Source organism: Schistocerca cancellata, chromosome 3, assembly GCF_023864275.1.
Source record: "Schistocerca cancellata isolate TAMUIC-IGC-003103 chromosome 3, iqSchCanc2.1, whole genome shotgun sequence".
Lineage (NCBI taxonomy): Eukaryota > Metazoa > Arthropoda > Insecta > Orthoptera > Acrididae > Schistocerca > Schistocerca cancellata.
In genome coordinates this window covers 578,540,177-578,828,534 of record NC_064628.1, presented here as the reverse complement: position 1 = coordinate 578,828,534, position 288,358 = coordinate 578,540,177, and the positions used below count along the sequence as shown (strand labels likewise).

Sequence of the window (288,358 nt, the reverse complement as noted above, 5' to 3'; positions counted from 1 at the left end):
GAATAATTTCCTTTGTTTCATCATACATTTCTTCAATTTCTTTGTCATCTGCAGAGCTAGTTGGCATATAAACTTGTACTACTGTAGTAGGTGTGGGCTTCGTATCTATCTTGGCCACAATAATGCGTTCACTATGCTGTTTGTAGTAGCTTACCCGCATTCCTATTTTCCTATTCATTATTAAAGCTACTCCTGCATTACCCCTATTTGACTTTGTGTTTATAACCCTGTAGTCACCTGACCAGAAGTCTTGTTCCTCCTGCCACCGAACTTCACTAATTCCCACTATATCTAAACTTAACCTATCCATTTCCCTTTTTAAATTTTCTAACCTACCTGCCCGATTAAGGGATCTTACATTCCACGCTCTGATCCGTAGAACGCCAGTTTTCTTTCTCCTGATAATGACATCCTCTTGAGTAGTCCCCGCCCGGAGATCCGAATGGGGGACTATTTTACCTCCGGAATATTTTACCCAAGAGGATGCCATCATCATTTAATCATTCAGTAAAGCTGCATGCCCTCGGGAAAAATTACGGCCGTAGTTTCCCCTAGCTTTCAGCCGTTCGCAGTACCAGCACAGCAAGGCCGTTTTGGTTATTGTTACAAGGCCAGATCAGTCAATCATCCAGACTGTTGCCCTTGCAACAACTGAAAAGGCTGCTGCCCCTCTTCAGGAACCACACGTTTGTCTGGCCTCTCAACAGATACCCCTCCATTGTGGTTGTACCTACGGTATGGCTATGTGTATCGCTGAGGAACGCAAGTCTCCCCAGCAACGGCAAGGTTCTTGGTTCATGGGGGGGGGGGGTTAATGTTCTTATAGTTCTATTAAAATTGTAATGTCTAAGTGACAAGTAAATTCAATTATAAATTTTAATGTACATGTATTTTAAATTGTAATGTTTATTGACAAATCCTATGTCATTTTGATGATGTACTACAAGGACGCTAATAAATTGAATTGAACTTACAGGAAAAATTTAAGAGGAAATATTGGTCAGCAAGTATGCAAGAGAAATAAACTTTTGGAACTTTTAGACCCAAAGTACTACAATAGCTCACGAGGAACATATAAGAAGTATATTAAATGGCATTTAACCAGATCAAAATACACTCCTGGAAATTGAAATAAGAACACCGTGAATTCATTGTCCCAGGAAGGGGAAACTTTATTGACACATTCCTGGGGTCAGATACATCACATGATCACACTGACAGAACCACAGGCACATAGACACAGGCAACAGAGCATGCACAATGTCGGCACTAGTACAGTGTATATTCACCTTTCGCAGCAATGCAGGCTGCTATTCTCCCATGGAGACGATCGTAGAGATGCTGGATGTAGTCCTGTGGAACGACTTGCCATGCCATTTCCACCTGGCGCCTCAGTTGGACCAGCGTTCGTGCTGGACGTGCAGACCGCGTGAGATGACGCTTCATCCAGTCCCAAACATGCTCAATGGGGGACAGATCCGGAGATCTTGCTGGCCAGGATAGTTGACTTACACCTTCTAGAGCACGTTGGGTGGCACGGGATACATGCGGACGTGCATTGTCCTGTTGGAACAGCAAGTTCCCTTGCCGGTCTAGGAATGGTAGAACGATGGGTTCGATGACGGTTTGGATGTACCGTGCACTATTCAGTGTCCCCTCGACGATCACCAGTGGTGTACGGCCAGTGTAGGAGATGGCTCCCCACACCATGATGCCGGGTGTTGGCCCTGTGTGCCTCGGTCGTATGCAGTCCTGATTGTGGCGCTCACCTGCACGGCGCCAAACACGCATACGACCATCATTGGCACCAAGGCGGAAGCGACTCTCGTCGCTGAAGACGACATGTCTCCATTCGTCCCTCCATTCACGCCTGTCACGACACCACTGAAGGCGGGCTGCACGATGTTGGGGCGTGAGCGGAAGACGACCTAACAGTGTGCGGGACCATAGCCCAGCTTCATGGAGACGGTTGCAAATGGTCCTCGCCGATACCCCAGGAGCAACAGTGTCCCTAATTTGCTGGGAAGTGGCGGCGCGGTCCCCTACGGCACTGCGTAGGATCCTACGGTCTTGGCGTGCATCTGTGCGTCACTGCGGTCCGGTCCCAGGTCGACGGGCACATGCACCTTCCGCCGACCACTGGCGACAACATCGATGTACTGTGGAGACCTCACGCCCCACGTGTTGAGCAATTCGGCGGTACGTCCACCCGGCCTCCCACATGCCCACTATACGCCCTCGCTCAAAGTCCGTCAACTGCACATACGGTTCATGTCCACGCTGTCGCGGCATGCTACCAGTGTTAAAGACTGCGATGGAGCTCCGTATGCCACGGCAAACTGGCTGACACTGACGGCGGCGGTGCACAAATGCTGCGCAGCTAGCGCCATTCGACGGCCAACACCGCGGTTCCTGGTGTGTCCGCTGTGCCGTGCGTGTGATCATTGCTTGTACAGCCCTCTCGCAGTGTCCGGAGCAAGTATGCTGGGTCTGACACACCGGTGTCAATGTGTTCTTTTTTCCATTTCCAGGAGTGTATTTAGACAACCCACTACTTGAGAAGCATTCAGTACAGTTTCCTGAGGGGTGATTACCATATACTAAAGGAGATATTATACAGTGGATGGACTTATGTGGATGATTTGTTAACATTCATTGAAAGGTTAGATACATTAAATAAAGAAAGAGGAGATTATAGTCAGGGAGAAAATTGGAGTACTGGAGTTAAATATCCAGAGAGCAAAAGAAAGTAATTCTTGTTATGTAGATAGGAGGCCCAATGTTTGGAAAACTAAATATTTCTGTAGTAGTGATGGAAAACATCCAACATCCTGGAACATTGGCAGGATCCAGGTTATAATAGACCAATTACAGCTCCACATATTAGACGATGCTTTACTAAAACAATACCTACAGGGGAGAGACTTTACAAAAGGATAAAATAAAGGAGGAACAAGCAAAACCATTAATAAGAAGAAATGTGTGGGGATAGAGTGTAAATATGCACATATAAACAGAAGCAAAATTTCATTATTATCACAGGAATGCCTGGAAAGAATTAGAAATAGAAATACATGTCCTATTCTACCAGTTACTGGAGTGTACACTATAGGAATCATTGCCAATAAAGGAAAACAAATTGGACAAGAGAGATAATTACCTACAGACCTAAGTCATTTTAAGTTTATCCAGACTTCATTATTGGTACCTAATATTACCTGTATTATTAGGTGTTGTTTGGTTAGTAAAGTACAAATTAAAAATGGACAAATTATTATATTGGAATCACAGTTGTCAGAATTATGTTACATCATTTAAGGCAAATCTTGTAGAACATAATGTTGACTTATCATTAAATATGATGTAGTTAGCTGCTACAGCTCAAATATAAAGTAATGAAGAACCAATATAAGACATTACTGTGTTGAAGGAACAAATAATGTTTGATCCTCATGAATCACGTCTGTTAACAGAGGAGAAACAAAATTATTTATACTATATTTTATTTAAGTATGGGAGTGTGTTGTCTGATAAGCCAAGGTTTATCGGAGACTACATTTTTGGCTTTAAGATAAGAGATTATGAAGCAATCTTTTGTAAGCCGTCCACAGTTACACAAAGTTTAAGATCAGGTTTGAACGAATAAATAAATAAGATGGTAGAAAATAAGGTAATAGAAAGTAGTCTAAGCATGAACAAGAACCCTTTACTAGAAGTGAAAAAGCCACAGGTAGTGTGAACTTAGTTTTAGATGCTCATATATTGGAGTAATATATAGAAACAGAAAGGGGCAGAACAATACATGTTGATGATTTGCTAGCTAAGCTTGAGCAAGGAATATACTTGAGCTTGATGGATCTGATGGCTGGGTATTGAAAGGTTAAGTTACATAATGACTCAAGAAACTATACTGCTTTTCTCTTTGAGTTGGTAAATCTTAACAGTTTAAAGTATTATCTTTTTACTGAAACATATTGGTGTTCATATAAGCACTAGATAAAGCTCTGAGTAAGGAATTATTAGAGGAATTAATTATATATATACTTGATTATTTACTACTATCCCAGACTTGAGAAGAACACTGTATATTATTAACTTAATGTCAGATAAACTTTATGGAATGGCATCAGAATGCATCTTTCAAAATCACACCTCAGAAGAGAACAACTAAAATTCCAGGCACCTGGCAGGAACAAAAGAAATTATACCAGATCCACAAAGAACAAGAGCCATCGAAGAGTGCCTGAACCTGAAAATGTCCAACAGTTATGATCTTTTTCTTTTTTTTTCTTTTTTTTTTTTTTTTTTTTTTTTTAGCTGGGTTCTATAGCTGTTAAACAAATGTGAATCAAAGAATGATCCAGTGTTGTTGTTAAGACAAAGAACAAAGTGGATATGGAATGAAGGATCATCAGAAGCATTTAATAATATTAAATTAGTTTTAGTCACCACCTTAAAACACCGAGTAGTGAATGAAGCTTTTAAGTTATCAGCTGATGCTTCTGAGTATGGTATTGCTTGTGAATTGTTTCAAGGTTTATTGGAATCCAACATTAGAAGGTCATAGGACACTAGCTTTCACTTGTAGGAGTATCAGTAAAGAAGAATTCAGCTACTCAGTGATGGAGAAGGAATTGTTGTCAATTGTATTTAGCATACAAAAGTTTCAGATGCTCATTTGAGGATCTAAGGTCGTAATAAATATGGACCGCCAAGCCTTATCCTCTCTTAATGAGAAGCTGTTAGTACCTATTTGATTAATGTGTTGAGACTTATTGCAACAAGAACTTAAAATAGAAATAAATTACATAAAAGATCCAGAGAATATAGTACCAGATGCATTTTCACAATTACCATTAGGCATGAATGAAATTACCGTATTTACTCGAATCTAAGCCGCACTCGAATCTAAGCCGCACCTGGAAAATGAGACTCGAAATAAGGAAAAAAAAAAAAAATTCCCGAATCTAAGCCGCACCTGAAATTTGAGACTCGAAATTCAAGGGGAGAGAAAAGTTTTAGGCCGCACCTCTAAATCGAAACAAAGTTGGTCCATTGTAATATGAGACACAATTTAGGTCGAATGAATGACGATACAGCTACAGTAGTTTGGTTCGAGTCGTAAGCTTAGCAGTTAAGCTTTACCACGTAGCCATTGCTATGCATCAGGCGCTCCGTCCGTATTTATACGGGTACCCTTCCTTTTTCACGTGCTTCGTTTGGTTTGAATCTATTGCTTATTTTGGTTTGATCTGATAAGTGCCGTTTTCTTTGTTATAGGTGTTTGCGTCACTCTTAAGCTGAAAATGCATTACTGCACTGTGTCATGCATTGTTTGTCGCTTTCTGATAGTGCGTGTTTGTTTACGGCCTGTCGCGGCTTGCGGCATGACTTGCTTTTGTGCGCGCTACCGCCGCGTACAATTAAAAAAAAAAAGAGAGGAATCGTCTCATTAGCGAAACAATGGCAAGAGACTGCTATTTGTTGTTACTTACACTGCTGCTTTCTTTGATAATGATCAACAAGAATAAAATAATAGACTGCGTATGATAGAACAAGTTCTGAACGAGAGTTAGGCGAAAATTTTTCTCCGTTTGAAAATCTTTGCGGCCGCTTCTTTATTACATCAAATTCTGCACAGAAATTAGAGTCATCTTAGATTTAAAAATCTAGTCACTTGCTGTGCTTCATTTCTGACTGTATCACTATTAGGCATAAAATAATACGAATATAAACATGACAAGATACGTATATTCTTCCGCGTTTGCTGTTGTCTCACTCTAGTTTCGTAGTTTATTAGGCAGGCAGGATTTAAATGAGATAGCAGCAAACACGAAAGAATACATGGCAAAATGTTTATATTCCTATTATTCTTACGGTGAAGAGAATACTGTATGTGACTCAAATTTCATCAGGTTCCTATTAGCAACCATCTCTTATCACAGATAGGAAAAAATTCAGAACGTAGAGTTGGCCATATTGACAAACATCCCAAACAGTCTTGCCAGTCAGATTTTCGTAGTACACTGAAATTGTGCTACATTCGAAGATGAACAATACGGAAGTTGTATTTACTTCGTTGGATAATGTATGAAAATGCAGTGGTCGAAACTCGCGGCGGAGAAAAAAAGCTCGTCTTCCACTTTTTTTTTTTTAAATTTATTTACTGACGCAGAGGTTTTGGCGCCAGTATTTATCTTTGCGCCTACAAAGCATGCCTGCGTAGCGCTACATAATGCATATATTCGACGGCAGAAGTTAGTTGCGGCGGCACGTACCAACATTTTTCATAACTTCCGCTTGCTTTGCACTCGATTCTAAGCCGCAGGCGGTTTTTTGGATTACGAAAACCGGAAAAAAAGTGCGGCTTAGATTTGAGTAAATACGGTACACATAATAGTGGACCACGAGTTATCTTTTTGATTGATTTTCTGGATATAAGCTACACTAGTGATGAAGTGAGGAGAGTAGCATTGCGAATAAAACAAGGTGTAAAAACTGGTGAATATTTTGGTAATAAATAAAAAAGATGTGAACAGAATGACTTAGGAATAAAGAGACGTCTCACTGAAAGGCAGAAGCATTGCGTCATTAACAGATACACAAACCTCACAAATATTGGGTGGGGAAAATTGGAAAGGGATGTGCTGTAAGGATAGCTCCCATATGTGCAGATGGGAGCTATCCTTACAGCACATCCTTCACTCCCATAATCTCCCTAGTCTAAACCTAGGGTAACTCGCTGTGAGGATAGGTCGTGAGTTGTGCTTGGGTAGCTCAGTTGGTAGCACTTACCTATGAAAGGCAAAGGTCCTGAGTTCAAGTCTCAGTCTGGCAAAGTTATAATCTGCCAGGAAGTTTCATATCAGCACACACTCCACTGCAGAGTGAAAATTTCTTTCTGTAACACTAATGTTGCACACACAATGTGTCCTATAATTCCAGAGGCAGTACATGATTTAACAGCTGCAGATTTTTTTGGTCAGTTAGTGAAGAAAGAGGAGGAGTGAAACAAATTTTTGTCGTCATAGAATGTTGATCCAAATACATAAAGTTATATTCAATTATACAGGCTGTGACAGCCACTGCATTAAATTGCTTATAGGAACATTTTGTAAATGTAGGAAAACCACAGGCAATGTTAACAGATAGTGGGCCACAGTTAAGTAGTAATAATTTCAAAGAGTTCTTAGCGTGGAAAGAGTTAGACACATTTGTATATCGAAGTACCATTCAAAATCAAATCCATGTGGGTGAGTTGTGAAAGAGACTAGACGTTTATGTAAGAAATACTGTTCTGATAGACATACAACTTGGGCTCAAATGATCCTGAAGTTCAATGTAATCTTGAATGAGCTGCCACATATATCTACAGGACTATTCCCTGTAGGTGTAATGAATAAGAATTTTATTGGTGAGCCATTATTAAAACTATTTAAATGGTTTACTTTAAGAAAGATGGACTCAAATGAACTACATAATATAACAGGTGATTTATCTATACAACAGGCAGAGTTACAATTAAGGAAATACAGTGAGGAAGCTCATACGTCCTCATTCCAGATATATGACAAGTTTTCTCCTGTGCATAGTGGACCTTTCAAGATAGTGGGTATGACACATCCTAAAGCGGAGGTTTTGGTAAACCCAAGAACAGGTAAAGAAAAAGGACTTTACAATGTCGATACATTAGAGAAATTCGTAACCTCAGGAGAATCCGATCCTTTCCAGAGGAACTCAATTCCCCAAGGCAGCTACTATACAGTATCAAGGGCAGTAGTAGCAATAAACAAATAATGAATGCATAAATCCTATAAATCATTATGAACAAAATACAAATTATGCACATGGAATATATTGTGTAATGATTTGCATACATACATATGCTTCATGTGATAGTATGTGACTAACAGTGACATTAAGATGCCCAACTACAAATGACTGGCAACTGACATGTCACTACTGCATATCTACACACTATTAGTAGGGGTGTGTTAAGTTTCTGGGGCCTGTAAAAGTGATACGGTGACAAGTTCATTCTGTAGTGTCATGGTGAAGTACTCATCAAGTAGGGGACCTTGGAGTGGAGGATGGGAAGGGAGTCAGTCTTTGGGGTCTATCATCTTTCTTCCCCAATAGGAGTACCGACATCATTTTCCCAATTCACATATGCAAACATTACTATCGCTGTAACCCTTCCTTTATCTGCAGCAAATAAAGGTAATTACAACCTGTATTCACAGGAGTAAGTTAGAGATGTAAGGTATCACACACATAACACAGGGACATGGACAAATGGCAAAGAGAGTTAGAATTAATTCAATCATACTTAAAGGCAAATGTTAGGAAGTCACAGGCTCTGGTGAGAGAGGGAGAGTAGTATGCTTGAATCCGGCGAAAGATATTATGACATCGTAACATGTAAACACAGGAGGTAAGGTACATAGGACAGAGGTATGTGGCAACTCTTGTTGCTTGGCTAATAATAAGAATGTGCTAATATTGCATGCAAGGTAGGGATATTGCAGTGATCATTTGAAGTGTTGAGGGGAGGAAAACAAAACTGGTGTGTGATCTGATGTTTTCCCGGCGTACAGAAATCTTGAAAATTTCTCGGGTATTCAGCTGGGTAGCGTCGTCCAAAAGACACGATATTTCGGCAAGCCGACTTCTTGCCATCTTCAGGCGTTCTTGGTGTCTGATTGATCTCTGATGGATGCCGACTTTATATAATCTCCACCCCTCTCTCGTAGCCTCAGTCTGGGTGCTTCCGAGCGGTCTGCGCCCGATGGTGGGGAAGGGCAGCGCCCCGCGACAGATCATGGGCCGCAGTCCTTCCACGGCTATGGCCGCTTGTGGAACTCTGCTGTCATGGTGACAATGTTTCTTCTTCTTCTTTTTCTTCCTCTTCTTCTTCAGGTGTCCTGACAGAAGCGGATTTCTGTGCAGACTGTCGTTGTGTTTTAATCGTACTCAAAGCTGGATCCCATGTTTTGCTTAACTGGAAACCGCTGTCTTTATTTATTAGTTTGTCATGCATCCAGAGAGGTGTGCAGATTATATAAAGTCGGCATCCATCATAAATCAATAAGACACCAAGAACGCCTGTAGATGACAAGAAGTCGGCTTGCCGAAATATCGCGCCTTTTGGACGACGCTACCTGGCTGCATACCCGAGAAATATTCAAAACTGGTGTGTTTTATAGCTCGGTAAGGTCACTGTGCTCAGGAGAGAGCAAAGGTCAGAAACTGCACATACGAATACACAAATTAGATGAAGTGTATCCAGATATATAGGGAGTTAGCACATAAACATAAAGGGATATACCATAAACGGATAGTCTAATTCATGGTTGGGTGAATCCAGAGAAGGAATGACCTGAACTACTTTTATAGTGAATAAATGTTGAAGGGACAATTGCATCACAGATATAACAAAGTATGTCTCCAATATCTGTCCAGAGGATTAGATGAGAGTCAATCAGTTATGAAAGAATTGTAGTGGTTAATAAAAAAGAAAGAGAAGAAAAGAAAAAGTTGAAAATGTGGGAAGAATTGGTGAATAAAAAGGGGCTTTAAAATCGTTAATGACCGTGAAAAGGAGAAAGAATTAAATGCAAATCGGACTTCGTATTACAGAAAAGCTATCGGACTTCGTGATTCGGAAAAGCTATTGTTGGGGTGGTCCTTGTGGCGTTTCTGAGCAAAAGTCAAACCAATTTCCACTACAAAAATTATTTGAAAGAGAACAGAGAATAACAAAATGTAATTAACAGGGGGAAATGGCGTAGATAAGAGTTCATTCATTACCAAGTTAATGTCTCCTCTCGTGCAGCGTTCAGGTCTTGTTCTCCAACAATCTCCTGCTTCATTTCTGCATGAAAAAGTCGTAGCTGCTCCAAAATCTTGCAGTAAATTTCATCGTCCAGGAATTACTAATGTCTACGAATTAAAACCATCTTGATATTGAATGCAATGTATTTTACGGCTGCTTCCATCCTCCAAATTTCATACAAGCTTCCACAATACTATATGTCTGCACATCACAAAGTTTTTACACATTAATCAGACCAAGACTAACGAATATGTTTTTACGTCTGAATCATACCAAGACTAGCGAATAAGTGAAGTTAAGCTTCCGCTCTCAAGAGACAAGAGCGGGTAGAAAACAAAAAGAGTTACAATTTTTGTACCGTCATTTCCTTATAAATACTTTCTCTGCCGTCGAGCGCTCATACAGCTGCGACGGTATAATTTATATCTGAGGGAACGAGTGTAGAGCGGCGAAATTCAAAGTCCCGCTACATCGCCCCCTGGACTGTCACGATAAAACATTTAACGTGACAGGCTAGCAAACAATATAATAGATATACCTAAATGTCAATATATACATATTTTCATAAGAAAGGCCACGTCCATTCATAGGGGATAATCTTTGTCAATACTTACTTTCTAAGCTTATACACTAAATACAATTGGTACAGATTTGATCCTTTTTACAATATTAATATACATATATTTACATAAAGTTTCTTTGAGCAAGCTGCTCGCCAGCACAGTTAATGCATCTCTGGCAGCACGTAGTCTCTGCGCATGTGCAATAGCATCGCTGTATTCTCGCGTGCGGCAGTTTCAAAATCGCTGTGTTATAACAGTCTTGCACAGTATTCATTTTCACATAGTGTTCATTACAAGTTATCATTCCAGCATAAATGGCATGTTAAGTCCGGTGACACCATTAGACTGAGCGTGTGCGTGATCTGAAGCAATGTCCATGTCTTCTGTTACGACACAACACTCCAGGCCCTTGTGCGTTTTAATGACTATTGTTCCTGGGGCATATGTGGTCGATGTAGTTTTGAGCACCACATCGCCTACGACAGGTGCTGAGTTTGTTGTGTCCAAAGCATCTGAAGGCCGGCCAGGAACAACGGCGTCGAAGTTCGCAAAGGTAGGTGTTTCATCACGTTGTTTATACTCGCCAACAGAAGTTCATTTGCAGTGTGAAAATCCTCATTATCGTCGAAGTAAATTGCAGTTTATATCGGTTTACAAACAGTTATCTGGTTTATGCACCATAACTTTCACAAATAACACAAAATTCGTCGTTTATAACGTTCACAGTTTAACACAGTTTGCAACACTTTTTGCTATATTTACATTTTACAAAGGTCACTTTGTCCAAACATGTTTACATCGTTAATTATGAAAGCTTATATTTCGTGGTCACATTTCAAAATATGTTGACAGTATGCAAAGTTTTAACACATATACAAATACATATAAATTTACAAGAATGTTGTTGTTGTTGTTGTGGTCTTCAGTTCTGAGACTGGTTTGATGCAGCTCTCCATGCTTCTCTATCCTGTGCAAGCTTCTTCATCTCCCAGTACCTACTGCATCCTACATCCTTCTGAATCTGCTTAGTGTATTCATCTCTTGGTCTCCCCCTACGATTTTTACCCTCCACGCTGCCCTCCAATACTAAATTGGTGATCCCTTGATGCCTCAGAACATGTCCTACCAACCGATCCCTTCTTCTGGTCAAGTTGTGCCACAAACTTCTCTTCTCCCCAATCATATTCAATACTTCCTCATTAGTTATGTGATCTACCCATCTAATCTTCAGCATTCTTCTGTAGCACCACATTTCAAAAGCTTCTATTCTCCTCTTGTCCAAACTATTTACCGTCCATGTTTCACTTCCATACGTGGCTACACTCCATACAAATACTTTCAGAAATGACTTCCTGACACTTAAATCTATACTCGATGTTAACAAATTTCTCTTCTTCAGAAATGCTTTCCTTGCCATTGCCAGTCTACATTTTATATCCTCTCTATTTCGACCATCATCAGTTATTTTGCTCCCCAAATAGCAAAACTCCTTTACTACTTTAAGTGTCTCATTTCCTAATCTAATACCCTCAACATCACCTGACTTAGTTCGACTACATTCCATTATCCTCGTTTTGCTTTTGTTTATGTTCATCTTATACCCTCCCTTCAAGACACCATCCATTCCGTTCAACTGCACTTCCAAGTCCTTTGCTGTCTCTGACAGAATTACAATGTCATCGGCGAACCTCAAAGTTTTTATTTCCTCTCCATGGATTTTAATACCTAATCCAAATTTTTCTTTTGTTTCCTTTACTGCTTGCTCAATATACAGATTGAATAACATCGGGGACAGGCTACAACCCTGTCTTACTCCCTTCCCAACCACTGCTTCCCTTTCATGTCCCTCAACTCTTATAACTGCCATCTGGTTTCTGTACAAATTGTAAATAGCCTTTCGCTCCCTGTATTTTACCCCTGCCACCTTTAGAATTTGAAAGAGAGTATTCCAGTCAACATTGTCAAAAGCTTTCTCTAAGTCTACAAATGCTAGAAACGTAGGTTTGCCTTTCCTTAATCTTTCTTCTAAGATAAGTCGTAAGGTCAGTATTGCCTCACGTGTTCCAACATTTCTACGGACTCCAAACTGATCTTCCCCGAGGTCGGCTTCTATCAGTTTTTCCATTCGTCTGTAAAGAATTCGTGTTAGTACTTTGCAACTGTGGCTTATTAAACTGATTGTTCGGTAATTTTCACATCTGTCAACACCTGCTTTCTTTGGTATTGGAATTATTATATTCTTCTTGAAGTCTGAGGGTATTTCGCCTGTTTCATACATCTTGCTCACCAGATGGTAGAGTTTTGTCAGGACTGGCTCTCCCAAGGCCGTCAGTAGTTCCAATGGAATGTTGTCTACTCCGGGGGCCTTGTTTCGACTCAGGTCTTTCAGTGCTCTGTCAAACTCCTCACGCAGTATCGTATCTCCCATTTCATCTTCATCTACATCCTCTTCCATTTCCATAATATTGTCCTCAAGTGCATCGCCCTTATATAGCCCCTCTATATACTCCTTCCACCTTTCTGCTTTCCCTTCTTTGCTTAGAACTGGGTTTCCATCTGAGCTCTTGATGTTCATACAAGTGGTTCTCTTTTCTCCAAAGGTCTCTTTAATTTTCCTGTAGGCAGTATCTATCTTACCCCTAGTGAGATAAGCCTCTACATCCTTACATTTGTCCTCTAGCCATTCCTGCTTAGCCATTTTGCACTTCCTGTCGATCTCATTTTTGAGACGTTTGTATTCCTTTTTGCCTGCTTCATTTACTGCATTTTTATATTTTCTCCTTTCATCAATTAAATTCAATATTTCTTCTGTTACCCAAGGATTTCTACTAGCCCTCGTCTTTTTACCTACTTGATCCTCTGCTGCCTTCACTACTTCATCCCTCAAAGCTACCCATTCTTCTTCTACTGTGTTTCTTTCCCCCATTCCTGTCAATTGTTCCCTTATGCTCTCCCTGAAACTCTGTACAACCTCTGGTTTAGTCAGTTTATCCAGGTGCCATCTCCTTAAATTCCCACCTTTTTGCAGTTTCTTCAGTTTTAATCTACAGGTCATAACCAATAGATTGTGGTCAGAGTCCACATCTGCCCCTGGAAATGTCTTACAATTTAAAACCTGGTTCCTAAATCTCTGTCTTACCATTATATAATCTATCTGATACCTTTTAGTATCTCCAGGGTTCTTCCATGATGATGATGATGATGATGTTTGGTTTGTGGGGCGCTCAACTGCGTGGTTATCAGCGCCCGTACAATTATCCAATCTTTGCTCAGTCCAATTTCGCCACTTTCCTGGATGATGATGAAATGATGAGGACAACACAAACACCCAGTCATCTCGAGGCAGGTGAAAATCCCTGACCCCGCCGGGAATCGAACCCGGGACCCCGTGCTCGGGAAGCGAGAACGCTACCGCGAGACCACGAGCGGCGGACAGGGTTCTTCCATGTATACAACCTTCTTTTATGATTCTTGAACCAAGTGTTAGCTATGATTAAGTTGTGCTCTGTGCAAAATTCTACCAGGCGGCTTCCTCTTTCATTTCTTAGCCCCAATCCATATTCACCTACTACGTTTCCTTCTCTCCCTTTTCCTACACTCGAATTCCAGTCACCCATGACTATTAAATTTTCGTCTCCCTTCACTACCTGAATAATTTCTTTTATTTCATCATACATTCCTTCAATTTCTTCGTCATCTGCAGAGCTAGTTGGCATATAAACTTGTACTACTGTAGTAGGTGTGGGCTTCGTATCTATCTTGGCCACAATAATGCGTTCACTATGCTGTTTGTAGTAGCTTACCCGCATTCCTATTTTCCTATTCATTATTAAAGCTACTCCTGCATTACCCCTATTTGACTTTGTGTTTATAACCCTGTAGTCACCTGACCAGAAGTCTTGTTCCTCCTGCCATCGAACTTCACTAATTCCCACTATATCTAACTTTAACTTATCCATTTCCCTTTTTAAATTTTCTAACCTACCTGCCCGATTAAGGGATCTGACATTCCACGCTCCGATCCGTAGAACGCCAGTTTTCTTTCTCCTAATAACGACATCCTCTTGAGTAGTCCCCGCCCGGAGATCCGAATGGGGGACTATTTTACCTCCGGAATATTTTACCCAAGAGGACGCCATCATCATTTAATCATACATTAAAGCTGCATGCCCTCGGGAAAAATTACGGCCATAGTTTCCCCTTGCTTTCAGCCGTTCGCAGTACCAGCACAGCACAGCCGTTTTGGTTATTGTTACAAGGCCAGATCAGTCAATTATCCAGACTCTTACCCTCGCAACTACTGAAAAGGCTGCTGCCCCTCTTCAGGAACCACACGTTTGTCTGGCCTCTCAACAGATACCCCTCCGTTGTGGTAGTACCTACGGTACGGTTATCTGTATCGCTGAGGCACGCAAGCCTCCCCACCAACGGCAAGGTCCATGGTTCATGGGGGGGTTACAAGAATATGCATGTGCAATACTTACACTAAAAATTATACTAAGTCCCATTGGCTTTCTTTTATTGGGGTTTATGGTCATGTTAAGTTTCTTTATTCAGGTTTGGGCGTGCCAAGGGATATCAGACTCAATATTTAAAGCACGGGCTTTCCTTCATTTATTATTCATTTCTTTCTTTTGATTCCATATCTGGCTAGTGGTTGCCCAGGCTTGTAATACCATCAATAATCCTTTTCCAAAATACTTAATTTTCTTCATGTCTTTTTATTCATACCTGAAAGTTTACTGTCACACAACATACTATTACATTCCATAAACAAACAATACCCAGCTGCAGGAGGTGGTAGGATAATGGAGAAAGAAAGAAAGATAGAATGGAAGAAACTATTCACTACCTATAAACTACCAAATCCTACAGCTACTAGGCCTACATAAAAAGATAACATAATACATTATAACCTTTGCATCACCTTCAAGGGGTGTGTGAAAGGAGGTGCTTACAATTTACCAAATCATGGGTAAATGTAAGTGTTCTTACGTCAAGTCTGTGTAATGTAACATCATGACAGATTCTGAGTTTGTGTTCTGACTGTTCATATGACTAAGTGTATTATACCTTAACAAATCCTTGCATGAGTAAATCACATATCTGCTCAGTACTTCCTCGATATCTCCACTTCTTATGGATACCATCTATACAAATTGAAACTATATCTCACAGAGATTGTCTTGTCTCATAATGTGTATTATATAACGTACCAAATTTCCTCTCAAGATTTCAACCATGAACTTCCTTCTACTTTAGTGAAGGTTAAACATCATGAATATGTGTGCAGGGTGTATACGACCCGGGACAACCGGGAAATCCGGGAAAAACCCGGGAATTTTTTCATCCGGGAGAAAACCGGGAAAAACCCGGGAATTTTCCGGAATTCCGGGAATTTTTCATTGCTTTAGCTTTCAGTTAAATTTTTGTAATTTTGACTGCAGAATTGATTCTCTAGCAAAGAATGTTATTGTTTCCTGCTACTGGAGAACGATACTGCAGCAATAAAATATGAACGAGAAGGAAAAAAATAAATCTTTAGTGGCAAAGGAAAAGTGCAATTTACAACAACAAAACACCGTGCACGCACAAGCGTGTGCAAATAGCAAAAATATGTCAAAGGCCGTAGGGCGCAGACTGTAATTCTTCGTAAAAATAAACTGCTTGCTATGAGCATGACGTCACAACTGTTCACATTAGGTTCGTTTGACCAGTTGCCAGCGGTCTGTTGCGCATGCGCATTTGATCGCGTATAAGCAGTACCTTCTCCCGTCTCCCGCTACTTGAAGTTTGGCTGTTACCTGTATCGGTAGTAGCAGCAAAATTTTTCTCGCGTGCCATAGCTGCCAGATTCGCGCTTTCACAGAGTTGTAGTGGTGAAGGGGTTAGTCTCCACGTGACCCGTGTTTACGTTAAGTGATTTCGCTGCTTATCTTCGTGTACAGCTCTCACGTCAAATGAAAACAAAACTGATTTCTGTGGCCGGGAGCTATCAACTGAATTAAAATACATTCACATAATTACGGAGGGCAAAAATATATTATTAATTTCAATTTTCTGATTTTATTTTATTTCCAAGTTAGGAGCAGTCAAGCATTAATCGCCTTGCAGAACAATGAAGTTATTTTTGCAAGTTTACTAAAGAAATTTGGCTTTATTAATCTTTCCGCTGAAGAAATCATTTTATTTGAAACGAAGTGTTTCATTCTACAGTATTGGCTAGTTCCAACTGTTCGCTGAATTTCAAGTGCAATTTCAAGTGCACGTTATCATCTTCTGCCATGTATGGCATTATGCCACAATAAAGAACCAAAAATGAGATCGTAGAGTACTGGTACCCCAAGAAAATTTACATCCCAAAAACCACACTGAAAAACGTAATATCAGATGGGACCTACTTCATTGTGAATCTGGAAAAAGCCAATTTGCACTTCAAGACGAACTATGCATTTTAGTATGGTTCACGAAATTCCAATGCTCTTTGGAGTATCCTCTGATGCCCTGTTTCTTTTATGGTGTAATGTAAGCTCTCTTAGTGCTCTATACACACGAACATGCGGGCTTCCTACACCACTGCAGTTGCACACGCACAATAATGCCTGTTTTCTGGCGCTCTCTGGCAACGGGTATATTGAACCTATTTCTAACAGTCTCCGGATAGTACTGCGAACGGTGGTTAGAAAAGCGTTACTTTCAAAGTAAATTTCTTTTTACGCAAGATGAAATAAGTTACGTGTGAGAAAGTGGGATGGATATCTAAATCATAGAGCGTTCGAAACTGAACAGTTTGAGAACCAGCCACTTACAAGAATTTCGAGCCGAGACATTTATGTCATAATTTTAAATTTACTGGCACAGTTGTGTGATGTATCATAAAGTATAACACACGCAAAAGAGATCAATATTACATGTGAAAGCTTAACTTCTGTTGTAGCGTGTTAATCTTAGAGACCAATATAATATCGCTACCTCGGTTTCAACGCTCTGGAAACTAACGCGCTGTGTTTGGTGCAATTCGAATTTATACTTTCGTAATGCGAAAATATGCAGCGTATATGTTGCTGCAAATCAAAGGTCCTTCCAAAACTTCTCATTTTTTTTATTTAAAAGCCTTTCCATACTTCTCTCCCCCGTCATTTCTTTTTTTCCCGGAAGTTCTACGCGATTGTATAAAACGTTAACCATTCAAAGGATTGATAAGTTTTGCAGTTCCGAGGGAAAATCTACTGAAAACTTACTGTCACTTAACACGGAAAAAGTGTATATTCGCCCGGGAAAAAGCATATTTTTTAAACGGGATATCCGGGAATTTTTTTCCTTGTCCCCGTATACACCCTGGTGTGTGTGTGTGTGTGTGTGTGTGTGTGTGTGTGTGTGTGTGTGTAATTTCTTTCTATAAAACATAAATAAAGAACATAGTATTATAATTGACAGTAAAATATCTCTTTCTCAGCGTCTGTTGCTCTACGTCGGCTGCACGGGTGGTCACTGCTCCTTTGCACTTACCTTGCATAGCCTGAAAAGTCAAATGTTGTCTTCAACGTAGATGTAATTTTGTCATCTGTTCGCTTAAGTGGAGGTGTTGTAAGAGTCGCAAAATGGCCTTAATAACTCTTCTATCTTTTGCTTCCTCAGGGTTTTCTCTCGTGTGTAAATATAATAAAGGCTGACATGCCACTAAATTTCACTTTCGTAATTTTTTTCATACAAATGTATTCACATGAGAGCTGTGTAAAAACTACATTTCAACTTAAGTTCCTTATAGTATCATTCACCTGTCTGTACATGAACTATAAATGTTTTCTTCCAAACAGTGGCTTAACAAAACTTCACGAAAGGTTACTAAGTTACACTTCTGAAATAAATTAAAGCTAATGTGTTTCCAAGTTACATTCTTATTACACTTCTTTCAACAGCTGTAATCATCATTATGTTCACTCTGCCTTTCTTGCATTCGTTCATTTTCAAGGGCACTGAAAATAGATTCACATTTAACGTCTTGAACTCACGTGTTCTAACTCATCACAAATGTTTTCTTTCAAACTGAAATTCTTATGTAATCTTAAAGATGTAGAGTATTTACTCACTTCTCCATGTAGCACAATATTACCAAAACATTCTCACTCATTCCTTACTCACATATTTCTCTTATTCATTATATATATATATATATATATATATATATATATATATATATATATATATAACATATTCATCATCAAACATTAATATATCACGTATGTGGGGCCATCTGGCACTTCCATTCTCATAAAACTCCAATAATATCTTCCTCAAATAATCTCTTGTCTCCATCAACCACTTCACAGTAACTTACCTTCTTATATTAACCTAAATATTAACTCATTCATACTGATCATTCATTCTTACATCCTCATTCATTCTGCTACGTACCTATGTCATTACTGATCTCAATAGCTATTATCTCCTCTCGTTAGAGTGCCTTGAAATAACTAACTAGTTGTTGATTCAGATTATAATTTACAATTAACAACAAATGTAACCTGTGTAGATCCCATTTCCATATGAATATCTTCTCTCATTCAGTAAGTTTACTTACCTGGGTTTGCATTCTCTTCATAATTATGTGTACAAGTGTAACTACAGTATATAATTTCCATAAATTAACGTTTGTGTTCTTAGGCTGTATAACTTGATGTTCGTGTATTCAATACAAATATTTACAATTTCGTTTCCACAGCGACTAGCTCATGTTCAAATTAGTTGTCATTATAGTATATTGTTTTAGTGCACAAAGGGCTTCAAATGTCTGTGGGGATGCAGCCCCCTTGGCTTGCGATATAACGGGTATTCTAGGGAGTAACAACCTGGGTGAGGTTTGCTGGCTATTCTGAAAGGACCTGGATATATAGTTGACATTTTCTGTTCAGTTGTTTTAATTTTGTAGAATGGGATGTGAACGCAAAAGAACAAGGTCATCAACCTGATAGGTTTGTGTATTCGTAATATGTTTGCCATACTTCTCTTTCCAGATCTTGGCTTTATTGCACAACTTAGTGTATGCCTGCCTTACTTTCTCTTCCAAAGGTATATGTGTTGTGGATGCGGTTAGCTTTGGAATGGGCATAGCCCACTTGTTCTGTTCAGGTTTGTTTAATAATAATTCATGTGGTGGGTATCCTGTTCAGGCATGAGGCAAGTTGTTTACTATCTGCTCAAAGGCTGCTAAAAATTCGATCCACTTCGTGTGTTTGTGAGGTGAATGTATTCTCATGAATTGACCAAACTCTCTAAAAAACCTTGCTGCTGGGTTCACTTCCGCGTGGAATGCTGATGTAAGAATATGTTTGATGTCATGTGTGGCAACAAAAGATTTCCATTTTCTTCCCGTAAAATAGGGTGCGTTATCCGTGATAGTGCTGTGGGGTTTGCCAAACCTTGAAAAGTAGCTGTCAGTCAAACGTCTAGCAACAGCAGATGTGTTGAGTGTGGATAGCATTCAATTTGAAGTATTTTGAGAAGACATCAAGTACAGCAACGATGTATTTCACACCTCCATGAGCTCTGGGATAAGGTCCGGCGATATTTAATGATGCTAATTCCAAAGGTCGGGTTGGTACAATAGGATGTAATTCATTCAAAGATGATCGGTTGGAAAATTTTGTTTTTTGGCAGATGATGCATTTACAAACAACTTGCAACACTCTCCGACGCAGATTGGGAAAATAACAATACTGTACTATTTTATCAGTGCATTTGGTGACTCCGTAGTGTCCCCAAGTTTTGTGTGTGAACAGAATAAAATCGTCGACATGCGCGTCTGGTAGACAAACACACCAATGGTGCGAGTCTGGGGTACGCCTATGAAAAAGTACATTTTTGTGTATTGTGTAATATTTTTGCAAGTGGGAAGACGGATCTGCACGTAATTTCTTTTTGATGTTTAACCACCTGGGATCGCTGTCCTCAAGTGAAGCAAAGTTCTTGCACATATTTCGGTAGTATGGGGCGTACGTACCATCGTACATAAGTAAGATGTTAAAGTCTGATATTTGCTCGGAAAGTTCTGAAAAATCCTGTATGCCTTGCGGCAAACGGGACAGGGCGTCGGCTATTACGTTTGATTCACCTTTGATGTAAATAATTTCGAAGCTCTACTCTTGGAGTGAAAGGCACCATCTGGTGAGCCGTGAATGAAGCAATTTGAATGATAGCAAGAAAGAAAGGGCTTGATGGTCTGTGTATATGCGAGTGTGTTTACCCCAAAGAAAGTAGCGAAACTTACGGAATGCCCAAACAATGGCAAGAGCCTCCCGCTCCGTCACCGAGCACGACCTCTCGCACTCAGTGAGCTTGCGGCTCGCAAAACTGATCGGTTTGATGACAGATTGTCCAGATTCGGATTGAATTTGAAATAGAACAACTCCAAGACCGTATGATGACGAATCCGTGGCTAGGCAAAAATCTGACGTCATGTCAGGGTGGCAGAGGAGGGGTGCGTTCACCAATGCATCTGTAATAGCCTGAAAATCAACTTGGCAAAGCTCTGTCCATCTCCAAATTGCGTTCTCTTTCATAAGAATTAGCAGGTGAGAGCTGTTAAGAAGCTGTTGTGAAACAAACTTCCGGAAGAAAGAAGATAATCCTAAGAATGCTTTCAACTGTTTGCGGTTTGTTGGAGGAGGGAAATTACGAATATCTTCAATCTTCTTATAATAGGGACGAACGCCTTCCGGCGAGATAATATGGCCTAAAAACTTGATTTCACGCCTTCCTACTTTGAACTTCGAAAGATTTACTGTGACTCCAGCTTGTGAAAATTAAAATAAAATTTGCTGTAACAGATCAGTGTGTTCCTCCCACATATTTGTTGCCACGACAATGTCGTCGACGTACGGCGTGACGTGTGACAACAAACACGGGCCGAGAACGGCGTCAAGCGCCTCGATGAACACGCCCGCGCTTACGCGCAAACCAAAAGGCAACACGCAAAACTGATGAGTGATAACTGCGTCCTTCACAAACGAAAGCAGTGTATTTACGACTGTATTTGTGAAGGGACACCTGCCAGTATGATTAGTGTGGCTGTGGGAAGTATTTGAAAGAATCTAGATTCCACACTTTAAAGCTACTTGTGAAACCTCAGATTACTAAATGGTATTTGGGCCATATCTTGTCGGCCAATGGCTTGAAGCCAGATCCACAGAACATCACATTAATAAATGAACATCCACAGATTAAAACAATGAAACAACTGAAGGCTAATCGGGGTCTTGTGGGATACCTTAACTATTTCATAAGCAACTTCAGCAAAATTGCAAACCATTACACAAATTCTTAAAGAAGGAAACCCTTACACATGGGGTGTCAAGCAGGAAAACACTTTACATCTATTACAATAGAAGCTGATCCATTGATACTGCAGTATCCAGACTTTGAAAATGATTTCATAATCACCACAGACACTTGTCAGATATCTATTGGGCTGGCTTTAAGTCAAGCAAAAATGGGAAGGGGCCTACCTGTTGCACATGCCTCAAGGACACAGAATAAGGCAGAAAGAGAGTACAGTACTACTGAGAGGGAGACGTTAGCCATTTGTTGGGCAGTCAAATACTATAGACCATACACATTTAGCAGAAAGTTCTTGATATGTATTGGCCATAAATCCCTAACATTGGTAGGTAGTGTATCAGGTACATTATCAAGATTTTAAAAAATTAGATTAAAGCTGGAAGAATATGACTATCAGGTAACATATAAAAGTAGCAAATAAAACCAAGCAGTCAATGCACTCCCGCAAATGAGAAAGGCCAGGACTGCTGGCACACAACTGAAAGGCGACAGGAGCCTACATTAGAGGGCAACAGAAGAGGAAGCTGTTGCGTGGGTCAGGGATCCACAGACAGGCAACAACAGCAGTGCTGTTGATACAAGTCAAGAGATGGCAGGTTGTCTGCCAAGTATACACAACAAGAGACAGCTGAACAAGACCTGTGAACGGCATAAATGAGAACAACACAACCCATGATACCATAACAGTGTCACGATTATCCAGTAGGACATCAAGGAATAGGAAAAATTTACGAACAAATAAAAAAGTGCCGACCATGGAACAGTATGAAGATGGATATAGCAGAATACATCTAGAGATGCAAGAGCTATCATAATAATAAAATCATTAGGAGGCACATAAAGATGCTCGAAAGATCACGAAGGCACCGGAAAAGGTTTTTGAGAAGTGCAGCATTGATACAGTAGGTCCATTCATCAGACGGGCCAAAGAAATAAGTATATTCTTACATTTCAGGTTGTGCTGACCATGTTTATGGTAGCTGCCGGCCATTGTGGCCGAGCGTTTCTGGGCGCTTCAGTCCGGAACTGCGCGACCACTACAGTCGCAAGTTTGAATCTTGCCTCGGGCATGGATGTATGTGATGTCCTTAGGTTAGTTAGGTTTAAGTAGTTCTAAGTTCTAGGGGTCTGATGACCTCAGATGTTGAGTCCCATAGTGCTCAGAGATACTTGAACCTTTTTTTATGGTAGCTGAACCTTTTAAACAGCAAGATCCTGACATGTTAGCACAAATGCTAGTCAAGAAAATTATACTAAGGTACTGCTGAGTGTCAAAGCAAGTAATTTCATGAGAAAATCCATGGAAAGAGTATGCAAATTGAGAAGATACAGAGTTCAAACAGATAGGACAGATGGATTCCATATACAATTTTTGTATTTCATATGACATTGCACAGTGCAACAGGATATACACCACATGTATTTTTCTTTGGAAGAGCCTGTAACATTCCAGGGATATTAAAGAAGGATCCGGCCAACTAAGGTATAATTTTGACCATTATGTGGCAGAACTAAAAGAGCAAATGCAAGAAATGCATCAGTGTGTGAAAGAACACACAGTACAAAACAAGGAACAAGGAATATTATGATAAGATACAGAATTCAAAACAATTCTGTTTTAGCGATACAATTGTGTTATTTGATGAGAGCGTACGTTGAGGCAGATCAGGTAAGTCAGATACACAATGGCAAGGTCTGTACACAATAGTATGAACATGGGGATCTAGTGTAGTACTCTGCTGAAATGAACAGACTGAAGGGATTTTTCTAATTCCAGATATCAGCATCATAGTGGTCATCAACATTGTTGTCTAGCTAATTGGCATGAGTACGCAGAAGAACTGTACATGCAGCTAACAAAGTTCCAGTTTTCGTCCAGACTGTATTATGACAACATAGAAAGAGTGAAAATTTACAATGTAACTTAGACAATTGTTTTTTCTTTTCCAATTTCTAGAGTTGAAAGAGAAAATTTTCAAACTGAGGTCCTTGCAAGGTGAGCAATCTAATTCCGTAAAGGAAGATTGCCAATGTTTAATAGGAGTACAGTGGAATGTAAAAGTATGGAACGTGCATTACATTGGCATTTAAGGTAAATTAAAAAAGTGGAAGGTCTGGTTGGACAATGGGCATGATGCAAATCAGATTTGAGGAAGCTATGAATCTGGAATTTTATGGGCAAAGTCAGCAAAATCTTGGTGGAAGTGCTTGATGAACATGACGTCACACACTTCTAGGTGAAGAGGTGTGTTGTAGAAGGGAAACAGAAACCGCTTCTAATACTTTTGAAGGAGCAAGTGACCACAGTTAAACAACTTTAACTATGTTCGACTAAACAGTAAGCACCACAGTGAAAAATTAAAAACTTATCATGCAAGTAATGAAGCACTCTGAGCTGACACATTGTGGAACATATATGAGAGGCTAAGACACAGCAACCACCCAAGAACTTCTTAAGGCCTGTATGTAGAAGCCTGTATGTAGAAGCAACGTTCGTACTTCTCACACGTATTTGGGTGTATTTTTTGCATAATTTTTCGGATGTAATTCTACTTTCTTATGTATTTTTTCGCATTTTTGCACCACCATGGATCCTTGCTCTTTCCATCTGCGTCAATATAGAAAAGTTTCCTGGTCCCTAGCCAGATCCCAGTCCCACATATTGTTCCTGCGTTGTTGCTTGGCTCATGAAATCCCCCCTAATGGCCTTACCATAAAATTACCCATCTCTGGTTGCCACCCCTCCTTCCACAATGACCTCCACCTGTTCAGATTCCGCCAATCCTTAGCCCTCACCAACATAGTCCTGCAAAACCATATCAACCAAGCCCAATCCTCCTTGCAGTACCTCCTCTCCATCTGCAAAATTCTCCTGCTATGTAATTACAGATTCCTGGAACCCATTACACACATTGAAACTCTTGCCCTGCAGGAACTTGAGCAACATACACAACGCCACCTCAAAAAGCTCTCCATCCTGCTCACTTCCTATTCCTGCCTCCGAGTACCACTGTCCACCACTTCTACAACAACCTCCAAACATCTCCCACGCCCCCTCATAGCTGACAAACCTTGTCTTGCAGACCTACTACACTTACTCCACCCTCCGAAACTCCTTTCCACCACCACACAGAATTCAAATCCTAAACAGAATCGCAACACAGTCATGAACCTTTCCTCCAGAAGCCTTAGTCCCACAGAAATATCAGTCCTTTCCAAAGGCCTCACCTTTTGCCCACTCCCAAATTTAACCATGCAGGACTAGTTAAAGACCTTCTCTCCTTCTCCCTGTCCCTACAGTGGAAACAATTTTTTGCCACCAACCCGACCAATCAGACTCAACCAAAGACCAACATTGAACCTTGCCTAACTCGGTTCACTCCTCCATCCCACCATGATACACCCCCACTGCCTCCAAACCATCCCCTGTTAACTGTCCAGAATTTCTTATCCTCGAACCTTGCCTCAACATCATTCCCCAAATCCCTCAACATGCATACTAACCTTACATACGCACAAAGAACCACAGTCCGCCATCTAAAAACTGATCCTGATCTTATAATCCTACCTGCAGACAAAGGCTCCACCACCGTAGTTTTGAACCACAAGCATTATGTGGTAGAAAGACTCAATCAGCTGCCAGATACTTTCACCTACAAACCATGCCACGGTGATCCCATTCCAGAAATCCAGCAGGATCTCCAGTCACTACTCAAATCCTTAGGCCCATCCCAGAACCTCTCCCCAGAGTCCATCTCTCTACTTACCCCCACCACTCCGTGCACTCCCACCTTCTACATGCTTCCTTAAGTCCACGAACCCAACCACCTAGGATGCCCCATTGTAGCCAGTTACTTTGCCCCCAATGAGAAAATCTCTGCTCTCGTAGACCTTCAACCTATTACCAAGAACCTATCCTCCTATATAAAAGATACCAACCATTTCCTCAACCGACTCTCCACAGTTCCTCTCACTTTACCACACGGTGCCCTGATCGTCACTATTGATGCCACGTCCCAGTACACTAACATTCATAATGCCCATGGCTTTAGTGTTACTGAACACTACCTTTCCAGACGCCCTATGGATTCCAAACCAACAACCTCCTTCCTAGTCTCTATGACCAACTATATCCTCACCCACAATTACTTCTCCTTTGAAGGCATTACCTACCAACAAATCCGCGGTACAGCTATGGGAACCCCCATGGTACCATCCTATGCTAACCTATTCATAGGACATCTAGAGGAATCCTTCCTAAAAACCCAGAATCCTAAACCCCTCACCTGGTTCAGATTCATTGATGACATCTTTGCTATCCGAATTGAAGGTGAGGACACCTTATTCACATTCCTCCAGAACCTCAACAACTTCTACCCCATTTGCTTCACCTGGTCCTACTCAACCCAACAAGCCACCTTACTAGGTGTTGACCTCCGCCTCAGAGATGGCTACATCAGTACCTCCGTCCATATCAAACCTACTAACCACCAGCAATACCTCCACTTCGACAGCTGACACCCGTTTCATACCAAGAAGTTCCTTCTGTACAGCCTAGCCACCCATGGTCATCGCATCTGCAGTGACGAGCAGTCCCTCTCTAAATATACTGAGGGTCTCAATGAAGCCTTCACTGACCGTAATCATCCTCCCACTCTTGTACAAAAACAAATCTCCCATGCCTTATCTTTCCAGTCTCCCACCATCTCCCAAAGTCCCACAGTCTGGCCACAGAGAAGCATTCCCCTCGTAACTCAGTACCATCTGGGACTGCAGCAGCTGAATTACATTCTCCGCCAGGGTTTCAATTACCTCTCATCGTGCCCTGAAATGAGAAATGTCCTACTCAGTATCCTTCCCACCCTTCCTACCATGGTATTCCTCCGTCCACCGAACCTACACAATAAACTCATCCATCCTTACACAACCCCTGCTCCCAATTCCTTACCTCATGGCTCATACCCCTGTAATAGACCTAGATGCAAGACCTGTCCCATACATCCTCCTACCATCATCTACTCCAGTCCGGTCACTAACATTACCTATCACATCAAAGGCAGGGCTACCTGTGAAACCAGTCATGTGATCTACAAGCTAAGCTCCAAACACTATGCTGCATTCTATGTAAGCATGACAACCAACAAGCTGTCTGTCTACATGAACGGCCACTGACAAACTGTGGCCAAAAAACAAGTGGACCACCCTGTAGCTGAACATGCTGCCAAACACGATACCCTCATCTCAATGACTGCTTCACAGCCTGTGCCATATGGATCCTTCCCACCAACACCAGCTTTTCTGAATTACGCAGGAGGGAACTTTCCCTGCAATACATCCTACATTCCCGTAACCCTCCTGGCCTCAACCTTCGTTAGTCACTGTCCTCACCCATTCAGCCCCCTCCCTGTTTCCATTCCGGCACTACACAGTCGTCATTTCACCGCCACACCCAGTCTTTTAATTTCTTTTATTTTTATTTCTCTCCTTTCCACTACTTACCCCCTCTGCACCTTCTCTCCTACCCTCCGTCTGAACCGCAACACTTAACTGTCCGCCACTCCCACCATACTATCCCTCCCACTCCCATCATGCACTAGTGTTGCTGCTCGCAGCGTAGTTTCAGCTCTCTGAGACTGCAGATGTGTGTGCAAGTTGCGCGCGCGCTTGTGTGTGTGTGTGTGTGTGTGTGTGTGTGTGTGTGTGTGTGTGTCCTTCTGACAAAGGTGCTAATGGCCGAAAGCTATGATTGTGTGAATCTTTTTATTGTGCCTATCGTGGCTCAGCATCTCTGCTATATGGTGAGTAGCAACTTTCCTTCTCTTGCATTGTTACAGTCCATCCTGGATTTTTCATGTATGGACTCTCAATGCCAAAAGGTGTGGCCGGTAGAGCTAGGCCACCCACGAGAGTTAAAAGCAGCGGCATGCTGCCTGCAAGTTCATTTCAGAAAATTCTACTGGAGTAGACACTACTCTGTTCAGACCAGGCCTGGGGCTTCGACTGTATTTCCACTCATTTAGTTCTGCTTAGACAAGCATTGAAGATAGTTGTTCAAGTCTTTCCTATTGTGTGCATATTTCCTGCCAGAGTTCCATAATTCCTCCAAAACAGTCAGTTAGCCATCACCAGCTTAACTAACCAAACAGATCTTCCTCAGAATTTATGTCATTAAGCATCTAGACTGCTCACTTGGCAAGACAGTTCTCCATCTTTGGATATGGCTTTCACAAACTGTTTCATTAAGCCCAACTTGACATGTAAAGCTGGTAACAGATTTTTTTAGATCCAGAGTGTTGTTCTCTCCAGGTTTTAAAGATTGTCTTGCAGGTTAGTTTATTCTGGACCAATAATGAGCCACTGCCCTACTATTGCATACATTAATTACATTACTAATTGAAATCATATACCAAATACATAGACAACTCACTAAAATATTTTTTTTTCCAAATACTGAGTCTTACTGCAAATAACTGTGGGTTACTGAGGTTTTGTTATCACTGTGGGATTTAACACCCCAAAATCCACAAGGATAAGTAATTTTCATTAAAAAAATGTTTGTTTGTAATTGGTATGCTTAATAAATCTTACTATATTTTCCACAAGGTTGCAGTGCCATATTAGAGTCACTCACATCAGTGACCTAATTGGGAAAAAAAACTGCACAGGAGTATCTCTGTTTCTGCCACCTTTATCATTCCTGTCACCAGGAAGAAGACTCTTCTGTCCAATACAATGCTGGATCTACTCGGGGGAACTGACAGCACAGTTTCACACAAAAACTTGGCAGGCACAGTGATTAATCTGAAATAATCTCTAACACGACAACAATTACGACTAGTTTAAGGATTGTAAGGCCTACAATCTGCTCAAGCTGCAGAAGATTGAAGAGGAAGTACCCTATCACTTGAGCATTCCATTGCTGCATGTACTAGTGGTGTAGTGGTCCATGGCAAGAGTAATGCAACAGAAACATATTCATCCAGTCATTAGAACAATCACTATGCAACTTTTTCTTAACACTTTGTTTTGCTTTACTCTAAAATTATGCATGCACAGTAAAGCAATCATTATTTACTTCACATTCTGGCACATTAAAAATAGCAGTTATTTCCAAAAAGGCCTTTACAACATTATTTTTTGTTGCTATACAACTATGAACATCTCATTCTGCAGAGATCTCTAAGCCCACATTTTTCACTTTGTAGCATCAGATATCATTCACTACCACATGCTGTGGTCTGTAACGTGTGCTGTGACTCATCACTTTGCACAATGGGAAGCGCTTTATTATTGTAGAAATTTTTTTATTATTTCCATAGATGATATAAATGATAACTTTGGTGAATACTGTGTCATGCACATTTGATGGAAATGCAGGAAGGCCATATACTTTTCAGATTCATGAAGAACTTAAGTTGACTGAAAGTGGTATTACAGAATTTTAAAAGATTTTATCAACATCTACCTATTTTTCAAACACACAGCATTGAAGAGTGTAAGAACTTTGGAGTTGCTAACATCTGTGTCAGAAAATTTCAACACAAACATGGTAAACTTAGTTAGCTATGTGCTTATTATTCATGTGCGAGATCTGGGGTAAGTAGCATTAAAACACACTTTTATGATTAAATTTATTTTAAAAACCCAAATACAAGACAAATCTAAAAACATTAATTATGAACTCTTATTTTACCTCAGGTAAGTAACTGTTATATTAGCTCCCCCAATACTTTGCAGCGCAGTAAGATATTGCAGACTTTTTTTTTAAAAAAAAAGGCAATCTATGTGCAGTCTTTTAAATTACTGGAGTTTTGAAAATGTGGATGTGTGATAGTAAGGTCAAAGGATTCATTTTGAACTAGGTGGAGTCGATAGAACAAAAATAAAAAGATATCATATTTATAATCGGATAGGTTGTGAGGGACTCAAGAATTAACTTACTAGGGAAGTTACACCCTAGTTTATCTTAGTATGGTGGCTCACATCCTCTGTTCGTCACTGCTTGATCGATACTGTTCTCTGATGGCCCTCCATCTCAGCATGTGGTTAATGGCAAAAGTTGGACACACCCAAGATGAGCTACACTTAGGGGAAAGCGTCTTTACTGTTGCTTGTGTAGTTATAATTTCTCAACAGCATTGGAAATATATGGCAACTCTTATTTCCACGTGTAGTACCAAACTGTACTGCTAAATTCACTTAATAATCTGTTATCACCTCAATGAAACATCAACAATAATTCTCAATTAAGATATTATACTGAGGTAATGAATTTGGTTTTTTGTCTAGACACTACAGGAATGTCATTTACATGTAAGTTACAACTCTTCAACAATTTTTTGACAGTTTGGTTTTTTATCTACACACTACAGGAATGTCATTTACACAAGTTACAACTGCTCAATAAGTTTTTGACAATTCAACAGTGTCTCAATTGTAAGAGAGGAACTAGTATACAACTGTTATCATTATAAATGTTGTGTGTAATTTCCACATTGGGATTTTAAAGCAAAAAAATAAACAAACCTAAATAATATTGTCAATCTGCCAAGAGAAGTACTAATGCAAACTCCAGACAAAAGTGAATTAGCATACAAACAAAACAGTCCCCACACTTCTGCACTTACTATGTCATTTCCAAAATGTGCGAACAGTTAATGACTTATATATGCAAAATGCATGTAGTTATTTAGCAGAGGCTGTAAACTGTAAGTACAAAGTACCTAATGTAACTAACTGTCTCTTCCCTTTAAATGAAGGCCAATAACTACTACATTATTAATTAGAGCTATTGCTTTTAACATTTTAACAAAAATATCCCTCATTATGACTTGAATAGAAGATTATCACGTAGTAATAGATATGAACAATCAGAAAAATGAAATGATAATGATATATAGAGAGATGATGTAATTCAACAGTGCTTGGCATTTCCTTATAACTCCATCACAGTACACTATTGTCAACATTACTCAAGAAAAAAATATTGTAATCAGTCTATCAGAACTCTCATAAAACATATGGTATTACGGCTTTCCTTTCCTTGGGGTAGTTGGGAAATGTTGCCTTATACCACCAATGTGACAGGAGTCCACTTTCAACCTAAAACAGAAAGCACAAAGTGAAAAATAAGCGCAGTAAAAAATTTGAACCACACTTTCATAAAAGGTGGCAAATATAATTGAATCAGAAGTAACATGTGTGATAAGAACTGAAAGTGGGAGAATGTGAAGCATTAAGTGCTAGCCCCAATCCTCCCAAACACACACACACACACACACACACACACACACACACACACCCCACCACCACCAACCAACAACACACACTATACAAAACAAATCTCTCTAACTTTTACATCTTAACTGGAAGAAGGAATTTATTCTTCTGAAGGCTTAAATTCAATCATTATACTACAACCATGCACATAACAATACCTATCACGAACACATGTGAACTGCACACAAAATCACTATTCCTTCTAATTATATCGTAGGCCACCCCTAACGGGGCTGTTACACCCACCAGTATTTCCCCCATGCCTGCGGGTTGTTTTGTGGCTGGGCCACAGGCATTTATCATTTGAAGCGTCAGTTCCCTGCTACGATGTAAACATATCGCATATAGTGGCGCTGCAATCACGAAACTAATTTCTCCATTCGCGGTCGCACAGATAATCACATTTGCCCAAACACCATCCATCCAAAATGGCGCTGCAATCAGTGATTACATGTATATCAATCCACATGCCTTTATAGGCCATGACAAGGTCACCAGTAGGCAGACAGTTATCCACTCAGGACAATTATGGATCACCAGTGCAACAGTAGGGAGTCACAGGCAGCCACGTGGAGTGCCAGCTGCAGTACCGCATTGTCACTGGATGGTGGTGGGGGAGGTGGAATCGGATGCAACATCAGCACTCGACGTCAGAGCTGGGTGTGGTGGCGGCACTCAAACCCTTTCTGTATTTGGACGAACATAAACTGCCGCCCGTGGGTCTTCACTACCGCCACCGGCGTCCAAGCCTCAGTATACCCATGGCCACACAGTCACGCTAGGTGCCCAACACTGCAAGGGACAGAAGTGGGACTCTGAAGGGGGCAGTGTCAGAAGGTGAAGCAGAGGCCACAGTTGCCATCTGTAGGGTATCTCAGCAGGGCTAAGATTTTTAATTAGTGTGATTCAATAAGTGTTCAAAAATGGGTTGAGGACCAACGTAGTGACAGAGGATATGACAGATTTTTTCATTTGCTGCTTAAATCCAAGTGTGACCTTCTGCTTCACCATTTGAGGAAAGGCTGTGCAGATGTTCTATGCCACTGGCCTCAGAGAATCCTTCCAAGGTGGACTATGTACATTGTGGACCATTATCAGAGACCAACGTGCAAGACAACCATTTGATGGCCTAAACCTGGGTCATTGTGGAGAGTGTGGTGTCAGTTACGGTGGATGTCAGAATATAACATATGGGTACATCAAATAAGCATTTACAATGACCAACCACACTGGTGGGCAGGGAGCAGGGGAGAGGAGAACAAGGGGTGAAAGATTATGGGGGTGATACCTGGCACCGTGCTCACGCCGTGCAGCCACGGACAATTGTTTCGATGTTGCAGTTGATCCATTGCCAGTACACATGGCAAGCTAACGCCGTCATGCAGGACGTGTCCCAACACCCCAGGCAGCAAGCTCAATACCCAGTGGCACAATCCTGCCAGGATGACAACCTGACGTACATCCATCTCAGTGTCCCAAATATCAACAACAACCGAAAGCCTAAGTGAAATATGTTTTCAGGAGCTGAACTCATCTGCCAAACAGTGATTGAGGGAAGTTGGCGCACCATAGGTCAAGTAGTGGAATACGTGCCACAACATGGGATCACAGTATGTGGTGGCAGTGACACAAGCATCTGTAATGGGGAAATCATCCTATGTATGTTGCTGTTCACAAGGGAAACTCCCCATCGCAGCCCCCCCCCGTACCCCGTCCCCCGATTTAATGGTATGATAGCCAAGTGGATAGCCCATTAAAAACTGAACAGGAAGAAGTTGTACTGAACTGTGTAAAAAAAAGAAAAAAGGCAAACTAGAAACAGTCCAAGAAAAAGAAGTGCAATAAAGAGCCACCTGGAACAGCAATGGCGTCATGGGTAAGCGGTCACGGTGTTGGACTGCCAAGCAGGTGAACTAAGTTCAAATCTCAATAGAGTAGTTGTGCAACATCAACTGTCATTATTGGCGTCTACCTTACCTTGCTTTTACAAACAGACGTTACACCACAACACAGACGTGAATTTGAACAAAGCGAATGGTGAAGGAAAAAAAAAAATGGTGCGAGTGAGGTTTGAACATGGCTTGCCTGGTTGGTAACCCAACACCATAGCCAATTAACCATGATGCCATTTCGCTTGTCGGCTGCTCTTCATTGCACTTCTTGTTCCCGGACATTCACTGTTTCTAATCCCCCCCCCAGTACACCTTCTTCCTATTTTCATGCTTGATCTGTGTTCAGTTTTTGACAGGCTGTCCATTGGGCCCTTTTACCACAAAATCTGACGGGTTGTGATGGGGAGTTTCCCTTGTCAGTGTCAATGTGGAAGCAGAGAATCTCCTGTTGGTCAAAATCAGGGTCCACGTCAGCGGGAAGACGCAACTATGTGTCAGCATTTCAGTGCTGCACCATGGGCTTATACCAGATGGTATAACTTTAAGTACTCAGGAACAATGCCCAGTGCTGGAGGCACCAACAGCCTGCAATCCATGATTAGACACAATTACATTGCGAATAGGCTGAATTGAAATTTTTGAACACCAAACACTATCACCAATGCCTCATTTTCGATCTGGTAATAATAGTTTTGCTATGCAAGTGTCAATGTCTTGGATGCTTATGGTTTTAGGGAAAAAGTCCTCACTTTGAAACAGCTGTCAACTCAAATTCAACATATTTTGAGGTCTCTTCCAAGTGAATATGTGGAGATCTTTGTTTCAAGCATGCCTTGGAGACGCCATGGAATTATCAACGCAGTTAGGAACTGGACACATTATTAATTGTAACTGCATTTTCCTTTGGTTTGTATATGGTGTATGTATATGTTTTAGTTTGTTGTCAAATTTTTCTACTGATTAACCCCACCGTGATCTTACTTAACAGACTGTAGGTGTAAACACAGTGCAGAGGATGCTCAGTTCCTGGAAAAGAACTGTGGTTGATATGACCTTGACCTAATCAGAAATAGAAAATCCGATCAAAGTAAACATGTCGAGGCTAAAAATGTTGTAACAGATGGATGGACGACGACAAACAATGTGATGGGTCATGTAATGACTTTGTAGACCTTAGCAATCAAGAACTGCCCGCAAAGAGGAATAGAACCACCCCCGTAGGAAACCAAATGCAGTGACAGAGGGGACAACTCAAGCGAGCCCAATTGCACATAAGTCACCTGATTTATCTAAGAAATTGAGCCCCTGTGTCCACCTGGAAATGGATGTCCTGTGAGAAAAACAAAATGTAAGAAGCAATTTCAGCATGAAGGGGTCACCCGGATAGATTACTAATTGCAGCACATGGACAATGTAATGTACTGGTGCACTAGTGAGGCAGGATGTGAGCAGATTGCACAGCTTCATGCACTGAGCAGAGATGCCTCTCTTCGCCTCAGCACGTGCAGAACCCCCACCAATACAAACAGTCTTCTCAGGAGCAAGTGGAAAAATGTTACAGGCGTGAAGGGAGCAGCACCCATGATCATTGACGAGGGGTTATCAGAGGTTCAGACACCACAGAGACATCCTACAGCTGTGATGCAAGGGGGTAATGCGAGGTGCTGTGTTAAACTGCAGTAAATTGTTGCATCAGCACGAGTCGTTTAACAGCCTGCAAAATTCTGAATGAGAATGTGATGCATAAGATGCCCTCCAACAATGGGTTATGCCATTTAAACACCACTGTACAGACCATAAATCAGGCACAATTTGAACTGTGACATCATGAACCAAGAAGTCCATACAGGAAGCCTTGCAGCCCTGACTAGTGCAAGGAAAATCAAATTTGTGACAAAAGACTTTGCAAGCCAGTGACACTGGAACAGTGCAAGTCAGTGAGCCTGGAACATTATGATTGTCTATATTGTTTATGGTATTGGTGAAACTCATACCCTGACACAACCATGATCCCTCTGGGAATAATCCTTAGTCAACAGAATACATATCACCTGAAACAAGAGTATGACAGGGTCAGAGAGAGATGACAATTTTCAGAGCAGAAAAAATGTTTGGTGAAGCCCTTAACAGATATAACAATTGCTGCAGTGAATCACCTGTAACTTGAAACGCTTTGAAATGTTGCTTCAGTCAGTGTAAATTTACATCCCAGCCCTCTACAGCGTCCCTGAATTGAAGAAATGGCCAAGGGTGAACGGGGATGTTGACTGCTGAGGCCTGGAACAGTGACCTCACATGTTTGGAGTTTGTCTGCCTGAAGCTGAAACGACTTCTGTAACATGTCTATACAAAGCTCCTGCTGTTACATTAGCTGCTAAGATTGCTCCAGGAGGCAAACCAATTTAGTCTCCATGCTTCTTAACAACTTTCTTTTTCTCATTACCGGTGCTATAACCACGAGTAGCTGCATATCAGCACTCAGGAGAGAAACGGACAAAGCAACAATAAGGAACAGCCACCTGCAGGAGAGAACAGAGCACCAAGCAATAATCAAGCGAAACATAGCCAACTGACAGCAGATGGGACAAAAACTAGGACGAGCTCTAGGTGACCTATGCAACGAGGTGCAAAGAGGAAACCTATGCCACAACAGAGTCAACAGGCTATGAGCAAAGAGACAGAGAATCCGAATCGCAACCAGAAAGAAAGATGAAGTGCCAAGCGAGGTTGCTATCAATAGTCTGTAGCATAGCAGTAACTGACAGTATCAGAGGCGAGCACAGAACCGACTGACAGTTCATTGGGCATCCGTATTTATTCAGGTAGTGAGGAACACTACTGGTCGGCATATTCATGTGCTGAGACAGGTGATAAGTTCATTATGCGAGTACAGTGTCATGTCGATAATATTTCACCTAACAGTGAGCTAGGTCAATTTCCTCTGGTGATCATTAAACTTCCACAGAGACAGACTACATAATTATTATTGTTATTCCAAATGTTCATTTTATTATTAGATACATCCACATTCTCCAGATCAACATGAAATGCATGGAATAGGGTAGTTCCCATCATACCACGCATTGAATGTGGAAAAAATACTTACATGGCTCAGCACACATAGCAATTAGTCTAAAGTTGCTTTTGTAGTCTGTGCGGGATGGATAGTAAGGGTTTGTAGTGTATTCCTACATTCCTCACTTAATAGTGGTTCTTAAAATTTTGTAAATGGACTTTCACAGTATTGTTACCTTCTGTCTTCAACCATCTACCAGTTAAGATTTCTTGGCATACTACCATAGGTCACGAAGCTGTTACCATCCATGCTGCTCTTATTTGCAGACATTCAACACCCAAGCTAGCCCTGTCTCACATTGGCCCCACACACTTCAGCAATATTCTACGATGGGTCACGCAAGTGTTTAGTAAGCAACCTCTTTTGTGAACTGGCTGCATTTTCCCAGTATCCCACCACTTGTTTTACTGGTGACTTAGTCTAAGTGATCATTTCATCACAAACTGTTACACCCCAGTATTTATATGAGTCAACTTCTTATAACTGTGACTCATTGATAGTGTAGTCATACATAGGGAGAGGAAAAAATCGTTTTAATTTACAGCCAATTTTGATATTTTGTTTCTATTCCACATTATTTTCTGCCAATTCTAGTGTTTTTTCTGAAATTTTTGGTGTTTTTTTGTGTCAATTCTGATCTTCGTTTCTGACAGCTTATTTTTCTCCTTAAAAATAGTCTTGTCACTATTTTCCAAAGCTACGTTCAAAATGAAAATATACAGATACATCACACTTAATCACATTGCATATTAAATCTAACCAATTAAAGAAAAAACAACTTTACAACAACACATTGAAAAAATTCTTTCAAAAGAAAGTATTCTTAGAACTTCAAAGTTCTCTTCTAAGACATTTTGCCACCAATCTGAGAACAGCTCACTATAGAGTAAAACATGGCCACATATCCTGGAGATATGGAAAGCTGCTTTTATACTAAATTATGAACGAGTATGTACCCCTTCAGAATTTTTAAAGGGCTGATACACGTCATTCTAGATAAACCCAACAGACCTTTTGCCATGACAGTATGAATTGAGTTCATTATCATTCCATGGTCGAAAAATGAACGTACTCCTGTGAACACAGATTACAGGGATGTGTCCCCATATGAGTTGTTAGCCTATTTTGATGGTGCAGCCCACTTGGTTCAGTATTTCCTTTACCCCTACTTTAAGTATTTTTCCCTTCATATATTTCAAAATCTTGCTTGTTTAATCTAAAAAAATCATTTTCCCAGAATGATGAAACAATCTTCACTTTCAACTTGTACTACAGATAATGGTTTTATTTGATAGTGCCAGAGTTCCAAATATTTTTGTCCAGTAAATTATATAAAAAAATGATGCTGTTGTGAGGAATCTTTAATGTGGTGCACCGATTAAACTGCATATTTTAGTGTTTCGAAAGTATAAATACGACAGTAACCAGGTACGGCACTTTACCGTCACAAACCATAAATCAAAATGGCAACCATTGGGTTGCTTTTATCACCCAATCAGAGAACAAAATGCATGATGTTATGTAAATGTTTTTTTCACAGTCAAACAGAAAACTAAGAACAGTTATTTTAATATTTGTGCAATATTATTTTTATTACTTCATGAATGATGCTTGTAATGGTACAATAATCTGTTACGTAGACTGGGGCCTAGGTTAGGCTGAAATGATGTCAGGAGTCATGTCTGCACAACTAAGGTGCCATCTGCTTTGTTGTTTTTCACATTTATAATTGCACACTATGAAAATATGTAGTTGAAGTGATGCATCACATTAAGGTCTCTCAAAATTGTGTAATTTTTATATAATTGGCTGTGTAAAAATATCAGGAAATAACTAAAACTGTTACTGAAACAGAGATCACTGACAGTAGAGTATTTTCATTTGACTTCACATCCAAAGCCATCAGTGACAATGAGGATTTCTTGTGGACCTCATAGGATCACAGCTTTTATGGGAAAATCGACTGTCATTTTAAGATTATAAACAATCCTCAGTACTGGGAAAATAAAGTCAAAATCAAATTTCACCATTCAATAACTCACAGTTACTAATGATAGTAAACTACTGCCTTCAGACGATGATACATTTACACAGAACAGGAAAATGCCAAATTTTGCGACATTTCGTGGAAACTGCTGATTTTGTGTTATGTCACAGAAAATTGTACATTGCAGATTATTTTTGCTTTATCATTTAGACACAATTTTCCTGTTCCTACTCAGATGATAATACATTTTCCTTTTTGTTATGTGGACAATTTTACCTTTCTGAATATCTGAAGCAAGTTGCCAATCTTTGCACCACTTTCAAATCTTGACAAGATCACACTGAATATGTGTACAACATATTTCAGACAGTACTTCAATATTGATAACTGAGGCATGAAATGAGATTTTTATTAACATTGCTTGCCAGGTCCTTAGTATACAACTGGGGAGCAAGAGTCCCAACACATTTCCCTCTGGCATGCCTGAAACTTTCGTACTGTATCTGTCAATCACTTTCCATCCAAGGTAAAATGCTGCATCCTCACTACCATGAAATCCTTACTCCAGTAATAAATTTCATTTTACACCTTGTATGACCATACTTCTGTAAATAAGTATTGGTGTGGCACAGAGTCAAATGCTTCTCCAGAATCAAGAAGTACATATCTACCAGGTTGGTTAGTCCTACAGCTTTCAGGATGTCAGGTCTGTATCACCGATGTTTTTGGAATCTATGCTTGTTTCATGGAGTAGGTCATTCTGTTTCCGATATTCCATTATGTTTGAGCTGAGAACATGTTCTAAGATTCTACAATGTATGGATGTTAATGATACTGGATGGTAGTTTTATGAACCAACACCCCACAGTTGGACAAATGTTTTCTTCCAACTCCTACTCACAATTTTTGATTCTCGAAATCTACAGCGTGTTATGATTAAATCAGAGTCCAACTCAGCTACGAATTCAGTATAGAATCTGACTGGGATTCTGTCAGTCTCTGGGATTTAATTCAATTTTAGCTATGTCAGCTGTTTCTCAACACTGCTGACACTAATACCTAGCACTGTGGTGTCAAATTAAACTGAGGTAGTGCTTCTGGATTTTCATTTGTAAAAGAACATTTTATAACATAGGTTGGCATTTCTGCTTTTGCTAACTTTCAATTTCAGTTCCTGTGCCATCCACAATTCCTGGGCACTATCCTTCATGCCACTGACAGCTTTACATATGATCTCTCATTTGCACCTTTTTATGAGACACTCAAGTGGAGAATGAATTTCCAAATACATTAAAACTGTCTGCTTGCCCAGTACTAAGATCTAGAACACTAGTGCAACAGGAAATGGAAGTGTATGACTTGAAAGCCAGCATGAAAATTAGGGATTTTGATGCAGAATCACAGGTATAATTCAACTTGCAATATATGGGTACAAATGCAAAGTTCACGAGAGAGAGAGAGAGAGAGAGAGAGAGAGAGAGAGAGACTGTGTGTGTGTGTGTGTGTGTGTGTGTGTGTGTGTTTAGTTGGTAGAAGTATAAATTCCACACACACTGAGCAGGGAACTAAACACGAGTTGCTTTTCAAATAGGCAGGACTACACAGTTCTCCACTCCACTATGTCAGCGATTTAAACAATCTTCTCATGTGTGTCCCAAATGACAATCAAGAACTTATCCGTCGGATCCCCCTTGAGTTTCTTATAAATGGGTTCACTCAGAAGACATCAATAAGGGATGTTAAACATCCCTCTTCCACATCCTCAGTACTCTGTCACAGTACAGTACAGCCCTTTCCGGCTTTATACAGGGATACGGAAAGCGCTGTTGATGTGCGGTTTTCACAGAATGGATTGGTAGTCAGGGGCTCATATTGTTAGCCAGTAAACAGATTGTAATAATGCTTAGAAAGTGTAATTTTTGTGGAAACATAAATTTTTTAAATGGAACAATGCCTATTGACATTAACAAACTAAAACTAGAGTAAATTAGAATGCCAGTGGTGTGTTTTGCAGAAGCCTAGTGGGACCCATTTATGAGATACTGTATTTCGAAAAGTTCCCACACCGACACTCGTGCATACCTGTGGTAGCAGACAATAAAGTACAACACAAGTGCATAAACCAAGTATGTAGATTTTGACCATCAACGAGACAGCTGACCATCACAGGTTGTGTTCGAAAAGACCACCGGCAGTGGCAATGCATGCTTCCAGTGTAGTATGGAACGGCTGCTGCACACATGATAGGATACCAGCGGAGATGTCCGAGCAGGCTGCATTAATACATCGTTGCATATCTTCGGGTGTCGTTGTATGTCCTTATAGACAGCGTCTTTCAGCTTTCTCCACAGTAATAAGTCTACAGGCATCAAATTCGAGGAACTGGCTGGCCAAGGTAATGGTCCTCTGTGTCCAATCCAACAATTTGGAAACATTTCTTGAAGACACGCTGTAGTACTTTGTGGAATATGGGCTGGACAGCCATCATGTTGGTACCACAGGTTCCTCCTAGTCTGTAGAGGAACGTCTTCCAGCATCAGTGGATGATACGAGGCTGCGATACCTGTGCGCATTCTGCGTTCTGTCTATGAAACACGGCTCTATGAGCTGATGGTTCACTATCCCACGCCAAACGTTACACTCCATGGACGCTGATGTTTGTGAGGGTACAAGCTGTGGCGGTAGTTCCCCGCGGCAGAGCACACGGCTGGCGGTTGCTACGTGGCCGTGGCGAGCGGCTAGCGTTTACGCGGCCTTGGATAAACCCGCGCGCCATAGCACGTGGGGGCTCGAGCCAAACTATTCAAACTTCAATGTGTAGCGGTAGCGCCCAGAACAGTCGTACATTTCACATGACGAATCTACAGGGGACTGCCAACAGACCAATAGTGGATGTTTCGGTGGTTTACCTGGCCATGCTTGGTAAATGTGGCTTCATCGCTACATGGAAATGGAAATGAGCGTTTGGCGTCATTGGCCGGGAGGCCTCTTACGGGGCGGGTCCGGCCGCCTTGGTGCAGGTCTTATTACGTTCGACGGCGCATTGGGCGACCTGCGCGCCGGATGGGGGTGAAATGATGATGAAGACAACACAACACCCAGTCCCTGAGCGGAGAAAATCCCCGACTCAGACGGAAATCGAACCCGGTCCCCTTAGGACGGCAGTCTGTCACGCTGACCATCAGGGCGGACTGCAAGATACATGATACATCTGGAGTATCCTTCTTAAAACCCATTTCCAAAGTTAACACGATTTTCATAATCGTTTCCATGGAGCCCTTCGTGGAGACAGATGTGATAGGAATGGAAACTATGTCGATGGAGAAAGCGCAGGACACATGTCTGACTAACGCCACTTCCTCGCGGGATTGTGCGGGAGCTAACGTACGGGTCAACTGCAGCAGTAGCAAGAACATTAATTTCCCCATCTTCTGTCGCCATTTGTTTCCTTGTGTTACGTTTTCTGGGTGTTACACTACTACTTCCACGCTACTGGTTGAAGCGGTTGATGAATAACACTAGTCAACATCCATTTTGCATCTGGGATGTGATACATGAACTGGTATGTATATTGGTGTGTAGAATCCGAATATACCTTTCAAAATGGTCTAGCACGTACCATTTTTGAGTTTTTAAAGGTTTTTTATTTTTCGTATTCGGTATTTCGCTTCTTGCTGTTTTGATGTTTATTTGTTTTCGATTTGCACAGGAGAGCTAGAAGATCTGCAGATCGTCAGTAAGTGGTTGGTGTGGTAATCCAGTGGTGTGAAAGAGATCCTCAGTGAGTGTTTCCTGTGAAAGATAGCGCAAACTTTTTGTGTTTAAAACTTACACTAAGAAAAATGGCAATTAGTAAATCTCGTTGCTGTCTTAACCACCCCGCAAACTTTTGTTATATGTGCGGGAAATTCACTCCAAAAGCCCAAAGAAAACCAATCACTCATTTGGTTAAGAAGCCATAGAAATTGTATCCAAATGTATCTTCAGCGCATTTGCCTGTGCTCCATGATGAGGGATTGCCTGTCCCTGTCTGTAACTTGAAAGCCACGGAACCAGACACCTTGTCAAGTGAACAAGGGTATTGAACATATAGAAGAGTACTGCCGTAAATATCATGACACCTCGTGTCAGCTCTTTAATCAAAAGGAATTGAACGATTTGGTTCGTGATCTAAAACTTTCGAAACAGCAAGCTGAACTCTTGGGTTCGAGACTGCAACAACGGAACCCTCTAGCTCCAGGGACAACAATTTCCTGTTTCTGATCAGGAGGTGCTTCCTTTGTTCAGTATTTCGATGTGCAGAATTCAATGTGTGTATGTAGAGATACCAATGGTCTGATGATGCAGCTAGGTGTACAACATAATCCACAGGAGAGGCGATTATTTATTAACTCCAGCAAAACCAGCTTGAAAGCAGTACTGCTAAATAATTGCAACCCATTTCCATCGGTACCTTTGGCTTACGCAGTAGAGATGAAAGAAACTTAGGAAATTATGGATTTGCTGCTAGAGGCAATCAAATACAAGGGTCATGAATGGCAGCTTTCCTGTGATTTAAAGGTAGTTGCACTCCTTACAGGTTTACAGGCTGGATTCACGAAATACTGCTGCTTTTTGTGTCTTTGGGACAGCCGTGACACCAAGAACCACTATACAGTCAAGGAATGGCCTATAAGAAAGTCATATGTTTCTGGAAACGAAAATTTGAACAATACCCCATTGGTTGAGCTCGATAAAATCATTTTGCCTCCCCTTCCTATCGAGTTGGGCCTTATTAAGAACTTTGTAAAACGTCTGGATAAAGAAGGTGAGGCCTTCAATCACTTAAAAGAAAAGTTTTCCAAATAAAGTGAGGCAAAGTTGAAAGAGGGTATATTCGTTGGACCACAAATAAGAAAATTGCTGAAAGACCAAACCTTTGATACCATACTCACAGATACGTAATTAGTTGTTTGGTCTTCTTTTAAAGCAATTGTGAAAGGCTTTCTGGGTAACAAAAAAAAACTATGTTACCATTTTGAATGATCTGTTGGACAACTATAAGAACATGGGGTGTAGAATATCGCTTAAAATTCACTTTTTACATTCTCACCTTTATTTCTTCCCGAAAAATTTGGGAGTCGTAAGCGATGAGTGTGGTGAACGCTTTCACCAAGCCATTCTTACCATGGAACACCGTTACTAAGTCCACTGGAACCCTCTGATGATGGGTGACTACTGTTGGGGTCTTGTTAGGGAGAGTGATGAAACGGCAAACAAAAGAAGAGCTCCGTCGTCGCATTTTTCAAAACCCAAAGACGATTAAAAGTGAAAATATCTTCTGAACTAATTTGTACCTTTTATTGGCACCATGCCCATATATACATACAAAACAGTATTGATTTCAAACGCCCTGAATGCGTATTTTTGGTTCAAATTACTCTGAGCACTATGGGACTTAACTTCTGATGTCATCAGTCCCCTAGAACTTAGAACTACTTAAACCTAACTAACCCAAGGACAGCTCACACATCCATGCCCGAGGCAGGATTCGAACCTGTGACCGTAGCAGTCGCGCGGTTCCAGACTGAGCGCCTAGAACCGCTCGGCCACCACGGCCGGCTGTTTATTTTTGTTTGACTTAATTGTGTTAATTTTCGCTATTATCATTTTTTATTCTGCTGTGTATATAGAAAATGTGACATCGTAGAGAAAAAATGATTTTACCAGTGTATTCGGCACCCCAAAATTAGGTAAATCCACCCATTTACGAACCAGATGCAGAAAAAAGTTTAAATTTGTTAACTAATGTAATTACCGAGACGATTGACAACTATTGGGATATCTTACCGTATATACCATATAAGATCGAACTGCATTCTTCCTACACTCTCCATACATCATGAACAAGTCTGCTTTTTCTCCATCTGTAAATTCCATCGTCCACTCACGACCTACTGCTTGCACTATCACACACTAATCGATTAGCAAGTCGCAGTGCATTCGACGAACACACAAGCACACTGTAAGCAAATATACAGGGTGTTTCAAAAATGACCGGTATATTTGAAACGGCAATAAAAACTAAACGAGCAGCGATAGAAATACACCGTTTGTTGCAATATGCTTGGGACAACGATGGAATTTACAGATGGAGAAAAAGCAGACTTGTTCATGATGTATGGAGAGTGTAGGAAGAATGCAGTTCGATCTTATATGGTATATACGGTAAGATATCCCAATAGTTGTCAACCGTCTCGGTAATTACATTAGTTAACAAATTTAAACTTTTTTCTGCATCTGGTTCGTAAATGGGTGGATTTACCTAATTTTGGGGTGCCGAATACACTGGTAAAATCATTTTTTCTCTACGACGTCACATTTTGAGGCGGACAAACTTTCGAAATTACAGTAGTTACAATTTTCAACAACAGATGGCGCTGCAAGTGATGTGAAAGATATAGAAGACAACGCAGTCTGTGGGTGCGCCATTCTGTACGTCGTCTTTCTGCTGTAAGCGTGTGCTGTTCACAACGTGCAAGTGTGCTGTAGACAACATGGTTTATTCCTTAGAACAGAGGATTTTTCTGGTGTTGGAATTCCATCGTCTAGAACACAGTGTTGTTGCAACAAGACGAAGTTTTCAACGGAGGTTTAATGTAACCAAAGGACCGAAAAGCGATACAATAAAGGATCTGTTTGAAAAATTTCAACGGACTGGGAACGTGATGGATGAACGTGCTGGAAAGGTAGGGCGACCGCGTACGGCAACTACAGAGGGCAACGCGCAGCTAGTGCAGCAGGTGATCCAACAGCGGCCTCGGGTTTCCGTTCGCCGTGTTGCAGCTGCGGTCCAAATGACGCCAACGTCCACGTATCGTCTCATGCGCCAGAGTTTACACCTCTATCCATACAAAATTCAAACGCGGCAACCCCTCAGCGCCGCTACCATTGCTGCACGAGAGACATTCGCTAACGATATAGTGCACAGGATTGATGACGGCGATATGCATGTGGGCAGCATTTGGTTTACTGACGAAGCTTATTTTTACCTGGACGGCTTCGTCAATAAACAGAACTGGCGCATATGGGGAACCGAAAAGCCCCATGTTGCAGTCCCATCGTCCGTGCATCCTCAAAAAGTACTGGTCTGGGCCGCCATTTCTTCCAAAGGAATCATTGGCCCATTTTTCAGATCCGAAACGATTACTGCATCACGCTATCTGGACATTCTTCGTGAATTTGTGTCGGTACAAACTGCCTTAGACGACACTGCGAACACCTCGTGGTTTATGCAAGATGGTGCCTGGCAACATCGCACGGCCGACGTCTTTAATTTCCTGAATGAATATTTCGATGATCGTGTGATTGCTTTGGGCTATCCGAAACATACAGGAGGCGGCGTGGATTGGCCTCCCTATTCGCCAGACATGAACCCCTGTGACTTCTTTCTGTGGGGACACTTGAAAGACCAGGTGTACCGCCAGAATCCAGAAACAATTGAACAGCTGAAGCAGTACATCCCATCTGCATGTGAAGCCATTCCGCCAGACACGTTGTCAAAGGTTTCGGGTAATTTCATTCAGAGACTACGCCATATTATTGCTACGCATGGTGGATATGTGGAAAATATCGTACAATAGAGTTTCCCAGACCGCAGCGCCATCTGTTGTTGAAAATTGTAACTACTGTAATTTCGAAAGTTTGTCTGCCTGAAAATGTACTGTTGTCCCAAGCATATTGCAACAAACGGTGTATTTCTATCGCTGCATGTTTAGTTTTTATTGCCGTTTCAAATATACCGGTCATTTTTGAAACACCCTGTAACAACATTGTACTACAAACTACGCAGGTTGAATGGCACATAGTGTTGGTGTGGAAACTTTGCACAATACGATACTTCGTAAACGACTCGCACTAGACTCCCGCAGTAAACACGACTGACATTCTAATTGACCGTACTTTTAGTTTGTTAATATCAACAGGCATTGCTCCATTTAAAAAAAAAATGTATGTTTGCACAAAAAATAAACTTTCTGAATATTATTACAACCTGTTTATTGGCTAACAGTATGAGCCCCTTACAACCAGTCCATTATGTGAAAACAGCACATCAATAGCACTTTCCATTTCAGTGTTTGCGGTACAGGTTTTAGGTGATTCACCCTGTATAAGAAACAAAACTTTTCTCACTGAGCAGTTAGCAACAATACCCCGACGAAGGCTATTCGGAACAGTGGATGAAACGTTGGAGAATTTTACACATTGAAAATGTGGTCACATACCTAGAAGAATTTTGTCGACTGTTTCCTTTGGACTGTTCATCCACTGTATCGTTTGTGTCAGGTGGACGGTAAAAGGAATCAGTTATTAATCTATTCCGGTTGTCGAGCTTATTTTGGAGCTTAAGCAAGTAACCTGCAATGTAGAAACTAGTTATCCAGTTTCGCCTTATTTCGCACTGTTTACATTCCAACAACTGTATTTAGGGTTTAATTGTTACTTTCGATGCAATACATATAAGTGCTTTCAAAACTGCTAGTTTTGAGCCATAAATTCGTATCGTGGCATTTAGGAAATCACACCTTGTCCGTTGCTGAGCATTGCCTTTTCTTCTTTAGGTACTACGTACTCACTAAATTGGTACTGGCGATTTACACTCTTTTTTTTCAACAAATAAAGCATTTGTATGTAAGTCACTCACTGCTTTATTACCTTCCATTTATTATACACTATGTGATCAACTATGTATCCAACTACTGGCTGAAAATGACATAAAAGTTCGTGGCGCCCTCCATCGGTAATGCTGGAATTCGATAAGGTGTTGCCCCACCGCCAGCCTTGATGACAGCTTCCACTCTGGCAGGCATACGTTCAATCAGGTGCTGGAAGGTTTCTTGGGGAATGGCAGCCCATTCTTGGCGGAGTGCTGCACTGAAGAGAGGTATCGATGTCGATCGGTAAGGCCTGGCACGAAGTCGGTGTTCCAAAACAGCCCAAAGGTGTTCCATAGGATTCAGATCAGGACTCTGTGCAGGCCAGTCCATTACAGCAATGTTATTGTCGTGTAACCACTCCGCCACAGGCCGTGCATTATTAACAGGAGCTCGATCGTGTTGGAAGAGGCAATCGCCATCCCCGATTTGCTCTTCCACAGTGTAGGCTTGTGCTGTGATAGTGACACGCAAAACAACAAGGAGTGCAAGCCCCCTCCACGAAAAACACGACCATACCATAACACTACCGCCTCCGAATTTTACTTTTGGCACTGTACACGCTGGCAGATGACGTTCATCGGGCATTCGCCATACCCACACCCTGCCATCGGATCGCCACATTGTGTACCGTGATTCGTCACTCCACACAACTTTTTTCCAATGTTCAATCGTCCAATGATTACGCTCCTTACACCAAACGAGGCGTCGTTTGGCATTTACCGGCGTGATTTGTGGCTTATGACCAGCCGCTCGACCATGAAATCCAAGTTTTCTCACCTCCCGCCCAACTGTCATAGTAGTTGCAGTGGATCCCGATGCAGTTTGGAATTCCTGTGTTATGGTCTGGACAGATGTCTGCCTATTACACATTACGACCCTCTTCAGCTGTCAGCGGTCCCCGACAGTCAACAGACGAGGTCGGCGTGAACGCTTTTGTGCTGTATGCATCCCTTCACGTCTCCACTTCACTATCACATCGGAAACAGTGGACCTAGGGATGTTTAGGAGTGTGGAAATCTCGCGTACAGACGTATGACCCAAGTGACACCCAATCACATGCCCACGTTCGAAGTCCGTCAGTGCCGCGAAGCGCCCCATTCTGCTCTCTCACGATGTCTAGTGACTACTGAGGTCGCTGATATGGAGTACCTAGCAGTAGGTGGCAGCACAATGCACCTAATATGAAAAAACTTATGTTTTTGTGGGTGTCCGGATACTTTTGATCACATAGTATAGCAGAAGCGCCACCGATACTGGCGACAGTGAAGTGCTCGGCTGTGCTGCTCCTGGCGCTGCACGCCCCCCTCCCCTCAGGGAACGAAAAACAAGTAGAGACTTTAATCATATGGGGTGTTCTAGCAGCAACGGTCAATATTCAGCGATGTGATAGGAAAGAACTTTCGAAGCAAAAAAGTCTAGTAAACATGGCTTTAAAATGCAACCCTTAAGAGCCACGAGCACTCCTTCGTCTTTGATATTGTAACACCGAAAATGCAAATACGAGTAAAATACCTTCTGCACCATCCCAAACTTTTCGGCGTTTAATATCCGTTGATAACTTGTACTGTACTTCTAATTCAGAATCCGGAGGCTTTGTTACAGAAACGATATTTAATATGTAATGGATGTAATACTGTATGTACTTCTGACTGCATATAACTGATTGTAATTGTAATGTAAATATTTTAAATTGCTGGGTAATAGCCAAGTGTAGCAACGACGAAATGGCAATATCTGTCCCGTTGTTTATCTTTGCGTACGGAGAGTTCTGTCGCTCTGTGAGCAGAAACGAAGGCGAGCAGCTTGTGTGCTGAAGTAGTACGGAAGTGTTTGTTGGGCGCTGCTGCAGACGCGGTGTGCAGCTATGATCGCGCCAGTGTAGGAGCACTTAATTCGTTAACCACGAATACTGAGTGCTCGGTAGGAGTGGACAGGCGGGGGAAGCTGCAGTTCTAATTATTGGGTGTCTCATAATTATCCGTTCTCTGGAGACGATTTGGGATTCTCAGCCAGCAGCAACAGTGGCAGCTCAACATTGTCGTCGGCTACATTCTTCAGCTACAGCATCGTGAGAATGTTAAGTGACAAAATATAACTAACCTTGTAGAGGCATTACCCAGTGACATTTCTTTCACAAAGTATGACTAATTTGAGTAATAATCTGCAATAGGTTAAACTCGTAGGGCACCTGTGTTGCCATTGTCCTAAGACATCATACCAAGCAGTACCGCTTTCCTTTCCATGCAGTCACCGAGTGTCGTAAAAATACGAGAATTGATTGACTATTTACTGCCAGTTTTTTGTGTTTGCGAATGACCAGTTTCGGTCTAAATTTTCTGACTCAGTAACTGTTCATTCTTGTATTGATTAAAAGAGGCTTAACTAATTTGCAATTTTGAATATTAACTTCGTTCACTTAAAGTAAAGTAAAATATCACTGTCAAAAATAATAACTAAAGATTCAGCACAAATTAAAGAGTGCGCAATTTCATTTAGTCCGTATTTAGCTTAGCGAGTGACTTCTGCTGGGTTGGTATATATTTTATTGTTGTTTTATTAAAAGGAAAATCAGCTGATCATTTGCTGAAAGTGATTTCAATTCAATCTTTCAATAATCAAAACTAAATTGCTTGCCTTTTTCTAAATTTTGTGTTATATTACACTGAGGTTACTGAAAGTAATTTTTTTTTACACAACAAAGTTTTAGTTACTATTATTTAACCAGTAACTTCGTTTAACTTTACTTTCAAGATTTAGCATTTCGGAATAAGTAACTGCAAGTTTAGTGTCTTCTGAGTCATTTATTTTCTCGTGAACTGTTGTGTTTTGGAAAAGCGTGACAACCTTCTGTTGCCAGTCAGTGGTTATTTGCTTAAATTTCTTACCCATTGCCTTTCTTAAGAGTCAGGAGATTCATTGCCCTAGTGGGCTGGCGACTGTTTAATTATCCCCTTTCTAGCTAATCAGTTTTTTTGTATTGTCAGTATTTTTTCTATTAAATATTACGTGGTACCCATTTACCCCTGTGTGGTTCGTGAGCGATTGCACAATATCTCACGCATGTCAAAATTATCATCAAGATTAGGTTTAGAATAGATTCTTCCTTCAGAAGAGTCTGTAGTACACGTTCCTCCTAATACCTGGTATTATTTTTCTTTGGTAACGAGAGCATTATTCACTGTAAAATTTCATTGGGCATACTCGTCATGGTCAATTAAACTGCAATCCAATAGGCCGATTAGGAAGGGGGAGGTTATATACTGAGGAACATGTCTCTTCTACTGCAAGCCTTTTGCTTTCCGAATTTTTCGAGAAGGTAGTATGGACCAAGAAGGTAGTATGGACCAAAACAAGAAAAAAAATCTCTAATAAATAAGGATCCTAAAAATCATACCCTAAGAACTATGAGCACATGTTCAATAGAAGAGATGTGGTTTACAGTCATGGATGAAGGACATAGTGAGAAAGGTTGACTGTGTCTGAAAATGTAAGGAGGAAGCTCGCGCGTGCATACATCTATGGGTGTACATGTGTGCGTGACGGAAAACAAAAAGGGACCTCTTGTCGAAAATTTTGGATTCTCAGTTATTGTAATTTTTCTGAACAATTTACTAAAAATTGGATTTCTATGTGTCCATTTGACAGGATAAATATTTGTGATATAAAAGAGGTGTTTTGACATAATGCATTTTGAAGTTTCACGTTGTTACCACTGTTTAAGTGAACATATTTAAGAAACAAATTCTCTGTATATATTACCCTTAAAATGTCATTTGTCAGATGCTACAGAGCTCATTAAGGTAGCAGTACACATTATGTGGTTAACCCCTTCCGACTTGTAACCGATTGCTGCTTACCTAAATTTAAAACCAAGTAAATTAGCTTAAAATTGAGAGAAATCAGGGAACTCTGTGCTGTTTTTTCGTTTTTGGCACAATATTATTATTGTTATTCTATGTTATTACCGACTGCAAATTGGCATCATCTGTAGGCATTTATTACTCTCATTTAACGAGGGTTTTTCTGCCTTATTTGGCATTATTGCAATTACAAATTGTTTATGTTTTATACAGTGCCATTCTGAGCTCTTTAAAATAACCAAGAATTGAGATGCTATTTTGTGAAGCATTACATACGCAACTGAGAGATTCTGAAAAGGGCCGATGTTATTTCCCTATAACAACAAAGGGCCCGTTTTCAGCAGACTGGCATCGATTGCCTTTAATGCTATTATTGACTCCTCCTGTTGGGTTCAGACAACTTTCGCATCAATACGATACAGTACGAAGTAAATTATTATAATACGCAAAAAAATTAAAACGGATATTTAAGACATCGAAAATTTTTGCTTGTAGTGAACATTTTACTTTTCCGACAGATATCTGTTAGAATTTCAACACCGTGTAAATACTGGTTGTAATAACTTTTATAATTCTTTTAATTTCATCTGAAAGATATTTGCGAAATTTTCATTTGCACAGAACCTCATGGAATGTCATTTTCAATGTATTACATTGCTTCTCCAATTGAAAATTGCGTTAGTTGTCTGGTGTAGCAACTGGCAGTAGTATACACTTTCCTGTAACACCTGCATCTAAAATCAGTGTTAATTACAGAGAAAGAGGCGAACATGTGTTTAGAGCTAGGGGGTTATGTACTACGTTTAATGAATATAAATAGTAAAGTGGATGAAAATACAGCAACATGATAAAGCTGTCGTCATCACGAGCAACTTTATAAGAAGATATCTTGATCTACACGAAGACCAAACCTCAGTTATGATGGACCAAAGTGTTCGGCTCGTATCCTGATACATTGTTGAAAATTGCTTCATTAGAAGGCAGGAGTTTCTCCATACTATCGACGCTGATTCAACTTCGCTGCCGGCCGGGGTGGCCGAGCGGTTCTAAGCGCTACTGTCTGGACCTGCGCGACCGCTAGGGTCGCAGGTTCGAATCCTGCCTGGGACATGGATGTGTGTGATTTCCTTAGGTTAGTTAGGTTTAAGTAGTTCTAAATTCTAGGGGACTGATGACCTCATAAGTTACGTCCCATAGTGCTCAGAGCCATTTGAACCATTCAACTTTGCTCAGTTCCGTAGACAAAGTTCACTGATTTCAGTCGACAGAGGGGCACCAAAATTAGGCTGTGGAATACTGGAATGAATTACCTGGTCAGATGAATGACAATTTCGCTTCCGTGTGAATGATGTGCGGACTAGTGTTCACTACGGACATGCGGGTTGTTGTGCAACACATAAGAGGCTCTGTCTCTTGCAGCAAATATTTAACATAATGCGAAATTGTTCTGAACTACTGGATGACGAAATATTGGTCTTTTCTCGACGAAGTAGCGAGAACTTGAATATCAACAGGATGATGCGTCTTACTACTGTGATGATTACACTAAGAGTACTGAACATCAGGAACAATATGACACAGAGATGTATGTAGAACGCTGCGCCGAGCCCTCGTATCTGAGTTCAACCGAAAATGTTACGATTGCGTTCTAATCTTTTATGTTAATGTTTTTGAAGGAGAAAACGCACCTCGTAAAGAAACAGCGCACGACTTCAGAAAAACCGATAGTGTGAAACATGATTTGTGTTTCCAGAATGAGATTTTCACTCTGCAGCGGAGTGTGTGCTGATATGAAACTTCCTGGCAGATTTGTGTGCCCGACCGAGACTCGAACTCGGGACCTTTGCCTTTCGCGGGCAAGTGCTCTACCATCTGAGCTACCGAAGCACGACTCACGGCCGGTCCTCGCAGCTTTACTTCAGCCAGTATCTCGTCTCCTACCTTCCAAACTTTACAGAAGCTCTTTTGCGAACCTTGCAGAACTAGCACTCCTGAAAGAAAGGATATTGCGGAGACATAGCTTAGCCACAGCCTGGGGGATGTTTACAGAATGAGATTTTCACTCTGCAGCGGAGTGTGCGCTGATATGAAACTTCGAGTCTCGGTCGGGCACACAGTTTTGATCTGCCAGGAAGTTTCATGATTTGTGTTATTCATACAGGATATCTTGCAAACAGTAGATACAGATGAACAGGTAGGTTCCATCTATTTACAGCAGTCATTCGACGCTGTACCACGTTTTCGGGTACCTACCTAGAAAAGATCATACGAAATATTTCCAAAATACATGATAGGCTCGAGAAATATTTGAGTAATAGAACCTATTTCGTTACACTGAAACGGAAGTAACATCGGGTGTACCCAAAGAAAGCGTAACAGGGCATCGAATGTTGTAAATACGCAAAAACGATTTAGCAGATAGGCTTAGCAGCTCAGTAAGAGTGTTCGCTAATGAAGCTATTATCTACAGAAAAAAGTATCGCTGTTGGACAATCGCAGAGACATTCAGGAACACTTGGAACAAATTTCCATTTGGTGCTGTGAATAGTTGTTGTTGTTGTGGTCTTCAGTCCTGAGACTGGTTTGATGCAGCTCTCCATGCTACTCTATCCTGTGCAAGCTTCATCTCCCAGTACCTACTGCAACCTACATCCTTCTGAATCTGCTTAGTGTACTCATCTCTTGGTCTCCCTCTACGATTTTTACCTTTCACGCTGCCCTCCAGTACTAAAATGGTGATCCCTTGATGCCTCAGAACATGTCCTACCAACCGATCCCTTCTTCTAGTCAAATTGTGCCACAAACTCCTCTTCTCCCCAATTCTATTCAATACCTCTTCATTAGTTATGTGATCTACCCATCTAATCTTCAGCATTCTTCTGTAGCACCACATTTCGAAAGCTTCTATTCTCTTTTTATTTAAACTATTTATCGCCCATGTTTCACTTCCATACATGGCTACACTCCATACAAATACTTTCAGAAACGACTTCCTAACACTTAAATCAATACTCGATGTTAACAAATTTCTTTTCTTCAGAAACACTTTCCTTGCCATTGCCAGTCTACATTTTATATCCACTCTACTTCGACCATCATCAGTTATTTTGCTCCCCAAATAGCAAAACTCCTTTACTACTTTAAGTGTGTCATTTCCTAATCTAATTCCCTCAGCATCACCCGACTTAATTCGACTACATTCCATTATCCTTGTAGTGCTTTTGTTGATATTCATCTTATACCCTCCTTTCAAGACACTGTCCATTCCGCTGAACTGCTCTTCCAAGTCCTGTGCTGTTTCTGACAGAATTACAATGTCATCGGCGAACCTCAAAGTTTTTATTTCTTCTCCATGGATTTTAATACCTACTCCGAACTTTTCTTTTGTTTCCTTTACTGCTTGCACAATATACAGATTGAAAAGCATCGGGGAGAGGCTACAACCCTGTCTCACCCCCTTCCCAACCACTGCTTCCCTTTCATGTCCCTCGACTCTTATAACTGCCATCTGGTTTATGTACAAACTGTAAATAGCCTTTCGCTCCCTGTATTTTACCCCTGCCACCACCAGAATTTGAAAGAGAGTATTCCAGTCAACATTGTCAAAAGCTTTCTCTAAGTCTACAAATGCTAGAAACGTAGGTTTGCCTTTCCTTAATCTTTCTTCTAAGATAAGTCGTAGGGTCAGTATTGCCTCACGTGTTCCAGCATTTCTACGGAATCCAAACTGATCTTCCCCGAGGTCGGCTTCTACCAGTTTTTCCATTCGTCTGTAAGGAATACGCGTTAGTATTTTCTGCTGTGATTTATTAAATTGATAGTTCGGTAATTTTAGTATCTGTCAACACCTGCTTTCTTTGGGATTGGAATTATTATATTCTTCTTGAAGTATGAGGGAATTTCTCCTGTCTCATACATCTTGCTCACCAGATGGTAGAGTTTTGTCAGGACAAGCTCTCCCAAGGCTGTCAGTAGTTGTAATGGAATGTTGTCTACTCCCGGGGCCTTGTTTCGACTTAGGTCTTTCAGTGCTCTGTCAAACTCTTCACGCAATATCATATCTCCCATTTCATCTTCATCTACATCCTCTTCCGTTTCCTAAGTGTGGATACATTTAAGATAATGATTATAAGCCGTTATTATCTGATCGCAAGATTAATTGTGAACATTTTAAGCACTCTATATCGTCTACTTACAGGTAAGATAAAAAAGCAATATGAAATGGGACTATCACACAAAATCAGTATTAAGGTAAATCAAAGAGATACAGTTTACATAGAGAGGACATGGAACGTTAGTTAGCGCTCCTTGCGCTGCCACGCTGTATTATTTTGTGCCATATTTTTGGAAGTCACAGAACGTATTCGAAATTGTAAGGTAAGCAATTGCCGAATTTCTTTTCGTAATCACGCCTAAGTTTGTGCAGCTTATAACTGCACACATAGAAGCAATAAAACTATGAATATACCTTATACCAGGTGAACACTGTTTAAAACATTAGCTGTTATTCGTTTTGTACATTTGTGTTATATGCAAGGTGTACAACTTCGCTTCCACCTTTTTTTTCACCAACATTTGAATGGTTCAAATGGGTCTAAGCACTATGGGACTTAACATCTGAGGTCCTCAGTCTCCTAGAATTTAGAACTACTTAAACCTAACTAACCTAAGGACATCACACACATCCTCGAGGTAGGATTTGAACCTGCGACCGTAGCAGAAGCGCGGTTCGGGACTGAAGCGCCTAGAACAGCTCGACCACATCGGCCGGCGCTCAACATTTGAGACTTTAATGAAACAAATTGGTTACACATGTATCATTCATAGTATTTTCCATAGCCGGCTACTACTTTCTCCCATCTTTCGGGCAGTGTACGAATCCCGCGTCGAAAAAATTGTTCATCTTTTGAAGTGATCCACGAATCGATCCAAGTTGTGACTTCCTTCATGAGATCGGAAGTGTTGGTCAGCCAGGCCATGCGCCATTGATCTAAACAGGTGATAGTCAGAGGGAGGAATGTGTGGAGAATGCGGCGGGTGGGGTAGGACTTCCATTTTAACGTTTCCCGGTATGTTTTGACCTCTTTTGCAACATGGGGTCGAGCGTTGTCGTGCTGCAAAATCACTTTATCGTGCCTCTCGCTGTATTGCGGCCGTTTGTCTTTTAATGCTCTGCTGAAACGCATTAATTGCGTTCGATAACGAGCACCTTTGATTGTTTCACTTGGTTTTAACACCTCATAGTACACGACGCCGAGCTGGTCTCGCCAGATGCAGAACATCATCTTGGAGCCGTGAATATTCGGTTTGGCCGTCGACATGGAAGCACGGCCGGGATATCCCAATGATTTTTTGCGTTTAGGGTTATCGTAATGAACCTATTTTTCGTCCACGGTCACAATGCGATGCAGAAATCCCTTCCGTTTTTGCCTCGGAACAACTGTTCACAAACACACAAATGCCGTTCAACGTCTCTTGGTTTCAGCTCACACAGGACCCAAGTTCCTTCTTTCTGAATCATGCCCATAGCCTTGAGACGTTTTGAAATGGATTGCTGTGTCACTCCCACTAATCGTGCCAATTCTTCTTGAGTTTGACGCGAATCTTCACTCAGCAATGTCTCCAATTCTGGATCTTCGAAAACATTCTCTCTTCCACCACTATGCCGGCCTACGACGTTAAAATCACCGTCCTTGAAGCGTTGAAACCACTCAAGACACGTTCTTTCATTAATAGCGTCCTTACCATACGTACTTGAGAGCATTCTATGAGACTCAGCCGCTGTTTTCTTCATATTGAAACAATACAGTAATACCTCCCGCAAATCAGGAGAATTAGGCTCGTAAACTGACATTTTCAATCAAGAATAACTTTATTATGCAGACACAAATCGACTAATGTTTGAATGAGGTTATGTTGACCGAGGTCGAAGCTAACTGCCTGACGTCTGCGATCTGTTTCCTTGGGCCACTACTTACCGTTGTCGCCACCCATCAGCAAATGGCCGAAGCAAAGTTGTACACCTTCTACCAGCAGAGAACGAACTTTCACCTGTTTAAGTTTACGTGAATATGTGAGTTTATTTACTGTAAGATAAAAAAACGACTGCACGGTCTCCAGATGCGTTTTCCACCTGGAATCTCCTTGAATGGAGTAGAATTGTCTTCAGTGATGAATGCCGCTTCGAATTGCGCCCCACTGAACAGCAGATATGTATCTGGAGACACCCCGGACGCTGGTGGGATACCAACAACCTGACTGTCCCCCGCCATAGGGCCTCACAACCAGGAATGATGGTCTGGGTACCATTTTATTTCATAGCAGAACCCTTTCGGTTGTCATCCGCCACACCCTTACAGCACAGCGGAACATCGACGATATTCTATACCCCCTTTTGTTGCTCTTCATGGCAAGCCTTGCTGGGCTTATGGCCTACGTTTCAGCAAGACAATGCCCTCCCGCACACGGCGAGAGTTTATATTGCTTGTCTTCGTGTTCGCCAAACTCTGCCTTGGCCGGTAAGGTCGTCGGATCTCTTCTCAAGTGAGATCGTTTGGAGCATTATGGACAGGAACCCTCCATCCAGCTCAGGATTTTGACGATTAATGCACGAATTTGACAGAGCTTGGCATGATATTTCTCAGGACATCGAGCGAGTCTGTCAGTCAGTGCCAAGCCGAGTACCTTAAGGGCCAGAGGTGGACCGACGCGTTATTGGTTTGCTGCGTTTATGGAAGTCTTTCTCTAAAATAAATCGTCCAATTTTTCTGAAATTGTAATAATTTGTTTGTCTATACATGTACATGACATCTACCGATTTCCGTCCGTTCAGATAATTCTTTCGTGGTGCGTCGTTTTTTTGTCCTGAGTACATTACCCAAGGTTTCGTAATTTCCTCACACTACGAAGTACCACGCCTCTTTGGTTTTACGAGGGTCACTTCAAAAGAAATGTGCACCATTTTTGCAAAAAGATAGTTTTTATTCTGCATGTGTAAAGTTTTACATTGTGTAGATACACCCTTCCCGCTTGTTTTCAAACTTAGTTCAACCTGTTCCCGTGAGTGGTTTCGTCACATCATGTCTTCAAGATGGCTGCTACACTTTACTTTCGTCAGAAGCAACGTGCTGCCATAGAATTCCTGTGCTGTGAAAACGAGACAGTGGGAAACATCCACAAGAGGTTGAAAAAGGTGTATGGAGATGCTGCTGTCGATCACAGTACAGTTAGTCGGTGGGCAATAAGGTTTCGTGATGAAAACGGGCACGGCAATATTGAAGACTGTCTTCGCAGCGGCAGGCCTCGTACCGAAAAAAAAAAAAAAAAAACAAAGGTTCAATTGGCTCTGAGCACTATGGGACTTAACTTCTAAGGTCATCAATCCCCTAGAACTTAGAACTACTTTAACCTAAGGACATCACACCCATCCACGCCCGAGGCAGGATTCGAACCTGCGACCGTAGCGGTCACGCGGTTCCAGACTGTAGCGCCTTTAACCGCTTGGCCACACCGGCCGGCCCTCGTACTGCACACACTACAGACAATGTGCAGAGAGTTAACGAATTGGTGACTGCTGGCAGACGCATCACAATGAACGAATTGTCACGCTACGTTGGGATAGGGGAAGGACGTGTTTGCAGAATACTGAAAGTGTTGGCGTTTAAAAAGGTTTGTACCAGGTGGGTTCCCAGGATGTTGACAGTGGCTCACAAAGAAACAACAAAAACGATATGCAGCGAACTTTTGGAACAGTACGAGAATTGCGAAGATGAATTTCTTGGAAGAATTGTGACAGGTGATGAAACATGGCTCCATCATTTTTCACCAGAGGCGAAGAGGCAGTCAGTGGAGTGGCATCATGCAAATTCACCCAAGAAAAAAAATTCAAAACCACACCTTCTGCTGGAAAAGTTATGGCTACGGTGTTTTTCGATTCCAAAGGACTCTTGCTTGTGGACATAATGCCAAGTGGAAACACCATAAATTCTAATGCATATGTGACAACACTGAAGAAACGGCGAGCTCGACTGAGTCGTGTTCGACCACATTGCCAAAAGCAGGACGTTTTGCTGTTGCACGACAATGCACGGCCACATGTCAGTCAAAAATCATGGAAGCGATCACAAAACTCGGATGGACAACACTGAACCACCCACCTTACGGTCCTGACCTGGCTCCATGTGACGATCAAAAACTGAAAGATTCTCTTCGTGGAACAAGGTTTGAAGATGATGACTCCCTTGTGCAAGCTGCCAAACAGTGGCTCCAACAGGTTGGTCCAGAATTTTACCGTGCGTGTATACAGGCCCTGGTTCCAAGATGGCGTAAGGCAGTTGAGAGGGATGGAAATTATGTGGAGAAATGAAAATATTGTTCCTAAAGGACGTATCTACACACTGTAAAACTTTCAAACATGGAGAATAAAAGATGGATTTTAAAAAAATAGTGTGCATTTGTTTTGGAATGACCCTCGTACTTCTGAAAACAGGACGGAGTATTGTCCAATTTGCTACTCTCTCGTCACGGTGTTGCCTCTCGGTAGTATTCTATCTCTTTGGGGAAGACGAATGGAATACTTAGATTTCTTTTGAGGGTCCCGAGGAAAATGCAATGCATGTGTAAAGGAAATCGCATACAAGACGAAGGTGAGACCGGTTTTCAAGTAGGCGTGACAGAGAACGATTCAGAGATGTGCTGCTAGGATCGTAACATGTGAGTACAGCCCACGCGAAAGAGTTACAGATGGGCTCAGGCAACGTAAATGGGAATCCTTGGAAGAAAGGCGACGTTGCTGAGGCGAAACCCTATTGGAGATATTTAGAGAAGCAGCTCCTAAAGAAAACCATCCCACCATTCTGCTCCCATCAATGCATATTTCACGTAGGGAATACAAGAATAAGACGTATCAGGGCACGTACAGAGGTAAGGATCATATTTCCCCCCACAGTAAGAAAATGGAATAGAAGTGGAAATCGACAATATTGGTATGATGTACCCTTCGTCATGCACGGTACAATGGCTTGATGGGTTACATACAGGTGCTGGACGACAATCCGTAAATACCAGGAGAAATACATGCTTCCACGTAAGTGCGGACGCTAGTCTAGCCTGCAGTTTGCGCTGTTGTATTTGGCCAAGGACGGCACCTGTGCAATGTACTCAATAAGTTGCAAGTGTCAGTCATGGTCAAAACAGTGTTCTGTGTAGTTTTGATTGTACACTACTGCCCATTAAAATTGCTACACCACGAAGATGACGTGCTACAGACGCGAAATTCAACCGACAGGAGGAAGATGCTGTGATATGCAAATGATTAGCTTTTCAGAGCATTCACACAAGGTTGGCACCGGTGGCGACACCTACAACGTGCTGACATGAGAAAAGTTTCCAACCGATTTCTCATACACAAACAGCAGTTGACCGGCGTTGCCTAGTGAAACGTTGTTGTGGTGCCTTGTGTAAGGAGGAGAAATGCTTACCATCACGTTTCCGACTTTGATAAAGGTCGGATTGTAGCCTATCGCGATTGCGGTTTCCCGTATTGCGACATTGCTGCTAGCGTTGGCCGAGATCCAATGACTGTTAGCAGAATATGGAATCGGTGGGTTCAGGAGGATAATACGGAACGCCGTGCTAGATCCCAACGGCCTCGTATCACTAGCAGTCGAATTGACAGGTATCTTATCCGCATGGCTGTAACGGATCGTGCAGCCACGTCTCGATCCCTGAGTCAGCAGATGGGGACGTTTGCAAGACAACACCCATCTGCACGAACAGTTCGACGACGTTTGCAGCAGCATGGACTATCAGGTCGGAGACCATGGCTGCGGTTACCCTTGACGCAGCATCACAGACAGGAGCGCCTACGATGGTGTACTCAACGACGAACCTGGGTGCACGAATGGCAAAACGTCATTTTTTCGGATGAATCCAGGTTCTGTTTACAGTTGATGATGGTCGCATCCGTGTTTGGCGACATCGCGGTGAACGCACATTGGAAGCGTGTATTCGTCATCGCTATACTGGCGTATCACCCGGATTCATGGTATGGGGTGCCATTGGTTACACGTCTCTGTCACCTCTTGTTCGCATTGACGGCACTTTGAACAGTGGACGTTACATTTCAGATGTGTTACGACCCGTGGCTCTACCCCTCATTCGATCCCTGCGAAACCCTACAATTCAGCAGGATAATGCACGACCGCATGTTGCAGGTCCTGTACGGTCCTTTCTGGAGACAGAAAATGTTCCGACTGCTGCCCTGGCCAGCACATTCACCAGATCTCTCACCAATTGAAAACGTCTGGTCAATGGTGGCCGAGCAACTGGCTCGTCACAATACGCCAGTCACTATTATTGATGAACTGTGGTATCGTGTTGAAGTTGCATGGGCAGCTGTACCTGTACACGACATCCAAGCTCTGTTTGACTCAATACCCAGGCGTATCAAGGCCGTTATTACGGCCAGAGGTGGTTGTTGTGGGTACTGATTTCCTAGGATCTATGCACCCAAATTGCGTGAAAATGTAATCACATGTCAGTTCTAGTATAATATATTTGTCCAATGAATACCCGTTTATCATTTGCATTTCTTCTTGGTGTAGCAATTTTAATGGCCAGTAGTGTATTATGTCGAAGCTAAGTGAATTCGAACTTGAGCTGATTCTTGCTCGTAGCACGGGTCCTTCCGCAACAAAAGTCGCCAAGTCTTTGGTGTTTCAAGAGACAACGCATAGAAGATTCATACCGCGTACAGGGAAAGGGGGAAAACATCATCCGCTAAGTCGCAACCTGGACGAAAGGTCGTATTCAGTGACCGCGACAGATGGCCATTGAAGGGGATTGTGACGAAACAGAAGAGGACAACAATTGCAAAATTCTCTGCTAACACAACGCAGCACTCGCCAACCATTCCGGCGCCAAAACAACGCGAATAGAGCTTCATAAGTAGGAAGTCACAGGGCGAGCAGGAATTTCAAAAACCACTCTTCGATGATGTAAGTGCCTTTAACGGAAAACATCGGGCCGAAGCCATAAAAGGTGGACTATGGAGCAATGGAAGGAAGTAATTAGGTCGGATGGGTCGTAGTTCACTCTATTTCCAACTTCTCGCCGATTTTACATCCCAAGAGTGAAACACTGCAGGATTTGGGTGATGATTTGGACAGCCGTAGCGTTGTATTCCGTGGACCCCATGAGTAGTCTGCAAAGTCGTATTACTGCCACGGACTGTGTGACTATTTTGGCTGATCAGGTCCACCCCATGGTACGATGTTTGTTCCCCAGTGGTGAAGCTGTGTTCCAAGGCGACAGGGCTGGTTTTGTGAGCACGAAGATGAAATGTCGTATCTCCCCCGGCGACCACAGTCACCAAATGCCTATATACAGGGTGGTCCATTGATAGTGACCGGGCCAAATATTTCACGAAATAAGCGTCAAACGAAAAAACTACAAAGAACGAAACTCATCTAGCTTGAAGGGGGAAACCAGATGGCGCTATAGTTGGCCCGCTAGATGGCGCTGCCATAGGTCAAACGGATATCAACTGCGTTTTTTTAAATAGGAACCCCAATCTTCTATTACATATTCGTGTAGTACGTAAAGAAATATGAATGTTTTAGTTGGACCACTTTTTTCGCTTTGTGATACATGGCGCTGTAATAGTCATAAACATATGGCTCACAATTTTAGACAAACAGTTGGTAACAGGTAGGTTTTTCAAATTAAAATACAGAACGTAGGTACGTTTGAACATTTTATTTCGTTTGTTCCAATGTGATACATGTACCTTTGTGAACTTATCATTTCTGAGAACGCATGCTGTTACAGCGTTATTACCTGTAAATACCACGTTAATGCAATAAATGCTCAAAATGATGTCCGTCAACCTCAGTGCATTTGGCAGTACGTGTAACGACATTCATAAGTTTCGTTCTTTGTAGTTTTTTCATTTGACGCTTATTTCGTGAGATATTTGGCCCGGTCACGATCAGTGGACCACCCTGTATAGTCTACTTTGGAGAGAAGGACGCTTAGTAGCTATTCCCTCCGTCATCGCTGAACTTTTCACTATTTTGCGGGAATAGTTTTGTAAGATTCCCCTTGAAAGCTATAAAACACGTATACTTACCCCTTCTGAGGCAAGTGGAATCTCCTATGCATGCGAACAGGTTTCCCACACTGTATTAGGCACGGCAGTGTGTCGTGTTTTGTATTTTCCCAAATCTTTGTCTGTCCACCGTAAGTAGTTCTACAGGCACATGAAGACAATGTTGTATACCAGCTGGTTCAATGCGTCATCCAGCAGAAATGACAACCACGCACTCTGGAAGATAAGCGTAACTATCACCACAGTGGTTGGATATTGATGTATCGTAGGCCCTTATCTGTTTGCAGGCAGGGGCACAGCAAATATCAGTTGTTACCTAGATTACGAAATCAGTAGAAGATGTTACTGCAAAGGCAACGTCTTTTTGGTGCCATGTACTTATTTGCCACTATGAAGGGTACCTTACGGGATGGCACTGTTCTTTCAAATCTTAAAAGACACGACAAATAGTTTTCGTTGATTACAATTCTTCTACTAGTTAAAAACCTAATACTGTATTTACGTACTTGTATTATTACTAATAAAACGTAGCGCCTCAGTATTAATGGTACATAGAACACACTCTTCTTCCTGCTATTTTGTCGATAACTGACATTTTTCAGACCGTGGCTGTGTTCAAAATACGAGTTCATTTCACTTAACACGAAGAATGCCGTTACCGGTTTCGAAGTGACAGATTCATCTTCAGATGGCTGTTCACGTTTATAGTATATTTATTGTTGTTCTCCTTTGTTGTTGAAAAAAGAGCAAAGAATTATGTAAACAACAACAAATGTAATTTAAACATGAACAACAATCTGAAGATGAACCTTAAATGGAAGAGAACGGAGCAGGCCATGAGCTGTGCTTGTTAGACTCTCTCCAGCTCTGCATGTACAACGACGGAAAAAGAAAAAAAATCACAACACCTAGAAGGAATTCGAATTATATATTAATACCTTCAGCTGCTGACGGGCGTTGATATATGTCAACGGGGACAGGTGAAAATGTGTGCCCCGACCGGAACTCGAACCCGGGATCTTCTACTTACATGGCAGACGCTCTATCCATCTGAGCCACCGAGGGCACAGATGGTGCAGATAGTGCGACTGCAGAGACTATCTCGCACACGCCTCCCGCAAGACCCACATTCTCACCTTATACGAGGGTGAGTCAAATGAAAACTTTAAATTTGTAATAACAAATCGAAATTTCGCGCCGTTATCCTGTAAGTTAGTAAGCATGCTACAAACGGCGTGCAGAATGGCCTGTAAGTAGCAGCATAGTGCAGATGCACACCTACCGTCGGAGTATCAGTATAAAGATGGCCGCCCCACTTGCGACTTGCACTAGGGGAGAACAGCGTTCTGTTATTCGGTTTTTGCGTAATGGAGGTGTCAAACCTATTGAAATTCATCGACGAATAAAGGTTCAGTACGGTGATGCATGTTTGTCAGAGCAGCAAGTCTACGAATGGAGTAGGAAGTTCGCATATGGTGTGACTTCAGTGGAAGATGCTTCTCGTCCAGGATAGGCACAACGAGTTCTGACTCCACAGAACATTCCAGCAGTTGAAGCCATAGTGAAGGAAAACCTCCGAGTGACACTGAATGGCATTGCAGAATATTTACAGATTAGTCATGGGTCAGCACACCACACTGTGCATGATGTGCTCCACTTTCACGAAGTGTCTGCAACATGGGTGCCACGGCAGCTGACTCCTGAAATGAGAGAGCGACGTGTTGATGCTTGTGAAGAACTTCTTCGGCGCTTTGAACGAGAAGGTGATGGCTACCTTCCAAGAATCGTTACTGGGGACGAAACCTGGGTCCACTTCCATCAACTATAAACGAAGAGGGCGAGCAAGGAATGGCGCCATTCCTTATCACCAAAACCAAAGAAGTTTCGAACAGAATCATCAGCAGGGAAGGTTATGCTGACTCTCTTTTGGGACGAAAAAGACGTCATTTTGGAGCATTACATGCCTAGAGACACCACTGTCACCAGTGCATCATACACAGATCTCCTAAAAGCTCATCTGCTTCCTTCAATCAAATCAAAGCGACGTGGATTGCTGTCAGCAGGTGTCCTTTTGCAACATGACAATGCAAGGTCCCACACTGCCCGTACAACAGTTGCAACAATCACAGTCCTGCATTTTGAGTGTCTTCCTCATCCACCATACTCACCAGACCTTGCCCCAAGTGATTTCCATATGTTTGGACCACTCAAAGACTCAATGGGAGGAAAGAAGTTTCGTTCTGATGAAGAGGTACGCCACGTGGTGCATGAGTGGTTGCGCGGAGTACCAAAAGAATTCTTTACTAAAGGAATTTATGCACTTTGTAAGCGCTGGAGGACTTGGATTGAGCGTGGGGAAGATTATGTTTAAAAGTGATAAAGCTTTGTACCACTTCTGCACAATAAATAATATTTAAAAACATATTTAAGGTTTTCATTTGACTCACCCTCGTATGTCCACACACTACATTCGTAGTGTCCCTACCCAATACACTCACTACTCGTGGAAGACATTCTTACCAAGTCCCGTATGAGTTCGGGTAATATGTGTGCATCCGCACAGAAGAAGGTCATGGCCGGTATATCCAGAACTATATACTTATATGGATGTGGTGTCTTTTCTTTCGGACATGTCTGTTCTTTCGGACATGTCCGAAAGGACAGACACCATATCCATATAAGTACGCAAAGAAGGAGTTTTGCGACATAAACGAAGGTTGGTAGGTGTGTTTCCCCTTCTGAAAGGTGATGTCTATTCAAATTTCCCGCCATTATGAGGAGGTTGGTTGGTTGGTTGGTTGGTTGGTTGTTTTGGGGAAGGAGACCAGACAGCGTGGTCATCGGTCTCATCGGATTAGGGAAGGATGGGGAAGGAAGTCGGCTGTGCCCTTTCAGAGGAACTACCCCGGCATTTGCCTGGAGTGGTTTAGGGAAATCACGGAAAACCTAAATCAGGATGGCCGGACGCGGGATTGAACCGTCGTCCTCCCGAATGCGAGTCCAGTGTCTAACCACTGCGCCACCTCGCTCGGTTATGAGGATGTAAATCAGGTTTTCTTTAAATACTCGCAGTAACGGTCATGTGTGTTAGTTACCTTTCAGGTAGGACGTCGAGAGTTATTAGTCAAGAAAGCCTTTAAGACAACAAAGATGCCATCGTCAGCACCTAACAGCGTTTGAACGAGGTCGTGTAATAGAGCTACGGGAAGCTGGATGTATTTTCTGTGTTGTTGTTGTTGTGGTCTTCAGTCCTGAGACTGGTTTGATGCAGCTCTCCATGCTACTCTATCCTGTGCAAGCTTCTTCATTTCCCAGTACTTACTGCAACGTACATCCTTTTGAATCTGCTTAGTGTATTCATCTCTTGGTCTCCCTCTACGATTTTTACCCTCCACGCTGCCCTCCAATGCTAAATTTGTAATCCCTTGATGCCTCAGAACATGTCCTACCAACCGGTCCCTTCTTTTTGTCAAGTTGTGCCACAAACTCCTCTTCTCCCCAATTCTATTCAGTACCTCCTCATTAGTTATGTGATCTACCAATCTAATCTTCAGCATTCTTCTGTAGCACCAAATTTCGAAAGCTTCTATTCTCTTCTTGTCCAAACTATTTATCGTCCATGTTTCACTTCCATACATATCTACACTCCATACAAATACTTTCAGAAACGACTTCCTGTCTGTGATATTGCTGAAAGACTTTGCAGGAATATAGCAACTGTACACGACTGCTGACAGCGGTGGTCATGGGAATGTCGGTTCGCAAGAAGAGCGGTCTCTGAACGGCCATATGGCACTACCGAGAGGAAAGGCCATTGTGTTTGGCGTTTGGTTCTGCGTATCATATTGCATCTGCAGCAGTAATTTGAGCAGCTGTTCGCACCACAGTGATACAACCAACTGTTACAAATCAGTTACTTCTAGGACAGCTCCGAGTCAGAAGCCCTTAGCGTGTATTCCACTGGCCTCAAACCACCGTCATTTGCGACGTCAGCGGTGTCAAACGAGAACTCATCGGAGCGTAGCGTGGAGGTCTGATGTTTTATGATGAAAGTTGGTCCTGGTTCGGAGCCAGAGATAGCCATGTATGAATTCCAAGGCGGCTATTTGAAGGCCCGCAACGAATCGGCCTGCGTAGAAGACTTACACCTGTAGTTAAGGTCTGGGATCCGATTTCGTATGACAGCAGCAGCACTGTCGCAGGCATCTCACGCTCGACGACTGCAATTCTGTACGTCAGTCTGGTGGTTCAACCTGCCGTGCTGCCATTTATGAACAGCATTTGCGTAATACTCGCCTACACATCCCTGTTGTAACCCAGAATGCTTTACAGAATGTTGACATGTTTCCTTGGCTTGCTCGATCATCAAATCTGTTTGCAATCGAGCACATATCTACATCTACATCTACATCCATACTCCGCAAGCCACCTGACGGTGTGTGGCGGAGGGTACCTTGAGTACCTCTATGGGTTCTCCCTTCTATTTCAGTCTCGTTTTGTTCGTGGAAAGAAAGATTGTCGGTATGCCTCTGTATGGGCTCTAATCTCTCTGATTTTATCCTCATGGTCTCTTCGCGAGACATACGTAGATGGGAGCAATATACTGCTTGACTCCTCGGTGAAGGTATGTTCTCGAAACTTCAACAAAAGCCCTACGGAGCTACGGAGCGTCTCTCTTGCAGAGTCTTCCATTGGAGTTTATCTGTCATCTCCGACGCTTCCGCGATTATTAAATGATCCGTTGGATCTTCTCTATCTCTTTGTATCAACCCTATCTGGTACGGATCCCACACCGGTGAGCAGTATTCAAACAGTGGGCGAACAAGTGTAGTGTAACCTACTTGCTTTGTTTTCGAACTGCATTTCCTTAGGATTCTTCCAATGAATCTCAATCTGGCATCTGCTTTATCGACAATTACTTTTATATGGTCATTCCATTTTAAATCACTCCTAATGCCTACTCCCAGATAATTTATGGAATTAACTGCTTCGAGTTGCTGAACTGCTATATTGTAGCTAAATGATAAAGGATCTTTCTTTCTATGTATTTGCAGTACATTACACTTGTCTACATTGAGATTCAATTGCCATTCCCTGCACCATGCGTCAATTCGATGCGGATCCTCCTGCATTTCATTACAATTTTTCACTGTCACAACCTCTCGATATACTACAGCATCATCCGCAAAAAGTCTCCGTGAACTTCCGATTTTATCCACAAGGTCATATATATATATATTTGCGTAATACTCGCCCACACATCCCTGTTGTAACCCAAAATGCTTTACAGAATGTATAGGGTGTTACAAAAAGGTACGGCCAAACTTTCAGGAAACATTTCTCACACACAAAGAAAGAAAATGTTATGTGGACATGTGTCCGGAAACGCTTACTTTCCATGTTAGAGCTCATTTTATTACTTCTCTTCAAATCACATTAATCATGGAATGGAAACACACAGCAACAGAACGTACCAGCGTGACTTCAAACACTTTGTTACAGGGAATGTTCAAAATGTCCTCCGTTAGCGAGGATACATGCATCCACCCTCCGTCGCATGGAATCCCTGATGCGCTGATGCAGCCCTGGAGAATGGCGTATTGTATCACAACCGTCCACAATACGAGCACGATGAGTCTCTACATTTGGTTCCGGGGTTGCGTAGACAAGAGCTGTCCTATGCTCCCATAAATGAAAGTCAAGAGGGTTGAGGTCAGGAGAGCGTGGAGGCCATGGAATTGGTCCGCCTCTACCAATCCATCGGTCACCGAATCTGTTGTTGAGAAGCGTACGAACACTTAGACTGAAATGTGCAGGAGCTCCATCGTGCATGAACCACATGTTGTGTCGTACTTGTAAAGGCACATGTTCTAGCAGCACAGGTAGAGTATCCCGTATGAAATCATGATAACGTGCTCCATTGAGCGTTGGTGGAAGAACGTGGGGCCCAATCAAGACATCACCAACAATGCCTGCCCAAACGTTTACAGAAAATCTATGTTGATGACGTGGTTGCACAATTGCGTGCGGATTCTCGTCAGCCCACACATGTTGACTGTTAAAATTTACAGTTTGATCACGTTGGAATGAAGCCTCATCCGTAAAGAGAACATTTGCACTGAAATGAGGATTGACACATTGTTGGATGAACCATTCGCAGAAGTGTACCCGTGGAGACCAATCAGCTGCTGATAGTGCCTGCACACGCTGTAAATGGTACGGAAACAACTGGTTCTCCCGTAGCACTCTCCATACAGTGACGTGGCCAACATTACCTTGTACAGCAGCAACTTCTTTGACGCTGACATTGGGGTTATCGTCAACTGCACGAAGAACTGCCTCGTCCATTGCAGGTGTCCTCGTCGTTCTAGGTCTTCTGCAGTCGCGAATCATAGGCTGGAATGTTGCGTGCTCCCTAAGACGCCGATCAATTGCTTCGAACGTCTTTCTGTCGGGACACCTTCGTTCTGGAAATGTGTCTCGATACAAACGTACCGCGCCACGGCTATTGCCCCGTGCTAATCCATACATCAAATGGGTATCTGCCAACTCCGCATTTGTAAACATTGCACTGACTGCAAAACCACGTTCGTGATGAACACTAACCTGTTGATGCTACGTACTGATATGCTTGATGCTAATACTGTAGAGCAATGAGTCGCATGTCAACACAAGCACCGAAGTCAACATTACCTTCCTTCAATTGGTCTAACTGGCGGTGAATCGAGGAAGTACAGTACGTACTGACGAAACTAAAATGAGCTCTAACATGGAAATTAAGCGTTTCCGGACACATGCCCACATAACATCTTTTCTTTGTGTGTGAGGAATGTTTCTTGAAAGTTAGGCCGTACCTTTTTGTAACACCCTGTATATATATTGTGAATAGCAACGGTCCTACGACACTCCTCTTCCTTCAGAAGATTTCTCTCCATTGAGAATGACATGGTGCATTCTGTTATCTAGGAACTCTTCAGTCCAGTCAAACAATTGGTCTGATAGTCCATAAGCTCTTACTTTGTTCATCAAACGACTGGGGGGAACTGTATCAAACACATTGCGGACATCATCGGGTGACAACTGCAGTGTCATCCACAAACGGCATTAACCGTCCCTTTATTGACCGAGACCGACCAAGTGCAACATACCTGGAACACAATCCAACAAACTGACATCCGGCACCTGTTCAACACAATGCATGCACGTTTGTGTGCTTGCATTCAACATTCTGGCGCTTGCACCGGTTATTAATGTGCCAGCATTTCACATTTGAGATGGCTTGTCTTGGTCTTATATTAGCTTGTGATCTTGCAGTATTAATCACTTAAATATGCTACCTAGACAAACGTATTCCCGAAATTTCTTTACTCTACATTAAATATTTTTTGGTGTTGTGACTATTTCAAAAATGGCTCTGAGCACTATGGGACTCAACTGCTGAGATCATTAGTCCCCTAGAACTTAGAACTAGTTAAACCTAACTAACCTAACGACATCACAAACATCCATGCCCGAGGCAGGATTCGAACCTGCGACCGTAGCGGTCTTGCGGTTCCAGACTGCAGCGCCTTTAACCGCACGGCCACTTCGGCCGGCTTGTGACTATTTCCGTCAGTGTTGTATCAGCGGAGAAAAGAACTGTTAATCTCATTTGGTAGCTATAAGGCTCTCACATAAGTTGGAGCATGAACTTTCGCGCCGTTTTCCTAGTACTCCAACCTGCTATCGCATGAGTTTGGTTTCCTAAGTTTAGAGTTAAAAGTAACACAACGTAAATTTAGTTGTCACTTTGCGTTGTACGTAGGATAAAGTCGGAAGTTAATATTTTACTGCTAATTATGCTTATCAGTTTTAGTTGTGGGCAACAGGAGATAAGTACTCTAGTACAGTCCACAAAAGGCTGAGCAGAAGACAACAAAAGTTCGAAGAGAAAACACTGCTGCGACTTCACTGTTATGACTGAGGATGTGAGTATTACATTGTTCTAATGTGTTGTCCTAAATGATTCACGTTCACTGATTCCTGCATGTACCGTAATTCTTACTACATTGCGTTCTGTGTATCCGTGTCTGTTCCTCACATATGGAATTGAAAACTGCACAAGTAAATGTTAAAGGATTAGCTTTAGCATCGTAAGCTGTAATAACCAGAACGGTAAGAAATCCATAACACAAATTTGTTATCAATGATCATCCAGAAAGTATCTCAACATCGTTGAATGTGTTGTGCGTTGTGGTATTCAGTGCGAAGACTGATCTGGTGCAGCTCTCTACGCTACTCTATCCTGCGCAAGTCTGTTCATCTCAGAGTAACTAATGCAACTTACATCTGCTTACCGTATTCATCTTCTGGTCTCCCTCTACGACTTTTACTCTCCACACTTCTCTCCCATACTAAATTGGTGTCTCTGAATGTGTCCTACCAACTGATCCCTTCTTATAATCAAATTGCACAACAATTCCCCCCCCCCCCCGTTCTATTCAGTACTACCTCATCAGTTATGTGACCTGCCCAACTAATGTTCTGCATGCATCTGTAGCACGACATTTCAAAAGCTTCTACTCTATTCTTGTCTAAACTGTTTATTGCCTCTGCTTCATTTCCATACGTGGCGAACCTTCAAATACTTACAGAAAAGACTTCCTAGGAATTAAATCTATATTAGACTTCAACAAATTTTTTTTTTCAGAAACGCTTTTCTTGCAGTTGCCAAACTACATTTAATATCCCCTCCACTTCGACCGTCATCCCCTATTTTACTGCCCACATAATAAAACTCCTGTACTAAGTTAAGTATCTCGTTTCCTTACCTAATTCCCTCGGCATCACCTGATTTAATTCGACTGAGTTCCATTATCCTTGTTTTGCGTTTGTTGACGTTCAACCTGTTTCCTCTATTCAACACACTATCCATTCCATTCAACTGCTCTTCCACGTCCTTTACTGTCTCAATGTCATCAGCAAACCTTTGAATTTTTATTTCTTCTCCGTGAACTTTAATTCCTACTCTAAATTTTTCTTTGGTTTCCTTTACTGCTTGCTCAGTGTACGGACTGAATAATATCGGTGATAGACTAAAACTCTGTCTCGTTGTCTTCTCAACCACTGCTTCCCTATGAAGCCGCTCGACTCATAACTGCCGTCTGGTTTTTGTACAAGTTGTAAATAGCCTTTTGCTCCCCGTACTTTACCCCTGCCAGCTCCAGAATTTCAGAGTGTACGCCAGTCAGCATTGTCAAAAGCTTTCTCTTAGACTACAAATGCTATAATCGGAGGTTTGCTTTTCCATAACCGACGGTATGTTCTAAGTAGTAAGGTAAATATTGCTTGAAGTGTTCTGACATCTCTCCGGAATCCAAACTGAACTGAACTCCCGAGGTTAGCTTCTACCAGTTTTTCCATTCTTCTGTAAAGAAATCACGTTTGTATTTTACATCACGACTTATTAAACTGATAGTTCGGTAATACTCACACCTGTCAGCACCTGCTTTATTTGAAATTGTAATGATTATATTCTTTTTTAAGTCTGAGGGTATTTTTTGGCCTGGCTCAGACATCTTGCACGAAGGATGGACGAATTTCGTTCAATATTTAGCCAGAAATTGGTTAATAGCACAAATGCTACCCAGAAATAATCAGTAAATGTCTACATAACCATGGTACTCACGATTTAAGGTATGTAGAATACACACGACTCTTACAATACAGTTACAAAAGGTGTGTTGTATCAGGAACTGCCGGCTAATTTTTGTATAACCAATAAAATTGACATATTTATGTGGACATTTATGAATATACGTATTGCACAGTATTACAATTATCAACGAGAGTATTAGTTTCTCTCTGATGCACTGTGACCTTGCTCCAGTAAGAATTTTAATTTTCAAAATATTCTTATCGCTTGGTCTTAATGACACGTGTGTTGTACTTTTCGTGGTGCTGTGTATTAAGCTATCTTGCCTGTCTTCTGGTATTGTAGAGTGTCCGATAAGTAATTCACAACTTACAGCCTCAATAACATGATGTGGAGAAATGAACAGTAGTTGTTATAAAGCCTAAACACAAAAACGTTGTACCTGTAGTTCACTTACATAAATGAACTTCATATGGTATGTGCTAAATCTATTCTAAATTGCAACCCTGTCAAGATCTCCTCACTAAGAGAGGTAATTACAACCTATAACAGATATTTGGAAGCTGACTCATGATGGAAATGGCAACAAATAGATCTCACATCTTTGAGGGTATCCATATTGAGTTATCAACAACCATGAATCATTTGTAGCGACTATGACTACTTTCTGTAAAGAACAGTTACAGTAACTGGGAACATTTACGTTTCCAGTAATATAGAAAAAGAGGCGCTCGTGTCATATCTCCGTAGAAAAACTGTGGCTCATTTAAAAAAAAGAAATGTTGACCAAGCACAGGATCGATATGTTGAACAGAAAAACACTTCATAATACGAAGGATCCGCCAAAACATAACACTCAAAAACACAAATCTCAAAGAAATTCTGGTCATATGTCAAGGCTGTCGCTGGCACCTAAGTTATTGTGCAGGTACTCATGTGTAACACAGGGACTGAAATTGAGAGTAGAAAAGCAAAAGCAGAAACACGGAATTGATTTTCCCCTGCACATTGCAATATTAGTAATCCTTAATCTGCAAGGTAAGCGATAGCGCTTTATCTCCTAATTTTCTTTCTCTTACAATCTCGAAACGCATACTAAGCCCTTCAGGTTAGTGCGTTTAGACCAGTGGTCATGAAAGTATTTCGTTCAAGAGCCAATACTGACACTGTGATACCTCGGGCGGCATATGTACCGATCTCATTGATAATTGGTAACCTACTACAAGGGGGTTAGTTTGTGTTGATGCCCCGGATGATGATTACACGAATATTTTGTCAGGATTTGTAAGCGGTGGGTTCTTGAGGTCCGGAAATACGCGAACACGAGAGGTAAGTTTAAACAATTTTATTAACAAAGGCGGATTATAAAAACAAGCACGCTACGCGCACCCGTCATCACTGTGTCTGACATCCTAACACCGGCTAATTACGGTCGTATAAAAAGGCTCCATGGTGAGCTAAGAAAAGAGACATAATCGCGCCCGAGGCCGCGCTAGTTAATACTGCCCCCTTCGGACGGCGGCCAATCGCGTGCTCCTCGTCGCAGTGCGGCCGGACACGAGTCTACTGACCAAGCAGATTGTCAGCATTACAGACAGGTCGGCTGGCGAGCGCGTGTTAACGTACCGTACGGCTGCGCGCAATCCGTAGACCCTTACATCACTCTCCCCAAAGAAAAACGGCAACCATAGGTGGCTCAAAACGACCTCCTGGGCGTTATGAATCTTTTTCGTCATTCGTGGCATCAGAAGGCATTGCAACATGTATTTCATTTGCAGACACAGTAACGTTCGGTACAGAGAAGTGTGCCTTCAAGATGACAATTTTATACATGACAAATGCTGTTGACAAAAAACAAATTAATAAAAACAGTAAAAACACAATACTGACAATCAAGTATGCATCAACATTAGTGGATGAATTGAAGGACTTAATTCTAATTGCCACTTCAATGAAATTTAACTCATTATTTGAAGAGGTTACAATTTAATGGATGTCCTTAATTAAATTATTGTCTTCAGAAAAACTTGATAAGGAATGCTTTCCATATGTTAGTATGTATGAACCATTGTAATAAACAGATAACATTCTCGTTAATGGCAAATGTCCAGTTGCATGAAATGTAGTTGGCAACAAACTAGGCATATCAAATAGTTCACATGATAAATCACAATGTGTGGCAATAAAGATTTATCCACTATTGTTCAATTTTAGTGTAAAGGGTAGCTCAGGCGTATCATAGTTTTTACATGCAAATGTGCCATCAAGGGTGGAGTTAAATGAGAAAATTATACCTTCAGAACATTGTTTAAGAAATGGATGATAAAGATGCGATAAAATTCTAGGGCAATCATCTCTTGGGGAGATGATTCATAAACGATTCTTTCTCACAGCTGTACACTCTACTGTCTAAGAATACCGCCGATTCAGGGAAAATTAGCTTATGACTACGTTTACACATATGCAAATCATTTTCATTTAGGGACACAGAATATCTACGATACTTGCTGATCAGTAGATAATCATTCAGTACATACTTTACATGAATACCTGCCTGTCTCCATTTCACGGGGTAAGTATAAAGCTTACACATTTCAAAATTATGCTTTGATCTAGCAATGGGAATAGAAACAATAACAGTTAATTCATCTTCAATCACTAAGAATTGTGTGGTGGTTAACTTATAGTAAGCATATAAATTGTAACAGGGTAAATCATAGTATATGTTGCATCTAGCTTTCGTTCAATTGACAGTAGGATGTGTAAAAATTGTTCTGGATGTAGTAGTAAGCAGCTCAACAATAATTTAAACTACTTTCTAAGGCTGTTCTTAAGTTAAGAGCATCACTTCTAGCATTTGATAAACTATCACTAATCCTTAACAAAAGAGTGTCTAAATTTAAGTGTGGACTCACAGCATTTAATCCTTGGAATAGTTCTTGGATATTTGCGTTCTTTTCATTACGAAGTACGTGGAAATGTGAGATAAATTACATTACATTAAATGAAAACTGTGAGGTTAGTAATTATTCTTTGCATATTCTTTAATACGATAATTTCATTAGAGAGGTTAGCTGAATCTGTACTGGACTGTTGTTCAGGAGTTAATATTTTGCCTTTAACTTCCCATAGATCTCGACTAGTTAAAGTACCAAATACAGTACGAAGCATACTCCCTCCAAAATCAAACTAGGCACGTTTACTCCCAATTAAAGTTTTATGTGGCAAAAGCTTTAAATAACAGTAAATCTCTTGCTCATAATTAGCAAATGTAGACACTACCTGCATTTTGGATGTGATCCGGTTATTACACCAAGATGTACCTATTTCCAAAGCTGTATCATTGCCGTTAACAGAACGAATTAGGTCAATTCGCTTCTTTACATAATTGAACTGTTGCTGGATTTCACTCAGATTGTACTTGAGGACAAGTTTTGTATTACTTGTTGAAACTACCATGTCTGAACGTGGTTCAAACAAAACACCTGTACTCTGTGGTATTATTACTACAGAATTAGTAGAATACGCTATCATAGCAAGCATTAGAATAAAAATGAACATGTTTAATTAGTTCTAAATACTAGAGTTAACAATGAACATAAAATAAGAGTTTCTTGTGGTAACCTCTGGAATAAAAGGTTTAGTTTCACTTGTGCACTCGTGCAATAGCTTCTATACTAAATTTTCACAACACGTTCACGTAAGCACATGGCTGAAATATACGCACGCATTACACTCTCACACACTGCACACGTTTACGCAGATTGTAGGGGTGTCTGGAACAGGATCGCTCGGAACGTGGCGATGCCTCGCCATCGGAGTCTGGACTGCGACCTCGCAATTCTCGCTTCCTAGATTTGAGAACAGCAGGTCTGCCTCTCGTCGGTCCTCGTCGTCTTGCGATACTACAGGAAATCTACCCAGAAATTGCTTTACACGATTGATATGAACGACAATGGAACGAAAGGGCAGTTGGAGCTTCAGAGTGACTGGCGACAACACCTCGAAGATTGGATATGGTCCTTTCGAACACTTCTTAAAGCTTTTTGACTTGGCTCTTCTTTAACACCACGTTGCTCAGATACACAAGATCTTCAACTCGATACTGTGGCACTGCTGCTTGGCGGTCGTGTTGTCTTGCTTGCCGAAGAAAGGATTGATGATTCCGCTGTTTCACTCCCTCCATGCTTCCTTTAGCTTGCGTGCTAGATCCCTTACATGTTCATTGCTGATTCCGGCAGTCGATCGTTCAAAGTCCGAAGGTGAATGCATTCTTCTTCCGTAGACGATCTCATATGGACTTAGGCCAATTGTGCTGTGCATTTTGGCATTGTAACAACATACCAGTACGGTAAACAGACATCCCAATTGTTGTGTTTGCTGCTCACATAGTGGCTAACCATTTTAATTATTGTTCTGTGGACTCGCTCGATTCTTCCATTTTCTTCAGGGTGTGCTGGTGTAGTCCTTAACCGAGTTATTTGCGTAAGCTTACAAGTCTGTTTAAGTAATTCACTCATAAAATTCGTTCCTTGATCACTAATTATACTTAACTATGATCCAAACTTAAGAAGCCATTCTTTTACAAAAACTTTAGCTATAGTCTCAGCGCTCTGATCAGGTATTGGTATCATGAGAAGGTATCTAGGGAAATAATCTAACATTGTCAATATGTATTTGTTTCCATCTTTTGTCTAAGGCAACTGTCCTGCGACATCTAGTCGTACTCGATCAAATGGTTCACTTGTTTCTGGCGGTTCTTGCAATGGCGCTCTACTTTTTCCTGCATTATTCCGTCTGTTACAGGAAATGTCAGCTTTGCGGCTCGGCCACCAAAGCATTTGAGCTACTTTAATGTTTGTTGCTTTTCTACCGCAATGTCCTGATAATAAAGGATCGTGTTGCTCTCTCATGATTTCTGGAATAACTAGGCCTTTTCCTTTACTAGTGATTTTTGTACAATAATCCATCTTTTTCGACAAAACGTTGATCATTTTTTCCGTAATTTGCATTGTGGATCTTTTTCCTGAGCTGCCTTTAACTCTTCTTCTCGACTCCTTGTAACACAAACATTGAATTTTCGACTCATTACATTAGCATTCACATGTTGTTTACCAGGTCGGTGAATAACCTTAAATTGGTACTCACTCAGTCTTAATGCCGATCTTGTTAATCTGGAATTTGGATCCTTTAAGCTCAATAACCATTTAAATGCGGCACGATCTGTAATAACTGTAAATTCTCTTCCTCTTAAGAAACATCTGTTACGTGTTATACCAAAAACCAAAGCACAAAGCTCCTTCTCAGTAGTAGTATAATTACATTCTGCTTTGTTTAATTGTCTGGAAGCAAATGAGATTGGATGTTCATGACCATAAACTTCTTGAGACAAGATTGCACCTATGGCAAAATTGGATGCATCCGTTGAAAGAATAAATGTTTACTGAAAGCCGGATAGGGTAACACTGGGGCTGTGGTTAGAGCAGTTTTAAGTTCTTCCATTGCCTTTTTGCACTCTGTTGACCAATTAAATGTGACTCCTTTATTCAGTAGCTGTGTCATTGGACGTGCTATATTCGCATAAACGGCTATAAATCGTCTGTAGAAATTTGACAGTCCCAAGAATGATTGTAGTTATTTCAAATTCTGTTGTTCAGGAAAATTCTTTACATCTTCAATTAATTTTGGATCAGATCGAACACCTTCACTATTTATAACATGACCAAGATAGTTAACTTTACTTTGTGCAAAATGACATTTATCTATCGATAAAGACAGGACTGCTTGTAGTCTCTCAGTATGCTGCTCCATGATTTCACCAAAAATTATTACATCATCAAGGAAAACAAGTGCTTGGGTTGGGATGAGCCCTCGTAAAACTGATTCCATCAGGCGTTGAAATGAAGCTGGAGCATTACGAAGTCCAAACGGCATACGAAGATACTTGTATACTCCTGCTGCTGTTACATATGAAGTTTTTGCTTGATCATCTGGATGCACTGTTAACTGATGATAACCACTTGTTAAATCATATGCTGAAAAAATTCGACATCTGCCCAAGTAATCCAAGGTTTCCACTAAATTTGGTAAGGGGTAAATGTCAAGTGTGGTCACAGCATTCAAAGATCGGTAATCAACACAAAAATGGAACTGTGGTTCTCTAGAAATTGATTTCTTCTTTACAATTACAACAGGCGAACATCACAGTGGGTCTGAAGGATCTCTTGGTTTTATAATTCCGGCTTCTAATTGTTCTTTAACCAAGTCTTCTACCAATTCTCTTTGACTAAATGGTATCCGGTAAGGTTTCAGTGTGATTGGGGCTGCATTCCCTAAATGAAAACGATGCTGAACTAAATGAGTGACAGGTAGTTTTGCACGTTCTTGGAATAAATCTGCATACTCCAACAAAACAGGCGCTAAAATCTTCTGTTCATCAGCTGTCAAATGTTCTATCTTTTCCCAAATCTTGCGCTTCAGTTCATTATTAACTTCGTCTCCTCGTTGTAACTTTGCGGTACTGTTACGAAAATCTGCGTTTATAACTGCAGCATTTGTTACCTCATCTGGAATCTTATTACGTCACTTTTACTTACGTTCGACACTTCAGCAACTTTCGTTCCTCATGGCAAAGCAACATCCTCATTGCTCATATTCGTTATTGTAACCGGGACTTTTGCGACAATCTGTCTCATCATTGTAACGACACCTGCACTTCTAGCAACATAACAATGCATTGTATCCAGTAACTCACTTTTCTCGTGTCGCTCAATTAATAACAAAGTTCCTTCCTTGCATTGAGGTGACTTAATTTCAACGTAGATTGTCTTTCCTGCTCCCTTTGGAATTTGCTGAGGCTATCAATTTGGACATCGACTCGGACGGTTTGAACTGATGCATCGTTTGGGTGGTCCATTCCAATGACGTCAGTATTGATGCTCCTTTGAGTACGATCTGAACCACGATATCGTAGGTTGTAGTTGCTACGGCCTAGTCTGATCTTTGTTTCTGTGACAAATATCTCTGCCTCGTTAGCGGACAAGAAATCGAAAACAAGTACACCGTCGTAATGCGTTTCGTTATTTGAAACTACTTGCACACTTGCTGTGTATTTATCTTTATTTTCACCGTCATCTTGGCCTTGGCCAAGAATTAATTCTACGTCAACTTCTCCATAATTACGTAGCTTTTCTCCGTTTAACCCATGCGCTTTTAATAGCGGCGGTTTTTTTCCGTTTATTTATGCAACACCACATGAATGAGGTCTGTGCTCCTGTTCAAATGGTTCAAATGGCTCTGAGCACTATGGGACTTAACATCTCAGGTCATCAGTCCCCTAGAACTTAGAACTACTTAAACCGAACTAACCTAAGAACATGACACACATTCATGCCCGAGGCAGGATTCGAACCTGCGACCGTAGCGGTCGCGCGGTTCCAAACTGAAGCGCTTAGAACCGCTCGGCCACCAGGGGCCGGCTGTGCTCCTGTGTCAATAAGTAGTTTGATGTTTCTCCCACGATATACAGCACCAATCACGAAGTCATTTTTGGTCTGATTTTCGCTGAAACTAACAGGAATCACTGTCTCTGGCAAGGGGCGGACGGAGTGGTGGCCTGTACGTCCCCGTACTCGTTTAAAGATCTGGCAGATTGCCTGTTGTTCTCGTTACCATTCTTCTTGCTGCGACAATCTCTTGAGACATGACCCTGCATCCCGCAGTGATAGCAGATTCGATTCTCTTTACAATCCTCACCCCTACAGTTCTGCTCAGTCATACTGGCGGGTGGCTGTCAGCGCACAGTTGTCACACCGGGAGCGAAATTCATTTATAGTCACATGCACCTCTATTACTCATTATAACAGTTTCCGCTTTGGTTGTTTAAAGCATCATGCAGTGTATGTGTACATTACTTGACATTTTAAAAACCGTCTCATTCAAGTCATTATTTGCATTTTTCAAAGCACAGGGTAAAAAAATGTAATTACTGCAATTTCAAGCAGAGAATCAGGCTAACGAAGACACATAATTGGTCAGTGTGACACTTTCTAAAAGCACTGACGTTAACACTAACTCTAAGATAGCTGAAATCTAGGTCTGCCAAACAACAAGATTACTACGCAACTGATTCCAGTAAATTCCTACCTTGTTTTACAAATGTTTGTGCATTCTCTGAGCATAGACGTTCCCCGTGGAATCCAGTCTGATATACGTACAGATTTTGCTTGCAAATGAATACAAAACACTAACAATACAATTCGTTTACAATATAATATTTTATTAAATTATTCCTTATGAAACGTTGTTGTTATAACTAGACAGTTAATTGAGGGAAAAGTGGTGTTCGCTTGTGTCATCTACCTCATTGAGTTTTTGCTCTTATCATCTGTTGTTGTTGAGTTATCATTGCAGTTGATGATTGTAGGCTCAATTCACTGCTTTTTCAAAATCGTTTTTCTGTAGGTCTTCTGTGTGCTGAACACATTTTCGCCATTGTTAGATTGTGAATTTTATGTAGTAATACGACTGCATTGCTTGATGTCGTTGCTATTGAATATGTCTACCTTTCCTAACGAGCATGTGTGTTGATGCTAACATTTTATCATCATTGCTACAAGGTGTTATAAATATTTATAGACATTGTGGAATCTGGATTAGTTTTGCCGTCAAAACTCAGTTGCATTTTTCAGTCGCATTATTCCTGCTGTCAGAGTGCGTTTTGTTGGAGTTGTCTGTAAACAAGACTCACATGGCACAGGGGAAATCTCACTTTCTTCCTGCTTTTCCATTTTCAAGTCACACAAACACTTCTACTTAGTAAATAAATTTCACGAATAATACCACAAAATACCCTTTTTTACTTTGAGTCAAACTGCCGAAACTAATAACTCAGTAAGGAATGGAAAAAAAGAACTGTGCAAAAACCTACACACCGTTTCGCTACTGACGCTCCACTGGCGCTTGAACTAGGCAATGATGGATGCTCAGCGTTTGCCATTTTCGAGTATTAGAGAGAGAGAGAGAGAGAGAGAGAGAGAGAGAGAGAGAGAGTGAGGGGGGGGGGGGACGCCAGACCAGGCACAGATGCGGCATCAGCGGACTTGCAGGCAACCGTCAGTACGGCTATCCGGAGCTATACAAGAACGACAATTGTCTGGCGTGATGCTTTGCTAGTGGTTATCCATAAACTGAATATTTCATTCCATTTGCCATTTCCACTGGATTTAAAAACTGTGGCTGGCATATTTACTAAAACATAAATATAGATAGTTGACAAGTATAAGCTAGTTGTGATGTAATTGATGACTGTTTCATTTATTGACATATAATTAAAATAATAAGCTACCAGGCATCAGTGATCAACGTTAAAACAATAGTTCTGACTGCACACATGAAACCTTTCAATTGCAGGGTGAAGCGGTTATTAGTTTTTATTAACATTATTTTATCGTGCACAAGTAAAGGGGAAACGAATGTGTAATGTCTCAAATGAGTATGTGAGGAATTCATTCTCAGAGTCGTTGGCATATGCAATGAAATTAAAATTAGCATCACCAACAGCCGTATTTAGCCACAGGTAGACTGCTATTTTATGTAGCAGACTTTACTCACAATGACACCTTGAAAATTCTCATATGTGTACACTGATGATGTACACAGTTAGTTTGAAAAATAAACGAAAATTTCAACACAGAATTGGCTAACTTATATTCCTCATGATGACTGCGTATAAACAAGCGCCATGCGCGTCACTGCATCAGTTGAGGTTTAGATGTTACGTGACACACTATTAGGTTAAAAGGATGACTGCTAATTCTATGTATGAATTAGTTTGCACCAATTGATTTAAACAAGGGGGCTTGGTACATACAACAGTATTCCTAATATCACTTAGATTTGTGTCCAGTGCAACACGGCAATGAATGTGTACCTCAGTTGATTCTTCCCTATGGTGGGCTTAGCATTTAAAACCACTGAACTGCCCACGAATGAGATATACCTCCCAGTGGCTATCCAGGCATTAGACTATCTTGAGTTCAATACTGTAGACAAAAACAAGAATCTTCTCGACTTTTGAGGTGAAGAAATCACAATACATCAGCACTTGAAGCAGGTGCAGAAGCATGAGTGTAAAGTATAAAATCGTGACACACAGCCATCGGTGCACCACTTCTCAGTGGTAACATAGGAGACTTACGAGTTTCTTAGCTTGATATGCTTGAAACAATGCAATGATGTCACACAGTATAGCAGCTCAAATTCAGTACAATGGGTGAATTATATGTCAGGAATATTTCTCCCACAGAGACTTTCCTTCAGCAACTTTAAACAATTATGAGATTATGTTTCTTATTCAGCACCAACAGTCAAGGCTTCTACAGTGAATTAGGGCAATTTGTATATAAGCATATTTCTTTTGCCATATACACAAATGTAGGATGTCTTATCACAATGTTCTCCACAAACGCTGCATCATTGAAATATTCAGAGACATGTAATGTGCCAAGACACAAGGAACTATCATGTGGCTAGTGCATAATTAGCATGTAATACACAGGGACACTGCCAGGAAGCTGGTATATGTATCTATGTACTTACATATGTGTTAGGGGTTATTTTGTAAATAAGAACAGCAGCAATATACAATAAGGATTTAATTTTTGATTTATTTACAGTATATTTTCTGTGGTAACAATTTTTATATGATATTTCCTTGAGATATTAGAGATGGTTTTACATCGGAAATGAAAACTATTAATAATAATGACTAGCAGCATTAAATTGAGAACAAATACATACACTAATGAAGAGTTAAAAGAATCTATATATGCTTCCGATAGTGTGCAGCTCAATATGTTTCTCATTAGAGGCTTTAAAAGTTAACAATTTGTCTTTTTTGATATAGTTGTTGAAATGTTGCAGTTATCATTCTTTTTTAAAAATACAGGTGTTGTAGTGTTAGAGTTGTATTTCTTTGACAAAGCTACTGCAATGTTAGAGTGACATTTTTAAAATGGAAGCGAAAAAACTGTGTATCACTAAAAACTGATAATACTGATTTTGGGGACTACTAAAATTGCAAAATATAAAAACTAATGAAACTTTGCAATATGCATAAGTCAGACGCACACATACTGTGCAGTCAGCTCACACAGATACATAGAATGCACACACAGACACACACACAGACACACACACACAGACACACACACACACAGACACACACACACAGACACACACACACAGACACACACACACAGACACACACACACAGACACACACACACAGACACACACACACAGACACACACACACACAGACACACACACACAGACACACACACACACACACAGACAGACACACACACACACACACACACACACACACACAGACACACACACACACACACACACAGACACACACACACACACACACACACACACACACACACACACAGACACACACACACACAGACACACAGACACACACAGACACACACACACACACACAGACACACACACACACACACACACACACACAGACACACACACACACACACAGACACACACACACACAGACACACACACACACAGACACACACACACAGACACACACACACAGACACACACACACACACACAGACACACACACACACACACACACAGACACACACACACACAGACACACACACACACAGACACACACACACACAGACACACACACACACACACACACACACACACACACACAGACACACACACACACACACACACACACAGACACACACACACACACACACACACACACACAGACACATAGAGACACAGACACACAGACAGAGACACAGACAGACAGACACACAGACAGACAGACACACAGACAGACAGACACACAGACAGACAGACACACAGACAGACAGAAACACAGACACACATACACAGACACACATACACAGACACACATACACAGACACACATACACAGACACACATACACACACACACAGACACACATACAGACACACAGACACACACACACAGACACACACACACAGACACACACATACACACACACACACATACACACACACACATACACAAATGTATAATTGACTCTGTTGCTGACACTCAAATGAATAGTGTGAGTATGAGATGGTTTTTAAGTGGTCCTCACAAATGACATGTGTGACAGGCCAATGTTCAGCTGTGATGCAGTATCTACCTCACGACCTTATATTAACTTGGTATGCCATATGTGGACAAGGAGTTGGAACACTACCATCACTACTGCAATAGAATTTGAGTAATCGTCAACTGTGAGAGCCATTGAGACCTCATGTTGTAAACACTTTGCCCATGTTTGAGTGGCTTGTGTATTGAATGGTATGTGTACATTTTCGATATAAGACCTACAAACTCCTCAGCCAGTGGCAGTTAGGCACATCATTCATTTCTGCGATAACTTCGCTGTTTGTTACTATTATGTCATAAATATTATTTTGGTGTGGCATCTTAATACTGCATATACAACCATCAACCCAATAGACTTAGCTGTCCATATATATATAAAGTAACTTCGGATGTGCAAAACGAGTTTTTGAAACTTATAGTGAAACTGGTACATGTGGAGTCTGGATAAGTGTGGCACACACACATTGACGTAAACAGGTTTCGCGAACTCTGCCAAAACCTTAGCCATCTACAGTGTGACTAATTCTTTGTAGAAGATTGTGGCCTGTTTTAAATTTTGTCTAGCTATTCAAGTTTTTGCGCCATAACAGCCAATCCATTTAGCTGTTAAGTGAATTTCGTCATGGTTTCCCGAAAATTATATTGTAAAAATCTTTCCCAAAACCAAATGTTGCAAATGTCCTCTTAGCAAAGTTAACATCAATGTATTTCTTCAATCAGGATGATGGAACAAATTTAATAGTGAGGATGACTAATCAGTTCCAACCAAACTGCTGGAGGTTTCTATTATGATATATAGATCATTTTTATCCTCCAGTATCGTCATCAACTTGGGAAGGTAACTGTTTTGCGAAACTAGGCAGTCTGGGCATAGCAGCAAACAGCTGCACATTGTATCCAAACTAGTAGGATATGCTATGTCTGCCTCCATGACATATCCTACATCAAAAGCCGCCGCCACATCTGAGTAATCATGTAATCTGACGATATCGTTGGATAATCACTGAAACCGTCCAATAGGCAGAGATTGTTGAACGGCTTGTTTACATCTACATACATACTCCGCAAGCCACTGTATGTATGGTGTATGCTATAGTGTACCCTGTACCAATACTAGTCATTTCCTTTCCCGTTCCACTCACAAACAGAGCAAGTCAAAATCGACTCTCAATATATCTCCATAGGAGCTCTAATCCCTCTAATCTTATCTTCGTGGTCCTTGGGCGAAATTTACATTGGTTTCAGCAGAGTCGTTCTGCAGTCTCGCCTCAAATGTCGTTTCTCTATATTTTCTCAACAGTGCTCCCTGAAAGGATCGTCGCCTTCCATCCAGTCGCTCCCATTTGAGTTCCCAAAGCATCTATGATAAGCTCCAGTCATCTGGAGGCTATACAGCTGGCCTTCGGTGTCAAGACACTACGACAAAGTGTCTGGAGAGCATATGCTGGCGCTGAATGACGTCCAGACATCGAGATATAGTGTCTGGGCAATATTATGCCTACAGGTCTGGTATGTACTATTCAAAGCCTCTCTGCCTGTGCTTGTGGAAGGGTGCCTTAACGTATTGAAGCAAAAACATATGGAAGCATGAGATGTCTGATGGAGATAAGGTAAAGGCCGTACCTGTCAGCTGAGGCAGTGGGTGTGCCACATGAGGGTACACAGGTCACACTGGGTCACGCAAGAAGAGGTACTGACTGAGATAGTGCAGTTGTCTACTTCCAGGCTGCTGTGAGGTGGCAATGTGTGGAAGTGCGCTACAGCAGCTGGATGGCATCTGTAGCTGGTGGCATGTGTCTTTTGGTAGGGGAGCATGAGCAGTCTGTGTGCACTATACTGAAGCATGTGATATGTGCAAACGCTTGCTTAATGTTTTAAAACGTTGATAAAGCAACCATACACCTCAGTTAGTGCTGATAATGTTATCTACTGGAAGCACAAGCGGTTGGTGAGTTCCTTACAGCACTTAATTTCTTCAGGTAAATTTGAAATTTCTGCTTCATATTTTACAATGCTCAAAGTTATAAAGCTTAAATAATGCGCTAAACATGTTAGTAATTGTTGTAACTAGCGAAATATCATGCATTTATGGAATTTCATGTACTTTTATACTTACTTGTTAGCACAGTACTGGCTGTGTCTTGTGTGCGATAATGAGCTTGTTACTAACACTGGGCGCCATCTTGTGTCATGAAATATACTAACTGGGTAATAGACATCTGTGGTAAGAATAAGAAATTGCAGTGATCAGGAAAATGGTTGCCCTAATCCATCTCTTTTATAAAAATGGATGCAAGCGTATATACACTCCTGGAAATGGAAAAAAAGAACACATTGACACCGGTGTGCCAGACTCACCATACTTGCTCCGGACACTGCGAGAGGGCAGTACAAGCAATGATCACACGCACGGCACAGCGGACACACCAGGAACCGCGGTGTTCGCCGTCGAATGGCGCTAGCTGCGCAGCATTTGTGCACCGCCGCCGTCAGTGTCAGCCAGTTTGCCGTGGCATACGGAGCTCCATCGCAGTCTTTAACATTGGTAGCATGCCGCGACAGCGTGGACGTGAACCGTATGTGCAGTTGACGGACTTTGAGCGAGGGCGTATAGTGGGCATGCGGGAGGCCGGGTGGACGTACCGCCGAATTGCTCAACACGTGGGGCATGAGGTCTCCACAGTACATCGATGTTGTCGCCAGTGGTCGGCGGAAGGTGCACGTGCCCGTCGACCTGGGACCGGACCGCAGCGACGCACGGATGCACGCCAAGACCGTAGGATCCTACGCAGTGCCGTAGGGGACCGCACCGCCACTTCCCAGCAAATTAGGGACACTGTTGCTCCTGGGGTATCGGCGAGGACCATTCGCAACCGTCTCCATGAAACTGGGCTACGGTCCCGCACACCGTTAGGCCGTCTTCCGCTCACGCCCCAACATCGTGCAGCCCGCCTCCAGTGGTGTCGCGACAGGCGTGAATGGAGGGACGAATGGAGACGTGTCGTCTTCAGCGACGAGAGTCGCTTCTGCCTTGGTGCCAATGATGGTCGTATGCGTGTTTGGCGCCGTGCAGGTGAGCGCCACAATCAGGACTGCATACGACCGAGGCACACAGGGCCAACACCCGGCATCATGGTGTGGGGAGCGATCTCCTACACTGGCCGTACACCACTGGTGATCGTCGAGGGGACACTGAATAGTGCACGGTACATCCAAACCGTCATCGAACCCATCGTTCTACCATTCCTAGACCGGCAAGGGAACTTGCTGTTCCAACAGGACAATGCACGTCCGCATGTATCCCGTGCCACCCAACGTGCTCTAGAAGGTGTAAGTCAACTACCCTGGCCAGCAAGATCTCCGGATCTGTCCCCCATTGAGCATGTTTGGGACTGGATGAAGCGTCGTCTCACGCGGTCTGCACGTCCAGCACGAACGCTGGTCCAACTGAGGCGCCAGGTGGAAATGGCATGGCAAGCCGTTCCACAGGACTACATCCAGCATCTCTACGATCGTCTCCATGGGAGAATAGCAGCCTGCATTGCTGCGAAAGGTGGATATACACTGTACTAGTGCCGACATTGTGCATGCTCTGTTGCCTGTGTCTATGTGCCTGTGGTTCTGTCAGTGTGATCATGTGATGTATCTGACCCCAGGAATGTGTCAATAAAGTTTCCCCTTCCTGGGACAATGAATTCACGGTGTTCTTATTTCAATTTCCAGGAGTGTAAGTACATATTTTTGTATGTATGTAAATATATATGTATGTTCCAGATCTGGTACTAAGCCACTGGACTATTTTCAGCCAAAGTTGGTACATATATCAGTTACTGTCTGGAAATTGTCGCTGTGAGGGTAAGAACAAACTACCTATCAAAGGAATGGGGGTGCAAGTGAAAAAGCGAATACCCACACTTTAAGCATCCAGTATTTGACAACGGGAGCACTTAGAGACTTGCAACAAACCTGTACAAAACCTTTGCTCACAGACGAACTGCACAAAATGATGAAAGTGAGAAAAATTTTCTCACTCATTACATTTTTCGCTGTTCATGCTGTAAAACTGCTGCATGAAACAAAGACGTTTTCATTTACTACTAATTGTACTCAAAACACATTTTCCAGACAGTATTCACATATTTGTCATTATAAGACACAGAGTTCAGGAGATATGACGTCATAAACACTGAGTTACGTGAAAAACTGCCGTATGAGGCATGATATTTAATTTTATTTCTTCGTTGGTACTAACTTTATTCGCACACAGTATCCACATATACCACTGAATGTATCTAGAAAAATTGTCTTTGTATGACACATAGTTCAGGAGATACGACATCATAAACACTAGATGTATTAAGTTTTAATTTATTACTTATTTGCTACTAGTTCTATTCACAATACATTTCGGAGATAGTAGCCACATATATCATTGAATGTATCTGTAAAGCTATCTCATTGTACAGCATATAGTTCAGGAGGTAAGGCGACACACACAATGAGCTCTGTGAAAATGAGATCTCAGGGGTAAATTCACTAGAGATAAAGGTGAAATACGTGTACAAATACGTATGAAATACGTTAAATATAGATGAAATATGTGTGTCATGTGGATATGTGGGCAAAGCCATGGGAGAAAGCTCATCTTAAACCCCTGGATCTTGGTACTCACATTAGTTACTATCTGGAAAGAAACACAGTGGAAGAACCAGTAGCAGCAACCTCCTGCTGGGGTGGGGGTGGTAATGTGGTGAGAGAAGGAACTGAAGGAGATGGGCAGACAGGGAGGAGGAAGGAGAAGATGGACCCAGGTAGGGGGAAGAGGAGGTGGATAGAGGGGGAAGGAGAATGGAAAGAGAAAGGGGAGAGGAGGAAGGGGAGGGAGGAGATGGCGAGCAGAAGGGCAGAAGAAGAGATGGACTTGAGGAAAGGGGTGGGGGGGATAGAGAGATGGGGAGAAGGAGATGGCTAAAGAGGGGGGAGGATTAATGAACAGATAGAGGAAAGAGGAGTAGATGGGTAAGGTGTAGGGGAACAGGAAATGTACAGAGAAAGGAAAGTGGGAAAGTTAGTCAGAGAGAGTGGGGAGGGGGAGATGAGCACAAAAAAAGGAGGAGGAGGTGAGCAGAGAGTGGGGGATGAGGAGATGTACATAGAAAGGGGGGAGGAGATGGGCAGAAAGAAGGACAGGGTAAGAAGGGCAGAGGGTTGTGGATGGAGGATGTAGACAGAGAAAAGGGTGGAGGAGATTGATACAGAGGGAGTTAAGGAGGTGACAGGCAAAGAGAGGGCGAAGGAGGAGATGGACTAATAGGAGATTGGAATAAACTGGTAATAAATTAGATCTAAATAAACACAGAACAAGTGGCCTGCTGAGAGAGCTGGAAGGAGGGGAGGAGGGATGGAGATTTCGGAGTAGGAAGGCGGAGGGACAGTGTAATATTGCCTCAACGTTCAACGTCAGCCGACTAACCCGTAGCGTAACAGTCTCATGAAAACGAGTCAGATGTAAAAAAGTAAGTAAACTGTTTGTTTCATTATAAATGTTAACATCAAGAAATACAACTTTGCTTTATGTATGTGGTGAAACAGATATAATTTCGTGTTTGAGAAACTCGATGTTCACTTCCTTACGACTACTTCCAGATGGAACATACATATTCACAAAGATATGTTCTATTTATGCAGATATTCCTCTACCTCTAAAAAGTTCCGAGCTTTACCACTTGAATACCATACGTGTTAATGTTGTTGGGCATTATACCTTGCAACTTCATCTGGATTGCTAGTCTCAGCTTACTGCTATAACGCACTATCGATTTTGGCCGCCTCTAAAGACTGTTGGAGAAAATTTTGGAAATTTGTGGTAAGTTCTTGTGGAACCAAACTGCTGAGGTCATCGATCGTTAGGCTTACACAGTACTTAATCAAACTCAAACTAACTTACGCTAAGGACAACACACACCCGTACCCGAGGGAGGACTCGAACCGTGGCAAGACGCCCTTAGACTGCGCGGGGTAGCCGCGTAGAGAAACGTCAGCTTTAGCTAAGTTAATATTCAGTCGATATTTTATGTCAGTTTTTTAAATTTTAGTAGGTCATTTATGTCTTTTTTTGTTGAAGTACTTGTTCTCAGTTCCGGTATCTATACTTGTTCTTCTTAATCTTGTAATATGGGTGAATTTTGGACTGAGAATAGGCTTCGCCTTTCTTTCCCTAAATTTCCGTCTCCTGTTTGTGCATTCTCTGTCCTCCCTTACAGTTGTCTACAGACAATTGGTGTTCAAAATCGGAGATCGCTTCCCAGTTGGACATTGCTATTTCTGCTACCTCGCTTTCACCTAGGTCACTATTGGACGTTGTTGAGGTCTCTTCGTCTATATCTTTCTGTCCCTCTTCGTTTCCGTTCGCAGAAATTTTCCTCTTAGGATTTTCAGTCAAAATTTGGTTCGGTTTTTTTTTTTTTTTTTTTTTTTGTAGCAACAATCTTAGTCGTGCCCGTTAATAATTGTTCTATGGTTTCAGATGGTGGAGACGCAAATGCTTCCGCTGGATGTGCCATTGATTGCGTTTCAAGACTTGATTCCAGAGCACTGTCCAACACGTCGTCCCGAACGACAGTTCTGAGTAGGTTATTGTAAACCGTCAGATTACGACTACGATGCTGTTTTGGCGGTTGAGCTTTTACAGTTTGTTGCCTCGACGTTACGAGTATCAGCTGTGATATAACTTACTTTACTACTAGCCTGGTCGGCCGCCTGCTTAGCTGGGTGGTAAAGTGCTCTTCTGCCATGCAAGGGAGCCTGGGTTCGAGTCCCAGCCGGGTTGGAGATTTTCATCGCTCGGGGACTGGGTATTGTGTTGTCCTCATCATCATTTCATCCTCATCACCGGCGCGCAAGTCGCCCAATGTGGCGTCGACTGAAATAAGACTTGCACTTGGCGGCCGAACTTCCCCGGAGGGGCCTCCCAGCCAACGATGCCATACAATCATTTCCATTTAACTAGCCTGGGCTACACTGTGAGGTAATGGATCAGTGTTTACCGTTCCTAAATCGTGGTCTTACCACGTGCGCCTAAAGACGGAAACGCACCTTCGTTTAAAACATTTGGAACATCACTGCTATGTTCAGGCTCATTGTTTACAATCTTGATGTCATTAACAGCAACTGAATTACATTCAGCTGATGTGGTACTGGTTGCTACCGCTTTTACTCATTATGTACAGAATCGATTTTTTAACTTCCTTTTTGATAGATCTTACTCCAGCTTTTGGTTCTATTGCCACTTGTTGGGACCTGGTAATAGGAGGGGTTGGATCGGATGTACATTTACACCCACATGACTGCTCTGCGATTCACACTTAAGTGCTTGCTTGAGGATTCACAAAATCACTTTCAGATTATTTCTCGACTATTACGCACTCTAACAACACGTGGGAGAAATGAATACCTAAAGCTTTCCGTACGAGCGCCACTCCATGACTTGTCAGCTACTGCCCACAACACCCCCTGTGAGGGCTCAGGTCCGTGTGTCTGCTTCAGCTCTGTAGCTCCAACCGCTAACCACTGAATTGTGACACCACAGGAAGGCACGGAATGTGTTGCCTCTGCGAACTCTCCGCCACACGTGTCACGAAATTTCAAACATGGTACTATTTCTCATCCCTTCTACACAAGTGGTCGCCACTTCCACTGCACGAGAGGGAATGACAACCACTGGATAGGTACTACAAGTAAAAAAAAAAAATTACAAAAAATTACAAGGACAATAAGAATTAGACCTGTGACCCCCTCAGAGGCTCCAATTAAACAGTATAATCATGAGTTAAGAGAAGATCTGGTCCAGCACTCCTACTTTTGTACAGGATAGTGGCCAGCCAAATAGCCTGTGCCATGCCCATGAGTCAATTAATTTTCTCGTTGTTCTAGATGGAATTACCTTCTTCCACATCTGTTCATGGAAGCTTGCTACCATTTCCTTCCCAAGGACAGCACTTGATACTCTTTTTACTAAACTCTCCATGGCACATAGGTATAACATTTGCAATATTTTCACACCACACAACCTGGACATCTGTTTTTGTTCGCTTAAGGGTACCATGTAATACAGACCCTTTACCATTTCCGATTTTCAGTCAATGAAGAAACGATTATTCATCGTACATGCATCGAGTGATGTAATCCAGCAAACTGTTTATGCTGCCTCCTGTTTTCCAACTCTGATGCGTCTAGCTCCGTTACCTGAGCAATATAGACCTTCTGAATCATATTAAGATTCATTCTACTTCCCTGCAAGGATGTTGCTGAATGCGTATTATTTAAAATAATATCTACTCACACTGCCCTACCTTGCAATTCATCTAAGATCTCCTTGCTTGCTCTCTGTTTCGTTAAGGTATGAAATACTTACCCTATTTACATATGCGTGCCCTATCCTGTAATCCGTGTAACCGCACGCACGAGCGCTCCGTCCACTCGAAAAATGTCAACACTAACTGAATACTATTTATTTCTTTACCCACATCTAGCTGCTCTTCTAAAGTCAACTGCAACGGCTCTCCCACCCCCTGGCGAATCTGTTGGGTTAACTCAGCCACAGTGCTTCCAAGTGCCTTCCCTCAAATGGCCATTTTGTAGGCCAAATCATCTATGCACAACCAAGAGTCGCCCAGCACATCCCTAATGGCATAGGAGCACTAGACACAGATTCCAGAAAATATACCTGGCTATCTCAGACACCATGTCAGCATAACGCACACTCCTGCTCCGCTACCAACGCTGTGGCGGAGAGTTTGGATGGGAGTGGAGTCTGGCTTGGGGTTATGCAAGCGTGTGCTTTTAATCAATTTTGATTTCATGAAACAGCCATTTACAATACCAGAGCGCATACAAATACAGAAAACCCTCGCTTCCATCACGTGCAATAATTAACTTCAGATAACAAACGACATATTAAAAAACAAAACAATTATTTGCCCCTTAAAACAGGAAATAGATAAAACAGTATTGCTTCTGTCTGCAAACGGCTTTACAAATGGACAACTAAACACATTAACAACAGGCATACTGCTCACTACGATGAACTACAGCCGACTACTACCAACACCGTACCTCATCCCAGGCAGACAACAGATGTAACAACACAGGCTACCAGGATATGTAATCTACTATAGAATCTACAAGAAAAAATGCATAAACAAGGAGAAGGTAGTGACATATCGCTGTTGTACAGAATGGTCCATTGATAGGGTGTCCGCAGCTCGTGGTCGTGCGGTAGCGTTCTCGCTTCCCACGCCCGCGTTCCCGGGTTCGATTCCCGGCGGGGTCAGGGATTTTCTCTGCCTCGTGATGACTGGGTGTTGTGTGATGTCCTTAGGTTAATTAGGTTTAAGTAGTTCTAAGTTCTAGGGGACTGATGACCATAGATGTAAAGTCCCATAGTTCTCAGAGCCATTTGAACCATTTGATAGGGACCGGGCCAAATATCTCACGAAAGAGCATCAAACGAAAAAACTACAAAGAACGAAACTCGTCTAACTTAAAGGGGAAACTAGATGGCACTATGGTTGGCCCGCTAGATGGCGCTCGCATATGTCAAACGGATATCAACTGCGTTTTTTAAAATAGGAACCCCCATTTTTTATTACATACTCGTATAGTACGTAAAGAAATATGAATGTTTTAGTTGGACCACTTTTTTCGCTTTGTGATAGATGGCGCTGTAATAGCCACAAACGTATCAGTCCGTGGTATCACGTAACATTCCGTCAGTGAGGACGGTATTTGCTTCGTGATACATTACCCGTGTTAAAATGGACCGTTTACCAATTGCGGAAAAGGTCGATATCGTGTTGATGTATGGCTATTGTGATCAAAATGCCCAACGGGCGAGTACTATGTATGCTGCTCGGTATCCTAGACGACATCTTCCAAGTGTCCGGACCGTTCGCCGGATAGTTACGTTATTTAGGGAAACAGTAAGTATTCAGCCACATGTGAAACGTCAACCACAACCTGCAACAAATGATGATGCCCAAGTAGGTGTTTTAGCTGCTGTCGCGGCTAATCCGCCATCAGTAGCAGACAAATTGCGCGAGAATCGGGAATCTCGAAAACGTCGTTGTTCAGAATGCTACATCAACGTCGGTTGCACCCGTACCATATTTCTATGCAACAGGAATTGCATGGCGACGACTTTGAACGTCGCGTACTGTTCTGCCGATGAGCGCAAGAGAAATTACGGGCCGATGACAGATTTTTTGCACGCGTTCTATTTAGCGACGAAGCATCATTCACCAACAGCGGTAACGTCAAAATGGCACAATATGCACTATTGGGAAACGGAAAATCCACGATGGCTGCGACAAGTGGAACATCAGCGACCTTGTCGGGTTAATGTAGGGTGCGGCATTATGGGAGAAAGGATAATTGGCCCCCATTTTTCACTGCATGACAGAATGGCGATGTACTTCCAACATGATGGATGTCCGGCACATAGCTCGCGTGCGGTTGGAGCGGTATTGAACAGCATATATCATGACAGGTGGACTGGTCGTCGAAGCACCATACTATGTCCCTCACGTTCACCGTATCTGACGTCCCAGGATATCTTTCTGTGGGGAAAGTTGAAGGATATTTGCTATCGTGTTCCACCGCCAACGCCTGACAACATGCGTCAGCGCATTATCAATGCATGTGCGTGCATTACGGAAGGCGAACTACTCGCTTTTGAGAGGAATGTCGTTACACGTATTGCCAATTGCATTGAGGTTGACGGGCATAATTTTGAGCATTTATTGCATTAATGTGGTATTTACAGGTAATCACGCTGTAACAGCATGCGTTCTCAGAAATGATAAGTTCACAAAGATACATGTATCACATTGGAACAACCGTAATAAAATGTTCAAACGTACCTATGTTCTGTATTTTAATTTAAAAAACCTACCTGTTACCAACTGTTCGTCTCAAACTGTGAGCCATATGTTTGTGACTATTACAGCGCCATCTATCACAAAGCGAAAAAAGTGGTCCAACAAAAACATTCATATTTCTTTACGTACTACACGAATATGTAATAAAAATGGGAGTTCCTATTTAAAAAAAAAACGCAGTTGGTATCCGTTTGACCTACGGCAGCGCCATCTAGCGGGCCAACCATAGCGCCATCTGGTTTCCCCGTTCAAGCTAGACAACTTTCGTTCTTTGTAGTTTTTTCGTTTGACGCTTATTTCGTGAGATATTTGGCCCGGTCACGATCAGTGGACCACCCTGTATAGTGTTTTCACAGTGGTCTTATTGTATCTCCAAATCAAACAATAGTGATACGCTTTGGTAGTACCATGGCCACGCCATCAAATATGTGAATACAGTTTTGGCACAATGAAATTCCTCATGACCTTCCTGTGTTTGTTCGCAACAGAAAACTAAATGTGCCGAACTTCACCGATCCTGCAACATTGTATTTTGGTAGATCAAAACTCCGATAACTACCAACACTTTGAAACTGCAATTATGGCACACATAAAAACTCATGTCACTTTATTCTCTGCACTGTATTACTGTTATCCAAACTCCCCATTGTCCCTCGTCTATGAGATGCCATCTTCTTCTGGACTTTGGAAGGAAGATACCATTTATTACACAGCTTGACACTGTCTGTGTTATAACCAGCTACACCCCACACTGATCATTGCAGTCCTCTGGTGTTGCTGCCATGGTGCTCTTACTTCCATGGCACTCCGCTTCCCTAGGGTCTGTTGGTGGTTATCAACGAACTTACCACACTGTTCAGCAAACCGTATTCTGCAGCTGCTCCTCGGGGCAGCAATTCCAAAGCAAAGCAAGTGTGGAACTACTCCGTACAAGCCCCTAGCGACAATCCACGAGTTGTCAGCTGCCGCTCACAGTGGCCTCTGGTGCTGATTCAAGTCGATGTTGCCACTCCAGCTCCGTAGTTCCAACTGCCAGCCACTGTAGCACGCCACCATAGGAAGGCTCTGCATGGTGCTGCTTCTCCAAAATCGCCACAACATCTGCTGGTGAAACTAAATGCTGTGACAGCACCAGAGGGCAGGCAGAACGACAAATGTGTCATGAAATATGAGTTTCACTCCTCACCAACCAGCAAGATGAGGTGTGGAGTCTCAGAAACAGAACTGATGCATAGTATGCTGAATGTGAATGTCTCGGTGCTGTCTGTTCTTCCCCTTGGTGGCCACACTGGTGATAAAAAACTCTTAAGCCATCTGGACTTCAATGGCTACCCACAGTTCTAGATCATCCTTAGAAGCATGAATTTCGGACCTCAGTTGTGGTGGAATGTTTATTTTAGGTAACACAATCAACGTGAATCATAAATTGCGAGGATTGTGAAAAGTCTGTAATAATATAAGAGTCATGCATATGAGAGAAAAACGCTCATATTTTCTAACTTAAGGGGCGTTGCAACGTAAATTTTTTTCACATTTTCGGACTTTTATCTCATTATAAAATTTGCAATTTTCCGAATTTATAGACTCACCTGGGAAGTATTTTATTTAATTTTTTTTAAAAATATAAACTACATTGGTTGAAAATGGTAAATTTTTTACGTAGATTACTTCAAGATCTAATAAAATCGGTAATTTTTTATACAGAAGGCTGTGGACTGCTGTGTTATAAAGGTCATGTCCAAAAGAAGATGGGCACCAGGTTGAGGAAGTTGAAACAAAGTTTGAGAGACAAGAAACTTTCTGATGGTAAAACCATAAAACGCAGGCTGACAGACAAAATGATTGATGAACTACAGCAGCATTATGGGATGGCCATTAGAAATAATACTGAGAATTTGTTGAAAATGAAGCAGGCAGTATGGGCTACCTTCTTCCACAGATTGTCAACTGATGAAAACCAGCACACCACCCCTACTGGACCCGATTCATGGTGCAATCACCGCAATGCCCAGTACTCAAACAGTTCATATAGCCATAAACATTCCATCCTAGAATCAGTCAAGGATATCATAAAACCTATTTACAGAGAGCTGGCAAATCCTGAATTACTGAAGAAGTGCCTGCATGGTCAGACTCAAAATCCCAAGGAGTCATTCAATAATCTTATATGGACTCGCTAAACAAAAAATGTTTTTGTTGTAATGAAGTCGCTAAAGCAGAGGGGGGGGGGGTCAGTGATGCTGTTATGGTTTTAAATGATAGCAACATTGGTAGGGTGAAAGTGCTACAGCGTTTGGGAATTAATGCTGGAGCAAACTGCACCAGAAAAATTGAACGGATGGTCAAGGTTCACATTGATAAAGCAGAGTATGCAGCACAGTTGGCCAATAAGGAGTCCAGAAAGAAGAAAAGATGGAAAAATCTTGGAAAAAGATCAAGAGGATGATATACAGTATTGTGCAGGGTGCTTTTGAGTGACTAAAAGTAAAAAAATTAAACATATATTAAGTGAGTAACAGTCTTTTGAAACTGTAGAAACGGTTCCTGAAAATTTACATTTTCTGTTGCATTATTCCATGAATCTCAGAAACAATTTCGAATAGAGTATTCAAGTTTTCAGGGAGTAATAACACACACATTCTGAGTCCACTGAACTATAAGAAGAACATAATGTTATGTATAATTAAAATTATTTAGGATAACGTACAAAAAAGTACACAAAATTTTAAAAGTATAATTAAAAATTTGTATTTCCGAAAGCAGTGGCTGAAATGCAATTAGTGTAGTTCAGTAGACTCAGAACATACAGTTTAATGTCCTGTAAGAGTTTCATGTCAATGGCTACAGTGGTTCCTGAAATACAGGGAAGCCAAGTCACTAAATTTAACATTGTCGGGATATGGCGTTCCAACTCCCCTTAACGAATTGACATGTTTTCAGGATAAAGTCGTCGAAGAGGTGGAGTTTGAGAAATCCCACATTGAGAATACTTCATTTGAGGAGATATTAGAGCAAATCGGCAGCTATGGGAAGTTCCAAATACGCTTGAGCATTGTCTTCTGTTGCCTGACACAATTTTTTTCCTCAATGTCTTCCTACGGCACGCTCATTGCCCTTACAGTACCTGAACACTGGTGCCACGTTCCAGGAAGAGAAGGTACCAATTCAACCATAGAAATGTGGAAGAAAGTGACAATACCAAGGTAAGTAACATGACATGAATTTAATCTCAGTTTTCTTACTTTAGTACCTCCATAACGATTTTTTCGAAGATAAATTAGACTTGTGGCTGTATTAACGTTCTACGACAAGACAAACTCCATGAAATAAGGAGCACTAGACTTTCTTTCCTTCATCGAAGAGAATAGTGCAGATATATGGTTCTAACAAAATAAGAGTGTCCAATGTAATGGAGGACGTGTCTATATAGCTTTATCTTTAAGTAAAACAGCAGGTCCTAAAAATTAAGACAGTCCCCTAATGAGATTGCTTTCACTGTTGTGAACAGAGATAAATGGACTACTGCTTCAGCAAGCTGTTTACTTACTTGGTTTACAAAATTAATAAATATTCACGTTGAATGAGTTTTATGGTCAATTGCTTAGAGAAAGACCATGAAGTGTAAGCATATCCCACAATGATTTTTGTTTTAATTTTTATTTCAAACCAAGCCTCTTCTTTTTACGTGGTTTAAGGAAAGTGGCTTAACTGCAATCGTTGAACAGAGCTTCTCCAACAGTATGCACCCAGTAATCATTTAGAGACGAGCTCCATGAGAAACTGAATTCAACTGGATGTCCATCTCTTGCTTATACCACTTACCACAAGACCTAGTGTTATTGGCTAAAATTTATGCGTAGTTACGCCACTCCAAACGTTTGTTTTACTATTCCTGGCTTCGGCGATTACCATGCTGAGTCCATGCTAAGCTAGAGGGAAGTCATCATCTTAGTTCTCCAGACGTTAAATTCCGGTTAGTGCCAAGTTCTGTTTTTGTAATTGTGCAAATACTGCTATTACCCTGTATTATTTCATTTAACAGTATTTATCGAACAAAAACTGTCAATACTCCAGCATCCTAGCAAAAAACCTCTAAATTTACAATTTCAGTCAAATTGATGCCATACAATGGCTTCTGTTATCCTATGCTTTCGCGTAGTGAGGTAAAAAACTGGGATTTCTGAACTATACATTCAGTACATTACTTTGCAGCACCTATTTAGGTTTAAAATAAATTATTGCAGTAATTTTTGTATTTTAGGGAAGAAGAAGTGTACAGCAGTTGCGAGATGAAGGTACCAAATCGAACGAATGAAACAACACCGTGTATGTACGGATGGGAATATGATGACACTTGGTTTTCTGCAACTGCTGCTTCCCAGGAAGACTGGGTATGCGAAAGAGAAATGTATCCTAACACCATATATTCTGTCAGTCACTTTATCTCCATCGGTTTTGCTGTTCTGCTTTTCTGCGTTGGTGACAGGTAATAATCAAATGTAATAGTGGGTACTTTTCTCTTAAGGTCACTATAGAAATTTATCTCAGCCATTAAAAAAGACATGGGTTCGATGAGAAAGAATGAACTGCACGTAATGTATAATTTTCAAAAAAAGTCTATTTGAGACAATATATCAAACACAAACTTAGTATGTTGAAATTAGTTTTCTCATCCTATATGACTTCTATGCAAGTAATAGCACAATATTTTCATAACAGCTCTAAAACTCTAAGAGTTTCGTGATTCATCCGTTCTGTTCATTTGCACTATATGTAAAATGCTTGCTCACTGAGAGCACACAGAACACTATTCTGCCGTCGTATTAAGCAATGCTAATCTAACACACTCTGAGTTCCTAAAATCGGGACTACGAGTCAATACTGTGGCGGTGGATTTACCTCAACCGAAGTTCCTGTCCATCGCGAAACCACAGGAGGAGAGTAAATTGCTATCAGATGAGCCAATGAATTCCGTGCAGTATTAAGAATACTTCGTTTTGTATATAAAAGTCGGTGATGTTTGATGAGTTTCGTGCAAAGTGTGACTGATTAGTTTTTAAAAACTTCATTGACTTAGGTATATTAATCATGTCTTCAATGCAAAGATAGCAAGCAAAGATAACATCATTTTCACATTCATATTTTTGTTACTGGAATTGCAGATGTTTATTACAGTAACAAAGGTAACTGCACCCATAGTTGTGAGTCTATTCTGCTGACTGATAGTTTGCGACTGAAGTTCTCATTGATTACTACCTGGGTTACGGGGTGGAGAATTGTAGTTCTCCTCTTGATAGAGCATGCTGTAGGCAGTGACAAAACCGAATGACGTCAAGCGACAGTGCCGGATTTCATTCTACCAGTCCTCCCCCACACCGGTGTTGTCATATTCCAAGGTGGTGGACATAGCCCAGTAGTACTGTTTAAACTTCCAGGAAATTAAAAAAATGATGCGATATTCATTAAGTACAACTGTCGTAAGCTCAAAACAGGATTTCCTAAACCCCTCTGACATCATAACTCATTTGTGCTAAGAGTCCAAATGTCCTAAGTATTAAATGGTGGGAAGTTCAAAAATTCCGAGATGAGCAATTGTCCCATCGGTGATAAATTAAAAAAAATCTAAGATGGTGGAACTGAACCTGAATTAAAAAAAAGTATAAAAGCCAAGATGGAGGATATAGAGTTATGGACACAGGCTGCAGGACTGCCATGTCACTTGTGATAAGTTTAGAGTCCTGCCCTGGTGGATAATTCCAGTTTAAAAAGGTGAGATAGCCTTCTTGTGCGAGCCTCCTCCATACAGACATTCCCCCTGCCCCAACACACTTCTATCGATTCCACAGACCACGGGCACCAAGACTCAAGTTTAGAACCCTTGAGCCCTCTTGTAAAAAGCTGAAAAAGGAGAGAAATTCAAAAAGCGCCCTGGGCTTCCCCAAACTCAGGTGCCATTAGATGCCATAAGTTTAAATAAATACTCAGTTTGTTGTTGCAAACTGTATAGATAATGTCACGGGAGAACTAGGTCATTTGTCCTAAGTTTGGATGACCCTTCTACATCTACATTTATACTCCGCAAGCCACCCAACGGTGTGTGGCGGAGGGCACTTTACGTGCCACTGTCATTACCTCCATTTCCTGTTACAGTCGCGTATGGTTCGCGGGAAGAACGACTGCCGGAAAGCCTCCGTGCGCGCTCGAATCTCTCTAATTTTAGATTCGTGATCTCCTCGGGAGGTATAAGTAGGGGGAAGCAATATATTCAATACCTCATCCAGAAACGCACCCTCTCGAAAACTGGACAGCAAGCTACACCGCGATGCAGTGCGCCTCTCTTGCAGAGTCTGCTACTTGAGTTTGCTAAACATCTCCGTAACGCTATCACGCTTACCAAATAACCCTGTGACGAAACGCGCCGCTCTTCTTTGGTTCTTCTCTATTTCCTCTGTCAACCCGACCTGGTACGGATCCCAGACTGATGAGCAATACTCAACTATAGGTCGAACGAGTGTTTTATAAGCCACCTCCTTTGACGATGGACTACATTTTCTAAGGACTCTCCCAATGAATCTCAACCTGATACCCGCCTTACCAATAATTAATTTTATATGATCATTCAACTTCAGATCGTTCCGTACACATACTGCCAGATATTTTACAGAAGTAACTGCTACCAGTGTTTGTTCCGCTATCATATACTGATACAATAAAGGATCCTTCTTTCTATGTATTTGCAATACATTATATTTGTCTATGTTAAGGGTCAGTTGCCACTCCCTGCACCAAGTGCCTATCCGCTGCAGATCTTCCTGCATTTCACTGCAATTTTCTAATGCTGCAACTTCTCTGTATACTACAGCGTCATCCGCGAAAAGCCACATGGAACTTCAGACACTATCTACTAGGTCACTTACATACACTGTGAAAAGCAGTGGTCCCATAACACTCCCCTGTGGCACGCCAGAGGTTACCTTAACGTCTGTAGACGTCTCTCCATTGAGAACAACATGCTGTGTTCTGTTTGCTAAAAACTCTTCAACCCAGCCACACAGCTGGTCTGATATTCCGTAGGCTCTTACTTTGTTTATCAGGCGACAGTGCGGAACTGTATCGAACGCCTTCCGGAAGTCAAGCAAAATGGCATCTACCTGGGAGCCTGTATCTAATATTTTCTGGGTCTCATGAACAAATAAAGCGAGTTGGGTCTCACACGATCGCTGTTTCCGGAATCCATGTTGATTCCTACAGAGTAGATTCTGTGTTCTAAAATTCTACAACAGATCAATGTCAGAGATATGGGCCTACAGTTTTACGCATCTACTCGACGACCCTTCTTGAGAACTGGGACTACCTGTGCTCTTTTCCAATCATTTCGAACCTTCCGTTCCTCTAGAGACTTGCGGTACATGGCTGTTAGAAGGGGGGCAAGTTCTTTCGCATACTCTGTGTAGACGCGAATTGGTATCCCGTCAGGTCCAGTGGACTTTCCTCTGTTGATTAATTTCAGTTGCTTTTCTATTCCTTGGACACTGATTTCGATGTCAGCCTTTTTTTCGTTCGTGCGAGGATTTAGAGAAGGAACTGCAGTGCGGTCTTCCTCTGTGAAACAGCTTTGGAAAAAGGTGTTTAGTATTTCAGCTTTACGCGTGGCATCCTCTGTTTCAATGCCATCATCATCCCAGAGTGTCTGGATATGCTGTTTCGATCCACTTACTGATTTAACGTAAGACCAGAACCTCGTAGAATTTTCTGTCAAGTCGGTACATAGAATTTTACTTTCGAATTCACTGAACGCTCCACGCATAGCCCTCCTTACGCTAACTTTGACATCATTTAGTTTCTGTTTGTCTGAGAGGTTTTGGCTGCGTTTAAACTTGCAGTGAAGCTCTCTTTGCTTTCGCAGTAGTTTCCTAACTTTGTTGTTAAACCACTGTGGGTTTTTCCCGTCCCTTACAGTTTTACTCGGCACGTACCTGTCTAATATGCATTTTACGATTGCCTTGAACTTTTTCGATAAATACTCAACATTGTCAGTGTCGAAACAGAAATTTTCGTTTTGATCTGTTAGGTAGACTGAAATCTGCCTCCTATTACTCTTGCCCAAGTCCGTCGGAATGTGCAATGGACATTAATGGATGCAGGTGACCAGACAGGATGCTTACGTACGTGTCACCTGTCAGAGTCGTATCTAGACGTATCAGGGATCCCATATCACTCCAACTGCACACGCCTAACACCATTACAGAGCCTCCACCAGCTTGAACAGTCCCCTGCTGACGTTCAGGGCCCATTGATTCATGAGGTTGTCTCCATACCCGTACACATCCATCCGCTCGATACAATTTGAAACGAGACTCGTCCGACCAGGCAATATGTTTCCAGTCGTCAACAGCCGAATGCCGGTGTTGACGGGCCCAGGCGAGGCATAAAACTTTGTCGTGCAGTTGCCAAGGGTAGACGACTGGGTCTTCGACTCCGAAAGCCCATATCGATGATGTTTCGTTGAATGGTTCGCACGCTGACACTTGTTGACGGCCCAGCATTGAAATGTACAGCAACGAGAGGAAGGGTTCCACTTCTGTCACTTCAGTCGTCGTTGGTCCCATTTTTGCAGCGTCTTTTTCCGGCCGCAGCGATGTCAGAGATTTATTGTTTTACCGAATTTCTTACATTCACGGTGCATTCGCGAAATGGTCGTACGGGAAATACCGCACTTCATCGCTACCTCGGAGATGCTGTGTCCTATCGCTCGTTTGCCATCTATTACACCATGTTCAGACTCATTAAATCGTGATAACCTGCCATTGTAGCAACAGTAACAGATCTAACACCTGCTCCAGACACTTGTTGTCGTATATAGGTGTTGCCGACCGCAGCACCGTATTCTGCTTGTTTACATATCTCTGTGTTTGAATACGCACGCACGTACCAGTTTCTTTGGCACTTTGGTGTATATCTTCATGCTGTTGTAATGTCATATAAGATATACTGTTAGGGTAGCCAGTAGTATTTTAGGAGACGAAGTGGTGACCATGTATTTGTTACAATGTAGTAATTTTACACTGTTTGTTGCACAGTGGCAATGGTTGTTCAGCATTTACATGGGTTTTGTAACTGTATAAATCACCTGAATCTGATGCTTTTGATCGACTAGATACATAGCACGAATGATAGGTCCATCTCATGATGCTGGTCGTGGGGTACCAATAGAAGTGCACTGTGCAAATGAGGGAGGGGAGACTAAAATTTTTGGATAATAAATTGTGGTAATTAATATTAAACGTAATTTGGCTCATAAACTTGATAATTAAGATTAAGCTAAAAGCATTTAGAGACGTGTCTAAACAAGATCATAGGTTCACCACATGGTTTCAGTCTTGGATCACAAACTATCGTAATTAAAACGACACTTATGAGACAGTAATTAGATCCTATATAAACAAGGGTCCCAAGGCAGTAGTTTGTTTACATAAGAAGAGCTGGTGCAAGTAGCCGTTTTGCTTACAGAAGAAGAATGTAACCTTTGTCCCAAAGGCTACCCCCTCCCCTCTCACTGATGCAGGTTTATATGTAACTAAGTAATTTCCATCACATGTCTGTACATTGACTTTTACTAGTTACTTAAAGACAATAGTGACAATCTGCTAGAGATGGAAACAGAATAATTTTGAAACTGTAGAGCTTATATTTCAACAGAAAAATTAGTCTTATTTCGAACAATTTCTCTTATGTTTCCCTAATGCTATCCATTGAGCTTTTCTGTTTCACTTGTCACTGTGCCAGCGCATAATCCATTCGAAGTAAAAACGTTAAACTGTTTATACGTTTCAGATTTGGCCGGAGGATACAGTTTCTCATGAGCATGGGCATGATGGCAGTATCCCGATCACTGCTAACTGTTTCAGCGTCAGTCTTCCCACTGTACGTCGCTCTCTCAGCGGTGGCAGAGAGTCCAGGCATGCCTAGCTCAGAATCAGCTATAGCCATTGGTAAGCTTCTCTGACTTCGAAACAATGAAATTAAAACGTAGTTGCATACTACTATTTACTCGAAAGTGGGGATTAGATCAAAAGAATTAAAACTGAAAAGTGTGGGACATACATCTTCAAAACATTTGTAGTTTCGTTTATATTTACTGAAACATTTAAGAATACGTTAATTTCTTCTCATTAGTTTAATAGAAGTGGACTGCTGGTTCAAGAGTTTCTGTAGAATTAAAACTTTTTTCCCTTTCTGAAACATGTATGCAACCATGTCTACTTTATCTTACACTGTGCGTTGATACTAAGATGTTTATTTTGTATTATGTTGTGTTGCAAAATAATCCTTTTCAAACGTATTTTTGATGTGAACGTATTTTCTAAATCTGGTTGCAAGTTAGATTCTTAAAATGCGTGAAGTGACCTTCTAACAAATATCATACATGCTTTAAAAGGACATTGTACATGAGCTACTAAAGAAGTGTTTACATGGAAGACCCAGAACGTGAATGAGTACTTCAATCATGATGTGTGGTGCCGTGTGCCTAAAAATATATTTGTTGGCTTTATGACTCTAAAGTTAGCGGTGTCTGATGCTGTCATAACTTTTGTTGTTGTTGTGATCTTCAGTCCTGAGACTGGTTTGATGGAGCTCTCCATGCTACTCTATCCTGTGCAAGCTTCATCATCTCCCAGTACCTACTGCAACCTATATCATTCTCAATCTGCTTAGTGTCTTCATCTCTGCCACATCTACGATTTTCCCCTCCACGCTGCCCTCCAATACTAAATTGGTGATCCCTTGATGTCTCAGAACATGTCCTACTAACAGATCCCCTCTTTTAGTCAAGATATGCCACAAATTTCTCTTCTCCTCAATTCTATTCAATAACTCCTCATTAGTTATGTGACGTACCCATCTAATCTTCAGCATTCTTCTGTAGCACCATATTTCGAAAGCTTCTATTCTCTTCTTGTCCAAACTATTTATCAACCATGTTTCACTTCCATACATGGCTACACTCCATACAAATACTTTCAGAAACGACTTCCTGACACTTAAATCATTATTCGATGTTAACAAATTTCTCTTCTTCAGAAACGCTTTCCTTCCCATTGCCAGTCTACATTTTATATCCTCTCTACTTCGACCATCATCAGTTATTTTGCTCCCCAAATACCAAAACTCCTTTACTACTTTAAGTGTCTCATTTCCTAATCTAATACCCTCAACATCACACGACTTAATTCGACTACATTCCATTATCCTCGTTTTGCTTTTGTTGATGTTCATCTTATATCCTCCTTTCAAGACGCTATCCATTCCGTTCAACTGCTCTTCCAAGTCCTTTGCTGCCTCTGACAGAATTACAATGTCATCGGCGAACCTCAAAGTTTTTATTTCTTCTCCATGGATTCTAATACCTACACCAAATTTTTCCTTTGTTTCCTTTACTGCTTGATCAATATACAGATTGAATAACGTCGGGGAGAGGCTACAACCCTGTCTCACTCCCTTCCCAACCGCTGATTCCCTCTCCTGTCCCTCGACTCTTATAACTGCCATCTGGTTTCTGTACAAATTGTAAATAGCCTTTCGCTCCCTGAATTTTACCCCTGCCACCTTTAGAATTTGAAAGAGAGTATTCCAGTCAACATTGTCAAAAGCTTTCTCTAAGTCTACAAATGCTAGGAATGTAGGTTTGCCTTTCCTTAATCTTTCTTCTAAGATAAGTCGTAGGGTAAGTATTGCGTCACGTATTCCAATATTTCTACGGAATCCAAACTGATCTTCCTCGAGGTCAGTTCTACAAGTTTTTCCATTCGTCTGTAAAGAATTCGCGTTAGCATTTTGCAGCTGTGTCTTATTAAAAGTGATAGTTCGGTAATTTTCATATCTGTCAACACCTGTTTTCTTTGGGATTGGAATTATTGTTTCGACTCAGGTCTTTTAGTGCTCTGTCAAACTCTTCACGCAGTAGGGCCTATCATATCTCCCATTTCATCTTCATCTACAGCGTATTCCATTTGCATAATATTGTCCTCAAGTACATCGCCCTTTTATAGACCCTCTATATACTCCTTCCACCTTTCTGCTTTCCCTTCTTTGCTTAGAACTAGGTTTCCATCTGAGCTCTTGATATTCATACAAGTGGTTCTCTTTTCTCCAAAGGTCTCTTTAATTTTCGTGTAGGCAGTATCTATCGTACCCCTAGTGATATATGCCTCTACATATTTACATTTGGCCTCTAGCCATCCCTGCTTAGCCATTTTGCACTTCATGTCGATCTCATTTCTGAGACGTTTGTATTCCTTTTTGCCTGCTTCATTTACTGCATTTTTATATTTTCTCCTTTCATCAATTAAATTCAATACTTCTTCTGTTACCCAAGGATTTCTACTAGCCCTTGTCTTTTTATCTACTTGATCCTCTGCTGCCTTCACTACTTCATTCCTCAAAGCTACCCATTCTTCTTCTACTGTATTTCTTTTCCCCATTCCTATCAATTGTTCCCTTATATTCTCCCTGAAACTCTGTACAACCTCTGGTTCTGTCAGTTTATCCAGGTCCCATCTCCTTAAATTCCCACCTTTTTGCAGTTTCTTCAGTTTTAATCTACAGTTCATAACCAATAGATTGTGGTCAGAGTCCACATGTGGCCCTGGAAATGTCTCACAATTTAAAACCTGGTTCCTAAATCTCTGTCTTACCATTATATAATCTATCTGATACCTTCCAGTATCTCCAGGCTTCTTCCATGTTTACAACCTTCTTTGATGATTCTTGAACCAAGTGTTAGCTATGATTAAGTTGTGCTCTGTGCTAAATTCTACCAGGCGGCGTCCTCTGTCATTTCTTACCCCCAATCCATATTCACCTAATACGTTTCCTTCTCTCCCTTTTCCTACTATCGAGTTCTAGTCACCCATGACTATTAAATTTGCGTCTCCCTTCACTATCTGAATAATATCTTTTATCTCATCATGCATTTCATCAATTTCTTCGTGATCTGCAGAGCTAGTTGGCATATAAACTTGTACTACTGTAGTAGGCGTGGGCTTCGTGTCTATCTTGGCCACAATAATGCGTTCACTATGCTGTTTGTAGTTGCTTACCTGCATTCCTATTTTTTGTTCATTATTAAACCTACTCCTGCATTACCCCTATTTGATTTTGTATTTATAACCCTGTATTCACCTGACCAGAAGTTTTGTTCCTCCTTCCACCAAACTTCACTAATTTCCACTATTCTAACTTTACCTATCCATTTCCGTTTTTAAATTTTCTAACCTACCTGCCCGATTAAGGGATCTGACATTCCACGCTCCGATCTGTAGGACGCCAGTTTTCTTTCTCCTGATAACAACATCCTCCTGAATAGTCCCTCCCCGGAGATCCGAATGGATGACTATTTTACCTCCGGAATATTGTACCCAAGAGGACGCCATCAGCATTTAATCAAACAGTAAAGCTGCATGCCCTCGGGAAAAATTATGGCTGTAGTTCCCCCTTGCTTCAGCCGTTCGCAGTACCACAACAGCAAGGCCGTTTTGGTTAGTGTTACAAGGCCAGATCAGTGAATCATCCAGACTGTTGCCCCTGCAACTACTGAAAAGGCTGCTGCCCCTCTTCAGGAACCACACGTATGTCTGGCCTCTCAACAGATACCCCTCCTTTGTGGTTGCACCTGCGGTACGGCTATCTGTATCCCTGAGGCACGCAAGCCTCCCCACCCCGGCAAGGTCCATGGTTCATGGAAGGGGGGGGGGGGGTAATAACTGTTAATGGTGGTAATTAGTAATTATGAGAGACTTAAGGTTCTGGAGAGGTCATGGGTAAGAGTTGGTCAGAACACAGCTAAAGGACTGCGGGAACTGGATGAGCTTCTTGTACGTGAAGCAGAGCTAGCTGCTCAGCAAATGACAAAAGAAGCAAGAAAGAAAAGGAGGCAAGCACTGGGCTGTTGTGACACTGAAGAAGACACAGACTATGAGCCAGGGCAATCCTAGTGCATGAAAGACGCAGAAATGTAAGTCTGTATAAGAATTTGTAATAAAAAAGTTTTAAACCTCAATATCTTTCAACTACATTTTTTGCAATAAATGACACGTTTTCTATAAAAAGTACTGATGGTGGAGACATGAAATTTTCACAGCTTGCCAAGTGTGAGATTCAACACATATGGAACTAGAATATTTAAAATATCCTGAGTTGTTTTGTTTTTATGTTCATTTATTTACAAAATTATGTCAAAAAATTAAGTGTTTGAAAAAAAAATCATAACATGCCCCACAATACAATATTAGTAATAATTATAGTTCAGTGCATCTAGAAAGGTGCATTCAATAATTATGGAAAATTGTAATTTGGTGTCTTTAAAAGTTTCCAAGATAATGTGTCACAAAATTCGATAATTTAACGTTGGCAGCATGGGACATACCGTCCCCATAAGTCTTGGACAGAAATAATAAAAATTAGTTATTCCATATGTGCTGTCGAAATGAATATTAGCATTATTTTTTGTTCAATTTTGAGGTATGTGGTTTCGGCTGCAGCACCAGAGTATTTTATGACAGGAATTGTAATCCATTATCGATACATCTGTTTCAGGAATCGAACTTACTGGCATCAAACATCGCTCGCTCGTCAACTTTTTGGCATTTGCCTTTTACTGTTTGGGAACAATTTCTATAGCGCTAGCAGCATGGTTGTTACGAAACTGGCTTCAGTTTCTGTTGATTCCATCTGTCCCCTGCTTCATTCCATTGTTGCTACATAGGTAAGTACTTCAGTAATGAAATAGCATTCTGATCTTTTTTATTGGTCTACTGGTTCTCTCTCAATGTGGACACACTGTCGTAAGCTGTATCGACGTCTCCAGTTTATATTTTTATGATATAAGAAATCTTAAAAGTTATCTTTGTATAAAGGATTGAAATATAAAAACTGAGAAGAAATAGATATGTGTGTAGTTTTCACTGACTTAAAGAAGTAAATCAGCTGAAAGGTGAACGTTTCGTAACGGAAGTCGTTACTTAGGTCAATGAATGTGTTGGTTGGAATGTTATATTGTTGTGGAGGTATCAAGAACTTGATTTGAGCATTGGGAAAGGTTGGTGATGGAATTTCTAACCGAGTCTTACTTTGTAGAACAGTTAGAGAAGGAATATGCTGTACATAGAACCAAGGATAAATTTCAGCAAGAATTTATGGACGAAGAAGGGGCAGTTGGCTATGGTAAAATTTACAATTGATGACATTGAAGAGAAGGAGATGTACTTAGTGGTGAGCATGCGATTTCTCATCCCAATGCAAGGCAAAAGTGATTCTAACAAACCGAGTCCCGCCCATAGGTTTAACAGAAATGTGATTTAAGAAACGGGGCTCTGGCAACGCTGTAACTGCGTGAAGTGTAGCCAAGAACATGTATCATGAACTCGGCGCCCTGGCGGAGCTGTCCCATTACCTGAGTGAGACGAAGCAATGCCGTGAATAATGAATATGTAAACTCGCTGATATTTGAGTCGCGTTCGCACCAAACATGTTTTTTTTTACTTCAGTTAAAGCATCAAACTATATCCAGTTTACATCTCCACAATGCAGTGTCTTGTGAATTTCTTTCTGTTAGTGTTGCCTGTTTTTAAACACTGAGACATTACATGAACTTCTTACAGGCCTAAACGACTGTTTGTTTCGTCCATGACACAAATATAGCCAATAGATGGTAATAGTAGACACAGTAACATCATCTGCATCTAGTGAGGCATAAAAACACAATAGGTAAGCTGCACTAGACTGCACATTATGTAATGCACAATAATTCCATTCCATACGTTTGACGTCCAGGCTTATGTTCACAGAGGTGGAACGTACAGTTACGAGCAACGTTCACTTTGGAGAAGATGACCAAGGCGACCGACCGCCTTGCATTTGCAATCACTTCGCTAGTCGCTTGATCACACTTTGCTGGACCCAACGCAACACAGCTGCAATCACTATTGCGAAGTGGCATGCAGGGGAGCTGTTAGATCGCATACATCAACGGGTGAAGTAACTGGTTCCTAAAGGTCCCTAGAAATAAAAATCTAGTGAATTAAGGTCCAGGGAACGTGGAGGCTAGAACATTGGACCTCCACGACCGATATATTTCCTTGGAAATGCTTCATTTAAATAGTTACACACATTAATTCCAATGTGCGGTGGTGAACTATAATGCTGAAACCATAGCTGTCGCCGAACACGAAATGGAATGTTTTCTAATGGGTCATGCAAAGTATTGCAAAGAAACTTATGATACAGAGGCACATTCAACTTGTCTGACAATAGGTAAGGGCCAAAAAGAACTCCTCCATTGATTAAAAAAAACGTTACAATGTTTTTGAAATCTTAGTCATCAGTCCCTAAGCTTTACCGCGCGGCCCCTCGATTCTATCCCACAGGCTTATGCCAAGCGTGCCTGAATGCCAGCTTCATGGGCGATATGTTGGTGATGTTCCGACCAAAAAAAATGGCTGTTTCGGGGGAGGGGGGGGGGAGGTGTTGAAAATACGTTCACGAGTAAGGTAGATTCATCAGTCTGTATCACATTATTTGTGAAATATTCATTATCTTCCACTTGGTGCCAAAGCAATTCACAAAATTGTAGTCGCCGACTTTGGTCTTCTGGTCACTGGTGCTGAGTTAACATGGAATGATGTGGATGCAGTTCTTCATCGTGCAAACAGTTCAATAAGCAGTCTTTGAGATATCTGAGACTGCCTTGCGATATCACGTGTACTTCACCAAGGTGAAAAGTTTCAAGTAACGTTTCCTCTGTTAGTAGAATATGCCTTAGTCCTTGCGTAACACGGCCGGGGGACAACTGTTCTCCCTTTGACCATGCGCCCTGTCTACCCCACGTACCAGGTACTCCCGTGCAGTCGTATTATTTCTGCTCCACACTACTGCTGGCTTGCCTGAAATTATGTATGTAAAAATGCATGCGTGTTTAGGGGAGCCACTCAATACTAAATACAGGCCGGCCGCTGTGGTGGAGCGGTTCTAGGCGCTTCAGTCTGGAACTGCGCGACCGCTACGGTCGCAGGTTCGAATCCTGCCTCGGGCATGGATGTGTGTGATGTCCTTAGGTTAGTTGGGTTTAAGTAGTTCTAAGTTTTCAAAAGGCGCTAAGCACTAGGGGACTTAACATCTGAGGTCATCAGTCCCCTAGACTTGGAACTAATGGTTCAAATGGCTCTAAGCACTATGGGCCTTAACATCTGAGCTCATCAGTTCCCTAGACTTAGAACTACTAAACCTAACTAACCTAAGAACATCACACACATCCATGGCTGAGGCAGGATTCGAAACTGCGACCGTAGCAGCAGCACGGTTCCGGACTGAAGCGCCTAGAACCGCTCGGTCACAGTGGCCGGCTTACGCACTTTTCATTGAATCCCATATCTCATTACTTCACAATGATAGTACTTGCAGCCACACTTGAACTTCCATAATAATGCCTTTCCCATGCAGAGCTACCCACAAAACAACATAGCAGCTCCATGTCCCGTGCTCGACTCTGCAAGGCAGTCACTCGCAAAGATACCATGTAACGAAGCCAGCGATATGACAATACGCTTACACTTGGACGACCTCTGTCGATTACTTGTGGACGAAGATGACTGGTTTACCGAAGGCGTTGCTCCAGGCGATGAAACACATTCTTATTGGGATGGTGGCTTATAGGGTATAGTGATGCATACATACGAGCAGCAGCTTGACTATCAGATGCACCCAGCACCAAAAGCATATTGATATGTTCATCGTTTGTGTACTGCATCGGGAAGCCGCCCTACATGAACCTGAGAGGACCAATTATGGTTGCGCACTATGCAGTTATTACAACACACATCCAGTTTAATGTATCCCACTCTCGTGTGATAGGCTGTTTTCATGTGGCATAGTAATGTTCTGCTAACAAATGACAAGAAACGGGGTAAGGACATCTAAAAAATAAAAAAGGAATCTGAACAGCATTTTTTTTTTTTTTTTTTTTTTTTTGATCCATAGCTACATAATGGATATGGGTTTGATGCCCTATCAGTCCACACAGTGAGCTACAGCAGCTGGTATGGTTGTGCAGACAGATACACGTCCTCTGTGCACTGCGGTGCCCCGCACGATGTGACACTGCAGTTTTTAATTACATTTACATCATCATCATCATCGTCTTCGTATTTTTCTTCTTCTTTGTCTCTTATGACAAGTTTCAAGTGGAAGCTCTCCATCGTGTCCTGTTCTAAGCATTTTCCTCCTTCATCTGTTTACATGCTCGTCGTCTAATGTCATCCATTGTCTTCCTACCACTTCCTCCCATTCCTTTACTTTTTCCTGTATAATTCTTTCTCGCCATCGTTTTCATACATGTGTTTTCAAAATTCACCCACTCTGATTTTGCTGGACAAACTTGCCTTGAATCTGTATGAGGAATCGCATGGCGACCTCCCAGTGCGGCATTTTTTCATCACGTAGTACACTGTGACGTGCGACAGTGTCCCAGTAACAACGAGTAGAGAAGACATGACGGGATTTGGTAGCTCAAGTTTGCAAGTTTGTGGAATGCATGGGATTTTTTGGGGGTATTCTGGGAATTTGTGGTGAACTGTGAGCTTAATTAGAAGGACGCCTGTGGAAGATGGATGTAAAAAGTGAGATTTAGAGATCGTCGTTCAAGGGTTAATACAGTCTGATAAAAATGGGGAGCAGAATTTCTGATAGTTGGTGACGGGATGTAATTCATGTATTAGTATGGTTTAAGCCATTTCTAACTTCCTTTTAGATAGTTTCTAAGACAGGCTTTCATATAAATCTGCAGAAGAAAACCAGGTCAGATGTTTTATTGTTTTAGTAAGACTTGGTACGACTTGCGAAATCATAGTGGAGACTGAGGTGGACGTTGAGGAAGCAAAATCGATGGTTGGTTCGCCTACTACTACATTAAGAGGTTGTAGACATTTAAAGAAGACATAATATTATGAATGTGTAGATGAAGTGATGTTTGTAAAGCTGAGAAAGGTGGGTAGAGGGCGACGAGAGAGTACGGATCATCCGAGGTAGACTCGTTTATACTTTTACGATAAGCTCGGGCACTGAAGGTTGAAGTGCTTTCAACGGCACTCAAGTCTTCATATAATAAAAGGAACTATCATAGGTTATAGAAACTTCCAGCTGGGAATATTTGGCAGGGGATTTCTACTTCCATCATTTGCGTTACACCCTCCGTCAGAACAAAGACATGAGTACTATTTCTCACGCCTCAGATAAAAAAAACATGTAAGCCTACTCAAAAAGAAATAAGAATGTTCATTAGGAAGCTAAGGAGAAGAATTTTTAAGATGAAGTGAGCTGAGAAAATGATGGAAATAGCTGACGATTGAAGATTATTGGAAGTGATCAGAAACAGGAAAAAATTGTCGCTGGGAGGTATACTGCATAGCAATTGTCGGCAAGAAACAATTATAGAGGGAAAACCAGAAGGAATGACAGAAAGGATTAGGAAGATAATGGATGACGTGGAGGACATTAGACCATGAGCATGCAAACAGATGAAGGGAGATGCTCAGAACAGGACATGATGGAGAGCTTCCACTTGAAAACTTTCATGAGACAGATAAAGAAGAAGAAGATGGTGATGATGAAGTGTGATTGTAAATGTAATTATTTATTAGCTTGCACAACAGAGTCGATGACTTGCTCGATATGTTCATTGTGCTTTTGGTATTTATTGGCTCAGACGACTTAGAATGAGAAATAGGAAAAATAATCGTAGCCTCACCTGCCTCTGCAAACGTGAATACCCTGAAGAGCCAAAGAAACTAGTACATCTGCCTAATATCGTATACGGCCCTCGCAAGCACGCAGAAATGCCGCAACACGACGTGGCATGGACTCGACTAACGTCTGAAGTAGCGCTGGAGGGACCTGACACCATAAATCCGTAAGAGTACGAGGCATCCCACATATGCTTAATAACGCTCATGTCTTGGGAGTTTGGCGGCTAGCGGAAGTTTTCCTTGAGGCTCTGTAGCAATTATGGACGTGTGGGGCGTCGCACTATCCTGCTGGAATTTCCCAAGTCCGTCGGAATTTACAGTGGACTTGAGTGGATGCAAGTGATCAGATGGTATAATTATGTACGTGTCACCTATCAGTGTCTTATCTAGACGTATCGGGTGTCCCATATCACTCCACGCACACGCCCCACACCATTACAGAGCCTCCCCCAGCTTGAACAGTCCCCTGCTGGCATGCAGCGTTCATGGGTTCATGAGGTTGTCTCTATACCCGTACACGTCCATCCACTCGATTCAATTTGAAACGAGACTCGTCCGACCAGGCAACATGTTTCCAGATATCAATAGCCCAATGTCGGTGTTGACGGGCCCAGACGAGGCGTAAAGCTTTGTGTCGTGCAATCATCAAGGGTACACGAGTGGGCCTTCGGCTCCGAAAGCCCATATCGATGATGTTCGTTGAATGGTTCGCACGCCGACTTTTGTTGTTGGCCCAGCATTGAAATCTGCAGCAATCTGCGGAAGGGTTGCACCTTCTGTCACGTTGAACGATTCTCTTCAGTCGTCGTTGGTCCTGTTCTTGCAAGATCTTTCTCCGGCCGCAGCGATGTGGGAGATTTGATGTTTTACTGGATTCCTGATATTCACGGTACACTCGTGATATGTCTTACGGGAAAATTCCCACTTTATCGCTACGTCGGAGATGTGTTGTCCCATAACTCGTGCACCGTCTATAACATCACATTCAACTCACTTACATCTTGATAAACTGCCATATACAGGCGTTGCCGACCGCGGCGCCATATTCTGCCTGTTTACATGTCTCTGTATTTGAATACGCATATCTGTAAAACTTTCTTTGGCAATTCATTGTAGCTCGCGAGGTGTCAAATGCATCTTTGATACAGCAAGAATAATTCTTCGCTGTTTCAGCAGTGTGACGGTTTGTAGTATTTGATTTAATGCATTAAAATTTTTGATCTGCACAGCACCGTCACAGACATGAAAGAAAGAGTAAATTCCTACGAAAAAGTCATTAACAATATTATAGAAAGGACGTAGGTTAAATGAATAATCACTGCAGTACTAATTCTAGAACCATCAGACTTTTAAAAAATATTCTTTTTATTGATTTAGCATAAGCAAAACAAAAAACTGACAACTTCGTTCGTTAATAGCTTAAAGTGTACCTAACCTTGCTTATTTGAGTATCATTCAGTATAATGTAGGGATTAGTCTTTCACAAATGAAATCATAAATACGCTACGTTTCTGGCACAATTAAGATGTTCCAAATGAAATTATTACATCCCATTTGGAAGTTCTACTATCCTTCATTAACTTTCTCAGACACATTGTAGTGATAACTACCACTCATCAACGTGATACTGTTGACGGGAACCATTTGTTTCACTCAGTCAATCCCGTACCTCAAAGACAGACGACAAAAATCACCATTTACTTCTTTGATTCAAACTTTTCATCTGGTGGTATGGCTGTGGAAAATGCTTTAATACACTGAAACTTAATTGCATCCAGCTGTAGGTGTAATGTAATTATTATTAGTAATTCATTATTAACTATGATGAAACAATTTATTTTGGCAAACAGAATTCACGAATATCATAGGAGACAATCCGCGATTTTCTATATATATATCTAACGATTCTGTTTTACAATTACAGGTAAATCATATTCACACTGTTCTGTAACAAATGGGTTTTCTTTATATTAACACCTAAACTTTTTCTTTCAATCTCGTCCTTGTGTGCGCACCCTGTTTTACACTCATCAGACACACACAAACACAGACAGATACATTCGCATGGCTCTGAATTGTGTGTGCATTTGATGCTACCATTCACGTGGAATGTCTTATAGTTAAGAATCTTACAGTGTGTAAGCGGCTGCATTGGCACTGAGTATTTGACAGCAATAGAACAATAAATAACAATAACCTTGAAGCAGCCATATTTCCCTGAAATCTGTGGAGTACAAACCACTCGATCGTTGGGTAGTATAGGATACTGTTGATAATTAATCAGAAGTAAATATATTTACCATTGGGAAACGTAACGTAACACAAAAGGTAAACAGGTATTGAAGGGAGGCAAAAGATGACACAATCAAGAAAACACTATCCTGATACAGAAAAAAAAAAAAACAGCAAGGCAAATAGAGACATAGATTAGCGAATTTTTAATTTATTACGTTTTATTTTTATTATTTACTTGTCTTCGATACTACTGATTTACACAGCCATGGGTCTGCTTTCAGAATTCGTAAATGATGAAATGGATCGTCTAAGAGGTTCAGAAACTTTTGAAAATATTTCTTTCATTCTCGTTAGTGCAGAGACGTAGGTGACAAAAGTAATGGTACAGCGATATAACGTATACAGATTGCGGTAGTATCACGTACACAAGGTATAAACAGGCAGTGCATTGGAGGAGCTGTCATTTGCACTCAGCCGGCCACTGTAGCCGAGCGGTTCTAGGCGCTTCAGTCCGGAACCGCATTGCTGCTACGGTCCCAGGTTCGAATCCTGCCTCTGGCATGGATGTGTGTGATGTCCTTAGGTTATTTTGGTTTAAGTAGTTCTAAATCTAGGGGACTGATGACCTCAGATGTTAAGTCCCATAGTGCTCAGAGCCATTTGAACCATTTGCACTCAGGTGATCCACGTGAAAAGGTTTCCAACTTGCCTATACCCGCACTACGGGAATCAACAGGCTTTGAGCGCGGAATAGTAATTGGAGCTAGACACATGAGCCATTCCATTTCGGAAATCTTTAGGGAATGCAATATTCCAAGATTCACAGTGTCAAGAGTGTGACGAGAATACCAAATTTCAGGCAGCACCTCTTGCTATGGACAACGCTGTGGCTGACGGTCTTCACTTAATAACCGAGATCAGTGGTGTTTACGTTGAGCTGTCAGTGCTAACAGACACACTTCATGAAATAATGGTATAAATAAATGTGGGACACACGACGAACGTATCCGTTAGGACAGTGTAGCGGCATTTGGCGTTAATGGCGTTGGTTGGACCACAGATGACTGGAAAACCATGGCCTAGTCAGATGAGTCCCGATTTCAGTTGGTAAGATGTGGTGGTAGGGGTTGAGTGTGGCGCAGACCCCACGAAACCATGGACCTATTTCTCAACAAGGCACTGTGCAAGCTAGTGGTGGCTCCACAATGATGTGGGCTGTGTTTACAAGGAATGGTCCGGACCCTGATTATGTTTGGCTACTTGGAGACCATTTTCAGCTACTCATTAACTTCATATTCCCAAACAATGATGGCATTTTTCTGGATGACAGTGCACCATGTCACCGGGCCAGAACTATTCGCGATTGATTGGAAGACTATTCTGGAAAATTTGAGCGAACGATTTGGCCATTCAAATGGCTCGACATGAGTTCCATCGGATATCTGTGGGACGTAATTGAGAGATCAGTTCGTGCACAAAATCGTCCATCGGCAACACTTTCGCAGTTGTCCGCAGCCCGTGGTTTCGGGTGGCGTTCTCGCTTCCCGAGCACGGGGTTCCGGGTTCGATTCCCGGTGGGGTCAGGGATTTTGACCCGCCTTGAGATGACTGGGTGTTTGTGTTGTCCTCACCATTTCATCGCCATTCCTGAAAAGTGTCAAGATTGGCCCGAGCAAAGGTTGGGAATTTGTACGGGCGCTGTTAAGTGCGCATTTGAGCGCCCCACAAACCAAACATCATCATCATCACTTTTGCAGTTATGGATGGATATAGAGGCCGCAGGGGTCAATATTTCTGCAGGGGACTTCCAACGACAAGTAAAGTCCATGCGATGTCGAGCCGCTGTAATACGCCGGGCAAAAGGAGGACCGTCACGATATTAGGATGTATCCCACGCTTTTGTCTCCTCACTGCATGTCTCATGCATCTGTAAGTATTTAATGTAGCTCCTCCCTTTATTACATCACATTTTAATTTTCCTTTATGTTTTTATTGCTAATGTTGTTTCTTCCCCACCTCTACTTTACTTTAGCTTTTCTGCTGTTATTTTTCTTTCATTCTAGCCGCCCCCCCTGCCCCCCCCCCCCTCCCCACTCGAGTTTAACCTTCAGCTTGCATCTTGAACGACTCGCAGTTGTCAGTCACTTGCGTTGTCTTTTCATAGGTTATGCTAATTAGCTCATTACTTTTTCTAGTTCTGATTCTTGTGTTTTAATATTCGTACTGAGCGAGGTGGCGCTGTGTTTCGCACACAGAACTCGAAAGGACGTCGGTTCAAATTCGCACCCGGCCATCCAGATTTAGGTTTCTCGTGATTTCCCTAAATCGCTCCAGGCAAATGTCGGGCTGGTTGCATTAAAAACGGCACAGCTGATTTCCTTCACCGTCCTTTCGTGACCTGAGTTCGTTCTCCAGCTCTGAAAACTTCGCTGTCGAGGGAACTTTTAACGCTAATCTTCCTTCCTTCCTTTTGATACACATGACAAAATTTTTATTAATTCCTCTGCTTTACTCCTACATAATATTAATAACAATAATGGTGCCAGTATATTAATTTTCTTCCATTATGCTAAGTGAAAAGTGCTGAGATAAAAACTGAATGATTCATTCAAGTTATTAAAGTACATGTCTGCCTTAGCAGCTTTATTCAAGCTAGATTCCGTCTTTCTCACTTATGAGGTAGGTTGGAGATTACTGACATCGTAAGGGTATGCATAAGCGTTGTTGCAATTATAAGGAAGAGGTGGGCCCTGCAGCCTGATATCTTTTTATGTTCCGTAGGTATTTGCCAGAATCTCCCAGATGGCTGCTCGGTAAAGGGCGACCAGAGGAAGCTCTCAAGGTTCTGGAGAGTGTAGCAGCAACAAATGGAAAGCCCCTGCCTTGTGACACATGGATGAGGCTTGCTTACCTGTCTGAGCAGAGGACTCCACGCATGGACATTAGAAGCATCGTTACAAACAGGAACCTCTTTAAAAACACGGTTTTGTTGGTTATTAGCAGGTATGGGAATGCAAATCGCTTTTCATATAATTTTTGTAACTCGAAAGAAAATGGTGCTTTATGACGCTACGTAATGAATATATACTTCCAGATCATCAGATACGCCGTGAACAAAACAGTTGAAAGAATAATCTCAGCACACTACAGTCGCCTGCTGATAACAGAAAACGATGAGCATTCTTAATGTTAACATTTGATATTGGTACATATTTAGTTAATTGCGATTTAAGTGCTTTTCTGTTCTATGTATGGAAGGCTTTTAAAAATTGATCTTAGTCTCAGCTGAAAATTTGTGGTTTTGCTGCTTATAAACGCCTTCGTTACTTATCTAGTTATTTTCAGTGTCTTCTCACTGAATGCAACACTAAACTGTGAACACATAATTATCCAGTTATCAGTGTGACACTGTGGGGCAATCATCACAAACAGCAGGGTAGCGTTCATATCTTTAAACTCTGTTCGTCCAGCTACCAGTGTTACAAATGCATGTTTGCTCTGACTTAGTCCTTTTATTTGTGTGTTTCATCAGCGATACGCACTCCTTTGGAAGAGCCAATTCCAGAAAATGCTACCAAAGAGCAGATAACAGTTCGTGACAAGAGCTGAAATAATGGCAACGGCGAATTTTAATGATTTTTTTTCCTCATTCAGAGAAAAAACAAGTAACTTGCCTAGATGAAATCTATGGTACTTGACTATGTTTTCTTATTGTTATATTTTCTTGTTAATGGCGTATATAGTTTGCCAGTAGAGGTTTTGTGACCATTTAGGCACAACGTATGATTCAGTATTCTTGTTTACAACCACAAAGTGTAAACATTCTAAACTGAAAGAAAAAGTACTAAGGCTTCCTAAAAATATTGTAAGTTATCAGTAAAACTTACGAAAATAGTACTCAAAGATTAATTATGTACAGTCTTTGACATAAAACCTGATCTGCGACCAGCTTTCAAAGCGACTGTGTAAGATGAAAGCCTTCCACCTGGAATTGTTTTAAGCAAGGGAGAAATTTCCGCAAGTTCGAAATATAAGTGCTGGGCAATGTTGGAGCCGCCTGTCTGAAAGTTTTACCTATGAGAGGATTTACCAGTTTGGACACCTGCTGTGTGTGCTCTGTAAAATTCCAGCAAGGGGAGTTGTGCACGGATGTTATCTCAGGGTCACTTAGCTTTGAGAGCTCAGTCCCGCTTTTCTGCGGGTATATGAATGGAAACAGGAATGACTTGGCGCTGTCTCAGATGTATTGTGTATTATATACTGAACCGGAGACCTAGAAACGACAAAGACGCTTCATACCACTGTAGCCCTCAGTGGTTCACAACCCCACAACAGGCCACAACAGTCCATCCACCTCACGGCCGCCCCACACCGAAACCAGGGTTATTGTGCAGTTCAGCCCCCAGTGTCTCATACCAGACGAGTGTAGCCTCAAATGTTTTCATGATAGAGTAATTATGATGTACACATACGTAGAGACAGTGCTAGCGCAGCAGTCGTCGACATAGTGTAACTGAGGCGGAATAATTAGAACCAACCCGCATTCGCCGAGGCCGATGGAAAACCGCCTTAAAAACCATCCACAGGCTGACCGGCACACCGGACTTAGACACTAATCCGCCGGGCGGATTCGTGCCGAGGACCGGCATGCCTTCCCTCTCGGGAAGCAGCTCGTTAGACTGCGCGGCTAGCCAGGCGGGCGCTGTCTGAGATGCTAAGTTAAAATGGGGAGTGCTTTAGAGGCAAGAAGTGAAGATATGCTGCCAAGGCCTTTTATTTCTGCCGACCTCGGCTGCGGACAACATTTGAAGGGAAACGCACACAAGGACATATTGGAGGTTTGTAGAAAAGGCTTAAGATTCCAAATTACCTACAGCACGATCGAAATTCTCCTCAGATACAGTGAATAATATAAGATTTTATTCCTCGGTACACAAATTTGGGAATCTCATTGCCTTTATCCCACATCCACTATGTAGAAGTAGTCTATCTATATCCGGATCCCGCTCCAGCTACTGCCGGGTCTGGGTGCTGACGAGTCCTCTCCATTTGGCTCGGTCCTCCCACCACTTTTCTTCCTCCACTTGCTGACCGTGTTCTTGGGTGCTCTCTAGGTCTTTTTCCATCCATCTTTAGTTCTAACATAATTTTGGGGAGTCTCTGCCCATGCATCCTCTTAACATGCCCATACTATCTTAATCTCTTTTTTTGCAATTTCTTCTCTCATACTTTCTTGTTTAAGGTCCTTTCTAATCTCTACATTCCTTACTCTGCCCATTCTTGTTTTCCCCCTCCTGCTTGCTGTCTGCTCCAGTCCGTTTCTGTCATTGCCCATTTTTCTCCACCACAGGTGACAATAGGGAAGTAATAATTCTTATACATAAGGAGTTTTGCTTTTTCTTGAAACTTCCTTATTCCAAATCAGGTGTTTTATTGTTTGGTAGAAATTTCCTCCTTTCTGTAACCTCCTATTAATTTCGTTAGTTAGTCTTCCATCCCTAGATATTTCACTCCCCAAATAAGTGGAACTTTCTACCACTTTGAGGGGTTCTCCATTCAAGGTCATATTTCCGTTGATCCCTTTTTCTCTTCCAAATACCATTACTTCACTCTTATCTTTATTTATTTTTAATCCATACCTTTCCATTATTTCCTTCCACGCATCAAGTTGTAACTCTACATCTACCTCTTTATCACCCCATATTACCATATCATCTGCAAGAATCATCCTTTTGTCTTTTTCTTTTACTATATCTTTAACTGCCCTATTCATTCCCTCCATCACAACATTAAAAAGTACAGGAGATTGAATACTTCCTTGCTTAAGTCCTTGTCTTATTTCGAAGTATTCAGAGTTCCCCAATGGTGTTGTAATTCGACAATTGTGCCCTCTGTACATTGTCTGTATTACATTAATGTATCCATCTTCTATATTTATCTTCTTCATTTCTTCCCAGAGTCTTTTCCTGTTAACTGAGTCTATGTCTATAAAAACCATTATCACCCTTTTCTTATACTCCGAACTTTTTTCCATCACTTGACGGATAGAAAATATTAGGTTGATCATGCTTCTTCCTTTTCTAAACCCATGCTGTTCTTCACTCAGCTCCTTTTCTATCTTTTTCACTTATTCGATTTAGTAGAATCCTTTCAAAAATCTTGGCTTTATGACTCATAAAGTTTATTCCTCTGTAATTTTTACAAAGTCTTTTATTGCCTTTTTGAAGATGGGAACAATGTCTCCTCTTCTCCAGTCGTCAGGTATTGTACTATTTCTCCACACACTTGATGGTACTCTATACAGCCACTGCATTCCCACTGGACCTGCTGCTCTTACCATGTCCACTAATACTTCATCAGGTCCTGGCCCCCCCCCCCCCCCCCCAATTCATCTTCTTCACAGCTATTTCCATTTCTTCCAGTGTAATTTGTCCTAATTCTGCTTCCCAACTTCTCTCAGTTTCTCCATTATTTGTTGTTTCCTTGCATACCTGCTCCTCAGCGTTTAATAGTTTCTTAAAATGTTGTTTCCAGAGATCTTTTATATTCCGTGGATGTTCAATCACGGTACCATCCTCTGTTTCCATCTTCACTGGTACTTCAGAAGCCTTCCTTTTATTTGCCATCATTTTATAGAACATTTTCTTATTGCTCTTCACATCTTCTTCCAATTTTTTTTTTTTGCAAACTCTCACCATGCCTTTTTCTTTGCTGTTTCCACTATTTCTTTGCACTTCTTCTTTTCATCTATATATATTTTATTGTTTTCGTCATTTTTAGTTTTTTACCACTTTCTCCATGCTCTATTTTTTATTCTAACTGCTTGGATTGTGGTATCATCCCAACAACTTGTCTGTCTTACTTTTTTCTTTCCAGATGTTCTACCACATACTTTTCGTACTGCTTCAACTAAAGTGTCTTTGAATAAACTCCATTCTTTTCCTACATCGCAGAAGACTTCTTTTGGAAATTTTTGTCTGATTAATTCTCTATACTTCTCAGCACTTTCACTCTCCTTCAGTTTCCAATCCCATATCCTCATCACTTTCTTCTGTTTTCTATTTTTCACACACTGATTCACTTTCCATTGCCCCACCAGTAATCTATGGTCTCCATCTGCACTCACACTTGGAATTACCTTCACATTTGTTACTTTCTCTCCCCATTCCCTATCTACTAGAATATAATCAATTACACTCTTGGTTTTTCCATCCCAACTGTATCTGGTGATAACATGGCTTTCTCTCTTCATGAACCAGCTGTTTGCTATTTTCATTCCATTCCTCTGGCACAAATCCAGGAGTCTTTCCTCTTCTTCATTTCTGCCTCCATATCCAAAACATCCCAACACTTGCTCTAATCCCTTTCTGTCTTTGCGTACCTGTGCATTAAAATCTCCCATCACTATATTAGCACTCTCTATATTGTTTTCTAACTCATTTTCAAAGTTCATCTTCTCTTCTTTGCTACATCCCACTTGAGTTGCATTAATCTGGATTACTTTTAGTGTTTCTTTTTGGAATCTCAGATTTAAGATTATGATCCTGTCTGATATATATCTCACACTTTCAACAAACCTGTTATTCCCACTCTAGTACAGTTTTCTTCCTCCTCTCAAATTCTTCTCACCATTTCCCTTCCACTTTGTTTCACTCAATCCCAATATATCTAACTTTCTCTCTGTTAGTGCATCTGTAATTTCTTCTATTTTTCCAATGAGGGTTAATATATTAAGGGTGCCAATATTTAGGTTATTTTTTCGTCCATTTGGTTCCATCTTCTTGTACTGATGAATATCATCAGGTCTCCCATCATTCGCACCAGTACTTGAAGAAGCAGTGGGGTCAAATCCTGAGTGGTTCGTTCTGAGGTTCATCTGTGTTTTGAAAGCAATATATGAAGACTTCGCTGCTGGCTTGCTAGGCCTAATGCAAGAAAGGATTTTCTGTTGGGGTTGTCTCCCTTAGCCTTCGGAGTTTCTCCTCCACCACAAGGCAGTGGTTCCCTTCTCATTTAATCCCCAGAAAGGAGGGTTGCCTCATCTGCCAGCTACGCTGTTCCGAAGTCTTCCTTCTTCACTGTCGCTGCCATTAAGGTCTTCACCCATAACCCTAGGCTTGGGTTCCGTATTATATCCCACAGGATTGGGTCCCTGCCTGAACTCAGCCATCCTAGTACTCCGGCCAACTGAAGTGTAGGATGCCCACCCCCGCGATGTGGACGCACCAAACAGGAATTAGCCCACTGGAGGAATAGGGAAAGGGACCCTACCTCCCTGGAGCCGGGTTAATGATTGCCTATGGTGCCACAATCAAAGAAGTAGTCCCTGAGCAAAATTATTGCGTAAATTTGTAGCCTGTTAGAGAGCCAGCAGTCTGTACAAGATACCAATTTTTTTATGTCTTCAATGAACCAAAAGTAAGTACAGTTGCACCATGCATTGTATTTTAGTAGTAAGTTACGTCTATAGTTTTTTGTCATTTAATTTACTAGATATGAAAAGACTAACTTAGCGATGTTGTTCAGTTGTAACATTATATAAGAAGTAACTGAATATTTATAAGTTGTACAACATCAAACTGTCGTGTGTTAGCATACTTCATAAAAGACTTCATTAATGTAAATCAACGAATAGTCTCGAAAATAGTATATTATATCGTCTACATGACTGGAAGGGAAGTAATAAAAAGCAGCAGCCAACAACAGGCTCGACAGCTGTTTAGGGGGGGGGAGTACATGTTAGATGGAAGGGTTAGATGACTGACCGCTATGGTCGCAGATTCGAATCCTGCCTCAGGCATGGATGTGTGTGATGTCCTTAGGTTTGTTAGGTTTAAGTAGTTCTAAGTTCTAGGGGACCGATGACCTCAGAAGTTAAGTCCCATAGTGCTCAGAGCCATTTGGTTAGATGACTGTTGTTTGGGGATGAGAGAAGACACGCCATCCAGGGAGTGAATGGAGAGAACAGTTCATTTTGGGGGATGGTTAGCAAAGACTTTGTGTAAGGACAGTACAGAATAGTTGTTGTTACTATTTGTTGTTTGTGGACAGTATACAGCCACTTAGTCGAGATAACTTTGCGAGAGAAGTCAGTGTGGGACATTAACGTTTTTGTGAAGCATTTTGTATTGTGAACTCTTTAAGTTTTCGCTACGTATCTGTGCTAAGATGAGTTATAAGTGTAGGCAACGAACTTCTCCGTTATTTAATGAGATATTAATGAAGCGTTGTGTGCACTGCCTGCCAGTTTACAATGCTGTTTCAACAGTTAATAGTCAAAATAAATAATTTCATTCGAAATATTAAGCTACACTCAGGTGTGGCCAGGAATTCGGCACGTTTGCGGTGCTTTGACACGTTGGCTTCTCTCTCTCTCTCCCTCTCTCTCTCTCTCTCTCTCTCTCTCGTCTGCTCTACTGTCCGAGTGGCAACAGTGGTGGAGATGCATACGCATCGCTTAGAAGGCAGAGCAGTTACGACCGGAAAGTGACTGGCTTGCATGCGGCTTGGTTTCATGTTATGCTATTATCATAAATTTCGAAAAACTTAAGCTGTCTATCAAAAAGAGCGCGATTATACTGTTACTCTCTAGTGTTAAAAGAACATACATCAACAAATATAATAAATTAAAATAAGGCTCGGTTTGCAACTTTATCAGAACTTGTTCCTGCCACAATGTGATTTTGATTTTAAATGCATCCACCTTTCTCGTTTTAAATCAGATATTAATTGCTTCTTACGTTACAACGTCTTACTGAGGTCGTTGAAGTGTGCAATCAAGTTAACTGAAGATGCGAGGTCTGCAATCCATTCAGAATCTTCTAATGTTGCTTTCTGCCTTTCTTTTCCCTTCATAAATTGAACAATAGCGGGTCCTAACTCGAAAAATCTTTCCAGGCATGCGGAGTATGGATGTAGGTAGGTAGGTAGGTGGATCAGTGGTGGTAAGTTCCTATGGTCCCAAACTACTTAGGTCATCGGCCCCCAGACTTACACACCACTTAATCTAACTTAAACTAACTTACGCTAAGGACAACACACACACACCCATGTCCCTAGGGAGGACTCGAACCTCCGAGAGGGCTTAACACGCGAACCGTGGCAAGGTGCCTTTGACCGCACAGTTATCCCGTGCGGCATCATTGACAATGTTGCCTCACAGTGGGATGAATTGACATATATGGTGATTACATTTGAAGTAATAAACAGTTTTTTTTTTCTTCAGCTGTCTCGTTTTCATTTGATTGTCCCTTATAGATGCAGATGCAGACACGAGCCGTTCAGAGGAGGGTGTTCTCAACCCCGCCCTCGCCCATGCACAAAATGCGCCTCTGTGGACTGTAGACCCATCACGTCATGACTGCTGAGCAGGGCAGGACAAAACTCGCTACAGCTGCCACCTGATATCCTGTAAGCTGTGGCAGTTCACGAGGGAAACCTGTGACAAAAGAGACTCCTAAAACGCCTCCGCCGTGAAATAAAGGAAGCGGTGGAGGCAAGTAGTAACAGAGACTGATTCAACGTAACCGCATGTCTACAACTTGAAGATCAGTCAACATAGAGCACAACAGAGGGTTTCCCGAGACGAAATCGGAGAATTCCACCACTCTATGTTGACCAAAGTGTCGTCTGCGAGCCTAGAGAAAAATTGAACATCCTTAAAGACACACTTGCCGCCAAATTACGACATGTAGGAGTTTCTGTGAATGACAATAAAATCGCCACGATAGCTTAATGGCTGTGACTATGTCTTACAGTCTGTTGCAAGGGTGACAAGATTCAGCCCGTGTCACCTGAAGAGCTACCAGCTTCACCCCATCAGCGCAAAACCAAGAAAGTGGCAGGATCGGCCGGCATTGCCAACATTGTCCTAAAGCAGCTAACACCTATCGCCGTTTCACAGCCTGCAAATGTCTTCTTTGAAATCCTCTGGTCTGGTTGTTATCCTGCAGCGCGCAAATGCCGAGATGCCAGCCATATCCGAGACTGGAAATGACCTTCAACTGGCAAATAGCTGCAGACCAGCACACTCGACGACCGTTGAAAGAATCTATCTCTGTCATATTATATGCCATATCGAAGCAGAGGCCTAAAACCCAGACAGCAGTTCTGATTTCAACGCAGTCACTAGAAGGAACAGCAGATTCTGCGTATTTCGCAGTAGCAAATAATATCTCCAGTTTGTTACCGCAGTTCCTTTAAGAACCGTTATAACTGCCAATATAAAGACCTATGTGACTTTAGATAATTTTCTATTCGGGCCACCAGTTTCATGACGTGCTACATCCCTGTGAATTTAGCACAAAGTGCTTCTTGATGTACGAAACAATGAATTCTGTACGAATCGTTTGTTGGTCTTTATACTGTGTTTTGCAGCAATGCTACAAGCCTATTTTGTGCCCATCCCATTGCAGGCGCTCCACCGGTGGTAACTGAGACCAGTTCAGGCCAACTGGTTCAACTACCTCTTCAGTCGTTTTCAGCTAATCGATACTTCTCGTTGTGTCTTTCATTGTCACCAGATGTGACAGTTCTTCTGTCACATGTAAACTGTTGTGACTTCACGAACATGCACTGTTAACCCAAAACATTATGACTACTGCCCACCGTGAGGTGGGATGTCGCCTGGTTGCGTTGTTGGAATGTGACACGATATAGAAAGTATGTAAGTGGATAAAAGATGGATGTGAAATCATTCTAGCGACGATACAGGCCGCAAATTGGGAAATGTACTGACATACGCGACTTTGACAAAGATGATAATATTATTACTCCGAGTCTGTGAAAGAGTATTTCGAAAACGGCGTAACTGGTCGAATGTTCACGTGCTACTGTAGTGAGTATCCATAAAAAGTGGTAGAATGACAGCGAAGCAACCACCTGGCGATAAATGGATGGACGTCCACGACCCTTTCGTGGGATTCGGAAGCTAGCCTGCTCTGTAAAGCAGGATAGGTGGCGATATTGTGGCATCTCTGCCGAAAGAGCACAATGCTGGTGCACGCACAGTGGTTTCAGAGCACACCGTTCACCATACATTGTGGAATATGGGGCACTATTTGTTCACGTGTTGGCTCAACGACATCGTCAATTATGACTGGAGTGGCCTAAGGAATGTCAGGAGGATCCTGGATCAATGGAAAACTGTCGTCCCATCGGCTGAATCGCATTTTTGACACACCAGGTCGATGGTCGTCTCCACATTGCCATCCCCCATGGGAACGGCTGTTTGAAACGTGCATCCCGCCATGAGACGCAGGCTGCTGGGAGGAGTTTTATGCTGTGGGACACATTCTGCTGTGCTCACATGGGACCTATGGTAATAACTGAAGACAAGCTGACAGCTGCTGGCCACCTACGTCACTTCACGCTTAATGTCTTCCCCGAGGATGACGTCATCTTTGAGCAAGATAATGGTCCGTGTCTCAAAGCCAGAACAGTGCTACAGTGTTTTGAGAAACATGATAGTGAACTCACGTTGATATCTTGGCCACCAAACTCGCCTGACGTGAATCCAGTGTAACCCATCTGGGTCGCCATCAGGCCCACAAATCAGCAACCCGCTTTTTACGGAAATTACATGACTTATTCGTAAAAATCTGGTGCCACAACCTCTACAAACATACCAACAAACTGGGTTCGGTGTGGGGCGGCGGTGGGGTGGTGAACTGCTGTGGCCTGTTGTTGGGTTGTGAACCAATGAGGGCTACGGCGGGACGAAGCCTCTCCATCGTTTCTAGGTCCCTGATATAAATACACGATACACAAATGTTTAAATGCCTTGTGCATTATGGTGTACTGGCATTCTCTAGCTTATTTGCGGTGCCTGGCGATTATGTGACTGTATAATAGACTCTGAGAATTTTCATCCTTCTGTTCGAAAAGGTACTGTAATTCTCAATCATATTTAAATGCTCGCAACAACACGTTGCTAGACTGCCTCTTTTTGAGTGTATGTGTCGTTGCAGCAACCACTTTTCCTTCATACTTCCTTTACACCACAATCATATAGCGAGGAATACACAGTCCTGGCATTTCGAAAAATACCACACCGTGCTCTGAAAGAAACAGTGCTGCATCGCATTACCTCGTGAAATGACGCACTGTACCGAGTACTTCCGAGACTGACCGACCTGAAAGTCGAGAAACGGCCCGCACGCAGCCCGCACGTCGCCCGCGCGTGCATGTTGGCAGACGGTGGCCGGCTCTGAGCTGTCGTCTAGGTAAATCAATTATGTTGACTCCACCTACTTACATTCATATTATGCTGCAGTCCAAAAGCACTCCAAATAAACTTTATAAACTTTAATTGAAAGAAGGATCTATTTTGCCCAGTTCGTGGTTGGCTCACAAGTAATTATTTTCGAGCCAAAGATTTTGTTTCAAATCCAATCGTGAGCCCAAGTTCCGGCGTAGGACGTAAAGCCACAAATGATATTTTTGAATCATCAATCTTGTGACTTTTTAGGTACGGCCCACCATGAATTCCTGTTCTTCAGTAACCTCTTCATCTGAGAGAAGCACCCTGTGTCCTCAATCAGCCTGCTTCCTCATTGGTTGTTATATGTATTACCTCCTCTTACTTCCCCTACAGCTTTTACCCTCTGCAGTTCCTCTCTGACCATGGAGGCTGAAAAATATGAGTGAAAGACCTCAACTCTCTCTTACACCCTTTTAAACTGGACCACTTCGTTCTTTGTCTTACTGTTCCTTCTTGGTTCTTGCGGATACTGTATATTACCCATCTTTCCCTATGGCTTACTCCATTTTGTACTGCTGAATACTTTTTCTAAGTCAACGAATGCTAGGAGCATGTCTTGATTTTTCTTCATTATTGCTTCCATTATCACGTGCAACGTGAGGACTGCCTGTCTGGTGCCGATATCTTTCCTAAAGCCAAACCGATCGTCATTTAACTATTTATAATTTTTTTCCATTCTTCTGTATATTATTCTTCTTAGCAGTTGTTATGTCGATTGTGCGATAGTTTTCGCACTTATCCCACCTTGTTGTCTTCGGAATTGTGTGGACGATATTTTTCCGAAAGTCTGATTGTACATCGCCAGTCTCATAGATTCTACATAACAACTTGAATAGTTGTCTGGTTGCCACTTCTTCTACTGATTTTAGAAAGATGTGTTCAAATGTGTGTGAATTCCCAAGGAACCAAACTGATGAGGTCATCGGTCCCTAGGCTTACACACTAATGAAACTAATTTACGCTAAGAACAACACACACACACACATGCCTGTGGGAGGACCCGAACCTCCGGAGGGGGGAGCCTCGCAATCCGCGCGGCTGATTTGAGATATTCCGATGGAATGTTACTTATCCCTTCTGCCTAATTTGACCACATATTCTTTAGAGCTCTTTTAAAATCTGATCCTCATGCTGGATCTGCTAGTCATCCCTATTGACTACAATTTATTCCTCAAACACGTCCTCAGACAAGACTGCATACTCATTGAGGCTTTCAATGTGCTCTTTCCGTTGCTCACTCTTGTAGTTTGTGGAATTCCCATTCTACTCTTCATACTGCCACCTATGCTTTTAATTTCACCGAAGATTGTTTTGACTTTTCTCTAAATGCTGAATCAGTCCTCCTGATATTCATTTCTTTTTCGATTTCTACACATCTTTCCTGCAACTATTTCGCCTTGGGTCCGAAGCACTTGCTGTTTGTTTCATTCCTAAGCGATTTCTATATTCCCAAGTCAATCTTATATTTTCCCTGAACATTTCTGTACTTCTTTCTTTTGTCAGTCAATTGAAGTATTTCATCTGTCATCCAAGGGTTCCTCGCAGCTACCTTCTTTGTACCTAAGTTCGTCTATCCAACATCTGGGATTGCTCTTTTTAGAGATGACCACTCCTCTTCAAATCAGATGCCTATTCTGTTGCTCCCTGTCGCATTATTCACATCCTTAGTGAACTTCAGACTATCTTGTCACTCCTCAGTACCTCAATATCCCGCTACCTACCACACTGGTTCTTTCGGTCGATTCTCTTAAACTGCAATCTACTCTTCATCATTATAAATTGTAGTCTGAGTCTGTATCTGCACCTGAGAATGCTTTCCCAACTAATAACTCATTCCGGAATCTCTGTCTGAGCATGATGTAATCCAACTGGAACCTTCCCATGTGTCTCGTTTCTTTCCAAGTATACCTCCTCTTCTGATCCTTGAACAGAGCATTCTCTATTACCATCTTCAATTTATTGCAGAACTCAATTTGTCTTTGTTGCTTTACGGTTATTGAGGGTATTTTAACACGGCCATTGCAACCACAAGAACATGCTTATTCTGTCAACAAACGCGATTCGTTTTATTTAAATAAATCATCATCCGTGGTCTGTAAAGAAAGATATTAACAATAGAGAAATAGTTCGTTACAAAAGATTCCGATTTTTACTAACAGTATTTCATGCCCCGTTCTTCGCTCACATCACGAAACGCAGTCAGCTTCCAAGTTTTTGGGCTATGCCTTCGTTTGTCAATGTTGTACCCCGTCTGATTCCACACTGCTTTACAGAAATATGCAGTCCTGATGCTAAACACAATACCGTAATGCACTACTGATGTTTATTTGCATCCTTGTTGCTAAATATGTATTGTGTGATTTGTGTAGTATTACCAACTTTACCACTAGTTTCCTTGTGTTCTAAAACCATTCTTTACTTTCTACAGAATGTCACTTGCTTTGTTTCACATTTATTCATGTTACTAGTTAGTCCCATTACTGTGGTGAGAATATCTGCAGATTTTAAAGTGTGGTCATCTATTTGTTTTTCATTTACTGGTGGGTCAACGTTGTGTTCTATACTTTTTCCAAGATATGCTGTTATCTGCTTTCGACCAGTTTTTGATCTTCACATTTATGTACTTCGACGTAGGATCTTTACTTTTACAAACAGATTAAGATGAATCTTCATGGACAGTTTAGGCCGGTAGGGAACGTTTAACAAGGTATCATTAAATTCTTCATTTACGTGCCCACATTGTCCGTAGTTGCTTCACAATTATTGTGGGTATTTTAATTCCGTCTTTGCTACTTCAAGACGATACGTTTTCAGTTACCACATGTGTTACGTCATATTGAAATATAGCATCATCAGCGGCCTGTAACGAGATGCATTTGTAGTTTGAATTGCTTTCTAGATCGAAAAACAGTCCGTTGCAGAAGATGCTGACTTTCACTTATGGCATTTCATGCTTGGTTTTTCGCTCACATCAGGAAACGACATCTGCTTGTAAGATCTTGGGTTATACCTTAGTTTGTCACTGTTGATTCTGTTCAAATCCCATACTGCTTTGTACAACAAACTATGCACTTTTTGTATTAAACAGAACACAGTGTAGTGCGATAAATGTTTATTTGTATCCTTCTGGCCAAATATGTATTGTGTGTTTTGTGCAGGGTCACCACCTTTACTACTAGTTCCTCTGTGCTTTGAAAGTATTCTTTTCTTGTCACTTATTTGTTGACCCATTAAATTGTGTTATTATTTATTTATTTAATGTGTAACGGTAATAAAGTGGTGATGGTGCTGAAAATCTAAGTGCTAGCTAGTGTTGTGTTTGCGGGGCGGGAGGGCGGGGCGGTTGGAGACAGGAGGCAAAGATGAGCGAAGAGAAAGTGCTAACCAGAGGAATAGCGGGATGAAGAGTGAGTTGGAGAGAAAGGGTGAGGCGGAAAAAGTGAAATGAAATGAGGAGGGGGTGAAGGAGGTTTGGAGAGTGTGATGGATGAGAAAGGGGAAGTATTTTTTACCTATGTCATTTTCCAGTTACTTTATACAGTTTCCATCTTCCAATATTTATTTGGTCATTGAGTAACTGCTTATTGTGTGCTAGTCCTTTGTGCATATGGAGGTTTTCTTTGAGGAGCTGGCGGTATTTGTGATATTTATGTCTTTTTCTATAGCGCTTTGTCTATGGTGTTCCTGTTTGAAGAGCCCACAAATATTGAATGATTTGTTCTATATGCACTAATTTGCTCTTCATATCCTGTGTCAAATGACCTGCCAGTTATATTGATGCAAATTTTTCCACAGATTCTGCAACTAAGGTGGCATATACCACATACTTAGTATCTGTCTGGTTTTGATTTTAGTTTAGTGATGTACTTTTGTATTGAATTAATTGTTCGAGTGGAATTCTTAGGCCCTTGTTTTAATATGTTGTCTATCTTGTGTGTGAATTTGTAGTGGTAGGTTACTGTATGCAATTTTATTGTGATAGTACTGCTTGTATGTGTTGATGCAGTGTAGTTTTGTTTATTATTCGGTTAAGTTTACCTACTAATGTTTCTCTGTATCCATTTTTGGGCGCTGTCTTTTTGATATGTGTAACCCTTGTACATGTACATCACATTTTGCTAATTACAAGTGTTTTAGTGGAATCTTATTGGGTCTGTTTGACAAGAATCTGATTGCAGCTTGTTTGTGATACTGTGGGTGATTTAAGCCTGCATTTATTATTATGTCTGTTGTAGGTTCTTTATATTTGTCAAAGATTTGGTGTGATTGTATTTTCTTATACTTATGTATTGGAATATTTGTTTGTTTTGTAAATCTTCTTCTGTTGTAAACTTTATTTACTTATATATACAATGTTTTTATGTAAGTCTTATATTTTGTTTTAGGGTTTATCTGGCATGCATATTATATCATCCATGTACCAGTACCAGTACATGATCTAGATTTTCTTTATTGTTCCATCTACAGATATCAGTTTTTCGATATGATTCATGAAGATATTGGCTAGTGCTCTTGAAATAGGTGAACCCTTGGGTAAACCTCCATCTTATACTCATGATAAACTACAACACAATTTTTTATTGTTAACTGCAACAATTTTGTTTCATCTTTCTGTTTATTACGTAGCTGGTAGTGTGTTTCCTGGTCTTCATCAATTGGTATGATAGTTCCATTAATAGTGATGCAACTGTAAATGATTTTTACATAAAAGGACAGCATTTTTGCTGTGTATGGGGTTTTTATATTTGTTATGTGTTTTATTAACTAACTGGTACTTCTTATTATCATATTTTCAAGTTAGTAGTATTGGGTGAGCTGTGATTCCATTTGTTTTGCTATCAGGTATGTGGGACCTGTTCTGAAATTTACTGTTGGGCTGGCATCTCACGTCATGTACCTGAAGATTTTCTTGAAGAAATCTCTGTTTCTTCTTGTTTCAAAATGTATGCTCCATGTTTCTGAGTGCATTTTTGATGTGTTTATATCTGTTTATTGGGTTTGATTTCGATTGTTAAATATTATTTCTGGTGATTAACTCCTCTTTTTTTCGATGTATGCCGGACGCGGTGGTCTCGCGGTTCTAGGCGCTCAGTCCGGAACCGTGCGACTGCTACGGTCGCAGGTTCGAATCCTGCCTCGGGTATGGATGTGTGTGATGTCCTTAGGTTAGTTAGGTTTGAGTAGTTCCAAGTTCTAGGGGACTGATGACCACAGATGTTAAGTCCCATAGTGTTCAGAGCCAGCCATTTTTTCGATGTATGCTTTTGTTTCCATGAGCACAACAGTACCATCTTTGTTCGATTTTGTTATTATAATGTTTTCTGCTTGCAGGGTTTTCTATAGATTTTTGATCCATCTCAATGGTTTCGGAATTATTTGCATCTTTTTCAACTGTGTTGTTGCGTTTTTAATTAATTTTTTTATTAATTCTCTGGTCAGTCCTATATTTGCATTACTGTGGTCATTTTCTTCTACTGTGGTGAGAATATAATCAGATTTTATAACGTGATCTTCTATTTGTTGTTCATTTGTTGGTGGGTCAGCGATGTGTTTTAAACCTTGACATCTTGGGTTGTCGGGTGTTAAACCTTTCTCTGTGATCTGCTGTTATTTCCTTTCGAGCTGTTTTGATCTTTACATTTATCTACTTTGGCATAAGACTATTACATTTGCAATGGTTGTTAAATCTGATGGTTTAAATGATTTTAAATGGATAAAGATGAATCTTCATCAACTAATGATTTAGTCTGATAGTGAATGCCTGACAAGACATCATTAAATTCTTCATTTGTTTGTCCACATGTCCATAGTTGCTTTACAGTTATTGAAGGTGTTTTAATTCTAATTTTGTAACTACTAGAGGATACATGTTTTTGCCAGCAAACACATTACATCATATTGAAATAAAACATCATCAGTGGCTTATAATGAAAAATATTTACATTTTGATTTTTAGATCAAAAAACAGTTCTTTGCAAAAGGTGCTGACTTACTTATGGCATTTCATGCCTGGCTTTTCGCTCACATTAGGAAACTCCATCTGCTTGCAAGTTTTCACGTTGTACTCTGGTCTGTCACTGTTGATTGTGGTCTAATCCTACACTGCTTTGCAGAACTATGCGTTTCTGATGTTAAACACACTACTATGTAGCATTACTACTGTTTATTTGTATTCTTGTATTGAAATATGTATTATGTGATTTGCGTAGTGTTACTAACTTTAACACCAGTTTCTCTGTGACTTAAAACTGTTATTTTCTTTCTGAAGAATGTCATTTGCGTTGTTTTTCATTTAATCGTTCCCAAGTATTTAGTTAATGTGTAAGACAAATGAAGGAGTAGTGACAGAGGTGAAAATCTAATTTCTGGGAAGGTGAGGGAGATGGGTAGTGAGTGGATGAAGGAGGCAAGATGAGTGAATAGTGAGAAAGTCCTAGGATAGAAAGTGAGTTGGAGGAAAATGGAGAATAGCAAGAGGTGAAATGACATGAAGCAGGAGTGGTGAAATGACATGAAGCAGGAGTGTGAGAGAGTGAAGGATGTTAAAGAGTATGCATTTTTTTCTATGTAATTTTTTCATTATTTTATATAGTGTCCTGCTTCCAATATTTATTTGGGCATTAAGGTCCTAGTAGGTACGTGGAGATGCTCTGAAATTCACTACTGGGAATATTTGTCTCATGGATGTCTGCTAGCAAAACAAATGCATTCACAGCTCACCCCAATACTACAAATTTGAATGTGGTAGGACAGTAAGAAATACCAGCCAGGTAATAGAAGACATAATAAAGTAAAACCCTGTGTACAAGACTGCAATCCTTTCATCTAGAAAGCATATGCAGTTGGCTCCCTGTTAATGAAACCACCAAACTAACTGAAGAAAACCTGAAAACACACAACCAACTACCTCAAACAAATAGAGGGAGCAACAAAGTCGTTATATTTAATGATACAACACTAATATATTGATTGACGATGGCATCCTTCTGGATGAAATGCTCCGGAGTAAAAGCAGTCCCCTACTAGGATCTTATGTAGCAGTACTCAGGAGACTGCTCCCATCAGAAAATAAATAAATAAATGAAAATAAAAATCTGGCGATCCGCGGTTCGGACTGTGGACTGGCAAATTTGTCACTTGGGTAGACAGGGTAACGAACTTGAAAAGAGAAATGGACATGTTGTAGTTAAATATAGAAGATATTAGTGAACTGCACTGGCAAGATGAGCCGAATTTGTGGTTGGGTAGTTACTACATTCTTCTTTCTTCCTCTTCTTGTTCATCCTCTTCGTGGTCTTACCACTTGTCTTCACGGGTCGGCATGTTATTTATTGCACTGTGCTGCGATATGTACTCTCCTTTTTATTTTTCGTCGTAACTGAGGATGGGTCGTCGGCTGGTTTTGTTTCGAATCCAGCGCACCACAGTTGCTGGTGGTATGGATTTCAAGTGTACGTCTGCGCCAAGCTGCGTGGTATCGACCATAGTTTATTAATGTTCGTCGCAAGGCTGGCTGGGAGTAGTCCAATCACCAGCAGATCGTCGTAGGATATGCTTGGCGGCGGATGTCACATTAACATCAGGTACCCCAATGGCTTAGCGGCATTCTGGGTAAGCTTGGTGAGCGATGTTTAACTTCAACAGACTATCCTTTCTTCACACTCGTTGTCAATGAAGGATGACAGTACATATGTAAGCCGAGTGGACTGAGAAGGCAGCAGGCCACAGATCCATATCCTGTTTCTTAGTAGACACAGTACTTGAAAAACATACATCCGGTCAGTACGACTGGAAGAGTGACTCGTGGAGTGTGTGAAGTGAATTCGGTGGTCGTTAATACGTTCTCAAGTGTTCACCGCTTACAAATCCCAGATTAATGTCTTGCATTCCGGGCACAGACTGTGTCATGGGAGCTGGTTGTTTGATGCCAGGTGGAGCTGAAGTCACCTGAGAACATTAAATGGTCATGTCAGCCTTGAAAGAGCTGCGCGACTTCCTCTGCAAATACATGTGAACGTTCGCGATGTCCGTCCGTGCCAGAAGGCGTGTATATGTTGATGAGCCTTATGCCCAACGCTATGTGCGCTATTTCTTGAGCCCTGGCGAGATCGTGCATATCGTCCTTCTCGTAGAAGTATAGTGACATTGTGTTGGCCATCAGCATCACCAAACGTGGTGTGGTCTCCTTACATCTGGATGTCTCATCACAGTCACCAACAGTGGGAAGGGATCAACACTGGTGGGGTGAAACCCCTAGAGTGGTGTCCAGCACGACATACGATGAGTCTTCTGCACAACCATCTGCTCGGTCGCCATGAGGTACCGCTGACTGTCGATGGGTTATCTCAGCTATGGCTGTCGGTGCAGACTCCGCCGTCACTGCTGGCTGGTAATCTGCTGCAGGTATCTCCATGAGATTCCACCTTACAGAGGTGTTGGGAGGACTGAAGCTGTCGCCAGTGCGATCTACATCGTGTGGTACTAATGCGGCCTTTGTATCACCGTCACTGCTGTCAGACTGTCCGCAATCCGTTTCAGACGTTTGTAACAGGCAGTCATCTGACACAGTACGTCAGAATTTCTTGCGTCTTTGCAGGGAATGCTGTTTGTGGTCGTGTGTTTCACCATCCGAATGGAGGTGGATTTCTTCGACTGGTCTGTTATTGGGAAGAAAGGCTGTGGTCGGCACCACCCTTGCGTCAGTGCCCGTCATCTCTTCCATAACCTCCTGCAAGATCGACTGTTAATTATCTTCTGAAAGAGGTGCCGTCATAGTGGATGGATCCAGTACTTCGGACTCCACCATGTCCTCCCTGTCAGCAGCGTCTACCTGACGAGTATGGCCAACATCAGATTGTAAACTGTGCGTAATTGTGGGGGGGGGGGGGAGGTGGAGAATCGTGATAATAGATGGTCACAAACTCATCTCTCATCTATTGGGATCTGAGCAAGTCACCAGTGTAGAAACGCTGAAGTGTTGTGTCCTTCTTGGCCACATCCAGAGCAAGTATACGGCTGTCTGTCGTACGTAATAATCGCTCTAGAGCTGCTATTTTCGGAGTAGCCTGCCACTTGTTTCGTCAATTCAGTTTTAATCTTTCGTAATGTGTTGAGGAACTGGTGTACTGTGAAAGTGGTCCATTTTTCAGTCATGTGGCTGACCTCTTTGCTATAAGATTGGGAAGCCACGGTGACATCGTCCAGAGGCATTTTGAGTGGGATTTAGATGACTCACATCACACAGAAGCTGAGCCTTTCTTGATCGATAGAGACTGCCCCAGTGTTTGAATTTAAGACTGTTTGCGTTTGCGTGCACGATTCTGTTGCACACCTCATCACTGACGAACCTGATGTAGACAGAACTGCTCATAATAGAGAGATGGATACCGAATATGTCTTGTGAATCACTTTTAACGTCATCATGTACGAAATTCAATTTCGGAAGTTCATGACCGTGCATGATCAGGTTGGAAACTAATCTTTATAGTGGTTTGTCTGTATAAATATGCCATGTTATATAAGCTGTGATGGACTCTACAGACAGGATATAACAGAGGACATTCGCTATGCTTCATTGTTGAGTACCGGCTGTCTGTTTGTTTGGGTCCAGGTAGTAGCAAGATTAACACAGAATCACAGTAGCAGGTCTAATAAAGAATTAAAAAAAGAGTGTGGGCGAACTACTAATAAAAGTGTGGCGATCATCTTATCAAATGTAAAGTAGACATGAAGCCAAGACCAACTACAGAAGTGTAAGTATATATATGTCCTAATTCCACGGCTGATTGAAAGCTCTGCAAATGACTGAAGAGACTGTAATAATGGGTGATGAGACGATGTAAATTATTTAGTTCATTAACAGAAACGAAAATTTAATTGTGATGAGGAACAGGAGTTCGATAGCAGGTAAAGCAGGAGAAGGAAACATTAGGAGAATGCAGAATGGCGGAAAGGAGTGAAAAGAGGAAAGCTGAAATAACTGGAAGCTGTTGAGATTGAAATGGAGCATTATTTAGCGACTGACTAAAATAGAGAAATTAAAAAAGTATGCAGTAAAGAACAATTATTAAGAACTCTCACGGCAGTCTGGTACTAAAGAAAGCCTGTACACTGGAATGTGGGGAAAAAAATATATAGAAAGACTATATAAACGAAAGAAAGTTGGGCCGGCCGAAGTGGCCGCGCGGTTCTGGCGCTGCAGTCTGGAACCGCGAGACCGCTACAGTCGCAGGTTCGAATCCTGCCTCGGGCATGGATGTTTGTGATGTCCTTAGGTTAGTTAGGTTTAATTAGTTCTAAGTTCTAGGGGACTAATGACCTCAGCAGTTGAGTCCCATAGTGCTCAGAGCCATTTGAACCATTTGAAAGAAACTTGAAAACAGTATTGTGGAAACAAAATAAAAGTAAATGAAGGGCAATGTAGTCGGATTAATCATCCTATACTCAGGTAGTCAATTCAGGGAAAGAGGCACTAAAATTAATATAGTTTTAGTACCTGGGCAGGAAGCTAACAATGGCCAAAGCAGAAAGGATATATGTAAAATATAGATTGGCAATAGCTAGAAGAGTGTTCCTGGAAAAATGAAGTATTTCAACATCTAAAATAAATTTAAGTTTTCTGATAGTAATAATCATGTTAATTTGTCTCAGGTAATTGTGTACTCTAAACTGTGCAGATAAGAAAAGAATAAGAAGAGAATAGAAGCTTAGGGAATGTAGTACCACAGAAAAAAGCTGAAGATTAGATGTGCAGATCGGGTTGTAGATACTGCTGTGTTCTGTTAAAAGAACGTGGCGATACTGTTAGTAGAATTGATGAAAAACTGCCTATCCTCTATTCCCAATTAACAGGTACATTTAGTAGCTTTCCATGCTAAATTACTTCTGTCTCGACCGTAGCCAGAGTTGGACCCCATCTTGTGTAGCAGGAGTTCCAGAGTGCTAAATGCAATAGTTCGAGGAAGCAACAGAGGAATTCTGTAGATCACAATCCCAACAGATGTGATAAAAACTTGCCTATATTCTTCCAATAAATTACATGAAGATCACAATCCCAACAGATGTGATAAAAACTTACGTATATTCTTCCAATAAATCACATGTAGGTAGCCCGTTACATCTTCATTTCGTCTTGCACACACACGCTGTTGATCATCCTATCCCGAAGGGTCTTGCTGCAAGGCGAGACAAAAGGAACAAATAATTGTAACATAAACGAGCGTTTTGATACTTCGTCCAGCCCTTGATTAGAGGGAGAATACACGGAGATATTCCTCAAAATGATGGATAGCCACGAGAATTGAGTAGACTGTAGTCCAAAGAGGGGCAGTAAAAAGTACTATTACGGGAATGTAGCTAGCCCAATAAGATGCAAACCATTGCATTTCTACTAATTATGATCCAAAATAATTGCGATTGCATTACAGTGAATGCGAAACAGCACTAAGTAGAGCTGTAATTTCCATAGCTGCTACTAACAACAGTAAGCATCCACAATGACATATAAATGGCATCGACACTTCCGCTATTGAAGATCACGATACGACTGCAACCAAGAACTGCAAACGACTAAGAGTGAGAGGGCTTCTCTCGTCTGTTTTGTTACAGGGGGCACTGCATCTCACTTTGGAATGTTATTCGGTGCGACCCATGACGCACATTGATGGAAAAAAATTATACCCTCTTTTAGAGCTTCCAAATTCACTCAAGAATAATTGCTGGAACAGTGCATATGGAGTGCATGAAATGATTAAATTTAGAGATTAATAGCACAAGCGGTTCAGAGAGAGGTACCAGGTACTGACATGCTGAAACATCCATCTTAGTATATGGCGAGGCGTCCATGGCCGACAACGCAGATTATGCCACGCCTACTCGACCCGTTCACGAAATTCTGTAAGAGTTGTTGGCTAACGAGTTGCACGAGTCACTTCTGGTTCCATCATATTACATACGTGCTTGACTGGAGACGAGTCCGGAGATAGTGCTGGTCGGGGAAGTCTCTGCAGTCTTGCAGAGCACGTTGAGTTTCAAGGGCAGTGTGTAGGTGAGCATTATCCAGTTGGAACAATACATCACCTTCCTGTTGCAAGAACGGCAAAAGAACGGGTCTATGAACGTTCTGCACGTAACGAGCGCTCCGGTTTGCCTTCCCTAGAAAGTAGAAACAAACAAGCAGAGCAAGAGTTGTAGCTTTTTGCACCCTGGACCATAAGTGACTTCTAATTTCTTCTACGGCAGTGTGTATCAAACGATTCGTAAGCTTGCGTACAGTCTGTATCTACCATCGGAAATATAAATTATATTTTATTGGAATACTCTTTTTGTAAGGGAGACAGGACATGGACGCAGTTGTTCCTATTGCACACCTTGTGGTAGGCTAGAGAGTCTCTGGTCTGCAGGCTTCCTGATGAGGAAGTAGTCAACAGAATCGTGTTGAAAAGGAATTTATGGCATAAGCTTGGTAAAGGAAGGGATCGGTGGATCAGTTGATAGGACAAATCTTGGTGCTCCAGGAAATACTCGACGTGGTTATGGAGACAGGAGTGGAGCCTAAAAGTTGTAAAGAAACCCTTCTCGAGCCTTGACTACAGAAAGCAACTAGATGTAGATGAAGGTTGCTACATTTATGCACAGATAAAGAAAATTCCATAGGATACACTTGCGTGAAGAGCTGTACAAACTGAAAACTTGACTAAGACTATTACAAAAGCAAGAGAAAAAACTGGGAGTTTTTCTGAATTAAAAAGTTGGATACAAGTCAACATATTTCCTGTCTAGCGGGTAATCTATTTCGTCCTCTTATAGCATAACGCTGTTTTAGTACGAATATTTCATGACGTACCAGCAATGCATCCATCAGTTTTCAACAGGGAACGACCAAAAGAACAGCAACACATCCGATAATTGAAGATTTTTGTGGTGAAACACACGTCACAGTAAAATAGTCTATCACATTAGGACGTACTGTATAATCGAAATTGTTTGAAAACTAATCAAGTACAGATTCATCAGTTTAATAAAGAGAGTTAAAATATAACTACCTCAATTTCTTAAGATATTACATGAAGATTATTTTTCCACACAGGTCAGCGGGTTCTCTTGTCCTTTTCACTCTACTTTTCCACAATAAAAGTTTTGGAGAGAATCCTTTCGTTGCATACATTGGCCAGGGCGTGTTGATGATGGTTGCTTGCATGCTGGCACACTTCGTTGGAAACCATCTCGGCAGACGATTTACGCACTGCCTGGCATTACTGATTGGCGCCATTGTTTCTTTCATTCTCGTGGCGCTGACAACAGGTACTGAACTGCTATGACTCTTCCTACTGAATGAAACATGTATTTATCTATTTACCAAATTTTTCTATGTATGACCTTGTTGTACTTACAATAAGTAAGAAATAATTTCACTTTTGACAAAAATATGACCAACAAATTATTAACATTTTGTACTATATTTGGTGTTAATTTAGCTTAACTTAAAAAAAAAAAATCCGAACGCCGGTTCAAAAGGCAACAACTTCATCTACGTATAGAATACCAAGCACTGGACTTGAGGCCAAACTTATAATCTGCTGTGAGCAAAATATAGTAACTTTTCGCCTATCTTCCATTACGAGAAGGTAACCCACAAAAAACTGAAATGTACTATCAATTTGGGAGACTATATAACTGTTACTGAATACAGATGAAGTTAAGCCTCAGAATCTCTGCACCGATATGTTTCTTACGTTTCTGACTATAGATGAAATACTTACCCATCAACAGTTAACCCATTCGCCACACGTGAAACAATGACGGTGTATTACATCATGATGGTGGTGGTGGTGGTGGTGGTTTATGGGGCGCTCAACATTGTAGTCATCTGCGCCGGTACAAGTTCCAAATCTTTCCATTTCCAGTGTCGGCACTGCCGGAATGATGATGAGATGATGACAACACAAACACCTAGCTCCCGGACAGAGAAAATCCCCGTCCCGGCCGGGAATCGAAAACGGGGCCCCCTGATCCAAAGGCAGCGACGCTAGCCACTAGACCACGAGTTGCGGACGGTATATTACATGTTCTCATCACTTACAAAAGAAACAATTCTTTACAAACTAGACAACTTATAGAACAGGGCTACAAAGAGTGAAAACATAAATATGTCTGCAAGTTTTCAGTGACCATACAGAAAATCTCCATATTAAGAAAAAGTTCATACATCTCATATGCATGTACTCGTAATATCGTGTTGTTTTGTCACACCCTGAAGAGAGAAAAAGACACAGGATGAAACAGATTCGATGAAAAAGCCTGAGTAAACTGAATAGTAAGAAAATGCTGTTATCGACCTGAGTTGCTTCCGGACAAGGTAGTGTTTTACTAGGTGCGGTACTATGCTCGAGCTTTTCTTTTACCTGAGAACCAGCTCACACAGCCATTTATAGTGATCAGTACAGCTTCACGTGCAAATCAATAGCAGGGCAAGTTATTTCTATCACATGCAGGATCTTTCTATGCCGTCAATGTCGGATCTCCATTGAGAGTTCCGTGATGTTTTATGGAGGTTAAACATTGAGGCTATTCTTCAGATTGTTGTTGCCCTTATTTCCTGTTTTGCTTCTCATTCCTATTTCCCTCGAGTCTTCTGCTGCTAATCGGAGTTGCTAAAAGGCAGGCGTGGCCATTTCGTAGACGTTCGAAGTGTATATTTTGCCCGAGCTCCTGGATCTTCGAGTTTTGCGGGAACTGCGCTTTTCTGTACAAAGATACAGCAGTTTCGCCGATGCGTTCATGAAGATGTTGAACGTCCTCAGTTTTGTGCCCGATCTCAGAAGTGAGACCGTGATACAGAAGTAGCGCTATCATTATCGAAAAGAATGGTTCAAATGGCTCTGAGCACTATGGGACTTAACATCTGAGGTCATCAGTCCCCTAGATCTTAGAACTACTTAAACCTAACTAACCTAAGGACATCACACACATCCATGCCCGAGGCGTGGTTCCAGACTAAGGAGCCGGCCACCAGCGCAATCATTATCGCTCGTTTTTATAAGGTTCGAAGTCTCATGACATGCTTTTCAGCGGTGCTGCCCAAAACCATCGCAGCATACTCAAGTACCGGAGGGAACAGTGCCTTGTACAGTATTACGGCGAGGTGTGGACGCAATGTCGAGTTTGGATTTACACAAGTTACAAGGTGGTGGTTCTTCTATGAGCCTTTTTCCTGATGTAAGGGATATGTTGTCACTACGTTAGACGCTTGTCCTGCTTCGCCACAAGGTAGCTTGCTGTACCTTCCCAGCGCACTACGCTGCCGAGAACTCTGATTTGCTGAAGCGCCGCTGGAATTCATTGAAAGCTGATGATGACGGACTAGGTTTTGGCCGTGTTGATACTGAGCAGCCACTGGACGCCCCAGGCAACGAGGTCTTTACAGGAGCCCTGTAGATGGCTCTAGAAAATGAGTGGGCCCATTTTGGCTGCTCACATCGTGGTGCCATCTCCATACAGCCCAATATGTACCTGATCAGTTCTTGGTAAGTCGGCAGCGTACAGAATGTACAGGATCACCTCGCACTTGATCCCTGTGGTAACCCTCCACGGTATGACATTCAGTGGGTGTGTCGTTTTGCGGCCTCACGCGGAACGTACAGTCTGCCAGGTAGTTTTGGAGCAGAGACATGGGGCACTGGGGCGACAAGCTAGTATAGGAGTCCGTCACGCTACATGCTGTGGAAGGCTGTGGAGACATTTCAGGAAGACGGCTCCAAAGTATTCGTGGCGACCCATGGCATCGAAAACGTCCTCCACCAGTGGCAGAATCTGCTGTTCCTTCTAGTGACTGCGTTGAAATCAGAACTGCTGTCTGGGTTTTAGGCCTCTGCTTCGATATGGCATATAATATGACAGAGATAGATTCTTTCAACGGTCGTCGAGTGTGCTGGTCTGCAGCTATTTGCCAATTGAAGGTCATTTCCAGTCTCGGATATGGCTGGCATCTCGGCATTTGCGCGCTGCAGGATAACAACCAGACCAGAGGATTTCAAAGAAGACATCTGCAGGCTGTAAAACGGCGATAGGTGTTAGCTGCTTTAGGAAAATGTTGGCAATGCCGTCCGATCCTGCCACTTTCTTGGTTTTGCGCTGATGGGGTGAAGCTGGTAGCTCTTCAGGTGACACGGGCTGAATCTTGTCACCCTTGCAACAGACTGTAAGACATAGTCACAGTCATTAAGCTATCGTGGCGATTTTATTGTCATTCACAGAAACTCCTACGTGTCGTAATTTGGCGGCAAGTGTGTCTTTAAGGATGTTCAATTTTTCTCTAGGCTCGCAGACGACACTTTGGTCAACATAGAGTGGTGGAATTCTCCGATTTCGTCTCGGGAAACCCTCTGTTGTGCTCTGTGTTGACTGATCTTCAAGTTGTAGACATGCGGTTACGTTGAATCAGTCTCTGTTACTACTTGCCTCCACCGCTTCCTTTATTTCACGGCGGAGGCGTTTTAGGAGTCTCTTTTGTCACAGGTTTCCCTCGTGAACTGCCACAGCTTACAGGATATCAGGCGGCAGCTGTAGCGAGTTTTGTCCTGCCCTGCTCAGCAGTCATGACGTGATGGGTCTACAGTCCACAGAGGCACATTTCGTGCATGGGCGAGGGCGGGGTTGAGAACATCCTCCTCTGAACGGCTCGTGTCTGCATCTGCATCTATAAGGGACAATCAAATGAAAACGAGACAGCTGAAAAAAAAAACTGTTTATTACTTCAAATGTAATCACCATATATGTCAATTCATCCCACTGTGAGGCAAGATTGTCAATGATGCCGCTCGGGATAACTGTGCGGTCAAAGGCGCCTTGCCACGGTTCGCGTGTTAAGCCCTGTCGGAGGTTCGAGTCCTCCCTAGGGGCATGGGTGTGTGTGTGTGTGTGTTGTCCTTAGCATAAGTTAGTTTAAGTTAGATTAAGTGGTGTGTAAGTCTGGGGGCCGATGACCTAAGTAGTTCGGTACCATAGGAACTTACCACCACCGATCCACCTACCTACCTACCTACCTACATCCATACTCTGCAAGCCACCTGACGGTGTGTGGCGGAGGGTACTTTGAGTACCTAGATGGGTTCTCCCTTCTATTGCAGTCTCGTATTGTTCGTAAAAAGATAGATGGTCGGTATGCCTCTGTGTGGGCTCTAATCTCTCTTCGCGAGATATACATAGGAGGGAGCAATATACTGCTTGACTCCTCGGTGAAGGTATGTTCTCGAAACTTCAACAAAAGCCCGTACCGAGCTACTGAGCGTCTCTCCTGCAAACTCTTTCACTGGAGTTTATCTATTATCTCCGTATCGCTTTCGCGATTACTAAATGATCCTGTAACGAAGCGTGCTGCTCTCCTTTATATCTTCTCTATCTCTTCTATCAACCCTATCTGGTACGGATCCCACACTGGTGAGCAATATTCAAGCAGTGGGCAAACAAGTGTAGTGTAACATACTTCCTTTGTTTTCGGATTGCATTTCCTTAGGACTCTTCCAATGAATCTCAGTCTGGCATCTGCTTTACCGACGATCAAGTTTATATAATCATTCCATTTTAAATCACTCATAATGCCTACTCCCAGATAATTTAAGGAATTAACTGCTTCCAGTTGCTGACCTGCTATATTTTAGCTAAATGATAAAGGATCCTTCTTTCTTTGTATTCGCAGCACATTACACTTGTCTACATTGAGATTCAATTGCCATTCCCTGCACCATGCATCAATTCGCTGCAGATCCTCCCGCATTTCAGTACAATTTTCCATTGTTACAACCTCTCGATATACTACAGTATCAACCGCAAAAAGCCTCAGTGAAGTTCCGATGTTATCCATAAGGTCATTTATGTATATTGTGAATAGCAACGGTCCTACGACACTCCCCTGCGGCACACCTGAAATCACTCTTACTTCGGAAGACTCCTCTACATTGAGAATGACATGCTGCATTCTGTTATCTCTGAACTCTTCAATCCAATCACACAATTGGTCTGATAGTCCATATGCTCTTACTTTGTTCATTAAACAACTGTGGGAAACTGTATAGAATGCGTTGAGGAAGTCAAAACACACGGCATCTACCTGGGAACCCGTGTCTATGGCCCTCTGAGTCTCGTGGGTGAATAGCGTGAATTGGGTTTCACACGATCGTCTTTTTTGAAACCCATACTGATTCCTACAGAGTAAATTTCTAGCCTCCAGAAAAGTCATTGTACTCAAACATAATATGTTCTACAACTGATCGACGTTAGAGATATAGGTCTATGGTTCTGCATATCTGTTCGACGTACCTTCTTGAAAACGGGGATGACCTGTGCCCTTTTCCAGTCCTTTGGAACGCTACGCCGTTCTAGAGACCTACGGTACACCGCTGCAAGAAGGGGGGCAAGTTCCTTCGCGTACTCTGTGTAAAATCGAACTGGTATCCCATCAGGTCCAAATACACGTTGCCAAGGCTGTTCCCGGAACACCGCAGAAGTTGCGCTGGAAATCCCTTGCATGTCCTTCATATAGTCCCAATCTCATCCAGTGTGGTTTTCATATTTTGTAGCCCTGAAAAATGGCATGTTGATTTGCTTCTGACGAAGAGGTGCATGCCTAGGTACAATTATGGTTCCGTATGCAGCTGCAAATATTTTTCCATGAAATCATTGACCGGTGTCCAGACCCTCCGTGACCAAAATGGTACTGAAACAGAGGATGACAGACTAAAGGCCGAAATACTAAATGTCTTTTTCCAAAGCTGTTTCACAGAGGAAGACTGCACTGTAGTTCCCTCCCTAGATTGTCGCACAGATGACAAAATGGGAGATATCGAAATAGACGACAGAGGGATAGAGAAACAATTAAAATCACTCAAAAGAGGAAAGGCGTATACAACTTTCAAATAACTTCCGGGAATTCAGCCAGGTAACACTTTCAGCGACCGCCGATATTTCGGCGGGAGAACACCCCGCCATTTTCAAGGCAAACTGCAACAGACAGGCGGCGTACATGCAAATTTAAAACCTCGGTTCTCGGACAGAAGCAGGAAAGATAACACACACACACTGAACACTAGTGCCACCAAAGATGACCAAAGTCAGAACTATCGATAGTGAGACTATGAATTCGCAAGTGAGGTAGCACTGACTCTGTTCCTCTGTTTTTTGACAAGGGAGAGAGCCGGATTCCAAACAGAGTTTAAACAGAAACCTCCGTCCCTGTTAACGAGGTTGCTCGCTAATTTAATCTCAACTGCCTCCCTAATAACACTGTCCCAATAGTTGGACGTGCATGCCAATATCTCGGTGTTCTTATATAACATGGGGTGACCAGTATCCAAGCAATGTTTGGCAATAGCAGATCTATTTGGCTGCTGTAATCGTGTGTGCTGTTTATGCTCAGTACATCGGTCCTCCACAGTCCTGATAGTTTGACCAATATATGCCACGCCGCAGCTACAAGGTATACGATATACACCCGCCTTACGCAGTCCGAGATCATCCTTAATGGAACTCAAAAGTGCTCTAATTTTAAATGGAGGTCGGAAAACACATTTCACATCGTATTTCCGTAAAATACGACCGATCTTGTTGGACGTGTTTCCTACGTAAGGCAAAAAGGCAGTAGACTTAGGTGTTGACTCAGAATTATCATCAATCACCCGATGTACAGTTGGTCGATAGCGCAACGCAAGTTCAATCTGTCTATCACTATAACCATTTTGACAAAAAGTAACTTCAAGATGGGAAAGCTCAGCTGGCAAAATCTCAGCGTCAGAAACAACATGTGCCCTGTGTAGCAAGGTACAAAGTACCCCTTCATGCTAAGCTGGATGGTGACAACTATTAGCCTGTAAGTACAAGTCGGTGTGAGTACATTTCCTGTAGACTGCATGTCCCAATGATCCATCATCCTTCCTCCTAACCAACACGTCAAGAAAGGGAAGGCAACCATCCTATTCCACCTCCATCGTAAAACGAATTTTCGGGTGGATCGAGTTCAGATGCTCTAGAAAGACATTCAAATTCTCCCTACCATGAGGCCAAACAACGAAGGTATCTTCAACGTATCTAAAGAAACAGGCGAGTTACAAAGGCGCCGACTCCAATGCACGTTCCTCGAAGTCTTCCATAAACAAATTTGCGATCACAGGAAACAACGGACTACCCATCGCAACTCCATCTGTTTGCTCGTAATACTGGTCATTAAATAAAAAGTAAGTGGATGTCAACACATGCCTAAAGAGATTAGTTAATTCAGCACCAAACCTGGCCTCAATTAACCACAACGAATCAGACAGAGGAACACGAGTGAAGAGAGAGACCACATCGAAACTCACTAAAATATCAGAGTCATTCAACCTCAGTCCCTCCAAACGACGTAAAAAAATCAGCTGAGTTCCTGATATGATGTTCACACCGACCTACTTGTGGACTCAACAGAGAAGCAAGATGCTTGGATACACGATATGTTGGAGCGTCGATGTTACTCACTATAGGACGGAAAGGAACCCCTTCCTTGTGAACCTTTGGAAGGCCATATAACCTAGGGGGAACGGCACTATAGGTGGTAAGACTCTTGATAGTGTCCTGCGACAAACCACTTTTCTTCAGGAGGCTGTTGGTCTTTCTCTCAACACTTTTTGTGGGGTCAGCATCGACACGCTGAATCAGATAGTAAACGTTGCATCTTTTGTACATAATCATGTTTATTTAAAACAACGGTGGCAGGTAAAATAACAATACTAGGATCAACTTTGAGAGAGCGTAAAGCAGCCCTCTCTGCTGCTGTTACATTACTCTTGGGTGGACGAGCCCTAGTCAAAACACGGCATGCCTCCCTCCTAACCTCCTCTGCAGCGTCAGGAGGTAGTTTGCAAACGGCCTGTTCAATTGAACTAATAAAATCAACTACCGGCAAATTCTTCGGAGTGGGTGCAAAATTTAAACCCTTCCCTAGCACGGATAAGGTTGCGCCGTCAAAAGATTTATCTGTGAGATTTATCCCAGAACGTCGAGATATAACATCAGACTCCGCGCGATGAAAACGTTCAAACTTTGCCAAATGCCGGGCAGTGACGGAGTTGTATTCCCAGTCAGCTTGGGTCCATGAGGCACCGTACAACCAATCCCAAGTGAAATCAGACACTTCAGATGCAACTATTAAATGAAAGCGATACAATTCTTTGGAAACAGAATCCAAATGTCGACAAGTAAAACGAATCCTTTCGCGAACAAGAGCCAAGCCAGCACGTTGCTTGATACAATTGGCGGCAGGAGAATTAATATGGTGCACAACCTTAGCAAATGTTGGGACATGATTTTCATCACGACACCTCAATAAAAACGACAAAGCACATTGCAGTCTAACTCGACAGCTACAAAGTTTATCCAACTTACGTAAACACAGATACGTTCCTCCCCGTAGAGGTAAACAATGTGAAACCTGAGTTTCTCCTGGCGTATATAACTTTCAAATAACTTCTGGGAATTCAGCCAGGTAACACTTTCAGCGACCGCCGATATTTCGGCGGGAGAACACCCCGCCATTCTCCCGACGAAATATTGGCGGTCGCTGAAAGTGTTACCTGGCTGAATTCCCGGAAGTTATTTGAATGATGTGCAACTGTTGGTCACCTGACTGCCAAGATGAACCAAGGGGTTGCCAACAGAGTCTCCTCAACAACCGTTCTGCGAACGTTGCTGCATACGGGCCTCCGCAGGGGGTGCCTGTTTCAGTCACCCATCGGCGACTAACGCTGGAATTTTCAAGCCAGAACCGCAACAATACATCCAATGAGTGGCGAGTGGCGACAGGTGGCCTTTTCAGATGAATCACGCTTTATACACAATCGGCAGTTTACAACGCTCGTTTAGGCAGATGCTGGGCTGGTCCTCACATTCTGCCTCAGACGAATTAATCCACAAACATCTGAGCTGCAATACGCTAACACACGAATCACAGACAGAAGGCACACACGAGTTCCCTCCCCTACCTTACCTTGGCTATTATGGTGTCAGAAAAGCCATCCTGCCGTATAGTTAAATAATAAAGCCGGCCGGTGTGGCCGTGCGGTCTAGGCGCTTCAGTCTGGAACCGCATGACCGCTCCGGTCGCAGGTTCAACTCCTGCCTCGGGCATGGATGTGTGTGATGTCCTTAGGTTAGTTAGGTTTAAGTAGTTATAAGTTCTAGGGGACTAATGACCACAGATGTTAAGTCCCATAGTGCTCAGAGCCATTTTAAATAATAAAAATTTTTAAGAAGTACGAAATTCTGAAATTGTGAACTCCGTACAAGACGGGATAAATGCTAAAGAAATGAAAGAAGATGAGCCTGCTGAAAGTGTTTGGTACACTGAGATGGCAAAAAACATTGGATACCTCCTAATATCACGTCGGACCTCCTTTTTCCCGACGTACCGCAGAAACACGACCTGGCATAGACATAACAAACCGTTGGGATTCACCTGCTGAAATATACAGGGTGTTACAAAAAGGTACGGCCAAACTTTCAGGAAACATTCCTAAAACACACAAAGAAAGAAAATATGTTATGTGGACATGTGTCCGGAAACGTTTACTTTCCATGTTAGAGCTCATTTTATTACTTCTCTTCAAATCACATTAATCATGGAATGGAAACACACAGCAACAGAATGTACCAGCATGAGTTCAAACACTTTGTTACAGGAAATGTTCAAAATGTCCTCCGTTAGCGAGGGTACATGCATCCACCCTCCGTCGCATGGAATCCCTGATGCGCTCATGCAGCTCTAGAGAATGGCGTGTTGTATCACAGCTGTCCACAATATGAGCACGAAGAGTGTCTACATTTGGTACCGGGGTTGCGTAGACAAGAGTTTTCCTATGCCCCCATAAATGAAAGTCAAGAGGGTTGAGGTCAGGAGAGCGTGGAGGCCATGGAATTGGTGCGCCTCTACCAATCCATCAGTCACCGAATCTGTTGTTGAGAAGCGTACGAACACTTCGACTGAAATGTGCAGGAGCTCCATCGTGCATGAACCACATGTTGTGTCGTACTTGTAAAGGCACATGTTCTAGCAGCACAGGTAGAGTCGTATGAAATCATGATAACGTGCTCCATTGAGCGTAGGTGGAAGAACATGGGGCCCAATCAAGACCTCACTAACAATGCCTGCCCAAACGTTCACAGAAAATCAGTGTTGATGACGTGATTGTACAATTGCGTGCAGATTCTCGTCAGCCCACACGTGTTGATTGTGAAAATTTACAATTTGATCACGTTGGAATGAAGCCTCATCCGTAAAGAGAACATTTGCACTGAAATGAGGATTGACACATTGTTGGATGAACCATTCGCAGAAGTGTACCTGTGGAGGTCAATCAGCAGCTGATAGTGCCTGCACACGCTGTACATGGTACGGAAACAACTGGTTCTCCCGTAGCACTCTCCATACAGTGACGTGGTCAACGTTACCGTGTACAGCAGCAACTTCTCTGACGCTGACATTAGGGTTATTGTCAACTGCACAAAGAATTGCCTCATCCATTGCAGGTGTCTTCATCGTTCTAGGTCTTCCCCAGTGGCGAGTCATAGGCTGGAATGTTCCGTGCTCCTGTCGGGACACCTTCGTTCTGGAAATGTGTCTAGATACAAACGTACCGCGCCATGGCTATTGCCCCGTGCTAATCCATAAATCAAATGGGCATCTGCCAACTCCGCATTTGTGAACATTGCACTGACTGCAAAACCACGTTCTTGATGAACACTAACCTGTTGATGCTACGTACTGATGTGCTTGATGCTAGTACTGTAGAGCAATGAGTCGCATGTCAACACAAGCACCGAAGTCATTACCTTCCTTCAATTGGTCCAACTAGCGGTGAATTGAGGAAGTACAGTACATACTGACAAAACTAAAATGAGCTCTAACATGGAAATGAAGTGTTTCCAGGCAGATGTCCAGATAACATCTTTTCGTTATTTGTGTGTGAGGAATGTTTCCTGAAAGTTTGGTCGTACCTTTTTGTAACACCCTGTAGAGCCATACTGCCACTATAGCCGTCAATAATTGTGGAAGTGTTGTTGGTGCAGCATTTTGTGCATGAATTCACCTCTCGATTATGTCCCACAAACGTTCGATGGGATTCATGTCACCAAATCAGTCGTTCGCATTGTCCAGAATGGTCTTCGAGCCATTTGCAAAAAGTGTGGCCCGGTGACATGGCACGTTGTCATGCATAAAAATTCCATCGTTGAAGTCGATGAATGGTTGCAGATGGTCTCCAAGCGGCCGAAAATAACCATTTACAGTCAGTAATCGGTTCAGCTGGACGAGAGGACCCAGCCCATTCCATACAAACGCAGACCATATCATTATGAGGCACTACCAACTTGCACAGTGTCTTGTCCACAACTTGGGTCCATGGCTTCGTGGGGTCTGAGCCACATGCGTACCCTACCGTCAGCTCTTGCCAACTCAAATCGGGATGCATTTGCTCTGGGCACAGTTTTGTAATCGTCTAGAATCCAATCGAAACGGTCTCGAGCCCAGATGAGGCACTGCAGGCGATGTCGTGCTGTTAGCAAAGGCACTCACTTCGGTTGCCTGGTGCCACAGCCCATTAACGCCAAATTACACAGCACTGTCCTAACGAGTACTTTCGTAAAACGTCCCACATTGATTTCTGCGGTTATTCCACGTACTGCTGTTTTTCTGTTAGCACTGACAACTCTATGCAGACGCCGCTATTCTCGGTCGTTAAGTGAAGCCGTCGGCCACTGCGTTGTCTGTGATGAGTAGTAATGTTTGAAGTTTCATGTTCTCGGCACGCTCTTGACACCGTGGATCTCGGAATATCGAATCCCCTAATAATTTCCAAAACGGAATGTCTCATACTTGTAGCGCCAACTATCATCACTCGTTCAAAGTCTGTTAATTCTCGTCGTGCGGCCATAATCACATCGCATACCTTTTAACACGAATCGTCTGGGTACAAAAGAAAGCTCTGCCAATGCACAGCCCTTTTATACCTTGGGCTCCTACTATTATCTCCATCTGTGTATGGGGATACCGCTATCCCACGACTTGTTTCACCTTAGTGTATATCAGATTACACGTTTTCTTCCAAATTTGAAGCTTCCGCTTACTTTCTTGCCAGCCATAAGAAAACTTCTAAAAACCTGTAACAACTTCAAAATTCTCTTTATCGTCTTGAAACTTTGCCAACTTTTTTTTTTCTCATTCACCACAACGTAATGATAGAAAAGTTACTCTTAAACAGTTATGTGGCTGGGCTAGGAGCGGGCGTCATGAGGCTGCGGCTTTGACCAAATACAGAACGCCTTACAACCATCAGCGAGGAAAGCAGCCCCTAACTTGATATACTACGGCCTCCCTACCCTACTCTCTGTTATTTATAACATGATTTGTATTTGGTTCACGCCGCCACTTGGTTTTGAAGGAAAGGCCGTCCTTGCTTCTCCACGGGTTATTCAATTTCTCTTGTGGACAGCCAGCAACCTCATTACAGAATCACTCTTTGGGTGAGATAACTCTATTCAGAATACTAAGGCATGCTACGTTAAAGAACGTGGTGGCTTGTTTTTTCATGACAACGGATCGTGGGTTTAGAGCATAAACTCGACAAGATCAGCTAACGCGCTTTCCTTAGGTGTTGGAAGATCACTGTATAGTCTGCTGGCCTATCATATCTGCCGGGCTATCAATTCACACCCCGACAAGAATAGTGACACAACTCAAAAATGCAATCCTTGGGATAAATCCACTCAAAGAATGCTGTAAAACTTGCACTGAAGTAGTATAAGCTTCCTTTAAATTTTAAGTACAAATTTTAGATAGTAAATTCCATATATTTTTTACAACAGTAGTATGGCCATGTAATTGTGTCGTCGTCGAATGTGAGGTGTTATCAGGTAATTATTAATTAGTTCTTTGATTTGTGTCACTTTGCTAGCTTTTATAAAAACTATTTTTTCTTACAAGCTCTCGTGTAATACTTTTACCACTTTTCCACATCCCAAATATTTTTTTTTTTACTTACTGTAGTATGACATTAGATTCTTCATAAGGAGAATTAGTATTTAAGTTAGAATAAAAAACGGAAAAGTTGAAATGGTTTTACTAGAAAAAACATAAAAAATGCAAAATTATTATTTATATAAATTACTACAATATAATGTGGAACATGAATTAGGTACAATTTAAGGAACGCATTATACTAAAATAAATAATGATACATCAAAATGGTTTATATGGCTCTGAGCACTAGTGGACTTAACTTCTGAGGTCATCAGTCCCCTAGAACTTGGAACTACTTAAACCTAACTAACCTAAGGACATCACACACCTCGATGCCCGAGGCAGGATTCGAACCTGCGACCGCAGCGGTCGCGCGGATCCAGACTGAACTGCCTAGAACCACTCGGCCACTCCGGCCGGCAATGATAAATGAACTTATATACTGTGGGAATACTTTTCACTGAGAAGAGGTATTTAATATGAACTTTCATTAGAGCAGAAATTTCAGTATTCTTCTGTATGCTGCAACGCATGAAATTTCGTAATCTTTACAACAGCTGTAATCGTCAAAACAGTTTCTATTCCTTCAGACATGCATGCATTTATGAAATGTATTGTAATGTATGATGCAGACACTGTATAAACACAGACACTGTAATAATCACTGATATTAAAAACTACATTCAACTTACCTTATACAGCGTGGCAAGAGTGCTATCTTTTTTAAATGATCCATACACACCTCCCACTCTTCTCTCCGTGGCAAATCGTGAACTAGCCTACAACAACAAAAAAATGGTTCGAATGGCTCTAAGCACTCTGGGACTTAACATCTGTGGTCATCAGTCCACTATACTTAGAACTACTTAAACCTAACTAACCTAAGGACATCACATACATCCATGACCGATGCAGGATTCGAACCTGCGACCTTAGCATCAGCGCGGTTTCGGATTGAAGCGCCTACAACAACAAACTGACACAACTACCGTGAGGTGGACGAAGCGCAAGATAGACACCTTAAGTTTTTCGTGCACTTTGAGGCACTTCACACGTATTTTTTAGTGACAAACTAAAAACAGCCGTTTTTTGATTTGTGTCACTTTTCTTGCCAGGATGCGATATGTGATTCGCAACTAGATAACGACTGCTCATCTCTGACGTATGATCAGATCGCACACTTTTACTCTTATCTCTCTTCTTACCAGAGTCGTTCAACGGTTAATGTAGTTGGCTCATAGGATCTAGTCTACAAATAATAGCGCACGGCTTTGAGTTGGTAGCACCGCGTAAAACTCCTGATGGAATAATATACACATATAAAAAAGTTTTGCATCACCTCGGTTCCGAGAGTTCCGGAACCTGTTCAGAAAATTGGAATAGAGACCTTCAGAGGTGGTGGTCCAGATTGCTGTACACACCGGTATTTCTAATACGCAGTAGCACGTCCTCTTGTATTGATGCATTCCTATATTCATCGTAGCATACTATCCGCAAGTTCGTCAAGCCACTGTTGGTCCAGATCGTCCCACTCCTCAATGGCGACTCAGCGTAGATCCCTCAAAGTGGTTGGTGTGTCACTTCGTCCATAAACAGCCCTTTTCAATATATCCCAGGCAGTTTCGATAGGGTTGATGTCTGGAGAACATACTGGCCACCCTAATCGAGCAATGTTGTTATCCTGAAGGAAGTCATAATGTGTACAATGGGGGCTCGACTTGCATGAAGCCGAATGCTTTGCCCATATGCTGCCGATATGGTTGCACTATCGGTCGGAGGATGGCATTCACGTATCGTACAGCCGTTACGGCGCCTTCCATGACCACCATCGGCGTACGTCGTCCCCACATAATGCCACCCCAAAACAGTAGGGAAAATCCACCTTGCTGCACTCGCTGTACAGTGTGTCTAAGGCGTTCAGCCTGACTGGGTTGCCTCCAAACACGTCTCCAACGATTGTCTGGTTGAAGACACATCCGACACTCATCGGTGAAGAGAATGTAGTGGCATTCCTGAGCGGTCCGTTCGACATGTTGTTGGGCCTATCCGTACCGCACTGCATGGTGTCGTGGTTGCAAAGATGGTCCTCTCCATGGACGCCGGGAGTGAAGTTGCACATCATGCAGCCTACTGCGCACAGTTTGAGTAGTAACATGACGTCCTGTGGCTGCACGAGAAGCATTCCTCAACATGGTGGGTGTTGCTGTCAGGGTTCCTCCTAGCCATAACCCGTAGGCACCGGTCATCCACTGCAGTAGTAGCCCTTGGGCGGCCTGAGCGAGGCATGTCATCGACAGTTCCTCTCTCTCTGTATCTCCTCCACGTCCGAACAACATCCCTTTCGCTCCGAGACGCCTGGACACTTCCCTTGTTGAGAGCCCTTCCTGGCACAAAGTAACAATGCGGACGTGATCGAACAGCGGTATTGACCGTCTAGGCCGTGTACCTCCTTCCTGGTGAAACGACCAGAACTGATTGGCTGTCGGACCCCTCCTTCTAATAGGCGCTGCTCACACATAGTCGTTTACATCTTTGGTCGGGTTTAGTGACATCTCTGAACAGTCAAAGGGGCTGTGTGTGTGGTACAATATCCACAGTCAATGTCTGTCTTCGGGAATTCTGGGAACCGGGGTGATGCAAAATGTTTTTCGATGTGTGTATTTTATTGCCAAATAAATTATCTCAGTTACACCTGATTGCAATTTTTCAAGTAGTAGGCAGGTTGAATTACATGAAGTTCCTACTGCTCAAACATGTTTTTAAATAATTACTAAGCATAAGTTTCAGGTTGCAGCATAAAGTTTAGGCCACAGTCACGGATCAGAGCTTAACATATTGTACTGCTGAAGTTCACCAACTACAGTATTCATATAGTGAAGTATCTTAGCGTCTAAGCCATGTCAGTATGTAGCACAAAGTCTTCTTCCAAACTAGTTAGGTACTCTAACAAACTAACGCTCAGTTTTTGTTCGGTGGCTGCGAATGTGAGTCAGTCCAAATCAGCCCTTCAGAAAACAAAATACCTTGCAGTGTTAGATTCTAGTGTCAACATAAACTTCACCACCTTAAACAGTCGCACGACATTTGTAAAATTTTCCTAATTGAGCTTTAGTGCGATCGGTTCAACACCAGAGTTCAAAAACACAGTTCAACAGCCTGTCTCACACTGTGAATTTTAACAGTTTCCGAGGCTGAAGAGATCCTGATGATCATGAATCTGCTCCTCCTAGTGGAAAACAAGATAAGACCTCAAGTAGCCGAATGTGCCTCCTTTAATGTGATTGCTTACTCCCACTAGAGGCACGACAGATCAGTGTCAATTTTAGAAGAAGACCATTGGTTAAATTTGGAGAACAACTACACCATGCATACTACCACACATTTTTCATCTTTTCACGTGAGGCATTTTGAGATCTCACGTCGGCTGTAAATATTTTGGTCCCTCTTAATCACAAACAGACAGGGTGACCCAAAATTCACCTAACATTTGAAAATTCAGTACTTTACGAAATGATGTAGGCAGAGAAGTAAAAATTGATAGACATGCTTGACATGACATGTGCACAAAATAACAAGCAGGTGGCGCTTCATGTGACAAATAAGCAATAATTAGCGTATCAGCTGATTTTTAGCAAAGACGATGTTCCTTATAACAGATGCTCAGGATGTTGGCTGTCATTCACCAACAACACATGTAATTGAGGGACAATGTTCTGAACCACACTGTACCACATATCTTTAGGTATGGTGAGAAAATGCCGCCGGATGTTGCCTTTTAACATTCCTAATGAGGTCGGACGATCGCGGTAGACTTGCGACTTCAGGTAACCCCACAACCAATAATGAGACTGGCTAAAGTCTGTGGCGTGGGAGGCCAAGCATCACGGAGGTGGCCGCTCAGCACCCGATCCTCACCAAACGATGTGTGCAAGAGACCTTTCACACGTGTAGCAACGTGGGGCGGAGCGTTATCCTGCCTGTAAGTCTCAACTTCCAGCAGGTGTTTATCGCTCGTCACTCTGACAGTTTGAAAAACAGCACTCCACTTTTCCTCGAAGAAAAAGAACCGTTCATGATTGAGGTGGTAAACCCACACCACTCCGTGACTTTTTCGTCATTCAGTGGGGTTTCCACGACAGTTCTAGAATTTTCGGCAGCCCAAGTTCTGGAATGTGAAATGGGATTCGTCGGTGCAACGCCATCTGTTGGCCGGTTTCTGCACTCGTTTTCAGTTCCAATAAAACCCCAGCATATGTGTGAGGGTTTATCTCTGTACCTACATAATATGTGAGTTAGTGCATTTTCAAATGTTCACGGACCTTTGGTCTTCCTGTATATCAAACAAAGCTGTGAGGACGGATCGTGAGTTGTGCTTGTCTAATTTTATCGGTAGAGTAATTGCCCCTGAATGGAAAATGTCCCTAGTTCGAGTCACAGTCCAGCACACAGTTTTCATCTCCGAGGAAGTTTCAAAGCGAATATATCTAAATTTAATTCTACTGATTCTCATATTATGTCACTGTAAAGTGGCCTTCGTGCATTTTTTCAGTAGTTCTATGAAATATTAAAATTTTTACATCACTTTTTATTAATTAAAACATAACGGAATTAAAGGCTGTTGCCAGTAAGCATTGATTTATATCAATGGGGAATGTTGAAAATTTGAACCAAACCGGAATTCGAATCGGGTCTCCTGTTTACTTGGAAGATGTGCTGACCACTACACCATCTGGGCACAGTGGACACCACAACAACATGTATTACTTTATCACACCTCCGTCAGACCCAAATTCTCAACTTTATACCACACACTACTGAAGTAGTGCCCCTGCTCATTAACTTCTTATTAACACACGTTTTGTGTCTGAACCGCCCAATGACTTGCCGAGATATTTTGGTTGTACACTGAAGCGCCAAAGAAACTGGTATAGGCATGCGTATTCAAATACAGAAATATGTAAACAGGCAGAATACAGCGCTACGATCAACAACGCCTATATAAGACAACATGTGGCTGGTGCAGTTGTTAAATCGGTTACTGCTGCTACGGTGACAGGTTATCCAGATTTATGTGAGTTTGAACGTGGTGTTATAGTTGGCGAACAAGCGATGGGACACAGCATCTCCAAGGTAGCTATGAAGTGGAGATTTTCCTGTACGACCATTTCACGAGTGTACCGTGAATATAAGGAATTTGGTAAAACAGTAAATCTCTGAAATCGCTGCGGCCGGGAAAAGATCCTGCAAGAACGGGACCAACACGACTGGAGAGAATCGTTCAACGTGACAGAAGTGCAGCCTTTCCGCAAATTGTTGCAGGTTTCACAGCTGGACCATTAACAAGTGTCAGCGTGCGAACCATTCAATGAAAGATCGATATGGGATTTCGGAGCCGAAGGCCCACTCGTGTACCCCTGATGACTGCACTACACAAAGCTTTATGCTATACCTGGACCCGTCAGCACCGACACTGGACTTTTGATGAGTGGAAACATGTTGCGTGGTCGGACGAGTCTCGTTTCAAACTGTATCGAGTGGGTGGACATGTACAGGTATGGAGACAACCTCATGAATCCATGGACACTGCTTGTCAGCAGGGGACTGTTCAAGCTAGTGGAGGCTAATGGTGTGGAGCGTGAGCAGTTGGAGTGATATGGGCTCCTTGATATTTCTAAATACGACTCTAGCAGATGACACATACATAAGCATCTTGTCTGGTCACCTGCTTCATATCCATTGTGGCAATTCCAGCTGGACAATGTGAGACCCCACACGTCCAGAGTTGCTACAGTGTGGCTCCAGGAACACTCTTCTAAGTTTAAATTTAAACACTTCTGCCGTCCACCAAACTCCCCAGACATGAACATTACTGAGCATATCTGGAATGCCTTGCAACGTGCTGTTCAGAAGAGATCTGCACCCCTCGTACTCTTAAGGATTTATGGACAACCCTGTTGGATTCGTGGTGTCAATTCCCTCCAGCACTACTTCAGATATTAGTCGAGTCCATGCCTCATCGTGTTGGGGCACTTCTTCTTGCTCGCGGGGACCCTACACGATATTAGGCGGGTGTATCAGCTTCTTTGGCTCTTCAGTGTGTACAGCTGATGATAGTAGCTGCTGTTTGACAGAGTATGTGTCAGTAGCTGCTTGGATGTTCCTGTAATCCTGTAATTTAAGTGTTGCTCATTTGTGTAATCATATAAGTTCACTGGACAAAACATTTGTTACCTCTTGAGAAGACCAGTCTGGTCTGTTTGATGTGCTATGGATGGTGTGGAGCTGAAACGTGGTCATGTGTCCATCAGCCACTTATGTAAGTCATGGCAACCTAGTGATGTGTAGTTGCCACACTTCTGTATGGAATCAACACATTAAGGTGGTCGACGTGAAAATATCGCGCCTGGATGTGACCGTGATCACACCTTGAATGAAGCTGCCCAGTTCAACACGGACTGTCCGACGTGTCACTCCTTGTCAATGACAGCTGGTTTCAATCTACCAGGAACTACTGCTGTCAGAAAAAGCTGGTCCATCTCGGTAACTTAAAGAGTAAACACTGCGAAGGGAACTGCTTGCTGTGTGGTTTCGGATACCTCGAAAAGGCCATTGCTAAAAGTGGCACACAAGGCTGCAGGTACTCAGTCGGCCAAGCTACACAGAACAGCTGCCTCTGTCCATCATAGCACAGCACGACTCTTGGGCTCACCTAATAACAGCAGCCATATCACGATACAAGTATTTGTATATTTATCCTGATCCAAAATAACAGACAGCATGTAACTCTTAACGTGAGTATGATAAATAAAAAATAGAACGTTATGTGATATTTTAAAACAAATATATTCAAGTGTCAAAAACTGTTCAGTGACTGAGATGTAATATATTTACGAAATCTTTTGTCTTATTTTCCAGTATCTTCTGAACAATGGCTCATAACCATTGGGTCTCTGATGATACAGTTCTTCTCCAGTTCGTCGTTATTACTTACGAACTTACAGGGCATGGAAATACATCCTACACGTTTACGCCAAACATGCATCGCCGTCGAATATTTAATTGTCTCTTGCGTCATGTGTGCAAATCCGTACCTTTCATACCTGGTATGTATCTATGTATTTATTTATAGATAACGAGATGAAAAATTGTGATTGTGCAGTCATATTCTACTACACCAAGGCTGCACTGTGCTTGTCAAAAAATATTTTTTTAGAAACAGCAGCAGTTTAGTACCATTTGATTTGTTATAAGCGTATTAATGTAGAACTATCCAGTATTTTCCGCATATGGACGTGAAACTAAAGGCAAAGAAAATATCAAACTGATTCGTTCCAGCAGGGAAACGCAGATGATATGGGGATCAGGTTCCTTAGCTTTTCACTTCAACAAACCTTTCGCTCGTGACTATAATAATAACGTGATTTACTTTCCGAATAATCACGAGTGACTCATAAAATAACGACCAAGAAATTTTTCATAAATACGGTAACAAATTAGTTAATGTCCTTGTTACAAACGTAAGTTTCTTCGTATAGATCCACATTGACCAACCAGTGATATCATCTTTTTGAGGTACTACCGCCTAAGAAGTTACACGAAAATGGATTTTCGGTTTTGAACTTCTTAACATTCCAAAGTTTATAAAACAGTCAAATAAAATGTGTAGCACTGAATAGAATATGCTTGTTCACTGTGTTAAAAAAAATGTTCATTGTGTGTGAAATCTTATGGGAATTAACTGCTAAGGTCATCAGTCCCTAAGCTTACACACTACTTAACTTAAATTATCCTAAGGACAAACACACATACCCATGCCCGAGGGAGGACTCGAACCTCCGCCGGGACCAGCCGCACAGTCCATGACTGCAGCGCTAGACCGCTCGGCTGACTGACCCCCCTGCGGGTCCGGGGATTAGAATAGGCCCGAGGTATTCCTGCCTGTCGTAAGAGGCGACTAAAAGGAGTCCATCCCCCTCACGGGGGTAGTTAGCGCCTGCGTCCGGAGACGGACAGTTCCACAACCTATAATTGTGGTCTTTCTCGTTTTTCACTTCTCGTTTCTTCCTTCCTTTTGTTGGTTCCTTTCTTTGCTCTTCTCCACCTCACTGTCTTCCTTACTCTTTCCCTTGACTTCTCCTTGCCTTCTCATTGCTTTCTTCTCCTTGCCTTCTCATTGCCTTCTTCTCCTTGCTTTCTCATTGCCTTCTTCTCCTTGCCTTCTCTGGTCTCCGCCTCGGCGTTTGAGACAGTCTGTCCTCTTTCTCCCTCTCTCTCTTCTTTTTCCTCTTCTTCCTTCCTCCCTGTGCATGCCTGAAGGCCGACCCACGCGTTCGCACGCGTAGCCGGTGACGGGGTAACGCGTAAGTCCCCGCCCTGGGTAGACATGTAAGGCACGCGCGTACCCCCTGGTAAAGGCCAGGCCCGGGGAGGGGTGATTGCCTGAGCTGATACCTTCTGACCATGCCGATTGGTCCCTCCGTCTGTTTCTCGGGAGGTGTGACCTGAGGTGTAAACATTCACCTAAGGCGGGAGTGCCCTCTGAGAGGGTCCCCACAAGGAAGGAGCGCGCCATCGGAGACGCTGGCAATCATGGGGGATTCCTCCGCAATGGATTCTACTCCATCGCTTTCGACTTCTGCCCAAAAACGGAAACGTGACCAGCCACCAGTGACAAAAGTACTACCGCCTGCCCCACAGTTCCTCGTTGTTTCTCGATCTGAGGACGGAAAGGATTTTTCCTCTGTCAACCCTTTCGTTATCCAGAAGGGCGTAGATGCCATAGCCGGATCTGTCAAATCTTGTACCAGGTTGCGTAACGGTACCTTATTACTAGAAACTGAGAGTGCCTTTCAGGCACAAAAACTGCTTCGGGCCACACTCCTGTACACGTTCCCTGTCCGGGTGGAGGCCCACCAAACTTTGAATTCGTCTCGTGGTGTAGTCTATACTAGCTCCCTCGACGGATTGACTGACGAGGAGATTCAATCTTTCCTCGCTGAGCAGGGCGTGACGGCTGTCCATAGGGTCATGAAAAAGGTCAACAATGACCTTGTACTGACCCGGACACTTTTCTTGACCTTCGATAGTGTTAAGCTGCCATTGCGCATCAAGGCGGGCTACGAGGTTATTTCTGTTCTCCCCTATGTCCCGACACCTACGCGCTGCTACCAGTGTCAGCGTTTCAATCACACTCGACAGTCTTGTTCCAATGCGGCTAAATGTGTCACTTGTGGCAGGGATGCCCATGAGGGTGACTGTCCACCTCCGTCTCCTCGTTGTGTGAACTGTCAGGGTGACCATGCCGCATCCTCCCGCGACTGTCCTGTCTATAAGGAAGAACGCTGTATCCAAGAAATTCGGGTCAAAGAGAAAGTGTCCACCTCGGCTGCTCGCAAGCTATTGGCTAGTAGGAAGCCTGCGCTGCTCCCAGCGGGGAAATACAGTACTGTCCTCGCCTCTCCTCGGACTACCAGGGAGGTAGCAACCCAGACATGTGATCTGACCTCCAGCACCACGGTCGTCCGTTCGGCCAGTGCTAAGATCGCGCGGTCGACGTCTCCTCTTCCTCCCATCACCCCACAGACACCAGCCCCTTCATCAGCTTCTGCTAAGACGAAGACCCCGAAGTCAGATGCACGGGCCTTCAAGAAGGAACCATCCCGTGCAGACTTCCTACGTACCTCGACCTCCCAGCCTTCGACCGGTACTTCCACCAAACGTGCTTCCAAAAAGGCTCATAGGAAGCACAGTTCTCCTTCTCCGCCACGGCGCATTTCTTCTCCTGCGCCACCCAGCGGTTGCCGCCCCAGGCCGTCATCCGTTTCGCCTGGCCGCACCGCTGGTAGCCGTACATCTGGCCGTTCACCGGCGGAGGAAGCTCCCCCTCCCGGCCATCCTCCCGAGATGGCCGATGAGCCTATGGACCCAATGGACGATGACTGTCCGCCTATTGATAGCGGCGGCAGTGCTCGCTCGAAGCCATGCCCTCAGCGGCCTTCGAGGTGACCCCTTTTTTCATCTTCCTTTTCTTACGATGGCACTTATTCACTGGAATATTCGCAGCATTCGCTCCAACCGAGAGGACTTGAAGTTGCTGCTCCGCTTGCACCGTCCGCTCGTCGTAGCCCTCCAGGAAACGAAGCTACGCCCATGCGATCAAATTGCCTTGGCACACTACACCTCTGTGCGTTTTGACCTACCCCCTGTGGTAGGTGTCCCAGCTCATGGAGGGGTTATGTTGCTGGTCCGGGATGATATTTACTACGATCCCATCACGTTGCACACCGGCCTGCAGGCAGCTGCCATCCGCATTACTCTCCCCACTTTTACGTTTTCGTTTTGTACCGTTTACACTCCATCGTCATCTGCCGTTACCAGGGCAGACATGATGCAACTTATTGCTCAGCTACCTGCACCATTTTTGTTAACTGGAGACTTCAATGCCCACCATCCCCTTTGGGGCTCTCCAGCATCCTGCCCAAGGGGCTCCTTGTTAGCAGACCTTTTCAGCCAGCTCAATCTTGTCTGCCTCAATACTGGCGCCCCTACTTTTCTTTCGGACACATCTCACACCTATTCCCATTTAGACCTCTCTATGTGTACTCCCCAACTTGCACGCCAGTTTGAGTGGTATGCACTTGCTGATACATATTCGAGCGACCACTTCCCGTGTGTTATCCATCTCCTGCAGCATACTCCCTCTCCGTGCTCCTCTAGTTGGACCATCTCCAAGGCAGACTGGGGGCTCTTCTCTTCCAGGGCGACCTTTCAGGATCAAACCTTCACAAGCTGCGATCGTCAGGTCGCACACCTCACGGAAGTCATTCTCGCTGCTGCTGAATATTCCATCCCTCACCCTACTTCTTCTCCACGTCGCGTACCGGTCCCCTGGTGGACCGCAGCATGTAGAGACGCTTTACGTGCTCATCAACGTGCTTTACGCACCTTTGAACGCCACCCTACAGTGGCGAATTGTATTAATTATAAACGATTACGTGCTCAGTGTCGTCGTATTATTAAAGAAAGCAAGAAAGCCAGCTGGGCTGCTTTCACAAGCACCTTCAACAGTTTTACTCCTTCTTCTGTTGTCTGGGGTAGCCTGCGCCGGCTATCTGGCACTAAGGTCCACTCCCCAGTTTCTAGCTTGAAGGTCGCGAATGACGTCCATGTGGCCCCTGAGGCTGTCTCCAATGCCTTCGGCCGCTTTTTCGCAGAGGTTTCGAGCTCCGCTAATTACCACCCTGCCTTCCTCCCCCGCAAACAGGCAGAGGAGGCTAGGCCACCTGACTTCCGCTCCTCGAATTGTGAAAGTTATAATGCCCCATTCACCATGCGGGAACTCGAAAACGCACTTGGCCGATCACGGTCCTCCGCTCCAGGGCCTGATTCTATTCATATTCAGATGCTGAAGAACCTTTCTCCTGCGGGTAAAGGTTTTCTTCTTCGTACATATAATCGCATCTGGATTAAGGGACATGTTCCCGCATGCTGGCGCGAGTCTATTGTTGTCCCGATTCCTAAGCCGGGGAAGGACAAGCACTTGCCTTCCAGTTATCGACCTATCTCGCTTACCAGCTGTGTCTGTAAAGTGATGGAGCGAATGGTTAACTCTCGATTAGTTTGGCTGCTCGAGTCTCGACGCCTACTTACCAATGTACAATGTGGATTTTGTAGGCGCCGCTCTGCTGTTGACCATCTGGTTACCTTGTCGACCTTCATTATGAATAACTTCTTGCGGAAGCGCCCGACCGCGGCTGTGTTCTTTGATTTGGAGAAGGCTTACGACACCTGTTGGAGGGCGGGCATTCTCCGCACCATGCATACATGGGGCCTTCGCGGTCGCCTCCCTCTTTTTATTCGTTCCTTTTTAATGGATCGACAGTTCAGGGTACGTGTGGGTTCTGTCCTGTCCGACACCTTTCGCCAGGAGAATGGAGTGCCACAGGGCTCAGTTTTGAGCGTCACTCTCTTCGCCATCGCGATCAATCCAATAATGGATTGCCTCCCAGCTGATGTATCAGGCTCCCTTTTTGTGGACGATTTTACCATCTATTGCAGCGCAAATTGTACACGTGTCCTGGAGCGCTGTCTTCAGCGTTCTCTTGACCGTCTTTACTCCTGGAGTGTCGCCAATGGCTTCCGTTTTTCTGCCGAGAAGACGGTCTGTATTAACTTCTGGCGCTACAAAGTGTTTCTCCCACCGTCCTTATGACTTGGTCCCATTGCTCTCCCAATCGTGGAGACAACCAAATTTTTAGGCCTTACATTTGACAGGAAACTTAGCTGGTCTCCACATGTGTCGTATTTGGCCGCCCGTTGTACCCGTTCTTTAAATGTCCTCCGTGTTCTCAGTGGTATGTCGTGGGGAGCGGATCGAACCGTCCTACTTCGTCTATATCGGTCGATCGTCCGCTCCAAGCTGGATTATGGGACCTTCGTATACTCCTCTGCACGGCCATCCATCTTACGCCGCCTCAACTCCATACAACATCGGGGTTTACGACTTGCGATCGGAGCATTTTATACTAGTCCCGTAGAGAGTCTTCATGCTGACGCTGGCGAATTGCCACTCACCTACCGGCGCGATATACTGCTTTGTCGGTATGCCTGTCGGCTACTGTCAATGCCTGACCATCCGTCTGATCGTTCCTTTTTTGACGACTCTCTCGACCGTCAATACGGGTTGTATGTCTCTGCCCTGCTACCCCCTGGAGTTCGCTTTCGTCGCCTCCTTCAACACCTTAATTTTTCACTCCCTGCAACCTTTCGAGTGGGCGAGAGCCACACGCCACCTTGGCTCCAGGCTCAGGTCCGCGTTCACCTTGACCTCAGCTCGCTCCCAAAAGAGGTTACCCCCGGTTCGGTCTACCACTCCCGTTTTTTGGAACTTCGTTCGAAGTTCATCAACATGACTTTCATTTATACAGATGGCTCTAAGACCAATGACGGGGTCAGGTGTTCCTTTATTGTCGGGGCACAAAGTTTCAAATACCGGCTCCATGGCCATTGTTCGGTCTTCACAGCTGAGCTCTTTGCCCTCTACCAGGCTGTTCTTTACATCTGCCGCCACCGACATTCTGCTTATGTCATCTGCTCTGACTCCCTGAGCGCCATCCAGAGCCTCAGTGATCCGTACCCGGTTCACCCTTTCGTACACCGGATCCAACGCTCTGTTCAGCAGCTGGTGGACGTCGGTTCTCCGGTTAGCTTTATGTGGGTTCCTGGCCATGTCGGTATCCCTGGGAACAAAGCTGCAGATGCCGCGGCCAAGGCTGCGGTCCTCCAGCCTCGGACAGCTTCTTGTTGTGTCCCTTCGTCCGATTTTAGCAGGGTCATTTGTCGGCGCATTGTGTCGCTGTGGCATGCCGATTGGGCTGCACTTACAGACAACAAGCTTCGGGCCTTAAAACCTCTTCCCGTGGCTTGGACGTCCTCCTCACGCCCTTCTCGGCGGGAGGAGGTAGTTTTGGCCCGGTTAAGAATTGGACACTGCCGGTTCAGCCATCGCCATCTGCTGACGGCTGCGCCAGCGCCGTTCTGCCCATGTGGGCACTTGCTGACGGTTCGACACATTTTAATGTCCTGTCCATATTTTAACACACTGCGTCTAGATCTTAACCTGCCAAGTACTTTCGATGCCATTTTAGCGGATGACCCACGAGCAGTTGCTCGTGTTCTTCGTTTTATCAATTTGACAAACCTCTCCCAGGACATTTGATGATGCTGTTTTTTAATCCTAGGCCTGTCAGTCTGTCTTTTATCGTGTTTTCCCTTTTAGTTGTTGTTGTCCACTTGTGCCTAGCGGTGCATTCTTAGAGTAGTCAGGGCGCTAATGACCATTGAAGTTGTGCGCCCTAAAACCACAAAAAAAAAAAAAAAAAAAAAAGAGAAAAAATCAGCTGACTGAGTCCCGTCCACAGGATTAGCTACTTATGCAGATCAGATCATTTGGGAGATATGCCAAAATTTATTTAAGTGTGTTATTTGTAAGAAGATGACATATTCAATGACTGTCGATTCAATGATCACTTTAGATCCACAGTCATTTTTGTGGTTGAAGAATTGGTTAAATTGGCATTAATGTCACCAAAATAGAACAACAGCAGCAGAACTGAATATGCGATGATTCAATCGTGGATTCTTTTCGCACCGTCCCGACTTCAATAATAGTGTCAAGGCTTTACCAAAACAGAATTTTTGCTCGGAGAAACACATTCGAAATAATGATATTTCCAAAGAAGAAATAGAAGCATCGATTCTTCCAAACGTTGCAATAAATTAGCATGAGATTAACATGTAAATGATTTAAGTACTTTTAGTGAATTTCTGTACTGTTACGACAACTTCTATATGTCTTATATGTTGGATCGACTGTTCTTCATCACACTATCGGAAGAATGCGTACAGTTTATATCACACATCTTATCTCGGGATAGTATTCTGCCTTAAGGAATAGCAGAAATATCCTGTTGATGGAGCATTTAATACTAATTTCCGTATGACGTATCGAACATAAAGTGGACGTATTCCCACCGTTTAACCCTCTCATGTGTAGAAATCTTAGAATTCTACACCTCTCTTTGTTCTAAAAAAACTCATCCTCTAATTGGCTACGTCTTTACCTCAACAGCTTAAGAAATGTCAGAGTTTTAGCTGATTTTTCCAGGACTGAACTATTACTTAGTTATTGTCTCTGTCTGTGCGAATTGTTTCGTTGATTATGTGGTGCGAAAGATGTCCCGTCGCCTCTTGGGTTATTGGTTTCTACTGCGTCCGTAAGAATTTCGCTTATGGTACCTGTCATGCAAGAAATTATACTGGTTTCGATGTTATTTATTATTGCTTCTTCTCACTTACATACGCAAATGCAACGTAGCTGCCCTGTTACCTCTATTTTACCGCAGTTCTCCAGTAGGCGGCTCTTACCAACAAACACTTTCAAACATGACGGCAGAAAATGAGCTTCTCATACTTCGTTTAGTCTGGCAAATGAACAGCATTTGTACCCCATTCTAAGAATCACCAAAGGGTTATTATGCATTCTGTTTGTCCACTGGAGCTATAAGGTTATTCGCGAGGCCCTAGCTCCATTGATTTCTGGGTTTCCCAACATGTGTCTCGATGTACGGTTTCATTGGTGATGTTGGATGCCTCACCGCCTAGAGACGTCTGTGAATTCACTTACCAAGGCTCACCATTAACAAACATGTAATACGATCAATAACAAACAATCGAAAATATGCCAGTAACAGTGCATAACACTGCAACTCTTGACAACTTCGCTCCTCACTGCGATGGCAATTTAGCGAACAAAAATACTAATTGTTCTTTTTCTAGGCAAAGTGAAAACGGTACTTCACAGGTACAATCAAACTCTTAGTGACAAACAGTGGTTTCTGGGTCGAAAACAGTACAGCCTCCACTACACTTGCTTACTGTTCTGTCTCATTTTGTTCCGTATAGCAGTATTACATTCCTTTGTACAACAGAGCAAAGAATTTAACCACCACTTATATGTGCTGCTCTATTTTTTAAACTACTTTTTACACACGATATATGCCCTCACTATAAGTTTAAGGATGTGGAACCAAGGAAGGAAGATCAGAGTTATCGTCCAATCAATGACAATGTCAGAAGTGACGCAACAGGGGTTCACGTTGAGGAATGATGGGAAAGGTTGTGCCCTTTTGTGCGGAACCATTCCGGCGTTTGCCTGAGCAATTTAGAGAAGCAACAGAATTCCTGAATCTGGATAGCCGGAGTTTGCTCAAAACTATCCTCCTCCCAAATGAAAGTGCAATGTCTTACCCAAAGCACCACGTCGTCCGATTTTAGGCGCGTGTTTGGTAGCATTGAGTTCAGTGTTAATGAAGTAACTGTTGTGTGATGCAGCCTTTACACAGGAGTCGGGACATTCTTTTTTTTTTTCAGTGCCTTAATGTGCTGCCTCCATGATAAAGTTAATCGAAATTCCATATCTCTGTAGCACCTCCAACCGAGGCATGAAGTTCGTAAAAAGAACTTCATTGTCTCTCCATATTGATGGGATGTTGAAAGAAGATAGCGTACTCAATGAGACAGATATATTCAATACTAATTGAGAAAAAAACGTGAAGCATCCAGAAGGGAAAGTGGAAAGTAACTGAAATTCCACGTGTAGGGAGTATATGTGATGCTATTTCACTGATCACAATTTTGAGTCAAATTTACAAAGAACTAGTTACTACGAGCTCACTTAACTGTACAACATTGCAACATCTCTGGCCTAGATGCATGACTCACCCTGTTGGGAAGAGTGTCATAAAGGGTCTTCTGAGCCAAGCTAGCCTACAGCTGTTGTAGCTGGTCATTTATGTCCTCAATATTGGCACTGGAACAGAATGGCGTACTAGATGGTCCCACACATGTTGTGTGAGTGAGGGATATGGGGATCTTGCTGACAACAGAAGTACTTCATCACGCAGACAGTTCATAAATCACATGTAATGTATGGATGAGAATTGTCCTGTTGAAAAATGTCACCACGACACTGCTGTAAGAGAAGTAATGCATGAGGATGCAGGATGTTCATGACATGACAGGACATGACATGACATGACATGACATTACCCAATGACTCCCCATATCATGACGCTAAGAATGAAACCTCTCCCCAGGTCACCCCTTACTAGCAGATGGTGGTCATTTGGAATAGTGCAGAACTGCGATTCATTGCTGAACATAGTTTGACGCCATTCAACAGTAGTTCACGTTTCCTAGCCACGGCCCCATTCCGGATGCAGCGTTTGTGTTGTGGTTTTAACAGCAGTGTATGTATAGGGGAGAAATTATCTGGTCCGATAGTTTCCCACTAATGGTGCAGTAAGAGAAGGTTGCAAGAAGTCCATTAAGTGTTCTCGGGTGGCAGGATCAGATTTGAAGGGGTTACGAACTCTTTGGCGCACAATACAGCGATTCTTCCTTGTGGTGCTCAGACGTGGTCAATGGGAATCTTGAAGAAGCACATGCCTGTCCTCACATTCCCTCATGCTGTCTAATATCAGGCCACTGTCACATCTGAATGCCCCACAAATCTAGATATTGTACGATTCGACATACCAGCCCACTGGAGACCCATAATAAGGCCCTATTCACTCTTAGTGCTCATAACGCTGTCTCACACCAGTGCGCGGTATATCCGTGTCCTTTGCAGACATCGCTCAACATCTTCTGCTGTTCTCGCCCCTTATGCACCCTACCAGGCCTTGTAACATACAAAACACGAACAAAATTAATTCACCTTGGTGGCCTTTGTACCTGTCAGAGTTTTGCAACTCTTATTATTTACACACTTCTGGTTGACGTGTCTTCTGGGTGCTTCCTTTTTGTCTGACAGTGTAGATTGCCTTCGGTTCTAGCGGTCTGAAAAACATAATTTCCTTGATCGCCATTGTCCCTTGAATAAACAGTTATATGCTCTTAAGGCGTGTGTGTGATTGTTGTGTTGATATATCTGACAGAAAACAGTAATTATACACGTTATCTGCTTTTTTCCACCTGTCACTGAATATTTTAATCTTACGTGGCCACTGCATCTACACGTTGTACCTTGAATATGGTGTTAATATCTGTTCTTCAATTTTGGGAAGTAGATAGTTTTGCAGTAACTGTGCAACTGAAAAATGGACTTTTCAAGTGCTCGTCCACTTGGTGAATTATGAAATATGGAAATGTTACTGATCTGAGCTGACTGGGTTCGAATCTCCTCATTATCAATTTATCCGCCGGGCATTTGCACTCAGACAAACTGGAAAGGCAATTTTGATGCTTCTAAGACCAGAGAATTAGTCGGTGTTGAAAGAAACACTCTGATACAGATTATAACACATCAGTCCAATCTGATGTGTGCTTATTTGAAGCCATCATGTTAAAATATTGCATTTTATTTAAAGTCACACCATGGTGGGCATGGTAGGAGGAGGAGGAGATTAGTTTTTAACACTTCGTCAACAACGAGGGCATTAGACACAGAGTGTAAGTTTGGATTAGGGAAGGGTGGAGAAGGTAAGTGGCCGTACCCTCTCGAAGAAACTATCCCGACATTAGTCTTAAGCAGTTTAGGGAAACCACGGAAAACCTAAATTAAATGACCGGAAGCTGCTTTGAACCATCGTCCTCTCAGTCTACTGTGATAACAAATGCACCATCCCACTCGGTGTGAGCATTGTAGTAAGATTCGGTAAATTGTATGTAACTTTTACGGTAACAACAGTGAAAATAGTTTTATTACAGTAAGACTAAAAGTGGCAGTAATGTAACCAGTAACAATAAAATTATTAGAAACATTTATAAACTCAAGTACGAATTTGTCTTCACCATCAATCGATGGCTCTTAAAATTAATCAACATCATTAGATCGTGTAAACAGAATCAATGTCCCTATTAATTTGTGAAATCAATCAGAGACATTGAATACAGTATCTAGCAATATAGCTCTGGTGTGCTTTCAGGTGAAAAGGCAATTCAGATAACAAATACAGATGATTAAAATAACAAAACCATCACCAGTTACGGATTTTCAAGCATAGAACAACGCGTTTCAGGAATATATCACCAGTTTCAAGCACAAAAAATTGGTTCAAATGGCTCTGAGCACTATGGGACTTAACTTCTGAGGTCATCAGTCTCCTAGAACTTAGAACTACTTAAATATAACTAACCTAAGGACATCACATACATCCATGCCCGAGGCAGGATTCGCTACGACCGTAGCGGTCGTGCGGTTCCAGACTGTAACGCCTAGAACCGATCGGCCACCCTGGCTGGCTTCAAGCACAACTATTTACATAGGTTTCGTATGTGATATCTGTGGTTGTTTTTGTGCTTCTCTTTCCTGCAATAATTCATGGGTTTACTGCAATTGGAAGATATAAATCTTGGAATTATTTAGACACCAATACTTGAAAACAGTTTTTTCATGCATCTGCTTATTTGTTTACTGTATCCTTTATGGAACAGAAATTCATACACGTGCAAACCATCACTCACACATTCTGTTAACGTGAAATCAAAACATAGTGCAAAGATTTTATGACAGTAGTGCTTTCCAAAAGTTTGTGTACATTCAAAGCAGTCCCACTGTAGTGAATTATATGATTTACATAATATTTTCGCTTAGGAGAGAGTGTTGTACCTTAGTATACGTTTCAAACGTTCACCTGTACCCAGCTGTGTAACAGAAGTTAAATACATTTTATTGTCCCATATTTAAACAATGATAACTGCTTTTATGTGCTTCAGTCTTTTTCAAGAAGTACAAAAATTACTTGAGGAAAATTAATGTCTTTCCAAATGTGAATACATGTTCCAAGTTACAACATGATCATGTACCTACAAACAAACATCATATTGAAATTTAATCATTGCAATCGAGAAAAATCTTATCATGATAGTATTTAATCATGTCTCTCTGTTAAATTATTACTCTACTACACAACAATAATCAGTAAGTGAAATCAAATTAAGCAGAAGTATTATAAAAAACCATTTACAGATTAAATATGTTAAAATAGAAGTTGTTGGAAACAAAAACCAATTTCTATTTTCAAATGATGAAGACATAAAGAAACTCAATTCATTTTGCAACTATGACATGTTACATGGTAACTATGACATGTTACATGGTATGGACCCTCTTCTATTAGAATGTACAAGGTTATAATAGAAGGAAACATTCCACGAGGGAAAAATATACCTAAAAACAAAGATGATGTGACTTACCAAATGAAAGTGCTGGCAGGTCGACAGACACACATACGAACACAAACATACACATAAAATTCAAGCTTTCGCAACAAACTGTTGCCTCATCAGGAAAATGTACATTTCATCATGTGATTCTAAAATCATTCACTAGACTGAAGTACCGCAAAAGGTCATCTGTTACTGGGTACACTATCCTCCAGGTACAAACCTCCTATTATAATTTCTGTCAGTAACACCAATGACTACTTAAATTATAATTCTGCCTTACATTCTATTTTTTACTATCTTCTTGGAAATATTGAGGGTGATGCACGGAGGAAAAAGCATATATATGGATTTAATAGAGACATTATATACAGAAGAAACATGTGAAGAAATTAATCCATTCACACTCTAGCTTATCAACAAGAATTCTATCTCTTCTCTTTTTGTACTGTCCAAAAATTTTTAATTCTTCTACTTCATGATTTCTGGAAGTGATTATAGTCTACTTCTATATGAAAGTGTGCCCATGTTTTTATGTATGTTCTGATAGCTAATTTTGCGAATTGGTTATATTTGTAATAGTAGATGCATTCGGTGTATCTAGTGTGAAAACAGTTTTAAACAGGTAACTATTGGACATAAGTTTGTAAATAGAAAGGAATGAACACATGGAACTTTATATGGGATTCACATTATGTTGTACCTTATCATCTGTAACACACACCGTAAGGAGGTGAACAGTCTGAAATGAATGTAATATCAAAACAAGAAACAAGGGTAACAATGCTGAAAGCACTTACACATTCGACAGTACACTAATGAAGAACAAAAAAATACTATTCAGTGAGAAAGACGTAAACCTTTAAATGTCAAAATTTAGGTCAGGCTTTATCCTGACTGTTTTTGATGACAAACGAAACAATTAGTTTATTGTTACCAGTCACTGTTTAATTTATTTTCATAAGGTGTTTCAGAAGTTTCAACCCCCATCATCAGGTTTGTTTATTTGTATTAATATGACATATGTATGTTGTCTCAAGACTTTGGGGTAAGCTGTGGCACTGTCTAGTAGAGAAAACCATACACTATCTCAGAAGTTTGAAGTTTGCTCAGTGTGTGTGTGTGTGTGTGTGTGTGTGTGTGTGTGTGTGTGTGTGTGTGTGTGTGTGTGTGTGTGTGTGTGTGTGTGGGGAGGGGGGGGTGAGGTTTGGTCTGTGACAAAAAATGAACATAAACATAAATGTACAAATGACCAACTGAAATAAAATAAAATATCTCCAGTAGTCAGAAGCTCCTTTTTCTGTCATAATACATCGCATATAAACAGTTAAACTTTTAAATAAAGATTGTGTATAGAAACTGATAGGTGCAAAAACTGTACAGCAAAACCAAACACTGTCTCAAAGTTCAAAGAACATATGGCAAAACAAAACCACTGTTTTGGGGTGGTTCTTAAAGCATTGTGGAGATAAATAATTAGATATGTTACAGTAAATATTTCAAGTGGTACACAAATCCTTTTCAGTCATGTTTATATAGCTCAAACTTCTACTAATTTATTGAATCAGGTGGTGGGTTGAAAACATTTAATTTATGGAATCAGGTGATGGGTTGAAAACACTAAGTGCTATATAATTATTTTTCCAAGAATGGCAAAATTACACATAAATAACAGTTCTGATTGGGATTCAGATATATTGAAGTTCTGAAGATATCAGATATAAAATACAGGGAGTGGAAAGTTATTTACAACTTGTACAGAAACCAGAAGGAAATTGCAGCAGTTGAGCAATGTGGAACAGAAGCAGTGGTTGAGAATGGAGTGAGGCAAGAATGCAGCCTACTGCTGATGTTTTTCATTTTGCACATTGAACAAGCAATTAAGGAAACAAAAGAAAATTTTCAAGTAGAAATTAAAGTTCAGGAAGAAAAAATAAAAGCTTTGAGGTTTTCCTGTGATAGTGTAGTTCTGTCAAAGGAGGACTTGGAAGAGAAGTTGAACAGAATGGACAGTGTCTTGAAAGGAGGATATAAGATGAAAATCAACAAAAACAAAACAAGTTAATAAAATGCAGTCGAATAAAATGAGGTGGTGATGATGGAATTGGATTAGAATTAAGACACTTAAAGTAGCAGATAGGGTTTGTTACTTGTGCAACAAAATAAACGATAACAGACAAAGACAAAGTAGACAGGATGTAAAACGTAAACTGGCAGTGTCAAGAAAAATGTTTGTGAAGAAAAGAAACTTGTTAACATGGAATTGGGATTTAAGTGTTTGATGTTTTCTGAAAGTATTTACATGGAGTGTAGCCATGTATGGAAGTGAAATGTGGATGATAAATAGTTTAGACAAGAAGAGAATAGAATCTTTTGAAATGTAGTGCTACGAAAGTAGTAGGATTAGATGGGTAGGTGTGTAACTAATGAGAAGGTACTGAATAGAACTCCGGTGAAAAGAAATTTGTGGCATGATATGACTAGAAGAAGAGATCAGTTGACACGACACATTCTGAGACATCATGGGTAACCACTTTAGTAGTGGAGGTAAGTGTGGGCGATAAAAATTGTGGAGGAGGGAGACTCAGAGTCAGAAGGATGTAAGTTGCAGTAGTTATTCAGAGATGAGGCGGCTTGCACAGGATAGAGCAGCATAGTAATCTCCATCAAACGAGTTCTTGGACTCACAAGATAACAACAACAACAACAAGGCAATTATATTGTTTATTTGGAATATCACAGTAACATAATTAATAATTTATGGTAAATATGAAGGGGAGGTAAGAGGGCTCTGTGTGTGTGTGTGTGTGTGTGTGTGTGTGTGTGTGTGTGTGTGTGTGTGTGTGTGTGTCCATTTCAGATTTAATAATGTAGGCTGCTAATGAAAACAGAGAGGGTACTGTTGTAAATGTTGTCATTTTTATCATTCATGATGTATGCAGATGGTTTCCATTGATCTTTGTATATTCGGAGTATTTTCAAGGATATCTCGTTGTTTGCCTTTAGGTTAGATATGTAGGATGTTGACACTTGTATTGTCAGCATGGTGTTTTTTTTTTCATGCAGGTGGATGGAAATTGCTGATGTATGGTATCATGAATTATTTAGTTAACTGCATGTTCCTTTGATATTTTTCAAACTACTAGTTCACTTTTGTAGCTCACAAGACTCAACAGATCCATTCAAAACCAACAGTTTGTACCCTATATTAGTCTGATTCTACATAATCTGTTTATATTATTAATAGTATAGCTACCTGAATATCTTCAATTCCTTTTCAGTTTATTGCTTCCACATTTACTTAGTAAAAATGGATAACAGATCTGAACCTAAGAAGCCTGCAGCTCTGTCATAATCAAACTATTGTCACTCCTTTCATCCTCTAGCCCTGAATTCCAACCTAACTTGTTATTTACGTATAATTTTGCCACTGTTGGCAACATAATTATTGCACTTATCCTTTTCACCTTGGCATCTTGTAAGGTGTCAGGCAAATCCAACACCTTCCATGAAAACCCAGACATGATAGCAAATGCAGCAGTATGTCACACAGCTCCAAATAAATCCTGACGTTAAATTAACCAAAGTAATACGATCGAGTGAGCAAATGGAATACCACAGACTAACACAAGAACGCCTAAATGCATATCATACCTTCCCACCGTGAAACAGACGCAATTCTGAGGGGAGAAACGAGAACCGAAGCCAAGAGCAGAATCGTGTAGGCTAGGAGGCCCTACGATAAGGGACGGACACCCACGTCGCCAGCTGACCGCCAAAACCACCCCCCAGCCCATGTTAAAAGATAGAGCCCTTCAGAAGAACATTATAGATCTTATGATAACACTAAAAGGGCCACACCAGCTGCAAGTTTTAGCGTGAGACTTTTTCGCGTCTCTGTTACGTTGCAAACGTTAAAAACATTGCCCCACCACGAAAAGTATAACGTTTCTCATTGGATAGGCAGAATTTTTGTAGCGGAGCTTAAGGTTAACATTGAGACCCTGACTGGTCAGTTGAAAACACAGCCAGATAGCTTTTTTTAAACCAACTTCGGAAAATTGTAGTAAGGAGAAGTTAGGAGAGAGTTGCTTCCGAGACGGCGCGGTGTGGAGTTACGCCGCCCGCCACCCCCTGACGCTGCCTAAACACCAACAAGGTAATGAACGCACACAATGCCGCATTTTTGAGCGCATAAGGCTTCACTCATAATTGCAGAAGTCTCATCTGTTACACCCCCGTTTAGCGTAATACTAGTGTCGATCGTCAATTAAAGCTCATGGTATTCACATTTGCTACGTGAAGTTAAAATCTGAAATGCGATGATGTTTCTGTTATATAATTATTGAGAAGCCACATGAGCCACTGTAATTTACGACAACTTAGACAAGTAATTAAAGATAATTGAGGGTCACTGTAGACCATTTTGATAGTTTTCTCTTTTATGAAACTTAACTTAAATCTAGATCGTAGATGTGATATGGCATAGGCCATCCTTCAATCCATTGTAGAACTTGGAAACCCATTCAGGGAATATTCGTTCACATTTTTGTTGAACGCAGTTGGTTTTTATCATCCTGTATTAAAATATTTCCTTTTATCAATAGTGCAATTTATAAACAATGTTTTGTGAGTAGAATATAATTTCCAATGGTAAACTTAACTGCTTTTTCGACGTTATTTTACCAGCTAACTAAAAATAGGAAAGCCTTGAACCCCTTCCACTAAGTTTAGTTAGTATTAAGATTCTTTTACAGGGAGTGCAGTGGAGCTGATGCTGAAATCATTAAGTATTTGATTATATCATCGCTAGTCTCACTGAACTCCTCTGAACTCTACATGTCATGTGTGGTCTGCCGTCTCCTTACCAGCAACAGGTCCCAGGTTCAAACTAGTCAATTCCCTAAAAAACACGCTCAGAGCGTTGTTGCGCGAAAGTGGTAGGGAGGCACGACTTAGAACAAAGAGACACCATGCAGAATGTTAGAACCTGATTACATAAATGAGTACTAGTTTCTGCTATATAAACTTGACCAAAAACGATTCATACACCACTTGAAATATTTAATCTAACATATCTAATGATCTACTCCATCAAAAATTTCAACAATGCCTTAAGACATTCTCTGAAATAATGGTTGTGTTTTGATATATGATGTTTGACTTTGTAATAGTGTTTCTACTTTGTTTCTACTTCTCTGCACCTATCTGTTTTGTACATCAAATCTGTTTGCAAAGTGTAACAATTAATATGAGATGTATTATGACAGAGAAAGGAGCCTGTGATGACTGGAAGTATTTTATTTTATTTTGGTTTTTTATTTGCACATTTACTATTACATTCCATTTTTTGTCTAAGACGGTTTCCCCACCCTCCAACCCCATTGAGCGAAGTTCTGTGATAGTGTATTGTTTTCTCTACTAGACTGTGCCACAGGTTACCCAAAGTTGTAACACAACACAAACATATCCTATTAATTTAGATAAATCCATATGATGATGGAGGCTTAAACCTTTGGAACGTATTTTGGAAATAAATTAAATACTGACTGATAACAAGAAACTTCTTGTTTCACTCAAGAGATAAACCTATTATAGGAAAGTCTGAAAAAATAATGCAAAGGAGTATTTGTCAGCTCATAGTGGCAACAAAGTAGGCAATAGACACTGTGAAACTGAATAGAAACAAGTAACAAAGTAGGCAGTAGACACTGTGAAACTGAATAGAAACAAGTAATCTGCTACATGTCACAAACTAAACAAACTCCCAGAGAATGAACCAAAGAAACATGAAATTAAATATAGACAATTACAAAACAGTTAAAAAACAATAAGTTGTATAAACAAAGAACTAAGAAATAATCAGCATATAAAACAGAAAGGCCACATAATAATCATTATGAAAAAATATCCTGAAACAAAAAGCTCTTAAAGTTTTCATGGAAAACAACACAGTGCAGCTGAACAAAATCCAACAAAACAATTCTACAACAAAATCAAAGGAAGTTAAAGAAGACACATTTCGTGTTGGTAGAATCTGAAAAGAAATACATCACTTAGATGAACCCTAAAGCACACAAGGAAGGATGTCCAATTAGACCAGTAATAAATGTATTGGCTAAGCCTGCATACAAACTCTTTTACAAGGATATTCATTTTCTGAAAATGTGTTTGACATATGAAATAACACATACTGTATAAACTGTACCACACTTGTCACTGAAATAAGAAAATTAAATGTTCCAAATGGTGTCCACTGTATATAAACAAGATGTCACAAACTGGTAGTCCAATCACTATAAAATAAGCCATTGCAGTTATAAAGAACAGTTTACTGAAATTAAGAAATTGTTTACAAAGTAACACCGTTGAGGTTATAGAGACAATAGAACCAATCTTTACCTACAATTATTTTGCATTCAATGGTATTATTTATCACCAACCTGCTGGTAGGAATTTGCTATTGTTTCGTAAGCATCGTCAAATGGACCAGACAGAGTCATTATGTGCAGCAAAAAGAAAGACCTGTGCTACTAAGATAAAATGTCTTCCTTCTAGGTCCAACTTTATTGATTATAAATACAAGGTCGAATATGATTGTTGTAATTCGAACCAGGTGCTGGTGTCTAGCATATAGGAAAGGGATTAGGAAAATTATTACACATTTGTGCACATACTCATGTTTAAATGAACGATCGTTATGAAAATAAGTAAAATGTCGAAAGGCTTGATACAATAAGATATGATCCCTTAGGGTTGGGGGGGGGGTAACAGAAAATGTAAACATTTATTTAAAAAATCATTACAGCCATATTTATTAACGTAAAAATCTAAAATTTTGCATGTGTAAAGCAAAATAGTTATGTTTTAACGGAAAAATATAATAAAATATTCAGGATTAACATTTTGCTAGAAATTTGAATTTTTAATTCTTTTTATTGTGTTTTTTTATAAAAAGCCGTAACTCAAATTCTAATCAAGCAATTAATCTGAAAATTTTATTGTGGTCTCCTGAGGAGGTTATAAGACCAGTGAAATACAGTTATTAATGTATGGTCAAACTGTAGCCTTACAGAGTTTTTAATTTTGCACATCCAATACTAACTTTATTTCTACATACAACCATCTAAAAATCAGAATGTAACTGCAAGATCTCTTATTTTTTAGTTCTAGGGAGACAGCAACACGTTGCAAACAATTCCTGAAAATTTCATTGCATTAGCGCATATACTTTTTGAGAAAACGATTCTAATAACGTAAAAAATGTAAAACAGAGAAAATAAGATTCAAAAATTTTCTTCTCATACTTTCACATAAATTATGCTTACCTCAATTTTAAAATCCTTCATACTGATGCTCCTCATCCTCCAGGTTTCTCTTCTCTCCTCTTCGAATCTGCCTGGCCTGTATTTGCAAGTGAGACACTAATCTGTTAGCTTCCTTGACCCTGCTCTCGTTGATGGTGTAAAATGCTTTTGTTGTAAACACACCAGGATCCACACCAACTCTCTTTAGTGCTCCAGTTCTGCCATTATTTCCGTTATCATAATATAAATCGTAGACACCTGTTTTGAATACTTCAATTACACAGAATGTCCTTTTTGAGCATCTAATCAAAACTTAATTATTGAGGCTTTCATTTGCACTTTGTGTCTTTCCAAGAAGACACTTCCTCAATAAATCAGGGTTTGCAAGAAATCTGATCGTGAGCTTAATTGCATTCGTAAAAGGTTCTGGTTCAAATGGCTCTGAGCACTATGGAACTTAACATCTGAGGTCACCAGTCCCCTAGAACTTAGAACTACTTAAACCTAACTAACCTAAGGACATCACACACATCCATGCCCGAGGCAGGATTCGAACCTGCGACCGTAGCGGTCGCGCGGTTCCAGACTGAAGCGCCTAGAACCGCTCGGCCACAATGGTCAGCAAAGGTTCTGGTAATGAGTGTTTATATGAATACGTCTTATTTCTGTTGGCATTAGTGTTTGGTCAGTGGAGAGTTTGTGGAAAAAAATTGCCCACACAGCATGCCTCATTGCCTCTAAGTTATGTGTGTTTTTCCTGATAGCTCTCCCATAAAATAACTGAAGAGAATCAATTTCTTTCAGAGCAAGCCTTTTCCTCCTCGTGATTTTCCATCTAAAGTATTTCACCTTTCTTCTCTTTCAGCAAGCAACGAAGCCTACCACCAAGCCTCTTTTTGATGTGGACAACATATTCCAACTTTTCTATTGTTCTATTGTATAGATTTTTATCTGTTACAGCTTTGAACGAAGAGGAGTCCAGATCACCAAGGTATTTAGTATATTTAACACTATACTGGTCCTCAGATCTGGAGAACATCCTCAGAACTTCATCAGCCTCCATGATCCCACTTGGGCCACTATAATTTTTAGAGCATGCTGCTGCATGCTTTTCTTGCCATAGTTTCTCATTGTCTTCATTGTTGAACATTTTCCTTGTTGCACACTGGTGGAAATATTTAGACAAAATTTCTACATCTAAAACTTTACCTGAGTCAATAGCAACAACAGTTGCAACTCCATACAGAGATGTGTGAGCCCTTTTCACCCAGGTCCCATCTACAGACACACAAAGGTCAGTAACATTTGTAGGAGATTCACTGTTATGAATATCTACCCCCACGATCTATTTCTTTTTGGTTTATTTCCACCAATTCTTCCACTGCTTTCTTCATAGAAACTTTGGCAGTATCACATACAGCATCAGACACTTTATTATTTATTTTTTCAGATCTTGCACAAGGTGGAGGCATGTTCAGAAAACCACACAATAAATTAACTCCTTCCTTGCCCTGTCCAATGCATCTCAGAGCATATGATAATCTAAAATTGCTCACATAGGTACCAGATCAGCTGATTTGGAGGATGAAAATTAATTTAAAAACACAAGCTATTCCCACTCTTCTTTCTTCAGCAACAATCATGCATTCCGTATTTTTACAGCTAACACATGAACATGAAAACTTTATAGCCTGGCAGAGAAGCTCTAAATCAATAAGTCTGAATCCAGTGGAATCCATATAACATTATTCATGCACCTGTACAATTCTCCTGTCCCAAGTTTCGATGCTGAAGCTGAGAGCTTATGTTCTTCATTTCGAGGTGCTCCCCATTTTTTGTTGGTAAACCGATTTCCATGAAACCTGTTTGATAAACACAATTTTTCCACCACCCATTATGCATGAATCTTGACTTCCAAGTAAAGGTTTGCGAATTAAACCTTCCACCTACTAATATGTGTTAGTATTGTCAAAACGTAAATAAACAACATGCAAGAAAGTTTTCAGGCAAACATATGGGTATCAGCCAGAGGTGTAGATGTCAGCCAAAGATATCGAACGAAAATAGCTTCCACACTGACAAAAATTCCGCTGAAGAAAGGAGTTTCCCAAATGTCGGAAAAGGTGCAAGTGGCCGCCGGTGCAGATTTAATCAGTTTAACAATTTAAAGGCATTTCTAAAGCTGCTATCACGATAAAATTCAGTCAACATCGATTAGACTGTGTAGATGAAGAAAATAATATTTTTGAAAAATCGATTTTTTGGACCAAAATCCTTAAACAACAATGCTTTCATCATATTGTTTCTGTTGGAAGCGGTAGGCTGTTTCCATGGTGCCCCATGGAACGCAGGCCCATCAACTCACTTATGGACAATCATAGCCAGTACAAGGGTCCTCCAGATAGTCCTATTATAGGAGATATAGGCAAGTACGAACTATTTGGTTATCCCTGCCCTTAGGTGGGAGGCCACTGCTGTCTTGTATGGCGCAGCCTGCCTGACTTACTTGCCACGCATTATCTGTTCGTTCACCCCTGCCCACCGCTGCCCCTGGATGCGTACAGGTGGGCAGTTAGCTAATTTCTGGTCCAAAGCAGTTGTTGCGGAAATTTAAGTCCAGTATCTAGAATTTCTAGAACAATAGTGTGAGCACTGTGATTGCTCGTAGTGGCATTCGGGTTTACCAATTGCTCACTCAGTGGACGATCTGTGCCAGACTCAGCTTGCCCTTTTCTCATACGAGATCCTATGAACCATGGATGAAGGCCAACAGGCGGGCTTTACATTCCTAGATGTCTGCAAAGCATCCGACACTATGTTAGGTTTCCAGATATGTGCGTGGCTTGAAGACTTCTTAAGTAACAGAATTCAGTACGTTGTCCTCGACGGGGAGTGTTCGTCAGAGGCAAGAATATCCTCAGGAATGCCCCAGGGAAATGTTATTTTCTATATACATGCATGATCTGCCGGACAGGGTAAGTAACAGTCTGCAGCTGTTCGCTGATGATGCTGTGCTGTACGGGCAGTGTCGTCTCTGAGTGGTTATAGGACGATGCAAGATGACTCAGACAAAATTTCTAGTCGGTATGATGAATAACAGCTGCCTCTAAGTGTAAAAAAAAATTAAGTTAATGCAGACAAGTAGGAAATGCAAACCCATAATGTTCGAGAATAGCATTAATAGTGTGCTGCTTAACACAGTAACGTCGATTGAATATCTTAGCGTAAAGTTGCAAAGCAATATGAAGAACAATGAGGATGTAAGTATTGTAATAGGGAAGGCGAATGGCTGACGTCGGTTTATTGGAAGAATGTTAGGAAAGTATAGTTCATCTGCAAAGGATATGGCATATAGGACACTAGTGTGGCTCGTTGTTGAGTACTGTTCGTGCGTTTGGGATCTGCACCAGGTAGGATTAAAGGAAGAAATTGAAGCAATCCAGAGGCGGGCTGCTAGATTTGCTACCGGCAGGTTCGAACAACACGCAAATATTATTGAGATGCTCTAGGAAATCAAATGGGAATCACTGGTGGGAAAGCGACTTTCTTTTCAAGGAACACTGCGGAGGAAATTTAGAGTACCGGCATTTGAGGCTGACTGCAGAACAACCGTATTGCCGCCAACGTGCATTTCGCGCAATGACTGTGAAGATAAGATTAGAGAGATAAGGGGCCATGCGGATGCACCGAGCGAGGTGGCGCAGTGGTTAGCACACTGGACTCTCATTCGGGAGGACGACGGTTCAATCCCGTCTCCAGCCATCCTGATTTAGGTTTTCCGTGATTTCCCTAAATCGTTTCAGGCAAATGCCGGGATGGTTCCTTTGAAAGGGCACGGCCGATTTCCTTCCCCATCCTTCCCTAACCCGAGCTTGTGCTCCGTCTCTAATGACCTCGTTGTCGACGGGACGTTCAACAACGCTAACCTAACCTAACCATGCGGATGCATACAAATAGTCGTTTTCCCCTCGCTGTATTTGCGAGTGGACCAGGAAGGGAGATGACTAGTAGTGGTAAAGGGTACCCTCCGCCATGCACCTTACAGTGGCTGTAGAAGTAGAAGACTGTTAATCTGAATATTGGCATTGAACGGAATCTTATAACTTATTTGCAGCTGAGCTGTTTCCATACGTCTGCATTCTGTCGACAGACTGCTACATTTTTCTATTGGAAATCTCACCAATTTCAAGTTTCTCGCATTATTTTTCATGCCGAAGCTGCATTGACTGACAGTTGCGAAGTGTTAAGCCATCATTATTGAAAATGTCCAAATCAAAACGAGGTTTTTGCTATCCAATAAGTTTTCATAAGGCTTTCTAACTCCTTTTCCATTCCAACTGACAATGCAATTTTTATCCAAATTAAGTAATTACTTCACAGCAGAAACTTTTGTCAGTCATACTGATAAATCCAATAGCAATCGACAATTCCGAGTTATTTTGCACTGTATATAACAAGTATGTAAATGTGAACATGTATATCTCATATAATATACTTTCATGACGCTCGTTTTCTGCTAACAGGGAAACACTGCTGGACAGCATTACCTATTTGGGATACTTGGCATCGTGATGCTTTTTACATCAATTCTGATGTCATTTTTACCAGAATCATTGAATGAGAAGCTTCCAGAGACAATGAAAGACGCATCGCTCTATGGTCGTGACCAGAAGTTCTGGAGTCTTCCTAGAAGCAAGCCCAGCATACCAGAGACTGTTACACTCTACAAACCCGATTTCTGAGCATGTATACTAATTGATAATTACAAAGTACAGTGATACAAAGTAGTCTACACTCTAGTACCAAACTTTCCTTTGCAAGAAAACTGGCAAATGTAACAGAATTTATTGTAGAAACAGTATAAAGTCAAGCAGTAAAGTAAAGACGGATAGGTGCCTAACAAAGAAGTATCCCTACCAGAGGGATCGACTTTTTGAAACCATCTATCCAGTTACTTAGGTTAAGATCCCCGATACCACACACTGCAGCCATTCACCCTGTTGGACCCTCATTTGCTAGTAACGAACGAAAATAAATTCGGAATTTTGTGTGACACTCAATAGTATTAAAATAGTTGCATCAGTAAGTCTGGTTACGTGGTATAATGGTTAGCAGATCTCCAAACAATAGCTTGTGGGTTCGATTTCCCCAGGTGCAGGAAATCTTTTTTATTTTTTAATGTTTATCGAAATGAATTTGATCATTATTTTTATTCAATTAATGCATTTAAATGTAATCTTTTATTTCCATTCCTTTGTCACATCATTTTAGTCATATAAATGTCTTCATTTGCTCTCATTTTTCTTCCTATCATTCTTTTTTCACTTGAAATCTTTGTTCATGCATGTGTTAATTTCAATTTAATTTCTTTTGTTTTATCACCATGTTATTTTCATCCACATTATTGCGTTCATTATATCTATTTCTCATTTTGATTGAATTTCGGTATACTTATAAAAGCTTCTTTCATTAAAATCTTCATCTGCTTTTAGCGTGGCGCCGCTTTTTGATTACTTCTTGTTACGTGACCAATAAATCTTGTGTGACCCTCCAGATGGTTAATGTTAAGCTTCCAAATGCCTTTCTTATGATGAAAATGTGTTTTCGAGAATTTAATTTCGCAGGTGTAGCTGCAACGATCCGAGAACATCACAGGTTTTGTTTCAGTTTTAACTATTTGTGCTTGGATTGAAGATGACACGTATATGATATTAAGTCGGCTATGTCTCATTAGTATAAAAGTAAGTGTACTCGGGTTTGTTGAGGCTCACAATTCGCCAAGTGTCTTCAAGATGATAACAGTCAGCCAGTGCTTTAAATTCATTACATATGTTTGAAACCGGTTTCTGATCATCATTACTAATCGCGCACTTAAAATCACCACCGATGACAAGTTTATTATTGTTTCCATAAAGTAACTGGGAAAGTTCCTGACCAAAGAAACGGCTTCCATTGGTTTTGTTTTCACTACCAGATGGAGCATAAACGCTCACAAGAGATGCTTCGAGAATAGCACAAGCGACTCCACGTTCCTTATTTCAATGTCACCAGTTCTAGTCAATGTACCAGTTCTGGTCAATGTACCAGTTCTAGTCTCTGGTTCGATATTACAAATTACTGTGAAATAAACAATTTGACTTGCTGATTAAAACTCTGTGCCCGACCGAGACTCGAACTCGGAGAAACTTTACAGAAGCTCCCCTACGAACCTTGCAGAACTAGCACTCCTGAAAGAAAGGATATTGCGGAGACATGGCTTAGTTTGGAAGGTAGGAGACGAGGTACTGGCAGAAGTAAAGCTGTGAGTACCGAGCGTGAGTCGTGCTTCGGTAGCTCAGATGGTAGAGCACTTGCCCGCGAAAGGTAAAGGTCCCGAGTTCGAGTCTCGGTCGGGCACACAGTTTTAATCTGTCAGGAAGTTTCATATCAGCGCACACTCCGCTGCAGAGTGAAAATCTCATTCTGGAATTTGACTAGCTGTTTTACTTGTGACTTTTTTGTGCTAGAGGTATATGACATTCAAACCTCTTCGAGAAGTTGTTAAGAGAAATCGTCACAGTAACACTGAATATCGTATTTATGTTAAAATGAGAATGTTTCAGAGAGCGCCATTTATTGTTAGGCTATTTGGACACCTCAATGTCTATATCGTCTGCCCATTCCACTAGCTTTGCACTTCTCTCATCACTAGAACAGTTTTTTTTTCTTTTTAGAGTCATCAGTCTTCTGACTGGTTAGATGCGACCCGCCGCGAATTTCTCTCCTGTGCCAACCTCTTCATCTCAGAGTATCACTTGCAATCTACGTCCTCAGTTATTTGCTGGATGCATTCCAGTCTCTGTCTTTCTCTAAAATTTTGCCCTCTAAAGCTCCCTCTGGTACCATGGAAGTCATTCCCTGATATCTTAACAGATGTCCTTGTCAGTGTTTTCCACATATTTCTTTCCTATCTGATTCTGCGCAGAACCGCCTCATTCCTTAAATTATCAGTCTACCTGATTTTCAACAGTCGTCTGTAGCAGGACATCTCAAATGCTTTGATTTTCTTCAGTTCCGGTTTTCCCACAGTCCATGTTTCACTACCATACAATGCTATGCTCCAAACGTACATTATCACAAATTTCTTCCTCAAATTAAAGCCTGCGCTTGACGATAGTAGATTTCTCTTGGCCAGGAATACACTTTTTGTAATTGCTAGTCTGCTTGTGATGCCCTCCTTTCTCCGTCTGTCATTTGTTATTTTGCTACCTAGGTAGCGGAATTCCTTAACTTGATCTACTTCGTGACCATCAATCCTGATGTTAAATTTCTCGATGTTCTCATCTCTGCTACTTCTCATTACTTTGGTTTTTCTTCGATTTACTCTTGACCGTATTCTGTACTCATTAGACTGTTCATTCCATTCAGCAGATCCTGTAATTCTCCTTTAGTTTCACTCAGCGAATCGTATCGTTGATATTCTTTTACCTTGAATTTTAATTGCACTTCTGAATCTTTATTTTATCTTCATCATTGCTTCTTCGATGTACAGACTGGACAGTAGCGGCGAAAGACTACATCCCTGTCTTACACCCTTTGTAATCCGAGAACTTCGTTGTTGGTCGTCCAGTGCTATTATTCCCTCTTGGCTCTTGTACATGTTGTACATTAAACTTCTCTAACTATAAGTTATCCCAATTTTTCTTAGACTTTCCAACATCTTGCCCCATTTTACATTGTCTAACGCTTTTTCCAGGTCGACAAATACCATGAAAGTCTCTTGATTTTTCTTTAGTCTTGCTTCAATTATCAACCGCTTTCCTAAAGCCAAACTGATCGTCATCTAACACATCCTCAATTTTCTTTTCCACTCTGCTGCATATTACTGTTTTCAGCAATTGGATGCATGAGCTGTTAAACTGATTGTGCGATAATTCTCGCACTTGTCAGCTCTTGCAGTCTTCGGAATTGTGTGGATGATATTTTTCCAAAAGTCAGATGGTACGTTGCCAGATTCATACATTCTACACACCAACGTGAATAATCGTTTTGTTGCCACTTCCACCAATGATTTTAGAAATTCTGATGGAATATTATCTACCCTTCTGCCTTATCTGATCTTAAGTCCTCCAAATCTCTCTTAAATTCTGATTCTAATACTGGATCCCCCATCTCTACTAAATCTACTCCTGTTTCTTCCTCTATCGCGTCATACAAATCTTCCCCTCTCATAGAGATCTCCAATGTACTCTTTCCAGTTATCCTCTCTCTCCTCTGCATTTAACAGTGGAATTCCCGTTGCACTCGTATTGTTAGCACCCTTGCTTTTAATTTTACCAACGGTTGATTTGACTTTCCTGTATGCTGAGTCAGATCTTCAGACGATTATTTCTTTTTCGATTTCTCCTCATTCTTCATGCAGCCATTTCGTCTTAGCCCCCCTGCACATCCTATGTATTTCATTCCTCAACGACCTGTATTTCTGTATTCATGAATTCCCCTGAACATTTTTGTATTACCTTCTTTCATCGATCAAATGAAGTATTTCTTCTGTCACCCACGATTTCTTCGCAGTTACTTTCTTTGTACCTATGTTTTTCTTTCAAGCTTCTATGTTGTCCTTTTTAGAGACGTACATTCCTTTACAACTGTATTGTCTACTGAGCTGTTCCTTGCTGCCGTATTTGTAGCCTTAGAAAACCTCAAGCGGATCTCGTCATTCCTTAGTACTTCTGCATCCCACTGCTTTGCGCGGTTTATTTGCTGTAATTTCGATTGAGTTAGTCGTCTGGGACACGTCCGTTTCAGATGTAACGCTACCTTGCGTCTGTGACCCCGGTTCGTCACATGTCTTAGTTTCCTCAGTTTTCTCCTTATTCTTTTCAACTTTTGAATTTGGTTTTGTTTCATTGGATGTATTTTATTTGGCTATGGAGTGAATTTCTGTACGGTTTGCAGCCACAAATGGGTCCTCCATTGAGAATCCTGTGGTTTGTTCGCCTTCTGCTTCTGGTTTCTGAATTTGCGTTACCATTTCCTGTGCAGGTTTAGTTGTCTCATGCACCACAGCAAGAGTCATGATAGCTGGTGGCAATAAAGTGTTACGTCACTATCCTGTTCGCGACCTGCGCGTAACTACTGTAGATGTCTATTGTATCCATTAAAGTAGCGTTCCTTCCGTGGGCTGCTGTATCAGTATTCTTTAGTACAATTAGTAAGCAAGTGGACAGTGGAAGGACAAAATGAATGTGTCTACGGGTGCCCAATATTTGTTATAAACGTTGTATTCCCCCGCAATTAATGCGTAAAACGGAATGTGTATTTTTAATTCTATCCGAACGTTTCACACACCACTGTCGATTTGATATCGGAAAGTGACAAACCATTTATCATTTTCAATTTTCAAAGCGGTGCCGTAGTGTTTAAGGTGACACATTATCATCTCATTTGGGCATTGAGGACGTCCCTTATAAACTTCTGTATTCCGGATTCCATACCCTGCATAACCTGCAGCAATATTAGTAACAGATCCGTCAAGGTGCTTGCATTTCCTAGTATTGCCAACTGCAGTCAAAATGTCCGGATCTTTAAATTTGATGAGCTCAGAATCTTAATGAAATCCAGTTGAATACCTAATATATCATATGCTACAATTCCGAGTTCTTTAAAGATCCACTCATCAGTTTCAAATGGTGAGGGTCTAACCGGACTCCCATCAAAGAGACACTGTACGGTATTTACTGTGTTGACCGCTGTCATTCTACTCACAGTGTTTCTTCAAAGGTATTTGAAGACGTTGAGAGAGCGAATGGCTGTCCGCCGCCTCCCGCACTGCTGCCAATTACGCTGCAAAAGAAACACACACACACACACACACACAAATACAAGAAAGTAGAAGACTAACACGGACGGAAGCCCAAGAGACAGCATAACCAATGGCTTCGTTAATGCATGCGGCTTTCAAACAAAGCGGCCCATGCTGGAATACATCGCTAAAAAGAGAACATCGTGATCCTAGGGGTTCTCAAAACCAAAATAACAGAAGCTCCAATAATTATACATGACTACATTTCCTATAAAGTCGAGGTACAACAGACTAACCGAGGATCTGCAAAATGAGGAACAGCCGAGCTCCACAGTAAAAAGGGTGAAAATAATACGAATTGATATGCCACAGCAGTTCGCACATATACAAGCAGTTCACCTGGAACTCAAAACATGGGCAAACAAAAAACTGCACCTAATAACAAATATTAACGTTCCGCCAGAAAATGACCTACCGGTAGAATTCATCCTATACACCAAAACACTGAAAAACTTTGTCATAACGGGAGATTTCAATGCAAGAGCGGAGGCATTCGGGGGCAATATAAACAATCGAAACGGCGCCACACTAGATACATAACTGGAAGATGACCCGAACATAACAAGACTAAAGTGTAATGAAACAACCTTCATCAGCCACAACTCCCGACCACTTCATCAGCGCTCAATCAATATTTGCGCATTTCAGTCCACCGTGGACGCGACCCGGTGTTGGTAGCGACCACATCCCCATTACTCACGAGCACATCATTGCTGTCAACACCAAAAACAGATAACAACAGGCAAACAATAATTGACCTGAAGAGCCTAGACCAAGACAAATACCAAAAAACACTACATGAATATTTGCCGAGGAATTCCACAATTACCGACACACGAAAACTAGAAAAGTACAATGAAGATATCATCCACGCGATCACAGATGCGACAACCGAAAGCGCCCCAGCAAAGACCATCAATCCGCACGCCAACAGAATCTCCCAGAGAATCCTCGGCACAATCAAGGAAAAGAGGAGATTATACGAGCTATTCAAAAAGACCGCCGAATGCGTGTACAAAATATAGTGTAACCGGCTTAACAACTTGGTAAAACAACAACTAATTCCGCAACGATGAGTGGGCAGAAACCAGCAAAAACGTAGATCACAAACAGGCGAACCGTTACTGGAACACGTTCAAAGCAATAACAGAAATACAGCACAAGACAGACCTTCCATTCTCGTATCAGAACGACTTCATTACAGACGACACAGGAAAAACAAACGTCTTTAAAGAAGTAGTAGAGACAAAACATAGATTCCTCAATGACCCAAATTGTAACACTGAACACGACAAAGCACTAGAAGAAGAACTCCACACACAACAGAACACCATAATCACACGAACGGAGCAACAGAAGACCAAACAGCCCTCATACCAGAAATAACAGGCGAAGAAGTCGAACAGGCCACTATGAAAGACAAAAACAGCGCCCCAGGGATAGACGGGATCAAAATAATCCAAATAAGACTAGCCCCCAGGGAAAGGATGATCCAAAGCCTTAAAACACTGTACAACGCGGCTCTACCATTCGGAACAGTACCCACACAATGCTTCCTACACCAGGCAAACTACCAAACGACCCACTATCATGCCGTCCGATTAACCTATTTCCCGTAATAGGAAAAGGTTTCGAAATAATACTGAATAACAGGCTGTAAAAAACTATGCCGGATTTACAAGCCAGTTAACGAAAAAACCACCCATCGATAGACCCAACAGTGTGCCTGTGTAGTGGCGTAACTAGACGCCTACATATCCTACACTGGCGTGCGCCCTCTTCTTGGATACCGAAAAGGCTTTCGATATGGTGTGGCATAAAGGATTATAGCGCAAACTCCTTACAATAGGCGTTCCACCACAACTGACCAACCTCACAACCAACGTTGTCGACAACAGGCCATCGAGAGCATCCGTGAACAACACCGCTACCGACATATTTTATCCAGTAGCAGAAGTACCACAGGGAGCGATCATTTCTCCCTTGTTGAACCCCTCAACACATCAGACATACCGCTGCCGACTAGGTGTAATGAGGGTCTAGAACTATATGCAGGCGACACTGCATACTGGGTTCACGCACAAACCATAGGAAATACAAACCTGCAAACACAAGAATACATAAACAAACCACGAAAATGGATAGCTACTCGGAAATTAAAACTAAATGCAGACCAAACGCAGCTATTAACATTGAGTCGCCGAAGACGCCAGAATCGAACTACGGGGAAAGACAATAAAAGCACAGAACACAGACAAGTGCTTAGAAATCATACTAGACTAAACTGGAACAACTACACAAGAAACATCACCACCAAAGCGAAAAGAAGACAAACCTAAAAATTCCAAGAGGAAGGATCGATGGAGACAGGAACGAGACCATAGCTCATACAAACAAAACAGTCATAAGACCAGTGATGGAATACACTGCCCCAGTATGACTAGCAAACAGAACCAACACTCAAAAGCTCTTGGCAATTGAACGAAAAATACTGCGAACTGCCACTCAAATGAATCCCAGGACAACAAACCTAACAGTCTACCGCAACACGAAAATCCAACCAATTAGCGACAGACGATTAAAACTCGCCGCAAAAATAGGGGCAAACCGATATAACGCAGAAACAGCCACGACAAGACTGCTAGAAGAGACCTACACTGAATTCAACTTTCTAACGATACAGTAGCCGTACCCACCAAAAATGATTAAAACATGGATAACAGCAACCAAAATACCGACCACAGCTACAATTAACACAACATAAACAGACGAAAGAAGAATAGCACACCTACTAAGGACAACTAATAAGAACAACTTGGACACAGCAGCAACACAAGAAGAGAGCAATGGCACCTAACCAGAAAAGGATAATATAACAACTCCAAACGAACAGACCCTTTTTGGATATTTTTCCCCACCGCACTTGGGCGAATACCAGGTTCTTACAACTCCTCCAAAATAAAACAACACAAAATAAATACAAAATGATAGAACAGAACACAAGGAAGATATCGAAACTGAAGCAATTGCATTTATAAGATAAATAGGAACCCACTGACCAAAATAAACGGAGTCAAAACAGACGTTAATATAAGGCACCAAAGAACCTCTCGCTTGCAGAAGCGCTGCGCAGAGATGTGTTGACACCGCAACCACGTGGCAACACAATTTAGAGGTGTACTGATACTAAATTGGCTATATTTTTCAATATTTTTCGAGAAAGATACGAAAACTGATGGTTGTTGACGTTGCTAACCAGAGATTCTGACGATACTCGAACTCACAACCTCTTGCATGTGAACCTGTTATCCTATCCATTACACCATGCAAACGTATCACGTGATTCGATATTTTTAACGGTATTGAGAATCATGAAAAATTACGAATTTTTTTTCGTCAATTACTTGCAAACGACCAGGGTGAATGTCTGCAAGGTGTGACACCTGATATCTTAACCTACATCACCGTATATTCGGTTTCAAAATGTTGATCCCACCGCTGGGGACATCTCCTTGTTAAGTCCTACGCGCTTATTGTGATGGTGCCATTAGATTTGTACGGTGCTCTTAGCTGAGTACTCTCTAGCATAGACACCGAAATATAATTTTGTCCGTTGTGGCAGTGACGAAGAGGGACGGGAAGAAGAACGTAGACATATGCCAGACGTTAAATACTTTCAGTTTCAATGGTCAGAATCTTAGATTATCACCAAAATTGGAGAAATTAGGTAGAACGGATGTACGACGAACATTTGCAACCTTCAGCATACAGTTATAATCCCAGAGGGTTCTGCAGAGTGAGCAGACCAAATACATTATTATTACTATTGTCATTATTATTATTGTTATTATTATTATTATTATTATTATTATTATTATTCTGTGTACAAGTGTGTAACCTAATTTGTTGGGAAACTATTATGTATCCCCGTTATCAGAAACTTTTCAGTGGCTTATTCGGCATCCTACAGCAAATGACAAAATGTTTTCAAAATTCATTATTTTTGTTCTAAAGTGCTTATATTAACTTTTCCTGTTTTATATATGCCCATTGCCACGTACTGGTAATAAGTCAGGTACCAATGAATTACCTCTTATTGTAAAAAATAAGGGAACGTTGTAAAACTTTTTTGGAAAGAATAAAATACTACTGGAAGAAGTTATTTTTGTTATACACTACTGGCCATTAAAATTGCAACACCACGAAGATGACGTGCTACAGACCCGAAATTGAACCGACAGGAAGAAGATGCTGCGATATGCAAATGATTAGCTTTTCGGAGCATTCACACAAGGTTGGCGCCGGTGGCAACACCTACAACGTGCTGACATGAGAAAGTTTCCAAACGATTTCTCATACACAGACAGCAGTTGAACGGCGTTGCCTGGTGAAACGTTGTTGTGATGTCTCGTGTAAGGAGGAGAAATGCGTACCATCACGTTTCCGACTTTGATAAAGGTCGGATTGTAGCCTATCGCGATTGCGGTTTATCGTATCGCAACATTGCTGCTCGCGTTGGTTGAGACCCAATGACTGTTAGCAGAATATGGAATCGGTGGGTTCGGGAGGGTAATACGGAACGCCGTGCTGGATCACAACGGCCTCGTATCACTAGCAGTCGAGATGATAGGCATCTTATCCGCATGGCTGTAACGTATCGTGCAGCCACCTCTCGATCCCTGAGTCAACAGATGGGGACGTTTGCAAGACAACAACCATCTGCACGAACAGTTCGACGACGATTGCAGCAGCATGGATTATCAGCTCAAAGACCATGGCTGCGGTTACCCTTGACGCTTTATCACAGACAGGAGCGCCTGCGATGGTGTACTCAACGACGAACCTGGGTGCACGAATGGCGAAACGTCATTTTTTCGGATGATTCCAGGTTCTGTTTAGGGCATCATGATGGTCGCATCCGTGTTTGGCGACATAGCAGTGAACGCACATTGGAAGCGTGTATTGGTCATCGCCATACTGGCATATCACCCGGCTTGAGGCTATGGGGTGCCATTGGTTACACGTCTCAATCACCTCTTGTTCGCATTGACGGCACTTTGAACAGTGGACGTTACATTTCAGACGTGTTATGACCCGTGGCTCTACCCTTCATTCGATCCCTGCGAAGCTCTACATTTCAGCTGGGTAATGCACGACCGCATGTTGCGGGTCCTATACGGGCCTTTCGGGATACAGAAAATGTTCCGACTGCTGCCGTGGCCAGCACATTCTCCAGATCACTCATCAATTGAAAATGTCTGGTCAGTGGCGGCCGAGTAACTGGCTCGTCACAATACGCCAGTCACTACTCTTGATGAACTGTGGTATCGTGTTGAAGCTGCATGGGCAGCTGTACTTGTACTTGCCATCCAAGCTCTGTTTGACTCAATGCCCAGGCGTATCAAGCCCGTTATTACGGCCAGAGGTGGTTGTTCTGGGTACTGATTTCTCAGGATCTATGCACCCTAATTGCGTGAAAATGTAATCACATGTCAGTTCTAGTATAATATATTTGTCCAATGAATACCCGTTTATCATTTGCATTTCTTCTTGGTGTAGCAATTTTAATGGCCAGTAGTGTATTTTGACAAGAATCATATTCTTGTCAACAGTTAACTAATATAATCTAGGTAAAAAAAACTGTAAGTATTTTTCAGGAGATGATTACACTAGCCAACAGTGAAAATGTAACTGGAATGAAATAGAAGTTTGTTAACAATATCGACCACGCTGGTTACGAAAACGACAATGAAAAAGTCGAATCAACTCTTGTTTCCAACCTAAAGAAGGTGCGTTTAATTACATTTTATAAGCGTTCATTGTCATTCTTTTCCCATGTAGGCTTCAAAATGCCGCTGATGGTACACGGAGTGATGAAGTTACGGACAACAATAGCCTTGTGTATGTTATCGCTATTTTCAGCCAGGCCTCGTAGCAATAAGGGGAAGTGGAAGAGGAGCGAAGCGTAATTTCAGTCTGTTACACGCTGTGTTCTGTTCGTATGCTGGTAGAACGTGTTTCTGAAGTGTAGTTAATTAGTGCATACGGTCATTGCAATTCCTGTGATACAATATGCCTCGCAAATGCGTAAACAGTCCTGAGAATCTTCCCTTCATTTGCGGACCGGCTGCACTGATATCGCAATGGGATCAGTATGTGGAAGACATACAGGCTGTACTTTTGCTGTGAAATCGGGAACCAGGACAAACATTGGCTCGTCATGCATGTTGCGTATCATGTGTCTCGATTCTTCATTCGTGGTTGAATTGTACAAGATCTTCCATGGGCTTTGCTATACCCATGAGCCGGCAAGAATGATTAAACCAAGTGAATGATTGTTACTTTTGAATGACAACTCTATTAACGTACGGTATTTCTAAGAAGAGAAGGTCTCCTTGACATATCCTAACATACCGACTGCCATGCGACCAGTGCCTCACGGTGATGGACTGCCCGCCTGATCGCGGTAGTGACGAGGGCGGTGGTCAAAGTAGTGCTGCACCATCACCTTCGAAACTCAGTTCTTCGAAGGATCTTGATTTTGTCTGTAACGATGCGTGTACAGAGCTTCACAAAATAACACAGACTGAATTTAATTACCTAGTGAGAGATCCGGAATTGCTGAAACGTAAAGCTGAACTGTTGGCGTCAAGACTACAACAGTCTTGATAAGACGATAAATGTGACTGCGTTCCGTAACCGCCACGTACCATTCCATCCATTTTTTGAAAGTGAAAAGAACTTGGTGTTTTGTAGTGATGTACAGGAACTAGTGGCAGCTAAGGGTATCGTATTGACTACAAAAGTGATCAGTGGAAGTTGTTCACCAACTTCTCCAATGTAAGTTTAAAGTGTGTGCTACTGCATAATAGCAAGTGTTACCATCGATTACTATTGGATATGCACCTTACGTTAAAGAAACATATGATAATGAAACAGTTGTTCTTGCGATTGAACTGCGACAAGTTTAAACGGCAGATTTCCATAATTGTATTGGATATTAAACCGGGGACCTAGAAACGACGAAGAGGCTTCGCCCCGCCGTAGCCCTCAGTGGTTCACAACACCACAACAGGCCACAACAGTCCACCCGCCTCACCGCCGCCCCACATTGAACCCAGGGTTATTGTGAGACTTTTTTTATATAAGTGTAATAAAATATGATCTACAATATTGGATGTTATTTAATATTTCCGTCTGATTAGAGAACGAAGGGTAAAGTTAATAATTGGTTGTTTCTTTCCAAGTATGCGGCAATTTCCGAGTGCGTGTTTAGGCAGGAACCTAAGAGGAAAGCTGAAATTGCTGCGAGTGGAAAGGTAGCAATAAGTTTCATATTCTTCCTTGTCACAAATATTTCGCTGTTTATTTCCGTAAGTGACGATTTCCGAGTGTGTGATTGCGCAGGAACCTAAGAGGACAACTTTAATTTCAGCGGCTGAAATGAGCAGCAGTAAAATTTGTATTCTTCCTCGTCACAAATATTTGGCTCTTTAATTTCCGAATGTAGCGATTTCTGAATGTCGGACTATGCAGGAACATAAGAGGACAATTTAAATTGCTGCAAGTGAAGCGATGAGCAATAACATTCATGTTCCTTCTTGTCACAAATATTTCGCGAGTAATACTTTTCCCACCAGACTTTCTGCAAACCAATGGAACTTCTTGTTGGTACATTTCTGTCTCTAACGAAATGTGTGATTTGTTACCCATCGGGGAGAGGCCTCCATCGAAGCTCAAATCGAACACTAGTAAAAGTCGATATAAATTTCTGCTGTTCTCGATATTGCTTGTGATGTCAAAATGAAACCGAGCGAGGTGGCGCAGTGGTTAGACACTGGACTCGCATTCGGGAGGACGACGGTTCAATCCCGCGTCCGGCTATCCTGATTTAGGTTTTCCGTGATTTCCCTAAATCACTCCAGGCAAATGCCGGGATGGTTCCTCTGAAAGGGCACGGCCGACTTCCTTCCCCATCCTTCCCTAATCCGATGAGACCGATGACCACGCTGTCTGGTCTCCTTCCCCCAAAAAACAACCAACATCAAAATGAAATTACGTTTGTGGGAAGTCTTGCGAAATGAGTGTTCCCTATTTTACCTGCATGGAATATTATTCGAAGAAAATCAGAGACGGTACGTACATTTCAGCGATTGTGTAACATTAATAAGTAAAGCACAATGTGAAATCGGATCATAATTCAGATATTTCGCATGTATGAAAAACCTCGCTAATATACACTTTCACTACCATTACTCTACCACGTAAACATAGGGGTTAGACTCGTCTGGTGTGAGACGTTCCCTGGGGGGTCCACCGAGGGCCGAACCGCACAATAACCCTGGGTTCGGTGTGGGGCGGCGTAGGGGTGAAGTGGACTGCGGTAGTCGTCGTGGGATTGTGGACCACTGCGGCGGCGGCGGGGAAGGAGCCTCTCCGTCGTTTCTAGGTCCCCAGTTAACACACAATACAATACAACATACACTTTACAGTTGTTGGAACAGAACCGCTCAGCAAAGGTCTCAAATTTACATAGAACAACAGCTATGTAATAAAACCATAAATAATGTAATAGCTACAACTAAGGTTGTGGCGAAATTTTCCATGAGAACTGAAGAAGACAATGGTAAACACAGCAAAACATACAGAAACAGACACACAAAATAGAAAATGCTTGAATAGAAATAAATGCGATGAAAATAATATTCACAAAACATAAATAATGAACTAATTAAAAATAATGCAATACTAGTGAATTCAAGCGAGGGCGATAGTGTAGTGATCATGAAACACGAAAATTATGTAGGAAAATTACTAGATTCTTTAAAAATAAGAATATCACAACTATAAAGCACAACCACACTATCAGATTTAACGCAAAAGTCAAACAAACAATAAAAATGCAATGCTGTTTTCACAAATCGAGAAAAGAAATCATATATTGTCTAGAACCCATCATTTCTACATGCACAGCCCAGATTCACAAAGAATCGATCCCACCATCCAAAAACTAATTAACAGCGTTGATGGCCAAACTTAGTTTCTAAGTGAGAAACTGATTACATTGGTCGACGAATTGTATGCATAAAATAAAAAATACACAATTAAAAAGTCTAGGATATTAGCCCACACTATAAAAGACACAAACATTCCCAGCAAGGGAAGCCTGTATCTTTCAATGCAGCCAACTTCTGCACAAATATACCAGTAACAGAAATAACTGACATTATAAAGAAAGACCTTATACACAATGGGTAAGTATCTATCATCGACGCATATGAAATTATAAAACTATCATAATCTGCCCTATCACAAAATTAATTTGAATTTGAGAATAAAATTTACAAGCAATATGATGGCGTAGCAATAGGGAATTTAATTGCAGGCACAAATGCAGATATGCTTATTAATAAATTAGAGGAGAAATTTTCTGTCTGCACAAGCCTACTTAATTAACACTATAGATATGTAGACAATAACCTACTACTGGTATATGACAAGGGCAACTACACACAAATTGTCCATCAACATTTAAATAGCTTGCACCTTAAAATTCACTTCAAGCAGAAAAAAAACAATTCAGTACACGATCTAGACTTGATGATAAGTAACAGTAACAGCTACCACAGATTTGAAACATATCCACCACAAAAGAATGTCATTAACAAACACACTACTGTCATTTCATAGAATCACGAATTGACCACCTGACACTGATTCAACACAAAATGAAACAACTTTACAGTAGATTGCACAGCAGAATGGTTTCAAAGCCACTCTGGTACTAAGAGTATACAAACTTTACACATAGACAAGAACACGCGACATACACAGACTGTATATGGAAACCTTTATAGATATCCTAAAAGGAAAATGATAAATTTTCAAAAGTTTGCGACACGTAGAATGCAATACAAAATTCGTGTTTGTACGAGAAGCGAAAAGGAATATAGTTATGCATTTGTTGAAATCTACTTACTATCGCTGTATTTCAGTGAATAATTTTCATTTTAAACGTATAAGTGTCACTGGAGAAAGCTGTCAAACATTTATAAGTGCTTTTTTAAACGTGATCACAAACAAATGTGAGTACCATTATAAACCTGGCTATACACAAAAATTACCAACAACACAAAACCTGAAAGATAACCAAAACGACGCTCCAGAATCCAGTACCGCAATATACTTTGAAACATCTGCGATGAGAAGAGAACAAGTACTAACATGTACGTAAGGCATATACATTTGCACTATACTATACTGTGACATAAATTAAACAGCCATTACCATACATTCATACATTCTTGTAGCATAATAACATATTCTATCATACGTCGTAGAACCAACGGCTACTAACACAGACGTAAGGAATACACTTTTATCGTATAATGTTAGAAAACCTTGTACCATCGTTGCAGGATCATTTGAAAATGGCAAAACGAGCACGTCGTGATGTAGATATAACGAGATAATCAAGTGTCAACTGCAGCAAATTCTTAGTTGAATGTTTATAATAATTTAGGCATATTCTTTTTGTTCTGCGAGTTCTTAATCGCATGAGCTCAAACAGAGTGAATGAAAACCTGAGAAAGATATTTTAGAGGTATATTCTACTAAAATTGTGCAAAAGTTCATCTTACGGAACTCTCTTTACAGAATCAAAAATTTACTACTCGGGGAGCTTTCATTATAAAATAAAATATAAGTCCTACAGCTGTGTGAAGATGGTTTGACTTGCTCTCTCATTGTGCTGAATGATAACATACATGCTAATGACAAATACATATATATCTTAATGGGAACAATGAGATGTCACTGTTCATTCATCTCCCATCTCAGTAAATTCGTTTTATAGTCTATAAGAGTTGTAACTGAAGAAGAATGACCCAGTTATTTGTGAACTAAAAACATTTCAGCCACTTTTACTATTGTCGTCTTTTGTCAGAAGAGTTGTCTGAAGCATCTCTCCGCGCCACTGAATCCTGTGCAAGTATTTTACCTCCGAATAGCTATTGCAACCAACATCTGTTTCAGCCTGTTTACACTATGCATCTTTTGGTCTTCCTCAGCAATTTTTACCCCATTTACTTCCCTCCGATGATAAATTGCTGATCCCTTTACATCTCAGAACGTGTCCTACCTATCGATCCCTTCCGTTGGTCAAGTTGTGCCATAAATTTATTACTCTGAAACCCTACCCAGTACCTCCACATTAGTTACACGATATATTCATCAAATCTTCAGTATTTTTCTACACGAATTTGTAAATTTTATATTCTCTTCGAGTGTGAACTGATTAATGTCCACATTTCACTTTTGAACAAGGTTAAGAATTTCTTTAGGAAAGAGATCTTATCATTCCCGAAGGGGGACTACTTAACCTTCGGAATATTTTATTTTTAGCCACTGTTGTTGTTGTTGTTGGGGTCTTCAGTTCTGAGACTGGTTTGATGCAGCTCTCCATGCTACTCTATCCTGTGCAAGCTTCTTCATCTCCCAGTACGTACTGCAGCCTACATCCTTCTGAATCTGCTTAGTGTACTCATCTCTTGGTCTCCCTCTACGATTTTTACCCTCCACGCTGCCCTCCAATGCTAAATTGGTGATCCCTTGATGCCTCAGAACATGTCCTACCAACCGATCCCTTCTTCTAGTCAAGTTGTGCCACAAACTCCTCTTCTCCTCAATTCTATTCATTACCTCCTCATTAGTTATGTGATCTATCCATCTAATCTTCAGCATTCTTCTGAAGCACCACATTTCGAAAGCTTCTATTCTCTTCTTGTCCAAACTATTTATCGTCCATGTTTCACTTCCATACATGGGTACACTCCATACAAATACTTTCAGAAACGACTTCCTGACACTCAAATCTATACTTGATGTTAGCAAATTTCTCTTCTTCAGAAACGCTTTCCTTGCCATTACCAGTCTACTTTTCTATCCTCTCTACTTTGACCATCATCAGGTATTTTGCTCCCAAAATAGCAAAACTCCTTTACTACTTTAAGTGTCTCATTCCCTAATCTAATTCCCTCAGCATCACCCGAGTTAACTCGACTACATTCCAGTATCCTCGTTTTATTTTTGTTGATGTTCATCTTGTATCCTCCTTTCAAGACACTGTCCATTCCGTTCAACTGCTCTTCCAAGTCCTTCCAAGTAAGTCCAAGAATTACAATGTCATCGGCGAACCTCAACGTTTTTATTTCTTCTCCATGGATCTTAATACCTACTCCGAATTTTACTTTTGTTTCCTTTATTGCTTGCTCAATATACAGACTGAATAACATCGGGGAGAGGCTACAACCCTGTCTCACTCCCTTCCCAACCACTGCTTCCCTTTCATGTCCCTCGACTCTTATAACTGCCATCTGGTTTCTGTACAAACTGTAAATAGCATTTCGCTCCCTGTATTTTACACCTGCCGCCTTCAGAATTTGAGAGAGAGTATTCCAGTCAACATTGTCAAAAGCTTTCTCTATGTCTACAAATGCAAGAAATGTAGGTTTGCCTTTTCTTAATCTAGCTTCTAAGATAAGTCGTAGGGTCAGTATTGCCTCATGTGTTTCAATATTTCTATGGAATCCAAACTGATCTTCGCCGAGGTCAGCTTCTACCAGTTTTTCCCATTTGTCAACACCTGCTTTCTTTGGGATTGGAATTATTATATTCTTCTTGAAGTCTGAGGGTATTTCGCCTGTCTCATACATCTTGCTCACCAGATGGTAGAGTTTTGTTAGGACTGGCTCTCCCAAGGCCGTCAGTAGTTCCAATGGAATGTTGTCTACTCCCGCGGCCTTGTTTCGACTTAGGTCTTTCAGTGCTCTGTCAATCTCTTCACGCAGTATCATATCTCCAATTTCATCTTTATCTACATCCTCTTCCATTTCCATAATATTGCCCTCAAGTACCTCGCCATTGTATAGACCCTCTATATACTCCTTCCACCTTTCTGCTTTCACTTCTTTGCTTAGAACTGGGTTTCCATCTGAGCTCTTGATATTCATACAAGTAGTTCTCTTTTCTCCAAAGGTCTCTTTAATTTTCCTGTAGGCAGTATCTATCTTACCCCTAGTGAGATAAGCCTGTACATCCTTACATTTGTCCTCTAGCCATCCCTGCTTAGCCATTTTGCACTTCCTGTCAATCTCATTTTTGAGACGTTTGTATTCCTTTTTGCCTGCATCATTTACTGTATTTTTATATTTTCTCCTTTCATCAATTAAATTCAATATTTCTTCTGTTAGCCAGGGATTTCTACTAGCCCTCGTCTTGATCCTCTGCTGCCTTCACTACTTCATCCCTCAAAGCTACCCATTCTTCTTCAACTGTATTTCTTTCCCCCATTCTTGTCAATTGTTCCCTTATGCTCTCCCTGAAACTCTGTACAACCTCCGGTTTAGTCAGTTTATCCAGGTCCCATCTCCTTAAATTCCCACCTTTTTGCAGTTTCTTCAGTTTTAATCTACAGTTCATAACCAGTAGATTGTGGTCAGAGTCCACATGTGCCCCTGGAAGTGTCTTACAATTTAAAACCTGGTTCCTAAATCTCTGTCTTACCATTACATAATCTGTCTGAAACCTGTCAGTATCTCCAGGCTTCTTCCATGTATACAACCTTCTTTTATAATTCTTGAACCAAGTGTTAGCTATGATTAAGTTATGCTCTGTGCAAAATTCTACCAGGCGGCTTCCTGTTTCATTTCTCTCCTCCCCCCCCCCCCCCCCAATCCATATTCATCTACCACGTTTCCGTCTCTCCCTTTTCCTACTATCGAATTCCAGTCACCCATTATTATTAAATTTTCGTGTCCCTTCACTATCTGATTAATTTCTTTTATCTCATCATACATTTCTTTAATTTCTTCGTCATCTGCAGAGCTAGTTGGCATATAAACTTGTACTACTGCTGTAGGCGTGGGCTTCGTGTCTATCTTGGGCACAATAATGCGCTCACTATGCCATTTGTAGTAGCTTACCCACACTCATTTTTTAAAATTCTTTATTAAACCTACTCCTCCATTACCCCTATTCGATTTTGTATTTATAACCCTGTAGCCACCTGACCAAAAGTCTTGTTCCTTCTGCCACCGAACTTCGCTAATTCCCACTATATCTAACTTGAACCTATCCATTTCCCTTTTTAAATTTTCTAACCTACCTGCCCGATTAAGGGATCTGACATTCCACGCTCCGATTCGTAGAACGCCAGTTTTCTTTCTCCTGATAACGACATCCTCTTGAGTAGTGCCCGCCCGGAGATCCGAATGGGGGACTATTTTAGCTCCGGAATATTTTACCCAAGAGGACGCCATCATCATTTAACCATACAGTAAAGCTGCATGCCCTCGGGAAAAATTACGGCTGTAGTTTCCCCTTGCTTTCAGCCGTTCGCATTACCAGTACAGCAAGGCCGATTTGGTTAGTGTTACAAGGCCAGATCAGTCAATAATCCAGACTGTTGCCCCTACAACTTCTGAAAAGGCTACTGCCCCTCTTCAGGAACCACACGTTTGTCTGGCCACTCGACAGATACCCCTCCGTTGTGGTTGCACCTACGGTACGGCTATCTGTATCGCTGAGGCACGCAAGCCTTCCCACCAACGGCAAGGTCTATGGTTCGTGGGGGGGGGGGGGTTCTCAGTTACTGTAATTTTTCTGGACAATTTACTAAAAATTGGATTTCTATGTGTCAATTTGACAGGATAAATATCTGTGATATAAAAGAGGTGTTTTGAGATAATGCATTTTAAAGTTTCACTTTGTTACCACTGTTCAAGTGAACATACGAGGTGCGGCTAGAAAAAAACCGGACTGATGCTGGAAAAAAACATTTATTTACAGTTTCATGTTATCTCCTTCAATGTACTCTCCTCCTCGGTCTCTACACCGCTCCATACGAATTTTCCAGTGTTCATAGCAATGCTGCAGATCATTTTCGGTAAGTCGATACATTACTTCCGTCGCTTTTTCTTTTACTGCTTCAACAGTCTCAAATCTAGTTCCTTTCAAAGCTGACTTGACTTTAGGGAAAAGAAAAAAGTCACAGGGGGCCAAATCAGGTGAATAGGGTGGATGATCTGAGATGGGAATGTTGTGTTTTGCCAAAAACGTCTTCACTGACAACGCACTGTGAGCTGGGGCATTGTCTTGGTGAAGGATCCATGACATTTTTCTCCACAAATCGTTCCGTTTTCTCTGTACTCGCTCACGTAGGGTAGCCAGGACGCTAATGTAGTAATGCTGATTCACTGTTTGTCCCTCTGGTACCCAATCAATGTGCACAATCCCTTTGATGTCAAAAAAAAAAAATTATCATTGCCTTGAATTTCGATTTTGACATTCGTGCTTTTTTTTGTCGTGGAGAACCAGGAGTTTTCCAATGCATCGATTGGCGTTTAGTTTCGGGATCGTAAGTAAAAAACCACGATTCATCGCAAGTAATAACATTTTGTAAGAAGGTGGGATCACTTTCAATGTTTTCCAGGATGTCAGAACAAATCATTCTTCGGCGTTCCTTCTGTTCAATTGTGAGACACTTTGGAACCATTTTTGAACACACTTTGTTAATGTTGAAACTTTCATGAAGAATCTGCCTAACACTTTCCTTGTCAACTCCTGTTAACTCAGACACTGCTCTGATTGTTAAACGGCGATCTTGTCGAACAAGTTTACCGATTTTTTCAATGTTTGCATCAGTTTTTGCTGACAATGGTCTGCGAGTGCGAGTGTCATCACTGGTGTCTTCGCGGCCATCTTTAAATCGTTTAAACCACTCAAACACTTGTGTTCGCGATAAACAATCATCGCCGTACACTTGTTGTAACATTACAAACGTTTCACTTTCAGATTTTCCTAGTTTGAAACAAAATTTGATGTTAACACGCTGTTCTTTCTGTACACTCAACATTTTCCGACGCACAGACAAAACGTCAACTACTTAAAACAGACGCCACGGGCAGACTGAGTGCAGGAGGCAGATGAAACTCGAGCAGTAGGCGGAGCGAGAGTCACGTGACAGGCCACGCGACTTTCAGCCTTATTGCATTCGTTTTATTGTTTCACCAATACTAGTCCGGTTTTTTTCTAGCCACACCTCGTATTTAAGAAACAAATTCTGCATATATATTACCCTTAAAATGTACTTTGTCAATTGCTATACAGCTCATTAAATTAGCAGTGCACATAATGTGGTTAACGCCTTCAGACTTGTAACCCATTGCAGCTTCCATAAATTTAAAACCAAGTAAATTAGCTTCAAATTGAGAGCAATCAGGGAACTCTGTGCTGTTTTTTTCTTTTTTTGGCAGAATATTATTATTTTTATTCTATGTTACTGCCGACTGCAAATTGTCAACATCTGTAGGTATTTATAACTCTCATATAACAAGGGATCTTCTGCCTTATTTGCAGTGTGCGATTTGTGCTTTTACCAGTGGGGGGGGGGGGGGGATGTCTTAGGGGGTTAGTATAATTACATATGTCACTAGCTTAGACCGTGGCGTTACCCATTGTTAAACAGTTATTTATAAATAGATGTTAATGCCGAAACTCACTATTCACGCATATGCACTTTCAGGAAAGCCACCCCTTGTTATATCTTTAAAAGTACATTATAGGTAAAGCTTATTTACAAAATCATCTACATAGTTCTTTAAAATAACCAAAAATTGAGATGCTATTCTGTGAAGCATTACATACGCAACTGTGAGATTCTGCAAAGGCCCAGTCCGCAGGTCGTGGTCGTGCGGTAGCGTTCTCGCTTCCCACGCCCGGGTTCGATTCCCGGCGGAGTCAGGGATTTTCTCTGCCTCGTGATGACTGGGTGTTGTGCGCTGTCCTTAGGTTAGTTAGGTTTAAGTAGTTCTATGTTCCAGGGACTGATGACCATAGATGTTAAGTCCCATAGTGCTCAGAGGCATTTGAACCATTTGAAAAGGGGCGATGTTACTTCCCTATAACAAGAAAGGGTCCGTTCTCAGAAGACTGGTTCAAAAATGGTCCAAATGGCTCTGAGCACTATGGGACTTAACAGCTGAGGTCATCAGTCCCCTAGAACTTAGAGCTACTTAAACCTAACTAACCTAATGACATCACACAAATCCATGCCCGAGGCAGAATTCGAACCAGAAGACTGGCATCGATTGCTTTTAATGCTATTATTGACTCCTATTGTTGGATTCAGTCAAGTTTCTCATAAAATACGAGCATCTACAGAATGAAATAAATTATTATAATACGCAAAAAATGGAAACGGATATTGAAGACATCATCGAAAATTTTTGCTTGTAGTGAAAATTTTACTTTTCCTACAGATATCTGTTCGAATTTTCTTTAACACCGTATAAACATTGGTTCTAATAACTTTTATAATTCTATTAATTTCATCTGAAAGATATTTGCGAAATTTACATTTGCAGAAAACCTCGTGGAATGTCATTTTCAATGTATTACACTGCTTCTCCAATTGAAAATTGCGGTAGTTGTCTCGTGTAGCATTTGGCAGTAGTATACACTTTCCTGTAACACTTGCATCTAAAATCAATATTAATCACACAAAAAGAGGAAAACATGTGTTAAGAGTTAGGGGTTATGTACCACGTTTAATGAATATCAATAGTAAAATGGATGAAAATAAACCAACATGATAAAGCTATCGTCATCACGAGCAACTTTATAAGAAGATATCTTGATCTATGCGAGGTGTTCGGCTCGTATCCTGATAGATTGGTGAAAATTGCTTCATTAGATGGTAGGAATTTCTCCATACTATCGACGCTGATTCAACTTCGCTGCCGGCCGAGGTGGCCGAGCGGTTCTAGGCGCTACAGTCTGGACCCGCGCAACCGCTAGGGTCGCAGATTCGAATCCTGCCTCGGACATAGATGTGTGTGATGTCCTTAGGTTAGTTAGGTTTAAGTAGTTCTAAATTCCAGGGGACTGATGACCTCATAAGTTACGTCCCATAGTGCTCAGAGCCATTTGAACCATTGAACTTCGCTCAATTCCGTAGACAAAATTTACTAATTTCAGTGGACAGAGGGGTACCAAAATTAGGCTGTGGAATACTGGAATGAATTACCTGGTCGGATGAATGACAATTTCGCTTCTGTGTGAATGATGTGCGGGCTAGTGTTCACTTCGGACATGGGGGTTGTGGTGCAATACGTAAGAGGTTCTGTCTTTTGCAGCAAATATTTATCATAATGCGAAATTGTTCTGAGCTACCGGATCTCGAAATATTGGTCTTTTCTCGGCGACGCAGCGAGAACTCGAGTACCAACACGATGATGCGTCTTACTACTGCGATGATTACACTACGAGTACCGAACATCAGGAACAATATGAAACAGAGATGTATATAGGCAGAATGCTGCGCCAAGCCCTCGCATCTGAGTTCAAACGAAAATGTTACGATTGTGTTCTAAACTTGATGTAAATACGCAAAAACGATTTACCGGGTAGGCTTAGCAGCTCAGTAAGGGTGTTCGCTAATGAAGCTGTTATCTACAGAAAAGTATCGCTGTTGGACAATCGCAGAGGAATTCAGGAACACCTGGAACAAATTTCCATTTGGTGCTGTGAATAGTAGTCCCCTTTAAGTGTGGATACATTTAACGTAATGATTATAAGCCGTTATTATCTGATTACAAGATTAATTGTGAACATTTTAAGCACTTTATATCGTCTACTTATAGATAATATTAAAAAGCGAGATGAAATAGGACTATCACACAAAATCACTATTAAGGAAAACCAAAGAGATATAATTTACATAGAGAGGACATGGAACGTTAGTTAGCGCTTCTTGCGCTGCCACGCTGTATTATTTTGCGCCATATTTTTGGAAGCCACAGAACGTATTCGAACTTGTAAGGTAAGCTATTGCTGAATTTCTTTTCGTAATCATGCCTAAGTTTGTGCAGCTTATAACTGCACACATAAAAGCAATAAAAGTATGAATATTCCTTATACCAGGTGAATACTGTTTAAAATATTAGCTGTTAGTCGTTTTGTACATTTGCGTTATGTACAAGGTGTACAACTGCACTTCCACCTTTTTTTTTAACAACATTTGAATGGTTCAAATGGCTCACAGCACTATGAGACTTAACATCTGAGGTCATCAGTCACCTAGACTTACAACTACTTAAACCTAACTAACGTAAGGACATTACACACATCCATGCCCGAGGCAGGATTCGAACCTGCGGCCGTAGCAGCAGCGCGGTTCCGGACTGAAGCGCCTAGAACTGCTCGGCCACAGTGGCCGGTCCCCAACATTTGAAGCTTTAATGAAACAAATTGGTTACACCTGTATCATTCAAAGTACGAGTATTTTCCATTGCCTGCCACTACTTTCTCCCATCTTTCGGGCAGTTTACGAATCCCGCGTCGAGAAAATTGTTCATCTGTTGAAGCGGTCCACGAATCGATCCAATTTGTGACTTCTTCATGAGATCGGAAGTGCTGGTCAGCCAGGCCATGCGCCATTGATCTAAACAGATGATAGTCAGAGGGAACAATGTCTGGAGAATACGGCGGGCGGGATAGGACTTCCCATTTTAACGTTTCCAAGTATATTTTGACCTCTTTTGCAACGTGGGGTCGAGTCTTGTTGTGATGCAAAACCACTTTATCGTGCGTCTCGCTATATTGCGGGCGTTTGTCTTTTAATGCTCTGCTCAAATGCATTAATTGCGTTCGATAACGAGCATCTTGATTGTTTCACTTTGTTTTAACACCTCATAGTACACGACGCCGAGCTGGTCCCACCAAATGCAGAGCATGATCTTGGAGCCGTGAATATTCGGTTTGGCCGTCGACATGGAAGCATGGTCGGGATATCCTCATGATTTTTTGCGTTTAGGGTTATCGTAATGAACCCATTTTTCGTCCACAGTCACAATGCGATGCAGAAATCCCTTCCACTTTTGCCTGTGAAGCAACTGTTCACAAACATACAAAGGCCGTTCAACGTCTCTGGGTTTCAGCTCACGCGGGACCCAAGTTCCTTCCTTCTGAACCATGCCCATAGCCTTGAGACATTTTGAAATGGCTTGCTGTGTCACTCCCACTAATCGCGCCAATTGTTCTTGAGTTTGTCGCGAGTCTTCACTCATTAATGTCTCCAATTCTGCATCATCGAAAACATTCTCTCTTCCACCACAATCCCGGTCTGCGACGTTAAAATCACTGTTCTTGAAGGGTTGAAACCGCTCACGACACGTTCTTTCACTAATAGCGTCCTTACCACACGTACTTGAGAGCATTCGATGAGACTCAGCTGCTGTTTTCTTCATATTGAAACAAAAGAGTAACACCTCCCGCTAATGAAGAGAATTAGGCTGGTAAACAGACATTTTCAATCAAGAATAACTTGATGATGCAGACACAAATCGACTAATGTTAGAATTAGGTTATGTTGACCGAGGTCCAAGCTAACTGCCTGACGTCTGCGATGTTTCTTTCGACCACTTCTTACCGTTGTCGCCACCCATCGGCAAACGGCGGAAGCAAAGTTGCACACCTTGTACCAGGAGAACGAACTTTCACCTGTTTAACTTTACGTGAATATGTGAGTTTATTTACTGTAAGATAAAAAAACGACTTCACGGTCTCCAGACGCGTCTTCCACCTGGAATCTCTTTGAATGGAGTAGAATTGTCTTCAGTGATAAATACGGCTTCGAATTGAGTCCCACTGAACTTCATCTGGAGACACCGCGGACTCTGGTGGAATACAAACCTGACTGTCCCCCGCCATAGGGCCGTACAACCAGGAATGATGGTCTGGGTACCATTTTATTTCATAGCAGAACCCTTTTGGTTGTCATCCGCGACAGCCTTACAGCACAGCGGAACATCGACGATATTCTATACCCCGTTTTGCTGCTCTTCATGGCAAGCCTTGCTGGGCTTATGGCCTACGTTTCAGCAAGACAATGCCCTCCCGCACACGGCGAGAGTTTCTACTGCTTGTCTTCGTGTTCTGCAAACTCTGCCTTGACCGGTAAGGTCGTCGGATCTCTCCTCAACTGAGATCGTTTGGAGCATTATGGACAGGAACCCTCCAACCAGCTCAGAATTTTGACGATTAATGCGTGAATTGGACAGAGCTTGGCGCGATATTTCTCAGGACATCGAGCGAGTCTGTCAATCAGTGCCAAGCCGAATAACTTAAGGGCCAGAGGTGGACCGACGCGTTATTCGTTTGCAGAATTTATATGGAGGTCTTTCTCTAAAATCAATCTTACAATTTTTGTGAAATTGTAATAATTTGTTTGTGTATACATGTACATGACATCTACCGATTTACGTCCGTTCAGATAATTCTTTCGTGGTGTATCGTTTTCCTGTCTTGAGGGCATTACCCAAGGTTTCGTAATTTCCTTACGCACTACGATGTACCACGCCTCTTTGGTTTTACGAGGGTCACTCCAAAAGAAATGTACACTATTTTTGTAAAAATATAGTTTTCATTCTGCAGGTGTGAAAGTTTTACAGTGTGTAGAGACATCCTTCCCGCCTGTTTTCAAACTTAGTTCAACCTGTTCCCGTGAGTGGCTTCGTCACAGCATGTCTTCAAGATGGCTGCTACACTTGACGTTCGTCAGAAGCAACGTACTGTCATAGAATTACTGTGCTGTGAAAACGAGACAGTGGGAAACATCCACAAGAGTTTGAAAAAGGTGTATGGAGATGCTTCTGTAGATCGCAGTACAGTTAGTCGGTGGGCATGCAAGTTACGTGATGAAAGTGGGCACGGCAGTATTGAGGATTGTTTTCGAAGCGGCAGGCCTCGTACTGCACTCACTCCAGACAATGTGCAGAGAGTTTACGAATTGGTGACTGCTGACAGACGCATCACAGTGAACGAATTGGCACGCTACGTTGGGATAGGGGAAGGAAGTGTTTGCAGAATACTGAAAGTGTTGGCGTTAAAAAAGGTTTGTGCCAGGTGGGTTCCCAGGATGTTGACAGTGGCTTACAAAGAAACAACAAAGACGGTATGCAGCGAACTTTTGGAACAGTACGAGAATGGTGGAGATGAATTTCTTGGAAGAATTGTGACAGCTGATGAAACATGGCTCCATCATTTTTCACCAGAGACGAAGAGGCAATCAGTGGAGTGGCATCATGCAAATTCACCCAAGAAAAAAAATATTCAAAACCGCATCTTCTGCTGGAAAAGTTATGGCTACCGTGTTTTTTGATTGCGAAGGAGTCTTGCTTGTGGACATCTTGCCAAGTGGAACCACCATAAATTCTAATGCGTATGTGATGACACTGAAGAAACTTCAAGCTAGACTGAGTCGTGTTCGACCACATCGGCAAATGCAGGATGTTTTGCTGTTGCACGACAATGCACGGCCACATGTCAGTCAAAAAACCATGGAAGCGATCAGAAAACTCTGATAGACAACACTGAAACACCTGCCTTACACTCCTGACCTGACTCCATGTGACTATCATCTCTTTGGTAAACTGAAAGACTCTCTTCCTGGAACAAGGTTTGAAGATGATGACTCCCTTGTGCACGCTACCAAACAGTGGCTCCAACAGGTTGGTCGAGAATTTTACCGTGCGGGTTCCAAGATGGCGTAAGGCAGTTAAGAGGGATGGAAATTATGTGGAGAAATGAAAATATTGTTCCTAAAGGATGTATTTACACACTGTAAAACTTTCAGACATGTAGAATAAAGATGGATTTAAAAAAATTAAAGTGTGCATTTCTTTTGGAGTGACCCTACTAATTCTGAAAACAGGGCGGAGTGTTGTCCAATTTGCTAAACTCTCGTCGCGGTGTTGCCTCTCGGTAGTATTCTATCTCTTTGGGGAAGACGAATGGAATACTTAGATTTCTTTTGAGGGTCCCGAGGAAAATGCAATGCATGTGTAAAGGAAATCGCATACAAGGCGAAGGTGAGACCGGTTTTCAAGAAGGCGTGACAGAGAACGATTCAGAGATGTGCTGCTAGGATTGTAACATGTGATGTACTCATATGTTACGATCGTAGCAGCACATCGCGAAAGAGTAACAGATCTGCTCAGGCAACGTAAATGGGAAACTTCCTGGCAGATTAAAACTGTGTGCCCGACCGAGACTCGAACTCGGGACCTTTGCCTTTCGCGGGCAAGTGCTCTACCAACTGAGCTACCGAAGCACGACTCACGCCCGGTACTCACAGCTTTACTTCTGCCAGTACCTCGTCTCCTACCTTCCAAACTTTACAGAAGCTCTCCTGCGAACCTTGCAGAACTAGCACTCCTGAAAGAAAGGATATTGCGGAGACATGGCTTAGCCACAGCCTGGGGGATGTTTCCAGAATGAGATTTTCACTCTGCAGCGGAGTGTGCGCTGATATGAAACTTCCTGGCAGATTAAAACTGTGTGCACTACTGGCCATTACAAGTGCTACACCATGAAGATGACGTGCTACAGACGCGAGCGAAATTTAACCGACAGGAGGAAGATGCTGTGATATGCAAATGATTAGCTTTTCAGAGCATTCACACAAGGTTGGCACCGGTGGCAACACCTACAGCGTGCTGACATGAGGAAAGTTTCCAACCGAATTCTCATACACAAACAGCAGTTGACCGGCCTTGCCTGGTGAAACGTTGTTGTGACGTCTCGTGTAAGGAGGAGAAACGCGTACCATCACGTTTCCGACTTCGATAAAGGTCGGATTGTAGCCTATCGCGATTGCGGTTTATCGTATCGCGACACTGCTGCTCTCGTTGGTCGAGAGCCAATGACTGTTAGCAGAATATGGAATCGGTGGGTTCAGGAGGGTAATACGAAACGCCGTGCTGGATCCCAACGGCCTCGTATCACTAGCAGTCGAGATGACAGTCATCTTATCCGCATGGCTGTAACGGATCGTGCAGCCACCTCTCGATCCCTGAGTCAACAGATGGGGACATTTGCAAGACAACAACCATCTGCACGAAAAGTTCGACGACGATTGCAGCAGCATGGACTATCAGCTCGGAGACCATGGCTGCGGTTACACTTGACGCAGCATCACAGACAGGAGCGCCTACGATGGTGTACTCAACGACGAACCTGGGTGCACGCATGGCAAAACGTCATTTTTTCGGATGAATCCAGGTTCTGTTTACAGTTCATGATGGTCGCATCCGTGTTTGGCAACATCGCGGTGAACGCACATTGGAAGTGTGTATTCGTCATCGCCATACTGGCGTATCACCCGGCGTGATGGTATGGGGTGCCACTGGTTACATGTCTCGGTCACTTCTTGTTCGAATTGACTGCACTTTGAACAGTGGACGTTACATTTCAGATGTGTTACGACCGGTGGCTCTGCCCTTCATTCGATCCCTGCGAAACCCTACATTTCAGCAGGATAATGCACGACCGCATGTTGTAGTTCCTGTACGGGCCTTTCTGGAGACAGAAAATGTTCCGACTGCTGCCCTGGTCAGCACATTCTCCAGATCTCTCATCAACTGTAAACGTCTGGTCAATGGTGGTCGAGCAACTGGCTCATCACAATACGCCAGTCACTACTCTTGATGAACTGTGGTATCGTGTTGAAGCTGCATGGGCAGCTGTACCTGTACACGCCATCCAAGCTGTGTCTGACTCAATGCCCAGGCGTATGAAGGTCGTTATTACGGCCAGGGTTGGTTGTTCTGGGTACTGATTTCTCAGGATCTATGCACCCAAATTGCGTGAAAATGTAATCATATGTTAGTTCTAGTATAATATATTTGTCCAATGAATACCCGTTAATCACCTGCATTTCTTCTTGGAGGAGCAATTTTAATGGCCAGTAGTGTATTTTGTCGAAGCGAAATGAATTCTAACTTGGGCTGATTCGTGCGCGGGTCCTTCCGCAACAAAAGTAGCCAAGTCTTTGGTGTTTCAAGAGACAACGTATAGAAGATTCATACCGCATACAGGGAAAGCGGGAAAACATCATCCGCTGAGTCGCAACGCGGACGAAAGCGCGTGTTCAGTGACCGCGACAGACGGCCATTGAAGGGGATTGTGACGAAACAGAAGAGGACAAGAATTGCAAAATTCTCTGCAGAACACAACGCAGCACTCGCGAACCATGTCGACGCCAAAACACCGCGAATAGAACTTCATAAGTAGGAAGTCACAGGGCGAGTTGGAATTCCAAAAACCACTTATCGATGATGTAAATGCCTTTAACGGAAAAACAACGGGCCGAAGCCATAGAAGGTGGACTATGAAGCAATGGAGGGATGGGTCGTAGTTCACACTATTTCCAGGTTCTGGCCGAGTTTACACCTCAAGAGTGAAACACTGCAGGATTTGGGTGATGATTTGGACAGCCGTAGCGTTGTATTTCGTGGACCCCATGTGTACTCTGCAAAGTTGTATTACTGCCAAGGATTGTGTGACTATTTTGGCTGATCAGGTCCACCCCATGGTACGATGTTTGTTCCCCAGTGGTGAAGCTGTGTTCCAAGACGACAGGGCTGGTTTTGTGAGCACGAAGATGAAATGTCGTATCTCCCCCGGCGACCACAGTCACCAAGTGCCAATATATAGTCAACTTTGGAGAGAAGGACGCGTGGTAGCTATCCCCTCCGTCGTCGCTACCTGAACTTTTCACTATTTTGCTGGAAGAATTTTATAAGATTTCCCTTGAAAACTATACTGTAACACCCCACCCGTTGCTTGCACGATTTTTGCGTGTGTTCGCCCCTGACAAACAACTTACAGAGTAATTGGGAGTTGAACTGTACGCAAATATGGATAAAGCTAGATTTAAATGTGGCCCTGTCACCCCTCATTAATCCGCGGTAGTAGTGTTGACGATAAATCATACGTATTTTTACTTCCAAACATGAACGATCACGAACACTTAGAGTTTTCAATGACATCAAACGCATACACAAAAATAAAATAAAGCAAAAGGGTGAATTCAGGATCAACTACTGAAAGTAAAGACTCTACTGAATCACAATAATTTTATTATAACCTTCAGATCAATGCTGAATAAAACACAATGAACAATTTACAAATTATCCTCCTAACTGGCATTGGCAGTAACTGTGTTAAAATCGGTCCAAAACGCGAGCTGTTATAGCATATATACGAAGAACTACACTCCAAAGTACCGTGGAACCTCTATGGAAACAGCAATTGCAGTTGATCCAACTGTTTAACATTACATTAGCGGGAGCGATCTCACCGTAATATTCCTGTTGTAGCGGCGGTCTGCGACGGCGATGGCGCGGCCGTGCGGTCGTCGTGTGGCGTCTCGGAAGGTACAATCCTACAGTATTCGAACACCAGACTGCTGTCCGTAAACTTCTCTAATTGCGACAGTGTTTCCATCAGCAATAAGCTGGCGCAGCTAACGTCCTCTCAGAACGAAAGACCAAGAGGGGAGACGACTTGGCTAACGTCCTCTCAGTACGAGAGCCCAGAACGGAAGCCCCCGACCGAGAGTCCAGCAAGATTGCTCTTCACCTTTGTTTTCTCCCCTCAACTTTTACCGAGCGAATCACATCACTAGAAGCTCTCAAAATACCCATTTTGCCAGTGCCGACCAATGTACGGACTGGGAATAGAACTCTTTTCCACAATTCTTTTATTTCTAAACAATTTCACAAGCAAACTCCGCCCTCGCCGGCTGGGAAGAACCACAGCTGTGGGCAATAACACGTTTACTGAAAGTTTTCTCCCAAGAGACCACTCGAGAGTCCTCGTCGTAGTGAACACAGCTTCTTGCATTGAAAGTTTGTTATTTGGAACTCCTGGCCTGCCCCACTTGAGGTACTCGAAGGCGTAAAATTAGTGGGACATAGGCGAGAGCACGCACAGGAAAGCCCGTCCTGCTATCCACTGCTCTGTTTTGGAAAACACTTGAACAACTGCAGCCGCGCGTAACCTCTGAGGTTGGCGGCCGCTGTGGCCTCTCTAAACGGATTACAGAAATCCCCCAGTTCATCATTCATTCCGTCAGGCTGTGGCCTTCGGCGGTTAGGCGGGGACGTAGCCGAGCTCCGTCTCGCGTACTGCCTTTCCACAAAATCTTATAATTACAAAATCGCGGAATTCTCGCGTGCCGATGCGTTTCCACATAGATTTCCTACACCGTAATTTAGAGTATTACCGCATAAAAACCAAAAGTGTCACGTTAAATGGACTCATGTAAGATGCAAGGCCGTTGCCACCTTACAATACGACACGTATACTTACCCCTTCTGAGGCGAGTGGAATCTGCTATGCATGCGAACGGGTTTTCTACACTGTATTAGGCACGGCAGTGTGTCGTGTTTTGTATTTTCCCAAATCTTTGTCTGTCCACCGTAAGTAGTGCTACATGTACATGCAGACGTTGATGTATACCATCTGGGTCAATGCGTCATCCAGCAGAAATGACAACCACGCACTCTGGAAGATAACCGTAACTATCACCACAGTGTTTGGATATTGATGTATCCTAGGCCCTTATCTGTTTCCAGGCAGGGGCACAGCAAATATCAGTTGTTACCTAGATTACGAAATCAGTAGATGTTACTGCAAAGGTAACGTCTTTTTGGTGCCATGTACTTATTTGCCACTATGAAGGGTACTTTACGGGAAGGCACTGTTTTCATTTCTATCGAATAGTTTTTGTTGATTACAGTTCTTCTACTAGTTAAAAACCTAAATACTTTATTTACAAACTTGTATTTTTACTAATAAAACGTAGCGCCTCCGTGTTAATGGTACGCAGAACAAATTCTTTCTTCCTGGTATTTTGTCGATAACTGGCATTTTTCAGACCGTAGCTGTGTTCAAAATTCGAGTTCATTTCATTTACACAAAGAACGCCGTTACCGGTTTCGAACTGAAAGATTTATCTTCAGTTGTCTGTTCACGTTTGTTGTTGAAGAAAGAGTAAAGAATTATGCAAACAACAACAAATGTAGAGTAAACATGAACGGCCGTCTGAAGATGAACCTGTCAATTCGAAACCTGAAATGGTGCTATTTGTGTAGTTAAATAAAATTAATAACAGTGGCTGGATGCTGTTTTCATCTTTGTAAGCATCAGCTTGTAAAAACTTTCTTATTGGTACTTACAACGTATCACTTTCCCGCTATGGCACTTAAAACTTTCGTCATAAATGTATTTTCTAATTTGCTTGGCCAGGATCAATGGCTCAATCTCTAAAGCGGGATGTCCAAACTTCTAGCTTACCTGGGCCACTTTGTAAAAAAAACGAGTATTTTTTAACTGAGCAAAAAGAAAAAAAAAAGCCACTTGGTGAAGGTGTATAGTTGACACATTAAAGTAATTTAGAATTTATGGTTCTTTATTGTAAAGAAGTAAGGTGGTACTGATGTAACATTTTATGGGTGAAATTTCATTAATAATAACAGGACAGGCCTCACAGAGCTGCCACAGATTGCACCCAAGTCGGGCGCGGACGTCCGAGTGAACACCGGGGAAGAGACAACACATTACAAGCAGCGCCAGGCGGGTGCGGACGGCAAAGAGAGCACCCAGCGCCCTCTGGGCATAAATACTGGACGAGATCCTCCAACACGGCAGCAGACGAGCGGCCCGAGCTGGCGAGGCGAGCGCATCGCTGCCGTTGCGCGCTTAGCCTACTCGGCCGTTGAGAGCTCGTGAAGAGGTTTTCTGTGGTGTGGGCGCCGCGGAGAGCAGATTGTCGTGCGTTGTTCTTACAACGCGTGCAAATTGTGTTCCGCGGCTCGCAGCATGGGAAAGAAGGGTGCGCAGAGGAAACCTGCCGCTACGAAGGGTCCTTCGGTTGTGCAACTCACTGAGTCTGCCGACCATGCGAGGAACACCCGTGAAGACGAGTCGCGGCCTGCTCCCCCTTTGTACGTCAAGTGCAAAGGCGCGTGGACAGCGCTGTTCGACACCATCACGAATTGCACTCGGAACGAGGTGGTCTACGAGTCTGTCGATACAGACTCGCTGATCTGCGTTCGAGCCGCAAACGTGGCCGACCACAGGGCGATCAAGGTCGCAGTGGCCGACCACGTCGTCGACGCGCCGCCGGCGCGTGATAAGGCACCTTCCGTCGGAAGGATGAAGACGACCAAGGCACTCCTCAGGGGGTTGCCTTGGTGCTGCGACGAGGCAGCGGTCCGGGAAGGGCTGCTGCGAGCCGGGTTTGGTTGTGCAACCGCAAGGCTGCACAACCGGACCAACAGGAAGAGGGCGCCGCTCTATGCCGTGACCGTGCAAACGGTCGACGGCGGGAGCGACATCTTCGACCTGCGGAAGTTGCTGGGCTTCCCGGTGACGACGGAGGCTCTCCCAACCGCCATGGACCCTCTGCCCCAGTGCTTCAGGTGCCAGGGCGAGGGCCATGTAGCGAAGTATTGCCGCAACGCGGCGCGGTGCGTCAAGTGCTCAGGCGAGCACGACAGCCGCGCCTGCGATCGCGGCAGCAACGCTCTGCCGACTTGTGTCCGGTGTGGCGGCCCGCACGTCGCCAGCTGGCGCGGTTGTGCGGCTTTCTCAAGCCGCACCCATGCCGGGGGCGGCGAAGCGGCCGCGGCCGCACCGACGCAGCAGCAGAAGAGAAGACGACGTCGGAAACGGCGTAGGGCGCAGAGCAGCCCGGCGCAGCTGAGGGACGGCGCAGTAGCAGATCCACCTGCCAGGGGCAGGGACGACCGCTCGGAAACGGGCAGCCAGGACGCAGCTCGCCCTCTCGTGAAGAAGTGTGACCTCCAACTTGGCGCCGCCGTGAAGGAGGCCACAGCAGCCCTCAAAGCCGTCATGGCGGCGGAGAGGGCTGCCTTCGCAGCCGTCGTGGCTGCAGAGAAGGAGGAGGCCTTGAGGCAACTGCGAGCAGTCTTCGCCCAGGGCCTCAGCGCAGTCGTACCTGCGAACACTCCTGCGACCTCGCAGAAGGACGTTCGCGCGCCTATCCCAGCGGTTGTCCCAGCAACACCGCAGGTGAGAGGCGCGAAGAAGACAACCGCCGCCCCAGCGGAACCGGTGGCGACGCCGACCGCTACGGGAGCGTCCATCCTCGCGACAGCGAGAGCGAACGGCGTACATTTCTCCGACGCTGAAGCGGCGCAGCTCACTGAGACAGCGGCGCGTCTTGAAGCTGTAGTGCAGAAGGGCTGCGCCGTGCAGTAGAGGAGAACGCTGAACGGTAGCCGATCGCCGCCGTTCTGCACCAGCCTGATGAAGCTGCACCAAATCACTGACGACAAGGCGCAGCAGAGGGCCTAACAGCAGCGCATGCGCTGCCGCGCCGAACTTTTATGTTACAGGGAGGAGGCCACTGCGGCCGGCCCAGGAGACTACAAGCGAGCCCAGCCGCAGCAACCGGACTGACCCAGCTAACGACCACGCAGTACATAGGTAATATTGCACGATACCTCACGCTAACCTTCCCTCACCTTGCATGCTCTGTCGCAGCTAGCAAGCCGCTACTGCCCTTACTACCCGTCCTACTGTCGCAGAGGTTTTTTTCCCTTGGCGCTGGCCTTGGCACTTTTTTTCCTCTGCCCTTAAAACCGCTACCCTTCAATCGTTTTCGACCACTTCTATCTCCTGATGGACCATGTTAATGAGTAGTCTTACCCAGACGCATGGACAACATCACAGCCCGCATCCTGTGACGCCTGATTCAAAAACTAACATGTTTACGGAGGTGACAGTAGAACTTTTGGTTTGGTCACCACGTTGGTGTGGGCGTGGAGGGGCCCCATCCTTATTTAAATCCAACACGGCAGTCTCAGGTAGCACCTGAAGAAGGCAACGAGTTACGTGGCCGAAATATTGTGCCAGAGCGACACAAACATCCGGCAGTAGACCCGATTGTTCCACATGTCAAGATCTCGCCGGGAAAGCCTGAAGAGTTACAATAATTTTATATGTAAGTAATTACAAATCACATAATTAATGTGACATTTGTTTTTGAATTTGGGAAACTAATATATCAGTTTCAAGTTCAATCGAAGAGTTGACACTTCTCAGGGTGCTCTCAACGTCTTCATCTGAGATTTTGGTTCTACTGTTACTCTTTGTGTGCTATACTCTTGGAAATAAGCATCCACAAACTTATGTGCTTTAAAACAATAATGATGTATATAATGAATGCTGTTAAGTAAGGGATGTTTGTCTCAGGAGAGGTATGATTTGTAAAAGTCCAGCAAAGATAGGTGATCAATTTTTTCATTTAGTTGAATGTCAGACTGCAACGCTATGCATTCCATCCGAAAATCATCTGGTAACGCATCTATACTGTTTGAAAAAAGGTTCACACAAATACAAAAAATGGGTGCGTATTTCATCCTGTCCTTAGGATTATGTTTCGGTTTATCGTAACTTTATATCAACAGAATTTTATGGAATATTTATTTTTCACCAGCCGTGTGATACATGCTCACTTCTTGGCCGCATTGAAATTTGTTCGGGCCGCGTGCGGGCGGCCCGCGGGCGACAGCTTGTTGGACACCCCTGTCACAAAGATAAAAATATTTTCTAAGTTGTCTCATTATTTCCTGCGCCCTCACGATGAGCAGCATGATTCTTTGGTATAAGAGCACGTTTTCTGTTTTGTGGATACAAATGAGAACATGGAAACAGAGACACATTGTTTCTTTATATGCATGACAAATGTCAGATTTGGCACAAAGAATGTTTTCCGTGTTTGGTGCTTATTAGCACTAAGAAATCATATGCGGCATTATTTTGACGTTTTTCTGTGCATCGTGTTGCTTGTAGTGCGTTAGCAAACTGATGTTTGGGCACTGATTTACAAATCCTTTAAGTGTGGAGAAAATGGAAGAGAACGGAGCAGGCCATGAGCTGTGCTTGTTAGACTGTCTCCAGCTCTGCATGTACAACGACGGAAAAAGAAAAAAATCACAACACTTAGAAGGAATTAGAATTATATATTAATACCTTCAGCTGCTGACGGGCGTTGATATATGTCAACGGGGACAGGTGAAAATGTGTGCCCTGACCGGAACTCGAACCCGGGATCTTCTACTTACATGGCAGACGCTCTATCCATCTGAGCCACCGAGGGCACAGAGGATGGTGCGGCTGCAGAGACTATCTCGCGCACGCCTCTCGCGAGACCCACATTCTCACCTTATACGAGGGTGAGTCAAATGAAAAACTTAAATTTGTAATAACAAATCGAAATTTCGCACCGTTATCCTGTAAGTTAGTAAGCGTGCTACAAACTGCGTGCAGAATGGCCTGTAGGTGGCAGCATAGTGCAGACGCACACCTACCGTCGCAGTATCAGTATAAAGATGGCCGCCCCACTTGCGACTTGCACTAGGGGAGAAAAGCGTTCTATTATTCGGTTTTTGCGTTATGAAGGTGTCAAATGTATTGAAATTCATCGACGAATGAAGGTTCAGTACGGTGACGCATGTTTGTCACAGCAGCAAGGCTACGAATGGAGTAGGAAGTTCGCAAATGGTGTGACTTCAGTGGAAGATGCTTCTCGTCCAGGACAGGCACAACGAGTTCTGACTCCACAGAACATTCCAGCAGTTGAAGCCATAGTGAAGAAAAACCTCCGAGTGACACTGAATGACATTGCAGCATGTTTACAGATTAGTCATGGGTCAGCACACCACACTGTGCATAATGTACTCCACTTTCACAAAGTGTCTGCAACATGGGTGCCACGGCAGCTGACTCCTGAAATGAGAGAGCGACGTGTTGATGCTTGTGAAGAACTTCTTCGGCGCTTTGAACGAGAAGGTGATGGCTTCCTTCCAAGAATCGTTACTGGGGACGAAACCTGGGTTCACTTCCACCAACCAGAAACGAAGAGGGCGAGGAAGGAATGGCGCCATTCCTCATCACCAAAACCAAAGAAGTTTCGAACAGAATCATCAGCAGGGAAGGTTATGCTGACTCTCTTTTGGGACGAAAAAGACGTCATTTTGGAGCATTACAAGCCTAGAGACACCACTGTCACCAGTGCATCATACACAGATCTCCTAAAAGCTCATCTGCTTCCTGCAATCAAATCAAAGCGACGTGGATTGCTGTCAGCAGGTGTCCTTTTGCAACATGACAATGCAAGGTCCCACACTGCCCGTACAACAGTTGCAACAATCACAGTCCTGCATTTTGAGTGTCTTCCTCATCCACCATACTCACCAGACCTTGCCCCAAGTGATTTCCATATGGTTGGACCACTCAAAGACTCAATGGGAGGAAAGAAGTTCCGTTCTGATGAAGAGGTACGTCACGTGGTGCATGAGTGGTTGCGCGGACTACCAAAAGATTTTTTTTAAAAAGGAATTTATGCACTTTGTAAGCGCTGGAGGACTTGGATTGAGCGTGGGGAAGATTATGTTTAAAAGTGATAAAGCTTTGTACCACTTCTGCACAATAAATAATATTTAAAAACATATTTAAGGTTTTCATTTGACTCACCCTCGTATGTCCACACACTACATTCGTAGTGTCCCTACCCAACACACTCACTACTCGTGGAAGACATTCTTACCAAGTCCCGTATGAGTTAGGGTAATATGTGTGCATCCGCACAGAAGAAGAAGGTCATGGCCGGTATATCCAGAACTATATACTTATATGGATATGGTGTCTTTCCTTTCGGACATGTCTGTTCTTTCGGACATATCCATATAAGTACGCAAAGAAGGAGTTTTGCGACATAAACAAAGGTTGGTAGGTGTGTTTCCCCTTCTGAAAGGTGATGTCTATTCAAATTTCCCGCCATTATGAGGACGTAAATCAGGTTTGCTTTAAATACTCGCAGTAACGGTCATGAGTGTTAGTTACCTTTCAGGTAGGACGTCGTGAGTTATTAGTCAAGACAGCCTTTAAGGCAACAAAGATGCCATCGTCAGCACCTAACAGCGTTTGAAAGAGGTAGTGTAATAGGGCTACGAGAAGCTGGATGTACTTTCTGTGATATTGCTGAAAGACTTTGCAGGAATATAGCAACTGTACACGACTGCTGACAGCGGTGGTCGTGGGAATGTCCGATCGCAAGAAGAGCGGTCTCTGAACGACCATATGGCACTACCGAGAGGGAAGGCCATTGTGTTTGGTGTTTAATTCTGCGTATCGTATTGCATCTGCAGCAGTAATCTGAGCACCTGTTCGCACCACAGTTATACAACGAACTGTTACAAATCAGTTACTTCCAGGACAGCTCCGAGCCAGAAGCCCTGTAGCGTGTATTCCACTGACCTCAAACCACCGTCATTTTCGACGTCAGCGATGTCAAACGAGAACTCATCGGAGCGTAGGGTGGAGGTCTGATGTTTTATGATGAAATCTGGTCCTGGTTCGGAGCCAGAGATAGTCATGTATGGATTCCAAGGAGGCTATTTGAAGGCCCGCAACCAATCGGCCTGTGTAGAAGACCTACACCTGTAGTTATGGTCTGGGATCCGATTTCGTATGACAGCAGCAGCACTGTCGCAGGTATCCCACGCTCCACGACTGCAATTCTGTACGTCAGTCTGGTGGTTCAGCCTGCCGTGCTGCCATTTATGAACAGCATTTGCGTAATGCTCGCCCCCATATTCCTGTTGTAACCCAAAATGCTCTACAGAATGTTGACAGTTTCCTTGGCATGCTCGATCATCAAATCTGTCTGCAATCGAGCACATATCTACATCTAGATCCATACTCCTCAAGCCACGTGACGGTGTGTGGCGGAGGGTACCTTGAGTACCTCTATGGGTTCTCCCTTCTATTTCAGTCTCGTATTGTTCGTGGAAAGAAAGATTGTCGGTATGCCTCTGTATGGGCTCTAATCTCTCTGATTTTATCCTCATGGTCTCTTCGCGAGATATACGTAGGAGGTAGCAATATACTGCTTGACTCCTCGGTGAAGGTATGTTCTCGAAACTTCAACAAAAGCCCGTATCGAGCAACTGAGCGTCTCTCTTGCAGAGTCTTCCATTGGAGTTTCTCTGTCATCTCCGACGCATCTACGAGGTTCTGGTCTTACGTTAAATCAGTAAGTGGATCGAAACAGCATATCCAGACACTCTGGGATGATGATGGAATTGAAACAGAGGATGCCACGCGTAAAGCTGAAATACTAAACACCTTTTTCCAAAGCTGTTTCACAGAGGAAGACCGCACTGCAGTACCTTCTCTAAATCCTCGCACGAACGAAAAAAAGGCTGACATCGAAATCAGTGTCCAAGGAATAGAAAACCAACTGAAATTAATCAACAGAGGAAAGTCCACTGGACCTGACGGGAAACCAATTCGCGTCTACACAGAGTACGCGAAAGAACTTGCCCCCCTTCTAACAGCCGTGTACCGCCAGTCTCTAGAGGAACGGAAGGTTCGAAATGATTGGAAAAGAGCACAGGTAGTCCCAGTTCTCAAGAAGGGTCGTCGACTAGATGCGTAAAATTATAGGCCCATATCTCTGACATTGATCTGTTGTAGAATTTTAGAACAAGGTTTTTTTTTCTCGCTTATCATGTCATTTCTGGAAACCCAGACTTTACTCTGTAGGAATCAACATGGATTCCGGAAACAGCAATCGTGTGAGACCCAACTCGCTTTATTTGTTCATGAGACCCAGAAAATATTAGATACAGGCTCCCAGGTAGATGCCATTTTCCTTGACTTCCGGAAGGCATTCGATACAGTTCCGCACTGTCGCCTGATAAACAAAGTAAGAGCCTACGGAACATCAGACCAGCTGTGTGGCTGGGTTGAAGAGTTTTTAGCAAACAGAACACAGCATGTTGTTCTCAATGGAGAGACGTCTACAGACGTTAAGGTAACCTCTGGCGTGCCACAGGGGAGTGTTATGGGAGCACTGCTTTTCACAGTGTATGTAAATGACCTAGTAGATAGTGTCGGAAGTTCGATGCGGCTTTTCGCGGATGATGCTGTAGTATACAGAGAAGTTGCAGCATTAGAAAATTGCAGCGAAATGCAGGAAGATCTGCAGCGGATAGGCACTTGGTGCAGGGAGTGACAACTGACCCTTAACATAGACAAATGTAATGTATTGCGAATACATAGAAAGAAGGATCCTTTATTGTATCACACCGAGCGAGGTGGCGCCGTGGTTAGACACTGGACTCGCATTCGGGAGGACGACGGTTCAATCCCGCGTCCGGCCATCCTGATTTAGGTTTTCCGTGATTTCCCTAAATCACTCCAGGCAAATGCCGGGATGGTTCCTCTGAAAGGGCACGGCCGACTTCCTTCCCTAATCCGATGAGACCGATGACGACGCTGTCTGGTCTCCTTCCCCAAACCAACCAACCAACCTTTATTGTATCAGTATATGATAGCGGAACAAACACTGGTAGCTGTTACTTCTGTAAAATATCTGGGAGTATGTGTACGGAACGATTTGAAGTTGAATGATCATATAAAATTAATTGTTGGTAAGGCGGGTGCCAGGTTGAGATTCATTGGGAGAGTCCTTAGAAAATGTAGTCCAACAACAAAGGAGGTGGCTTATAAAACACTCTTTCGACCTATACTTGAGTTTTGCTCATCAGTCTGGGATCCGTACCAGGTCGGGTTGACAGAGGAGATAGAGAAGAACCAAAGAAGAGCGGCGCGTTTCGTCACAGGGTTATTTGGTGAGCGTGATAGCGTTACGGAGATGTCTGCATCGCGGTGTAGCTTGCTGTCCAGGTTTCGAGACGGTGCGTTTCTGGATGAGGTATCGAATATATTGCTTCCCCCTACTTATACCTCCCGAGGAGATCACGAATCTAAAATTAGAGAGATTTGAGCGCGCACGGAGGCTTTTCGGCAGTCGTTCTTCCCGCGAACCATACGCGACTGGAACAGGAAATGGAGGTAATGACAGTGGCACATAAAGTGCCCTCCGCCACACACCGTTGGGTGGCTTGCAGAGTATAAATGTAGATGTAGAAGGGTCATCCAAACTTAGGACAAGTGACCTAGTTCTCCCGTGACATTATCTATACAGTTTGCAACAACAAACTGAGTGTGTATTTAAACTTATGGCATCTAATGGCACCTGAGTTTGGGGAAGCCCAGTATGCTTTTTGAATTTCTCTCCTTTTTCAGCTTTTTACAAGAGGGCTCAAGGGTTCTAAACTTGAGTCTGTGTGCCTGTGGTCTGTGGAATCGATAGAAGTGTGTTGGGGCAGGGGGAATGTCTGTACGGAGGAGGCTCGCACAAGAAGGCTATCTCACCTTTTTAAACTGGAATTATCCACTAGGGCAGGATTCTGAACTTATCACATGTGATATGGCAGTAGTGCAGCTTGTGTCCATAACTCTATATCCTCCATCTTGGCTTTTATACTTTTTTAGATTCAGGTTCAGTTCCACCATCTTGGATTTTTTTAAATTTATCACCGATGGGACAATTGCTCATCTTGGAATTTTTTAATTTCCCACCATTTAATACTTAGGACATTTGAACTCATAGCACAAATGAGCTATGATGTCAGAGGGGTTTTGGGAAATCCTGTTTTGAGCTTACGACAGTTAAACTTAATGAATATTGCATAATTTTTTTAATTTCCTGGAAGTTTAAACAGTGCTACTGGACTACGTCCACCACCTTGGAATATGACAACACCGGTGTGGGGGAGGACTGGTAGAATGAAATCCGGCACTGTCGCTTGACGTCATTCGGTTTTGTCACTACCTATAGCATGCTCTATCAAGAGGAGACCTACAATTTCCACCCCGTAACCCAGGCAGTAATCAATGAGAACTTCAGTCGCAAACTGTCAGTCAGCAGAATAGACTCACAACTATGGATGCAGTTACATTTGTTACTGTAATAAACATCTGCATGTGAAAATGATGTTATCTTTGCTTGCTATCTTTGCATTGAAGACATGATTAATATACCTAAGTCGATGAAGTTTTTAAAAACTAATCAGTCACACTTTGCACGAAACTCATCAAACATCATCGACTTTTGTATAGAAAACGAAGTATTCTTAATACTGCACGGAATTCATTGGCTCATCTGATAGCAATTTACCCTCCTCCTGTGGTTTCGCGATGGACAGGAACTTCGGTTGAGGTAAATCCACCGCCACAGTATTGACACGTAGTCCCGATTTTAGGAACTCAGAGTGCGTTAGATTAGCATTGCTTAATGTGACGGCAGAATAGTGTTCTGTGTGCTCTCAGTGAGCAAACATTTTACATATAGTGCAAATGAACAGAACGGGTGAATTACGAAACTCTTAGAGTTTTAGAGCTGTTATGAAAATACTGTGCTATTACTTGCATAGAAATCATATAGGAGGAGAAAACTAATTTCAACATACTAAGTTTGTGTTTGATATATTGTCTCAAATAGACTTTTTTTGAAAATTATACATTACGTGCAGTTCATTCTTTCTCATCGAACCCATGTCTTTTTTAAAGGCTGAGAGAAATTTCTATAATGTCCTTAAGAGAAAAGTACCCACTATTACATTTGAGTATTACCTGTCACCAACGTAGAAAAGCAGAACAGCAAAACCGATGGAGATAAAGTGACTGACAGAATATATGGTGTTAGGATACATTTCTCTTTCGCATATCCAGTCTTCCTGGGAAGCAGCAGTTGCAGGAAACCAAGTGTCGTCGTATTCCCATCCGTACATACACGGTGCTGTTTCATTCGTTCGATTTGGTACCTTCATCTCGCAACTGCTGTACACTTCTTCTTCCCTAAAATACAAAAATTACTGCAATAATTTATTTTAAACCTAAATAGGTGCTGCAAACTAATGTACTGAATGTATATTGCAGGAATCCCAGTTGTTTACCACACTACGCGAAAGCATAGGATAACAGAAGCCATTGTATGGAAACAATTTAACTGAAATTGTAAATTTAGAGGTATTTTGCTAGGATGCTGGAGTATCGACAGTTTTTGTTCGATAAATATTGTTAAATGAAATAATACTGGTTAATAGCATTCTTTGCACAATTACAAAAACAGAACTTGGCACTAGCCGGAATTTAACGTCTGGAGAACTAAGATGATGACTTCCCTTTAGCTCAGCATGGACTCAGCATGGAAAGCCAGGAATAGTAAAACAAACGTTTGGAGTGGCGTAACTACGCATAAATATTAGCCAATAACACTAGGTCTTGTGGTAAGTGGTATAAGCGAAAGATGGACATCCAGTTGAATTCAGTTTCTCATGGAGCTCGTCTCTAAATGATTACTGGGTGCGTACTGTTGGAGAAGCTCTGTTCAACGATTGCAGTTAAGCCACTTTCCTTAAACCACGTAAAAAGAGGAGGCTTAGTTTGAAATAAAAATTAAAACAAAAATCATTGTGGGATATGCTTACACTTCATGGTCTTTCTCTAAGCAATAGACCATAAAACTCATTCAACGTGAATATTTATTAATTTTGTAAACCAAGTAAGTAAACAGCTTGCTGAAGCGGTAGTCCATTTATCTGTGTTCACAACAGTGAAAGCAATCTCATTAGCGGACTCTGTCTTAATTTTTAGGACCTGCTGTTTTACTTAAAGGTAAAGCTATATAGACACGTCCTTCATTACATTGGACACTCTTATTTTGTTAGAACCATATATCTGCACTATTCTCTTCGATGAAGGAAAGAAAGTCTAGTGCTCCTTATTTTATGGAGTTTCAGTCTTGTCGTAGAACGTTAATACAGCCACAAGTCTAATTTATCTTCGAAAAAATCGTTATGGAGGTACTAAAGTAAGAAAACTGAGATTAAATTCATGTCATGTTACTTACCTTGGTATTGTCACTTTCTTCCACATTTCTATGGTTGAGTTGGTACCTTCTCTTCCTGGAACGCGGCACCAGTGTTCAGGTACTGTAAGGACAATGAGCGTGCCGTAGGAAGACATTGACGAAAAAAATTGTGTCAGGCAACAGAAGACAATGCTCAAGCGTATTTGGAACTTCCCGTAGCTGCCGATTTGCTCTAATATCTCCTCAAATGAAGTATTCTCAATGTGGGATTTCTCAAACTCCACCTCTTCGACGACTTTATTCTGAAAACATGTCAATTCGTTAAGGGGAGTTGGAACGCCATATCCCGACAATGTTAAATTTAGTGACTTGGCTTCCCTGTATTTCAGGAATCACTGTGGCCATTGACATGAAACTCATGAAACTCTTACAGGACATTAAACTGTATGTTCTGAGTCTACTGAACTACACTAATTGCATTTCAGCCACTGCTTTCGGAAATACAAATTTTCAATTATACTTTTAAAATTTTGTGTACTTTTTTGTACGTTATCCTAAATAATTTTAATTATACATAACATTATGTTCTTCTTATAGTTCAGTGGACTTAGAATGTGTATGTTATTACTCCCTGAAAATTTGAATACTCTACTCGAAATTGTTTCTGAGATTTATGGAATAATGCAACAGAAAATGTAAATTTTCAGGAACGTTTTCTACAGTTTCAAAAGACTGTTACTCACTTAATATATGTTTAATTTTTTATTTTTAGTCACTCAAAAGCACCCTGCTCCATACTGTATATCATCCTCTTGATCTTTTTCCAAGATTTTTCCATCTTTTCTTCTTTCTGGACTCCTTATTGGCCAACTGTGCTGCATACCCTGTTTTATCAATGTGAACCTTGTCCATCCGTTCAATTTTTCTGGTTCAGTTTGCTACAGCATTAATTCTCATACGCTGTAGCACTTTCACCCTACCAATGTTGCTATCATTAAAAACAATAACAGCATCACTGACCCCCTCCCCCCCTCTGCTTTAGTGGCTTCATTCAGACAAAAACATTTTTTGTTAAGCGAGTCCATATAAGATTATTGAATGACTCATTGGGATTTTGAGTCTGACCATGCAGACACTTCTTCAGTAATTCAGGATTTGCCAGCTCTCTGTAAATAGGTTTTATGATATCCTTGACTGATGCTAGGATGGAATGTTTATGGCTATATGAACTGTTTGAGTACTGGGCATTGCGGTGATTGCACCATGAATGGGGTCCAGTAGGGGTGGTGTGCTGGTTTTCCATCAGTTGACAGTCTGTGGAAGAAGGTAGCCCATACTGCCTGCTTCATTCTCAACAAATTCTCAGTATTATTTCTAATGGCCATCCCATAGTGCTGCTGTAGTTCATCAATCATTTTGTCTGACAGCCTGCGTTTTATGGTTTTACCACCAGAAAGTTTCTTGTCTCTCAAACTTTGGGAGCTGGAGTGGCAACATCGACTTCAATCAGCACCAGAGGCCACTGTGAGCGGCACCTGACAAGTCGTGGATTGTCGCTAGGGGCTTGTACGGAGTAGTTCCACACTTGCTTTGCTTTGGAATTGCTGCCCCGAGGAGCAGCTGCAGAATACGGTTTGCTGAACAGTGTGGTAAGTTCGTTGATAACCACCAACAGACCCTAGGGAAGTGGAGTGCCATGGAAGTAAGAGCACCATGGCAGCAACACCAGAGGACTGCAATGATCAGTGTGGGGTGTAGCTGGTTATAACACAGACAGTGTCAAGCTGTGTAATAAATGGTGTCTTCCTTCCAAAGTCCAGAAGAAGATGGCATCTCATAGACAGAGAGGAGGGACAATGGGGAGTTTGGATAACAGTAATACAGTGCAGAGAATAAAGTGACAAGAGTTTTTATGTGTGCCATAATTCCAGTTTCAAAGTGTTGGTAGTTATCGGAGTTTTGATCTACCAAAATACAATGTTGCAGGATCGGTGAAGTTCGCCACATTTAGTTTTCTGTTGCGAACAAACACAGGAAGGTCATGAGGAATTTCATTGCGCCAAAACTGTATTTACATTTACTTGATGGCGTGGCCATGGTACTACCAAAGCGTATCACTATTGTTTGATTTGGAGATACAATAAGACCACTGTGAAAACACTATACAGGGTGGTCCACTGATCGTGACCGGGCCAAATATCTCACGAAATAAGCGTCAAACGAAAAAACTACAAAGAACGAAACTTTTCTAGCTTGAACGGGGAAGCCAGATGGCGCTATGGTTGGCCCGCTAGATGGCGCTGCCGTAGGTCAAACGGATACCAACTGCGTTTTTTTTATTTTTAATAGGAACCCCCATTTTTATTACATATTCGTGTAGTACGTAAAGAAATATGAATGTTTTAGTTGGACCACTTTTTTCGCTTTGTGATAGATGGCGCTGTAATAGTCACAAACATATGGCTCACAGTTTGAGACGAACAGTTGGTAACAGGTAGGTTTTTTAAATTAAAATACAGAACATAGGTACGTTTGAACATTTTATTTCGGTTGTTACAATGTGATACATGTACCTTTGTGAACTTATCATTTCTGAGAACGCATGCTGTTACAGCGTGATTACCTGTAAATACCACATTAATGCAATAAATGTTCAAAATGATGCCCGTCAACCTCAATGCAATTGGCAATACGTGTAACGGCATTCCTCTCAACAGCGAGTAGTTCGCCTTCCGTAATGTACGCACATGCATTGATAATGCGCTGACGCATGTTGTCAGGCGTTGGCGGTGGAACACGATAGCAAATATCCTTCAACTTTCCCCACAGAAAGAAATCCGAGGACGTCAGATCCGGTGAACGTGAGGGACATGGTATGGTGCTTCGACGACCAATTCACCTGTCATGATATATGCTGTTCAATACCGCTCCAACCGCACGCGAGCTATGTGCCCGACATCCATCATGTTGGAAGTACATCGTCATTCTGTCATGCAGTGAAAAATGGGGGCCAATTATCCTTTCTCCCATAATGCCGCACCCTACATTAACCCGACAAGGTCGCTGATGTTCCACTTGTCGCAGCCATCGTGGATTTTCCGTTTCCTAATAGTGCATATTGTGCCATTTTACGTTACCGCTGTTGGTGAATGACGCTTCGTCGCTAAATAGAACGCGTGCAAAAAATCTGTCATCGGCCCGTAATTTCTCTTGCGCTCAGCGGCAGAACAGTACGCGACGTTCAAAGTCGTCGCCATGCAATTCCTGTTGCTCAGAAATATGGTACGGGTGCAACCGACGTTTATGTAGCATTCTGAACAACGACGTTTTCGACTCGGGCAATTTGTCTGCTACTGATGGCGGATTAGCCGCGACAGCAGCTAAAACACCTAGTCGAGCATCATCATTTGTTGCAGGTCGTGGTTGACGTTTCACATGTGGCTGAATACTTACTGTTTCCCTAAATAACGTAACTATCCGGCAAACGGTCCGGACACTTGGAAGATGTCGTCCAGGATACCGAGCAGCATACATAGTACACGCCCGTTGGGCATTTTGATCACAATAGCCATACATCAACACGATATCGACCTTTTCCGCAATTGGTAAACGGTCCATTTTAACACGGGTAATGTATCACGAAGCAAATACCGTCCTCACTGACGGAATGTTACGTGATACGTTTGTGGCTATTACAGCGCCATCTATCACAAAGCGAAAAAAGTGGTCCAACTAAAACATTCATATTTCTTTACGTACTATACGAGTATGTAATAAAAAATGGGGGTTCCTATTTTAAAAAACGCAGTTGATATCCGTTTGACATATGCGAGCGCCATCTAGCGGGCCAACCACAGTGCCATCTAGTTTCCCCCTTCAAGTTAGACGAGTTTCGTTCTTTGTAGTTTTTTCGTTTGATGCTCTTTCGTGAGATATTTGGCCCGGTCCCTATCAATGGACCATTCTGTACAACAGCGATATGTCACTCTACATTCTCCTTGTTTATGCATTTTTTTCTTGTAGATTCTATAGTAGATTACATATCCTGGTAGCCTGTGTTGTTACATCTGTTGTCTGCCTGAGATGTGGTACAGGTGTTGGTAGTAGTCGGCTGTAGTTCATCGTAGTGAGCAGTATGCTTGTTCTTAACGTGTTTAGTTGTCCATTTGTAAAGCCGTTTGCAGACAGAAGCAATACTGTTTTATCTATTTCCTGTTTTAAGGGGCAAATAATTGTTTTGTTTTTTAATATGTCGTTTGTTATCTGAAGTTAATTATTGCACGTGATGGAAGCTAGGGTTTTCTCTGTTTGTATGCGCTCTGGTATTGTAAATGGCTGTTTCATGAAATCAAAATTGATTAAAAGCACACGCTTGCATAACCCCAAGCCAGACTCCACTCCCATCCAAACTCTCCGCCATAGCGTTGGTAGCGGAGCAGGAGTGTGCGTTATGCTGACATGGTGTCTGAGATAGCCAGGTATATTTTCTGGAATCTGTGTCTAGTGCTCCTATGCCATTAGGGATGTGCTGGGCGCCTCTTGGTTGCGCATAGATGATTTGGCCTACAAAGTGGCCATTTGAGGGAAGGCACTTGGAAGCACTGTGGCGCAGTTAACCCAACAGTTTCGCCAGGGGGTGGGAGAGCCGTTGCAGTTGACTTTAGAAGAGCAGCTAGATGTGAGTAAAGAAATAAATAGTATTCAGTTAGTGTTGACATTTTTCGAGTGGACGGGGCGCTCGTGCGTGCGGTTACACGGATTACAGGATAGGGCCACGCAGGCAAATGTAAATAGGGTAAGTATTTCATACCTTAACGAAACAGAGAGCATTGCAAGGTAGGGCAGTGTGAGTAGATATTATTTTAAATAATACGCATTCAGCAACATCCTTGCAGGGAAGTAGAATGAATCTTAATATGATTCAGAAGGTCTATATTGCTCAGGTAACGGAGCTAGACGCATCAGAGTTGGAAAACAGGAGGCAGCATAAACAGTTTGCTGGATTACTTCACTCGATGCATCTACGATGAATAGTCGTTTCTTCAATGACTCTCGCAGGAGAGCTTCTGTAAAGTTTGGAAGGTAGGAGACGAGGTACTGGCAGAAGTAAAGCTGTGAGTACCGGGCGTGAGTCGTGCTTCGGTAGCTCAGTTGGTAGAGCACTTGCCCGCGAAAGGCGAACGTCCCGAGTTCGAGTCTCGGTCGGGCACACAGTTTTAATCTGCCAGGAAGTTTTTATTTTATACGTATTTGTACACGTATTTCACCTTTATCTCTAGTGAATTTACCCCTTAGATCTCATTTTCACAGAGCTCGTTGTGTATGTCGGCTTACCTCCTGAACTATATGCTGTACAATGAGATAGCTTTACAGATACATTCAATGATATATGTGGCTACTATGTCCGAAATGTATTGTGAATAAAACTAGTAGCAAATAAGTAATAAATTAAAGCTTAATACTTCTAGTGTTTATGATGTCGTATCTCCTGAACTATGTGTCATACAAAGACATATTTTTCTAGATACATTCAGTGGTATATGTGGATACTGTGTGCGAATAAAGTTAGTACCAACGAAGAAATAAAATTAAATATCATGCCCCATACGGCAGTTTATCACGTAACTCAGTGTTTATGACGTCATATCTTCTGAACTCTGTGTCTTATAATGACAAGTATGTGAATACTGTCTGGAAAATGTGTTTTGAGTACAATTAGTAGTAAATGAAAACGTCTTTGTTTCATGCAGCAGTTTTACAGCATGAACAGCGAAAAATGTAATGAGTGAGAAAATTTTTCTCACTTTCATCATTTTGTGGAGTTCGTCTGTGAGCAAAGGTTTTGTACAGGTTTGAAATTATTTGTAAAGTTTGTTGCAAGTCTCTAAGTGCTCCCGTTCTCAAATACTGAATGTTTAAGGTGTGGGTATTCGCTTTTTCACTTGCACCCCCACTCCTCTGGTAGGTAGCTTGTTCTTACCCTCACAGGGACAATTTCCAGACAGTAACTGATATGCGTACCAACTTTGGCTGAAAACAGTCCAGTGGCTTAGTACCAGATCTGGAACATACGCATGTATTTATATAAATACAAAAATATGTTCTTATATACGCTTGCATCCATTTTTATAAAATAGATGGATTACGGCAACCATTTTCCTGATCACTGCAATTTATTATTCTTACCACAGATGTCTATTACCCAGTTAGTATACTTCATGACACAAGATGGCGCCCACTGTTAGTAACATGCTCATCGTCGCACACAAGACACAGCCAGTGCTGTGCTAACAACTAAGTATAAAAGTACATGAAATTCCATAAATGCATGATATTTAGCTAGTTACAACAATTACTAAAATGTTTAGCGCATTATTTAAGCTTTATAACTTTGAGCATTGTAAAATATGAAGCATGAAGCATTTACATGAAGAAATTAAGTGCTGTAAGGAACTCACCAACCGCTTGTGCTTCCAGTAGATAACATTATCAGCACTAACTGAGGTGTATGGTTGCTTTATCAACGTTTTAAAACATTAAGCAAGCGTTTGCACATATCACATACTTCAGTATAGTGCACACAGACTGCTCATGCTCCCCTACCAAAAGACACATGCCACCAGCTACAGATGCCATCCAGCTGTTGTAGCACACTTCCACACATTGCCACCTCACAGCAGCCTGGAAGTAGACACAACTGCACTGTCTCAGTCAGTACCTCTTCTTGCGTGACCCAGTGTGACCTGTGTATCCTCATGTGGCACACCCACTGCCTCAGCTGACAGGTACGGCCTTTACCTTATCTCCATCAGACATCTCATGCTTCCATATGTTTTTGCTTCAATACGTTAAGGCACCCTTCCACAAGCACAGGCAGAGAGGCTTTGAATAGTACATACCAAACCTGTAGGCATAATACTGCCTAGACACTATATCTCGATGTCTGGACGTCATTCAGCGCCAGCATATGCTCTCCAGACACTTTGTCGTAGTGTCTTGACAACGAAGGCCAGCTGTATAGCCTCCAGATGACTGGAGCTTATCAGAGATGCTTTGGGAACTCAAATGGGAGTGACTGGACGAAAGGCGACGTTCCTTTCAGGGAGTACTGTTGAGAAAATTTAGAGAAACGACATTTGAGGCGAGACTGCAGAACGACTCTGCTGAAACCAATGTAAATTTCGCCCAAGGACCACGAAGATAAGATTAGAGGGATTAGATCTCCTATGGAGATATATAGACAGTCGATTTTGACTTGCTCTGTTTGTGAGTGGAACGGGAAAGGAAATGACTAGTATTGGTACAGGGTACACTATAGCGTACACCATACATACAGTGGCTTGCGGAGTATGTATGTAGATGTAGATGTAAACAAGCCGTTCAACAATCTCTGCCTATTGGAGGGTTTCAGTGGTTGTCCAACGATATCGTCAGATTACATGATTAATCAGATGTGGCTTTTGATGTAGGCTTTTGATGTAGGATATGTCATGGAGGCAGACATAGCATATCCTACTAGTTTGGATACAATGCGCAGCTGTTTGCTGCTATGCCCAGACTGCCTAGTTTTGCAAAACTTCCCAAGTTGATGACGATACTGGAGGATGAAAATGATCTATATATCATAATAGAAACCTCCAGCAGTGTTGCAGTTTGGCTCATCTACATCTACATCTACATTTATACTCCGCAAGCCACCCAGCGGTCTGTGGCGGAGGGCACTTTACGTGCCACTGTCATTACCTCCCTTTCCTGTTCCAGTCGCGTATGGTTCGCGGGAAGAACGACTGTCTGAAAGCCTCCGTGCGCTCTCGAATTTTACATTCGTGATCTCCTCCGGAGGTATAAGTAGGCGGAAGCAATACATTCGATACCTAATCCAGAAACGCACCCTCTCGAAACCTGGACAGCAAGCTACACCGCGATGCAGAGCGCCTCTCTTGCAGAGTCTGCCACTTGAGTTTGCTAAACATCTCCGTAACGTTATCACGGTTACCAAATAACCCTGTGACGAAACGCGCCGCTCTTCTTTGGATCTTCCCTATCTCCTCCGTGAACCCGATCTGGTACGGATCCCATACTGATGCGCAATACTCAAGTATAGGTCGAACGGGTGTTTTGTAAGCCACCTCCTTTGTTGATGGACTACATTTTCTAAGGACTCTCCCAATGAATCTCAATCTGGTACCCGCCTTACCAACAATTAATTTTATATGATCATTCCACTTCAAATCGTTCCGCACGCATACTCCCAGATATTTTACAGAAGTAACTGCTAAACTGCTACTAGTGTTCTTTCCGCTATCATATAATCATACAATAAAGGATCCTTCTTTCTATTTATTTGTCTATGTTAAGTGTCAGTTGCCACTCCCTGCACCAAGTGTCTATCCGCTGCAGATCTTCCTGCATTTCGCTACAATTTTCTAATGCTGCAACTTCTCTGTATACTACAGCATCATTCGCGAAAAGCCGCATCGAACTTCCGACACTATCTACTAGGTCATTTTTACATATTGTGAAAAGCAATGGTCCCATAACACTCCCCTGTGGCACGTCAGAGGTTACTTTAACGTCTGTAGACGTCTCTCCATTGATAACAACATGCTGTGATCTGTTTGCTAAAAACTCTTCAATCCAGCCACACAGCTGGTCTGATATTCCGTAGGCTCTTACTTTGTTTATCAGGTGACAGTGCGGAACTGTATCGAACGCCTTCCGGAAGTCAAGGAAAATAGCATCTACCTGGGAGCCTGTATCTAATATTTCTAATATTTTCTGGGTCTCATGAACAAATAAAGCGAGTTGGGTCTCACACGATCGCTGTTCCCGGAATCCATGTTGATTCCTACAGAGTAGATTCTGGGTTTCCAAAAACGACATGATACGCGAGCAAAAAGCATGTTCTAAAATTCTACAACAGATCGACGTCAGAGATATAGGTCTATAGTTTTGCGCATCTGCTCGACGACCCTTCTTGAAGACTGGGTCTACCTGTGCTCTTTTCCAATCATTTCGAACCTTCCGTTCCTCTAGAGACTTGCGGTACACGGCTGTTAGAAGGGGGAGGGGGGCAAGTTGGTTGGAAATGATTAGTCATGCTTACTATTAAATTTGTTCCATCATCCTGATTGAAGAAATGCATTGATGTTAACTTTGCTAAGAGGACTTTTGCAACATTTGGTTTTGGGAAAGATTTTTACAATATAATTTTCGGGAAACCATGACGAAATTCACTTAACAGCTAAATGGATTTGCTGTTGTGGCGCAAAAACTGAAATAGCTAGGCAAAATTTAAAACAGGCCACAATCGTCTACAAAGAATTCGTCACACTGTAGATGGCTAAGGTTTTGGCAGAGTTCGCGAAACCTGTTTACGTCAATATGTGTGTGCCACACTTATCCAGACTCCACATGTACCAGTTTCACTATAAGTTTCAAAAACTCGTTTTGCACACCCGAAGTTGATGTGCCTAATTGCCACTGGCTGAGGAGTTTGTAGGTCTTATATCGAAAATGCACATTCCATTCAATACACAAGCCACTCAAACATGGGCAAAGGGTTTACAACATGAGGTCTCAATGGCTCTCACAGTTGACGATTATTCAAATTCCATTGTAGTGGTGCTGGTAGTGTTCCAACTCCTCGTCCACATATGGCATACCAAGTTAATATTCAGGTCATGAGGTAGATACTGCAACACAGCTGAACATTGGCCTGTCACCTCATGTCATTTGTGAGGACCACTTAGAAACCATCTCATACTCACACTATTCATTTGAGTGTCAGCAACAGAGTAGATTATTCATTTGTGTGTGTGTGTGTGTGTGTGTGTGTGTGTGTGTGTGTGTGTGTGTGTGTGTGGGCATTCTATGTATCTCTCTGAGCTGATTGCACAGTATGTGTGCGTCTGACTTATGCATATTACAAAGTTTCATTAGTTTTTATATTTTGCAATTTTACTAGACCCCAAAATCAGTATTATCAGTTTTTAGTGGTACACAGTTTTTTCGCTTCCCTTTTAAAAATGTCACTCTAACACTGCAGTAGCTATATCAAAGAAATACAACTCTAACACAACAACAACTGTATTTTTAAAAAAGAATGATTACTGCAACATTTCAACAACTATATCAAAAAAGACAAATTGTTAACTTTTAAAGCCTCTAATAAGAAACATATTGAGCTGCACACTATCGGAAGCATATATAGATTCTTTTAACTCTTCATTAGTGTATGTATTTGTTCTCAATTTAATGCTGCTAGTCATTATTATTAATAGTTTTCATTTCCGATGTAAAACCATCTCTAATATCTCAAGGAAATATAAAAATTGTTACCACAGAAAATATACAGTAAATAAATCAAAAATTAATTCCTTATTGTATATTGCTGCTGTTCTTATTTACAAAATAACCCCTAACACATATGTAAGTACATAGATACCTATGCCAGCTTCCTGGCAGTGTCGCTGTGTATTACATGCTAATTATGCACTAGCCACATGATAGTTCCTTGTGTCTTGGCACATTTCATGTCTCTGAATATTTCAATGATGCAGCGTTTGTGGAGAACATTGTGATAAGATATCCTACAAATTTGTATATGGCAAAAGAAATATGCTTATATACAAATTGCCCTAATTCACTGTAGAAGCCTTGACTGTTGGTGCTGAATAAGAAACATAATCTCATAATTATTGTTTAAAGTTGCTGAAGGAAAGTGTCTGTGGGAGAAATATTCCTGACATATAATTCACCCATTGTACTGAATTTGAGCTGCTATACTGTGTGACATCATTGCATTGTTTCAAGCATATCAAGCTAAGAAACTCGTAATTCTCCTATGTTACCACTGAGAAGTGGTGCACCGATGGCTGTGTGTGACGATTTTATACTTTACACTCATGCTTCTGCACCTGCTTCAAGTGCTGATGTATTGTGATTTCTTCACCTCAAAAGTCGAGAAGATTCTTGTTTTGGTCTATAGTATTGAACTCAAGATAGTCTAATGCCTGGATAGCCACTGCGAGGTATATCTCATTCGTGGGCAGTTCAGTGGTTTTAAATGCTAAGCCCACCATAGGGAAGAATCAACTGAGGTACACATTCATTGCCGTGCTGCACTGGACACAAATCTAAGTGATATTAGGAATACTGTTGTATGTACCAAGCCCCCTTGTTTAAATCAATTGGTGCAAACTAATTCATACATAGAATTAGCAGTCATCCTTTTAACCTAATAGTGTGTCACGTAACATCTAAACCTCAACTGATGCAGTGACGTGCATGGTGCTTGTTTTTACGCAGTCATATGAGGAATGTAAGTTATCCACTTCTGTGTTGAAATTTTCGTTTATTTTTCAAACTAACTGTGTACGTCATCAGTGTACACATATGAGAATTTTCAAGGTGTCATTGTGAGTAAAGTCTGCTACATAAAATAGCAGTCTACCTGTGGCTAAATATTGCTGTTGGTGATGCTAATTTTAATTTCATTGCATATGCCAACGACTCTGAGAATGAATTCCTCACATACTCATTTGAGACATTACACATTCGTTTCCCCTTTACTTGTGCACGATAAAATAATGTTAATAAAAACTAATAACCGCTTCACCCTGCAATTGAAAGGTTTCATGAGTGCAGTCAGAACTATTGTTTTAACGTTGATCACTGGTGACTGGTAGCTTATTATTTTAATTATATGTCAATAAATGAAACAGTCATCAATTACATCACAACTAGCTTATATTTGTCAACTATCTATATTTACGTTTTAGTAAATATGTCATCACAGTTTTTAAATCCAGTGGAAATGGCAAATGGAATGAAATATTCAGTTTATGGATAACCACTACCAAAGCATCACGCCAAACAATTGTCGTTCTTGTATAGCTCTGGATAGGCGTACTGACGGTTGCCTGCTAGTCCCCTGATGCCGCATCTGTGCCTGGTCTGGCGTCCCCCCCCCCCTCTCTATCACTCTCTCTCTCTCTCTAATACTCGAAAATGGCAACGCTGAGCATCCATCATTGCCTAGTTCAAGCGCCAGTGGAGCGTCAGTAGCGAAACGGTGTGTAGGTTTTTGCACAGTTCTTTTTTTCCATTCCTTACTGAGTTATTAGTTTCGGCAGTCTGACTCAAAGTAAAAAAGGGTATTTTGTGGTATTATTCGTGAAATTTATTTACTAAGCAGAAGTGTTTGTGTGACTTGAAAATGGAAAAGCAGGAAGAAAGTGAGATTTCCCCTGTGCCATGTGAGTCTTGTTTACAGACAACTCCAACAAAACGCACTCTGACAGCAGGAATAATGCGACTGAAAAATGCAACTGAGTTTTGACGGCAAAACTAATCCAGAATCCACAATGTCTATAAATATTTGTAACACCTTGTAGCAATGATGATAAAATGTTAGCATCAACACACATGCTCGTTAGGAAAGGTAGACATAATCAATAGCAACGGCATCAAGCAATGCAGTCGTATTACTACATAAAATTCACAATCTAACAATGGCGAAAATGTGTTCAGCACACAGAAGACGTACAGAAAAACGATTTTGAAAAATAAGTCGTCGGAGGCAGTGAATTGAGCCTACAATCATCAACTGCAATGATAACTCAACAACTACAGACGATAAGAGCAAAAACGCAATGAGGTAGATGACACAAGTGAACACCACTTTTCCCTCAATTAACTGTCCAGTTATAACAACAAAGTTTCATAATGAATAATTTAATAAAATATTATATTGTAAACGAATTGTATTGTTAGTCTTTTGTATTCATTTGCAAGCAAAATCTGTACGTATATCAGACTGGATTCCATGGGGAACGTTTATGCTCAGAGACTGCACAAACATTTGTAAAACGAGCTAGGAATTTACTGGAATCAGTTGCGTAGTAATCTTGTTGTTTGGTAGACCTAGATTTCAGCTATCTTATTCGGATCTCCGGGCGGGGACTACTCAAGAGGATGTCGTTATCAGGAGAAAGAAAACTGGCGCTCTACGGATCGGAGCGTGGAATGTCAGATCCCTTAATCGGGCAGGTAGGTTAGAAAATTAAAAAAGAGAAATGGACAGGTTAAAGTTAGATATAGTGGGAATTAGTGAAGTTCGGTGGCAGGAGGAAGAAGACTTTTGGTCAGGTGACTACAGGGTTATAAACACAAAGTCAAATAGGGGTAATGCAGGAGTAGCTTTAATAATGAATAGGAAAATAGGAATGCGGGTAAGCTACTACAAACAGCATAGTGACCGCATTATTGTGGCCAAGATAGATACGAAGCCCACACCTACTACAGTAGTACAAGTTTATATGCCAACTAGCTCTGCAGATGACGAAGAAATTGAAGAAATGTATGATGAAATAAAAGAAATTATTCAGATAGTGAAGGGAGACGAAAATTTAATAGTCATGGGTGACTGGAATTCGAGTGTAGGAAAAGGGCGAGAAGGAAACGTAGTAAGTGAATATGGATTGGGGCTAAGAAATGAAAGAGGAAGCCGCCTGGTAGAATTTTGCACAGAGCACAACTTAATCATAGCTAACACTTGGTTTAAGAATCATGATAGAAGGTTGTAAACATGGAAGAAGCCTGGAGATACTGGAAGGTATCAGATAGATTATGTAATGGTAAGACAGAGATTTAGGAACCAGGTTTTAAATTGTAAGACATTTCCAGGGGCAGATGTGGACTCTGACCACAATCTATTGGTTATGACCTGTAGATTAAAACTGAAGAAACTGCAAAAAGGTGGGAATTTAAGGAGATGGGACCTGGATAAACTGAAAGAAACAGAGGTTGTACAGAGTTTCAGGGAGAGCATAAGGGAACAATTGACAGGAATGGGGGAAAGAAATACAGTAGAAGAAGAATGGGTAGCTCTGAGGGATGAAGTAGTGAAGGCAGCAGAGGATCAAGTAGGTAAAAAGACGAGGGCTAGTAGAAATCCTTGGGTAACAGAAGAAATATTGAATTTAATTGATGAAAGGAGAAAATATAAAAATGCAGTAAATGAAGCAGCCAAAAAGGAATACAAACGTCTCAAAAATGAGATCGACAGGAAGTGCAGAATGACTAAGCAGGGATGGCTAGAGGACAAATGTAAGGATGTAGAGGCTTATCTCACTAGGGGTAAGATAGATACTGCCTACAGGAAAATTAGAGAGACCTTTGGAGATAAGAGAACCACTTGTATGAACATAAAGAGCACAGATGGAAACCCAGTTCTAAGCAAAGAAGGGAAAGCAGTAATGTGGAAGGAGTATATAGAGGGTCTATACAAGGGCGATGTACTTGAGGACAATATTATGGAAATAGAAGAGGATGAAGATGAAATGGGAGATACGATACTGCGTGAAGAGTTTGACAGAGCACTGAAAGCCCTGAGTCGAAACAAGGCCCCCGGAGTAGACAACATTCCATTGGAACTACTGACGGCCTTGGGAGAGCCAGTCCTGACAAAACTCTACCATCTGGTGAGCAAGATGTATGGAACAGGCGAAATACCCTCAGACTTCAAGAAGAATATAATGATTCCAATCCCAAAGAAAGCAGGTGTTGACAGATGTGAAAATTATCGAACAATCAGTTTAATAAACCACAGCTGCAAAATACTAACACGAATTCTTTGCAGACGAATGGAAAAACTAGTAGAAGCCGACCTCGGGGAAGATCAGTTTGGATTCCGTAGAAATACTGGAACACGTGAGGCAATACTGACCTTACGACTTATCTTAGAAGAAAGATTAAGGAAAGGCAAACCTACGTTTCTAGCATTTGTAGACTTAGAGAAAGCTTTTGACAATGTTGACTGGAATACTCTCTTTCAAATTCTGAAGCTGGCAGGGGTAAAATACAGGGAGCGAAAGGCTATTTACAATTTGTACAGAAACCAGAAGGCTGTTATAAGAGTCGAGGGACATGAAAGGGAAGCAGTGGTTGGGAAGGGAGTAAGACAGGGTTGTAGCCTCTCCCCGATGTTATTCAATCTGTATATTGAGCAAGCAGTAATGGAAACGAAAGAAAAATTCGGAGTAGGTATTAAAATCCATGGAGAAGAAATAAAAACTTTGAGGTTCGCCGATGACATTGTAATTCTGTCAGAGGCAGCAAAGGACTTGGAAGAGCAGTTGAACGGAATGGATGGTGTCTTGAAGAGAGGATATAAGATGAACATCAACAAAATCAAAACGAGGATAATGGAATGTAGACGAATTAAGTCGGGTGATGTTGAGGGTATTAGATTAGGAAATGAGACACTTAAAGTAGTAAAGGAGTTTTGCTATTTGGGGAGCAAAATAACTGATGATGGTCGAAATAGAGAGGATATAAATTGTAGACTGGCAATGGCAAGGAAAACGTTCCTGAAGAAGAGAAATTTGTTAACATCGAGTATAGATTTAAGTGTCAGGAAGTCATTTCTGAAAGTATTTGTATGGAGTGTAGCCACGTATGGAAGTGAAACATGGACGGTAAATAGTTTGGACAAGAAGAGAATAGAAGCTTTCGAAATGTGGTGCTACAGAAGAATGCTGAAGATTAGATGGGTAGATCACATAACTAATGAGGAAGTATTGAATAGGATTGGGGAGAAGAGAAGTTTGTGGCACAACTTGACCTGAAGAAGGGATCGGTTGATAGGACATGTTCTGAGGCATCAAGGGATCACCAATTTAGTATTGGAGGGCAGCGTGGAGGGTAAAAATCGTAGGGGGGAGACCAAGAGATGAATACACTAAGCAGATTCAGAAGGATGTAGGTTGCATTAGGTACTGGAAGATGAAGAAGCTTGCACAGGATAGAGTAGCATGGAGAGCTGCATCAAACCAGTCTCAGGACTGAAGACTACAACAACAACAACAGAGTTAGAGTTAACGTCAGTGCTTTTAGAAAGTGTCACACTGACCAATTATGTGTCTTCGTTAGCCTGATTCTCTGCTTGAAATTGCAGTAATTACATTTTTTACCCTGTGCTTTGAAAAATGCAAATAATGACTTGAATGAGACGGTTTTTAAAATGTCAAGTAATGTACACATACACTGCATGATGCTTTAAACAACCAAAGCGGAAACTGTTATAATGAGTAATAGAGGTGCATGTGACTATAAATGAATTTCGCTCCCGGTGTGACAACTGTGCGCTGACAGCCACCCGCCAGTATGACTGAGCAGAACTGTAGGGGTGAGGATTGTAAAGAGAATCGAATCTGCTATCACTGCGGGATGCAGGGTCATGTCTCGAGAGATTGTCGCAGCAAGAAGAATGGTAACGAGAACAACAGGCAATCTGCCAGATCCTTAAACGAGTACGGGGAGGTACAGGCCACCACTCTGTCCGCCCCTTGCCAGAGACAGTGATTCCTGTTAGTTTCAGCGAAAATCAGACCGAAAATGACTTCGTGATTGGTGCTGTATATCGTGGGAGAAACATCAAACTACTTATTGACACAGGAGCACAGCCGGCCCCTGGTGGCCGAGCGGTTCTAGGCGCTTCAGTCTGGAATCGCGCGACCGCAGGTTCGAATCCTGCCTCGGGAATGGATGTGTGTCATGTTCTTAGGTTGGTTAGGTTTAAGTAGTTCTAAGTTCTAGGGAACTGATGACCTGAGATGTTAAGTCCCATAGTGCTCGGAACCATTTGAACAGGAGCAAAGACCTCATTAATGTGGTGTTGCATAAATAAACGGAAAAATTGAAACCGCCGCTATTAAAAGCGCAAGCGTTAAACAGAGAAAAGCTACGTAATTATGGAGAAGTTGACGTAGAATTAATTCTTGGCCAAGGCCAAGATGGAGGTGAAAATAAAGATAAATACACAGCAAGGGTGCAAGTAGTTTCAAATAACGAAACGCGTTACGACGGTGTACTTGTTTTTGATTTCTTGTCCGCTAACGAGGCAGAGATATTTGTCACAGAAACAAAGATCAGACTAGGCCGTAGCAACTACAACCTAGGATATCGTTCTTCAGATCGTACTCAAAGGAGCATCAATACTGATGTCATGGGAATGGATCACCCAAACGATGCATCAGTTCAAACCGTCCGAGTCGATGTTCAAAGTGATAGCCTCAGCAAATTCCCAAGGGAGCAGGAAAGACAATCTACGTTGAAATTAAGTCACTTCAATGCAAGGAAGGAACTTTGTTATTAATTGAGCGACCCGAGAAAAGTGAGTTGCTGGATATAATGCACTGTTATGTTGCTAGAAGTGTAGGTGTTCGTTACAATGGTGAGACAGAATGTCGCAAAAGTCCCGGTTACAATAACGAATATGAGCAATGAGGATGTTGCTTTGCCACTAGGAACGAAAGTTGCTGAAGTGTCGAACGTAAGTAAAAGTGACGTAATAAGATTCCAGACGAGGTAACAAATGCCGCAGTTATAAACACAGATTTTCGTAACAGTACCGCAAAATTACAACGAGGAGACGAAGTTAATAATGAACCGAAGCGCAAGATTTGGGAAAAGATAGAACATTTGACAGCTGATGAACAGAAGATCGCGTGTTTTGTTGGAGTATGCAGATTTATTCCAAGAACGTGCAAAACTACCTGTCACTCATTTAGTTCAGCATTGTTTTCATTTAGGGAATGCAGCCCCAGTCACACAGAAACCTTACCGGATACCATTTAGACAAAGAGAGTTGGTAGAAGACTTGGTTAAAGAACAATTAGAAGCCGGAATTATAAAAACAAGAGATCCTTCAGACCCACTGTGATGTTCGCCTGTTGTAATTGTAAAGAAGAAATCAATTCCTAGGGAACCACAGTTCCGTTTTTGTGTTGATTACCGATCTTTGAATGCTGTGACCACACTTGACATTTACCCCTTACCAAATTTAGTGGAAACTTTGGATTACTTGGGCAGATGTCGAATTTTTTCAGCATGTGATTCAACGAGTGGTTATCACCAGTTAACAGTGCATCCAGATGATCAAGCAAAAACTTCATATGTAACAGCAGCAGGAGTATACAAGTATCTTCGTATGCCGTTTGGACTTCGTAATGCTCCAGCTACATTTCAACGCCTGGTGGATTCAGTTTTACAAGGGCTCATCCCAACACAAGCACTTGTTTTCCTTGATGATGTAATAATTTTTGGTGAAATCATGGAGCAGCATACTGAGAGACTACAAGCTGTTTTTGAGCGTATAAGAAGCAGTCTTGTCTTTATCAACAGATAAACGTCGTTTTGCACAAAGTAAAGTTAACTATCTTGGTCATGTTACTACCAGTGAAGGTGTTCGATCTGATCCAAAATTAATTGAAGATGTAAAGAATTTTCCTGAACAACAGAATTTGAAATAACTACAATCATTCTTGGGACTGTCAAATTTCTACAGACGATTTATAGCCGGTTATGCGAATATAGCACGTCCAATGACACAGCTACTGAATAAAGGAGTCACATTTTATTGGTCAACAGAGTGCAAAAAGGCAATGGAAGAACTTAAAACTGCTCTAACCACAGCCCCAGTGTTACCCTATCCGGCTTTCAGTAAACATTTATTCTTTCAACGGATGCATCCAATTTTGCCATAGGTGCAATCTTGCCTCAAGAAGTTGATGGTCATGAACATCCAATCTCATTTGCTTCCTAACAATTAAACAAAGCAGAATTACTACTGAGAAGGAGCTTTGTGCTTTGGTTTTTGGTATAACACGTAACAGATGTTTCTTAAGAGGAAGAGAATTTACAGTTATTACAGATCGTGCCGCATTTAAATGGTTATTGAGCTTAAAGGATCCAAATTCCAGATTAACAAGATCGGCATTAAGACTGAGTGAGTACCAATTTAAGGTTATTCACCGACCTGGTAAACAACATGTGAATGCTAATGTAATGAGTCGAAAATTCAATGTTTGTGTTACAAGGAGTCGAGAAGAAGAGTTAAAGGCAGCTCAGGAAAAAGATCCACAACGCAAATTACGGAAAAAATGATCAACGTTTTGTCGAAAAAGATGGATTATTGTACAAAAATCACTAGTAAAGGAAAAGGCCTAGTTATTCCAGAAATCATGAAAGAGCAAATCATGAGAGAGCAACACGATTCTTTATTATCAGGACATTGCGGTAAAAAAGCAACAAACATTAAAGCAGCTCAAATGCTTTGGTGACCGAGCCGCAAAGCTGACGTTTTCGAGTTTGTTTCACAATCTGATTCCTGTAACAGACAGAATAATGTAGGAAAAAGTTAGAGCGCCATTGCAAGAACCGCCAGAAACAAGTGAAACATTTGAACGAGTAGGACGAATTTTATGAGTGAATTACTTAAACAGACTTGTAAGCTTACGCAAATAACTCGGTTAAGGGCTACACCAGCACACCCTGAAGGAAATGGAAGAATCGAGCGAGTCCACAGAACAATAATTAAAATGGTTAGCCACTACGTGAGCAGCAAACACAACAATTGGGATGTCTGTTTACCGTACTGACAGTACTGGTATGTTGTTACAACGCCAAAATGCACAGCACAACTGGCCTTAAGTCCATATGAGATCGTCTACGGAAGAAGAATGCATTCACCTTCGGACTTAGAACGATCGACTGCCGGAATCAGCAATGAACATGTAAGGGATCTAGCACGCAAGCTAGAGGAAGCATGGAGGGCGTGAAACAGCGGACTCATCAATCCTTTCTTCGGCCAGCAAGACAACACGACCGCCAAACAGCAGTGTCACAGTATCGAGTTGGAGATCTTGTGTATCTGAGCAACGTGGTGTTAAAGAAGAGCCAAGTCAAAAAGTTTAAGAAGTGTTGGAAAGAACCATATCCAATTTTGGAGGTGCTGTCGCCAGTCACTCTTAAGCTCCAACTGCCCTTTCGTTCGATTGTCGTTCATGTCAGTCGTGTAAAGCCACTTGTGGGTAGATTTCCTGTAGTATCGCAAGACGACGAGGACCGACCGAGAGGCAGACCTGCTGTTCTCAAATCTAGGAAGCGAGAATCGCGAGGTCGCAGTCCAGACTTCGAGGCCGAGGCATCGCCACGTTCCGAGCAATCCTGTTCCAGACACCCCTACAATCTGCGTAAACGTGTGGGTGTGTAGTGTGTGAGAGTGCAATGCGTGCGTATATTTTAGCCATGTGCTTACGTGAACGTGTTGTGAAAATTTAGTATAGAAGCTATTGCGCGAGTGCACAAGTGAAACTAAACCTTTTATTCCAGAGGTTACCACAAGAAACTCTTATTTTATGTTAATTGTTAACTCTAGTATTTAGAACTAATTAAACATGTTCATTTTTATTCTAATGCTTGCTATGATAGCGTATTCTACTAATTCTGTAGTAATAGTACCACAGAGTACAGGTGTTTCGTTTGAACCACGATCACACATGGTAGTTTCAACAAGTAATACAAAACTTGTCCTCAAGTACAATCTGAGTGAAATCCAGTAACAGTTCGATTATGTAAAGAAGCAAATTGACCTAATTCGTTCTGTTAAGGGCAATGATACAGCTTTGGAAATGGGTACATCTTGGTATAATAACTGGATCACAGCCAAAATGCAGGTAGTGTCTACATTTGCTAATTATGAGCAAGAGATTTACTGTTTTTTAAAGCTTTTGCCACATAAAACTTTAATTGGGAGTAAACGTGCCTGGTTTGATTTTGGAGGGAGTATGCTTCGTACTGTATTTGGTACTTTAAATAGTCAAGACTATGGGAAGTTAAAGGCAAAATATTAGCTCTTGATCAGCAGTCCAGTACAGATTCAACTAACCTCTCAAAACGAAATTATCGTATTAAAGAATATGCAAAGAACCATTACTAACCTCACAGTTTTCATTGAATGTAATGTAATTTATCTCCCATTTCCACGTACTTCGTAATGAAACGAACGCAAATATCCAAGAACTATTCCAAGGATTAAATGCTGTGAGTGCACACTTAAATTTAGACACTCTTTTGTTAAGGATTACTGATATTTTATCAAATGCTAGAAGTGATGCTCTTAACTTAAGAACAGCCTTAGAAAGTAGTGTAAATTATTATTGAGCAGCTTACTACTACATCCAGAACAATTTTTATACATCCTACTATCAATTGAACGAAAGCTAGATGCAACATATACTATCATTTACCCTGTTGCAATTTATATGCTTACTATAAGTTAACCACCACACAATTCTTAGTGATTGAAGATGAATTAACTGTTATTGTTTCTATTCCCATTGCTAGATCAAAGCATAATTTTGAAATGTGTAAGCTTTATACTTACCCCGTGAAATGGAGACAGGCAGGTATTCATGTAAAGTATGTACTGAATGATTATCTACTGATCAGCAAGTATCGTAGATATTTTGTGTCCCTAAATGAAAATGATTTGCATATGTGTAAACGTAGTCATAAGCTAATTTTCCCTGAATCGGCGGTATTCTTAGACAGTAGAGTGTACAGCTGTGAGAAAGAATCGTTTATGAATCATCCCCCCAAGATATGATTGCCCTAGAATTTTAACGCATCTTTATCATCCATTTCTTAAACAATGTTCTGAAGGTATAATTTTCTCATTTAACTCCACCCTTGATGGCACATTTGCATGTAAAAACTATGATACTCCTGAGCTACCCTTTACACTAAAATTGAACAATAGTGGATTAATCTTGATTGCCACACATTGTGATTTATCATGTGAACTATTTGATATGCCTAGTGTGTTGCCAACTACATTTCATGCAACTGAACATTTGCCATTAACGAGAATGTTATCTGTTTATTACAATGGTTCATACATACTAACATATGGAAAGCATTCCTTATCAAGTTTTTCTCAAGACAATAATTTAATTAAGGACATTCATTAAATTGTAACCTCTTCAAATAATGAGTTAAATTTCATTGAAGTGGCAAATAGAATTAAGTACTTCAATTCATCCAGTAATGTTAATGCATACTTGATTGTCAGTATTGTGTTTTTACTGCTTTTATTAATTTGTTTTTTGTCAACAGCATTTGTCATGTATAAAATTGTCATCTTGAAGGCACACTTCTCTGTACCGAACGTTACTGTGTCTGCAAATGAAATACATGTTGCAATGCCTTCTGATGCCACAAATGACGAAAAAGATTCATAACGCCCAGGAGGTCGTTTTGAGCCAGCTATGGTTGCCGTTTTTCTTTGGGGAGAGTGATGTAAGGGTCTACGGATTGCGCGCAGCCGTACGGTACGTTAACACGCGCTCGCCAGCCGACCTGCCTGGAATGCTGACAATCTGCTTGGTCAGTAGACTCGTGTCCGGCCGCACTGCGACGAGGAGCACGCGATTGGCCGCCGTCCGAAGGGGGCAGTATTAACTAGCGCGGCCTCGGGCGCGATTATGTCTGTTTTCTTAACTCACCATGGAGCCTTTTGGTACGACCGTAATTAGCCGGTGTTAGGATGTCAGACACAGTGATGACGGGTGCGCGTAGCGTGCTTGTTTTCATAATCCGCCTTTGTTAATAAAATTGTTTACACTTACCTCTCGTGTTCGCGTATTTCCGTACCTCAAGAACCCACCGCTTACAAATCCTGACAAAATATTCGTGTAATCATCATCCGGGGCATCAACACAAACTAACCCCCTTGTAGTAGGTTACCAATTATCAATGAGATCGGTACATATGCCGCCCGAGGTATCACCGTGTCAGTATTGGCTCTTGAACGAAATACTTTCATGACCACTGGTCTAAACGCACTAACCTGAAGGGCTTAGTATGCGTTTCGAGATTGTAAGAAAAAGAAAATTAGGAGATAAAGCGCTGTCGCTTATCTTGCAGATTAAGGATTACTAATATTGCAATGTGCAGGGGAAAACCAATTCTGTGTTTCTGCTTTTGCTTTTCTACGCTCAATTTCAGTCCCTGTGTTACACATGAGTACCTGCACAATAACTTAGGTGCCAGCGACAGCCTTGACATATGACCAGAATTTCTTTGAGATTTGTGTTTTTGACTGTATGTTTTGGCGGATCCTTCGTATTATGAAGTGTTTTTCGGTTCAACATATCGATCCTGTGTTTGGTCAACATTTCTTTTTTTTTAAATGAGCCGGAGTTTTTCTATGGGGATATGACACGAGCGCCTCTTTTTCTATATTACTGGAAACGTAAATGTTCCCAGTTACTGTAACTGTTCTTTACAGAAAGTAGTCATAGTCGCTACAAATGATTCATGGTTGTTGATAACTCAATATGGATACCCTCAAAGATGTGAGGTCTATTTGTTGCCATTAGGTCTAACGCATTTCCATCATGAGTCAGCTTCCAAATATCTGTTGTAGGTTGTAATTACCTCTCTTAGTGAGGATATCTTGACAGGGTTGCAATTTAGAATAGATTTAGCACATACCATATGAAGTTCATTTATGTAAGTGAGCTACAGGTACAACGTTTTTGTGTTTACGCTTTATAACAACTACTATTCATTTCTCCACATCATGTTATTGAGGCTCTAAGTTGTGAATTACTTATCGGACACTCTACAGTACCAGAAGACAGACAAGATAGCTTAATACACAGCACCGCGTGAAGTACAACACACGTGTCATTAAGACCAAGCGATAAGAATATTTCGAAAATTAAAAATCTTACTATAGCAAGGTCACAGTGCATCAGAGAGAAACTAATACTCTCGTTGATAATTGTAATACTGTGCAATACGAATATTCATAAATGTCCACATAAATATGTCAATTTTATTAGTTATACAAAAATTGGCCAGCAGTTCCTGATACAACACACCGTTTGTAACTGTATTGTAAGAGTCCTGTGTGTTCTACATACCTTAAATCGTGAGTACCATGGTTATGTAGACATGTACCGATTATTTCTGGGTAGCATTTGTGCTATTAACCAATTTCTGGCTAAATATTGAACGAAGTTCGTCCATCCTTCGTGCAAGATGTCTGAGCCAGGCGAAATACCCTCAGACTTAAGAAAGAATATAATCATTACAATTTCAAATAAAGCAGATGCTGACAGGTGTGAGTATTACCGAACTATCAGTTTAATAAGTCGTGATGTAAAATACAAACGTGATTTCTCTACAGAAGAATGGAAAAACTGGTAGAAGCTAACCTCGGGAGAAGTTCAGTTTGGATTCCGGAGAGATGTCGGAACACTTTAAGCAATATTTACCTCACTACTTAGAACATACTGTCGCTTATGGAAAAGCAAACCTCCGCTTATAGCACTTGTAGTCTTGGAGATAGCTATTGACAATGCTAACTGGCGTACACTCTGAAATTCTGAAGGTGGCAGGGGTAAAATACGGGGAGCAAAAGGCTATTTACAACTTGTACAAAAACCAGACGGCAGTTATGAGTCGAGCGGCTTGATAGGGGAGGAGGAGGAAATTAGTTTTTAACGTCCCGTCGACAACGAGGTCATTAGAGACGGAGCGCAAGCTCGGGTGAGGGAAGGATGGGGAAGGAAATCGGCCGTGCCCTTTCAAAGGAACCATCCCGGCATTTGCCTGAGGCGATTTAGGGAAATCACGGAAAACCTAAATCAGGATGGCCGGAGACGGGATTGAACCGTCGTCCTCCCGAATGCGAGTCCAGTTTGCTAACCACTGCGCCACCTCGCTCGGTGCTTGATAGGGAATCACTGGTTGAGAAGACAAGGAGACAGAGTTGTAGTCTATCGCCGATATTATTCAGTCCGTAAACTGAGCAAGCAGTAAAGGAAACCAAAGAAAAATTTGGAGTAGGAATTAAAGGTCACGGAGAAGAAATACAAAACCAAAGGTTTGCTGATGACATTGAGACAGTAAAGGACGTGGAAGAGCAGTTGAATGGAATGGATAGTATGTTGAATAGAGGAAATAGGTTGAACGTCAACAAACGCAAAACAAGGATAATGGAACTTAGTCGAATTAAATCAGGTGATGCCGAGGGAATTAGGTAAGGAAACGAGAAACTTAAATTAGTACAGGAGTTTTATTATGTGGGCAGTAAAATAAGGGATGACGGTCGAATTGGAGGGGATATTAAATGTAGTCTGGCAACTGCAAGAAAAGCGTTTCTGAAAAAAAGAAGTTTGTTGAAATCTAATATAGATTTAAGTCCTAGGAAGACTTTTCTGAAAGTATTTGTCTGAAGGTTCGCCACGTATGGAAGTGAAACTGAGGCAATAAACAGTTTAGACAAGAATAGAGTAGAAGCTTTTGAAATGTCGTGCTATAGATGCATGCAGAACATTAGTTGGGCAGGTCACATAACTAATGAGGTGGTACTGAATAGAACGGGGGGGGGGGGGGGATTGTTGTGCAATTTGATTATAAAAAGGGATCAAAGGATCAGATGGTAGGACACATTCAGAGACACCAATTTAGTATGGGAGAGAAGTGTGGAGAGTAAAAATCGTAGAGGGAGACCAGAAGATGAATACGGTAAGCAGATGTAAGTTGCATTAGTTACTCGGAGATGAACAGACTTGCGCAGGATAGAGTAGCGTAGAGAGCTGCACCAGATCAGTTTTCGCACTGAATACCACAACGCACAACACATTTAACGATGTTGAGATACTTTCTGGGTGATCGCTGATAACAAATTTGTGTTATGGATTTCTTACCGTTCTGGTTAGTACAGCTTACGATGCTAAAGCTAATCCTTTAACATTTACTTGTGCAGTTTTCAGTTCAATATGTGAGGAACAGACACGGATACACAGAACGCAATATAGTAAGAATTACGGTACGTGCAGGAATCAGTGAACGTGAATCATTGAGGACTACACATTAGAACAATGTAATACTCACATCCTCAGTCATAATAGTGAAGTCGCAGAAGTGTTTTCTCTTCGAACTGTTGTTGTCTTCTGCTCAGTCTTTTGTGGACTGTACTAGAGTACTTATCTCCTGTCGTCCACAACTAAAACTGATACGCATAATTAGCAGGAAAATATTAACTTTCGACTTTATCCTACGTACAACGCAAAGTGACAACTAAATTTACGTTGTGTTGCTTGTAACTCTAAACCAAACTCATGCGATAGCAGGTTGGAGTACTAGCAAAACGGCGCGAAAGTTCATGCTCCAACTTATGTGAGAGCTTTATAGCTACCAAATGAGATTAATAGTTCTTTTCTCAGCTGATACAACACTGACGGAAATAGTCACAAGCCGGCCGAAGTGGCCGTGCGGTTAAAGGCGCTGCAGTCTGGAAACGCAAGACCGCTACGGTCGCAGGTTCGAATCCTGCCTCGGGCATGGATGTTTGTGATGTCGTTAGGTTAGTTAGGTTTAACTAGTTCTAAGTTCTAGGGGACTAATGACCTCAGCAGTTGAGTCCCATAGTGCTCAGAGCCATTTTTGAAATAGTCACAACACCAAAAAATATTTAATGTAGAGTAAAGAAATTTCGGGAATACGTTTGTCTAGGTAGCATATTTAAGTGATTAATACTGTAAGATCACAAGCTAATATAAGACCAAGACAAGCCATCTCAAATGTGAAATGCTGGCGCATTAATAACCGGTGCAAGCGCCAGAATGTTGAGTGCAAGCACACAAACATGCATCCATTGTGTTGAACAGGCGCCGGATGTCAGTTTGTTGGATTGTGTTCCATGTATGTTGCACTTGGTCGGTCTCGGTCAATAAAGGGACGGTTAATGCCGTTTGTGGATGACACTGCAGTTGTCACCCGATGATGTCCGCATTGTGTTTGATACAGTTCCCCCCAGTCGTTTGATGAACAAAGTAAGAGCTTATGGACTATCAGACCAATTGTTTGACTGGACTGAAGAGTTCCTAGATAACAGAATGCACCATGTCATTCTCAATGGAGAGAAATCTTCCGAAGGAAGAGGAGTGTCGTAGGACCGTTGCTATTCACAATACATATATACAGGGTGTTACAAAAAGGTACGGCCAAACTTTCAGGAAACGTTCCTCACACACAAATAAAGAAAAGATGTTATCTGGACATCTGTCTGGAAACGCTTAATTTCCATGTTAGAGCTCATTTTAGTTTCGTCAGTATGTACTGTACTTCCTCGATTCACCGCCAGTTGGACCAATTGAAGGAAGGTAATGTTGACTTCGGTGCTTGTGTTGACATGCGACTCATTGCTCTACAGTACTAGCACCAAGCACATCAGTACGTAGCATCAATAGGTTAGTGTTCATCACGAACGTGGTTTTGCAGTCAGTGCAATGTTTACAAATGCGGAGTTGGCAGATGCCCATTTGATGTATGGATTAGCACGGGGCAATAGCCGTGGCGCGGTACGTTTGTATAGAGACACATTTCCAGAACTAAGGTGTCCAGACAGGAAGACGTTCGAAGCAATTGATCGGCGTCTGAGGGAGCACGGAACATTCCAGCCTATGACTCGCGACTGGAGAAGACCTAGAACGACGAGGACACCTGCAATGGACGAGGCAATTCTTCGTGCAGTTGACGATAACCCCAATGTCAGCGTCAGAGAAGTTGCTGCTGTATAAGGTAACGTTGACCACGTCGCTGTATGGAGAGTGCTACGGGAGAACCAGTTGTTTCCGTACCATGTACAGCGTGTGCAGGCACTATCAGCAGCTGATTGGCCTCCACGGGTACACTTCTGCGAATGGTTCATCCAACAATGTGTCAATCCTCATTTCAGTGCAAATGTTCTCTTTACGGATGAGGCTTCATTCCAATGTGATCAAACTGTAAATTTTCACAATCAACATGTGTGGGCTGAGGAGAATCCGCACGCAGTTGTGCAATCACGTCATCAACACAGATTTTCTGTAAAAGTTTGGGCAGGCATTGTTGGTGATGTCTTGATTGGGCCCCATGTTCTTCCACCTACGCTCAATGGAGCACGTTATCATGATTTCCTACGGGATACTCTACCTATGCTGCTAGAACATGTGCCTATACAAGTACGACACAACATGTGGTTCATGCACGATGGAGCTCCTGCACATTTCAGTCGAAGTGTTCGTACGCTTCTCAACAACAGATTCGGTGACCGATGGATTGGTAGAGGCGGACCAATTCCATGGCCTCCACGCTCTCCTGACCTCAACCCTCTTGACTTTCATTTATGGGGGCATAGGAAAGCTTTTGTCTACGCATCCCCGGTACCAAATGTAGATACTCTTCGTGCTCGTATTGTGGACGGCAGTGATACAATACGCCATTCTCCAGAGCTGCATCAGCGCATCAGGGATTCCATGCGACGGAGGGTGGATGCATGTATCCTCGCTAACGGAGGACATTTTGAACATTTCCTGTAACAAAGTGTTTGAAGTCACGCTGGTACATTCTGTTGCTGTGTGTTTCCATTTCATGATTAATGTGATTTGAAGAGAAGTAATGAAATGATCTCTAACATGAAAAGTAAGCGTTTCCGGACACATGTCCACATATCATATTTTCTTTCTTTGTGTGTGATTAATGTTTACTGAACGTTTGGCCGTACCTTTTTGTAACACCCTGTATACACTGGACATAAGTCTTTATTTAAACAATTACACGCAGTACCACCATCAAGTGTATTGGCCTTTTTGTAACACCCTATGACCTTTTGGATAAAATTGGAAGTTCACTGAGGCTTTTTGCGGATGATGCTGTAGTATATCGAGAGGTTGTAACAGTGAAAAATTGTAATGAAATGCAGGAGGATCCGCATCGAATTGACGCATGGTGCAGTGAATGGCAGTTGAATCTCAATGTAGACAAGTGTAATGTACTGCAAATACATAGAAAGAAAGATCCTTTATCATTTAGCTACAATATAGCAGTTCAGCAACTCGAAGCGGTTAATTCCATAAATTATCTGGGAGTAGGCATTAGGAGTGATTTAAAATGGAAAGACCATATAAAATTATTCGTCGATGAAGCAGATGCTAGACTGAGATTCATTGGAAGAATCCTAAGGAAATGCAGTTCGAAAACAAAGCAAGTAGGTTACACTACACTTGTTCGCCCACTGTTTGAATACTGCTCACCGGTGTGGGATCCGTACCAGATAGGGTTGATACAAGAGATAGAGAAGATCCAACGGTTGGCTACCGAATATGGAAACTAGGTGGCCCTCAGTCGAAGCAAGGTGAGCTGGGTAGTGGAAAGTGAGCGGCAGTCGTTGGAGTGCATCTATGTCTACATCTACGTGGTTACTCTGCTATTCACAATTAAGTGCCTGGCAGAGGGTTCAATGAACCACCTTCAAGCTGTCTCTCCACAGTTCCACTCTCGAACGGCGCGCGGAAAAAATAGCACTTAAAATTTTTCTGTACGAGCCCTGATTTCTCTTATTTTAACGTGATCATAGTTTCTCACTATGTAGGTGGGAAAACTGGTGATTGAAATTTCATGAGAAGATCCCGTCGCAACAAAAAACGCCTTTGTTTTAATAACTGCCACTCCAATTCACGTATCATGTTTGTGGCACTATCTCCCCTACTTCGCTATAATAAAAGACGAGCTGCACTTCTTTGTACTCTTTCGATGTCATCCGTCAGTCCCATCTGATGCGGATCCTGCACCGCACTGTAAAATTCCAGAATAGGGAGGACAAGCGTGGTATAAGCAGTCTCTTTAATAGACCTGTTGCACCTTCTAAGTGTTCTGCCAATGAATCGCAGTCTTTGGTTTGCTCTACCCACAACATTATCTATGTGATCGTTCCAACTTAGGTTATTTGTAATTGTAATCTCTAAGTATTTAGCTGAATTTACAGCCTTCAGATTTGTGTGACTTACCGCGTAATCGAAATTTAGCGGATTTCTTTTAGTACTCATGTGAATAACGTCACACTTTTCTTTATTCAGGGTCAGTTGCCACTTTTCGCACCACACAGTTATCTTACCTAAATCATTTTGCAATTCATTTTGGTCATGTGATGACTTTACAAGGCGGCAAATGACAGCATCATCTACAAATAATCTAAGAAGGCTACTCAGATTGTCTCCTATGTTGTTAATATAGATCAGGAACAATAGAAGGCCTGTAACACTTCCTTGGGGAACGCCGGATATTACTTCTGTTTTACTCGATGACTTTTCGTCTGTTACTACAAAATGTGACCTTTCTGACAGGAAATCACGAATCCAGTCCCACAACTGAGACGATATTCCATAGGCACACAGTTTGGTTAGAAGACGCTTGTGAGGAACGATGTCGAAAGCCTTCTGGAAATCTAGAAATATGGAGTCAATCTGACATCCCCTGTCGATAGCACTTATTATTTCATAAGTATAAAGAGCCTATTGTGTTTCACAAGAAGGATATTTTCTGAATCCGTGCTGACTATATGTCAATAAATGGTTTTCTTCGAGGTACTTCATAATGTTCGAATACAGTATATGTTCCAAAACCCCACTGCAAACCGACGTTAGTGATATGGGCCTGTAATTCAGCGGATTACTCATATTTCCCTTTTTGGGTATTGGTGTGACTTGAGCAACTTTCTAGTCTTTAGGTACGGGACTTTCTGTGAGCCAGCGGTTGTATATAATTGCTAAATATGGAGCTACTGTATCTGCATACTCTGAAAAGAACCTGACTGGTATACCATCTGGATTGGAAGTTTGCCTTTATTAAGTGATTTAAGCTGCTTTGCTACAACGAGGATATCTATTTTATGTTTCTCATCTTGGCAGTTGTTCTTGATTGGAATTAAGGAATATTTACTTCGTCTTCTTTGGTGAAGGAGTTTCGGAAAATCGTGTTTGACAACTATTCTTTAGTGGCGCTGTCATCAGTGACCTCATCGTTATTATTGCGCAGTAAAGGTATTGATTGCGTCTTGCCACTGGCATGCTTTGTGTATGACCAGAATCTCTTTGGGTTTTCTGCCAGATTTCGAGACAGAGTTTCGCTGTGGAAATTATTAAAAGCATCTCGCATTGAAGTACGAGCAATATCTCGAACTTCTGCAAAACTTTACCAATCTTGGGGATTTTGCGTTCTTTTAAATTTCGCATGCTTTTTCCGCTGCTTCTGCAACAGCGATCTGATCCGTTTTGTGTACCATGGCGGATCAGTACCACCAATTTTTAATTTATGTGATATGTATCTCTCAATTGCTGTCGATATCACCTCTTTGAAATCATTCCACAACTTTTCTATGCTTACATGATCAGATCGGAAGGAGTGGAGACTGTTTTTTAAAAAGGCGTTAAGAGCATTTTTATAAGCTTTTATAAATAGATATGCTTTGCGTTTCTTTCTGATGGTTGTGGGTGTTACGGTATTCAGCCTAGCAGCTACTGCCTTGTGGTCGCTAATCTCTTTATTCGTCATGATACTCACTATTTGTCCAGGATTATTTCTTGCTAAGAGGTCAAGTCTGCTTTTTTTAACCATTTACGCTTCGAGTGGGCTCATGAACTAATAGTTCAAAATAATTTTCTGAGAAAGCATTCAGTACAATTTCGGATGACGATTTATGCCAGCCGCCGGCTTTAAACGTATAATTTTTCCAACATATCGAGAGTAGATTGAAGTCGCCACCGACTATAACTATATGAGTGGGGCACCTATTTGAAATTAGAGTCAAGTTTTCTTTGAATTGTTCAGATACTATATCTTTTGAGTCGGGGGGTCGGTAAAACGATCCAATTAATAATTTAGTCCGACTATCACGCGCTTCTTAGACTTCTTCAGCCAAGTTTTTGACACTTTCGACGTCGACATTTTACTTGCCAAACTCAGAAACTTAAATTTCTCGCCAAGTATGGTTTCGCTCATACCTCACGTCTCGCCAGCAATGCGTCACGTCTGGCACCATAAAGAAACAATGGAGGAGTCCCCCAGGGTTCGGTATTAGGTCCTATACTCTATTCATTGTATGCCAATGATGTGTCATCAGTTTTGTCCTACTGCAAATGCCACATGCACGCTGGCCTCTAGTTGTAGCAAAGTGAAAAACCAACAAAAGTGAAGACAGCTGTCGAGAATCTCAGTATCGACCTGTGTGTTCTATCAGAATGTGCACAGAATATGCGGTTAAAGCTCAACCCACACCAAACTCAAGCGTTATGGTTGGTTATTATAGGTTCATTCATCCTTAATCGTAAATGGGAATGAAAATCTAAATTGGGGTGAACTCGAAACTGTAATGTGCAAAAAGGCGTCAGCAGCTCTCCGTGCCCTGTAAAAATATAAAAAGCTCTTCTCTCTTGACCTGAAAAAGAAACTTGTACCAACACTTGTATTTCAAGTTATTGATTACGTTACCCTGCAAGATCTTTCTCAGGAAAGCTCATGATGCTCGGAATTGGTTGCGAATGCATGGGTTAGTTATACCCGTCATGTTCGACTGTTTGATCATGTTTCGCAATCATATGCACAACTATCCATGCTGCATGCAGACAAGTGCAGAGATTTACATACCCTCTGTCTTCTCTACTGTCTTATTAAAGTACGCCGCCCTTCATTTCTCTCCAGATCTTAACGCTCTTGTCTGAGAACACAGCAGAGGCACCCATACCCATCACAGCAAAATCCTTTCTGTCCCACTCCATCGTTCAACGACGTTTTCGAAATGCTTCTCAGCAGCAGGAACCCGACTCTGGAATAGACTGCCGAATTATATAAGAGAACCGAATAACATTTCCATTATGAAAAGACAGTGAATGACATATCTACTGAAGCAAAAATAATGATTGCCTTTGTCCCTGTACGCACTCGTTACCCCTGTACATCCTTCTCTACAACCAGATCTTCCTCATTTCCCTGTATCCTTCACTGATGCAGTCTCCTTAAATTTCATTTGACCAGAACGTGCTATATCAGAAAATATCTATTTTGTAAATCTATAAATTCTGTTTATATCTGGAAATATCATTATTCTCATCAGTCTCATTATTATTATTATTAGTGGCGACAGCAGCAGCAGCAGCAATAGTAGTAGTAGAAGTACTGCCAGTATTAACGTTATTAGCTCATAACATTATTAACTCACATTGTCTCTATAGACATTCAAATCATTTTAATACTATTTGTCATATTAAAATTATTATTTCTTAGGTAAGTATGATCTAAGGAAGGTACTGTGTGTATGTATCCCTGGTTTTATGTGGAAGAGGGCTGATGGTCCTAATCAGATCATGTCAAATAAATAAATGTATAATAAATAAATAGTCACCCACCGGGGGATCCGAAAGGGGGATTACTTTACCTGTGGAATATTTTAAGCCTACTTTCGGTAAAAATAATGGCTCCAGTTTCCCCCTAATTTCAGTCACTCACAGTACCAGTGGAGCAAAGCCATGTTGGCTGGTGGTAGAAGACCAGGTCAGTCAGTCATCCAGACTGTGGCCCCTGATATTACTGAAAAGGCAGTTTCCATTTCCTCAGGTGCCACAAGTTTGTCTGGACTCCCCAAAGACACTCCTCCGTTTTGGTTGCACCAAAGGTAGGGCTGTATCGCTGAGGTACACAAGTCGGTCGTCCCACGTCCAATTTTAGAAAATCAAACGAAGCCCACTTTTGACAACAGTATCTCTGGTGCGTGTAACGGCCTCATTGTTTAATGTCAATGCCACTTAACTCGTAAACGCTGCAACGTACCGTACTGTTTTCCTAACAGTTATTTCTGGGCACACCCTATCCTGCACACCTTTACAGGCTTTTCAGACTGTTTCTAACCACTCTGTATATCGTCCGTCATCACGCAATGATCGGTAATATATTCTCCAATTAATCCTAACACACTTCCGGTGTCATTTAATTTCAATTTCCCCACTTCATTAATTTCTACTGTTCACTGAAAAAGCATAGAACTGTTTACTCAATATTCTCTATTTCTTAAAAAGTTTTTATTGATCACCGTTCACTGGTATACACTTACTATTATGACATTCTGAGTCACCCTAACTGTAAACATATTTCTTTACAAATACATTCCGATAAACTGGCATCCTAATTCCGAGTTTTGGCAGTGTGAATATACTTTGCCAAATGCTTTCATATTGATTATCCTCATTATTTCGTATAGCTTACTCTTAATGCCTCCTCCTTTTCTTCAAAACTTCCGTCAGTTGAGCACAAAGCTGCAGTTGATAATAAAGGAAAACAGCCTACTCAAGACATCCGTTCATCTCTCAGCATCATTTAGCCTTCGTTTAACAACACTACTTCAGGTTTTCATGGCATTCTCAGCTCTGTGTTTGTTTGTATTCCCCCTATACAAACAAATTTATAGAGAAGTCGTTTTCTTACTATGTACCCATTAAATCGACATCTAACTTGTTCAAATGAAGTTGGGCGCACCACAGTAATTAGAGTATTTTTTATATGCATGGGTATGCCTACCCTGTAAATCATAATTTTCACCATACTGGAAACTTTGTTTATTGATCACAACACCTTGAATGATTATTGCTTTCCATTCTTACTTTGTCCTTAGTTTTCCTGATATATTTTTTTTTAATTTTTGAGTAAGCTGATGTGTACTCGTACGGTTTTCCAACATGAACACTTCGATTTCCCAAACCCTTTTCCTAAATTTACTAACCTGTTATGTTGAATATTTCTTACAACATAAGGGTCTTTTGTATAATGTTTAAAATTTCGCAGTATTTCCTTCTCTGTTTGCTATAATGTCTCACGAATTTTAATTCATAACATCCTAAATATGTTTTTGAAACTTAATTCTTCTTACGTGTTTATGTAACTTCTCTGACATTGCCTGAAGTCTAGTTAAATGCTCTTCCCAGCTTTGGAATACAATTAACAGGTTATCCATATAAGCTGAAAGCTTCTGAGTAGTTCTAGTCCACGTATCTGATCTAGTGCACGGATCACTTCTGCTGCTGATACATTTAATCCAAAGGTTAAAACCTTGAAATGGTAACATTTTCCTTCAAATAAAAATAGCGTGTACTTCCGCGACTCTGTTGACCCAGATGTAAGATATAGAACTTAGAAACTTCACGCCGAAAAACAGGCCAAATTATTGTCCATAGGCATTGGGGTCATTCCTTTGCACTTCCCCTTCTTGTGTTAAAGTTCGAGATTTTAGAATCAAAAGTAGGCGCGGCTCGTAATTAAAGACTCTCAGGCAGAGATGCCCAAAATGTATATTAAAATAATTTTCTCAGCAACGTCTAACAGGTTTATGTTATCAGGACATATTTCGCATGTTTCCCACACGGATTTAAATAATGCCGATGAACGTTTTTAGAACAGTTGATATGTGATATCAAGCGATGTTTCTCGAACAGATAGTAGCTAGTATTAAGGCTGGCCCTTGAAATGCCTCTTAGTTCCATGCAGCAGAAGTTTGGGGGCGTGGTTTCTGCTCAGGACACCTCTTATGGCCGGACCGAAGACTGGTCATTGAGCCTAAGTGTGTCCTACTAACTCCACTGCTTGTACTAAAAAAGAATGAACAGAGTTCTGAAACTTTGCTATGAAATCGCTGTCACTGTATGTCTCTGTTATGCTTTGATGCGTCATTAATCAACATTCAGTGTTTTTGTTTTGCAAGTGTTTTAGATACATTTTTTTGGTTCTGCCTTTGGCTATTCTATCCACCATTAAAATAAATTCTCAAATCTCTCGTCAGAATGATCTGCGAGGAGGAGGAGGATATTAGTGTTTAACGTCCCGTCGACAACGAGGTCATTAGAGACGGAGCGGCAAGCCGTGCCCTTTCAAAGGAACCATCCCGGCAATTGCCTGAAGCGATTTAGGGAAATCACGGAAAACCTAAATCAGGATGGCCGGAGACGCGATTGAACGGTCGTCCTCCCGAAAGCGAGTCCAGTGTGCTAACCACTGCGTCACCTCGCTCGGTATGATCTGCGACACGGAGTATCACCACCTAGCGAGAGCTTCACGAACGATTACTGGAAGAAAGCGAACGAAATATGTTTCGTTACTTTAGTTTCCTTGCTTGTTGACGATGTTTGCGGGTAACGTACGTTACTTTTGTGAGTGTGTTTCTTTTTGTGAGTATACTGTGCCTGAGTTCAGTGAGCTTTACTTTCTTGCGAATAACTGCAGCGTACTAAGAGTTTAAAAATAGCTAAATACACTACGTGCCCAAAAGTATCCGGACACCTGGCTGAAAATGACTTACACGTTCGTGGTGCCTTCCATTGGTAATGCTGGAATTCAATATGGTGTTTGCGCACCCTTAGCCTTGATGACAGCTTCCACTCTTGCAGGTATACGTTGAATCAGGTGCTGGAAAGTTTCTTCGGGAATGGCAGCCCATTCTTCACGGAGTGCCTCACTGAGAAGAGGTATCGATGTCGGTCGTTGAGGCCTGGCATAAAGTCTCCGTTCCAAAACATCCTAAAGGTGTTCTATAGGGTTCAGGTCAGGACTAGGTGCAGGCCAGTCCATTACAGAGATGTAACCACTCCGCCATAGGCCGTGCATTATGAACAGGTGCTCGATCGTGTTGAAAGATGCAATCGCCATCCCCGGATTGCTTGGCAAATGACGTTCACTGGGTATTCGCCATACCCACCCCTGCCATCGGATCGCCACATTGTGTATAGTGATTCGTCACTCCACACAACGTTTTTGCACTGTTCAATCAGCCAATGTTTACGCTCCTTACATCTCGCGAGGCGTCGTTTGGCATTCACCGGCGTGATGTGTAGCATATGAGCAGTTGCTCGACCATGAAATCCGAGTTTTCTCACTTCCCGTCTAGCTATCGTAGTACTTGCCGTGAATCCTGATGCAGTCTGGAATTCCTGTGTGATAATCTAGATAGATGTCTGCCTATTACACATTACGACCCCCTTCAATTGTCGGCGGTCTCTGTCAGTCAACAGACGAAGGCAGTCTGTACACTTTTGTGTTGTACGTGTCCCTTCCTGTTTACACTTCACTACCACATCGGAAACAATGGACCAAGGGATGTTTAGGAGGGTGAAAATCTCGCGTACAGACGTGTGACGAAAGTGACACCCAATCACCTGCCCACGTTCGAAGTCCGTCAGTGCCGCGAAGCGCCCCATTCTGCTCTATCGTGATGTCTAATGACTACTGAGGTCGCTCGTATGGAGTACCTCTCAGTAGTTGGCAGCACAATGCACCAATTATGAAAAACGTATGTCCGGATACATTCGATCGCATAGTGTATGAATTCAGTGTGCAATTTATCAGGTAAAAATTTGGAATAGGCAGATGGGGTGAAAGTGAAGGTACTTCGTGAGCCCAGACCCTACCTGAAAATCAATCAAGAACAAAAACAATGTAAATCCAGTAAAGGGTACACACGCAATTTTAAAAGAACAATATACAATTCAGCTGAGTGGTTGCGAAGCGAAAAACGCATTTTTGTGTTTCACCCGTCTTGTGACAAAGAGTAATGATAACGTCAGGACTGAGAATGGTACAAATGCCTTAAAATTTTTTACGCAATGACGAGAAAACACAAGTCCAGGGAAAACATTGAAATGGTTTTATTGAATTGCCAGTGCTAGGAAAGTGGACATTATGTGCCAACGTGACAGTGGTTGCAGACTGCACATAAGGACATACAATGAAAATGTCTAAAAAAAAAAAAAACGAGTAAATTGATGGACTGCATGAAATTTTGCGGCAAATAAGTGATTACCTTAGGGGCCAGTACCCTAAACGCACAGCCGTTTTTGACGAGAGAGTGAAGAAATGTATTCCTATCTGTCCTCAGTCGATCAGATGGAATTTCAAATCACGGAGTATAGCCGCTATTCACAAATACGAAAAGGAAATTGTTGACTGCAAGGAAAAAAAAATGTTGATGATGACACTAGTGATTACAGGACAATAAACAACGCTTTGGGATTCAAGGGTTTCTTGCAAGGCGAAGATTTCCTCTTCTGGCTACTTTTTTTCTTTTTTAGTAAAGTCATGCCTCATTGTGACATTCTGTTCTATCAACTACAACAAGAATACAGATGCAGTGAAATCTGTTGAATACGTCTCTCACTTTGCATCTCCTGTCCAGTGTGTTGGTTGCACAACTATTTGAACTATTTTGTTTTCCAAGGTATAATTGTTTTCCCAGAAAAAGAACTGAAAGAATTACTTTGCTCAGACTTACGTCACGAACTAATTGTGCTGTGCAGCCGAAATGATTTGATGAAAACGTGAAATGCTTAAACCTTGTTGAACTTTCTTTATGAAAACAATTTGGCAAAAGCTTTTCTGAAAGTGTTGAAATTCTGCAGATAATGGTAAACTTTTCAATGATGACAGGAGGGGCAGAACGATGCTACTCTACAGGCCATTTTACAGCGCAGAATGGGAGACGAGCTGATTTCATCTACAAATAAACGAATTAATATAATCAAAAGTGCATTAAAATGATAAGAAGCAATTCTTTTGTTCTACGAAATTAAGTGCGTGAAAAGGATAGTGACATGTTTAGCCACTGACGTTACATTTTCCAAACCGCATCCTCATTCGTAGTACGGCGTGATAAAGTGTTACATTTACCGACATTTCAGCAAAAGAAGACGTACTAAAAACTGCACATTTCAGAAAGATATTTTATGCGCTGTATCACTTAAAATGCATACATTTGTAATACACAAGAATAAATAGTACGACAAGTACAGTATGTAAATTGTAAATTAATATGTTGTTGCTCATGTGAGCCAATCACGGCACAAGACCAGTGACGTCACGTAAACATTACTGTTTCGTCACGTGAACTAACAAACGCCGCGGTTTCTCTGAACACAAAACAGCAAACGTCTGATGTTTAGAGATGAAAAAACCAATAACATTAAGCGTGCAACGAATCTACTATATGCTGCATTAAGTATCTCTCCAAAACGCGTCTTTTCATACAATTTGTCGTGGTAAACTATAGGGAAATGCAACGTCAGGAATAAATAAGCTACTTATAGATTTTTTCTTGGAGTTAGTTTTTGATGTTACGTAGTAATTGATTATGAGCGGAAGGAAAATACAGCATGTAATCGTTTGGTTGGAGTGTAATATTGACGCCCACCCCCTCCCCCCTCTCTTAAGTCTTGATCCTGATGAAATGCAGATCTGTAGCGTTGCCCGATGTCTAGGTTAGTTCTGATCGATAAATGTCGCAGCCTTTCCCATGTGGAATCAATGAGCCGCGTCTGATGAGAAGTATATCTCCGCTTGGATTTTGAAGCCCTACTAAAAGATTATTGTAAGGATTACCTGACCGTTAAAAAAACGCTGTGTAGTTATTTTATTTAGCTTCTTACTTATCTCTAACACTTGATGATATTAGGGAAGACGCTGAGAAAAAGAGATAAAAAAGGTATGATCCTTAACCCTGAGTTTAGAACCATAACCTTCAATGATTACTATCTTTTCATCAGATAACAATTTTCTAATAAAATTTTTTCCAACTGTTCTTTTCGCTCTCCATCGATAACAATTATTTGTCTAAACTGATCTTTCATCTTATGTTCACACTTTTGGCTACTTTTTTGTCTACTGAGTCGATTTACTGTGACTATTCAGTGTTTCGCACAACCTGGTCGATCGCGGCACTTCCTTCCTCTGTTCAATGAAATCCACTCACTACCACTTTCTGACGTTATCACTGGTTTAAAATCAATTGGTTCGCCATTTCCCATAATACAGCCTATTCCTAACAGTACTTTTACATTCATGCCAGAGAACCACCAACATTGTTAGAATTCCTTTCCTGTCAGATAGGACTAGCATTTCGTTTTTATCTCTACCTATGTGTGACTTTTAAATCTTCATTTATTTATTTAGTTCCCAAAAAAATCTTTTCTAATAATATTAATTTTCGATCACGTATCGAGCATAAAGACATATTCCCAGCGTTTAATCCTCTCACTACCTGTGTATAAATCTTAGAATTCTATGTCTCTCTCTGTCTTCTAAAAAAACTCATCCTCTATTTGGCTACGTCTTCACCTCAACAGCTTAAGAAATGTATTGTTCACATCACAGTCTTTGCTGATGTTTCCAGGACTGGACTATTACTTCGTTATTGTTTTTTCTCTGCGCGAGTTATTTCGTTGATTATGTGGCGCGAAAGATCTCGACCTCCTGTCGCCTCTTGGGTTATTGGGTCCTATTGCGTCCGTAAGAAATTTCGCTTATGGTACATGTCATGGGAGAAATTATACTGGTTTCGATGTGATTTATGATTACTTCTTCTCACTTACATATGTAAATGCTACATAGCTGCCCTGTTACCTCTATTTTACCGCAGTTCTGCAATAGGCGGCTTCTACCAACAAACACTTTCAGACATGAGCTTGTCATAATTCGTTTAGTCTGGCAAATGAACAGCGTTTTTACCTCATTCTAACAATCACCAGGCTTTCCTTCAATGATGTAAGGGTTATTATGCATTATGTTTGTTCACTGGAGCTATAAGGTTATTCGCGCGGCCCTAGCTCAATTGACTTCTGATCGCCACTGTCCCTTGAATAAACAGTTACATGCTTTTAAGGCATGTGTCTGATTGTTGTGTTGATATATCCGACAGTAGTTATATACTTGATCCGCTATCTTCCACCTGTCACTGAATATTTAAATTTCACCTAGTCACTAAATTTACATGTTGTGCCGTGAATATGATGTTAATATGTGTTCTTCACTTTTGGGAAGCAGATAGTTTTTGCAATAACTGTGCAACCGAAAAAAAGGACTTTTCAAGTGCTCGTTCGTTTGGTGGGTTAGGAAATACGGAAACATAGCTGAGCTGAGCTGCATGGGTTAGAATCTCCTCATTATCAATTTATCCGCCGGGGATTTGCGCTCAAACAAACTGGAAAGGCAATTTTGACGCTTCTAAGACCAGAGCATTAGTCGGTGTTGAAAGAAACGCTCCGATGCTGATTCTAACAAATCAGTCCAATCTGATGAGTGCTTATTTACAGCCATCATGTTAAAATATCGTATTGTATTTAAAGTCACACCACAGTGGGCATTGTAGGAGGAGGAGGAGATTATTTTATAACGCCTCGTCAACAACGAGAGCATTAGAGACGGAATGTAAGCTCGGATAGGGAAGGGTGTTAGGAAAGCGGCCGTACCCTATCGAAGGAACAAGCCCAACATTAGTCATAAGCAGTTTAGGGAAACTACGGAAAACCTAAATCAGGATAGCCGGAAGCGACTTTGACCCGTCGTCATCCCGAATGAGAGAGTCCACTGTGCTTACAAATGCACTACCGCGCTCGGTGTGAGCGTTGTAGTAAGATTCTGTAAATTGTGTGTAACTCTTGCGGTACCAACAATGAAAATAGTTTTATCACAGAAAGACTAAAAGTGGCACTAATGTAACGAGTAACAATAAAATTATAAGAAACATTTATAAACTCAAGTACGAGTTTGTCAACACCATCAGCTGGTGGCTCTTAAAATCAGTCAACATCGTTAGATTGCGTAAACAGAATTAATGTCCCTATCAATTCGTGAAATCAGTCAGAGACATCGAATACCGTATTTAGCAACATATCTCTGCCTTCAGGTGAAAAGTCAACGCAGATAATTGAAATATGGATGATTTAAATAACAAAAACTGCGCCACTTACGGATTTTCAAGCATAAAACGACACGTTTCGGGAATATATTACCATTTTCAAGCACAACAATTTACATAGGTATCGGATGTGATATCTGCGGTTGTGCTTCTCTTTCCTGCAATTCATGGGTTTACGGCAATTGGAAGATGTAAATCTTGGAATTATTTAGACGCCAATATTTGAAAACAGTTTTTTTTTGTGCATTTCCTTACGTGTTTACTGTCTCCTTTATGGAACAGAAATTAATACACATGCAGACCATCACTCACACTTTTTGTTTACATGAAATCAAAACAAAGTGCAAAGGTATTATGACAGTACTGCTTTCCAAGGAGTTTGTGTACAGTGAGAGCAGCCCCACTGTAGTGAATTATGTGATTTACATCATATTTTCAGTTAGGGGAGAGTGTTGTACCTTAGAATACTTTTCAAACAATCACCTGTACCCAGCTGTGTAACAAAAGTTAAATTCATTTTATTATCCCGTATTTAAACTATGGCAACTGCTTTTATGTGCTTCAGTCTTTCAAGAAGTACAAAAATTAGTTAAGGAAAATTAATATCTTTCCAAATGTGAATACATGTTCCAAGTTACAACATGATCATGTACCTAGAAACAAACATCCTATTGAAATTTAATCATTGCAATCGAGAAAAATCTTATCATAATTGTATTTAATCATGTGTCTCTGTTACATTATTGCTCTGTTACACACCAATAATCAATAAGTGAAATCAAATTAAGCAGAAGTATTATAAAAAATCATTTACAGATTTAAAAAATTTTGAAATAGAAGTTGTTGGAAACTAAAACCACTTTCTATTTTCAAATGATGAAGAGATAAAGAAACTCAGTTCATTTTGCAACTATGACATGTTACATGGTAATAGAACCTCTTCTATTAGAATATACAAGGTGCACAACTGACAATGTCTGGCTTAGTTGTCCACATTTTGTGCAAATAATTCTAAAAATATATAGCATTTTACTCATAAAATTTTGTACCTGAAGAATTAACAATATATTTGAATAGAATTAACAATATATTTGAATAGAATTAACAATATATTCCATATAGTTTTAGAATGCAAAATATTTACAAATGCTGCACAAAACACAACATCACGTCTTACACAAAAACTGTGGAAAATGACTGAAACTTCATGTAGGAGTCTCTAATGTACATTCCCTCATGTGATTCTAAAATCATTCACTAGACTGAAGTACAACAAAAAAATCATCTGTTACTAGGTAAACTATCCTCCAGGTACAAACCTCTCATTATAACTTCTGTCAGTAACACCAATGGCTGTTTAAATTATAATTCTGTCTTACATTCTATTTTTTACTATCTTCTTGCAAATATTGAGGGTGATGCATGGAGGGAAAAGCATATACATGGATTTAAGATAGACATTATATCCAGAAGAAACATTTGAAGAAATTAATCAATTCACTCTCTAGCTTATTAACAAGAATTTTATCTCTTTTCTTTTTGTACTGTCCACAAATTTGTAATTCTTCTACTTCATGATTTGTGGAAGTCATTACAATCTACTTTCGTATGAAAGTGTGTACAGTGTTTTTATGTATGTTGCGATGGTTAATTTTGTGAGTTGGTTATATGTGTAATAGTAGATGCACTCAGTGTATCTAGGGCGAAAATTCCAAGCAGTCTGTCTAATGCAGTATCTTGAGCAATTTTTCTATGTGATATTGCACAGCTCTGAATCTAAGAATTTATCCGCATTATTGTTTAAGGTGTCAACTAATTTCAGTTGTAGTTTATTGTTTGTGGACAAAGCCACATAAATTTTATGTGGCGTAGGTAAATTTCCTCGATTTTGTGAAATGTTGACTACAAAACATGATAGCCACAAACTTGATTGTGCTATTAGTTTCTTCCATTCTCTATTTTTGGGTTTTTCTTAGCACTAAGCTACAGAAGTCATTAGCCAATGAACTTTCTCTTTGTTAAAAGGAATTTTGTTTGCTGCGTGTATCACTGTTTTATATAGACTTTTGTGTGTATATGGGTGACATGTGTGGCAATGACTCAGGAGCTGAAGTCTGTCTTCTTCCTGTATATCTTGAAAGAGTTGTGATTTCATATGCATATGTCCAGGAAAGAAATTCTACTATTTGTATGGTATTCATGAGTGAATTTTATTTCCTTATGTACATTATTAAACAAAGTTATGATATTAGTGGTGTCATAGGTATCACCTGTGACTAAAATTAAAGTATCATTTACTTATCTTTTGTAGTACACTATATTTTTGAAGAAGGTTTCTTAGCTAGTGAGTACTTTCTGTTGTAGGTGGTTAATGAAAATGTCTGCTGTTGTGTCAGATAAGGATGACTGCATGGTTAGCACATTTGATTGTTAGTAAATAAAGTTAAATAATTTTAGTTAATGCTTATCGATGGTAATTTCTATTAACTCATTGTCAAGCTAGGATACAGACGCCATTGTATAACGTTAGTGAAATGAAAACCAGAAATAGTATGGTTAAATACAAAAATAAAGCAGTTATATAAGACATTTAGACAGGTAACTATTGGATATAAGTTTGCAAATAGAAGACAATGAACACCTGGAACTTAATAAGGGATACATGTTACATTGTACCTTATCATCTGTAACACAAACAGTAAGAAGTAGAACAGTCTGAAATGAATGTAATATCAAAACAAAAAACAAGGGTAACAATGCTGGCAGCATTCACACATTCGACATTACACTAATGAACAAAAAAAAAGTATTCTGTGAGAAAGATGTAAACCTTTAAATGTGACAATTTAGGTTACACTTTACCAAGACTGTTTTTGATATCAAAGAAAACAACAAGTGTATTGTTACCAGCCACTGTTTAATTTATTTTCATAATATGTTTCAGAAGTTTCAACGTCCATCATCAGGTGGGTTTATTTGTATTAATATGACATATGTATGTTGTGTCAAGACATGTACCTGTGGTGCTGTATAGTAGAGAAAACAATACACTATCTCAGACATTTGAAGTTTGCTGATTGAACACAAACGTAAATGTACAAATAAACAACTAAAATAAGATACCCCCAGTAGTCACAAGCTCCTTTTCCTATCATAATACATCACATATAAACAGTCAAACTTTTTAAACAAAGATTGTGTATAGAAACTGATACGTGCAAAAACTGTACAGCAAAACCAAAAACACCATTTCAAAGTACAAAGAACATATAGCAAAACGAAACCACTGTTTTCAGGTGATTCTTAAAGTATTGTGGAAATCTTTGGATGAGTAAATAACTAGATATGTTACAGTAAATATTTCAAGTGGTAAATGAATCCTTTTCAGTCATGTTTATATAGCTCAAACTTCTACTAATTTATGGAATCAGGTGATGGGTTGAAAACATTAAGTTCATTATAATTATTTTTCCAACGATGGCAAAATTACACATAAATAACAATTTTGAGTGGGATTGAAATTCTGAAGATATCAGATGTATAATAGAGGGAATGGAATCTTATTTACAACTTATACAGAAACCAGAAGGAAGTTGTAACAGTTGAGCAATGTGAAACAGAAGCAATGGTTGAGAAGGGAGTGAGATAAGATTGCAGCCTACTGCTGATGTTTTCCATTTTGCATGTTGAGGAAGCAATGTAGGAAACATAAGAAAATTTTCAAGTAGAAATTAAAGATCACGGAGAAAAAATAAAATCTTTGAGGTTTGCCTGTGACAGTGTACTTCTGCCAGAGACAGCAGAGGACTTGGAAGAGCAGTTGAACGGAATGGACAATGTCTTGAAAGGAGGATATAAAATGAAAATCAACAAACAAAACAAGATAATGAAATGCAGTCGAATAAAATGAGGTTATATGAGGGAATTAGATTAGAATTGAGACACTTAAAGTAGCAGATAAGTTCTGTTACTTGTGCAGCAAAATAAATGATAACAGACAAAGACAAAGTAGAGAGGATGTAAAATGTAAACTGGCAGTGTCAAGAAAAAATGTTTCTGAAGAAAAGAAACTTGTTAACATGGAATCGAGATTTAAGTGTTTGGAATCTTTCCTGAAAGTATTTACATGGAATGTAGCCATGTATGGAGGTGAAATGTGGATGATAAACAGTTTAGACAAGAAGAAAATACAATCTTCTGAAATGTAGTAGGATTAGATGGGTAGGTATGTAACTAATGAGAAGGAACAGAATAGAAATTGGAGAAAAGAAATTTGAGGCATGATGTGACTAGAAGAAGAGGTCAGTTGATACGACACATTCTGAGACATCAAGGGATAACCACTTTAGTAGTGGAGGGAAGAGTGGGCGATAAAAATTGTACAAGGAGACTAAGAAATGAATACAGTAAGCAGATTCAGAAGGATGTAAGTTGCAGTAGTTATTCAGAGTTGAGGAGGCTTGCACAAGATAGAGCAACATAGTGAGCTCCATCAAACCAGTCCTTGAACTCAAGAAGATAAGAGCAACAACAACAAGGTCATTCTATTGTTGATTTGGAAAATATCACAGTAACATAATCAATAATTTACAGTAAATATGAATGGGAGGTAAGAGGGTAATATGTTTGTGTTTGTGTGTGTGTGTGTGTGTGTGTGTGTGTGTGTGTGTGTGTGTGTCCATTTCAGATTAAATAATGTAGGCTGCTAATGAAAGCAAAGAGGGTACTGTTGTAAATGTTATCATTTTTATCATTCAGGATGTATTCAGGTGGTTTCCTTTGATCTTCGTGCATTTGGAGTATTTTCAAGGATATCTCGTTGTTTGCCTTTAGGTTGGATATGTATGATGTTGATACTTGGTTGTCAGCATGGTGTTTTGTTTCATGCAGGTGGATGGAAATTGGTGATGTATGGTATTTCTTGATTTCTTCTAGTACTGTCATGCATTCTTTGGATCTAATCTCAAATGGTTTGTCATTATCGCCTTTGTCACCTGAATGCCTTAACAAACAAACACACACACACACACACACACACACACACACACACACACACAACCTGCAGCTCCAGCCACCCCATCATATTTATCATGGCTTATTTAGTTCATGGCATGTTTCTTTGATATTTTACAAACTACTTGTTCACTTTTGTAGCTCACAACACTCACCAGATCCATTCAAAACCAACAGTTTGTACCCCATGTAAGTCTGATATTACATAGATCTGTTTACATTAGTAGTAGTATAGCTACCTGAGTATCTTTAATTCCTTTTTATTTTATTGCTTCTACATTTACTTAGTCAAAATGGATAACAGCTGTCCTGTCCTGTCATAAACAAACTATTGCTCACTCCTTTCTTCCTCTAGGCCTGAGTCCCAACCTAACTTGTTATTTATGTATAATTTTGCCACTGTTGGCAACGTAATTATTGCACTTCTTCTTTTCAACTTGGCACCTGATTACATAATTGAGTACTAGTTTCCGCTCTATAAACTTGAAATATTTAATCTAACATACCTAATGATCTACTCAATCAAAAATCTGAACATGTCTTAAGACATTCTCCAAAATAATGTTTTTGTTTTGATATCTGTTGTTTGACTTTGAAATAGTGTTTCTAGTTTTGATATATGTTCTTTGCACCTATCTGTTCTATACATCACCTCTGTTTGCAATGTGTGACTATTTATACGTGATGTATTATGACAGAGAAAGGAGCCTGTGATAACTGGAGGTATTTTATTTTATTTTGGTAGTTTATTTGCACATTTACTATTACATTCGTTTTTTTGTCAAAGATGGTTTCCCCACCACCCAACCCCATTGAACAAAGTTCTGAGATAGTGTATTGTTTTCTCTACTAGACACTACCACAGGTTAACCCAAAGTAGTAACACATCACAAACATATCATATTAATTCAGATAAATCCATATGATGATGGAGTCTTAAACCTTTAAGACTATTTTGGAAATAAATTAAATTGTGACTGGCAACAGGAAACTTCTTGTTTCACTTGAAAGATAAACCTATTATAGGAAAGTCTGCAAAATAACGCAAAGAAGTATTTATCAACTCATAGTGGCAAGAAAGTAGGCAATAGACACAGTGAAACTGAATAGAAATGAGTAATCTACTACATGTCACAAACTAAACATACTCCCAGAGAATGAACCAAAGAAACGTGAAATTAAATGTAGACAAATACAAAACAGTTCAAAAACAATAAGTAGTATAAACAAAGAAATAATCAGAAAATAATCAAAACACGGAAAGGCCACATAATAATCATCACGAACAAAATACACTGAAACAAAAATCTCTTAAAGTTTTCATTCAGATGAACAAAATCCAACAAAACAATTCTACAACAAAATCAAAGGAAGTCAAAGAAGACACATTTCATGTTGGTAGGATGTGAAAAGAAATACATCACCTAGACGAACCCAAAAGCACATAAGGAAGGATGTCCAATTAGACCAGTAATAAATGTCATGAATAAGCCTGCATACAAACTCTTTTGCAAGGATATTCATTTTCTGAAAAAGTGTTTGACTTATGAAGTAACACATGCTGTATAAACTGTACCACACTTGTCACTGAAATAAGAAAAGTAAACGATCCAGATGGTGTCCACTGTATATAAACAAGATGTCACAAACAGGTACTCCAATCACTATTAAAGAAATCATTGCAGTTATAAAGAACAGTTTACTAAAATTCAGAAATTGTTCACAAACTAACATTGTCGAGTTTATAGAGACATTAGAACCAGTCTTTACCTACAATTACTGTTCATTCAGTGACATTATTTATCACAAACCTGCTGGCAAGAATTGGATGTTGTTTTGTAAGCATAGCCAAATGGATCAGACTGAGTCATTACATGCAGCAAAAAGAAAGACCAATGGTACAAAGATAAAATGTCTTCCTTCTAGCTGCAACTTTATTGATTATAAATACAAGGTCGACTGTGATTGCAGTAATTCGAACCAGATGCTGGTGTCTAGCATATAGGTAGAGGATTAGGAAAATTATTCCACATTTGTGACCATACTCATGTTTAAATGAATAATCTTTATGAAAATAAGTAAAATGTCGAAAAGCTTGATACAACGAGTTATGATCGCTGAAGGGGGGATGCAACAGAAAATGTAAACATTTATTTAAAAAATCATTACAGATATATTTATTGATGTACAAATCTAAAATTTTGCGTGTGTTAAGCAAAAGAACTATGTTGTAACGGAAAGATATCATAAAATATGCAGGATTAACATTTTGCCAGAAATTTGAATTTTATTTCTTTTTATAGTTTTTTTTTGTAAAAAGTCGTAACTCAAATTCTAATCATTCAATTAATCTGAAAATTTTTTTGTTGTCCCCTGAGAAGGTTATAAGATCACTGAAATAGAGTTACTGATTTATGGTAGCCTTATAGAGTTTTTAATTTTGCTCATCGAAAATTAACTTTTTTTCTACATACAGCAATCTAAAAATCAGAATGTAACTGCAGGATCTCTTATTTTTTTAGTTATAGGGAGACAGCAATACGTTGGAAACAGTTCCTAAAAATTTCATAGCATTAGCGCATATACTTTTTGAGAAAAGTATTGTAATAATGTAAAAAATGTAAAACAGGGAAAATGAGGTTCAAAAGTTTTCTTCTCATACTTGTCCATGTAATAAGCTTACCTCAATTTTAAAATCCTCCATACTGATACTCCTCATCCTCCAAGTTTCTCTTCTCTCCTCATAGAATCTGCCTAGCCTGTATTTGCAGATAAGACACTGATCTGTTAGCTTTTTTTACCCTGCTCTCGTCGATGATGTAAAATGCTTTTGTTGTAAACACACCAGGATCTCTTCAGCACTTCAGTTGTGCCATTATTTCCGTTATCGTAAAATCAAACTACATCGTAGACACCTGTTTTGAATACTTCAATGCCACAGAATGTCCTTTTTCAGCATCTAATCAAAATTAAATTATCGAGGATTTCATTTGCACTTTGCGTCTTTCCATGAACACACTTCCTCATTAAATCAGGCTTTGCAAGAAACCTGAACGTGGGCTTAATTGTATTTATAACCGGTTCTGGTAATGAGAGTTTGTATGAATACGTCTCATTTCTGTTGCTGAACTTACAACAATCGTCTTTCGGACACAGATTGTGCATTGGTGTTTGGTCAGTGGCGAGTTTTTGGAAAAAAATTGCCCACACAGCGCGCCTCATTGCCTCTAAATTATGTTTGTTTATCCTGATAGCTCTCCCATAAAATAACTGAAGAGAATCAATTTCTTTCAGAGCAAGTCTGTCTTTTCCTCCTAGTGTTTTTCCATCCGAAGTACTTCACCTTTCTTCTCTTTCAGCAAGCTACGAAGCCGACCACCAAGCCTCTTTTGGATGTGGGCAACATATCCCCACTTTTCTATAGTTGTATTGTATAGATTTTTATCTGTCGCAGCTTTGAACGAAGGGAACTCCACATCACCAAGGTATTTAGTAATCTAACACCATACTGGTCCTCAGATCTAGAGAACATCCTCACAACTTCGGCAGCCTCAATGATCCCACTTCAGTCACTTTAATTTTTAGAGCATGCTACTGCATCCTTTTCCTGCCATAGTTTCTCGCTGTCTTCATTGTTGGACATTTTACTTGTTGCACACTGGTGGTAGTATTTAGACGTAATTTGTACATCTAAAACTTTACCTGAGTCAATAGCAACAAGAGTTGCAACTCCATATAGAGATGTGTGATCCCTTTTCATCCATGTCCCATCTACAGACAGACACAGGTCAGTAACATTTGTAGGAGATTCACTGTCATAAATATCTACCCCCACTATCTATTTCTCTTTGGTTTATTTATTCCACTGCTTTCTTCATAGAAAGTTTCGCAGTATAGCATACAGCATCAGACACTTATTAATTTATTTTTTCAAACCTTGCACAAGGTGGAGGCATGTTCAGAAAACCACACAGAAGATTACCTCCTTCCCTGCCCTGTCCAAGGCATCTCAGAGCATATTCTAACCTAAAATTGCTCTCATAGGTACCAGAGTCAGCTCTTTGGAAGAGGAAACTGAAAATTCATAGCCACACGAATTACAAATTAATTTAAAATCACAAGCTATTCCCACTCTTCTTTCTTCAACAACAATCATGCATTCCGTATTTTTACAGCTAACACATCAACATGAAAGCTTTATAGCCTGGCAGAGAGGCCCTAAATCAATAAGTCTGAATAAAATGGAAGCAACATCATTCACGCACCTGTACAATTCTCCTGTCACAAGTTTCGATGCTGAAGCTGAGAGGTTATGTTCTTCATTTCTAGGTGCTCTACCTTTTTTGTTGGTAAAGCGATTTCCATCCTAAACCGATTTCCTTCCTAAATACAGTTTTTCCACCAACATTATGCATAAATCTTGACTTCCAAGTAAAGGTTTGCGAATTAAACCTTCCACCTACTAATATGTATTAGTATTGTCAAAACGTAAGTAAACCACATGCAAGAAAGTTTTCAGGCAAACATATAGATGTCAGCCAGAGATGTAGATGTCATCCAAAGATATCGAAAGAAAATAGCCTTCACACTGGCACAAATTCCGCTGAAGAAAGCAGTTTCCCAAATGTCGGAAAAGGTGCGAGTGGCCGCCAGTGCAGATTTAATCAGTTTAACAATTTAAAGCATTTATAAAGCTGTTATCACGATAAAATTCACATACAACAACGATTAAACTGTGTAGATCAATAAAATAATATTTTTGAAAAATCGATTTTTTGGACCAAACTCCTTAAATAAGAATGCTTTCATCATATTGTTTCTGTTGAAAGTGGTAGGCTGTTTCCATGGTGCCCCATGGAACTCATTGCCCATCAGCTCACTTGTGAGCCATCATAACCAGTATAAGGGTCCACCAGATAGTCCTATTATAGGAGATATAGGCAATTACGAACCATTTGGTTACCCCTGCCCTTAGGTGGGAGGCCACTGTTGGATAGTCTTGTATGGCGCAGCCTGCCTGACTTACTTGCCACGCATTATCTGTTTGTTCACCCCCTGCCTACCGCTGCCCCTGGATGCGTACAGGTGGGCAGTTAGCGAATTTCTGGTCAAAAGCAGTTGTTCCGGAAATTTGTTAAGTCCAGTATCTAGAACAATAGTGTGAGCACTGTGATTGCTCGTAGTGGCATTCGGGTTTACCAATTGCTCACTCCGTGGACGATCTGTGTCAGACTCAGCTTGCCCCTTTCTCATACGAGATCTTATGGACCATGGATGAAGACCAACAGGCGGGCTTTATATTCCTAGATGTCTGCAAAACATCCGACACTATGTTAGGTTTCCAGATATGTGCGTGGCTTGAAGACTTCTAAAGTAACAGAATTCAGTACGTTGTCCTCGACGGGGAGTGTTCGTCAGAGGCAAGGATATCCTCAGGAATGCCCCAGGGAAATGTTATTTTCTATATACATGCATGATCTGCCGGACAGGGTAAGTAACAGTCTGCAGCTGTTCGCTGATGATACTGTGCTGTACGGGCAGTGTTGTCTCTGAGTAGTTATAGGACGATGCAAGATGACTCAGACAAAATTTCTAGTTGGTATGATGAATAACAGCTGCCTCTAAGTGTAAAAAAATGTAAGTTAATGCAGACAAGTAGGAAATGCAAACCCATAATGTTCGAGAACAGCATTAATAGTGTGCTGCTTAACACAGTAACGTCGATTGAATATCTAAGCGTAACGTTGCAAAGCAATATGAAGAACAATGAGGATGTAGGTTGTAATAAGGAAGGCGAATGGCTGACGTCGGTTTATTGGAAGAATTTTAGGAAAGTATAGTTCATCTGCAAAGGAGATGGCATATAGGACACTAGTGTGGCTCATTGTTGAGTACTGTTCGAGCGTTTGGGATCCGCACCAGGTAGGATTAAAGGAAGAAATTGAAGCAATCCAGAGGCAGGCTGCTAGATTTGCTACCAGCAGGTTCGAACAACACGCAAATGTTATTGAGATGCTCTAGGAAATCAAATGGGAATCACTGGAGGGAAAGCGACTTTTCTTTGCAAGGAACACTGCGGAGGAAATTTAGAGTACCGGCATTTGCGGCTGACTGCAGAACAACCGTATTGCCGCCAACGTACATTTCGCGCAATGACTGTGAAGATAAGATTAGAGAGATTAGGGGTCATGCGGATGCATACAAATAGTCGTTTTCCCCTCGCTGTATTTGCGAGTGGACCAGGAAGGCAAATGACTAGTAGTGGTAAAGGGTACCCTCCGCCATGCACCTTACAGTGGCTTGAGGAATAAGTACGTAGATGTAGAAGTAGAAGACTGTTAATCTGAATATTGGCAGTGAACGGAATCTTATAACTTATTGGCGGCTGAGCTGTTTCCATCCGTCTGCATTCTGTCGACAGACTGCTACATTTTTCTATTGGAAATCTGACCAATTTCAAGTTTCTCGCATTATTTTTCATGCCGAAACTGCATTGACTGACAGCTGCGAAGTGTTAAGCCATCATTATTGATAATGTCCAAATCAAAACGAGGTTTTTGCTGTCCAGTAAGTTTTCATAATACTTTCTAATTCCTTTTCCATTCCAGCTGACAATGCAATTTTTATCCAAATTAAGTAATTACTTCACAGCAGAAACTTTTGTCAGTCATACTGATAAATCCAATAGCAATCGACAATTCCGAGTTATTTTGTACTGTATATAACAAGTATGTAAATGTGAACATGTATATCTCATATAATATACTTTCATGACGCTCGTTTTCTGCTAACAGGGAAACACTGCTGGACAGCATTACCTATTTGGGATACTTGGCATCGTGATGCTTTTTACATCAATTCTGATGTCATTTTTACCAGAATCATTGAATGAGAAGCTTCCAGAGACAATGAAAGACACGTCGCTCTATGGTTGTGACCAGAAGTTCTGGAGTCTTCCCAGAAGCAAGCCCAGCATACCAGAGACTGTTACACTCTACAAACCCGATTTCTGAGCATGTATACTTATTGATAATTACAAAGTACAGTGATACAAAGTAGTCTACACTCTAGTACCAAACTTTCGACGCTAAACCACTTTGTCAGTTGCAAGTGTCGTTGTAGCCACTGAATCAGTAACACAGTCTTATTCCATGAGCCTGAAACACTGTGGACCACCATCTCAGTCTGTTCCAAAGAAAAGTTTTGTGGTTGTTGCCGAGGACTGAACCAAGACTCTTCACCTCAGTGAACAGTAACAGCTATCACTACGCTATGCCAGCAATATTTGTTGTTTTTGTTACAGTTTGAAATTAGACGTTTGTTGATTAGTACTCTACAAAAGTGGGAACAGTAGATGCTGGAAAAATAGCTGTTGCAAAAATCTTTACTACCTATTCGTAACAGCACCTAACTTCCCAGCAGGATTGTAGATAAAGTAATGGTAAATCGTCTACACGTAAAATGCTTTAATTTATGATTATTGCTTTTATTAGTGTTCCTCCGATTTCTGAGATTACTTGAATTTCGTTAGTGCTGTCAGAGCCCTTGGCAAGAAAACTGGCAATGTAACAGAATTTATTGTAGAAACAGTATAAAGTCAAGCAATAAAGTAAAGACGGAAAGGTGCCTAACAAAGAAGTATCCCTAGCAGTGGGATCGAATTTTTGAAACCATCTATCCAATTACTTAGGTTAAGATCCCCGATACCACACACTGCAGCCATTCACCCTGTTGGACCCTCATTTGCTAGTAACGAACGAAAAAAAATTCGGAATTTTGTGTGACACTCAATAGTATTAGAACAGTCGCATCAGTAAGTCTGGTTACGTGGTATAATGGTTAGCAGATCTCCAAACAATAGCTTGTGGGTTCGAATTTCCCCAGGTGCAGGAAATCTTTTTTATTTTTTAAAGTTAATCGAAATGAATTTGATCATTATTTTTATTCAATTAATTGATTTAAATGTAATCTTTTATTTCCATTCCTTTGTCACATCATTTTAATCATATAAATTTCTTCATTTGCTCTCATTCTTCTTCCTATCATTCTTTCTCCACTTGAAATCTTTGTTCATGCATGTATTAATTTCAATTTAATTTCTTTTGTTTTATCACCATGTTATTTTCATCCACATTATTGCGTTCATTGTATCTATTTCTCATTTTGTTTGAATTTCGGTATACTTATAAAACCTTCTTTCATTAAAATCTTCATCTGCTTTTAGCGTGGCACCGCTTTTTGATTACTTCTTGTTACGTGACCAATAAATCTTGTGTCAACGTGTGACCCTCCAGATGGTTAATGTTAAGCTTCCAAATGGCTTTCTTATGATGAAAATGTGTTTTCGAGAATTTAATTTCGCAGGTGTAGCTGCAACGATCCGAGAACATCACAGGTTTTGTTTCAGTTTTAACTATTTGAGCTTGGATTGAAGATGACACGTATATGATATTAAGTCGGCTATGTCCCATTAGTATAAAAGTAAGTGCACTCGGGTTTGTTGGGGCTCACAATTCGCCAAGTGTCTTCAAGATGATAACAGTCAGCCAGTGCTTTAAGTTCATTACATATGTTTGAAACAGGTTTCTGATCATCATTACTAATCGCGCAGTTAAAATCACCACCGATGACAAGTTTATTATTGTTTCCATGAAGTAACTGGGAAAGTTCCTGACCAAAGAAACGG

General features: G+C 41.6%; 1 protein-coding gene across 4 annotated transcripts; it reads left to right on the top strand.

Moving 5' to 3' along the window:
• The first annotated feature begins 70,527 nt into the window (after positions 1-70,527).
• Positions 70,528-286,710, top strand: LOC126175432 (solute carrier family 22 member 7-like). Of its 4 annotated transcripts, none has more exons than XM_049922232.1 (9): positions 70,528-70,601; positions 98,335-98,597; positions 99,656-99,880; positions 105,229-105,386; positions 109,990-110,158; positions 120,207-120,428; positions 143,774-143,988; positions 163,637-163,824; positions 188,280-188,644. In XM_049922232.1, exons 1-9 carry the CDS (start codon positions 70,590-70,592, stop codon positions 188,496-188,498), a joined length of 1,671 nt encoding a protein of 556 aa, XP_049778189.1. In that variant the 5' UTR covers positions 70,528-70,589; the 3' UTR covers positions 188,499-188,644. The 4 variants fall into 4 exon arrangements, with proteins under 4 accessions (XP_049778189.1, XP_049778188.1, XP_049778187.1 ...); XM_049922231.1 differs by lacking the exons at positions 70,528-70,601; positions 188,280-188,644 and adding exons at positions 85,838-85,966; positions 286,467-286,710; XM_049922230.1 differs by lacking the exon at positions 70,528-70,601 and adding an exon at positions 85,845-85,966.
• Positions 286,711-288,358: the final 1,648 nt, after the last annotated feature.

What these genes read in the sequence shown, in the direction of transcription:
- LOC126175432 (XM_049922231.1), top strand. An exon ending in CTTTTCTGCGTTGGTGACAG is followed by an intron (nt 99,881 to 105,228) that starts GTAATAATCAAA and finishes TATACGTTTCAG; the next exon opens with ATTTGGCCGGAGGATACAGT. An exon ending in ATTCCATTGTTGCTACATAG is followed by an intron (nt 110,159 to 120,206) that starts GTAAGTACTTCA and finishes TATGTTCCGTAG; the next exon opens with GTATTTGCCAGAATCTCCCA.